Here is a 218555-nt window from a genome sequence, read left to right on the forward strand (position 1 = left end):
TTGGCTCAGTATCGGGGTATCTGGGTGGTGTTGGAGGCCTGTGTTAAACGGGAGGTCAGACTAGTTGATCTGGGGGTCTCTCTGGCTTTAAATTCGATGAAACCTAAGTGCCCAGTCCTGCGAATACTTCATTAGGGGATTGATCCCAGCAGTAAACACTGCTCCAGTTAACAAGTGTTTGTAGGCTCAAGGCCTTATTTCACTGGAATTTGACAGGGAGGCCAATGTAACCATCTGAGAACAGAATTTGACCCTGTTCTTCCTGCCCCTATAAGAAAAGTATTTATTTATTGTATACATGGGTGTCTCATCCCTACTGTATGTCACTTGTTTCTAACTGAAGTAGTATACTGACGATCTAAACTTCACCTACTTTTTGGCAAAGCTTCCAAAGCACCATTAAAATGCGCAAAGTGATTGACTGCTTCTAATTTAACATAATTGTTTGTCCTACTGGCTGAAATTAAACATGCAGATTGCCATTAACATGTTAATACAAAATCAGGACACAATCCTCTTTAGATGGTTCTAAATGTTATAATTTAAAATAATAATCATTTCCATGACAAGGAGGCTTTCCTTTGTAGGTTGCATATTTTTGCAGAGTCCGTTCTCTGAAATGAATCATTTTCTATTGTCTGCTTGGTAAATTGGTTTTGTTTGTTATGCGGGTCGTGCCCCAAGGTGCCAATCAGGAGCAGAGCCCATTACCCTGTACACAGTCTTATGGAGACATGCCCTGATCTGAGAGCCCTACAAGCCCCGACACCTTAATCCTGGACCAGGGAACCCCGGCCCGGGCAGCCCTGCTGGCCCTGACCCTAACCCTGACCCAGGCAGCCATATGGCTTCCACCCTTACCCTGCACCAGGGAGGGTTCCCTGCCCCAATCCCAACCTTATCCCCTGGGATATGTCCTCTCTTTTCATGGGGTTGTCATTAGCTCCTTTTCCTGTGGGATTTTGTCATTCATCTTTTCCTCGGCTTGTTTGGGGCGGTGGATTTGGATTGCTCAGCTGAGTCCCCTGGCAGGTTTATTTGTAGGAATTATTCAGTCCTCCAGCCCCCAGGGTGTGTCGTCTCTCCCTCTAATACAGGCCTAACTGGGCAAGTCACCGCTTCCCTTCCCATTGGTATGGAACAGGCAATCTCCACCCATTGCTACCCTATATCTCTGTCTGAGCACACTAACCATCTCCCTATGCGTGAGCCCTCCCCTCCCACTGTTCTGACTCTGACCCCCTGCAGCTGGCACGGCAGAGCTGCTTGGGGCATGTGGGGAACGGAGGGAGGGGTGCGGAGTATCTGGATTCACTGCACATCCAGGGCTGGGAAGGGGCCGGTCTGACTTGACATGGTGAGGGGAGCCAAAGCTCTTCTGAAGCAGCCCTCACAACATGCTGGGCTCATGCTGCAAAATGGGGATCTGGGATTTTGGATGGGTTTTGGCTTGGGACCCTTTCACGAGAATGTTCCCTCCCTGGATCTCTTTGGAGGGGTCTGAGGTGCGTTTTCACACAACAGACGCTCGACTCCTTCACTGCACTGACAGAAATGAAGCCGTTCCTGGACTGGAGCCGTGCCTGCTAGCAGCCTGATAGGGCAGAGATGGTGACCGTTTTCACTGCACTTCCCCAGCATAACACTTTAAATACCACCCCACACCCACTGCCTCCCTTCCTCAAACCATCTTGCAAGCCAGGCTCAATCTATCTCCCCCTCTTTCAATTGCACCGCAGAAACGCACTGCTCTCCACACAGAGTGTCTACAATGGCACTATCGCTCTTTACAGAGCACGGTGCATGGGTCAGTGAGTTCTTTGATGGCTGCTGAGTCCGATGCGTGAGTGACAGTCCCGGCCACAGGTAGGGGGCACACTCGCTCACTAACGATACTCTGCTACTCGGATTCCAAGCATTGCTAGTGTGGACTGGATGCACTACAATCCTATTAGCACTTCTCAGTGTGTAATCCTCTCGTATAGGTCAGTGGGTGATTTCCCTTTGGATTCCTAACTAAATTATGTCTTCTGAGGTCTGGGTGGCAGCCAATTCTTACAGCAAGGTTAAAGATGTTAATGGAATGGGCTGTGCCTAGCACCAGTGCATTCTGAAAGCTGGGAGTGTGATGGAGTCTGGGTGTGACCTCACAATATGAAACAAGAAGATGCCAGAAAATGAAAAGCAGGAAGGAGGTTTGCTCTTTCACTGCAAAACAACACAACATACCCTGCTGGAGCATCTTTCACACAAGCCCTAATGCACTTTACAGCCTTAAAGAATAGCAGAGTGGGAGAGAATACCCAAATGACAACGAGAGAGTCTCAGAGTGAGGGAGAATAATGCTTAGCGTTTTTACAGTGCTTCTTGTCCAGACATCTCAAAGCGCTTTATCAGGGAGGTTAGCATCATTATCCCCATTTTACAGGTGGGAAAACTGAGGCTCGGAGCAGGGAAGTGACTTGTTCAGGGTATCTCAGCACCCCAGTGGCAGAACTGGGAACAGAACCCAGGTCTCCTAAGCCAGTGTCCTGTGCACTGGACCAAGATGCCTGTCTGTGTAACATGGGATTTTTCACAGTCAAAAATGATCATAGGAATAATTCATAGCAGGGAGAACCAGACCCCACCACCTGGGTCATCCAGTTTGTCTGCAGCACAAGCCTCTAACCTCTAACACAAAAGGCCTGATCCAGCTCCCCCTGAAGCCAGTGGGAGCCTTTCCATTGACTTCAATAGGAGTTGGATCAGGTTCTAAATGCTTTACTTAGACTGTATCTAAATCCAGTTAGAGCTGCTGGCTCCAGGATCTGTGTAAGGTTTCTCTATGGTACCTAAGCAACCTGCCATGGGAGATCATTCCACTGTGTAACTGACCTGATGACTTGAGAGTCAATATTTGAGTGCAAGAGTTTTCTGGGTTTTTCCTGTTCACCCCCCCCCCCCCAGTTTTCAGCCATTAGTTCTTGTTCACCTAGCCACCCCCACTGTAGCCATTTTAAATAATTCCACCTCCGCTTCTGTGTTATCACCTTGCACGTTAATAAGCCGTTATGTTACCCACCTCCTCTCCTTACAGATCAGCACATTAACATTTGGCACTTGATAATGTGAAGCAATTGGTGAATGAAGAATATTGTCGCTATTAGCAAAGCACTGGGAAGGACGTATAAAAGCATGATGGGGCAGGAAGTGTCACATGGCTGGACTGGCCACGGAGCATTAATCCCCTCTCTTTATCTCTCTCTCTCATTATTCCTAGTGTCAGAGAGCCCATACAGAGGGAAAGGAGGAAGAAGAGAAGTTGTGATGCCTTTTCCTTTCTGACTCAAATTAGAGAGACACAATGTACAGTCCCAGCAAGACTCATATACCCAAGAGCATTTGCGTGGGCATTTCCCCCAGGAGCCAGAGGTTGATGCATGTTGGGAGTACGGGACGGCTGCCTTACTAGAAAACTCAGGAACGAGGATGATGACGTGTCTCTCTTGATAGGAAGCTGATGCTCTGAAGCTGGACAAGATGGCCGAGAGTGCATGGTCCCAGACTATCTTCATGAAGGCAATGCAGGTAGGTTTAGGGGGGTTGCTGTTGCTTCCCAGACATTCTGTTCCAAGAACGTTAGTTGGATGTCTCCTGAAGCCAGACATCTTTGGTACCTGGCAAAAATCTACAAGCAATGACAGGCCCTACATGCTTTGGGATTTTCCTGCGGCCTTCACCTTAGGACATTGCTGCAGGTGCAGTGGGTTGCAGTGCTTTAGCCGGCAGTCCATCTGGGGAAATGGGAGAGGCATGCTTTGCAGGGCATTTGCAGCCGCAGACCCACAGCTCTTGAACTTGCTCAGAGGCCTAGTTCTGTCTCAGCCTTTTTCTCTTTGGGTGTAACTGTATTGGGAAGCAGCCGGGGAGGGAGGAGGGGGAAAGGAGGAGTGTTGTTTAAGCTGCTTTGGTCGTTGAGTGGTTGTCGAGCCGTTCTAACTTTGTGTGGGCTTTTTTCCTTATTATAAATAAGCTACGGTTTGGAATGGACATTGCTCGTCCTCGAATTGGGCACCCAAGGATCTTACAGTTGTGAACTCACCCACGCTCCTGGGAGAGTAACTGAAGTAGTGTTAGCCCCTTTCTTACTGGTAGGGAAACTGGCACAGGGAGGTGAAGGGACTTGTTTGTGCTTGAGACAGAAATAGAACCTAGCCATCCTGTTTTCCTGTCCCCTGCTCCGACCACTAGACAACATCACCCTCCTTTTAGAGCTACCTCTGCAATGGGCTTTTGGTTTGCCTTCTATCTCTCACCTCTTCAAATGCCCTGACACCCTCTCCCTTCTCTGACTGCTTGTCTCTCTCACTCCCCTGGCTTTGTGACTCCTGCCCCTTGACAGCTCCTGCCCCCTGCAGCCATCTTCCTCCGTGCACAGCCATGTTATTCCCTGTCGTCTCCACATGTCATTCCAGACAGCTCCCTGCGCTTCACTCCGACAAACCGTAAGCAAGCACTGGAGCAAGCGCCTTTCGCGGCCGGCAGCGTTGGGAAGGTTCTTTTGCTTGCAGCTGCCCGGGTCCAGTTGTGAGACTTTCCATGCTCTTAAACTAGGAGATGAGTCTCAGACTGTAGGCTCTTTGGGGCAAGGACCCTCTTGTTGATTTCTGTTTGTACATTGCCTAGCCTAGTAGGGCGCTGATCTGTGATTGGAGCCCTTAGGTGCTACCTGAATACAAATAATATTTGTCCCACAGCATCTACAGTAGTAGGGTCCCTTTTCACAAGGACTTAGAATCTGAGTGACATTACCATGTAACCAGCTGCAATTCCTGTGCTCATATCCATGTTCTTCATACTATTGGAACAACTGCTGCCCTCAACTGCACCTCTACAATGCCATTGGCTGCAGCTACCCGCTGATTTCAGCCAGGTCTCAGAGGCATAATGAGGGCAGGATTTGGCTGACTACATCTAAATGCCCTTGGATTTGAAGCCAATTAGACCGAGCAACTTCTCAAAGGTGGCTTTGCTCATTGAGTGTCAGTATGTCAGTCTGGGCATTGCAGAAATGTTCATGTTAGTCTGAACTTCGACTGGAGGGAAAGTGCCCTTAAATTGGAGCCTTTAACCCTTTCCTGATCGAACGTAGCTTCGTTTCCAGGATTTCTTTTTTGTGTGTTCACACAAAGCACATCATTCAAAAAGGGATCATAGAATCATAGAATATCAGGGTTGGAAGGGACCTCAAGAGGTCATCTAGTCCAACCCCCTGCTCAAAGCAGGACCAATTCCCAGCTAAATCATCCCAGCCAGGGCTTTGTCAAGCCGGGCCTTAAAAACCTCCAAGGAAGGAGACTCCACCACCTCCCTAGGTAACCCATTCCAGTGCTTCACCACCCTCCTAGTGAAATAGTTTTTCCTAATATCCAACCTGGATCCTCTGTCTACATCCCATAGCAAGGCAACGACGCTCTTCAGGAGTCTAGCAGCCCCAGTGACAGCAGTTCCACACTCTCCGGAAAGGAGGGGAAAATGGAGCTGATTTCTGCAGTCCTCTTCCTTCCCTGTCCCCTCAGCAACCTCCAACCCGGAGGCAGGGGCCAGGGCTACAACAGGCCACTCTCCACCCCCACAGAGAAGGCGGCAAATAAAAACCACCCAGGAAGGGGGGGTGATTTATCAGAAACCTCTGTCAATATATTAAAAGGGGTCTATCCTGAGCTGGGAAAGGCCACTGCACTCTCCATGGCAGAGATGGCAAAGGGAGGCTGGCTTTGTTGCCTCTGCAATTCTCACAGTGGCCCGCAGATGGTGCCATCGTGCAGGAGAGAAATGCATCTGAAAAAGCTGTGAAAACAGGAGGGGAGAAAAATCAATTTTGTTAAAAAAAACACACACAAATATTTCAGGAAAAAAGGAGCAAACTGGTATCTCCCGCCTCCTTTCCTGCTTTGTCTGGTTAGAGCAGCTGCTTGCAATGGACTTGCTCTCCTGGCCGAGCCTGCAGCTCTCCCAAACCCCCCAGGGGAAAGGGGAGACAAGCTTGGGAGCAAAGATTTGGATCATTTCTTGCATTTAAGGCAGTGAAATCAACCTGATCCCTGCGTTGTTTTTTTGTCCATTTTTTTATTTAAATGAGGCTCAACTTTATGCTACTTGTTGCTTTGCGAAGAGAAACCCAGGCAGGAAAGAGACCGGGACTGAACGAGCTGCAGCCACAGGCACCATGAAATCTACCGGGCGAGGGGATAAGGTGTGTGAGTGACCACTGTCAATGGCTCGCCTCCAGCCGGACTCGCCTTGTAAACAGTAGCCCTGGGCAGCCTCCAACCACACAGCACTCCCATGCTTGGCTCCGCGTCGCCTTGCCGGGCACCCTCGCCACTCTGCAGATGCCTTTCTCGGGGGAAGAGAGGAGCCTTCAGGGGGTCTACAAGTTGACGGCTCAGCAGCAGGATGGGCAAGCCCTGGCAGCCGGGGGGGTGCCTGTGTGCGCCGAGTGCTACACTAACCAGACCTTCGTCTTCGATGATGGCAGCTCCCACAGGTAGCCTCTTTAATACATCCTGCACCTTGGCAGGGGGTCAGACTAGATGTCCCTTGCAGTCCCTTCTAACCTTACGGTTCTATGTGCCGCTCCCCTCCCACCCCCTTTCCCTTCTGCTTTGGACACTCAGGAGATGGGCGAACGGTGACCCCGGGAAGCCACATCAGGACTCAGAGAGACCCTGCTAGCCCTAGAGCCATGCCTGGTTCTCTAGCTCAGTGATTCTCAACCTCTTCGATACCAGGGACCGGCTTGCTGCCTTGCTAAACTATGGCAGGGAGATCTGAGGGACCGGTCATGGAGAAACACTGTCCCGAGCTCTCCAGCAGCACAGGTGACCTCCTTGGAGTGAGCCCCTCTTCTCTGGAAGGAGTGCTAGAAGCCCCTGCTGGGGGTGTAGTTAGTTTGTTTGGTTTGTTGTCTTTTAATTTGAGCGTTTGCTTAGCCAGACTCATGTGGCTTGCAAGAGGAGGCAGAAAAACTAACCCCCCTCTCCCCCCCCAACAATAAGCACTTTCTCTGCAACAACCTGCCCTAAGACATGCATGTCCTGAGGGACATGCGGGATGTACTCAGGGTTGCAATGCAAGGGATCTCTAACTGTCCCTTGGTTCCTAACCATTGCCTTGGGCTGCAAAAGTTGCCTCAATTGTAGAAAATGCCCCCATCCCTTTCCACCTTTCTGCCTTTAGTGTTAATGTTGCAGAGGCATCGGTTGCTGCCCCATAGCTAAGGCTGAGTTGTTTTCTATTTAAAGCAGAGATTTTCAGTCTTACATTTATATATTAGACATAGGGATATTTTTGACTTTTAAGTATATAAACAGCTGCCATGTTCCATAGCAGAGGTGGCTGCATTTCAGTGGCTGGAGAAGTGATCCCTCATACAGAACAGTCAGAAAAGCACTTCAGGGTGAAGGGAGCTAGAGGAATGGACAGTTGCTGTTTGCTGTGGGCATTCATGTACTTAACACTAAGAATCCGTGTGAAAGACTGAGACATCACTCTTATTTTGTTCCTCTGCGCCTCAGAATTGCCTCTGGTGAGGATTAATAGTTGGGATTTGTATTCTGGTAGCACTTAGAATGGACTGAGCACTGTCCACACACATGAAAACGAAAGCTTGAAATCCAAGGGAGTTTAGATGTAGTGCGCCGAATCCTGCCCTCCATTATGCCTGTGAAACCCTATTGAAATCAGTGGGTAACTCCAGCCAGAGGCATTGTATGGGTTAAATTGAGGGCAGGATTTGTTCCAGTGGTATGAAGAACACGGGTGATATTAGCATAGGAATTGCATCTGGTTACATGGAAATATCACCCAGGTTCTAAGTCCTTGTGTAAAAGGACCCTACTAGCTGTAGATGTGATGGGACAAATATTATTTGTATGAGGGTAGTGCCTAAGGGCTCCAATCCCAGATCAGCTGTAGGTGCTGTGGGACAAATTCTATCCTTCATTACCCCCGTGTAACCTTCTTGCCTGCAGTTACACCACTGACCTCCAGGGGCTCGTGTGGGTGTAAGGGAGGGCAGAATCGGGTCCAGTGCTGTTGGTTAGCAGCAGAGTTTCAATCTTAGCTGTCAGCTCCTTGGCTTTTGTTGGCTTAGGGCAGAATGAGGACATTTTTTTGCCTCTGAATTTGATTTAAAAAAAAAGAGAGCGGGGAAGGAGGGGGCTGGAACGCTGTGTAACAAACAGATTGCAGACTGTTTCTGTAAACTCCCATTTAAGGATAGGGGGTTATTTTTAAGACCAGAGCAGAGCTCACTGCAGTTAGTGAGGTGATGGTGTATACCTTGACTTTTTAAAACCCATGGATTTTAACCATCTGGCTAATGCCCATGTAGACAATTTGTATAACAAAGGGTATGAAGAACTTTCAGCTCCTTCTCATAAAATGCACAGAGTGATTTATTCTACTGGGGACTCTTAGATTATAAGAATCCGCACTCCTCTACTTCAGTGCTCAGACAAGCTATTCTGGCAGACTGTTACATACAGATGAAGTAGGAAAGAGTCTCTAGGGATCCTTCATATTAACTCTGTCCTTAGCATCATTATGGAGAAAGTTGCTATTACCATGTGTCAGTCAGTGCTGAATGGTGAATTAAAAGCGGTGGTCTGTATTGTGAGCTAATGGCCTGCAGTACTTTATTTAAAGGCGCTGTTTGAACTACAATATATCAGGAACACAGAACATCCCCAAAAGCCAAAGTAACTTCCTTTTTGGGGGAATCCCCACAATTTAAGAGAACAGCAGCTGTTAAAATCCACGGAGGGGGAAAAATTGCAGCCTTTTTTGCCAAAGAGTTTCTGTGCCAGGTTTTTGCTTGGAACAATTTTTATGCCAAGGTATAAGGTGGTGTAACACAGGGGGGCTATGATTTAAATGTTGAAAATTACTCAATTATGAAACGGTTAGAGGAGGCTACGCGTGTGTGTGTGTGTGTGTGTGTGTGTGTGTGTGTGTGTGTGTGTGTGTGCAGTAGTATATATGTTCACTGGAACGGAAGCTTGTTCTTGATGCATTCTACCTTTTCCTGGTAGATCCATTCTGATAACACTGGTCTACAATTTTTGAGAAGTCGTCTGCTTCAGAGATAAAATGTGCTATTTATTATGTATTTTGATGTGCTGAATTCAAATATGACAATTAAAACAACTGATTGGCTACTGTTTCTAAGATATTTAAGTTTTTACATTTTATGACTATGTATATTGTGTAGATAGTAGAGTTTTAATAATAAATTGTAAACCTAGGTCTTTTCATGTGTTTATGGTTGGTTTACATGATAATATTTCACCTGTCCTGTTTATGTAACACTTTAAAAATCAGCAAAAGGGTTATATAAATAAAATTTATTATGAAACAAAAGGCAAAAAACTATTATGTACATAGTTTAGTCCTATTCAGTGTCTACTCGGCGCTTCTTGGCTTGTCTCTTGTATTCATTAAATGGAGCATCTCTTGTCACTGTCTAGCAAAAGTCTGCAAGCATTGATGGGCTCCATTTGCCCTGATAGCGTTTCTCCATTGTTGCAATGTCCTGGTGAAATCGCTCGCCGTGCTCGTTGCTCACTGCTCCGCAGTTCGGTGGAAAAAAATCTAGATGAGAGTGCAAAAATGTATCTTTAGTGACATGTTGCAACCAAGGCTTTTGTATGCCTTGAGGAGGTTTTCCACCAACAACCTGTAGTTGTCTGCCTTGTTGTTTCCGAGAAAATGTATTGCCACTAACTGGAAGGCTTTCATGCCATCTTTTCCTTGCCACGCAGTGCATGGTCAAATGCATCATCTCGAAGAAGTTCACGAATCTGAGGACCAACAAAGACACCTTCCTTTATCTTAGCTTCACTTAACCTTGGAAATTTTCCATGGAGGTACTTGAAAGCTGCTTGTGTTTTGTCAATGGCCTTGATAAAGTTCTTCATCAGACCCAGCTTGATGTGTAAGGGTGGTAACAAAATCTTCCTTGATTCAACAAGTGGTGGATGCTGAACGCTTTTCCTCCCAGCCTTCAATGACTGTTGGAGTGGCCAATCTTTCTTGATGTAGTGGGAATCTCCTGCACGACTATCCCATTTGCAGAGAAAACAGCAGTACTTTGTGTATCCAGTCTGCAGACCAAGCAAAAGAGCAACAACCTTCAAATCGCCACAAAGCTGACACTGATGTTGGTCATAGTTTATGCACCTCAAAAGTTGTTTCGTGTTGTCATAGGTTTCCTTCATATGGACTGCATGACCAACTGGAATTGATGGCAAAACATTGCCATTATGCAGTAAAACAGCTTTAAGACTCGTCTTCGATGAATCAATGAACAGTCTCCACTCATCTGGATCATGAACGATGTTGAGGGCTGCCATCACAACATCGATGTTGTTGCAGGCTACAAGATCACCTTCCATGAAGAAGAATGGGACAAGATCCTTTTGACGGTCACGGAACATGGAAACCCTAACATCACCTGCCAGGAGATTCCACTGCTGTAGTCTGGAGCCCGACAGCTCTGCCTTACTCTTGGGTAGTTCCAAATCCCTGACAAGGTCACTCAGTTCACCTTGTGTTATGAGGTGTGGTTCAGAGGAGGAGGATGGGAGAAAATGTGGGTCCTGTGACATTGATGGTTCAGGACCAGAAGTTTCATCCTCTTCCTCTTCCTCGTCTGACTCAAGTGAGAATGATTCTGGTGCATCAGGAACCGGCAGTCCTTCTCCGTGGGGTACTGGGCATTTAGCTGATGGAATGTTTGGATAATGCACAGTCCACTTTTTCTTCTTTGACACACCTTTCCCAACTGGAGGCACCATACAGAAGTAACAATTGCTGGTATGAGCTGTTGGCTCTCTCCAAATCATTGGCACTGCAAAAGGCATAGATTTCCTTTTCCTGTTCAATCACTGGCGAAGATTTGTTGCACAAGTGTTGCAGCGTATATGTGGGGCCCACCTCTTGTCCTGATCTCCAATTTTGCAGCCAAAATAAAGGTGATAGGCTTTCTTAACCATAGTGGTTATACTGCGCTTTTGTGATGCAAAAGTCACTTCACCACAAACATAGCAGAAGTTATCTGCACTGTTCACACAAGTACGAGGCATCTCTGCTCACTTTGGCTAAACAGAAATGTGTCCCTTTGCAAAATCAAACACTGACAAATAAGAGAGCACGACACTGTATGATTTCTAGAGCTGATATAGGGCAATTTGTTCAGCAGAGTGATGTAAGCTTCGTTATGATTGCATCATCCATGACTTCTAGGAATAACATGATGCATTTCATATCATGTATGACGCAATGCCAGCTTCAGATTGCATCATTCATTGTTTTGCCTAAAAAGCAAGTACTGTCCAAACCCAGTCATAGGGTTATTCAAAGATCCAGTCAAAGATGTATTTTAGTCATTTCTGGTTTAAATTGAGATCCCTTCCCTTTATAACTCACTTATCCTCCGCCATTCCCAAGTCAAGGGTCGTATATACTGACCCAATAGCATATCTTGAAAACTAGAGCCAATCGACAATTTTAAGCATCATTTTCGTTCTCAGTGACCCAGAATTAGTAAAGTTTGACTAAATTTATTTCAGAAGCATTTTGGCTCTAGAGCAGTGTAACATAGATGCAAATATTTACTGGCACCGCTATTCAAATTGCCTTATACTCATCAGATGACAGGTTAATTAGGCACATTAAGCTTGCATATAAATTCATTCTAATTGGACAAGGAAGTCTGGATGTGTTGTGCCTCCTGGTTTATCATTAGTGAGGTTAGATTTCTTCATATCCACATCTGCTCATAACAAGTCAGGGAGATTTTCTTTCACTCCTAAAAGGTTAAATGGGGGAAGAAGAAAAAGTATTAAATAACAAGTCATTAATTTTCAAAGCAGCACAACTGAGTGAGTAATTTGTAAATGGGCCTGAACTCTGGATCATGTGAATGACTCATTAATTCTCTCTCCCCATGTTTTTCTCCCATCTAACAGCAGAGGTAGTATCTGATGAGGGCAGGATACCCATCATGTATAAGAAAAGGAGAAATATTTCCCCTTCTTCTCCCCACCATCTGTGTCTCGGCAAATCCATGGTAGCTTGGCTTCCTCTTGCAGCTTCATCATTTAAAATGTTAACAAAGTCAGTAAAATGTGTGGGTTTTTTTCATTCTCTGGAAGGAAAAAAGTCTTTTTCTGCTTCTAACCATCTGAAGGCCCAGTTCAATTGGTTTGCTCTTTTGCAGGTGGGTCTTATTTTTCCCTGTGGCTCACTGACCTGTCAGGATAGTTGCATTGGCCATGCTGCCTTTAGTAAAAACAGATTCCTAAATTTGCAACCGGATTCTATGTTTGCAGAACAGACCTGGATGGAATATTAGAGGTGCATGTGCGTGAGAGTGAGATTGGGGTGCCCCTCTAGTGGCTGCAATTTATGGAAGACTTAAATCCTAACATTACTTGCCGCTGATAAGACTTGTACCTCAAGAGATGGAATCCCTTGCTGCTGTTTGAAGTGCAGTAGCACATAAAAATGGCCATACTGAGACAGACAAATGGTCTGTCTAGCCCAGTATCCTGTTTTCCAGCAGTAGCCAGTGTCAAATGCTTCAGAGGGAATGATGAGAACAGGGCAATTTATTGAGTGATCCATCCCCTGTCATCCAGTCCCAACTTCTGGCAGTCAGAGGTTTAGGGACATCTAGGGCATGGGCTGCATCCCTGACCACCTGGGCTAATAGCCACTGATGGATCTATCCTCCATGAGCTTATCTATTTTTTTTAAACACAGTTATACTTTTGGCCTTCACAACATCCCCTGGCAATGAGTCCCACAGATTGACTGTGCGTTGTGTGAAGAAGTATTTCCTTATGTTTGTTTTATATGTGCTGCCTAAAAATTTAATTGAGAGCCCCCTGGTTCTTGTGTTATGGGAACAGGTAAATAACACTTTCTGATTCACTTTCTCTACCCTATTCATGATTTTATAGACCTCGGTCATATCTCCCCTTAGTTGTCTCTTTTCTAAACTGAACAGTCCCAGTTTTTTAATCTCTACTAATATGGAAACTGTTCCATACACCTAATCATTTTTGTTTCCCTTCTCTGTACCTTTTCCAATTTTAATATATCTTTTGAGACGGGGCGATCAGAAGTTCACGCAGTATTCAAGGTGTGGGCGTACCAAAGATTCATATAGTGGCATTATGATATCTTCTGATCTATCCCTTTCCTAATGGTTTCTAACACTGTTAGTTTTTTTGACTGCCACTGCACATTAAACAGATGTTTTCAGAGAACTATCCACAAAGACTCCAAGCTCTTTCTTGAGTAGTAACAGCTAATTTAGAACTCATCTTTTTGTATGTATAGTTTGGATGATTTTTTCCAATGTGCCTTACTTTGCACTTATCAATGTTGAATTTCATCTGGCATTTTGTTGTCCAGTCACTCAGTTCTGTGAGATCCCTTTCCGCAGTCAGCTTTGGACTTAATTATCTTGAGTAATTTAGTATCAACTGCAAATTTTGCCATGTAACTGTTTACCCCAGATCATTTATGACTATGTTGAACAGCACAGGTTCCAGTACAGATCCTTGGGAGACCCTGCTATTTACCACTTTCCATTGTGAAAATTAACCATTTATTCCTACCCTTTGTTTCCTATCTCTTAACCAGTTACTTATCCATGAGAGGACCTTTCCTCTTGTCCCATGATGGCTTTCTCTGCTTAAAAGCCTTTGATGTGGGACCTTGTCAAAGGCTTTCTAAAATTCAAACAGCAGTGTATCAACTGGGTCACCCTTGTCTGCAGGCTTGTGAGGCATGATTTCCCTTTATAAAAGCCACGTTGACTCTTCCCCAACATATTGTGTTAATCTATGGGTCTGATAATACTGTTCTTTCCTGTAGTTCCACCAGTTTGCCTGATACTAAAGTTAGACTATAATTGCCAGGATTGCCTCTGGAGCCTTTTTTAAAAAATGGACATTACACTAGCTATCCTCCAGTCACCTGGTACAGAGGCTGATTTAAGTGATAGGTTACACACCACACTTAGTAGTTCTGCAATTTCACAGTTGAGTTCCTTCAGAACTCTTGAGTGAATACCATCTGGTCCTGGTGACTTATTACTATTTAATTTATCAATTTGTTCCAAAACCTCCCCTACTGACACCTCAATCTGGGACAGTTCCTGAGCTTTGTCACCTAAAAAGAATGGCTCAGGTGTGAGAATCTCCCTCGCATCCTTGGCAACGAAGACTGATGCAATGAATTCATTAAGCTTCTCCACAATGGCCTTGTCTTCCTTGAGTGCTCCTTTAGCACCTCTGTCGTCCAGTGCCCCACTGATTGTTTGGCAGGCTTCCTGCTTCTGATGGACTTACAAAAACTAACTGCATTTTTGTTTGGCTTTGTGATAGTTACTCTTTAAATTCCTTTTTGGTCTGCCTCATTATACTTCTACTTAACTTGCCAGAGTGTATGTTCCTTTCTATTTTCCTCACTAGGATTTGATTTCCAATTTCTAAAGGATGCCTTTTTGCCTGTAACTGCCTCTTTTACTCTCCTGTTTAGCCATGGTGGCGTGGTTTTTTGATTTTGAGTCCTCTAGGTTTTTTTCCCCTTTGGGGTATATATTGAGTTTGAGCCTCTCTTATGGTGTCTTTCAATAGTTTCCATGCAGCTTGCAGCATGTAGGAGCTCCTGTCATGGGCAAGGGCTGCCTGGTGCTAGGCGCTGCACAAACACAGAACCAACAGACGGTCCTGCCTCAAAGAGCTCACCTTGCATTCTTTTACTTTAGGAGCAAAGGGTCTTTGGTTTCATTCCCCCTGTCTCACGCTGTGGCATATTTGTCTGCTGGGGTAGCTGTAGATTCGTTACCACTTGTGTGTGCAAGGGAATGAAAGATGTTTTAGGAGCAGAGGGCAGCCTCCTGGTCTAACATGCCTGTCTTCCCCCTCCTGAGTTTTAGATTTCTCTTAAATTCCCCAGGGTAAATGTTCCTGGGTATTTGTGTACAGAGATCAAACACTGGCAAGGCGCCTCTCTCTCCCCCCCCCCCCGCCCTCTTATTATGTTTGGAACAGCAAGGAAATGATCTTTTGCACTCCCCCTGCTCTATAAATCACGGTCTCCTTTATTTGCATGGTGGGGTTAGACCAGGAATGCTTTGTCTTCTTGAGCCTTTATCTAAACCATGTAACCCTGTGTCAACACACTTCTGTCTGAATGGACTTTGCCTATGCCATCCCCATTAGGGTCAACAGCAGGCACCTGCTCAAATTCTTCCCCATTGATTTGAAATGTAGGGGAAAATAAGAGCAAGTGAGGAAATCGGTCATTCCTCTCTCTCACAATGTCTGTCTCAAATGCTATCCTGCACGCTGCTCTGTGTGTGAGTCTTTACCAAATGTTTGTTCCTCTTTGTGCAACAGTTATGGGATTAGAACCCCATTCCACTGCAATACTTCCCAGGGTATTTGCCCTGCGAGATTCCTCCAAAGAGAAAGCAAGGAGTTAATTGCAAGCATGCTTTAAATTGTAAAATAGGTCCTGCCCAGGAACATCCTGCTCAGCAATTCTTGGCACCCAGAGGGTATAAGAAACCGAAATTTTGCCTTCCTGTCTCACGGGAAATGTTGTGAATGTTTGTACAGCAAGGCAGCCAGCCAGCCAGCGGAGAGCACGATCTCCTCTGGGTTGGAAACTCTTTTCTCTTTCTTGACCATGTAAGGGAACTCGGGTAAGTAGTGACGAGGACTGAGCAGCCATAGGAAAGGGCTCACACAAAAATAACCTGCACAAGTATAGAACCAGAGAGAGAGGGTGACTCACACAGCTGGAGAGTTGGCTTTTCTATATACTACCTCCAGTGTGTATGGTTTATTTCAGAAGAAAGAGGTGGAACAAGAAAACACTTGTGACAGGTGGTGAAACCAAGGCTGTTTCTGCTGGAGAAGCTGTTTAGGAAAGTTGTATCTTTGCATAAGACATATATGGCTTTTTTCACGTCTACTCATATCGTCGGTAAGAGAGGCTAAAAATATGTCAGTCTGTCCTGAAGATTTTGCTGATACGTCTCCGGGGAATACTGGATGCTACTATTTATATTTGGAGTACATTAGGTAGAAGTGTGTGTAGTCAGGAAGGATAGAATTAGATACTAAACCTTAGCTTGGGGTGCATGGTGTTAGGGGAGGCATGCGGCTGTACTGATTGAGTCAACTGTTCCAAAGTCACAACTTGAGAATTAGGTCCCAGAGCGGCAATGAGAGAGGTCTGTAAGAATTACTGAACCGGCACCTCAGAGAATGGTGCTATTGACTACAATGGTCCTGGCTTCCCCAGAAGCACAGATGAAGATTAGATTCAAACATGTGGCAGGTTTTTCCCCTTTTTGGTTTGGTTTGGTTTGGTTTGGTTTCCTGAAGTGAGTTTAGCCAATCAAACAGCCCTCCATATCAGCAGAGGAGAGGCAGCAGTGCCCTTCCACTGGGCTTAACCCTCATTCAGAGATCTGCTGCTAGGAGCCAGAAGGCAGTTTGCTTGTATGCTCTTCCATTCTTTGGTCTCTGTTGACGGTTGTGCCTATTAATGCTGACTGTGGTTGGCATTTTCCACTCAGCCACCATGAACCAGACAGGAACCCACTAAATTTATTTCATGTAGATCATCAAGCAGCCAGTAGATGGTTATGCCTCTTGTTCATTTGTGACCATGGTAGGATTCAAAGCAGTGTCCTTCAGGTAAAATGCTCCATATCTCATTAGGAATTTCCTGGGTCATCCAGGCAAGGCTAATTATGGACCCCGAGGAGGCTGTTTGCCTGCTCTCCTAGTTGTAATTGAGATTCTGCCATCACTTGAGTCTTTAAGTCAAGAATGAGCATTGTTCTGAAAGATCTGCTGTAGCTCCACCAGAAATTATGGACTTGATGCAGAAATTACTGGGTGAGGGTCTCTGAATAGACTCTCTGGTGCCCAGTTCATTAGACCACGCAGCCTCCAGTATTTGGTATTTCAGTTGGATATTTATCTAACTCGGAGTCAGTGCTGTGCCAAGGGCCTGAGTGTTAGGTGGGACAAAGAGGCTGTTTTATAGGTTCTTGCATGCACGTTAGTGAAGGATAGTTTTAAAAGTGTCCCTTGTCCCTCTGCTGTGGTGTCTGGGCTGTTCAGTGAGGTACAGATATTCCCTAGGAAGCCATCCTGCTCCTATTGAGGTGTGTCTCACATTTGGGACACAATGCAGCTGGTCTTGCATAGATTGTATAATAAACACCTCTGAATGGTATATATACTTGGGGATGAAGGCACGCTCAGTGGTCTTTACGTTTTCCATTTTCTGAGTGGGGCAAAGTCCATCTGGTAGAACTTGCACCGAATTAAAGTCTGTTACTCGTTAGTAACTAACTATTCTGGACATAATTACCTGCTTGCACCTTTATTTAAAAAATAAAGGAAGATTTGTCAACTTCTCTTCCTTTGGCTGGCAGCTGAGATCTCAGTTCTTGAATGGAATCTTGGCCTTTTCTTGCTTCAGAAATAATTGCAACATAGCAGATTAGCTGTCAAGAACTTCATAAAATTACGAGGCCAGTCATTGCTGAAGTGTGCTTGTAAAGCAGAGATAAAGAGGAATTATGGTCCTTTCTGCCTGAGTTGGTTTTCTCAGTCATGCTTGAGTCCACCTGAGCCATCTGATAGTCACATTGCAGTGAGCTCACCAGTAGATGGAACTGTTGAGGCTGAAAACGGAATACATCCTAACACACATGTATATCTCTGGGAAAGGACTTCTGGGGTTTCCCTCGTATTGAGTTACTTTCACCATATTGGTTCCATAGCGTTAAACATGCTGGGTTCCAGTTGTTGGGTTCCAGAATGGTCTTACAGCAGCTTCAGCAGAAGAACAGCAAAGTAGGATGCTGCCCCTGCTCAGAGTGGTTATGGCCCACAATAATATTTCACACTCTCCCAGTTCTCCATGACAGTGATATCTTCCACCCCTGGCCTTCAAGGGCTGCCCGAGATTCTCTTTGAAGCCCATCAGTGCTGCCTTTAAATCAGCCCAATCGGACGCTGGAGTGACTGACGCATTCATTCTTCTCCGGCAACTTCCGGGGCTTATGTGTAGGCTAGAAAGCCAGCCTCCCACCTCTTCCCAGCTTTGTTCCTTGCGGTAAAGATTAACACACACGCCTGGTCGGGGAAAGCACTTCCCCCTCCCATTTCCCTCTATTATTCGCTGACTTTCAGTGCCCTTTGCTTACTAGAACAGGTCGCACACTCTGGATCTGCAACTCTGAGGCATTGGCATGGTGCTCCTTGCCCCCATCTATATGTGGTTACAGAGAGAGAAGGATTTTCCCGGCAGAACAGTAACAGGAATTGGCACTTTATAGCTTCTCTGTGTGTGTCTGAATAATACTGTGCATTGACAGATATTACTGGAGCAAATTATCCCACTTGAAAAGCAAGGCACAGGCAAGATGCTTTCTGTGCTGTGGGAAGTCAGACATGCTCTTAGTTCCCATGGAATAAATAACCCAAAGGACCAGGAAACTCTGCTTTGAGATGTGTTTGTAAACACTGCTGATAGATGGGACCAGTGAGAAAAATGGATGTAAATAGGAAGGACAAGGAGAGACAGGACTGGTGGGAAATTGCTGTATCGCTAATAGGATTTATATCCTCTTTATCCTCTTGTGCAGGTAGTGGCAGCATAAAGGTTGATATTTGTGCGAAGGTTCTACCCGAAGCTTCTGACAGGCGAATCACTGTCTTTTTACATTAATCATCTGTTTAGGGCTTAAATTCATTAGCAGTTGATTGGCATGGAACTTAATCCTATTATTAGAGCAGCGCATGCTAGCACCCCTCTAACAAAAGGCCTGGCAGCATTTCAGTTCTGGACCCTGGTGATTTTCAAAGGGTCGGGCAGCCTTCAAAATCTTCTCTAGGGTTAAACTGGGTCTGGAGACGAGCTTGTTGGTGAGGAACGTGGCAAATTGCGGCTTGTCTTTCAGTTGCAGCAATGTGAATCCTTTTTAGAATTTGCCTTCACAAGGTTCCTTGGGAATCTGCTCTTTATTTTTAAAACGAGCTTGGACAAACCTATTGGCTTCATTACAAACCAGACCCCATGCTGAGAACAAAGACCCCTTGCCCTGTGCAAGAGGGCTACACGTGTTGCATGGGTCTCTAGCTGCTCGGAAAAGGTCTAGAGCCACAGCGCTATGCACAAGGCATTTCAGCGGGTAGGCTTCCAGCTCCTAAAAAGCAGATTTATTTTAACACTTTAAGTGGCACTCGTGGCTTCTGGGGTGGGCATTTCCTGGCTGAGTTAACAGTCTGTAGCTTTGCTTCACATTGTGAGCTCCTCCAGGTAGCTACTGACTGCCAAAATATACCCACCCAAGATAGAGGTCCTTGTGGATTAAGGCCCTGATCCTTCTGTGAAAGCTCTGCGTGTGCCGACTTACATTGACTTCAGAGGGGCTGTGCATGGGCAGGGGGATCCTTGCAGGACTGGGGCTCAAACGGGGCTCTTTGGCTTCTAAAACATATATAACTTCTGATGCTGTTTGCGTTTGGTTATAGACTAGCTACTGCATATCCATTGTGACAATCTTATCCATGGATATGACCAAGCCAAGGTGGACCGATGTGAGGGGAGGTTTGGGAACGATTGATTTGTCTCCTGTCAACTCCCCACTCTTCTAAAATCTGATTTAGTGGTGACTCAGCCTTCTGTTCCCCCACCCTCAACTTCCCCTCTTCCTGCTGCAAGGCCTAGAGAAATAGATGGTCTGGGCAGCCTGTCCAGAAGGCTATTTTTGGGAATGAATCCCAAAGTCAAAGTCTTCTCCTGAGAAACATGTTGCCACTAATGCTTCCCTTTTAAACCAGGGGTTGGTGGCTGGAGCTCTTACGCTGTTTGCTGGTGTGGGTCCCATGGGGGAATAGCTGCTCTCTGTTATATGGCAAAGAGGCTGGTTGTATGGACCCCTGTGGGCAGATTCCACCGGAATGATCCTTATGTGCAGATCTGTGGCACAATGAGCTTCCCGAGTCACGTACACAGAACCCGATCTCGACCTTTGAAGGACAGAGTGAATTCTGCCAGGAACGTTCTAGTGCCAGGGCAGGTCAGTCAAGTTTTAATTAGCTCTAATTAGCATCCTTGCAAGCTGTCTCCACTACAGATGAGTTCCACTCAGCTGCAAAAGTGAAAACATCAGAGAAGTCCCTTCCAATCTGACCCAGGAGGGTGAAGGACAAACATATTAAGGAATGTGGCCATAGGAAAATAGGGGTGCAGGAACTGATCAGTTAAACTGAATTGCACTGTATTTGCATATTTACACAATAGACTATAATGATTGCGAATGAACCATTATGCTCTATTGTCTGCCTGTCATTCTGATCAACTGTATTAGGCACTTGCTTCACTCTGTCATTAACTTTCCTGGGAGGTTGGGGGATGGAGGTTTGGCTGATTATTTAACAGTACACTGAGGAAGCTGTGTAGTCCAGTGGATAGGGCACTGGGCTGGGAGTCAGGAGACCTGAGGTTGTTCCCAGCTGCTGCACCGGTATGTGTCCTTGGGCGTCGGTTTCATTGTTAGGTTGCAGGCTCTCTGGGGGAGGGCTGTATTTTGGGCAGCACCCAGCATGATGGGAGCTCAATCCTGATTGGGACCTTTGGGTGCCACCCCAATAGGTTCACATAGAATCTATATAAAATATGCAGAGTGGAAAAGTTCAGATTCAAATGTCTCCAAACCTCAGTCATTTGGCTCCATCTCTCTAATGGAAGAAATTAACCATGATTCCTTCCTCCCTTCCCAAACTATATTCAGATAACATTCCGGGCTGAGCCACAAAAACAAAGAGGCTGAGAATTAAAACTGCAACTCCAGAAAATCAGTAGGGCTGGAAATTAAATCCAGGCATCCCAATTTCTAGTCCCCTGTCTTAACCATTAGACCTTTCTGTAATGTTGCACTCCGTATGGTTTATGGAAATATGCTTATGAGTGTGAATATGATGTAACTGGAATATGCTTTATGCAAAAGGGCTCTTGTAAGGTATCATAACAAAGGTTATAACCTACTGAATATATTCCTCCTGTTTGTATGCATGTATGATTCTTGTATCTGAAGCTAGAAATATGAAGTATAACTCTGAGGTTCTATTGTAATTATGCACATTGTGGGCCATTAATGGTGGTTTAGAATCTTGATGGCTCCCATTGACCCAGACAATTGGTTGTAAATGGTTTATTTACCTGCAAACCTTCCTGTGTACCTGTGGGCCAATCCAGGAAGAATGGAGACTAGGGGTCTTCCAGTGACATGTGACCATATCACATGATGCTGGAATCCATCTTAATCCTTGTACTTTTCCATTGATGAGGTGGGGGTGGGGACAAGCACAGAGAAAAGATTCCCATCTTGTGCCAAAGCTATAAAAGGGGGTGGAGCAGGGCAAAGGTGGTGGCCAGTCATGAGAAAACCCCTGCTTACTACCTGAGATGTCTGCTGGATTTAACAAAGACTGTACCAGGGAAAGGATTGGGCCCAGACTAGGAAGGAATTTAGTCTGTTAAAGAAGCTATTGGAACATCTTTGAGGGTGAGATATTACCTGTAATCAGTTTCTTAATATATTAGGCTTAGACTTGTGTGTTTTGTTTTATTTTGCTTTGTTCTGTCTGTTATTACTTGAAACAACTTAAAGCCTACTTTTTATACTTAATAACATCACTTTTGTTTATTAATAAACCCAGAGTATGTGATTAATACTTGGGGGAGCAAACAGCTGTGCATATCTCTCTATCAATGATATAGAGGGTGAACAATTTACGAATTTACCCTGTATAAGCTTTATATAGAGTAAAATGGATTTATTTGGGGTTTGGATCCCATTGGGAGCTGGGTGTCTGGGTGCTGGAGAGAGGTAACCTGCTGAGCTGTTTTTAGTTAGTCTGCAGCTTTAGGGGCGTGGCCTAGACCCTGTGTCTGTGGTGTAGTGTGTCTGGTTCAACACGGCAGGGTTCTGGAGTCCCAAGCTGGCAGGGAAAATGGGCTCAGAGGTAATTTTAGCACATCAGGTGACCGTACCAAGGGGATCTCTGTGATCGAACCTATCACACTTTCTTTTCATGCTTTCCTACCGAGAAATGCTTCCGAGCATAGACTAAAACACAGAGTCGTTTACTTTTCAGGAGGCTGTTCATAATTGCTCTTACCCTGTTTGCTAATTGCCAAAGCCCTTTGGGTTGATTTCAGGGCATGCCTCTTGAATTGGCTGCAGGACTGCATTGGCAGCTCCCATTAAGGAACAGTTGCTTGGTGTATGTGCTCTAGTTTGTATTTCCCCCTGCCCCCTGTAATATCTGCTCCAATGCTTTATATCCATCCACCGGACCAAATGTCTTTTCCCCAAGAGCATGAATCTGCCCTCTTTCAGCAGTTTGGAGAGGTTCCTGCTGGGGGTGTGTGGGCTGTGCAGAGCCTTTTCAGAGAGGTGGGGATGGTGCATACGGTGCCAATATCAGACCTGTAAACACATATGACCCAGGCAACCATTATCTCAGTGGCAATTACTCACCTGAGTAAGGTGCTGCTGAGGCTAGACACTCTTGCAGATCTCCCATGGTGGGATTTCCTTAACGAGGTGGATAATGCAATGACCCCCCTCCCAATGTACAGTGAGGTCAGCCGCGATAATGAGGGGAATTAGTCCTAATGCTGCAGGGCACAAGTGGGGTCAGGAAGGCACCTTGCACCAAATCACTGTCCTGCATAATTGGTGTGGGCCTAAACAGTTACACCTGGGTGCCTGTGTGTAGGTCCCACTTAATAGGCACTGATCCTGCCCGTGTGGATCAACACTGGAGGGGGAAGGAGGCTCGCTGTTTGCTCCAATCTGCGACCTCAGTGGTGTCTAGGCTTTAGTCTCTTGGGGAACAGCAGAGGCATCTGCTTTGCCTCCCCTCCCCTCCCCACACCCAGGTACTTCTTCCACTGCTGCCTTCTAGCATCTGCCTGGGAGGCCTGGAGAGAACTCGCTTCCCTGGCTTCCCCCCCACTTAGTCTTTTCAAATACCACATGTGAGTGCTTGGGTCATTCTTGTTTTTTAAAATATTCTCTCTCTTTGGGAAACACCGGGTATAATTTTCCTGTCTCCTTGGCTTCGTCCGCTCTGATACCCTGGGTGAACCTCCGTTCATTCCAAACAATGCTCCAAGGCTGTGTAACAGATTAGCGTTCTCTTCATCCATATCTGGGCATGCTTTTTATTTGCCCATTTCCCTTTGCCTTTCGTAGCTGTTTATTCTCAACGAGAAGGGTCCAGTCTGCTGCCACTACGCGTGGGCTGTCCCTCAGCTGCAGTGGGAGTTGTGGTGTGCATAGAAAACAGATCAGGCACCTTTTTAATATTGTGCTTCCTTATGGAAAACTGGGCAAAAGATATTTTTTTCCTTCTCTTTGAAACAGGGCAAGAGGGACTGTAGTGTGCAAGAGGCAGAGAAACTGGGATTCAGGACTCCTGGTTTCTATTCCGGGCTACGTAACAGACTCACTTTGTGACCTGGTGGGGGGATGGGGACCAGGAAAGACGCTTAATATCACTGTGGTTTAATGTCTTTCTAGGAAAAATGGGGATAATAATACTGACGTGCTCCTTTCACCTGCTGGGAGATTTGATTAATAGATTTGTGAAGGACTTTGACTGCTGTGGTGATGGTTCTGTAAATCCCAAGATGAAAGATGCTATGGAAGTGCATTTTGTCATTAGGAGTGATTTAGCAGTGAGCTGGTGAGGAAAGATGCCTTTGGGGTTAAAGCACTGAGCTGGGATCCAGGAGATCTGGGGTTCAATTCCTTGCTTCACCAAAGCTTTCTTTAGACAAGTCTCTAGTTGGTGCCTCACATCCCTATCTGTAAATGGCAGCGATGAGCCATTCCTCCGTCCCAGGAGTGTTGGGAGGCCAAATCCCTAAGTGCCTTGGAGATGCTCGGTTACGATGGTGATGGGGCTGTTTCAGTACCTAGGCAGACCCTAACTGCCGCAACATTACCGTATCACTCGGACAGTAGGTAGCCATGAAAAATGAGTGCATTACTTATCCTGAAGTGAGTAATGTGCTCAGTTCAGTAGCTTTTTATATTCAATCCTAATTATGGCTCTTTAAATATTTCAAGACCTCCTCTAATAGAGTGCTGGTGGCAGCATTAGCATCAAGGCACTGGTGGACTTCTCTGCAGGAACATCTTCATCAGGCACATCCCACTTTCAATCAGTGCCTTTACATTCCCCCCCCCCCTTTTTAATAAAAACAGGTTTTACTCATTGGGCAGAAGGCAGGAAAGCCACAATTTGTTTTAATTGCCCAATAGACAAGGAAATGTTGCCCGAGAGGGTGCTGGATTTCGTTTCCATTTCAGTACGTAATATATCAGCGTGGTTTTAAAATTCCTGTGCTTTTCAGCTCAGCTAGGTAATTTCTTAATACCGTAAACTGACTCAAGGGAGAGGACAGCACAGGGGAGGAGACTTTCCTTCCCTTTTATTTTGTCTTATTTTGGTGGCCACAGGTACTGGCCTCTGATGCATCTCCGTGATTTGCGTATAAGTTCTGACCAGCAGGGCTGGTGTAGCTGGCCACACTGCCTTCATTAGAACAGCCCTTCTGAGCACACACAGGCGAACAGGCATCTGTGTGGGAGGCTGACTGACCACTGCTTGACTCTTGGGTCTGGGCCATGCGGACTCGAAGCTTGGTACCATGCAAATGAACTCCATATGGCTACTGGCAGCCTGGGGCATTCCACGCAGCATTCCGTGCGCCGGCTCCAGCAGCACGCGAGAGCCAGCGACGGGCTTGACTTCTGTGTGCACTACAGACAAGAGAGCTGTCTGAGCTCAGGCTGTCTTTCTGCTGACGCACCTGATGCTGACACTTCTGCTGCTCAGACGGCCCCTGTGTTTTCATGTTGTTCACGCTGCGTTTTGTTGAGTGCTTGCTGGGTGATGGGAGAAGAGGCAAACTCTGGATCTTCAAAGAGAAACTGGTGGGGAAGAAGCAATTTCTTTCTCTCCCCCAAACAAACGGCTGCACCTGTCAGCACACAGGGTTGTGTAATACAGCCCTGACTGGCGCTGGAGGCGGTGAGGGGAATCAGGCAGTGAGGATAAGATCGTGGAATTAACTCCTGTCTTTCAGTGCTCCGGTGTGTTGTGGGACCGCTATAGAAGTCCAATGCACCTAGCTGCTGGGAGACAGCTACAGGAGACACTCCGGGCTCCAGCCTGCTGTGGGGCAGCTACAGGAGAAGCTCCGTGCAAGTGGAGACTGGAGTTTTCATTCTGAACAATTAAAAGGGAGGTGGAAGAACATGTCCCGCCAAGACAGTGACAGAGGAAACCTCTTTGTGCCCAAAATGAGTGTAAGGAATTATTCACTGAGCAGGGATCCCTATGGAAATCTCACTCCCATAAAGCTGCCAAGGTCAGTGTCTGTCTAGGTGACATGCTGAGGCTAACCTATGGCTGCCCAAGGGGCTAGTCCAGCTTTCACACTTGACTTTTCCATTCATGAATTGTGTGTGTGTGTGTGTGTGTGTGTGTGTGTGTGTGCGTGTGCGCTGCTTTTCTCAAGCTTCTCTGCGCCTCCCCCACCCCTTTCTTGTTTGGGCTGGTGCATCCCCACTGCCTTCTGGCATGCCTGCTTATTGCTCCATTCACTGCCAAGGAGCCTGCATTGATGGTTTTAGAAAATGTGTGTCACTTACACAGGAGGGGGGGGCTGTCTCGTTTCCAGCCTAACAATTAGGAAAGAACGTGTTTCCCCTACGCACTTGGCCACTGAGAGACCCCCACAGGGATGTCACTCAAAAGCAAGGGGAAAAGCAACTGTAACCAGGTAACCATAAGAGCTGTGGGAGGAGAAGCCAGGAATGATGGTGATTTGTATGTATTGTTTAAAACATATAGAAAATTAAAGGTGGGGAGGCAGATTTTCCTGAATAGCTTATTGTTCATCAGAAAGGCCAGGGCTGCTGATGACTTTTTGAGAGAGCCCGGCACCTGGAGGATCTGTTCTTACCAAGAAGTGAGAATGAGGAGTAGGTGGAAAGTGAGAGATGCCTCTGCTGTGACGAGGGAGAAGAGAGACCAATAAGGAAGCCTCTCCGATAAGTCCAAGACTTACCTGGCCTAGCGTACCAAGGTGCTGAACATCTGCAGCTCTGGTGACTTCAAGAGGAGTTGGCATTGCTCAGCATCTTTGAAAATCAGAATACGCATGTGGGGAGAGGACAGGGCTGGTGCGAATCTCTTTGCAGGTGCTCGCAGGATGTTGGGCCCGTCACTGCAATACCGGAGTGCCCCACAAACACCTCTCTTGGGATAGGGCAGTATCCTCCTCATTTTACATATGGGGGGAAATTGAGATCCAGAGAGAAGTGATTTTCCCCAAGCTCACACAGAGGACTGGCACAGCTTGGGACTGAACATGAGTCACCTAAACCCCAGGCCTGTGCACTGACCACAAGACCCATCTTTCCTGAATGGATGTGGTTGGAAACAAAGACCAGAAGGGGGAATCTCCATCCTTAGAGGTTTTTAAGGCCCGGCTTGACAAAGCCCTGGCTGGGATGATTTAGTTGGGGTTGGTCCTGCTTTGAGCAGAGGGTTGGACTAGATGACCTCCTGAGGTCTCTTCTAACCCTAATCTTCTAAGATTTTATGATTCTATGAAAGGTGATGGAGAAGCCCTGGTGCTGTGCAGGATCAGAATGGCCTGAGTGATCTCTGGTCCCGCAACATGGCTGCTCTCTGACTGAAGGGAAAAGCCGGAGGGGCAGTTTGTCTAGTGAACACATTGGCTGAAATTGCGACTGAGAGCAAACCAGTCACCAGGAGGTGTCAGAGTGTGGGGAGGGCTGCCATAGCAAGCGGGCCATCTGAGAAGCCATCTTGAAAGGCCATGGCTATGAGGGGTGATGGGAGGCCAGCCAAAGGGAACCAGAGCCTGGGAAGGATGCCCTACCTCAGGGTTCAACCTAGTATTTCCTTCTGAAAAGACAAAGGTGGAGGACGGCCTTCTGCCCTGCAAATGAACCCTTCCACGGCCACGTGATTGACAGAGGGGTGGGTGGGTGTATTGGGCTTCTAACAGAAGTTGATGCAGCTGCTGTGTCCTAAAGCCAGGTCTGGCCATTTTGAGAGAGACCCCTGAGATCATATCTCTGCTCGCCCTCCTAACATGAAAGAGATGCTCTCTGCACGGGGAAAGGAGACAGCCAAGTGCGGGCAAACAGCCGAGTGAGCTGTTCTGTGCTGTCAGTGGGCTGGGGCCTGCAGAGACCGCTCACAGCTGGTGAAAGGCAGTCCAAAGAGAATATTCTCCTGTCGTTTGAGGGGAATCTGGACACGTTGCCCTGAAGAGTCAGTGGCTGCTGGGACGCGGGTCCTGGAACGACACAAGAAGGGCAGTTTGTGAATGGGGGTGTGAACCCCTTACATCCCACCCCACTAGGCAGACGTCTGATGAATGTACCTATTACGCCTAGCAGGTAGCTCCTAGCATAGCCGCTTTGCCAGCCAAACCAGCAAATTCAGCTAACAGCGTTTTGTGCTGCAGACACAGATGTGGCTGTCATCAGCAGGGATGGAGGCCAAGCCGTCTGGCTCCAAACTGGGACACCTTTACTGCTCCACCATCAGTCACGAGTGACTAGCCTTGTCTCTCTGTAGGCTACAGCCAGCCATTAGAGGGTGACAACAGACCCCCCGCAACGGGCCATGGCTTTACAGTGTGCACAGTGGAATGAAGCCAAAGACAGCCGTTCTGCTTTTGCCAAGGAGAACTGGGTTGGAGTAATGAGATCAGGTGTTGGGAGCTCACTTTCTGTCAGATGCACACAGACTTCTTGGACTGAAGCTGGTGGAGGGGAGAGGGAGCAGGGCCTCTCTCCCTTGGCTAGAGGATGGTACGTGCTGTCCCAGTGAGATAAGGCTGGTTAAGCCTCAGTGCTGGGCATTGGTTTCCCACACAACACTGGTATTGTTCCTCTACGTTCCCAAAATAAACAGGATCATAGCAGAGGGTTATTTAGGCAGCTGCCTTAGACTCAAATCCAGAGTGTTATTAGAAGGAAGCAACATCCTTTGTTCTGTTTGTCCTCTGGCTCTTGTGCAGGGGGACAGTCCTGTGAGGTGCTCAGAGCTTTCTGCTCCCACTTTAAATCTTGTCAGGTGGACCCAGAAGTGCATTTATTTAACAGCTGTGAGGAGAGGGCACTTGGCACTTTGCAGGATCCCCAGGCCCTAAATTGCTGTGAGGATTTAGGACCATGTCCTAACAATGGGCATGACCCTGAGAGGTGCTGAGCAACCTGCAATGTTCATGGACATCAGTGGAGTTGGAGATGGTCAGCCCCTTTTAGGAGGTGGGTCTGTTTATTGTGTCGATAAAATAGGAATTGCCAGACTGGATCAGAGCAGTACCCCATATAGTGTGGTGTTCTCTCTCTGATGATGGCTGGTACCTGATGCTTAACGGTAAGTGCAAGAAGCCCTGTAATAAACAATGATGGCATCTATCCAGAGAGGAAGTTCCTTCCTGACCTTAGGCAGCTTGTGATTGGTTTATGCCCTGGAGCATGAGTGCACATCACTCTGCATGTGGTTCACAGCATGCAAAAGATTGACTGAGATGGAGTCCAGGATTCCTTGTTCCTGTTTCACTACCTTTGCCTTCATCCTTTGTTACCAGTCAGTGCAACATCTCGATCAAAAAACGTCTCTGTGCCCCCAAAAGAATCGATGGCTTTTAAAATGCATTTAAAACAACTGTCTGAGCCCTGAGAAGTTTTCCTACAAACAAAATTGGACTATTGGGTCCTGACAAGCTCAGTGCTACTTTGACAGCACTTTAAGGGTTCCCATTGGCACCACAGATGCATCAGATGAACACGCTGTGGGCCAGAATCTCCTGGACTCAGCTCCAAGGAAGTTATTGGAGTCCTGCAGGGGATGCCCATGGTCCTTGGTATGTATTTCCAGTCCCTGATGACGGTGCCGTCAGCAGCCTAGCTGCTGTGTGTGCCTTGTGTTCAAATACAGCAAGAGAAGAGCAGGATTTCTGTCAGCCCACACGTGAGAAATTTTATTGAAGAAAACCAAGGCTGATGCAGCAGTCAGCTTCCTCGTAAATCAGACTCCAAAAGATCATCCTTGTTTACAAATGCAGGAAAATGACTGACTGTCTAGCTCCAGATCTACAATAAAACAGATTAATTTCTCTCTGATCACATTAGCTTCAGTCCAGCCATCTCCCTGCTCCCAAGACCTCAAGCTGCACTCTGTCCCCAGTCTTTGTGTGAGGTTATCACTGCTGGGGAGTAAACAGACTGTGAGTCGGAGCAAAATTACAATGTCTTATTAATAGATGTTGTTATAACTCCTTACACTGCATGCAGCATAAATTCTAACTTGCACAGGATTCTGGAAGCAAGAATTGAAATTAAACCACAATAAATCATGTCAAGTTGTTTTCCACGGCTGTTTGACTACTAGGCAATAAATGGGCTTGGCTACGGCACTTTGATTTTACACTTCACTAGAACTTGGAACATGATTTGACTATTTTGTGACATCCCAACATTGTGGAATTCCCAACATTCTGGAGAGACCAGCGTTATAAATTCCTTATACTTAGGAATGTTATGCAAGGGACCTTAACAGGGTTATCCTTGGGTCTAGAAAGCTCTTCTATTGTGTTAGTAGCATTCTCTCCAATGGTGAGATGCACACAGCTTGCCTGAGGGCGATCTGGATGCACAGAGGCTTGTTGGGGGGTTCTTGGTGCAGTGGTAATGGGACTCTGCAGGGGGTCCAGGTGAAGGTGGTTGGGTCTGGGTGTGGGGAATAGAGCTTGGCAGGGGGTCTGGGTATGGGAGAGTGGGGGTCCAGAATCTGGGGGAGTGGGGTTCAGTGGGATGGGGATCCAGGTGCAGGGGGGCTTGTCGGTGTGGTCCAGGTGCAGGGGGAATGGGGCTCAGCTGGGGGGGCAGGTTCTGAGTGCTGGGGAGAGGCTTGACGGGAGGGTCTGGGTATGAGGGGGTCTGGACGTATGGGGGTTGGGTGGATGGGGGAGCGTCTCCCTGTACAGGGATCCCTCCCCCTGCAACTGAGGAGTGATGGGTGCAGAAAGCAGGGTGTGTGTGTATGTGTGTGGGGAGTTTGCAGAGCTTCCTGCACCTGGGGGTGGAATCTCGGGGTGGGTTTGACCCGGCCCCAGATGCTGTGTAGTGGAAGAGGAAGTCTCGTCCTCCCCAGCCCAGCTGGGACTAGCAGCTGAGCCTGGCGCAGGGTTGGAGCCACCAGTTGGGTCTTCCCCAGTCCCGCCCCCCTTCCTCTCAGTGATTTACCTCTCTGCTGGCTGCCCTGGGCACCCAAAACATACTGCTGGGGCGGGTTGCATGACCGCTCTTGTGGCTTCCCTTTGCTTCCCTGTCAGAAAGTCAGTTTTCCGCGGGAAAGCAAAGAAATATGTGGGGGAGAAATTCTGCACATGCGCAGTGGTGCAGAACTCCCCCAGGAGTAAATTCTGCACCAGCTCAGAGCTGCAACCACTTGCACACATAAGTAACTTTACACATGTGAGTAATTCCCTGAGTTCATATATTCCAGTTGAACTCAACGGGAGTACATATGTGCATAAAGTATTTGCAGGATTGGGGCTTTTATTTGCCCATTGGAAATTAATTAGCGGAATGCTCCCTTTCTGTACGGCACTGTGTACGGTCCTTAACAGTTTCTGTGCCCTCTAGGGAAGGGAATGGCATCTTCCCTTAACAGATTTCACCCTTTGAGAGAGGAAATGCCCTGCAGGTGGAATTGTAATCTTCCACGACTGAAGAGAGAGCTTTGACTCCTCTATTTGTATGTGTACACTATCCTATGCAAAGAAGAAAAATTCAATAACCAAGTATTTCCCTTAGCATCCATTCTGTGGGTGAAATACTGGCCCCACTGAAGTCAATGGGAGTTTTGCTATTGGTCTCACTGGGGCCAGGATTTCACCCTCTAATTATTAAATATAGATGGGATGTGGCCTAATAAAAGCAACTCACAGAACACCAGAGCTAAACTCTTCTTGCAGGAAAGCCTCAACTTAGGGCTTTGCCAATAAATTATCATTAGATCTCTCCTTACAGTGTGAGATCAAAGAAGTTGGAACAACGGCTGCTCTGACACCAGGGTAAACCCAGAGGGACTCCTTGATTTCAGCGGAATTTGGCTCAACTTCTCACTTGAACCTATTTCAATATACAAGGCCAAATTCTGAATTGATTTATACCCCTATATTTCCTTGCTGAGGCCCAAGGGAGTGCAAATCAGTGCAGACTTTGGCTTTCATTGTGTGTGTGGTAGGTAAAACGAGTCGGACAGCCCTTGATTACAGAGGTATAGAATGAAGGGATAGGACTGACTGGTAAATGCAGTGAGTAAGATGCCAATTGAAAGTGCTGAGGATTGAGTTCAGTTAGCTTCTTGGGCTGCATTCAGCAGAAAAGTTGTATGCCACTTCCTCCTCTCCACCCTTAAGAACTGCAGCACTTAGTAGTTCTATAACTTGGTCACCTGGCAAGTTATCTTAGAGGATTCTGAGTTATGACTGGTGTAAAACAAAATTGTGAGAGGGTATGAAGGACCTTGGAATGCTTTTCTGCAGTCATCCCAGCTGTCTTGTTGCAGATGCCAATTTGGAACCATGCTCTGAGGTTCTGTTGTTGTATTCCTATATGTTACAGAGTAACACGGCTACCACTCTGAATCAGCAAAAAGAACGAGGAGTACTTGTGTTAGTCTCTAAGGTGCCACAAGGACTCCTCGTTCTTTTTGTATTCCTATATGTCATGCATGTTATGGTCTAAGGACCTGATTCAAAGTCAGTGGGAGTTTCTCTATTAACTTCTGTGGATGTTGGATCAGGCCCTTATAAACCTAAGTAACAATGCTGGTGTCCTTCAGCCTTTGTCATTTCTGAGCCCTAAAATTGAATGTTGGATGAGAGGGATAGGAATAAACTTCCTGCAAAGCCATTGCAACTTCTCCCTCCATCAAGTTCCAAGGCTCTCCTGTTCCTCCAGGCCTCCATAAAGAGCCTGTGAAACTTGAGTTACTCTGATGCTGGCATAGAGTGACTTCCTCAGGAGAGCTGATTTAAAAGGACAATGTCCCATAGCTTAGACATGCTTTATATGTGGAGAGATGTGATATAATAGACATGATTTTTTAAAATCTGGGAACAATTTTTGCTTGGTTTAACCATTCTTGTAGTGTCTGCAACTCAAACCCTTTAAGAGGCATGTGATGCAATCAGTAGCTCACTGCTGAAGGGGAACAGTTTAATTCCCCTCATTTTATCCCCAAAGTTTGTTTAAAAAATACCCTGGTTTATTTTTCTCTCTCCACCTTTTGGAGGTGGGGGAAAGAGAGCTCGTGTAGAAGACAGAGCTCATGCACACCCTATTTCTGTGCACACCGACCCAGATCTACCCCCCGTGTGTCGCTCGCTGCAGCACATTCCTTCCGAATACTATTTTACTGCCCATGAAATAGAACCAGAACTTTTGATCAGTTAACTGGCTTCCAAACAAGCGCAGGGCAAACCCCCAGTTCTCCTAGGCAGCGGGCTAGGGGGGACACGTCCTCCTCGCCAGGGCATGTGGCAGCCTGCCAGGGGACTGGTAGTTGGGTGCTGGTTTGCTCGAGTGATTGAAGGGCCAGTATCGCCAGCGGGGAAAGTGCACCCACGTTTCCCACGCTGCAGCGATGGCTCCCCCCGGCTCCCCTTCCCTAGGAGCGCGCTGCCCGGGATTTGCCGGCGGTCTTTGCTGGGCTTTTCCCCCCCTGCTGCCCTGCCCGTGCCGGGGGAGGAGATGGGGGGGCGGGCGTAGCCACACAGACCTGAGCAGCAGCCGCCACTTTCCTCTCCCTCCCGCCATTTCCGTGCCGAGCCTGCGCCCCCAGGTCCCCCCCAAATCCGATCCCACATCGCTGCTGCCCCGGCTCCTCCCGGGACTTCTGAGCCAGGCGGGCTCCAGGGGCCGGGGAGGCGAGGGTCCCTGCGGGGCTGGTCTGGGGCCAGCCGGGCGGGCAGGGCAGAGGCTCCAGCCCGGCTCCATCCGTCCCCTTCTCTCCGGCAGGCTCTCGTCGCCGGGCGGCTGCGGGGGCTGCGGCGGCAGCAGAAGCGGGGTCATCCTGGACATCGCCTCCCTGAAGATGAACGAGCTGGAGTCCGAGGTGCTGCCCCTGCCGCCCCGCTACCGGTTCCGGGACCTGCTGCTGGGGGACCAGGCCTTCCAGAACGACGACAGGTAGGGGGGTTCCGGGGGTGTCAGCCCCCAGGGCACGGGGCGGGGAGGCGGGGGCTGGCACAGAGGGTATGGGGTGGCCAGGGCATGTTAACCCCCAGGGGCTGGGGCGAGCAGGGCTGGTTCCAAGAGGGAGTAGGACTGGGGTGTTGCTTGCATAGGGTAGAGAGGGGCGGGGGGCAGAGGGAGCATTGCCAAAGGTCATTGGGCTAGGGGGTGCTGGGGGAGAGGTGCTGGTCCAAAGGCCATGTCCGGGGGTGGGGGTGGGGGGGGAGGAGGTGCTGGCTGCCCTCAGGCGGCTCTCCTAGGTGCTGCCCCCCTCCCCCAGCCCGCTGGCTGCGCCCAGGGAACTCTCCAGGGTGCTGACGGCGCGTTCCCATCACTTAAGTGGCAGCGCGGCAGAGCGACTGGAGGCGAGGGGGGATGAGCTGGGCAGTAGAGTGTGTGTGTGTGTTTGTGTGTGTGTGGGGCGGGGAGAATTGCTCTTTCCATTGACCCACTGAGAGTGGGATTCTGTGGGGGACCTAAATGGAGACGCGCGAAGGTTCCGGGAGCTCCCTTAGCTGCTCACTGTGGGTGGAGATCTCCCGGTGTATGGATTTGGAGGCCATGGTTGGGTTGAAGAGTTTGTATTTATTTAAGATTACAGTGCTGGCTGCACTGAACTCCGAGGCTCTGTCTGCAGCGATGATGCTAATTTGAACTGAGCGATTGCAAAGGACTGCTGGAGATGTTGCAAAATTGTTTGCTTCTTGGATTGGCTTGGGATATGGCCTTTTGGATTTTATTTGAAAGTTTCCTTTCCCTCCCCACTCGCAGTGATTGATTAACAGGTCTGCAACGCTAAATGAAAACGAAGAAAAGACATAAGGTGTAAGGGATCTCCTTAAGGATATCAGTGAAAACAAATTAATAAGGAATTGCCTTCCAGTGAAACGTATTTATGGAATAAGAATCAAGAAGCTATAATGCCAGGGGGTAAACTGCAATATTGTAGGTTGTTTCCCACAAATTAGTTGAATGCCTAAACAGATAGCCCTGTCATGGTGAAGCAAATCTTACATGGCTGGCTCTTGAATAGTTATATATAACTCGGTGTACCTTTCTAAAGGCAGCCAGACAGTCATGTCACAATGCCGCTAGAAATACCTGAAGTTCTTAAGTGAAACTATCCGGCAGCAAAATTAACTTATTAATGTCTGAAGTTGGGAATTAAACTCTCTTTTGAACAGTGTTTAAGCTTTCTTTCAAACCTGTAGATTAAATATATAAAGCTATAATTTGGAGGTCAAAAAGGGAAAGGGAGTGTGCCTGTGTGTAATAGATATAATTCACAAATGATATTTTAAATAACCAATTAAAACAATATCCATCAAATAATAGCTACATAAGAAGAACTGGTAATTCTCAGGAATGAATGCTTGATTTACAATGTTTCGAAACTCAAAGCCCCTTAAAAGTCATTACTTAAAACTGATGTAGATGTATCGTGTCCAGTAAGATGACTTTATTCAGGGAAAATGGGAATTTGATTGGAAATAGACTGTCACACAATAAAATAGCCGAATTTCAAAAATATGACAGTGATTTTTATAAGAATGACCACTACCGTTCTACTGTTTTCCATCTTTAAATCATAGTAATGGATGTGAAATACCTTAATTTTTGAGTCACTGCAGATTTTGTGTTTATTCCTTATTCTCATTTGGCACTGGTCATTAGTCTCTGCTTTAGTCTGGATACAGATGTCTCGGATTCAGAAGTTCTCTTGAGTTTTAGTATGAAGCTGCCAGCTTGAGAGTGATGTTTCTGTATTAACTTGGCAAACCTATTAGCTTTGTTTCCAAGATGTTTTCAATTCACTTGCTTTTGGTGCTGTTCTATCCAGTTGTTTGGCTTTCTACCTCAACCTGGAAGTACTGAAAACTCTACTCTGTATTTGGAAATGTTTAACTTCTTTGCTAGTGCCCAGTCCTGCCATCCTTGCTCATGTCAATAACCCGTGCTCACATACCAAGGCTCAAGTCCTGCCATCCTTGCTCATGTCAATAACCCGTGCTCACATACCAAGGCTCAAGTCGATGCTCTTACTGACGTCTGCAGCAGTTAGGCCATTGCAGAACACCTTTGAAAATTCTGCTCTCCTGTCCCACGTACAGTTCAAGGGATTGATGACCATAGTATCTTAGAACTGAATCAAGCTCTCTAGAGGAATTTTGACTAGTAAATTCATAGATTCATCGATTCTAGGACTGGAAGGGACCTCGAGAGGTCATCGAGTCCAGTCCCCTGCCCTCATGGCAGGACCAAATACTGTCTAGACCATCCCTGATAGACATTTATCTAACCTACTCCTAAATATCTCCAGAGATGGAGATTCCACAACCTCCCCAGGCAGTTTATTCCAGTGTTTAACCACCCTGACAGTTAGGAACTTTTTCTTAATGTCCAACCTGGACCTCCCTTGCTGCAGTTTAAACCCATTGTTTCTGGTTCTATCCTTAGAGGCTAAGGTGAACAAGTTTTCTCCCTCCTCCTTATGACACCCTTTTAGATACCTGAAAACTGCTATCATGTCCCCTCTCAGTCTTCTCTTTTCCAAACTAAACAAACCCAATTCTTTCAGCCTTCCTTCATAGGTCATGTTCTCAAGACCTTTAATCATTCTTGTTGCTCTTCTCTGGACCCTGTCCAATTTCTCCACATCTTTCTTGAAATGCGGTGCCCAGAACTGGACACAATACTCCAGTTGAGGCCTAACCAGTGCAGAGTAGAGCGGAAGAATGACTTCTCGTGTCTTGCTCACAACACACCTGTTAATACATTAGCCTATTTCAAACCAGGTTTAATGTTTAGTTGAGTTAGACTAGCAGAGCAAAGTGGGAAAATATGTTTGGCATTCCTATACTTACTCATAAATACCAGGCAGTTCAAATATATGCTTTGAAATGCTTTGATATAATTTTGACAGGAATGTGGTGTTTTATATCTGATGAAAAGTCCCTATGAGAACAGCCCATGGCACTGTGAACAATTTAAATAATGATGTATGCAGACCACATTCCTGGTCTTAGAGTTGGAGTGTGAATAGCAAACTCCCAATGGCATAAACTATCTGATTTATTTAAAAAAGCAAAGTAAAAGGATTAGCATTGTAAGTATCAGCCTGTGGAGCAGCATCAACTTGAAAGGGCTGTGAATACCCTGCCTTAGAAAGGAAGCCAGCAATTACCTTTCTGTCATATTAGAAAGCATTTCTGTTGGTGGGAGAATTATTAAACCATCTTCACCGCAGGGGATGTTGGGGAGACACCTACACTGGATTTAGGTAAGAAAGATGAAGTTGAGGTACCAGAAGAGAAGGTCTCAGAGCAAATAACTAAGTAGCTAAATTAAAGAGCAGTAGGAGCAGAGATTGCATCCAAAAATTCTGCAGAAACTTTGGAATGAAATGACTGAGCTGATAACAAATATACGCAAACTCTCATTGAAATCAACTACGGGATTGGAGGGTAGCAAATGTTGTACCTATTTTTAAAAAGAGAAGTGGGGGTGAAGCTGCAAACTCTACACAATAAGCCTTCAAACAGGTAAACTGGTTGAAACTGTAATTGCAAAATAGGATTTTAATATGCCTTGATAGAGGATGGGGAGAAATCAAGCAGAAGATAAATAAGAAGAAACATTATAGAAGTAGAGAAAATAATGAATGATACAGAACTGAGTGCTCCTATATATCCATTCTCCTCCTGCACAAGGCAAGGGGATACTCAATGAAAAGCAACAAATTTAAAATGGAAAAAAGGAAATGCCTTTTCCCATGACTCACAATTAATCTGTGGAACTCATTGCCACAGGGTATCATTGTGGCCTAAAGATTAGTGTGATTCAAAAGCAGGACTAGACATTTATATATATAATTAGGACAGCCACAATTACATAACATAGGATTAAATTTTATTTAGAAGGGATACAATCCCCTTGCTTCTGGGTACAAGCCAACTGCTAACAGGCATAGATAAGAAATTTCCTCTTTGGGTAGGTTGATCTATGAGGCCGTTCCACTGACCTTAACAGGTTTTGGGTCAGGCCCTAATTGCCCACTTGCACCTTGTTCTGAGGGATTTGATGTTGGCTACTGTCAGAGACAGATTACTGGAGTATACAGACCCCTGGTCCTATCTGGCATGGCAAGTCCTCTGTTTTATGACTCACTGATACCTTGTTGCTATGCAGGCATTCAAAGCAATCAAAATATAATAAAGCTGTGCAATAAAACAAATGTTATTAAGCTCATTTATATTTGAGCCAATGCCCAAAAGACAAAACCTGAAAGGAGTCGAAGTGAAATCAGGAGGGAGATGCTCATTGCTTATGTTTTGCTACCTTTTAACTAACTTGGCAACCTGGTAAAGTTCTCACTTTGCTTTACTTGGAACTCTCTGTTAGATGATATTACAAGCATGTGTATGTAGGAGCTTGGCCAGTTGAGGGGCTGGAGGAGAGGAGCGGGGACTGAGCGTAACAATCCATTGTTGATGTAAGATAGGAATTTATAACAAAAGTTTCTGGTTCTAAAGTGAAATTGATATTTACTGATTAAAGGCAGCTGAGAAAGCACATCTGTGGAACTAATAAATATAGATACAATATATGCCACAAGAGCTTCCCTTTGTATCTTTGTACTCTTGACTATACCATTGTTTGGCCTCCAACACCCCACTCTTTGTCAGTTTTACACTGGGCAGAGCTGACAGCTGGGGAATGGGTAAAAGAAAAAAAAATGAGAACTGTGTCTGGAAAGCAGGTTCATAAGGATCACGTTCTTTGCCCAAGTTAAATAGCCAGCAGATATTTCCAGAAAATCAATGCAGAGAGCCACAAGGCCCATTTTATAGTAGCAAGAAGTAATGGATGTCAGTTTGATTAAATGTATTTTTCTGAATCTAATTATCAACCAAGAATCCTTTTGGTACATGCAAGGATTTTTATACCAGCTCATGTGTGGAAGGTATGCAGTGCCATCTATATAAAGATTTCAGCATCTTCTGTTTTGAATCTAAGATTCTCCTGCTGCATAACCAAGAAACAGCAGTGCTCAGAAGGATTTAACAACAGGCAAACTTTTCTTATTTGTTCCTCCAGGTTAATGGGTCTGTGATGCATTTTCTTCCTCCTTTCTCGGTATTATCCACTTTCCAGCTTTTAAATTTGTCACTAAATGCTACGTCTAAATCATGGGCCAGATTATGTTTATAGATTCCTTTATCTGGCTACAGGGACACCCTATCACTAAAAGATCTGCCTCTTGCACTTTGCAGTTTTGGAAGTTATCCCTAACAAGGAAATGATTTTCTTCTTGAATGCATCATTCAGTGTAATGCTGTACAGTACTGCCCAATTCCTTATCCTTCCACCAATTGCTCTGAATCCTCACTCATTTTCTCTGTAGCTAAAGCTATCCTGTATATACCTGATTGTCAGTAGACACACTGGCAAATTTCTATGACTTATTTAGAGAATATGAATGTTTCTTTGAAAATACAGAAATGTATCCTGAAGTTAATGACATTTATTTCGGTGATGACATGGTACAGAACGGTGCTTACAAAGCTACATTTTAACAATACTTCAGACTATGCAGCCTCTTCCTCATTGGTTAATGTCCTTTTTGTATTGAAATAGGCAGGATGTTCTTAGGGTGAAGGCCCTGGACTGTGACTCAGGAGATCTAGGTACAATTCCCAGCTCTTCCTCCTCCTGCGTGACCTTTGGGGCAATTCACTTCACCTCTGTCTGCCTCAGTCCCCACCTGTAAAGTGAGACTCATATTCCCTCTCTCCCACCTCTTGTCTAGATGATGAATTCTTCAGGGGAGAGCCCGTCTCTTATAACATATGGTGCCTAGCACAGTGCACCCTCAGTCTCACTTGAGACCCCTAAATCCTGTTCTTATACCAATACAAAAAATACAAATTACAGAATTAATAGTAAGATCATATTTTCTTGAACTTCAGATATAGTTCAAATCACATGGTGCTGTCTACCTCTTATGGAAAAATACCAACATAGAATGGAGAGATCACACAGCATGAGATTAAAATTACCCTACTCCCACTAAGCCAAAAATTATCTGCTATCTAGTCACTGGTCAAATACTTTCAACAGCTGTCATATAATGAAACATAAATAAGTTGAGAGCATTGCTTGTATCTATCACTGCACTTACGACTGAAGTTTGAATTCCAGCTGTTTCTGAATGATGCCTTTCATCAAACATACCAGGCAGCACATTTTAGAAGTTGGAACTGTAGGCGGTCACCTGGCAGACTAGCCTCCCCAAAGAGAGGAAAATGAAAGGGAAGAATGAAGGGCAACTGTGCATTGAGACACCATTGCTTTGAATAATGTCCAGGTTTGTATTTCCCAGGGAAAACCAGTAGCTTGGAAAAGGGCTAATAGAAGCAATTTAAATACCTGGAAAGGAAAATTTAGAACATTTATTAATAACTGAGATGATATTGTCCTAAATCCTTACATTGTTGAGAAGGTTCTTAGGCTGACAGTAATCTAGCAAGGGACTAATACTGACATAAGAATTAAGCAAGTCTGATTGGTAATAATAAGCTGCCTGATATTTCCAGTTTAAGTGAAGTGGTGTATGGCTTATATTTCTTAATGTTTCCAAAGTCTTGTGAACAAGCTTCTGATACATCCGGTAGCAAAATAGAATAATAGAATATCAGGGCTGGAAGAGACCTCAGGAGGTCATCTAGTCCAATCCCCTGCTCAAAGCAAGATCAACACCAACTAAATCATCCCAGCCAGGGCTTTGTCAAGCTGCCTTTAAAAACCTCTAAGGATGGAGATTCCACCACCTCCCTAGGTAACGCCATTCCAGGGCTTCATCACCCTCCTAGTGAAATAGTGTTTCCTAATAGCCAACCTAGACCTCCCCCACTGCAACTTGAGACCATTGCTTCTTGTTCTGTCATCTGCCACTACTGAGAACAGACGAGCTCCATCCTCTTTGGAATCCCCTTCAGGTATTTGAAGGCTGCTATCAAATCCGTCCTCACTCTTCTCTTCTGCAGACTAAATAACCCCAGTTCCCTCAACCTCTCCTCGTAAGTCATGTGCCACAACCCCCTAATAATTTTTGTTGCATTCCGCTGAACTCTCTCCAATTTGTCCACATCCCTTCTGTAGTCGCGGGACCAAACATGGACACAATACTCGAGGTGTGGCATCACCAGTGCCGAATAGAGGGGAATAATCACTTCCCTTGATCTGCTGGCAATGCTCCTACTAATACAGCCCAATATGCCGTTGGCCTTCTTGGCAGCAACAAGCCACAAAGCAGTTAGAGTTAGTCAAACTGTAACTTTAATTTTAGCATCCTTTCAAAGATGCAAAAGGAATTCCTGATGGTATTGTAAGAAGACTTTATTGGATGAGTTTTGGATGGCTGCATTATGTTCTCTTCATGTGACTGGATATAGCATTCTTTGTACCACCAACACAGGCAGAATCAAACTGTGTTATGAGTGCATCTATGTTGCAACTGGATTCCTCAGTATTGCTGTAACTGTATTGCAAATGGCAGCCAAGCAGTCAGGGAACTTCCAAAAATACACCCATTGCCTATCTTGCTGTAGGTAATACCAAGTGCGTACATTAATTTGCTATACCTAACAAAGAGTACAAGGTACAGCGCTATCGTTTGTGGAGGGACTGGGGAGAAGGTGATTCGGCAGCTTTATTGACCTGACACACTGTGTCTCAGAAATAAAAGTTAAGACACATTTTTAGAAAAATCTCACTGTACGTTTTGTGGTATGACTAGAATATTAGGGCAGGTTGGTGGATCAGATAGCACACAGGCCAGGGATTTGGGAATCTTGGGCTCCCAGCTCTGACGTTAACCTGCGTCATGACAAATCACTTGCCCTGTCTGTGCCTACCTTTTGTCTATCTATTTAGATTGGACCTGGGACTCTTTCTGACTCTGTCTGGCACAATGGAGCCTCCTCTTACTTGGGGCCTACAGGTGCTACTAAAATACAAGTAATTAATAATAATTGAGAGCTTAGGATGGGGTCCGGGAAGGCCAGTAATGTTGCCTTTGAATCAAATAGACGCCCCTCCATATTTCTATCTTGCACAGTGCTATGTTCATATGGTAAACTTTTTACTATTGAGTTTTCTTTTACCCTTCTCTGTGTGTCCATATTAGAGATGCACATTTAACTTAATATCTGTGTTCCCATTCAGTTCTGCCTCAATTTCAGTCTTCAAAGCTGCCTTTCCCCGGTGGGGCTCAGTCTCCCAGAATTACCAGTCCTCTCTTCTATATCCTGTTCCCAATTGTGATGTTTTCTATTGCTCGTATTATTCTCCGTGCTTTGATATCAGGGCTCCCACCTTTTGCCAGCTCCTTCGCAAACTCCGGCAATGTGGTTCTTAACTGCGCCTCATTTAACATGATAATCTTGCACCCCTCACCTCTGAGAGAAGTGCATGATGGTGACAAGGGATAATTGTGCTGTTATCCTGAGTAAATACAAAGCTATTAGTACATTTAATATGGGCTATGGGTTATTCTTTCTAATGGAGTCATGAGTCATTTCAAGATCTCATACTGGGCACAGAATATATGATTGCCACTGCAGTCTATGTGTTGTGTACACACACACACTAAATGAGGCTAAAATTGCTCAATAAGTCATTGTGATTCTCTCCTAAGCAGGTGTATAACAGTTTTTGGGACAGCGTCATAAAAAGGAGATTTTTGTTTTGTTTGTAGATTTTTAACGAATACAAGGCATTCCTAATTGCTATTTACTTTATGAATTGTTGTGAAGAGTTCAGGTGGTAATTACTGACTTGAAGTGTTAATTGAAAATGCCATTTCAAAACCACTTTAATTGATATTTTCTACATACATACTGCATATGCCAGATTTTTTGTAGATTAGGAACCCAGTTGTTATCTGTAGGAATATTAGTAAAATTTATTAAGCTAATGGATGAAGAATAGAAGTGCCATTTGCTCATAATTATATATAAAATGTTTACAAACAAGATACCATTATTCTTTTCATTAATATTTTTCGCACTTTTGTTACTAGCAAGGGCCAGATACTGAGAATAAGTGCAACATAGAGTCCAGTGGAGTGAGTGGATGTTGTCCTTTGAGAGATACTATATATACATCATATACCATGAGGAAAAGGAAGAATATTGATTTTCAGTTGGTTTAGTATGATCTAACCTAACTGGCTCAAATTTCCCTCTTTCCATGGTGTATTTTCTCTGTACGTCTAGCATTATTTTAGTTTTTATAATTTATGTTAAATTTTGTTTTTTTTCCCAATGAAAATCTAATGTTGCATATCAGCGGGAGCATGTCTCAAATGGTCTAGATGTAGAAACCTGGAAGACAGAAGGCTAGCTTCTCAGCTGGGGTAAATTGGCGTAGCTCTGTTGAATTTATATCAGATGAGGATCTGGTCTCGCCCATAGATCCGATAGGTTGAAGGGCTGAAGGAAAAGAATACAGTCATAGAAGTAAAGTGATAAAGATCAGATATGGACAAAGGGCACTTATGATGCTAGCAGTACTAAGGAGGCAGATGGCAACCTTGTGAAGTAACATTGCTATTATATGTAATTTCTAACGGTTATCGTATGTCTTATTTCAGTAAAAACTAATCTATGTAGCATGAACAAAATTGGGATTTTTATTGTCCTTGGTTTTTATATAACATACAAAGAATATTTTAACTGGAGAGTTTAGTGTCGCAAAGTGTCCTCCAGCTATCACCGTGCATATAGAAACTATTGGAATGAAAACTGACAGCAAAGAATTCTTGTAGACAGATGCTCTACTCTCCAAGGTCAAACGTAGCATAGTAGTTAAATAATGCCAGACTTCCTCGATTGATTTAGGCATGTGATTACAGTCCATTGAGAGTATAATCAATGGTTCCAGCTGTGCACACTCCTGTTAAAGATGTGACTTTCTTCCTGGGGCTTGTCAGAGCTGATGCAGTCTAAATGACAGCAGTTTAACTTGCTTACAAAGAATAGGGGATGGTGGCACATTTTGTCTTCGAGGCATGAAACGTTGCCACGCAAGCTACCCCATAAAACGAAGCTTAAATGGTTGCACATAAGGTCACTGCACAGATCTATAATGGTCAGGTGTGATAGGGTTCTCTTGTGCCATAAAAGAATCCCAGGCACAAGGCCACATCCACAAACAGTGTCAAGGACATGCCTTGGCGTTTGCCCTTTCAGCCACGTGTGAAATCCTGGCTCCATTGAAGTCAATGAGAGTTTTGCCATTACATTCTTACTCTTGTAGAGCTATGCTACTGGTGGTACACAAGGCAATTTGGTGGCAGTCGCTCTAACGTAGACTTTTCTCTTACTAACTGGGAATAGTCCAAGGTGTAACCCCGTTTCCTCCCCCCATTTCACTCTAACTCGCAGGTCTAGCCTGCCCCCAGCTTGTTCTCAGGAAAAGTAATTGGTTGCAGCTCTGAAAAGGATGGCATTTACTCCCCAACCTACTGAGCTGTTCAGATCTGCTGGCTGGTGTGTTGGAAGTGAAAACCAAGGCCCTGGTCCCTCCCTACCCACCTGTTCAGGGGAGGTGAGTAGCTCTTATGCAGCACCTGAACTTCCACCACACTCCCACCTAGACTGAAGATGTGGGGAGCCCTACTGCAGCCATGCAGGGTGTGTGCGCGCATGGGTCTGATTCTCCCTTACTCCTCTGGGCAGCCATGTTGGGATGAAAGACAAAGAGTTCTTATTAATTTAAATTTGATTAGTAGCAACTACAATAAATTATCTGGCAGCTTTAGAACGCTGGACTGGGGTGTAACTTTCTGATTTGCTTGGTAGAGATCTAGTAAACATTATCAAACACTTTCACAATAAATTAAAGTAACACACTTTGTATTTTATAATGTCTGTAGACACATTAGAGAATTAATCCTCACAGTATATCTGTGTGTTGGGTCATTATCTCCGCTTTAGAGACAGGGGAAACTGAGGCACAGAGCGGGTAGTGACCTACCTAAGGTTGAAAAGTGATTCACTGGCAGGACTAGGATTAAACTCCAGAGTTCTTGGGTTTTGGTCCTGTGCATGGTTTCTCCAAGATTGTTTTGCCTCTCTTGTGCTATGCCTTGGTCTAGAATGCTGATTTGGAAGGGTTTTCCTTTGAAGGAGTTTCTCAGCTGGTTACAGTCCCTCCATAACATGATTCCTTTCTTTTCTTGAGAGCATTAGTTGTAGTTTTGTCATAGCATTCAACACACGGCCTATGTTCTAACTCAGTTCCCTGGAGAATGAGAAGCACACTTTAACTACAGAGGCGGGACAGAACAGAGGGGCAGCCATCTCACCTAATCAATTCCCTGCCACCATACAGGCCTCGGGCATTGCTGCACCTCGGTCTCGCCCGTTCTCTGCCTGTAGCACACAACTGTTTAGTTTCCCAAGGACTGAAATGCTTTGGTCTAACTGAAGTCACTGGGCTCAGTATAGGGGTATCTGGGTGAAATTTAATGGCCTATGTAATATAGAAGGTCAGACTAGATGATCGAATGGTCTCTTCTGGCCTTGAAACACCAGCTTCCCCTTGTCCTGTCCCCGCAACCTGACTCCACACACTCCTGGAAAAATGACAGGGGAATACCCTGCACCTGAGCCTGTGGTCTCTGTTTGGAGGCTGTCAGTCCTGCTGCTCTGAATGGTGGTGGTTTCAGTGGCAGAGACACCTGTCTGCTAAGCCTGGGACGGCAAACATGGCTCATATGAAATGAAGTCCTGTGTATTGATCTGAGGGGGAGACTGAGCTTTACCTGCTGATTTTGTCTCAATTAATGCTGGGGATCCTAATGTAAAAGGCTCAGTAGCCATTTGCCAAGCTCCTGTGTGATCCAGTCCCCCAGAATAAGCTTTTATTTAAAACCATGGCCCAGCTCAATGCTTGTCATGTGTTGGCCAAAAAATGGAGACCCACTGAAGATCCGGGGGGTGGTAGTTATTGAAATGCCTTCACATCTGATGACTGCTCTTTGGCCGGTGTGAGATGAGCTGGTTTTAGCCTCATTCTGAGGAAGAGAGCGGTCTCTTGCACAATAACCGTCCCCTATGGCATCCTTGTCAGCGGTCTTAGGGGAAACTAAAAAGAATGATGGAGATACAGAGAGATTGATAAGTGGCTTTCCTAAGGTCACACTGGACATCTGTGGCAGAAGAGGGGATTGAACCCACATTTGTGCAGTTCCGGGCTAGTGCATTACCCACGGAGCCATCCTTTGGCTCCTTGATTAAGTGCCTCTACTGTTAACTGTAGAGATGATTCCTTAAGGTTGGATTTGAGGCATGTTTGTGGGACTGCATGAGGGAAGCTTATATAGCTGCTGCTCCATGCCGACGTGCTTAGTAAATGGGGGCTTCGGTCCCCAGTACTTTGAGCGAAACATGTGTCATGAGCACAAAATTAATAACAAATATGATCATCCCTAGGTATGATTTGTACATTATGTAGTGACATAGAATCATATCCTAGAATATTAGGACTGTAAGGGACTTTGAGAGGTCGTCTAGTCCAGTCCCCTGCACTCATGGCATAAATACATAACATACATAAATCTGAGATAGAAGAGGTATTTGACATGGTCAGCTGGGCTAAGACAAAAAAAGCAAGTGGATGAATACAGAATAACAATGTGAAGGACTCATTCAAAGTAACATAGGAGTAAAGCCTTAGAGATGTCAAGGATGTACAGGAACACTCTGTTAGCAGTTCGGAATCTGAAAGATTTCTTTTCTGGTACTTGGATAATCTTGTATCTCAACGTTTTAAATGAGGCCAGCTGCCACATCAGGTCAAGCCATGCTAAGCAGAAGTTACCTTAGAGAGTTCTCCAGCATTTGAGAGAATTATTCTCTGCTCTAAATACCGACTCACACCATTAGTTGTGGAGTCCAGTAGAGGAGAGAAACAGTGCGGTAAATGTGAAGATAAATAAATCCTGGAGAATGTCAGACTTAGATGTCATAAAACCCCCTCCTCCATGCAAGAAATGGAGTGGTGCTTAGAAGGGGAGTTATCTGGGGGGGAAGGCTCATAGCATATGTACTACTGGGCAAAGGTAACTAGAGTCCATCAAATCAGCTTTCCAGAATAGCTGCAATGCCCACCAAACCGTATGGAAATACCTTCCAGCGTTTTAGGGTGAAATCCTTCATGACGTCAGTGGCAGACCTCTTGTGGACTTCAATGAGGCCAGAATGGCACCCTTAGCTGGTAAGTGGAACTGGTTGAAATGTATTTTAAAAACATTTTGATAAGATCGAAACGTTCTGGTTTTCCATGTCTGATTTTTTGTTTTGAAATTTATTTTATATTATAAAAAATTAAAACAATTAAACAGTTGAAATCGAAATTAAACATTTCAATTCACCCCAAGCAAATTTTTTTTTTTTCAAAAATTTCATTTCATGGGAAATTTCAAAATTCATCTTTTTTGCTCTGATTCAGAAATGAAAACAAATTTTAAAATTGAAGAATTTCCCACAAAATGGAAATTCTGCTTCCCACCCAGCTCTCCTGGTCAGTCACTTTCATTAAAGTGAGTGAGCTTTGTTTTTCTTTTGATCACCTTTTCTGGAAGTGGTTACTGGTCAAGCTGCTCCCTGACTGATGGACAGAATGGAAGTCTAGGAACTGGTGTCTTGAGAGCACCTCCTGCTTCTAAGACTGGAGAGGTACTCCATTTACAGACCAGAGACTTATCAGGATTAGGGTATTTTCTAAAGCAATTGCGTCATGCTTGATTCTGCCTGTTGCCCAAAGTGTTTGACTTCAGCTTATGTACTGAAATATTAGGAGCTATGTTTTCCTCCTGTGCAACAATATTTTACGGCCATCATCCTTGCCATCAGAGAGTGGTTGTTATACATAACATTGCACACACATATGTACATGTGTGTTTCAGACAATAATTGTCTCACTCTTGTAGGTTAATCACCTCTTGTGATTGGGAGGGATGGATACCTGGTCTCTCCCAGGCTCCCCGTGCCAAATGTTTTTCTAGTGTTTGTCCATCTGTTTTTGCGGTACCCCCTAGTCTGCTAGGTGTGCCAAGCTTGGATTGTACAGTGTCAAGCCCAGGGGGGGCACAGTCCTGGTAGGTGCCTGTAACAGTGTACAGCAGGGGTAGGCAACCTATGGCACACGTGCCGAAGGCGGCACACGAGCTGATTTTCAGTGGCACTCACACTGCCCAGGTCCTGGCCACCGGTCCAGGGGCTCTGCATTTTAATTTAATTTTAAATGAAGCTTCTTAAACATTTTAAAAACCTTATTTACTTTACATACAACAATAATTTAGTTATATATTATAGACTTATAGAAAGAGCCCTTCTAAAAACGGTAAAATGTATTACTGGTTCGTGAAACCTTAAATTAGAGTGAATAAATGAAGACTCGGCACACCACTTCTGAAAGGTTGCTGACCCCTGGTGTACAGGAAGGGAACAGGTGACCCTGCATTCTGATCACTCAGATGTTAATTAGTTCCCCAGAGAAAACTGGTGGTTAACTGGTAATTAGACAATCAGGCTGGCTGGGATAAGGAGCTAATTAGCCCATCAGCCCAAGGCTGAGAAAGAGGCAAGAAGGAAGTGCCAAGGGCAGGGGCGGCTCCAGGCACCAGCACAGCAAGCGTGTGCCTGGGGCGCCAAGCCGTGGGGTGCGGCCTCTCGGTCGCTGTGAGGGCGGCAGTGAGGGCGCCTTCGGCGGCATGCCTGCGGGAGGTCCGTCGGTCCCGTGGATTCGGCGGCAATTCGGTGGTGGGGATGCCGAAGGCGCAGCACCGGCGGACCTCCCGCAGGCATGCTGCCAAATTGGCGTGACCAGTGGACCTCCCGCAGGCACGCTGCTGAAAGCCGCCTGACTGCTGTGCTTGGGGCGGCAAAAAACATAGAGCTGCCCCTGGCCAAGGGGAGAGAGAGAGGACCAGGGCTAGTTACATGGAGGCCTCAGGGGAGGGAGACCTCTGTCCCCACCAGTCCTGGGGACAGAGCTGTTTGTGCTGTAAATAGAGTGCTGTGGAAATGGTGGGTTCGATGAAGACACAACCGCTGGCGTCTGTGCGGCTTCTGTGGGGAAGAAGGTGGGAGAGGAGTCACGCCCCGTTACCAGGCTTCTGCAATACTGTAGTGCAAGTAAGAATGGTCCCTGCCTCAAAGAGGTTAAAATCTTCTCTGAGACCTGCCAAGTGAGGATAAGCCCCAGCAGGCAGGCCGGGTGGGGAAGAAGGATGAGGGCTACTGTAATAAGCTGAGTTGGCCCCTTGGCAGTGGTATGCGCATCGCCTGGTGGTTCAGGGAAGTAATGTACATTGTGAGTATGCAGTGAGTTCAATGGATGACATCAATGATCCCCCCCAGGGTGAGATGAGAGCAGCGGAGGGAGAGCAGTCTTTGAAGGCAAAGGAGCAAAGAGCTATTTGGAGTGGAGATGTCGAGTCAGTGAGGCAGAGAGGCCGTTTTCAGGGCTTAATTCGTAATGAAAGAGGTGCTGGGGCTCAAGCAATTAGGTGCTGGCAGATGTGCACCTTCAGGGCTGCACTCCGGCTTCTGGCATTCAGCCTTCTCATTAACCGCTCTGATTACAGTTTTGCCTCTTTGGTTTGATACATTGATCTCTGGTTACAAAACAATCCTCCATTTGACAAATTCTTTCACTTCCTTTCTACATACACCTCTACCCCGATATAATGCAAATTCGGAGATAACGTGGTAAAGCAGGGCTCCGGGGGGCGGGGGGGGTTGTGCACTCCGGCGGATCAAAGCAAGTTCGATATAACGTGGTGTCACCTATAACGCGATATGATTTTTTTGGCTCCCGAGGACAGCGTTATATCGGGGTAGAGGTGAAGAGAGGAGACCATCTTGGCTGTTTCATGTAGTGTGCTGGGTGATAACATTAAAGGACTCTGTGTTTCTAAAACTGAACTGGCACCTTATTAAGAGAACTATTTACACAGCTGCTGGAACTGCAGCTAGCATTCCAACCATGCGGACACAGATTGACTTCCTGGTGCCTCCTCCAAATTCTTCCCTCCTTCAGCGTGTGCTCATCCCTCAGGCTCTGTGCCGGTTGCTACATTGGTTGGGGGCATGGGGAAGGGGAAAAGCTGCTATTGTCAATATTGGTGTTTGATTGGTCTTTGGTAAAGTGTGTTCTCCTTCCAGCTGCCCTACAAACTGCTATTTCCCTAAAGATTTTCTAGCTTGAAATAATTTTTTAAAACCCAGCAAAGACAGTGTGGTCTAGTGGATAGGACACTGGGTTCTTTTCATGGCTGCCAGTCTGCGTGACCCTGGGCAAATCACTTCCCTCTCCTTTGTCTGCCTTATTTACTTAGACTGCAAGCTGTTTTGGGGGGCAGGGACTGTCTCTTCTGTGTCTGAGCAGTGGCTAGCATGATGGGCACTGATCTCGGCTGCAGCCTCTCTATTCTACTGTTCTATAAACAATAAACTTCTGTTACTCCAAACTTTGATGCTCATTCCTCTTCAGATTTTAAGGATAAGCACTTCTGAAATCCTGGGTTTACTTCCCTGGACATCACTCCGGTCTGACACCTTTCATTTAAAGGAAGCTCCACAAAGGTGAAACTGGAAACGCCCTTGATATCAATGGAGTGGCACCAATATAAAACTGGAATAAAGTGGTGGTGAATCAGCTCCCCTTGCTTTCTATGGAGCTGTTATAGGTGGCTGTCGGTGTCCTGTTGCCAGCAGCAAATATTCTCCTGAATGCCATTTATTTGCTAACTGGGCTTCTGCATAATTCCCCCCCCACCCCAGTCTGGTTCGACTGTTCTCCTAAACATGCCTCCAGTTCCTTCTATTTAAATGTCTCCTTTGTCCCCTTGACTAGCTCCCAGTTGTTTGCTGCGGCCGGAAGCAAATGCTTTTCTCTGTAGCGATGCCACCGCTGTGAGCTGACTCAGAGTGTGGGCAGCTTAAAAATCCCCCAGGCTTCCATTTGTTTTGTGCATCCTTCCTCCCTGTAGAAACATTTACTCACTTGCCCTCACATGGAGTCCAGTTGTTTGCTTATTTTTTTAATCTTCAAAATGTACCCCCGCTGTCACTGTTTTAGCAGCTAAGCTCCAGCTTGACATTTTAGGTCTCCTGATATTAGGATATTATGTCCGGCCTCACCTGCGAGGCACCACTGCTCTGATCATATGACACCTGTCCCATATATAATTGCTCTGTCTCTGCACCTTAACAAGGTCAGTTTACTTAACCATATTTCATGTCTACTGCTGCAGTTGTAATTTTTGTTACAAATTATTTCTCTCTCTGTTCTTTCTTACGGTGGCAGAGCCCTCTTGAGGTTGATGCGAACATGACACGTCTGTCCAATTAAGCTCCCTGAATTTGTAGGAAGATTGTGATTTTTATTATAGTGTGCCTGATTCACTGCCATCTTGAAACCTCTTTCCGTTTTTGGTTGTAGCTTTACATAACTCCAGTTGGAGGTGCATGCATTTAAATGTTAGGCAGTGAGTAGCCTCTGAAATGTTAGCGGCTCTTGGTAGATAACCTAGTGATATTACATCAGCTTCTCTTCTGGTAGAGCAGCCAACTTTCTCCTCTGTACGCCTCCAGGCATAATAATACTTAGCACTTTCTCTGGGGCCAGATTCTGATACCCCCACTCAAGTTGAATTGTCCCTTACTCAGCAAGTAGTCCCATTTATTTCACTGGGAATAATCACAACTTACTCAATGTGGGTTGGTGTGTCATGGTTTTGCCCATAATGCTTTTCATTCGTATATTTGAAAGCACTTCACAAAGTGAATATACATTATTGGTTATGGGTTGTTATCTTGGTCTCCTCTCCCACCTTATTGGGAGAAGCTGCTTTTCAAACAGGTGGTGACTGAGGTGGGCTTTGTTTTAACAACCTTTTTGTGAGACAGTGGTCTTGCTCCAGTTGCAGTTTAGCTTCTATTGTGCATTGGACATGCCTTGTAGCCTCTCCAGTGAGCAATATGAATATGGCAACAAGTGTCAAAGTGCTTTATGTGGCAGATGTGAGGCCTTGGACGTGTGGAGACTTCAAAAAACGATTATATTGAGATGGGCCAGACATCATAGGCACCAGGATTAGTCATAAACGTTTGTATCTATAAATGTTCTCTGTATCTTTATGAGCTTGGGATCGTGCGCCACTCTGTGTGGGAGGGTTACCAACCTTCTCCCAAGAAATAAAATCAAAGGCCGGGGGAATTACTGCACACTTTGGGACAGGGAAAAAATTCGGAAGAAGTACCACTGCCTGAGGCAATTGCGTAGACTGATTCAGACCAGGTTCAAGAGGCGGAAGCCTGAACTGGCTGAGTGTCCCTCATTTTTGATCCAAAAACTGACATTCGCTTGTAACTAGGAGGGCACATTCCTGCTGGATGGGTCTGAAGAAGTGGAACCTGCGGAAGTGGGATGACGCGTGGTGAGCTAGCATGCACCTAGGCTGTTCACTGGTTTGCGAGATGTTTTCTCAGTGGTGCTTGTGTCCTAGAATAAATGTGCCATGCTCTGTGAAAGCTGGCTGGTCACTGCAGGTGCTGGACTATACTGGCAAAAAAATCCTTTTGTTGATATAGCTTATTTCATTCGGGGAACTGATAAAAGCCATCCCAGCAAAAGCGCTCTGTCGCTGCTCTTAGGTGTGTTACACTAGAAGGATTTGCTGGCATAATTATGCCAGTACAGCAATACTGGCAAACCGTTTCAAGTGTAGACAAGGTCTTGGAGTGGGCACCTTGCTCCTGGTCTCAGAAGTTACTGAAAATCCTTGGAGTTCAATTTTCACAAATTGTCTCATGTTCCCCACACCTGCTGGTTTTGTTCACACATGGTGTGTTTTCATGAATCTAGATTGTGCGCAGTCATGAGACCGTCCCCATCCCATGCTTGTTAGTACAGCCCCAAGCACAGTGGGACCCATATCCTTTGCTAGGGCCCATCAGTGCTACTCTAATTCAGATAATTCATAATAGATGGGATGACTTTGAGTCTCTTGACTTTAGCTTTTCACCATTTCATTTGCACTGTTCAGTAACAAGGATCAAATTGAGGGTTGTGTTGAGAAATGGCATATAACAGCGTCCTGTGCAATAATATTGGATCTCATAAGACATGATACAAAGCCAGTCCAGCTCTGTGTGGCTGTTTTTAAATAGCAATTAAAAAAAAAAGGGGGTACTGGCCCTTTCCTTCCAAGTATTTGCAGGGAGCTGGGTTGTGCTTAGAGCTCTGCTGAGTTTTGATAAGAGAATCCCTTTTGGGGGATTAGTCCAGTCCATGTGGTGGAATCTGGGACACATCCAAACCAGTGAGCTTTGCACAGCTCTGGTGGTTACACCCCTGATTGGGAGAGACTGAAAAGCCTGTGCATTTCATTCTTCCCTGGTGTGTGTGTGTGTGTTGGTGTGTGTGGCTTGCAAATGCTTTTCATCGCTGCATTTCAACCTCTCTCACAAAGACAGATAAATGTAATTCCTTTGTTTCTGGGAAACTGAGGCACAGAATGGTTGAATGACTTGCTCAAAGCGGCATGGAAAGATGACAGGACAGATAATCATAGAATCATAGAATATCAGGGTTGGAAGGGACCTCAGGAGGTCATCTAGTCTAACCCCCTGCTCAAAGCAGGACCAATTCCCAACTAAATCATCCCAGCCAGGGCTTTGTCAAGCCGGGCCTTAAAAACCTCTAAGGAAGGAGATTCCACCACCTCCCTAGGTAACCCATTCCAGTGCTTCACCACCCTCCTAGTGAAATAGTGTTTCCTAATATCCAACCTAGACCTCCCCCACTGCAACTTAAGACCATTGCTCCTTGTTCTGTCATCTGCCACCACTGAGAACAGCCGAGCTCCATCCTCTTTGGAACCCCCCTTCAGGTAGTTGAAAGCAGCTATCAAATCCCCCCTCATTCTTCTCTTCTGGAGACTAAACAATCCCAGTTCCCTCAGCCTCTCCTCATAAGTCATGTGCTCCAGACCCCTAATCATTTTTGTTGCCCTCCGCTGGACTCTTTCCAATTTTTCCACATCCTTCTTGTAGTGTGGGCCCCAAAACTGGACACAGTACTCCAGATGAGGCCTCACCAATGTCGAATAAAGGGGAACGATCACGTTCCTCGATCTGCTGGCAATGCCCCAATAGAATAGAACACAGGTCTCCTGTTTCCCTGTCCGGTGTCCTGGCCCATGCTACTTCATGCTGCCTCCCTATCATACTCTTCATAAAGTGAAATGCAGTGCACATTGGCAGAACTCTGGGGAGCCTCCAATATGGGGCTACATATGAATTAGAATATCTGCAGAATGAACCACACAAGGTCCTTCTCTATATGACACTTTAAAAACTCCCACACCCCAGTCTGGATCTATGCTGGTTCTGTGCTATGTATGTAGCTTGTGAACCTTGTAACCGATACTTGTAATCTCTCATGATTCAAGCCTGACCTCAGATGTACAGTACCTTCCTTCTTAAACTTGTGTTAACTTGATTTTAAACATTAGCTTTAATAAGAACTGAGAGAGATTTCTGAATACTTAAGTATGTTTCCCAAACCTGCCATTTCACCTATCACTCTACTGAAGTTCACTGTTCTGTACATTCATTTCTTCATCTCTGTTATGGTCTAATTAGCAGCTGTGGGGTTATCCCTTGTTGGGAAACAATTTCCAGTCTCTGCCCAGGCCAGGCTTAATTTGTTGTTGTTGCCATCTCAGTGTCTGTATGCAAATATTAACATGAGCTGAGAAGTTCCCTGCGGGGAGAGAGATTATAACCACCCCATCGTTGAAAGTGTTGTGTGATTAATGTGTGGTGAAATGAGGGGCTATTAGACCTCATAATCCTCTTTCCGAGCTGATGTTCAGCATTTCTGCCTTTAGTCTTTTCCAAAATGCTTTTAAAGCTCAATCTAGTCATTTTGTTTGGGTTGTTTTCACTCCACATGTGCATCTCAGGCTACATCTACACTACGGGGGGGTCGATTTAAGATACGCAAATTCAGCTACGTGAATAGCGTAGCTGAATTCGACGTATCGCAGCCGACTTACCCCGCTGTGAGGACGGCGGCAAAATCGACCTCTGCGGCTTCCCGTCGACGGCGCTTACTCCCACCTCCGCTGGTGGAGTAAGAGCGTCGATTCGGGGATCGATTGTCGCGTCCCATAAATCGATCCCCGAGAGGTCGATTTCTACCCGCCGATTCAGGCGGGTAGTGTAGACCCAGCCTTAGAATTGCCCAACATCTGTTGAGAGGTTGGCTGTCTGGGGCTAGTGTGCCAAAACTGAGAGACAAGCGAGCTTTGGTCTCAGACAGGAGATATTTCTCGTTGTTTGTAAATGTGTTTTGGTGCAGGGGGCATTGCTTTCTGACTGGGAGCATTGCAATGCGTCAGAAAGGATTCACATGCCCAAAGGTTTCCATTCGCAGATGTATCCAGAGTAGGGTCTGCTGGTCTTGAAGCCCTTTGCATGGTGTTTCCCCATAACATGAGTTGAGCAAAGTTGGGAAAGAGAACAAAACTCAGTGATCAACGCAATTTTTTAAAAAAGCAAAAGCTTGCCCTTTAACACAGAGGGAGACTCCCCTTGACAGCTCTTGTGAAGGAGTTCCAGATGGTGATGCTGTGATGCAAGAAAGGCTAGTCACCAACCGTTTTAAATTTGGCTTGTGGAATTAAAGTGAAAAACAGAGCGGTGAGCCAACTGGTGCTCCCAGGAGTAACGTACGGTGCTAGATCTCAGTAAGATGCATTACGTATGTCTGTACTTTGATGCATATTTTAAAATGGATGCAAGGAAAGAAGGCATCTGGGTGGAGAGTTCTCAGTCCCAGTATCCAGGGCCCATGTGTTTCTTCCCATTCCCTTGCTGCAAAACAGCTTTTAGCTGGCAGTCAGAAATGCTCCTGACCTTTCCCCCACTGTGGATGGCGTCTCATGTCAATGACAGCAGGCGTGAAGGAGTGAGTGGAGATAGCGCATGGGAAGGACCTCCTGCAGAAGACATGACTGTGACGCATGTCGTACAAGCTGCCCAAGTCAGAACTGTCTTTGTCCAAATGGCATTCAGCTTTGTGGAAAGGCAAAAAGCCATGCTAACAGATGGGCAAAGCATGCCATCTGCCAACTGACCAAACGTGGGCAGCAGACATTTTTTTGCTGATTGCAGCACTCCAAGTTGGGAACATTTAAATGGCCTAAGGTGGTTGAACTGAGAACCAAGATTTTTGTGGCCCTGTGAGTCGGTGAATTGGCATTAGTGAATCAGGGAGAGAGCTTTGCTGAGAGTCAAGGCCTGGGGAGACTTCTCAATGGACTTCCCAGATGTGGCCAGGCCAGAACTTGCAGGGGAAGAAAGAGTCCAGTAAAACAGCGGGATCGGTTAACGAAATGAGTTCCAAGGCAGCCTTCTCATGGACAGATCGCTGAGCGTTTCTGCTGCAGGAAACCCCCCGGTTGCATGTGCTCAGAAAATAATTGTCAAATCTGTTTGTAATATGAAGCTTCTCTCCTACGGCTCTATGGAAGATGAAATTCTTCCCAGTGCCTGCCAATGTGGGGGTGGGGAGGGCATCCAGGCTTTGAACTTGCTGGGCTACATTTTATTTGAGGTATAACTGCACTGAAACAAATGGCATTGCACCAGGCATGAATTTGACCTGCTGAATTGAACTGAAATCTGCACCTCCAGGGATAAATCTGGTGTGTGTGTGTGTGTGTGTGTGTGTGCGCGTGCACACTCTACATAAATTTAGAGGGATTTAACTTCATTAACATAAACAAAACAATCAATAGAAATCTTTGGGGGGAGAGGAGTCCATTTTTCTTGGGGATGAATTGTAGTGAGTATGGAAAAAGCAAGATCAGAACACGTTCAGATGTGTCCCAAACCCTCTTAATTTTGTGGGTGCAAAACCTTTTGTCCCAGATACATTTTCACAGTGTGTAAACCTGGGTTTCTTCTTAAGTGATGGCAGCGCTTCGAGACATGCACACTGGATGTGGCCACATTTTGATGCAGGAACGTTGGTGTGTGAAAGTGAGAGTTGAACCCAGTATTGGTGATTGCTGTTTTTTTTTTTTAAATAGCTTGTCAAGAAATTGGAGCAAACTTTAACATCTTTTACAGTTTTCTTTCATGTTGCCCTCTTTTCCCACAGCCAGATGTTAGGAGAATAATGGAACACAAATAAATAAATATTGGTCCTTCCATGAGGGCAGGGGACTGGACTCGATGACCTCTCGAGGTCCCTTCCAGCCCTAGAATCTATGAAATGGTTGACGTGACAGTAGAACATAGGCCTTGATCCTGTAAACAAATCTGCACACACTGATCCTTGTGCCCATAGGGTGCCTCATTGTTTTCAATGGCACTACTGCCACCCCCACAATCCAATTGCAGGATCAGAGCCTTGGCATCTGTCTTTTATTATAGTCTCTTCCCCAAAATGCTTCTCATTGTTTAATATAGTTAAAGGAAAGGGAGCGAGTTCTGGAGAGGTTTAGGGGTGTTTACAGTTGACGTTTAAAGGTGATCTGCAAGGATTTGTTTTGAAGTTGAACCTGAGCTGGGTTTTTTTTGCTTTGTGATGTCTGAAAATGGCCTGAGAAGGTTAAAAAGTCTCCAAGAGCAGACAAGACGTAAGTGTGGGTTTAACAGATCACTTGAAACTCACGGTTCTTAAAGAGAGTACAGAAAGTTTTAAAGAGACCTAATGTTTGTAAAAGTCATTGGAATGACATACGTATTATAAGTAAGGTCCATTGTAATTATATATGATGATGATGATTTATGTGGCGACGCTAATAGTACAAAAAACCCAAACTGTGTTTTTGCCCTTTAATTCCTCTGGCTTGAGCCTGCAGTGAGCTGACTGTGCAGGGTCTCTTTGTTCCAAGCTCGTTGCAGGATTGGGCCTTGCTTGAGATTTTTTAGAGGCATCCAGCAAGTTACAGACGTTAAATGACTTTTTGTTTTACAACCTGGAGCAGAAAATTGGGCCAGATTGTGCTATTGATCTTCATGCTGAATTTCTCCATTGATGTAAAAAGGTGAGTTCTGCTTAAAAATCAATCACAACTCATTGTACGGCTCTGTCCTTGAAATAACCCGAAATGGTCAGCCCCAAAATGTGCTAATAAAACTATTGAGAGCTGGAGGGTTAATGGGTCACTTCTGTAGAATGCTGTGGGTTTTTCTTTGCAAGGGTTTGCTGCTTTCTATATCTTATATACTGTAATTTAAAAAAGAATTACTATAGAAATGGGGAATGGATAGTAGAGGGCAACTAGAATGACACAGGGACTCTAGACTTAGTGAGCTGGGGGTGCGGATGGGGGCTGGAAAGGAAGCTGAAGATTCTGTGACCTAATGCACATGTCTAACTCCCATTACTAGAGTTGATTTAAAAAATTTAATATAAGAACATAAGAATGGCCCTACCGGATCAGACCAAAGGTCCATCCAGCCCAGTATCCCATCTTCCGACAGTGGCCAGTGCCAGGTGCCCCAGAAGGAATTAACAGAATCATCAAGTGATCCATCCCCTGTCTTTGAAAATTGGCCTGTTTTCAGAAAAGCAACTTTTCAAGAAAAGTTATCAAGATAAGTTTTCCATTCCTTGTGACTTCCCCACCTCCCCAAGAAACTGTTACAAGCTTTGTAATCAAAATCATAACTGAAAATCTGGTTCTTATTTTACTTTAAAAGCCCCCCCCAAAAAACTATTTTTGATTTTAAAAAATCGTGATATATTTTTTGGTGAAAATCACTGTAGAAGATTTAATTAAACAATGGAAAATGTGTCCTCTGCAAAATGGAAGCCACTTTGATACTTTGAAATTCTTCATGAAATTATTTTTTTCCCACCAGCTCTGCCCTTTAGCTTAATGGGCTATTAGTAGTTTCAAACAAACTGCCTGTGTCAATTGCATACTTGTTATAGCGGATATTAATCATCACCCCTGAAGATCTGATTAGCCTTCATTCATATTCTCCTAAGCAGTCACTTAGCTGGCATCCTGGAAAATGCAAAGTTTCATAAGAGTTAATGAGAGAGGCTGTGTGAGAAGGCTTAATGCCGCAGCCCAATATGCTAGATATTTACAGCTCTTGCTGTTTGTTACATGAGCTGAGACAAGCTGAGATGTGTCCCTGGGGGATGGGAGAGAGCAGAACTCCTTCTCCCCAAGCCAATGCTAGCTCTGTAATGCATGAGTACCATCTGCTGGCTGCCCTAGGAGCAGAATAACAAGGCAGGTGAGGTAATATCATTTATTGGCTCCACTTCTGTTGGTGGTGGAGACAAGCTTTTGAGCTTCACAGCGCTCTTCTTCAGGATCTCCTCCACCTTGTCTCTGTCATATCCTAGGACCAACACGGCCACAACAGCACTGCAAACCACTTAATGGACAGAGGTGCCAGCACATTACGGAAGGATGGGTTAGGCCAGGTTTGTAGCACGTCCCACAAGATCCATTTGATGCGCTAGTAAGGTTAGTGCTTTTACGAGTTCACCAGGCTCAAAGGGTGTCTGTCATTCAAAGCTGTTGTCACTGTTAACATATATGGGTGATGTGCATAACACAGCTTTCCGCTGAGCCGCCGCTACGTGGCCTTGCTGTTGTGCTGAAAGGAAGTGGGAAGCACAGATGGCGCTTTGGGGGGATATAAATGCACACGGTCACTGCGTTGTATCCATGGTACAGTATGTTATTACTGCAGAGCTGTAGGTGCCATACCCTGAAACCTCTGGTAGAGTCACTCTGCAAGGCTGAGGATTTTTCCCTTATATGACAGCAATCCCCTAGGAGCTGTGTTACTAGCTATTGGGTGTACGTTTGGACAGTGTTGTAAAACCGCCTTTGTTTTCTGATTTCTTTATTTTTGTATTTAAAGATTCAGATGTAATTAGATCAATAGACATTGAAGCCTACTGGTTAGAAGAAGCTGGGAGGTCAACTCCTTTTTTCTCTTCACTTTTGAGCTATTGGCTTGCTGTGTATGCTTCGTTCTTTATTCTGTCTGTGTCTCAGGTCACCCCCTGGAAAACACTGGCGATAAGTCCAAGGTACCTGCCTGGAAGGGGAGATGTGGGGCTTAATTAGTATTTACAAAATCCTTGACGAGCCTTAGATTGAAAGGCTTTACAGAACTGCAAAGTCAGTTATAATGGAGTTTTATTACCTCCTAATGATTAGCAGGATGGGTGACTGTTTGACCTTTGGAATTCCAGGTAGATTTTCTAAGGATAACAAGGACTAACTGCACCAGTGTGGGACACACCAAGACTGCCTCGAGGCTTGTCATGTGCTAGGTATTGTCCTGCCCCTTTATGGTCATTTGATGTTCTTTGGCACTTTCCAATAAAATACGAATGTCTACCCTGTGGTCCTGGCCAAGTTCTAACTTGGATCATTCCATTCTGCCTCCCTACATTTCTTTTGCATTTCTTCCATTGGATATGGTATTCTCCACGGCTTATCAGAAAGTGTGCTCTCGCAGTGCTGCAAGCGGTGAGCTGTTAAACCGCATTTATGTTCCACCCCAGAGGTGGCTGCAGTTAAGTGGTGGGTGAAGTAAAGCTTCTTCTTTAGATCCCTCACAGAGGTATTGTAAATATTAATTAGTTAATGTTTTCAAAGTGCATTCAGACTCTTGGCTGAAAGCTGCTATAGAAATGCTTAGTACAAAGAACTTCTGTTGCATGGATGGCCATGAATTGCTCCCTAATAGAGTTAGGGTCAATTATGTGATTGGCTGCTGGTCAGTCCAGTTGCCTTTGGGAAGGAGTGCCCTTGTGATCTGTTGGGAGGTACAGTATCATGGAAATAGGAGGGAGCGGGAGAACTTGCCACTCAGACTGCAGATGACAATTATGAAGAAGTTTTTGCTCTGCACCAATGTGAGCAAATTATAGTATGTGCTTGTTCAGGCTCTTGAGAGATGCCTCAGGCTTGCAAATCCTAATAATACATGGTGCATTTGGGAATGTGTGTAGAGTGTCTTACAGAATCTGGGCACAAATGTTTTTAGCCAAAGATTTGAACACGATCGCGCAGGAGAGACTGCGGGGGTTTGAATTCAGACGCAGCCCCAAACAGACACACCTAAATGTTCACTTGCTGGCAATCTCCAGGATGCCAGTGTTCAGAGGTAATGTGTGCTCCTGTGTCCCACCAGTAAGCTGTTTGCAGAGCTTGCGGAGTGTGCACAGAGGGCAGAGAGAGAAATGGACTGAGCATCATTTCAGGTTTAATGGCGTATCAGCTCCCCAGTGCATTCAGAGATTCAGCGTTCTGCTCCCAAATGTGGTTGCTAACGGTCTGTGTGTCCCATGAAGAGGGGATCTGTGCAGATGGTGAGCTGAAACGCGCTTTTATTTGTCATACTGCGAGGTCCCAAATATCCAAGGTTGATTTTAGACTCAAATTAAGAAGGGTTCACAAAGCTCACAGGAGCTGCTGCGTTGTCCCCTCCTACCGTGCGAAGGTGCACAGAAAAGATAGGATTCTACTGTCGTGTGAAGTGGTCACAGCTGCTTAGCCCATAAAATTCACAACTGCTGGGCCCTGTGTGAGTTGACAAAAGCATCGCCCCAAAACCGTATTGTATTGGCTGACAAATATGAGACATGAAAAGTCTGCTCTAGACCCGTGGTGTAAATTGATGTAGCTCCATTGAAGCCAATGCAGCGTGCCCAGTTTACAGCACCTGAGGATCTACCTGCAGGTTTTAAAGGTCACATTTATATTTTATTGGAATGGTTTAAAAAACACAAAGAGGTTAGAGGAATAATTCTGTAGTTTTTAAGGCTATCCCATTAAATGTCCATAATACCCTATAGATTTCATCCCTATTCAGTTCTATCGAATGCCTCCAGAAAGGTGTTTTTCTCCAGGTCAGTGTTTAAAACCAAAAGATATGAGAATAATCTGAAAGTGAACAAGGTGCAAAGGCCGACCTTCCCAAAGCTGCTCTGTCCCTTTGCTCTTGTCTGCACTCAGGCAAATATTGCTAATGTTTCCCACCGTTGCTTACAGTGCCAAAAAGGCACCCCTGGCCGCAGAGCACTCAGCAGGGTTAGGCAGAGTGGGCTTGCCCCCAGGAGCGCTGGCCACACTTGTACTACCAGCATTTCTACCAGTGGTGGCTCACTGCCTGGGCTGTGCCATTAGGATCATAGAATATCAGGGTTGGAAGGGACCGCAGGAGGTCATCTAGTCCAACCCCCTGCTCAAAGCAGGACCAATTCCCAACTAAATCATCCCAGCCAGGGCTTTGTCAAGCAGGGCCTTAAAAATATCTAAGGAAGGAGATTCCACCACCTCCCTAGGTAACCCATTCCAGTGTTCACCATCCTCCTGGTGAAAAAGTTTTTCCTAATATCCAACTTAAACCTCCCCCACGTTGGTGGTCCAGTGGGTAAACAGGGTACTGGCCTGGCAGTTATGAGATCTTAGTTCTATCCCCAGCTCTGCTGCTGACTAGTTGGGATACCTGGGGAAGTCCCTTCCCCTCCCTGTGACTTTTTCCCTTCCAAACCTGTCTCTGTCTTATCAGTTAGGAGTGCAAGTTCTTCCTGGTGGAGACTGCCTATTGTTTGTGTGTGTGTATGTGTGCAGTGCCTAGTACACTGCGGCCTCAAGGTGCTGCTGTAATACAGATAATAATAATTAATAATAATCATATTTGAAATCTTATTCCCTGACTGACACAGATGCTCAGTCCAGTACATTTATTTTTTTTAAATAATAATTTTTAAATGTAGCTTTTGAATGCACTGATGGTAATGGATGAGTGAAGCATAATGGTATGCATTAAGGAGAATATAATGGGAATATGTTTTGGAAGATTTAATAACATCTTATGCTGCACTGGCCCTAACAGATATCCTCATTGAAATATTCATGCCATTGTTTGTATTTTCACCATAAGGTACAGAGCACAAAGGAGGAATTTTTCTTGCATAGCTAAATTTATTGCGCTTGGAACCATTCTGATTTACTCCATTTAAAGGTAATATTGAATTAACGGTAGCATCTGGATGCTTCTGCAGGTTGGGTGTCTTCGTTTGCATCGGAGACTCTAACCTCAGAAAGGAGCTGATGTACCGTCTGCAATGAACTGGCACACTGCTTTAAAGTGCATTGAGATATAACTTGCTTTGTCTTCACATAAAAGTGCTTAAAGTGTCTGTATATGTACGGGGGAAGGGGAGGGCCACCAGGTGTCGCAGACCTGGCAAAACTTATCTAGAGTAAAACTAAAAATGAAAAATTGAGCCAGGTCACTGCAGGAGTTGCTCTTTTAACCTTGTTTTGACAAAGCCGCTACTCCCATATTATAATAGACTCCTCCCCATTTTACAGACCTCTTTAAGCACTGCAACTGCAGGATGTTTGGCCACAAAGATGACTGTTAGATGATTCTCCATCCATAGCTATGGAGAGCAGTAAGTCATTCAGAAGCTCTGCGGGCTAGCGTGCAGCATTATTCTTTGGGGGTTGTGACGTTGCATTCCATATGTTTCTGGAAATAGGCTTATGAGTGTAAATATAATGTAACAGGAATATGTTTTATGCAAAAAGTCTCTTGTAAGGTGTCATTACAAAGCTTATGATCTACTGAGTGTGCTCATCCTATTTGTTTGCATGTATTATTTCTATGTCCGGAGTTAGGAGAATAAGATATAAACTTGTATTACTGATGTAAACATGTTAAGTGGAAGCCATTAAGGGTGCCTCAGAATCAATGAACTGTGAATGGGTTTGTTTACCTGCAAGCCTTCCTATGTATGTGTCTTCCAGCTACTAGGCTATGAAGAAGGAGGTCTTACAGTGATGTGATCATGTCACCTGAACTGGAATCCATCTTAAACCTGGTGCTTTTCCATTTAGAAGGCTGGGTGGGAACCCAGAGAGAGACAAAGGATTCCCGCCTTGTGTCAAAGCTATAAAAGGGGGTGGAACAGAACAAAGAGGGCTGCCAGTCACGTGAAATCCCCAAATTACCACCTGAGCTGGAACAAGGACTGTACCAGGGGAAAGGATTGGGCCCAGACTAGTCTGTGAAAGAAGCTTATTGGAACATCTCTGAATGTGAGATTTACCTGTATTCAGTTTTTTAAATGTATTAGGCTTAGACTTGCATGTTTTGTTTTATTTGACTTGGTAACTTACTTTGTTCTGACTGTTATTACTTGAAACCACTTAAATCCTACTTTTTATACTTAATAAAATCATATTTGTTTATTAATTAACCCAGAGTAAGTGATTAATACCTGGGGGAGCAAACAGCTGTGCATATCTCTCTATCAGTGTTATAGAGGGTGGACAATTTATGAGTTTACCCTGTATAAGCTTTATACAGAGTAAAAGGGATTTATTTGGGGTTTGGATCCCATTGGGAGCTGGGTATCTGGGTGCTGGAGACAGGAGTACCCGCTGAGTGGTTTTCAGTTAAAGCCTGCAGCTTTGGGGACGTAGTTCAGACCCTGGGTCTGTGTTGCAGCTGGCTAGCACGTCTGGCTCAACAAGACAGGGTTCTGAAGTCCCAAGCTGACAGGGAAAACGGGCTCAGAGGTAGTTTCAGCACATCAGGTGACAGTCCCAAGGGGGTCTCTGTGACTGAACACGTCACAGGTGTGTATTCTCAACCAGCACAGAGGGTTTGCTCAAAGAAAGGACTCCACCTCTGTGCAGACAGACAGCAGATGGCTGCCACCTAGGTCCCATTGCAGCCCTACATTGCCTCTTGGTTTTTGGCATTTTGTACTACAGATTTGTGACTTTTCTCCCCCTCCCACATCAGCTGGTGGGACTTTTTGCACATTCTGCTATGAAGAGCCCCTGTGAATGGTCCTGCATTCTATTCCTGGCATTGCCACTGACGGGAGAGCAAGTTGTTCAGGGATCTTCAGCGGGAGGAAATTTTCATAGCGCCATTGACTTCAACGCCAAGGCGAAACATTGACTTCCATGGAGCTAGGGCATTTTACACCACTTGAGGATCTGCCCCTCCACCTCTGGGTCTCAGGTTTCTCTTGCTCTCAATTAAAGATGATACTTGCCTCACTGGCAGGAGTGAGATGTGATGAGGAGAAGGCTGATTGCTTATTTATTATTCATGTTTACAAAGTGCTTTGAAAATTTAAACCGATCGTCGTGCTAAGTCTTGTGACTATTGTCCTGTGCCCTAAGGCGCTGAAGGGGCTAAGGGAGGGAGATGAAAAAGCATCTTTGTATTTATTTCGCTGGCTGAGTGCTATCCACCCTGTGGCTTACACACTAGAGCCAGATCTTAAACTGGTGGAAATTGGAGGAGCTCAGGGGAACTTAGGCAATTTACCTACCTTGAAGATCCAGCCCTAGATCTTTTTGGTTTGTTTTTATATTTACAATTCTTTCTATGAAACAGGGTTAGTCCTTATAAATGTGCTTTGTTTTTCTATCCTGCCCTTCACATCTGAGACGGAGCTATCTCCCCTCTTAATCACACTTCTACACTTCAGTTTCATGGCGCCATTTAGACTAGAGGTACTGAAAACCTGTTTACATAGCTGCATGCAAAGATTCACCTATCCATCTTGATGGAGTCCCCATCTCCACATAATTAAATCCTTCTCATTTGTTAATGAGACTTTTATTTGCTCTCCTGTAATTGCGCTGAACTGGCAATGTTTGACTGCTTTGCATTATTTGTGTGCTAGGACAGAGAATATATTTTTTTACTTCCCTTGCAGATGTATATTTAGGCTTTACCCAGAGGCTCTTTGTTTCCCCCTGTGCAGTCAGATGTCTGTTCTGGCAGTCGCCTGGATATCATTCCTTTTATTTATTTTTTCCCTCCAGCAACTTTAATCTGTCAGCAGCTTTGTTAAGAAAAAGTTGGAATATCTTTGCTGACTCACTGCAAAGCTCTGAGATCCAAGTGCTTTCTGTGGAATTATGTCAAATGCATTAAAAAATAGGAAGCTACTGGCTGGCTCACCATGAGTTTGTAGTGGATATTTATCTAGTGCATAAGCTGGGTCTTGTCTATTTTTCCCCCCCAAAATGATTTTTTTAAACAAGTCCAAGCCCTAGATACTTATTTCACAGCTTTTATGTGCATTGTTGTTGAGCCAGACTCCAGAAGGCACAAATGCGTTTGTAATGGGTGTGATGACGGTTCTGTGTTCATAATTCATTCAATACCCAGGGCACTCGCATCTCCGTTATATAATGACTTCTTTCTAACTTTCCTGCTAGATGGGGAGCTGCTTTAGAAAGTGGAGCATGTACCACACCCTTGATAGCTAAATTCAGTCATCTGTTAGCTTCTGCAGCACCGCTGCCTTTAATGAGGTCCAATCCTGCTCTCAGTTATGCATGGGAAGGGAGGCAAGGCCCTCTTCTAATGAATGCATTTTGGGAGCCTCTCAGAGCACCCTGCGACAAGGATTGTCTTGGGTACATTCATAAAAACACATGAGCTGTGAGCTTGCAAAGTTCAACCTGGCCCCTCTGATGACTGTTCAGGGACCCACGGAAGATGGGCTTGTGGGTCTTGGCATGTTTCCGAACAGGACAGATGTTGACATCATGGAAAGCACTAACTGGGTCTCTTTTGCATAGGTGGCCTCAGCAAAAATGCCTGATTAGCTCTGGAGACTGAACTGTCATTTTGCCTAAAGATTTGATCCCCTGGGGTGTATACTGAGGCATATTGGAAACCGAATGTGTATACTGAGGCACTGATGGAAACCGAACGTTAGCCAATGTTGTAGTATTTTTACCATCATGTTGTCTATCCCTTTGGGACTCTTCGATTGCCAGTGTAGATGCACTCTTCAGCCTACCCCTTGCTGCTCCCTCTGTTCTTCTAACTTCACCTCTTCTGTCCCACGACAGAGCCTCAGCACCGATAGAGTGAGAGTCTTCTCCTTTGCAACTCCTATGTCCAGAACAGCCTCTCTCTATCACTTCACCTCATAGACTCTCCATTTCTTTTCAAATCCTGGCTCAGAACATCTTCGCTTCCTTGCAGAAACTGCCTACGCATGCGCTGTCTCTGCTATTTGATTACTTTAGCTCCGTGATGATATTTATTGGATGTTGTACAATGTGTTTACATGAATGAAGCTGTAAAAAACCTAGTTGTATTACTGGATTGCTAGGAAATCCCTATGTTTTGTAAATGGGATGTTCTTTCTCCCGCCAAGAAAAAGTCCTGAACCAGCATAAGATACCTGTGTGGAGAACTCTGAGTAAGTAGCAAGATGCACCTGAAATCAAAAGCTCTGCTACTGGCAGACACACCTTTCCCTCCTGCTTATCTGCACACTCTGTATATGTTTTCTCACGTTACGTAATTCTTTTCCCCTACTCATCAACCCAATTCTTCAGAGGCCTCCTTTAATTTCCAGCTCCCTTTGCTATCACTAAATAAACCTAGCAACTTCATCCAAGCTTTCTAAAATGTCAGATCTTTCCCAAAGCTTCCAGTGCTCCAGTTTTTAAGTGGCGGGAGGGGAAGAAAGAGAGACAATGCGATAAACGGACACTGACCCTTTCTCTGCTGGTACCTCCTTGCTGTGTTGCCCATTAACATTCCACTGATATCAAGTCCCACTGGCACTGCTGCTGCAGTCAATGAAATGTTCGGGGGGCACCAGCTGAGAAAGGGTGAATGTCAGTTTCTCACAGGTTTTTTTCTGCTCTCCTCCCCATGGCTAGAAACTGGCGCACTGGATGTTTGGGGGAAGATCTGACATTGTAGAACATTGAACATGAATTTGTGGATGAGGAGCCAGGATTCTCGCTCAGGGAGTAAAATAGCACCATAGCCCTCACAAACTGCAGTTGTAGGAGAGTGGAAGAGAACTGATCTGGACCCAGAGGCAAGCTTTGCACAGAACCCACGCTGCAATGGCTCATATATTTTTCATTAGCACTAACTGGAGATATGCATTATGTCAATACAAGATCAAATGGCTGTTGCAGTGAATGGGATTTTTTTCCCAACTGCTTTTGAATAAATGTAGCTTGAAAAGCATTAGGGAAAATGACTCCGTCCTCCCGACCTCTTTGGGGTTCTCTCCAAGTTTCTCTGATCTAGTATTTTGTTCTTGGTTGAAGCGTTTTGTTTCTGGCCAAATGCACGTGACACTTGGGGAAACTTGCAAGTACTCCTGTCTATGCAGGTTGACAGTGGTGGGCTAATGAAGGCTGGGGAGGTCTTTATACAGCACCTAACAGTGCGGCCCTGGCCCAGCACTGGGACTCCTCAGCTGACCTCAAGGTGTCACCCTTGGAGGTCGGTCTGTGCAACTCCCTGGCACCTTGGGGCGGGGGAGGAGGGGAAGACCAATGTTAGTGGTTATTTGGCCAACACATTATATATCATGATAAAATTTAGCCTCTTTTTATATAGCGTTCTGCTGTTTCCAAGTGCTGAAGTATTAACATCAATGGGCGTCTGCCCCTCTATAGCTGAGAATCTCAAAGCACTTCACGTACGTCATTGAATCACTGCTTCCAGCAGCCCCGTGAGGTAGATAAGAGTGGTGCCTGGGTTGGGGGAAACTGAGGCCTGGCGAGGGGCAGTGACTTGCTGAAGGCCATCCACTGAGTTAGCAGCAGAGCTGGAAACAGCGTTTGGGAGTTCCTGATTCCTGGACTCAAGCCCGGTTTGCTAGACTTCTCTCCCTGGAGGGAGATCCAATGAGGCTCGCGAGATAAGTCTTGTGTTAGCCCGATTCGGCCTTTTTTGCTCTGTCTGTATAACTCTCGTCCCCCTCTATTGTTGGTACTGCTTTGATTCACACCTTGTGACACTCAGCACCTTGTGGGAAAGCTCTTACCAGACGTGATTCTGCGTAACTAATTAGGGGTGACCCTGACAACTCCTGCTGCCCTAACTCATAAGTGTAAGAGCCAGAATGGGCAGCAGATGCTATAAACTTTTTTAAAAAGGTCTTAGTCACTAATTCTTCTGCCATTTCTTGTAATAACTTTCAATTGTGGTCAGCTCATTAGGTATTGATGCTGTCTTCTCAAATAACTGTTTTGTGGTATTCCTGCAGGAAATGTAAACCTTCATTGGTACATCATTTAAAACTGTAACTGAAAATCCACTGATAAGATGTATTAAACCAAATGTAACGGAACACTATAGTGCTTGAAAGCAGGTTTCAGAATGTAGTGCCCCATTACAATTGGCAAGAGCCAGGTGCTTTCTCTTTAAAGTTGTTCTCTGAGAGCTTTGCAATTGTGCTGTCAGAATAAGCTGTAGAAAAGCACAGAGGGCAAGTGAACAAATGCCATTTAGCCAATTAAGTTGCCACTTGCATATAGGTCTATCCTGAATGCCTTAATTCTTGTGTGGTGCTATTCATCCAAAGATCTCAAAGTGCCTCTGAACAGTGGGAGATTATTATTATAATCAAATTACAGATTCTATTCTGTTTAGCGTCTTATACCACTCTCATCACCACAGTATCTGATTGCATTTCAGAAGGGCGTTAAGTGACATGACTAGCTTCTCCCCCACAAATGGTTTACGGCTGTGCCCCTATAGGAGGGGAATCACCATAGAGTGCAAATCACTAGAGGTGATTGTTCTTCCAAAGGGCACCTAGATATAGGCCCTGGCATTAAACCGTGCAGTAAACAGAACCATTGTAGGCTGCTAAATGGAAACCTAAGTCTCTAATATGGTTCATATTTTTAGCAACAACCATTCAGGTTAATCACTGTCTCCTAAGGTTCTGTACTTTCCCCTGAAATGTTTTTAATGGCAGTTGAATAATAATACTTTGCACTTCATACAGAATTTTCCACCCATAGATCTTAAAGTGCTTCGCAGAGGTGGATAAAAACAATTATCCCCCATGATCACTGATGAGGAAACAGTGGGATATTATTTGAGAGCATAATTACAACCGGTAAAATCAGTCAACCCTTAATGTAGGTGGTGTTGATTTTTAGATGGCAAATGTGAGGGAAAAGGCCCAGGCTCAGAGGGCAAATCACAATGGGCAGAGACCCCTCTGGTTTACAGTGAATTTTTAGTGGCCTGTTGTGCAAAAGAAATGTCCTGAGCCTCGGCAGCTTGGTGGGAGAATGGAACTGTAGGGACAAATGTAGCAGAGAGCATAATCTTCACTCCCGGGAGCCCGGCATGATGATCGGCAGAGCACCAGGGGAAGCTGCACTTTCAGCCATTGAAGTGTGTATAGATTCTTTAATTTAAAGAGAGAGCAGCCCTTTAAAAGTGCAACTGTTTGGGAACTCTTTGCTGGCTAACGATGTGACTTAAATGCCGTGGGCGCATTGTCTGTGTCTCCCTTTCTGCCTCTGCTCATTGCACAATGTGTTAAGAACCAGAACACACCTCTGGTGTCATTGCTTTTTCTATTTCCTTGAGCCACAGGCTAACGACCACCAGCTGCCAATCACCCATGTACCCTTAGTTTACCCCTCACGTGCCCAGTACAATTACCCTTGTCTTTCCTTTCCTTCGCTCTTGTGGTCTATTAGTATTATTTGCATTCCTGTCCCAGTACTTCGGATAAGGGACTGGCTCTTTATTCATCTTTGTACAGAGCGCAGCATGGAAAGGCCCCATTCCTGACGGGGACTACTGGGTGCTACACATTTGGGGTTCAGCTCAAGACTGCCTGCCAGGGACACAGGAAGGATCTGACTCAAAGGCCATTGAAGTCAATGAGAGTTTTTCTGTAGACTTCAGTGGTGTTTGGATCTAGCCCTAGTAGCACAGCACAGTGAAAGGCCATGGCAATGCCGAGTGAATACAAGCTATAAAGCGTCGCTTACATTTAAATGCAGTTCACATGCAGTACTTTAAATAACAAACCAAAACAATCCCCTAAACTTGTCTGGAACTGAGAGGAAACTGGGTCAAAGCCATAGCCAATGATGTTAGTTTATTGTTCATTTATGATGAACTAACATGCTACATCATATATCATCATTGTGTGCTAAATACAGTTAAATTGTAGGATTATAGAAAAATAAGATTATCAGTAGTTCACAGGCCAACTTCTAAGTAAGGATGGCTGAAATGCAAGGCCTCCAGGCTGAGGCTTGTAAGATTTTAACTTAGCTGTAGTAGGCCGTAGGCTTAAGAAATGCTTGACATAAGTAAGTGACCATAGAATGATCTTATGCCACAAGATTACGGGGTTTAGAATTGTGACCCTGTGCCGCAAGATTAGCCTTTCTATATGCTTGGGTGATAATAACTTTAACAAAACTTGTAAAACAGAGTAGACCTTGTAAATGTCTGTGTGGTCACTGTCCTTGGGCTTTATATGTTCCTAGAGACTCTAAATTTGAAGCAAGTAGCAGAGGTGACTTTCACTCTGAGCTTGAAACTGTAGCCACCAGAGCCGAACCCACAGTGGTGCCATAAATTCACTTTAAATAAAATAAAAAGCTACAAAGTTTTGTCATTTGCCTTCCTTACCCTGGAGGATTTTTCTGACTCTCTCTCTCTCTCTCTGTGAAATCCACAGCAGTAGCAGGATTCTGTTTGTCTGTCCTGTTGAGAATCATTGGTTAGCTATTCTGTCTGGGCATTTCAACTTCTCATCTCACCCCTTCTGCTCATTTCCCCGAACTTGTTGTGTGTCATACTCAAATACATGATGTTTGTTTGCTACCAGTTTGGGGAGATTTACATAACTCAGATGGCAGCTGAAAGGTCCTTGTGAAAACTGTCTGTCCTGTGGGTGTCAGGCTGTTTGCTGAGTGACCTCCCGCTGCTGTTATGTGCACACTCATCACCTGGGGCATTGGAGCAGCTGCCTAGCTAGTCTGCTCTGGTAACACCTGTCAGTGGCACCCTAGAACGGGGATGATGGCAAGTCTATGTGACTCTGGTTTTGCCTTCTCCTCTTCTGCATGGCATGTTCCCAGCTGCCCCGATGCATTCCTGGCTGCGAAGTGTGGGTTATGACATCACCCCAAGGTTCATGTCAGTGCACTTTATAGCACTCCACACAGTGGTGCTGGAACAATTTTTATAGCGCTGAAGGGGAAAACCATGTCTTTGGGTTGTTCCTGCTATTTCAAGCCAGGGGGTGCAGCAGCACCCCTAGTGCCAGCACCTATGACTCCACGCCATGTCAATCCTGGGCATTCTCCCTTCTCCCTCTTCCCCCCCATCACGCCCTCCATACCTAGTCTAGGCAGGATTCTTCTTTACCACGTATATGAAGAAGATTCTCTCATTCCCCACCTTATTCCGCAGCTCACCCTGCTAGAGCCAGGGGACAGAAGCAATTGTTAAGTGACGCATGTGTACACTTGCTAAGGGATGGCTGCTGAGCAGCACGCAGTTTGCTTCTCTCCGCTGCAAGGGCAGGCTGGAATCCTTGCTAAGATGCTGATACAGAATGAGGTAAATATGTTTACTCCGGCATACTCATTTCCCTTAGAATTGACCTTCATCTTAAACCACGTGTGGATACTAATTACACTACTCGCTGCAGCCACTTGCTCCCATTAGCAAATGACTTCAGAGCCATAAATACGGGCTACAATCCTTCCTCCAGCAGAACTCTGGAGAAATTGGCCAAGTTAGATATGGCCAAGTGCTCCATCCTGCGGTGGGGAGTATGAATTTACAAAGCCGTGATCCTGGTGTCCGGCACGTGGCTTGTGTGAGTAAGGAATGGGGGGAAGAGAGTGAGGAGAAATGTAGGATTGATAAGAAATGAAGAGGATATGTCTCGTGCTCTGTGGGAGCTCTCTCTTTAATAAAGGCTTCCAACCTTTTGTCCCAACAATTGCTCTGCACCCATCCAGTGCATGCAGGGACATTGACAACCTGCAACATTAAGTTGTTGCTTTATTTTAAATTCCTTTTGCATTGATTTATATCAATCCTTTCTCACACTGCCGGTTGATTTATTGCAGGCTATATGTTCTGCAGAATCTCGTGAGCAGTTCCTTCCCTATCAGATATTCACAGCAGTAAGTTGAATTTCTCTGCCAATAAATATTACCAGCATCTAAGCAATAAAGTCTCTCCTGAAGTCACATTCACCAGCTGGCTTCAGCTGAGTAGCCACACAACTTCCAGTAACATCAAAGGCCATGTTTCCATGTCATGCCACACACACATCCTGCGTTGCAGTGCAAATCATATGAATTTGTGGCAGTTCCCTGATGCTGCAATAGGCGGTGGTATAATGCTGACTTATAGCGTATTATGATACAGATTGAGTTGACTAGCTGATGTTCCTGGGACTGCAGAAGGAGGTAGTAAGCTGCAGGAATACAGAGTAGTACTGTTTATTATTTATTTGTGGTATCGTAGCACCTTGTTTTAGCCACGTTGAGCTTGCGCTGGCTATTAGATGTCCACAAAGAGATGTCAGAGAGATGGGTGGAGATTTTAGTTTGGCCAGAAGGCGACAGTTCTGGAGTAGCTAGGTAGATCTGTGATTATGATGTAGTTAGGTGCTATTTTGTTGCAGTTTCTTGACGCTCCAGCAGGAGGTGGAGAATTGCACGAAGGCTGTGTCTAGGAGAACATATTTTGATTTCAACTATCAGAGAACTTCCTAGTGATCTTTCCTCCGACTACACAAGAGAACACACTAAGGTTTCTACTTTAAAACACAAAACACACCCACCTCCCCCAAATCATCACACCGGAATGAAGGATCTCTAAGTGAGAACGCTGACTCATTTCTGCCAGTGGCTGAGCTTCACATGAATAGATACCGACAGTAACTTTTCTGCTGCTTTAGAGTGTCTCTCCAAATGCAAACCACAATGTCCTTAAAGACCCGACTTGTTATAATTTTGTATATTAAAATACATGCTACTAGTGACTCTGTAATATCCACTCAAGTGGCACACAGCCCAGCGTGAAGAAAGAGAACAGTCTCCTAGTGCACCAAACAGGAGTGAAGTATGCTCCCATACTGGATGTTGCAGGGGTTGCTGTTATTTTCCTAAAAACAATAATATATTCCAAGGAGAGAAACTATTTCCACAGTAAGCTAAGAAGCACTGATATGTTTTCTTCCATTTAAGCATGACATCCATTGGAGGACAGAGCCCTATATCTGTTTAAAAAAATAATTGCATGAATCCAGATACTTATGCCAAATGGGTCAGATTCTGAGGAGACTTTGTAGGTCCTTAGCACATTTGAGGATATTGCCTATTGATAACACGTTCTCCAGCGTGAGGTAAGTGCAAGGGCTCCAATGTATGTGTTGCAATAACAGAGCTCTGCAATAGTTAGGCATCTCTGCAAATTGTGCTTTTTAGCAGGTTCAACCTTTTCCAATGTGCTGCTGATGAATTGCATATTTCTGACTACGTTGTGCATAATTTTTTCCTGTCAGTTGCTTCTGTGCTTCATTTGTTGTAACCACGAGGAAAAATGTTGTTACACAGAAGAATAATTCATTTGTAGTTATTTTATCATACGGACGATAACCAGCTCGAGTTCAGGGGTTAAAGTGATGCCAGAGCATGTGTGGTACTTTAAGTAGTCATTAGCCTGATTGCTGAAAGCCAGGGAATGGTTGCATTACTACTGTGATAAGCCTTGATTTATTTAGTAAGGATCTTGGAAAGTACAAGCATTCACTGAAGATTTCAATTGTCTGGATGCCATTTTTCCTAGTAGCTCAGCCTAAAGTTTAGTTTCTTAATGTTCCCCGGCTTCTTACTGCCAGAAAACCTTCTTTCCACCCTATTAGAAACTTCCATTTGTGGTAAAAAGCAACAGAGGGTCCCGTGGCACCTTTAAGACTAACAGAAGTATTGGGAGCATAAGCTTTCGTGGGTAAGAACCTCACTTCTTCAGATACATTTGTGGTAGTGGTTTTAGTTAACCCCAGAGATTTGTTGGGATGATGACCGCACTAGAGCTTTGTAAACTCATGAGCTTCTCTAAGGCCAGCTATTTCTTTGTCTCTATTCCGCCTGCCCTCCCAGTTTCACTCTGACTTTTGGAGACAGATCTTCAGCTAGTATATATTGTTATAGTTGCATTCAACAGAACGATATTGGTTTATACCAGTTCAGAATCTGGTCACTTCATTTGGAATGCACCTAAAACCTCCAACTGAAACCCAGGGAAAGCAGCAGGTTTTTTGTGGCTCGTGGGTAAGCCATGTGTGAAAGCAAGTTTAACTTGGCTTGGACACTACCCCTAAATGTTTGCATTGACCAGGCACAGGCTTGCACCAAAGATTTATGGGCTTTAGCAAATGGTTTGACTACAGATGGGGCCCAAACCACATTCCCAGATCCATGTACTGTTCCCCCAAATTTTGTGGGAAAACCTTCTCCATGAATACGATGCCAACGTAAAGAAGATTGACTGTGATGGTTGTGCATGTAGCATATTCAGAAGTGACAGTGATGGATTCTTTTGTAGACCCTAAGTTATGAAACCAGCTAGCTGTTCTGTGCTGACTCTTTGTAAATGTAGATTGCTGTGTGTGGGTGAAGACATAATAATACTCTTATAATGTGGGAGCAGGAATGATATGAGACTAGTCAAATGACTGTCTGTCTGCCTCATTCCATATGAATGATCATATAAAAGGAGATCTGCAGACGTTGGGTTTGATCTGAAGCCCGTTGTAATCAATGGGAATCTTTTCAGTGACTTCAGTGGGCACTGGATGAGCTCCTGAGTTAGCCAACATGTTTCACTGCTGTGACTGTTGTAGGAAAAAATCCAGACTGGATTTTTCTGCACTGCTGCAGGGGATTCTTGCCACAAACCACATCACATTCCAAATTAATCTACCCTGGAACTCTGCACTCCTCTTGGTAGGCGCCAGTGCCAAGACCAGCAGTCCTACGGGACAGATTAGGAGTTTAGTTTTTCTAAGGTGACTTGTCGGAGGTCAGCCTGAAGCTTAAGATTTGCTGATTATTTTTTCTCCCCAAATTAGTTATTTCAAACCGTGTGTAAATGTTTTCATTTTACTTTCCATCCCTCCTTCCAGGGCTAAGCTGCTGATCTGGTCAGAGCTGTGCTTGTGTCTTGGGCGCATTCACTGACCAGAGGCTGCAAAAGAAAACTGGCTTCTGTGGCTCCATTTTCTTGTTGATGCCTCCAAACCAGAGCTGTCACCCGTACTGACCTTCGTACAGAGCACATTTCTAGCTGGTCAGGCACATGCCTCTGAGCAGAGCCAAAGGAAGAATTTAGTATAGCAATGGGCCTCGGGTGGGGGAAACAATCCAATTCTCCGGCTGTTCGATAGAGTTTACATTCAAATTGAGGCATGAGGCCAGTTTTCAGTTTCAGATTAGTTACTCCAATGAGTCATGATTAGAGTAAGTGTTTGTGATATCTATTTCCTTCAGACAAAGAACCCAACCAGCCTCCATGGAGAAGCAGGTGTAAGAGCAAAATAAATGTCCACAAGTTAAATACTAATGAATTCAGTTGCATAAAAGTTTTCTAGCAAAATGTAGTGTTTAAAGAAAAGTTCTTTGTCATTGCTTAAAGTTTTGCTATGGGCTATATAGCTTACTTAGAGCTCCATATTTTTAAAAGATTTATTTTGAAGTTGCTGTACTTGTTGATTTTTAGAGAATTTCTCCACTCTCACAGCTTTCGCTAATATCTCAAAATACCAAATGCATTTATCATAGTAATTTTGAAAGCCCTCTTGTTTCATTGAGTAGCTCTAACATGCATGACCATGTTTATTAGTAATATGTTGAATGGCTGCACAAAAGGAGTTTTGACAGCCAATAGTGGAAACTACTTAAAAGGAAAATATTAAATGATGCATTTGCCATGGATTCAGTTGAATCTAATCTCTTTTCAGTCACATTTTCAGTAACTGTTATACCCAGCATGACTTTCTGAACAGTTCCATCTCCTTTCTCCAGCCTGCCACTCAGCAGTGGTCTCAGGCTAATGCGAATGTTGAAATGAGAAATCAGCAGTTTGTAGTGGGCTTGCAAAGTATAATTAAGCATTCAATCCCTAGTTTGCAGTGTAGCCAGACGTGGCCCCTGAAATGGCTTGGCCTCCCCCAGGCAGCCGCAGCTCCTGCTCTATGGGGAGGAGGGGAAGCCCATGCCTCCTCCCCTCCCCCACATCTGCCCTTTCAAGCAGTTTGAACAGCTTTCTTACCTTGCTCTTGAAGCACGGTTTGCACAGTTTCCTGTCAAAACCACAAACAGCAGTGGAAGTCCCCGCTGATGCTAGGTGCTTGCTTAAAGCTGTATATCACCAATTTTATTCATGCTTATGAATATGTAATCAATTAATGTGAGGAATGAGTGAGCTAGTATGAGTGGAAGAAACCAATTGCAAGGCTTGAACCGAAATATTACCGTGTAAGGATGAGCAAGGTGTATATGGGGCTGTTTAAGAGCTGGCATGTCAGTAACTGGCATTACTTTTGTATCTATTTTATGTTGGGGGAAACATCTTTTATAGAATATCCTTAATAGTGATGTCCCATTAAGGAATGGGGATGTGGTCTCATGGTTAGAACAGGGGACTGGGATTCGAGCTCTAGTCCCAGCTATGCCATATACATCCCTTTGTATCTTAGCTAATGAGCTTCTCTGCACCTCAAAATAATAGGAATAACAATAACCAGGGCTTAAGTTTAACATTTCATTGATGTAAGTGAAGGAGGGTTAGACTCGAGTCTACATTTTTCTCATGGTTTTATTTGGACCTGTTGTAGGTTGGTGAAAATCCACAGTGGTGGGTGCTCTGGTCAGTCTTTCAAATGTAATGTATAGATCAACACTCCTTTATTACTCTCAGATCAAATCCAATAACTGGAGCTGGCTGGAAAATGTCCCCCCAACACATTTTTGACTTTTCATTGAAAAACAGCAAACAAAACATTCAGTCAAAACACCAAGATTCAGTTTGTTGGGGTTTTAGGTTTTTGATTCAACATCAAACTTTTCTGGGGAAAGCAGACACTTTATTGTGAAAACTCTTGATTATTTGGGAGCCCAACTTGCTTTTGCAAGGTTTTGACCAGCCCTGCAAATTGCCTGCAGCGACAAAAGAAATATAATCCCCACCAGAGCTCCACACTGCAGCTCTCCAGTCCTACCCATTCCTCCTGTCGTTACAGGTGAGTGAGGAAAGTTGGCCTCTGAAGTGTTGTCCCTTCTCAAGCTCTCTCCTCATCTTTTCAGATATGACTGGACTAAGCCTCTCTACCCTCCTGTGAAGGAGGGATAATTTTGACTACCAATGCAACCAATCCATCTTTTTGTGGTGAAACAGCACAGGGCACAATGGTTTCAGGGCAGGGGGTATAGAATAACTTGCTATAACATTGAAATGGCAAAAGGAATTTTAGGTGGCCACAGTGGAATTACCAGAGTGGGAATTTGGCCAGGACAGTGGATGAAAGAAAAATTAAGTGGAATCTGTAATGACCACAAGTTGGTTTTTAGTCTTCTCCAGAAAAGCACCTCCTATAGCACAATGTGCCCTAGCATGGTGATGTCACAGTGGCACAGCACCGACTCAGAAGGTAGACCACCATCTACTCTCTCAAGGATATTTCATGCAGCACCTAAGTCTTCCTAGGAGGTCTTCCATCCAAGTACTTGACTCACTTAACCTTGCTTAGCTTGTGGAATCTTGATAGCAGCTCAGCAACACACAGGATATGGTACGGCCTCAGTCTTGTTCTCACATATCAGCTTAAATGTTTGTTTAAAGTAAACAGCATATAAATGTTCCATAGGCGCCCCAGTGCTGTCCTTGGTGCTGAAACTCCCACTGCACACTTGGCTGGCCTAAATATATAAATTCTGCACTAACCCGGCCAGAGTTCTTTAATAGAATCCGGAAGGCAACTAGGCCCTCCTGCCCCTGTTTGATGTTTTGCAAACTGATCTGAAGTGAGGACTATCCGTGGGAACCTCCTGGATGATAACTGAAATGCGAGTGACATTTTTTATTAATAATTAAGATTGATTTACTTTTCAGCATCCTTGGAGAACTTCCTAACAAAGTTATATTTTAACCAAAGAAACACAGGTTACGTTGGTAGTGGGATAAAGAGCCAGTTATTTTAAAAGTCACTGGTTTGAATCCAGCCTAAACCAGTAGTGTCTGAAAGCTGTTAGCAACTGATGATAGCTCAAGGGATAAGGAGCAGAGAGGTTGATGAGTGAAAGTCCTGTTTCATGGGGATAATGCCCACATCACTGAAACCACCACTATGATGGGTGCTAATGAATGGTAGCCATCTCAGTAGCCAGCCCAAGGACTTAATGGCCCATGTTGAATGGACTTCCCCTTCACCCACAGAGGTGCTCCTTCTAAGTCAGGATTGAGGTGTGTAAACAGGGCAATGTGGGGGAAGCCTGTACTGCTTCTCCCTGTGCTGTGTGAGGACTCAGCCTCTGAGATTGTCATTTACCTGCATTTAATTCACTCAGACATTTTACAAAAAGAAACGGGTGGTGGGGGGGGAATAGCATCCCCACGTACAGGAATGGAGAAGAATGTCTATGATCCCTTGCCCCCCAAGCCACTGCTGTCTTGGGTACAGTAATAAAACCAATCCAGTCATTTTAATAATCAGCCAGCCAAGGCAAAGGATATCCTGCACTACACAAATATGTTTTTCATTTATGAAGTGAAACCATTATACAGGCTTCTGCATTATTAATCTCTTGTCATCTCTGCTGTTTTACTGCATGGCACTCAATTCATAACAGCAGCACAACCATGGACTTTTCCTTAATTTCCCTTGCTACCAAGATAAATCTACAGGGCAGGATTGTTCCACTGAGCAGCTGCGAGTGGGGAGAGTGACTAGAGGAAGGAGGTGGTACATGCCGACAGCTCTGAACTGCAGGCAGTATAAGGATTGCTATGTATGAGAGAGTTCAGGGGGAAAAGAGGAGGAAGTAGGAGGCAGCCAAAGCTCTTAGAATGGCAAGAGCCAAGCTGAAGAATTCCCCATCCGAGATCAATTCACATGTAAAAACTGTCCCACCAGCAACGACAGAGGATGTCCATGGGGTCAGCCCCTTGTTACCAGCTCGGAGGATGGGATCCTTGGGGAGTGATGTCGGACAAAGGTATTGCAGGACTGCAGTGGTGCATGAGGTTTAGAGGGGTGGGGGCGGCGGCACATTTTTGTTTAAATATAAGGAACAAATCAGTGCAATCAGTGGCTCTTAGGGGGGGTGGAGTGCATTGCTTTTGGTAGGCATGTTAAAACCCTAATGTTCCATTGTGAATTAGGCAGCAGAATCAGGAGAAAGCCAGTTGCTTTTGAAAATGTTATAGGCACTCCTGTCTCTCTGAATAGCAAAAGCAGATCTGAAAGGCAGCACGGAGACCTCCAGTGCTGCTACCCAAAACTGTTAATTTGCACTGCACAGTATCTGGGCAGTATAAAAATGAAGCTTATTGTACGGTGATAATACAATCCTGTGCAATGTGCCTATGCACCATATTTTGAACTACAATCAGAGATGCATGATCCCACATCTGAAGAATAATTTATGTATGATCACACATGAAAATTATCAAAGTATTTGCATACACAAATGCTGCAGCCTCTTTCTGTAAGCACACAGCTGCTATGTGCATGGAGCTATGAGCCATTTCTTAGATGGGTCAGAATATTGTTCTATATTGCACTTGCATTATTCAGTTCCTAGCTTCTTCCTCCATAGTGTTTCCTGAATATTGTAAAGATGCAGATGTTGTCCCTCACTTCCTGTTCTATTTATTCTGTTTTGTATTCCTTTTATTCCCCCTTTATTTTCAACCTTTCACCCCATCAGCACTCTGTTCCTTCTCAGCACAAATGGGTTATCTCACCTTTGATCATGTACTGTATTTCCCAGTGTGTAATTTGGTGCTTTTTCAAGTTCAGCCTTCCAAAGCAAATGAGTCACGGTAGGAAAGCTTCTGCTCATGTCAGGTTTTACTTTTTTGGCATTTGCTTGGGAGGAATTAGCCATTTCAGAAGCAGCCTCTCTACATATGTCATTGGGCAAGGGGGGAAATAGCAACACTTGTGGAATTAGCAGATGTGTTCCCAGTTGGAACAGAGGGAGAAAGGAACGTACCCTAGAAGCAAGGCATTGGAATCTGTGGGCTCCTCTTACTGGTGGCATGAGCGGGTGGGGGATACCATAGAGAACCATGCTGTGTGCATGCTGCGCTCCCAGGGGTCTGGAATGGAGTGCTCAGCATCTGGCTTTTTGGCTGAGCTCAAGCACAAGTCTTGGATTCCTGTATACGTTCCCTCTCGGGGGAACATGTGCCCTCCACCTGGTGATCTAGTGGATCTTTGCCATCTGACTTTGTGAGGCATGGTCTTAAATATCTGGGAAGTTGCAACTAGGCAGCATGCAGGTAGATTAGAACCAAAGCAGGCATGCGTCTGTGGTCTCAGCACGTTGTAGCCATCTGAGCCTCGCTTCATTTGGCACCGTTCTTCCACGCCCTCGGTGGTTTCCCCTTTGCCAGTTTGCTTGCCTTATGCCCACTTCATCAAAGGAGCTTACAAGCTCGGAATGATACATAGTCCTGCGGGAAGTGCACCTACACACCTAGAAGGGTAGGGCTGATACTCTGTTGGCAGAGCGGCCAATGCAGCTAGCTTCACTCTCTGTGGCTGTTCATGCCCTGCCAGCTTATTCTTCCCAATGGTTGTGGGACTCTTGGGTTACAGCTGGATTGTGGCCTTAAATGGCCTCACACTTACTGCTGGAACTCCCGTAGGAGCCCATCGGCTGCGAATCAGCCAGAAAGGTACCGACTGAGAAGTACAAGGGGCATTGTCCCTCTGCCAGGCTCCGGGACTCAATGCTCTGCTTGCCCAGCCCTCCTGGCCCAGGGCTGGGAGCCAAGACCAGATATCCAACCCTTCCTTCCTTGTGTGATACTTACTCCACACCCTTCTTTGGGGCAAACCTGTCACAAGGAAGGAATGTGGAGGGGATCCAGCATTCCCATTGGGGGGGGGGCAAAGAGCCATTGCAGAATTAATGAACCCGCAGGGGTTCTAGAGGAGGCCGTCACATGTATCAACATTCCAGAGGATATCTGTAGGGGCGCTGCCTCTGGGAAAGTGGGAGTGGGAACAGCAACAAAACATGTTGGACCCAATTCCCCTTGTAGGCCTTGTCAGTGGGCTTTCAGCTGGTGCACTGCTGCAGTCCACTAGGGTAGGCTTGGGGTCCTTGCACCATTGCCAACCACAGTGGCTCAAATCCCAGTATAAACAAGGGCTTAGCTGCAATTCCACTGAAGTGAACTAAGAGGTGATTCTGACATTCTGTAGGTTAGATGTGGAGCACGAAGTATTAGCTGGAAACAGCTCATAGCCTGTGAGAAGAATGGATTGATCTCTTGAACCCTGGTCTAGCCCTCAGACCTTGTACTGACCGTGGCTTCCTGAATTCTGTCACTGATTTGCTTCCTTCCTGTGTGTGCCACTTCCTGATAACCAAGTTGGCAGTTTGAATCAAGAGTTTTACACATCACTGTTGCCGCTTACAGGTAACAAAAGAGGGAAGATTGCTTTGAAGTGGTGAATGGCTTATTTAAGATATTCCATCTCCTCCAAAGCCAGACGCTGCACAGTCTCTGGCAGTCCCACTAAGCCGAGCTATGAGAATTGTTGCTGGGAGTTTGGGCTGAAATAATAAAGTGGTGGCGGAAGTAAAAAACAAAAAATATGTATTACAAACTGTTCCCACGGATGCAGATTAGTTCGCTGTGAGATTGAAGCCCATGGCTTAGACTTGTAGGCTTTATTTTTCTCTTAATATTTCACATTTCAGTGATTTCAGCTGTAAAAACATGGTGGCTCAGGGTCCAGTGCAGAAAAACGGAGGTGGGCTTGTTTCAGAACAATAGATTCTAAAGGTGTTTGATATTTGAACATCTAAAAGTGAAAAAGTGGGAGACCTGTATTTCCCCGGTGTACAGAACTCGGAGCACTTTTCGTTGGGACATCGAAGGATTGGCTCAGTTCACGCCCTAGGTACCTAGGAAAGCCATTGGAGTTATTTCTTTGTCTCAAAGGGCTGATCTGGGCTGATTGTATTCCAACCTGTGCAACCTCCCGGAGCCCAGCGGGGTGGAACAAAGTGTAGAATCTGGCTCTGTCTAGGACACGTGTCTTTAACTGTTCTTAGAAACAGGGTTTTGGGGAGCTTGGCTATTGAATATGGGAACCAAAATGCGGGAACTTTAAACAGATTCAGCTGCAGCCTACATTCCTATATTGAGTGGAGTTAATGGTGCAGGGAGGACTTCACAGAAGGGAACATATGATAGGAAACAACACTGAGAAGCCACAGCAAGAATCCGACCTAGCTCATGCTTTAAATACCTTGCTGCATTGGGGCAGGCTTAAGGCGGCTGTGTTTGGTAGGCAGTCGCTGGCTGGCTGTAGGACATGGAAATACCTTCACTTGGATGTCAAGTATCAGAGGGGTAGCCGTGTTAGGATGTACCTTCCCATTTCATGTGCTGCTGATTTCTCTGACACACCAGATACAAGGGTTATTTTTTTTAAATACAAAAAAGCAATTTTGCAACAGAATCATACCCTGTGCAAGCAGCTGGGAAAGAGGGGGCTTTTTGGCCAGTTGCCCTGGGGCAATCTTAGGAGATCAGAAATGTGCACACAGAATAGCTTGTTTTTAAGGCCTCTTCTGAAACACCCTCTCTTCTCTCCCCACGGCACACTGCAGGGAGCTCCGTTGATTGGCTTGAAAAGCACAAAGGGCTGAGCAGAAGTAGCTGGGAAATGAATCCGAGGAGCCATTGTTTAACCCCCTTTTTTTTAAAAAAAAGCTAAATTCTAAGAGAAAATGTGCTTGTTTTCTTTTTTCAAACGAAAATAAGTAAATGGAGCATTGCTTTGGCCACTTGCCACCGTGAGCAAAACAGCTAGATCCCTGGCTGACGTCTCCCCAGCACGCCAATGAGGGAAATAGCAACAGTCTAAACTCAACATCCCTTAAAGATCAAGCACTTCAGCAGGAGGGAGAACCACCCCAGAGTGTTTGGGAAGCGTAATTTCTAAACAGCCAGTGATGACTTCTCCGCCAGGGGGGCAGTCAGGCGTTAACAAATGGCTTGTACTTCTCTGCAGGCTCCCAAATGCAATTAGAACAGCGGAGAGGTCCAATGTGATTGTAGAGTCCATTAAAGCCCTTTTATATTAACAACCAAGCTGCTGAGTGGAGTGTGTGTGTGTGCGTACGTGTGTGCGTGTTTTCCACCTGCTGTCAAACACATTTCCATGTCAGTGTTAAAATTCCCTATTTTGGGGCAATAACCCTCAGAGCTATTTTTTATTTGATCATTTCTGGAGCAGAAGGTTTTCTCCAGCAAATGTGGCCTTGTAAGATTGAACTCGATTTGCAATATACTAAATGGACTCTTTGGCTTTTCTAATATCAGCCTAGGGCATTCGGTGCAGAAAAGAGAAACAGGCTCAGCAGCAGCTGACAGGTGGAATCCTGCTTCCTCCCCTGCCCCTTACAGCGTCCCACAAAAGCTGGAGATAGGTAACAGGTGTGTCACACAGTTATGTCAGCTGCTGAGTTCCCTAGAGACGGGCCCTTAGAGCAGCAAGTATCTTGTTACGTTACAGGGTTCCCGTCCAACTCTAGCAAGACACTTTGGGAACAACACCTCTGGGACAGAGATCTATACAATAGCTACTTGTTGGAACCCCCAGAGCAAGGCCACTGCCTCTCTGAGAGGGACTGAAACGCCTACACCTGAACAATATTTAGATTGCTGAGTCAGGAGGTATTGTGTATCCCGGCTCTGACCCTGTGTTTGGTAAGACTTCACCATACGCATCTGCTTTGGCTTTCCTGAGTCACATTCACTGAGCTGCACCTGGCTGGTAGAATCGTTTCTCTCTTCCCGTGTCTTTGGCATTTCAGCTCCCTTCCCCCCAACCCATCTTTTGGGCTTTGGGGTAATGGAAGTAGGGTGACCAGACCAAGTGTGAAAAATCGGGACAGGGGGTGGGGGGGGGTAATAGGAGCCTATATAAGAAAAAGACCCAAAAATTGGGACTGTCCCTATAAAATTGGGACATCTGGTCACCCTAAATGGAAGACTAGTCTGAACCCACCCTCCTGAGCTTGGGGAATGGGGTTGTTGGAATTACAGCCCTGATTGGATTTTGGAGCTGGGTCCAGCACTGTGATGGATCAAGGCTGTGACAAAGATGGCTTTTTAATTTGCTTTTTTTAAACATCGGTGTCAGACAAGAACCCTGCAGCCCTTCCTCTGATGCAGGGACAGTCACACTGGTTTGTTCCACCTCAAGTTTAGATGTCTGCAATGCGCTGTTCATGTGGCAACACCACAAGGCTGCTCAGAAACTGAAGCTGAGCCCAGAATGCTGTAGCCTGCTTACTTAGTGGGTTCTCCATAGCAGGAATTTAGGTAGGTTCCCATCGTGTCTAACCTACAAAATGGATTTGGCCTTGGTTACCTGAGAAATCGCCTCTCCCCCTGGGCCAGATGGCCCCAGTTGAGATCAGCAGCGTTGCTCAAGCTGCTGGCGAAGTTTTGTCTGTGAGAGTTCGGTTTTGGAACTCGCTTCCTCCCTCGGTTCTCCAGAGTTCAGATCTGTTAACCTGTGGGCACTCTACAGAGCCCATCTTTTTCTTCAGGCTGTGGGGGAGGGCGTGGGCTGAGCATTGGAAGAGTTGAAATTTATGACTGGTGGATATTTCTGTGTGCAGGTCATGTGAGTCACCCTTTGTTTTATTGTATGATGTGATTGTTGTGCTGAACATATCAGCCTTATGTTACGGTTGCCCGGAACAAAGAATGGTATCTATGGAGCTTTGTAGACCTGTATAAGCAAACAATGGGTTGATCCCAAAGCCCAGATCCAAACAGCTCTGAATTTGGGGGGCATGAGTGGTGTGTATGGGTGTATGTTTGCCCTCGAACTCCTGACCCAGAACTGAATTTAGCAGCTCAACTCCATCTCGCTTAAAAATATTTTCAATTTACCATTGTAAAATTAAGCTCTTGTATAGGAGTTAATTCCTAATGGTATCAGACTTTCATGTACCTGATCTCTGTCAGGTTCCGTCACTGATTCTTCCCTTGTGAAAGTTTCTAATCCTTCCAGATACAATGCCAGGAGTGAGGGTATGGTTGTGTGGCTAAACCCCTGCAGTGGGAATCAGAAAATCTGGGTTCTTTTCCTGGCTCGGAAATGGACTCACTGAGTAAACTTGGACCAAGCTGCTATTCCACTCTGCAGCTCAGTTTCCACCTCTGAAAAGTATTTCTCCACCTTACAGGGATATTGGCAAAGGGAGCTTGGAGAGGAAGGACAGCCCAGTGATTATGGTGGTAGTCTGGGATTTGGGATTCCCAAATTCAGTTTCCAGTTCTGCCACAGACTTCCTGCATGACCTTGGGCAAGTTATTTAGTCTTTCTGTGCCTCAGTTTCCCATCTGTAAAATGCCTCACAATGTTGTGAAGATGAATATTCAGGCAATCAGACACCTCAGCATTGGGGGCCATAGGGTGCTGTGGATGTTAATACGCATTTTGCGTCTGCTCCTGCAAACGATTAAGAGCTGTTCTAGTGTTCATATGCATTCTTCTGTTTTCAGGTTTGATGTTAATGCTGGATTTACAGACCAATTTAACACAGTGGGTAGGATGGCTTTTATACAATTCTGCTTGATCATGTTCCACTGGGAAAACTGGAGAGAGTGGAAACTTTTTTAGTCACCCTTAACGAATTTGCTGGTGCATGCTTGCCGCCTAGAATCTAAACCACCTGATGTCATACCTGTCTAGTGGAGGCAGTTATAAGATGGGTATGACATCAGCAGACAGTGATAATACTTGTAGCCAATCAGAATGCACCTATGAACAGTTAGAGCTACAATCCAGGAATATGTGAGAAAAGAGGCGGCCAGATTCCAGACTTTGTCAAACTCTGAGGAGTTGACATGTCACAGGTTCTCTGCGACTTGGTCATTCTGGACAGAGTAACCCTGGTGTCCGATTATGATCAGTGTAAGTTTAGTTCAGATGCTTGTTTATTTCCTCCCCCCATGTCTCACCCCAATCGTTCTGGGCAGGAGCTCTACTGAAGACCATAGGAAGGCCAGACTTTGGGCCCAGAATAATGGTGTTTGCTGTGTTGAAGGTAGGCCTGTCACACAAATGAAGAAGATGCTTGGCGTCTAAAGTCCAGTTACAATATCAATGTATACACTGGTAGGTGGTAATGAACAGCAGATGGTCTAAGTTTCTGGCTGTAAGCGGAGAGAGATGACAGCCATAGTAATTCACGTTAAGAGGCATTAGTAAATAAAATGAAGGATTTCATCACCTGCCGTTGACGAGCATATACTATACAATGGTTTATGGTATCTATTAAATGATTCTTGGTTATGAGTCTGGCTTTCACCTAACATCCATCTCATTGCTGTCTAGTCATGGGCACTTTTCCATATGGCATAGCCTGTGCAGCCTCTCATTATGTACTTCATTGCATGAGAACAATATGGGATATTCAAATATGTGTGGGGAAACCCTGGTTCTGAACTTTCTTTCCTGAGGATTTGGATCTAGGCTCAGTGATTTATCTATGTTAGTACTTATATGGCCCCTAATACTATAGGGTCTGTGTACCTCACAATATTAAATCCATTTATTCTGCTTTAGTGTGAGGTAGGGAAATACTATTATCCCCATTTTACAGAGGGGGAACTGAGGCAGAGGCTAAGGGACTTGCCCAAGGTCACACAAGACCTCTGTGGCACAGCAGGGACTTGGACTCAAGCCCTAAGCTAGTGCTCTGACTACTGGACAGTGATTCCTTTCTGGGATCAGTCTCCCCCTCCTCTTGGTATAACTATGATAATGTGTCAATTAAAAACCCCTCAAGGTAAGCATGATAATAGTGCCATTTTCTATACTGGGGCTTTTGTCTAGTAAACAGAATGTGGTAATGAACTGAAGTATTGTACTCATGAAGACAACACTGGCAAATTCGTATAAACCTTGGAGAGCCAGACATTTCTGCAAAGTAATTCAAAACCATCCCAAGAACATTGGGCAGCATAATTTTTTGCTTATCTATCTTGCACAATGTTGTTTGTAAAAACGAATTAACATGAAATATTTTGAGTAGTAATTTACATTTATGACTGAATCCCAAGGAAAAGGGCATATTTCTGACCACTTCTTAAATATATAAATGTCAGCGTTTTGTGGCAGTAATACGGCCTTGTCTTGCCCCCAGTACTTTGTATTGATGTGTTTTGGTGCTGGTGGTAAGATTGTTGTTTGACACTTCTCAAAATGATCCGAGAATTCTCATTTTGTTCCATTAATTGTCAGTGTACTTGACTGATGTATTGTAAACCTAGCTTGTTACCCTTCCTGATGGTGTACAGTTCCGCAAGACCGGAGAGGCATGTGACTGTCAGAAACGATAGTTGTGCATCTGAGGCTCTGCATTTCTGACTAGGGAGCGGTGCACCCAAGTGAGGTCTCTTGCACGGAGACATGTGAAATCAGAATGTCCTTTGAAGAGTACATATCTCAAACAAAGCTTCATTTCATGGCAGCTGTGTAAACTTTCGCTTGTAAAGCCCCTTCCATAGAGCCAAATCCTCTCGCCAGCCCACACCTGTGGATCTGGATGGGCTGGGCACTAAGGAAGTCTCTAATGAACATCTTTTGTGGGGAATCTCAGAGCCGATAGAATTATGCATCCAAAGCACTTTGTTCTACATCCTCTCCTTGTAGACATTTCCCTCATCCTCCTCTTTCCTTTCTTTTATGTCGTCTTCTATCCCACACCAAGCTATTCTTTTGGACAAACTACTGGCTCAGAACGTGGTGAGGTAGTCCATCTAATGCTTTAAGGAAATGGGTTTTTCAGCTGTAGGAATTCTGCAGTCTGATTAAATCAACACCATTTCATGCGCTGTCCCCACATGCACACATTGGAGCAGAATTCCCACAACCTTTGTATGCCTAGAAGGACTGGGAGTTCTTACCACCTCCTGACTTGCATGGTTCTGAAACTAGCACTGGTGTTCTCATGGAATTGCTTTTATCTTTGAAAGTACCAGGGGTACTAAGGTGTAAATTTCTTCTTTGAAATGAAGGCAGTAAATTGGAGAGTAGTCGTTCTACAGGAGAAGTGTTTTTTAATGCAATGAATTTACCAAAGTGTCTCTTGGAGCATCTCTAGGAGAGTGGAGAACCTCCAGAGTAGGAAGAAAATGTACTGGGGGAGGGATCAGTCTTCTTGAACAACAACAAACATTGTCTGTTTGCAAAAAGATACTGCAGATGTTCCAATTCCCCCCTTCTTAAATGGAAAGAAAGCCAAACTCTCCAAAGTTAGCCCCTTAAAAAAGTACTCAGTGGGCAGGGTGTTGGATCAGAAACCTTGAGGACACTGACTCATCCTATCAGAAGTGCTTCTTCTTTATAGATTCATCCCCAGGATTGAATACTTGACTCTTAGGAGCGGGACTTTCAGATTACTGTCCTCTGAGCCTCTCCTCAATTATTGGGAATTAATTTGTTTGTTTTATGATTGCTATGTTGCATTTCTGTAGTATATGCTGTGTGAGGATCTCCAAGCACTTGAAAAACACTGAGGAATTTTGCCTCCAAATGTCCCTATGATGTAGGCAACTGAGGTACAGAGAGATTCATGTGACTTGTCTGAGGTCACATGTAATTTGTGGCCAGAACCAGGAATATAGTCCAGGTCTCCAGAGTCACCATTCAGCGATCACCTGCCCTTTAATGAAGGAGTGTCTTCCTTTAGCCTTTTTAAACAGAAATGTGCCTGTGTTTCTACTACTGATGTCGCAACAGAGGGAGCATAAGTACTCAAGGGCTAGCCGTGTTTTGACCATCATGTCAACTAGCCTTGTTCAGAGTAGACATAGAAGTTAGGACACTGCTGCTGCTCCCATCTTGACTATCATCACAAACCTCGATGTGGAGAGACCCACAGAGCCGGGTCTCTGTGATGCATGGAGTTTCTTTTCTCCCTGCTGCCTCGATTCTGCCCCCATGCTGTGGAATCACATTTGTGCTGCTACAGACAGGGCTCTCCCTGCTTGCAGGGTCTCGGGGCCTGGGCTCCAGCACAAGCCCGGACATCTACACTGCAGTTTTATAGCCCTGTAGCCCAAGCCCTGTGAGCCCGAGTCGGCTGAGCTGGGCCAGCCATGACTGTGCCATGAGTCTTTTATCACTGTGTAGACATGCCCATAGCCACAGAATAGGGGGCAGAATTACCCCAGCCCACTAGTGATGGTACAAGGCTCCCAGACACTGAGACACTGCTGTGCAGTGTGGGCAGAGGTGCAATTACTTTTCTTCGTCCATAAGTGAGGTTTTATTGTTCTCTTTTGTTCTAATAATCACCCAATTGTTGTCTTTTTCAGCTTATAGTAAATCCCAGGCCTTGCAAATGGCTGCCATTCGGAATGCCGCGGGCAGCATTCTCTCTTTACGAACGGTTTCCTCTCTCTCAGGTCACCGCTATTGTGGCTTCATCTACTAAATGGTCTCATGTCAGCCAGTAGCTCCAAATGAATCTTTTAATGTTTGTCAGCAATGGCTTCAGACGCAATGATGCCTTCTGCTTACCCCAGGCGGCAGTTAGCTTTCAAGCCTTGGGGCCCTTTCAAGTTGCTTTTCCCTCCACTGTGTCCTGAAGGGCAGGTTTTGATCTCATGCATTCCCGTCAGATGCAGAGACCTGGGCTTGGCTGACAGGGTGGCGTGGCACCAACGGATTGGCCCATCTGTTTTTCTTTCCTCGTAGTGCTGTAAGGCTGCAGTTACGGAAAGGTGGAGGCTGGTTGCACAGAAACCCAGAAAATTCAAACCACATTCATATTCTCCCATGACATCTTGGCAACCCTGAGTTTGAGTGTTTAGGAGCTGCCAATTCTATCCAGCAATGCTAATTGATTTTGAAGCATGCGGTAGAAGAATGCCCAGTGTTACCTCCCGCAGATCTCCAAAGGTGGGCGGTGTCTGATGTAGAATTAACAATTATTCTATATTCTAACAAGAGACAAGGTGGGTGAGGTAATATCTTTTATTGGACCAACTTCAGTTGGTGGGGGAGACAAGCTTTTGAGTTTCACAGAGCTCAGGTCTAATAAAAGATATTACCTCACCCACCTTATCTCTCTAATAATCTGGGACCAACACAACTACAACAACACTGCAAACAGTACTCTAATAATGGTCATAATGCGGAACATGGCAACTGTGGCAATAGCAAGTAGCTGGATAAGGTTCACTCGCCAATGCTAGATAATGCTTGCCCTCAAAATCTTTGACAGAGCTGATGAATTCAAGCCAAAGGAAAAATCCCCTTTGTTTTCACAATAGTTTTCTCTGGTGATTCCAAGACAGAACTTAAATTTGCTTCATGGCTGGATTTTATTTTTATTTTTGTAGCTTGTGAGACTTGCTATTTAGAATTCTACCCTTGAATTCTACTGCTCAGGGCATTTCTCTGGAGAGCTCATCTGGGCATGGTCTGGATGTGGCTAATGGTAGTTGTAGGATCCTGTAAACTAGAGAGGGAAAAGACCTCCTGGATCATCTTGCTGAGTGGCTTGAGCAAGTCTCTTGTCTCCTCAGTTTCCTCACCTGTAAAACAAGAATTATTCTGCTACACCTACCTTTGCAGAGCTGCTGTGAGAATCAGTTGTGATTCATTTCTGGGACAGCTGCAAGGGAGTATAGCGAGGCGGTGGGACACCCCACAACCCCGCTGAGGGCCAAAGCTCCCCGAATCCCAACGTAGGCGGAGCCACCGGGTCAGGCACCCGCCCCTCCGGCATCGGGGTCACGGCCCCGACCCGGAAGTATAAAAGCTCGCCCGCAGAGCTCAGTGGAGCCCAGGCCGGCGGAGAGAGCAGACGTCCGTGGCCGAGCTCCCGCTTGGGAAACAGCCACAGGCTGCGATCGGCCTGCTGAGTCACCAGGCCGGCCGAGCCTACCTCTTGCCAGGAACCCCGAGGAGGAGCCAAGCCTGCCCTTCGCCACCTACCCAGAGGAGCCAATGCTGGTGGAGAGCACCGACGACAGCAAGACGGCCCAGGTACCATCCGAGGGGGAGTGTGGAAGTAGCCCGGGGGCAGCCGACCCCGGTCTGGCTGCTGCACTGCCAGAGCTGATGTCAGTGTGTTGCGGCCAGGATCCCCACTGACAGCAGTGAGTTTCCGTCACTGCTAGGGCCCCGGGCTGGAACGCAGTGGAGTGGGAGGGCCTGCGTCCCCCCTGCCACTCACTCTTTGGGTGGCAGAGTCCCCCTGTTTCCCCTGGCCTAGAGATGCTGGGGACCTGACTAACTATTTGCTTGCTGCCCGCCCTGACCTAGGGCCTGGGCTGCTACAAACCTGGACCCAGCCCCTGCTTAAGGGCCTGGGCCTTTGATTGACTATTTGATTACTGCCCCGCCCTCACTTAGGGCCCGGGCCGCTATAGACTTTGCCTCAGCCCTTACTTAAGGGCCTGGGTTTTGGACCTCTGGACTCAGCCCCTGCTTATGGGCCTGAGCCCCTAACTGTGTGCCCGTTGCCCCGGACTACCGCCGGACCAGAGCGAGGTGCTGGGACACCCCACAGCCCTGCTGAGGGCCGAACCTCAGCCCAAACCTACTACAGGGAGGAAACGAGCCTTCCCTGTAGCCCCAAACTGGAAAACTTCAGCTGAAAAATGAAAAAATGTGAGGGAAGGAGACAATTCTACATCCACATTTTTATTTAGCTGAAAACTTAATTTTCAGATAGTGGAGGAAGTTTTGATGGAAAATTTTCAACCAATCCTAATATTTTCCAGTATTTTTTCCAGTTTAATGTTGACCCATTTTTTAGATGATGAGGAGGGTTTTGCTTCCGTATTTTTAAACCTACCTGTGGTCTCAGAATTTGCCCTGAGAAAAGTGGGTAAAGCAATCCCAGAGAGAGTTAATTTTCTGTCCATTACACTCAAGTCCCTGTTCAGAGGTGCCATTTGGTAAACAAGATGTTCTTTAGCTTCGTGGGCCTGTTCCCGTTGGCATTCTGTGAGGCGCACAGAAATGGGCACCTGGCCAAGGCCTTCATCTACAACATGCTGGAAGTAAAATTAACAAACTGTGACGGATAATTTCTGCCGCTGCCTTCCCCCGCACGCACCTCGGTGGCACGTGAGAGGACTTCACAATTCAGCATTCGCTCCCTCAGGTTATTTAAGTGTCAGCTTTTCCTGGCAGTTTGTATAATGATTTCACCCCTGCTAGATTTTTTTCTACTTGTTTAATTTTCATCCATCTCCATTTGTCTGAGATTTGGACAGTGCTGGTCAGTGGCTTGAGTTAGGCTTTAATAATGCTGAGAAGAGGGGAGTCGTTAAATCAAGATTTGTATTGGAAATAAAGCTGCATGTGCATATGTGTCAAATCTAGTCGAGAATTCTTGGCAATTGCCATGGCTTATCCTGATATTCTGTTGGCTCTGCCTCAGGGCTGGGCATATGGGTTCTCAATTTTTTTCGATTGTGTTTGGTTTATTATGAGCATTTTTCTCCTTCCTCAGGAAGCTATGGCTGATATAATCTTCTCATTGCATATTAATCAGCCAGGAATATATTTGGAGAAAGCCAGATCATCTGTTGTTTTGTCCCCATAAATGTGTCCCTGTGGCATTTAAAAAAGTCAGTGGAAAAACAAACACAAACGGAGGGCCTGGAAGAGACCCTCACTGCTAATGTGTATAATCTAATTTGCAATGAGAGTGGCTGAGCTTGTTGGATCATTTCATACACGTGTATTGGTCTCTGTTTACAGCTGGGGAAATTCTATGTGCCTTCTCATTAACAAATGATGGTTCTCCTTCGAGTGCTCTAGTAGTTTACTGAAACCCTACACTTATTATCTCTGTGAGTAGTAGCTAAAAACGCCAATTTTTGATAAGAATTAAAGTACTTTTTCTTAGAGCATCACAACAGCAAGGCTAGTGTTTCAGCTGCGTAGGGCAGGGAAATGGTCAATGTGAATGTATTTGCTAAAGACGCTGAATTCACAGGCTCAAGGACTGATGATACATGCATAAAAACAGCTCCACGGATGTGCCTCAACCCTGTTGCACAGGAATTACCTCTAGAAACAACAGGGGAACCCGGGTTCCTTCCCTGTCCTCTTGCTCGGAGACTGCCCATAAAAATGCCAATTGAGAGCTGAACCTCTAGGCCTTTGGAATCAGACAGGTCTTGTTATGTTGGCCAGCAGCCAGTCATGTCCGTGAAGACTTCCAGCCATTATTCACTATCCTCCAACTCGCTGGAGAAAATGAAAAATTATCTTTAGTCAAGTATGGGGCAATTGGATGCTCTGTCTTTTTTTTTTCTTTTGTTTTTCATGTACATTGAAATCCATCAGAGGAAAACTTATTAAAATCTCAGTAATGGATCAATACTGCTCTCCTTGGTGAAAAGTGTTTCACCTCTGAATAGCTTAGTTTAGTTACCAAGGCTAATCAAGTGACCGTTCCACAGCTGTTTTACAGCATCTACACTGACAAACTTCAGCGCTGCAGTTCTCCATCAATGCTAGCAATAGTGGAGACAGAGTTTAAGCATTTACACAGTGGTAACAATGCTTGAGCCCTGCTTATTCTGCAGCTTCCACCATTGTGACTTATCACCAATGCAGAATTATAGCTACAATGTTTGGTAGGGTAAGGCTTTGGAGTTAGGAGAGCTGCGCTGCACCACAGAAAGCCAGAAGATCTGGGTCTGATAAAGGAAGCTTTGTTCGTCCAGGAAAAAAATCATTGCAACTTCTGTGCAAAGAGGGTCAGGGTGTCTGGTGCTCTCTGTAACATCACAAAGAATAATTGACCCAATTGTTTGCTTACTACAGGAAGGGAGTTTGAGGAGATTAAACTTTCTGTTGACTTCTGTTTCTGATTACACATCATACAAAGACTAAAACCTTCCCACAATAAACTAAGCAATTCTGAGGAGAAGAGAAATTCGGGCCTGATCCCAGGAAGTGCCATTCCCCCTCAACTTCCATTGACTTCCGCATTCAGTCTGCCTGGGAAACCCTGCTCCACAAAAGCTGTTCAGTCTGACTGACTTCCTGACCAGAATGATTCCAACTCTGTGTCCATAAATGCCCTTTACTCAAGGACCCTAGTTTTTTTTCTTTGCCGGGTTTTGCGGTCTGGAGTTTCCTGTTTATTAATTAATGTGTGTGTATTTTAGTTTGACAGCTCTTTGTCTACCTTGATATATCTTTGGAAATGTGTGTTGCGGGAGAAGTTTTGATTAGCATGGGCTGGTGTGTGCATGGAACTTAATGATGAATGACTTTGCCTCTGCAGTAAATACAAAATTGGTGGCAGGACCTAATATACAGCTTCAGGCGTTGCAGAACTTCCCCATTCAAATGGTATGTTTAAGCCCTGCTGATTTTGGGTGGCTACTGCAATGGGCTGCAAATGATTTATGGAATGAGACGTTCGAGCGCTGTACTGTTATCCCAGTGCAGTCAGCGCACCATGAAGGATTGGTAGGCCTGGGGGGATCTTGGCTAGCACTTGCTGCCGCAGTTTTTCAGGAGGCGTTTGCTGGACAGCTCCCTGTCGAGCTCCAACCTGACAGTGGCCTGGAAGCAGTTGGAGAAGTGCTGTGCCATGCTATGGGATTTTGCTACCCCGTTTCAGAAGGGCAGAGCCTCTTGTAATACAGCCATCAGCAGTACCCCTGTGGCTTCCCCTTGACGGTTTGGAATGTGCTTTATTTAAGTCGTAGTGTCATCTGGAAATGGGCTGAAGTGATGACCCTCCAGTGCAGAATAGTGCTCCCTTTTCTACCTCCAGCTCCAAATCAAGCATCCTTACAATGAACTGTTTTCAATAGCTTTTGATTAAATGAAATCAGCTACTTAAATGCTACAGGCATTGCCAGAGACCTGTACACGGCAAGTGCCTGTGTTGTGCATTTGTACAGCATTTAGCACAGTGGGATTCTGGTCCATGACTGGGGCTGTTAGCAGGGGCGGCTCTATGTTTTTTGCTGCCCCAAGCATGGCAGTCAGGCGGCCTTTGGCAGCACGCCTGCGGGTGGTCTGCTGGTCACGCGGATTCGGTGGCGTTTCTGCGGGTGATCTGTCGGTCCTGCACCTTCGGCGTACCCGCTGCCGAATTGCCGCCGAAGCTGCGGGACTGGCAGACCTCCCGCAGGCATGCTGCCGAAGGCTGCCTGACTGCCGCCCTCACGGCGACTGGCAGGGCGACCCCCGCGGCTTGCCACCCCAGGCACGCGCTTGCTGCACTGGTGCCTGGAGCCGCCCCTGGCTTTTAGGTGCTACCACAACACAACTAATGAAAGACCAGCATAATATTAACCGCAATGACACTAGACTAGGCAGAAAAGCACTAACACGCCTGCTTGATGCCCCCAAATTTCCAAAAAACAAGAATCAAACTAACTTCAGATAGAATTCCTCTCCACTCGCTCCCTGCTAACAGCACAGGCAAGGCTGAGAACTTGCTACATTTAATATTAAAATACAAAACCATTGTAAAAAGTTTGCAAGGGGGGAGGGGAAGAGTGAGTGCTATGAAGAGAAGTGATATGGAGGTGTCAATATTTCCATTGAGTTACCTCTTGAATCTCCCCCTGTTTCTCAGTTCTAGTCGCTGGTTGAGCTGCTGTCCTGCTGTGAATCCAGAGCTGGGCACTTGCATTACTTTTTAATGTAAAGAAATTGATGGCTGCTGCTGGCGAGTCTGGGAATAGGGAATAAGAGACTGACAAACCATTCCCCTTGATGGCAGAGGAGTTCAAATCCAGTTGCCAATCATAGGCCGGAGATTCTAGAGGCCACTGCCTGTTATTACTCTGATAGGCCATTGCTGCTTTTTAGAGCCCATGTTCAGCAAAGCATTTAAGCCAGAGTGACCAGACAGCAAGTGTGAAAAATAGGGACAGTGGGTGGGGGGTAATAGGAGCCTATGTAAGAAAAAGACCCAAAAATCGGGACTGTCCCTATAAAATCAGGACATCTGGTCACCCTAATTTAAATGGGTGTTTAGCTTCAAGCGTGTACCTGATTTCTGCTAAAAGTCAATGGGGCTTATGCACGTACTTAAAGTTAGGCACATGCGTAAGTGCTTTTGTTATTCCAAGCAAAAAAAAAAAAAAAAAATGGAGATATCCCATCTCCTAGAACTGGAAGGGACCTTGAAAGGTCATCAAGTCCAGCCCCCTGCTTTCACTAACAGGACCAAGTACTGATTTTGCCCCAGATTCCCAAGTGGCCCCCTCAAGGACTGAACTCACAACCCTGGGTTTAACAGGCCAATGCTCAAACCACTGAGCTATCCCTCTCCACAAAGCACAGATGGCATTAATAGCGGTGCTCTGAACGGAACCATTGCCACTGAAAACGCTGGTGACCACACTTAACAAAAGCAGCTCAAACGTCAGCGCAGCACGTGTTTGCAGGTGTCTCCCTGTTTGTTTTCATTTCAGTGTCCATTCGCATTCCAGCACCTGCCTTTCAGTGGTCCCGGCTTTCAGCAGTGGAAATGGCTTCCCTTTAGGTTCCCCGTGATGTGAGGGTTAGATCATTACTCTGGTAACATGCCCAGGGAAGGGTGGAAGAGAGAAGATGATTTAATTCTACTCTGGCTGTACAGACTTTGCATCTGGGCACACAGGAGTAGGTGGCATTATGCCACCCGCTTCCTCCCTCCCCAGAGCAGATGGATGGGGAGGGTTGGGGGATGGGCAGAGAATTGTCTCCACCCGGCTTGTCTGCCAGAGTAGCTGGGCCAACATGAAGAGAATGGTGATTACTGCTGGTATCAGCCTCTCGAGCAGGGAGGAGACAGGGCAGGAGTTGTGACTACACGGGTGTCTGAGGCTCAGTGCATCCCAGGGCTACTCCTGGGGTGATGCAGCTCACGCACCAAGCCTTGTTCAGGGCTGTGCCTAAACTCACGCTCTAGCTCCAAGCGTGCCACTTTAGGGTACAGCATTTCTGGCGCCTTTTTCCCCCTGTGGAAATATTGGGGCCTCTGAGTGTCTTGAGGGAAACAGAAGTGGGCTGGTTTGCCTAACTGTCGGCAAGTGGAGTCTGGATCAGGTACCCCAGAGCTCAGTGTTCATTGGCTTCCTGCCTCCAGTCCCTGAAAGCACCAGCACTGTGCCTAGAGTGCCTGGAAAATCTCATGCCGTTCAAAAAGTCCCTCAAGCATTGCCTGGTTCAATACATTGGAATCAAGCTGGGGATATGGCGGCAGTCCGGTGGAAAGATTAATCATCTAGCTGCCCAGCAGCCAAAAAACAAGACAGGAAGATCCATTCCTGCCAAAACACCCATTCAGCAGCCCTGGGGTCTGCTACTCAGGGTCTTACACCATCTGTGTGACTCATGGGCTGTTAAAGCCTCTGCGTCCCTCATCACCCAACAGCCTGGTCATTGAGGATGTTACGTCAAAAGGGTGTCATAAGGAGGAGGGAGAAAACTTGTTCACCTTAGCCTCTAAGGATAGAACAAGAAGCAATGGGTTTAAACTGCAGCAAGGGAGGTCTAGGTTGGACATTAGGAAAAAGTTCCTAACGGTCAGGGTGGTTGAACACTGGAATAAATTGCCTAGGGAGGTTGTGGAATCTCCATCTCTGTAGATATTTAAGAGTAGGTTAGATAAATGTCTATCAGGGATGGTCTAGACAGTATTTGGTCCTGCCATGCGGGCAGGGGACTGGACTCAATGACCTCTCGAGGTCCCTTCCAGTCCTAGAATCTATGAATCTATGAGTCAAGGGAACCATCCTGTTGCATCAGGAATATCTGCCTTTAGAACAATTGATACAGCAGCATCTGTTACCGTGACAGTGATTATTACCCACATGAACATCACCACTCTTCATACTAGCAATTGTGACTCTCCAGCCATCAGAATTAATAGCTGTCACCATGGCTGGCATGCATGGAGAGTCATGAAGGCTAAATTAAACCACAAGGGGACACTTCTAGCATCCCTAGATTCCATTTAGCCTAAGAAGCTATTATCTTTCCCTTTGACTCACTCTTTTTTTTTTTAACGCAACGTTCTATTTTTTGTTGTTTAACCTAAACTGTGCCAGAGGGAATGGCTCGTAAAGCACAACTCAACTACATTAAACCTCTCCCAAATGGCATTGTCACGTCTTCTCTTGTTCTATTCCTTGATGGGTCTGTCATGTGTTTGATACGGCTGTTCTGTAGGGGGAATGGAATAAAGAGTGTTTTCCAATATTGATTGTCACACTGAGAATAGTGAAAGGGGAACCAGCAGAGAACCATGCACAGTCCTTGCTTTTGCACAGACAAGAGATGTCTAAAAAATATCAACTAAAACCCCTCCACAGTTTTACGGATTTTTTTCTTCCTTCAGGAAAAAAACAATTGTCTATTTCTTTTCCTCTCTAAACTGACGAGAGTGTAATTCTGCAAAGAGAATTAATTTTTCTCCTATAGCCTGAGTCACTGTATTTCAGACACCCAGGCTGCGGTGTTGGGCTTGCAGGAGTTTAGAGCACTAAAGGAGGGATGAAGTATCAGCGGGGTAGCCGTGTTAATCTGTATCCACAAAAACAAGGAGTCCAGTGGCACCTTAAAGACTAACAGATTTATTTGGGCATACGCTTTCATGGGTGTCACCTCTCTGAGCCATGGAGGACCATACGGGGGAACCTTCTGCTGTCAATTTCTCACGGATGTGAGCTTGATCCAAAGCCTCCTGGCGCGGCACCGTCCATTGGATCAGTCACAAAGTGACTCTTCTGGAGATGGAAGCTGAGTACCTTCTTGAAAGCACCAAATATATAGAAAAATGGACCTTTTGCTAAGTGCTGTATGTTCCAGGGACACTCCAGTAGCATGGGATACTGGAGCTTCCCCTTCATCAGAAACTCCAAGCACTGTCTGAACAGCAAACCCTGATGTCTTTTGCATTTCCTCCTCCCAAAGCCACCTCAGTACCTTCTTCGGTGATGCCCCTTATACCCAGAACGCCCTCTTCCATCCTACTCACCAGGACACCCACCTCTTCTCATTCAGATCCCATCGAACTCACTCCTGCTGGTCTCCTATCAGAAGTGAGTTAATTAATATACATGTGTGCATGTTATATAGTGACTGAGCCATCTAGATGTACTCATAACTGAACTGAGTAACTGTCTAATGTTAGCACCTATAATCCTAGTTCTTTCCCCACAGCCCTTCCTGGTCTTTTGTTTGTCACTCTCACTTGTTGTATCACATGTAATATTATAGTGTAAGCTCTTCATAGCAGGGACTTGTCTTGTCCAAAGCATCTAGCATGCTTCTGGGTGCTGCAATGATCACAACTTGTCGTGAAAGAATGCCAACAGGAGAACGTACTTGCATTGTGGTGATCCGCAAATTGACAGGACGTAAAATATAGACAGGAGAAGAAAAATGACATCATCTGCCTTTAATCTCTCTCATTTTCTCCTAAAGGAGGAGGAATGAAAAAATTCATGAGAGGATGGCTGACTGGCTGCTATTTCCCAGACATCTAAACCATACAGAATCAGGTGATCTGTATGGAGCTCTCTTTAGTCCTAGTGAGATCACTTCATGGGGAAAAAAAATCCTTTTTCCCTAGTAACTGATGTAACTTCACAACATATGACAGAGCAGCTGGGAAACAGAATCAGAGTTAGAGCTGGATAAACTTCATCTCTTCTGGTACAAGTCGTATTACATGAATCCAAATCTCTGGGGGCTTTATTTTAAAACAGCATCTAGAAGAAAGTTTTAATGACATTAAAACAATTCCTTAAGACAGATTCGTGGTTCATATAGAGATTTTATTGCACCTAGATCTAGAAACATCCCCTTGTGGTTTAATTTAACCTTAAAAGGCAGTTACCATGTTAAAAAGGCCATGTGAGGAGTCCGACAGTGGCTGTCAGAGATGCTGGTATTCCTGAGACATATCCTGGATACAAGCAAACAGGAGGTATAGGTCTGGCTCTGAATTTATTCCCCCAAGATTAGGGTGTGTATTCTAACTCCATCCATTGCTGAGTGTTCCCTTTGAAATAGCCCGTGATTCGTGCGTGCTGTGCTGGAACGAAGTATCAGTACAATTAGGTATGCATAAATAAGATGACTTGACATGTCTCTCAAATTCCTTTTCATGCTGTGCTCGTATGGGACACTTGAATTATTTTGTATCCTCATTTAGGTTTACTGGGGGGAGGGATAGCTCAGTGGTTTGAGCATTGGCCTGCTAAACCCAGGGTTGTGAGTTCAATCCTTGAGGGGGCCACTTGGGAATCTGGGGCAAAATCAGTACTTGGTCCTGCTAGTGAAGGCAGGGGGCTGGACTTGATGACCTTTCAAGGTCCCTTCCAGTTCTAGGAGATGGGATATCTCCATTATTTTTTTTTTTTTTTTTTTTAATGAGTGTTGACACCAGCTCCGGGCTTTATTTGCTCTCTTGTAAGTGACTATAACTCTCAATAATTACGCGCAGCAGTTTAGCTCAGCTCGGAGCATTCTCATTGTTGGGTTTGAAGGTCCTGGGTTCAAGGGCTCTGCAAGGACCTGAACTCATTCCCACTGCCCCCTGCTGGGATGCTGCACAGCCTTTGAATGAGGTATTAAAAAGGAGTCCTTTCTACCTACCTCTGGTTACCGTCTAGGAGGCGTCAACCCAGGATTCCTGCTGAGCCAATTCTCCCTGAATCATGAAGAGTAAGGGAGAGCCACGGTGTGGAGACGCAGGCTTGGTTCCTGTCCACAGAGAGTCTGGGATGCCACTGTCACAAGGGTCAGTCCTGCAGCCTACTGATCTGTGTTCTGAACTGATGCCGTAGCCATTCCATCGCAGACAAAGCAGTGAGCTGTCACTAAGGTTTTATAGATCCTGGTCATCCGAACCTCCCACTGCCTTAGGCACTGGTTAGTCCTCACTTGCGTGCTCCCAAGACTCTAGTGGGTTGCAGGCACATTGGGCTCAGTGGGACATTAGCTGTTTGTGCATAAGATAAAAGGACTCTGGTATTAGATGATGGTAAACAGTGACCATATGTTGCTGGAGGGAAATGATGTAGAAAGTTTTCAGAAGTGGAACAGAGCCCATAAATGGTATATAATCTTGCTGGATGGAATTGTAATCAGGGTCCTGTATTTCTGGAGTGAAGTGGCAAGAATGGAAGAATGCAAAGATCAGTGAATGGACTATGCAAGTCTCTTTTATTAGGCATGATCCATCCATGTTCTTTGCATGTGTGACTCTTTCTCTTTTGCCTTTAGGAGCAGGGTCCTTGGCCTGCTGCACTGAGCCCAATGGGCTGTCTGTTCCTTTGCTGGCAAATAACACACACACAATGCTACCTGTAAAATAGCTTTAGTCCTTGTAAAACCTTGTTTGAATCTGTCTAACAGAGAAGTGGCAATTTGGGCCCCAGGCAGGAGAAATGCTGGCCCTTCCTGGCTAACGCACTGAAGTTATAAATAGTTCGCATAGGTGGAGTTCTGCAAGGTACTCATCTTACTAAGAGGCTGGATGCCAAAACACAAACAGCTAATTCAGCCGTCAGTGAGAGTCAAGGTGGGTGAGGTAATGTCTTTTATTGGACCAACTTCTGTTGGTGAGAGAGACAAGCTTTCGAGCCACGCAGAACTCTTCTTCAGGTCTGGGACAAGGCTAGAAACTGCTTGTCCAGCACTTTGTATACGTGGTCACATCAGAGACGATCTCCAGATAAAATCGTCTGTTGTTTTGTGTAATTTTGTTTGCTTAAGCCTAAGGGAAAAAACTTGGAACCAGGCATTGCCAGGAGAAAGAGGAGGTGGTGGGGTCGGGAGGTAATTTCTGTCCAAACCAGCTGTGAGCTAGCGCTGTGTATCGTAAGGAATGCATGAATCAATAGATGGATCATTCAACCAACAATGGCATCTACTGCCTAACAGAGGGCTTGTCTACGCGTATGACACTGCAGCGCTTAGTGAAGACGCTACCTGCACTGACAGGACAGCTTCTCCCGTCGGCGTAGTTAATCCACCTCGCCAGGGGACGGTAACTATGTCAGCGAGAGAAGGCCTCCCATCAACATAGCTCCGTCTCCAATGGGGGTTAGGCTGGTATAACTGTAGTTCTCATGGGTCTGGATTTTCCACACCCTGGAGTGACTTAGTTATTCTGACATACATTGGTAGTGAAGTCCAAGCCAGAGGCTTAGTGGCCTCTGGTAATACACAAACACTGATGTGCTTATTCCTTTATCCACGAACAATCCTTGTGTATTTTGAGCATTGATCCATGTGTGGTTTGCGCATTTGGCATGAGGACTTGCAATCCTCTGAAGGGCGCTGGTCCATCTAAAATACAGGTTAGAGTCGAATAGAGCAGTGCTGGTGCTCAATGCGCTCTGTTCTACTTACCCAAACACTACTGCATGTACTACAAAAAGGGCACCCCAGTGTAATGTCTGGCCCCTACTGGGAATTGCTGGATGCATCTGGCCCCTGTCATGTGAGAGGAAGAGCTGGTTGAAATTGTTTTGAAAATTTTCCTTGTGAAATTTTCATGAAAACAAATTTGCAGGTTCTTTACTAGCATACAGGGTGGCTGAAATATTTTGAAATGTCAACAGAAACGTTGAGTTTTCCTTGGCATTTTCTAGCCAGCTCCAGTGACTCGGCTGGTAGCCCTGACCCAATCAGGGGTCTGTATCCATCAACACTTATCCCAGGGGTCTCAGCTCTGCTTTGCTTACTCAAGACTTTCTTCACTCTCTCTCCCTGGGACTCATCTGGCCCCCATTACTGTCGTACCTGAGCACTTCACAGTCTTTAATGGATTTATGTTCTCAACATCCCTGTGGAGGATTGCTTATCCCCATTTTACAGATGGGGAACAGAAGCACAGAGAGACTAAGGGCTTGTCTCTACAAACAGCGTGTGGCAAGTTGGGGTGTAAATCTACCTCACATTAGCCTGCCAAGCTGGGGGGGACCCCTCACTGTCTGGGGGGACCCCACTGCCACACACACACAGCTCCGTAGTGCACTTTGAAATGGAGACGATCCATTTCAAAGTGCACTAGGGAACAGGGTGTGTGTGGCAGACTGGTGTGAGGTAGGTTTACACCCCAGCTTGCCACACACTAACTGTACAGACAATCGAAAAGTGCCTTGCCTAGGTTAACGCAGAAAGTCTGAGGCAGAGCAGAGAATTGAGCTGGGGTCCCCCACGCCCAAGCTTGCACCCGGATCAAAGAGACCATCCTTCCTCCCTCACTCGTACCAATCTACCAGGGACTGCAGATCCTGGCCCTTTCACTCACCTCGCTTGGGCTACAGCCATGTGAGATGTGTCTCTTTCCAAGGGTATGAAGCCAGTGAAATTTTACCCTGATCCCACTGTCCTTACTGGAATTAATGATCATTTAGCCAGAGTGAATTCCATTTCCTCCCACACACGCACCTAGGGAATGAAGAGGAAATGGAGAGCAGCCTATGGGGAGATTCATCCCAGCCTGTTTAACATGGGAAGAGTGTTGTGTGAGGACTGGATTATTGGGGGAGTCCCCCAGTTATGCTAATAGAAGCCTATCATGGAGTCTTTCCCGGAGATCTCCTCTTTACCTTTGCACCTTTCCTTGGCAGCAGTGTATGCGAAGTTCAGCTAGTGGACTATCTGAACTTGGGCTACTCTCCTTGAGGGAGTTTGTGTTCCCAGGAGCCAGTGATGGAGCAAAAGGCCATAGTGTGAGCTATGCAGGACCATGTCCAAAGGGATCTGGGGAGCTGAATCTTGCCTGGTTTCTGTGGCAAACAAAACTGGGCCCCAACGGCAGCAATCTTAATCTTTGCTACATGGAATAAGTCCTCAGCAGCGTAAGATTGTTTGTCAATTTTAATGGTCCTCAGCTTTTCCTGAGAAGTATTAATTAAACAAAACCACACCAGTTTTTAGGTCCTTGTGGCAACTAATTGATTACGGTGTTTTGCCTCACAAATGCTTTAGGGGGCTGGTCCAGTTTCAGCATCCCTGATTGTACCAAGTAGCATCTTGATTAAACTAATGGCCAAGGGGTGGCAGCCCAGAAAATGTGGAGACAGCACAATGGTCTGAATGCCCTTTGGAGCCAAATTCAGCTTGGCTTTGGGCTTTTTGAAGGCACTAGGCTGGTGCGGACATAAAGGCTCTAGGGATGACAGAGACTCCAGGCAAAAAGCCCAGTGCAGGCTGCAGCATTGTAGCTGTGGTGATCTAGAGAGCTGGCTGCTGGTTTTCCGGCTGAAGAAGCAGATGTGTGGATCTGCCTACAGATTAAAGATAATGGGGACTCATATTAATGTAGCAGAGCCTTCTGGTCTGTGACTTTTTATAGTGCCCTACAGTGCTAAGGACTAGGAGCTCTTGACGGAGCTGGATTCTGAACAGAACCAAGACGCTTAGCCATTAGAAAAAGAGAGCTGGGGACCTGAAAACTGGCACAGGTAATGCTTAGCTACACTTTGGAAATGTACAGCACATGAACTGCAAATCCCACGAGGGCTGTTTGGAACTCAGTGTTTCCTTCAACTCCTACGCTCACTTGCGCGCTCCTTGTGTTCTTACCCCAGCCCCGCTTTCTGTCATTAATGCCATTAATGCCACCCTCATTGTTCTTCTTTGTTCTGTTATTTGTCTGTCTTCCTTTTGTCTAATGCACCATGAATGTAAAATCAAAACCGATGCATTCAGGATCAATCCGGTGTGTAACCCATGAGAAACACCAAAAAGGGCAAAGTTATTCCCAAACGATGTGGCATTGTATTAAACTAGTGCAGCAATATAATTTGCAATAAATATAACATTTTATTTTTTTTCATGTGTAGGAATATAGTTAGCTGGGCCTTTTTTTAAAAAAAAGTAAACACCCGCCCCCAAAATCTTGTTACATAATATTATTTGATGCCTAATATCCAATACACAGTAAATAGAATGTTGATCAGGATATTAACAGACACATGGCCAAATTCTACCCCAGATAATTGCATGCAGCTCCATTGATCTTGATAGCATATCTTTGAATTTGGCCCATTATAATGATTGGTTTTGTCTGTTTTATGTTAGTTTCCTTTAACAGGTCTGTACTCCTCAGCCCTGTCCATTCCCCCTAGTAACCCTTATGGTATAGTTGATGTTTGTCTCATTTGTTATGATGCTTTTACTCTGTGTCTGTAGGCCACATGCAGAAGATTTCAGTATGGATTCCTCACTTTCACAGTAAGTTTGCAGCTGCATGAATTGCATGAGTTTCTTGGCCATGCAGGAGCTGTGTTTAAGAAACCTGGGGTTTTAGTCTCCTTTTCATGTGTGCCTTTCACTCCCCTTAATATTACTGGGAATTTGACGTGAATGTTGACTGGACACTAAGCCATCCAAAACAGGACTTCTCTTTGCCCTCAATTGTCAATGCTTTGTGTTCCCACACAACTGACCCTATGCTGTTTCATGTGATGAAAATATACAAATAGAAAAGAAATGGATGATGTGGTTTTCCTTGTGACTCGTGTCTGCACATTCTTTGCTCAATCAAGTGTTTATGGAAATAGCTACTGCACGCAGCAATGGTCAGTTTTCATTTTAGCAGTTTGTAATGGATTATTCTGCTTTTAATAGAGTTGAAAGACTTAATTTATTCCTGATAATTGCTCGGCAACAAAGATATTCAAAACCTCTTGAAGTTAAAGTAGTTCACACAATGGTGGATGATGAGTCTTTGTGCTCAAGGATATTTGAGTTTCTTCTTGGGGGCAAAAAAGTAACATCCTTAGAACAAATTGGTGATTATCTATAAGGGAATAGATCCACACTCCGACTTTAATTATAACAATCTGGCTTCATCACCAGTAGCAATTATAGGAGCAGGCTCCCAAGTGTCAGTCTGTAATGTTTCAAAATAAATAATCAAAAATCCCACAACATATTATCCACTCATTTCTTTTCTTTCTGCTTTTAAAATTAAGAATAAATTATTCAGCTCCCAAGCAGTAAGTAAAATAAAATCAATATTGTGAAACCCACTCATATATTGCTACTGCTTGCTGATGGGGTGTTGGAATTATTATTATTATTAATAATAAATAATGCAAGATACCACCACGACACCAGTTTAATCATAAATTCCTTTTATTAAATCCAAAGGCTGAATGGCATATAGGCAACTGCTCCAACTCTGCCTTAAGCACCTAAACAATTATCACACCCATACACTACCATGCATTTATAGGTATTGATCAGGTATTTTCAACAGAACTAGGCTCAAGGAGCTCATACTCATATTGGCATCTCCAAATGGACAGGCAGGCACTAGCAACAAGGGTCCTTTAAGTGTCCACCCTTTTATACCTTATTTATTGGAACCTACATGGCCGTGGTCACTACTTCTTGAATCCCTTTCTTTGCTAAAATCAGAATCATCCTTGATAACTCTGGCCTCTTCTTCAAGGACTTTCCTCCTATTTTATCAGCCAGGATTTCCGATCAGGCATACCATCTTTCAAGGCCTTTCCACAACTGAGTTATTTGCACTTTACACCGGCTGCAAAGCATATCTACTTTTTAGTCAAGCTAATTTATCTCATCCTATTTGGGGACTGAATAGGTTTTTTGGTAAAAAGTTGACACTCTTATTTCAAGACTGATCCTGTGAAGTAACCATACTTGTCCTGATCTTGGGTTTTATTGCTGTTTTGTAGTGTATGGAAATATTATTTTTCTCCATCTATAGACTTGATTATTGTGCAGAACCACAGTATGTACTCTAAGCAAATATCTGTGAGCTGCAACCAGGATGCCTCTGGCTGTAATGTCAGATCACACAACCTAAGCAGAGCCTGGCCAGGTCAGTATTTGCAAGGGAGATCAGCAAGGAAAGAAATGCCCAGGCCCGCAGGGAATTACACCGATGACCCGGTAGGTAGCACTCTTACTTCCAAAATACTGGCCAAGCATGGAGTGAGGAGGTAATGTGGTGCTGGGAGCATTCTTTCAAGTGTTATCTTTAAGTTCTTATGGCATTAAAAACAAAGCGGGGGTGAGGGGGTTGTTGATCCCAGTGTTCTGACCAAATTCCTCGTGTTTTGCTCCCCTATGTACCACCTGCAGTAGCAATTGGATACTTCACTTCCTGTCCAGAACTGTTGCTACGTGTTGCATCCCTGCCTGGTGCAGAGAAGTGCTTTAGGACAAATAGCACAATATTGGTGACTGATGTAATTATACCCCCAAGGAAACAAATATTTTGGCATGTAAGGGACTTTATTATAAATAGAGTGACTTTTTTAATGGAAGCTGCCTTTGAAATGGTTTGAAAGATGCAGAAATGTGATTGCATTGTATACAGTTGGTAAAAAAGGGAATATAGCAGACAGCAAAACATGGGTGGTGGCAGTTGTTATAACTGTCTAAATGCATTAAATATTTAAATGGGGGGTAACATTTTTTGAGTCAACCCTGAGCTGTTTGCGAACAGAGGGCCTCGAGGTAATGGAACTATTTTGCCATTCTCATCAGGAAGGAAATTCATTTCCAGTAACAGAAAATGTCAAACACATAGAATGTCGTTTACCTTCCTTAAAAGATATTTACTTTGTGAGCCTGACTACAACAGCTGCTGGGCTCTCATGACTGAGTCTATGCAGGTATTTCATGTGACTGTACCAAGCTTAAAGAGACACCGAATGTCATACTAGGGGCCAAATCCTGCTTAGTGCTGAAGACTAAGGATGAAACTTACCCGCGGGCAAAAAGTTAGCACAAGGCTCATGTATTGCTTCAGTCCTTTGCTGAGTATCCACAACTCACAGTGACGTCAAAATCAGATCACAAGAAATCAGTGTCACTTCTATGCCACTTTACTGGGCAAGGGTGGGACTGCTGATGTCTGTGGTTCTTCTGTTGAAATTCCTTTAATGAGGTCCAGGAGCACATCAGACATGCCTGTCTCCAAACTCACAGCTAGGCAGCATTATTAATTGACAGCCTCACATTGTAAACTCCTTACTCCTTCCATTCCACATGGTACCGATTTCACAGTGTCATTTGTTTTTGTGGTGAGAATGGTTCCTTTATAACTAACTGTTGGTACTGCGGTAGCACATAGGAACCAGCACCCTATGGTGCTAGGTGCTGTACAAACAGAACAAAAGGATGGTCCCTGTCCCAAGAGCTTGCAGTCTAAGCTTTTATCTTTATTATACAGAAGAAGCACTTTAAGAGTAACAAGTTATATCCTCAACAAAGCCTAAATCCAAATCAATAGCTTTTCCTTTGCTCTAGGAAACCGGTCACGAGTATATGATCCCTTATCAATGTCTGCAGTTGGTATTTCCAAAGGCATCCTGCAATATTAATTACGTCCACAGTTTTCAATGGTATTTACAAACGTTGACGCATTTCCCATGTCTCGATCGAACTGACATTCTAACATAGACGCTATTTGCTGTTAATGAAGCTCGCACATGCTCAACAATATTCCAGAAAACTGCGCAGGAGTTCTCTTTGTAAAACTTTCTGTATGGATTTAATTAAATCTCCCTCTCTCTCTTTCGTATGTTGTGCCTTGCTCAGAAGATGCTCAGATACCATAGTGGTGGGTGACTTTATAAAAACTTAGATAGATGGGCCATCACGTTAGAGTCCAATGAGACCTTGAAGTGAGGTCCCTTCTGCCTGTCCAGGTGGAAATAACTGGTCCCCTCCTAAGGGTTTTTTCCAAGAAGAGTAACCCTGAATTCTGGCAAACATTCTCTTCCTTTACTAAAAAGTATGTAATGGCCAAAAACTGCTATGTGTGATGAATTCCTGAATGTAGAACAACATCTTCATTGTTCTCAGCCAGTGCTCTGCCTATAACTGACTTATTACTTTGTAAATACTTGGAAATACTGAGCACACGTGAGTCAATGTAGAACATCAAAATCTTCTGCTTAGTACCACTGGTTTACATTTATTTGATCATCTAATAGCCTTTGATCTCTTGGTTCACAGAGATTTACTCTTTCCTCTGAAGTATTGCAGAACTCCCGGGCGTTTGCCAAAACCTAATTATTCATCGTGCGAGATGGCTGGAGCCATCGTTGGATTTAGGAAAAAAAATGGAAAGGGAGTTAGCTGGGCAAATGAAAGGAACACTACTTTCAAACTCTTCAGGCACAGCTGCACCACAGCTGTCAGTTATGAGGCTCAGGAGGTTTGGAGTTTAAAGGAGCAATTTCTGCTCTCTGAGCGCCCTCTCCAAAAGTCTCTTCCTCCCCTCCCGCCAAAAGCCCCACTGTAGAATAATCACTTAATAAAAGGCATTTTTATAGCCTTATAGCTTTCTTTATAATAAGATTCTGCTCATGAGATGCAACAGAACAATGAAGGCTAGTTCAGTGGTCCCCAACATATTTCGTCTGGTGGGCGCCAGACGACGAGCCACGGAGGACCGTGGCGGCGGACGAGCATCCGCTGAAATGCCGCCGACAAGCAGCAACATCAATAGGCGTCCGCCGCAGGGTTGGAACTGCAAAGTTTGCCTCTGTATCTGAACTTCCTGAAAGGACAGGCTGTTTGGATTCAGTTTTTTGGATCAAGCCTGACTCTAGTACACATCTAATAAGCACTCACTGTGCTGTTTTCTCTTTGGCCGTGTGATGCCTGGGAGTTAGCAGGTCTGGCCTTACCATGAGGCGAACTGAGGCGGCTGCCTCAGGTGCCAGACTGTGTGTGGGAGGGGGCGCCACTAGGATCCAGAGTGTAGAAAATTGTGTCTGCTGCTGGTGCATATGTATTGTCTCTGCTCGAGATGCACAGAGACGGTGGAGCGCTGGGCTGGAGGAAGGAGGGCACAAGAGACATGACAGGTGGGCAGGAGAAAAGGTGAGAGGGAATAACAGAAAGCGGCAGGAGCTGCAGGGAGAGAGAGGAGGAGGAGCCTCATATGTACCTCTCTAGCACCTCCAGGAACCCGGACTGATTAAAACTAGCTTCTCAGGGAGCTTCCTGTCTCCTGCTGCTTCCCTGAATCCACTGGAGGAGAACAGGCAGCCAACTGAAGTAGTAGGAGCCAGTTAGGCCCTTAAGACGCTGATATCTTCCCTCACTCAGGCCCTGCTACCAGCCTGCTTATTTGTCCCCTTCAGCTGAGTGTTGAGAGCCACTCTAGCTGGCACAGAACAGCAGTCATGAGTGAAAGAAGAAAACGCCCCTCTGGGGCAGCATTCAGAAGAAGAAAGCAAAGGAAGCTTTTCTATCTAAGCAGGAAGGAGCTCTCCTGAGATACATAGACACAAATGTTCACGGTGAGCCATCCGGCCCCAGTGAGGATGTGAGTGGTGAGGAGATGCCTGATCTTCCAGTTAGTCGGAGTGCAGGTGCCCTGGCCGCTACTGCAGCATCCATATCTCCATCTCAAATGGATGTAACCATGCACATTCCTGAAGTAAAATGTAGATCAAAGAAGAGTGTGGTGGAGGCGCAAGAAACAGCTGCTGCTGAGTTTAGTTCTTTAGGTCTAGATGATCCAGGACTGTGGACCCACTTGAGCAGTAGCCTGCGGGACTTGTACTGCATGGGCCACAGCAAGTGAAAAACTTCATGTTCCCCAAAGACAATGAAAATAGAAGTTTCCATCCAACACATTACTAGCATGAAATCCCCAATCGTGACAAAGTGGAGAGGCCATGGCTTATGCACTCAAAAACCCAGAATGCTGCATACTGTTTTCGTTGCAAACTCTTCCAGACTAATGTTCCAGCCACATTGGGTTCTACAGGAACAAAGGACTGGAAAAATGCAAATCACCAGAGAGCATTCCATAGGTGGAAAGAGCTTGAGATGAGACTAAGGTTAAAGGCCATCATAGATTATCAACATCAAGAGAAGATTGCATCAGAGTCTCTTTACAGGCAAAATGTCCTGAAAAGGCTCATTGCCATTGTGAGAATGCTTGCTACCCAAACCTAGCACTGCATGGCACTTCAGATCAGCTGTCTGTGCCAAACAATGGAAACTTCCTTAAAATTGCGGAGCTGACGGCTGAGTTTGATGCTGTACTCCAGGAGCATCTAAGAAATGTACACACACCACTACCTTGGCAAAACAATTCAAAATGAGATCATACAGTTACTGGCAACAAAAGTCAAATAGAAGATTGTGGCAGATCTGAAGTCAGCAAGATATTACTCTGTTATTCTGGACTGCACACCTGACATCAGACATACAGAACAAATGACTTCAATGGTGCGTTTTATAACAACAACAACAGAACCTAGTGAAAATGTCCCTGCAATGGTGACTATCAGAGAGCATTTTCTAGAATTTATTGACATTGATGATACTACAGGGACTGGTATGACAAATGTGCCTCTTAAAAAGCTGGAAGATACGGGAATTGCGATAGCTGACATGAGAGGTCAGGGCTACGATAATGGTGCCAAGCTGAGAGGAAAGAACAGAGGAGTGCAGACACGGATCTGAGAGTTAAACCCTCGAGCTTTTTTTGTCCCATGCAGTTCTCATTCATTGAACTTGGTGATCAGTGATGCAGCATCAGCTTCTAGTGAGGCTGCTGAATTTTTTAATGTAATTCAAAGCATTTATGTATTTTTCTCTGCATCAACTCATCAATGGCAAATTTTGAAGCAACATCTGGGAACATCTTCTCTGACACTAAAACCACTGAGTGCCACACGATGGGAAAGTCGAGTGGAGGCGATAAGCCGATCATACACCAAATTGGGAAGATAGATGATGCCATAGTTGCCATTATGGAGGATAATACTATGATAGGAACTGTTCATGGAAGAACAGTGGCAGAGGAAAAGGGAATCACCAGAAACATACATAACTTCAAATTTCTGTGTGGCGTAGTGTTGTGGCATGACATACTGTTTGAAATAAATGTTATAAGCAAGAGACTCCAAGGTGTTGACCTTGATATATCTGGAGCAATGGAATAACTGGATAAGACAAAGTCATACCTATAGTCTTACCGGTCAGATGAGGGATTCAAAACGTTCTGAAGAGTGCACAGAAGTTGGCAGAGGAACTTTACACAGAAGCTATTTTCCCACCCATTCAAGAATACAAGAGTCACTGAAAAAGAAGACATTTTGATTACGAGGCACGGGATAATCCCATAAGAGACCCCAAACAACAACTCAAAGTTGAATTCTTTAACCAGGTGCTAGATTGTGCAATACAGTCAGTTGAACGTTTCATGCAGCTCAAGGAACACAGCAGTATATTTGGGATGTTGTATGATATTCCAAAACTCCTTACTATACCTGAAGAAGATACCAGCAATGCAGGGCACTAGAGACAATGTTGACACATGATGGCATGCGCGATATTGATGCGAGTGATTAAGGTGATGAACTGAAAGCCCTTTCAAGATACATTTCAGCAGGATCAACTCCAAAGGCTGTTCTGGAATATATATGCACAAATAAGATGACCACCCTCTTTCCAAATGCTTTTGTTGCTCTGGGCGTACTTCTAACACTTGCTGTAACAGTTGCCAGTGGAGAACGCAGCTTCTCCGAGCTGAAGTTAATAAAAACACGTCTATGCTCCACAATGACACAGGAGAGGCTGGTCGGCCTTGCAACCGTCACAATAGAGCATGAGCTGGCCCAGACTGTGGACCTTCAGAAAGCAGTTCAAATCTTTACAACCAAGAAGGCACGGAAAGCACCACTTTGATTATTCAAACAGATTAAAATGCCAGTGTTTACTATGCAGACAAGAAAAGTTACATTTGCTGTTCAGGTGTTTGAAAGTTAAGTGTTACTTAAATTTTCTGAACAAGGCATTTTAAGTTGTTAGCTCTCCTTAGGTAGCAGAGCACGACCATGAGAGGAGTAGAACTGGAAGAAGGCAGAATTAAGACCTTTCAAAGTTTTGGCCCAAGCGAGGGGACATGGGGACGTCATTTGAGCTCCCTGCTTCAGGTGCCAAAATGTTGTGGGCCGGCCCTGGGAGTTAGTGATAGTACTTGTATGGTTGTCATTATTGGAGTGTCTGAGCTCCTCACAACCTTTATTGTATTTCTCCTCTCAAGGCCCGGTGGGGTCGGGAAGTGCTGTTAGCCCTATTGGACAGATAGGGAGATGAGGCCCAGAGAGATTATGGGTAATGTTTTTCAGAAGCACTTGAATGATTTATGAGCCTCAGTCCTATTTTCAAAAGCAATGTAGGGATTCAAGAGCCAAATTCCCATTGACTTCCAGTAGGTTCCTAAATTGCCTGTGTTGCTCTTTAAAACGGGGCTTAGGCTCATAAGTGTTTTTGAAGACGTTACGCTCAGTGACTTGCCTCAGGTCGCATGTGGAGCAGAGAACTGAACCCACATCCCAGAACCCCAGGCTGGTACCCTCACCGGGGAGCCATCACCTGACTGCCATGCTTCTTAACACAACAGACTTCCCCTCTCCCCCTCCAATTCTTTTTAACTCCTACCTCTTCGGTAGGTCACATCCCTGTGTTTTTTATTACTAAGGGCATTTTCAGGCTGACTTAATGGCTTCCCCACTCCAGCTGGTTATTTTCCTTTGGAAGATCTATATGTTAATTGTTTATTGCTTCACAATGAGCTATACAGCTGCTAAATAAAAGGGCACAGGGGATGATGACTTAATTCGAGGAATGAATGCTAGGCAGTGATTGCTGATAAACTATTACTAAACAAGATCCATCATGTCTTCAGATAAAGGACAAGAGAAGCAAATACAGAAAAATTTAATATAGATTTTTAAAAAAAACAACTAAATTTAAATGTAATGGTTCACTTATTCCTACCATCACTGGCTCAGTCTAACGATTTTGTCCAGTACTTTCTGTATTCGAATCGTAGGGTTGGAAGGGACATCCAGAGGTCATCTAGTCCAGTCCCCGGCACTCATGGCAGGACTAAGTATTAGTATTGATTAAGTATTGTAGCTTTTGAGTCGTCTCGCAAATGGTGGCTGTCCTACAGAAATAGGAATCTTTGCAACACTTGTACAGACCCTTCCAAGGTATCAACCATGGTGCAGCACAAAAAGGAATAGCTGTGTAGACGTGAGGACTGGCCATTTCAGCTGCAGCCGATTTAGTATTTCCAGAAGTAGCTATTTGGAGCCAGCTTTCCAAAAAAAAAAGGGGGGGTGGGAAGAAAAAAGTAATAGTGGAGACTTGGGTTTATGTTATTGGAGAGTCCAGACGCTTTGAATTACTGCAAAGTGATTGACAGTATAGCTGTTTCCTTAGATATAAGGAGATATTACTGAGATATTACTATATATTTATTCAATAAATTAGTGAAATATGGAAGGGGGTTATTGGTGAGTTTACCCCAATCCGTCGTGTGCCATTCTGTGATAATCGAGTCAAAGTATCCATCAATTTTTTTTCATGAGAAGGTAACAGAGTTGATACCACCTCAGCTCTTTCAAGAGCCTAAGATGACCAAAGGCATTTCTGAGGTTGAAGGAAATGCGGTAGCAACCGCTTCTTTTTTAAAACCACCATTTTAGTCTCCTTATGCCTGTCAGTAAAGCAGCCTTGATTAATCCCCAAATACTGCATGAACAAGCTGGTTTTCTAGACTGGCATCTTAACTGCTGTAGAAGGAAGGAATTCCGTGGGTGGCACAAGGGGAGAAATAGGGGTTGGAGGAAGGCTCTGAGTCACAGAACAGCAACAACAGCTGGCCAAATCCAAGCCTGGTTCTAGAGGTTGCTACTTCCGGTATTTCCCCCTTGATCTCACCAATGAGAAATGTCTTGGCCTGCCACTCAGCTGACAGAATCCTTCTCCTTCAACCCATCCACTCTGCCCCTTTCAATGGTGACAGACCCTCCTCTTCCTGCCCGGCGTGCTCTGCTGGTTGGCGAAATCTGCTTAGGCACCTCATAAACCATAGGCCAGACCCTGAGCTGGTGTAAATACCACTGAAATCAACAGAGTTATGCCAGTTTAGACTAGGTCAAGATCTGGCCCCTTATTTGCACATGGCCCGACAAATTCGAAGGCAGGCCTCTGAAAGCTCTCTTTTGAAGCCCTGCTTGTAGCGTGTCTGTTACCATGCGGTCCTGTGTTCTTTGGGCTGAATGAGCTGATTTGGGCTTGGATACTTGCATCAGCTTTAAGTTTCCCTTTAGTTCAGTGCATTTCTGCTGCAGTGAGAAATGTTATGGCCTCTATATGGCAATCCTCTAGGCGTCAAGATATTCAGAGCTGACGGGAAGAGCTTTGGCCTGGGAAATGTACATCAGTTTAATTGCTGGCTGAAATGGTTCATTGAGAGAGAGAATACAGCCAGGGAGCCAGAGTTCATCACAGACGCCGTTCTCTCCAGGCTCTCCAGCGAGCAGAGCAAACCCATTCATCACAGCCGTTGCGATTATTTTTAAAATTGCAAAATGCAGCCACCAGCATTACACAAAGAGGGGTGGGAAGTGTCACACTCTGGGGCGTCAGAGCGTGAAAGGTCTTGTGCACCAAGGACCTGATCTAGTAGAACAACGTTCTCTGCAACAACTGAACCCCAGCAGGTTCGTGGGCCTCCTGAGCTATGGAGCCCTTCGGAGGGGCTACCCTGCCCTTGGTAATGGCTGCTCCCTCTAGGCAGGGCCACACAGAGCTTGGGAGACATGGAGTAATTTGTATGATCTCTCCCTGCGTGCCCCCACTGAATCTGCTCTGTCTGGCTGCACAGCCAGCACCAGAGGGAGACAAGGACAATGAATATAGGCCTGACCAGCAAACCCTTCATCGTGGAAGTAAACCCGTGGCTTTCACTGCAGTGACTTCAGTGGGGCTGTTGGTGTGAGTGAGGACTGCTCATGTGAATCTGCTTACAGAGTCTGGTCCTTGTATTTCTCCTTGATGGCTCCTATGATCTTCAAGGGGGGGGGCATAATGAAGGCAGGTAAGGCAGCATTCTGCTGCCTCCAGATACCAAGGCTGATTGTTTTCCTGACACAGGGGAGGGCGTGTGGGCTGCTGAATGGGGTGCAGGGCTGGGCTCAAGGGACCTGGGTTCTAGTCCCCACTTTGCCAGTGATGTGCTGTGTGACAGTGAGCAAATCACTCCCTTCTCTGGGACTGTTTCTTCTCCCAATCTTTGGCTATTTAGATTTTAAACTCATTGGAGCAGAAGCTGTCTCTGGTTATAGAATTGTACAGCTCCAAGCACAGTGGGACTCTCATCTGGGTTGGGTCCTCTAGGTGCTACCATAATACACCTAATAAAAACGTACTCTATGTCCCACTGCTTCTGTCAGTTTGCCCTTTACATTTTTTTTTCAGTGACACTTTATTTGAAGCTGTATCATAATGAGCTGATGTAATTTCATTGAAGCACATAGCCTCCTTTATTTCAATAATTGTTCAATTACTGCTTATTTAAAGTGTGGGCAGTCTGCAACAGTGTTTTAAGCTTTGGCAGGCTCCCAGCTTTGAAGGCTTTTTTTTTTCTTTTAAGTCTTAAAATGTGGATTTGGAAAGCCTTGTTTAACAAAAGACTCTGAAGGTGGGATTGCGTGGGCTTGTGCGTCTGTCTGTCTTCCCCCTTACACTCCGTTCCCTCTGGGTTAATGTCTCTTGTTCTCGATTTCCCAGCTTGTCCTCCTCCCATTGTACATCTTGGCATAAGACTGGCTTAGTTGGCTATGTTCCTGGCAATCCCCTTGTGGGTTCTGAACGTTTCAGCTTACGGCTTGGGCCTGTCCTCCTGCTTTTTCTCCCATCTCTGTACGCTCTTTCTCCCTTCTTGTTCTGCTATGGGATGGTATAATGAAACTGCCTACAACTGCACATAGCCGATCTGTGACTGCTAGTAGCCAATATCTCCAAGTCAGTGTCTTGGCTTGGTGCTTACATCCAAAAATCACTGCTGTAGTTGACGCTCACTGGCATTTTCCATGGCTGCCTTCACTGAAGCGAAATAATAAATGGGCATGGAGAAGGTCAAGGCAAGCTTCTCTACAGAGTGTTAGTGGTGGGACGGGACCTCGGCTGATAGGCTGCCAAGCTGGGGCCTTTCACAAACATAAAAAACACATGCTATTTCTCAGAATGTTTTGTGTTTTCCCTTTTGAATTAGGCTGCCAGTGCAAGGTTGAACGTACCTGCTTAGGTTGGAAGAATCTGATCCCAGACGGCGTCTCGGACGCCTGAGGTTTCTGTCTTTCTTTGGCCCCCTGTTGTTAAACTGGGATTATGAGGCCACTGCTTAGCAGTGACCGGATCAGATATAACATACCAGCTGCTCTAGTAGAGTTCGAGCATTCGGATGATGTTGGGCTTCATGGAGGGGTATACTGACACTTGATACAGCCGCTGCTGTTGGAGATAGATGTCGCAGCCATGACCAGCTCTCTAATGGAGCTCTATGGGGATAGGTTGAGCTGCCTCTCTTGGGAAATGACACTAGGTCTGACCCTCTTTCTGCTCCATCCTCGTTTCCACCTAAAATAACCGGGCTCGACCCATAAAATCACCTTTTAGAAGGCACAAATCCCTTCCTAACCTGGGAATCACTAGCTTGGAAGAGGAATTTCCCCTGGCATTTACAAACCATTACAAACCTTTGCTTGTGAGAGGAAGCTTTAGCTGCCACCAATCACATAGCTGACAAGAAGCCAGGTTTTGCAGTATTTACAGTTTAGAACTGGGTGATTGCTGCTTGGCTTTGACTAACAGTGTCCCAAGTAACAGGGTTGCGAGCTGTTGCTTTGCAGCAGGGCGTAGGTAATATCAAGAAGCTCCCAGGCAGCTTTATGCTTGGTGGCACCATCTCATTTCAAACCAGCTCTCTGTTGCGGTCTGTAGTTGCCAACTTGAGGCGAGGCTTACAGTACGTGCGCATAATGTGCATTGCTAAGCCTCGGCGTATACAGCAAGCAGCTCACCTACTGAATGCAAACAGCACCATTATTTTACAGCTAAAATGGACAAACAGACAAACCTAGTATATATCCAGGGAACAAATTTCAATCATGTGAAGAAACAATAATAAAGCCATTGAAATAATGGTTAAGCTGCAGTGTACTGGGGCTCTCTTACACCAAGGGAACGGAGAAAGGAGACTGGAAGAGCTTGGCTTGTTTAGCCTAGCAAATCAAAGGATGAGAGCGGATATGATTGCTCTCTAGTCTCTATACATACATGGGGGGAAGAGGAAAGGCTGGGGGAGGTGGGGGAGCTATTGAAGCTAAAGGGCAATGTTGGCACAAGAACCAATGGGATAGATTGTCCATGAGTAAATTTTGACTGGAAATCAGGTGGTTTCTAACCATCAGAGGATTGAGGTTCTGGAATAGGTTCTCAGTAGAAATGGGGACAAGAAACCTAACTGGTTTTAGGGTGGAGCTTGATGAGTGTTAGAACTGGGTGATATGCCAGCGTTGCCTGTGATAGCAGAGGACTGGACTCAGTGCCCCAGGGGAGCCCTTCCAGTCCTATGTCCCATGTTCCTGCACACTCACAAAGGCTCAGGCATCTCTGCTCCCCCTTTCGGGTTGGTTAACCAACAAGACAGTTGCCAGATTCACGGTGCTGCTAATACCAGCGGATGACAGTGGTGAGATAATGGGATGATTTGTCGCCGAAAGATGTTGTGTGAGCTGCTAGTTTGTGTTGTGATTAAACAGCCCTGGGTATATGAAGAAGTGTTTAAACTAGAGAGAGGAAAATTTCAGTGTTTGCCAAATTGGGAGGGGGGGAAAGAGTCTTTTAAGGTACAATAACGATTCTTTGGATTTCCCTCTCAAGAACGGCAGAGAGCTTTACAAATATTAATTAAGCCTCACAATCCCCAGTGACATGACTTCTCTGTAAAAGGGGGATAAAGTGACTTGTCCAAGGTAACACAGAAAGTTGGTGGCAGAGCCAGATCTCCTGAGTTCCGGTCCTGTGTTTTACACTCAACACCCTCTTTCCTCCTCTGAGAGTATTATAAAAATTGAATTTAGAAAACATCGTAAACTAGGGATTAAATGAACCCCATTGCGGCTCCACTGGTTTTCTAGGGATGAATTTCCCCGTCTTTTTAAAAAGCATCTAGTTGGCAGCAGTATCCAAGGCGAGCTGGCATTATATTAACCCCTCTGTTGATTGGTCAGTAGTTTTTGGAGCCTTCTAGATTTTCAAAACACCCCCAGCTGTCATTGCAGTAAGGGAATCTGAGAAAGGTTGTGCTGTGCAGATCTGCCAGGCGGTCGTGGTGCAGGGCCTGAGGTGGGACGAGTTTGTAAGCAGATTTTCCAGTCTGAAATATCCATGTAAGTCTCGTGGAAATGAAAAATTCTGGATCTCCTGTTTTTGCTGGAACAGTGCATCTTCTTTTTAACCCTCTCTTTCCCATCTCGCCTGGGGGAGCTCTGCTGTGTAGCTTTATGTGCCGCGTCCTGCTATTGTTTGTGTTGCATATTAATTTGTTTTAACTTTTCAGCCCCTTTTTTCTTAGCCAAGAGGGCTACATTTTGTTTGTTTCACCATCTCCCAGAATATCTAGGGATGATACAGTTATAATGCCGAGATATGAAACTGCTTATTTTTCCTAGCTAGCCAAACAGCTCTTTCTTAGTTCCTGAGATTGGATCTCTGCTCATTTTTAGCTTGTGTTCGGTACTTGTTAGGATAAGGAAATGTCTTTGTTGGAAGCTCATCTTCTTGGAACAAATTACCTGTGATCCTAGGTTAGTAAAGTACAAAAAAACAAAACAAAAAAGAAACCAGCCCTGTACTACGAAAATGAAATTGCTCAGGCGTTATGAAGTGCATAATGGCAGTAATTATGGTACTTCCAAGCAAGCGGCTTTTAACTAGGCTTGTTTTGATGATTATCAGAGTGCGTCAAAACAAGTCCAGCTAGGATGGATCCAGGCTGGAAAGACTGGGGGAGATGCTGCAAGATTACTCCCCAAAATAAAATCTCCATGGGTTCAGTTTCAAACTCTGCTTGGTCAACAAGTGAAAGTGAGTATCCAGGTCTTTAGACGCATCTACACCGAAAAGCCATTGCATGGGTGGAAAACCCTGTGGGTTTGCGATGGCAGGGGGACTGTATGTCTAGTTTGAGGTGCATTAGTAGGTCTGTGTTGTGGGGTGCTTGTTCACATGATGCCCAGCTCAAGTTGATGATGTCAGACCATGATTTATGTAGGAATTAAATGTGTCATTTAAAAAAAAATCTGCCTACAAGCCTGTGATAAATAATCAGTAAAGATAGATAGGAGGGTCCTAGGGCCAAATCTCATCCTGGTGTAAGTGAGCACAATGCCACTGAATCCGTGGTGTCATGCCCCTGACCCCGGGACTGAATCACTACTCCAAGGGTCTGGTGTCATCATATAGGTACCCTAATATCCCCTCATTGCGTCCCAGTGCTTTTGTGTATCAGGAGAATCTTTCAAAGCGCCAGCCATGAGTTTTAAAAATGACGATAGTGATTTGGGGTGTCTCAGGCTTTTGGGGGGGGGTTGGTGCAAAGCCCTGTGGGTAGCTCAGTGCAAGGAGGCTTTTTTAATCTTCAGAACACAGCTGCCCTGTTGTCTTTCAATCACCGAGTGACGGTTCGGGGGCACTCGATGGCACTGGTTTGGTGGGGAGATTTTACCGCTGACCGTGTCTCCTCTCTTTGCTTCCTGTTGTACGTGGGGGGCTCTGAGCAGCGATTGCCGGATGCCGGCTGGGGTTTGTACAGTAGCTACGGCCCATGTTGAAGCAGGCTTCCTAAGACGTGCTTCAGCCTTCCTGATGCTGCTTAGCTGGGGGGGCTGCAGCAGTTGTCTTGCCTGGGGTAAATGTCAGCCTCTTACAGGTATCTACCCCAGCCAGCCAGGGGTAGAGGAGGGCACCCAGCACTTTCTGCAAATCAATCCCCTTTACCGTGCCTCAAGCTGGGTGCCCAGAGAGGGAGACACCTGCAATAGCTGGTCCCTTGCTCTCAGCTCTCTCTCTTCCGCTGAGCCCGAGGGCGTCTGCTGAAAGGAGGGGGCAGAGCATGAGGGGAAGGCAGCCAAGCAGCTCCGGCCATTTATGGTGACTTACACTGAGCTACCCACAGGACTTTGCACCTTTTCCCTGTTAAAGCTCTTACCTTGTGGCAGTCGCAGCCCATTCGTTTGAGTTGGGCACTTACGTAGCTGCTAGATGGTCACCTGCCAACAACTGGCAGCTGCTGGAGGTGACATGCAGCTTCCTACCTGACAGACAGCGCATGTATCCGTGTGATTTAACAGAGGGGCCTGGGGTTTTTGCCCTGAGTAGAACAGGCTGCTTTATTTGCCATGTTTACTCCCCTTCAGGGAGGTTGCCCCCAGTTCCCTCTGCATGCATCAATAATACACCCACCACTTAGCAAGTCCTGTCCATGGAAGGGGCATGGTGACTTGGAGCAAAACCTTCCTCCTTCCTGCAACTTGGGCTTTGCCTTCTTTCTTTCTGAAAGATGGCTCGATGGTTTTTCTCAGCCAGAGGTGGCAGTGATGGGATGATCCCCCCGCCCCATGTCATTCTGCCCTGAACTGTATTTGCAGCACAAAGCTCCAGTAGTTCTGTGTCCCTCAGGTGGGTCTTTAGCTCTGCCTTCCCCACCCCCCAAAAGATATCATTTCTGAATAATCCCCTGTGTGCAAATGACTCCTTGAACAAAGAAGCTGCCGGAGAGCCTTGGTCAGGCCCTCCGGCTAACTGCTCATGTGCTTGAAAATGCCTGATTAATGTGCAGCACAAACTGCGCCTGGTGGTATTTGTGTCTCAAAATGGTGTGAACCCCACAATTGTGTACATACCTGGGTCTGGGTCAACCCGAGCTTGATGCCTTTGCTGGGGCTGCTGCCCTTTGCACGCTTGAGTGTGTGTAGAGCACCCACGTGAGGATTTGTCCGCTGACTCAGGGAGGAGGGGATCATTTGCCCCAGAGGTAGACCTTTGCCGTTGCAAGGGATTTAAGGGACGTCATGTGAAGTCAAGCAGAGGTGACGCCTCTCATTTATTTACCCACCTGAATGCTTACTAAACAGACTCGTCAACTTTGTGCTGAATGTCGCGAGAAGCAACGAGTGGCAGTTTGTGCACCTGTGGACCTCTGGGAGTCTGTTTTCTCCTCTATGCTCCATCTCCCTCCTAGCAGGTTTATGCCTTCAGGGAGTTGACTTCCTGCTGCCCATGGTGCTCAAGCATTTATGTGGGAGCACCTGCTGACCCACCCATCCCTGGCTGCAGAGTCTAAGGGGGCGCAGAGAGTTGGGATGGGTTTTAACTCCATCTCTGCCAGAGCTTGTGTGGGGTCCCTTCACCTCATCCCCGTCATTTCCCTTCATAGATCTGAACACACTCGGTGCTGACTGATCCCGGAGCCCAGGTTGTGTGGGTTGCTGAGATGGCCGTCTCCTCCTCTGGCCCAGCAGGGCTTTCAGCTGCCACCTCCTCCCCTCTCCCATAATTACATCAATAACTTTCTGATGATTACCCCACTTCTAATTCTCTGCTTCTGGTGCAGACATGAAAGCGGGAGGGAAGGGTCCTGTGAGAATTCTAAACAACTCAGCTGTTGAATGATACAGTTTAATTATTCTATTTATTTTAAAATGGAGAGGCGCTCGAACTGCCAGCGCTGATTTCCTAGGGCACTTGGGGTTTTGGTTCAGGACCTTGGGAGCATTACAGAGCCAGCTGTGAAATTTGGTTCCAGACCCAAAAAATGAGAGTCTGTAGACCCTGAGATTTTGTCTTTCTGTCTTTCTTTTGTCTTGTGAAAGAAAGAAAGAAAGAAAGAAAGAAAGAAAGAAAGAAAGAAAGAAAGAAAGAAAGAAAGAAAAGCAGTCCCTGCTGCAGAGATCTTGCAGTTTTAGCTTGCCTTAAGAGCATTTCTTTGTATGGTTATAACTGATGAATACATACAGTTGTTTGTCACAGAGAGAAATATCTTCTATAATCATTCAGTGCTTTCATCTATCAGTGTTTATATTCATAATTTTAAGTGACTAGTAATGTCATAGATCAGCTAGCCTTCTGTCTGAAACCTAAGAGTGATATTGCTGTTGGTTTCTTCGTTACTAACACACATGTATCTGTAAGATAGGCTATGTTTTTGGAAAGCGTCTCTTTTGTACAGATGTGTTGAATTCTCTGCAGCTCTGATGAATTAGCATATATTGATCAGTACCCTAGCTGGGGGCCAGTCGCTTGCTGTGCTCTACGACAAGTTTAACGAAATGAGCAATGAGCTCATGTGTGCGGGGTAGTGAGTAGCCATCTGGTTTATTTGTAAAAAATGTGCCCTAATACAGATACATTATTTTGTGAGTCTAGCTTTGGAAATAATTCATCTTAACACGCCTGAGCTTTCTTACGAAGCTTCTCATTTATTTCTGCTTGGAACTGAAACATCATTTTGATGTGCCGATGTAAATACTTTCAGAAATTCTGCTGATATTTTTTCCCAGCTGTTTTTCTGTGTGCATGTTGTTATCCAGCATATGGTTCCCAGAGTTCTGCTATATTCATCATCTCAAAAAAGCCATTACATCGTGAGCGATGTCACATTTTTCAGAATTGTATTGCACCATCTGAGCATTGCAGGTTGTTGGTCTGTTCCTTGTCTCCACTTCTAACGTGGGAGCAACTGACAAACAGGCAAAATGGGTTTTAGGACAAAGTTGCTTGAAGGTAGCTTCTATTATTCCAGCTGTGTCCAATTCAGATCCTTCTTTCCATTATAAAACTGCAAACTGCCTGGAGTTTCTAGGAATTCTGTTTGCTTTCTAAACTCCAGCCTCTCAGCTTTGATTGTGGAGGATGAGCTGTGCCTGGTGCTTGTAGTCTCAGCTAGCCCTGTATGTTTCTCCTCCTGCCTTCCTTCAGGGCATTAATATTTTGGGCCTGCTGTACCCTCAGAGAAGCTCCATGGGCTTACAGCACAGGTGCGTTTGGCTCTTTGTGTGTCCTATAGATGTCCTTGCTTAATGCTGTAAATTTTCCAGCCGTTACTCCCGATGGGGTATAAAGGTCTGTTCAAATCTCTTTCCACCAGTTGCTCAGTTCACCCAAAGCTGAGATCTGCAAACTGTCCTAGTGAGCACGTCCCCCATTGCAGTATGAGCAGCGTGAACGCCAGATCTCCTAACTGCTGTCTCTTATTTATCATCATCTGTGCCATGGAGCCCATCTTTCAGTAATATACTGCCAGTGAAACAGTATATTGCTCAGTCTCTCTGCCGGCATCACTGGAGTCACAAGAGTATATAAAGGCAAGCTAGCAGGGTGTTTCTTCTGTAATTAGCTCAGCCAGGAAAACAGCATCTGCTCTCTTGTAAAGTCCTTGATTTCTTCCCCCCCAGTTTCCACCTGCTTTGGCTGAGGGACACAGAGAGGTGAAGTGATTTGCCCAAAGTCGCACAGTGACTTCGTGTCTGAAGCTGAATGTGGCTTGGTGGCCCAGAAGCCTCTGGCTTTGCCTTAAATGCAGCCTCTTCAGCAGTAGTTTTGGGGATGTGGCAGGATTAGCAGCGATGTGCTTTGGTCTAACTTGAGGGCTGATGCCTTTAACTCCACGTGGCATAACCCAATCACTGCCAAAGGAACTGCCGTCCTAGACCAGACCCGCAGTCCATCCAGTCCTCCTGTCTGTGCTAGGAGGTGTGAAGTGATGAGAGGGAAGGAAGTTTCTTCCTGCCTTCAGGAAGTTAGTTGGCTTATGGCCTGAAATGTGTAAGGTTTTCTATCCCTTCCCCGTTTTCATCCTGGCTACTGTAACTGGGGACGATGACCTTACCATTCATACAGGTATAGTTATACATGAATTGAACAGTCATAAATTAACCAACAATCCTTTTAACTTAGTAAGAGAGTTTACCAGAAAACAGCTCAGAGGAGCTGATCTCTCATTCACTCCAAAGGTGACCTTTGCTTCCCGTACGTCTGGTGACCTCCCAGCAGAAGGGTCGGGGACTGTAACAGCAAACTGTCAGCACTCACTGGCAGACCCCTCTGGCTGGACAGGGATTCTGAAACAATGACAGTGTTTTCTAAAAAACCCATCTCGCTCTCCACTGCCTTGGCAGCTCAGCATTCTTGCCTTGTAAGTATTTATTTAGCTGTCCCTGCTGTTAGAGCTGATAGCCCCGCTTCCCTCTAAATCATCTTCCCGTCCAGGGTGTGCCAAGCCTTGAATTTTTGGCAAGAGCTAACCCCATATGTGCAGGCAGTTACATAGGTGAAAAGGAATGAGATAGTGGAGGATTGCATGACAACTGCAGCTCTCAGCTTTCGTGTCCGGGTTATTTCGTTCCTCTTCCCCAATCATATTTCAACTATCTCTGGTAATTAGTTGGGGTTTTTTTTAAATAATAATAGTCGTTATTCTAAAGACAGCGTGCAGTGAAGCATGGGCATTGCTAATTCACTGCACTTGGTTGCTTTGCTCGGTTTAATAGTAACTAATGGGCTCCTTCTAGCAATGGCTCTGTGTTTTATATTATCAGCAAATCTGCAGAACAATCTTTTATGCTCTGATTAGCGAGTCTAACTGTAATTTACAACCTGGGAAGCTGCAGAAATGCCAAAGAGAAGTGCTTGGAGAGTGTCTGTAAAGGCCTGTAGATACTTTTACTGCGGTTGAACTCTGCTTCACACACAGCCTTGGGCATCTTAGAACAACAAGTCTAGGATTTCAATTCCCTCACTTTTGCAGATAAAAATGGAAATAGTTGCAGTTGTCTTGCAGGTATTGCAGGGTGAGGAGCAGGGGAGGGGACTCGCTTTGGTTTCACATCCTGAATAAAAGAGCAATGGATTCCCAGATCCCAGATCTGCACCCTCAGGTTGGTTCTTGGGCTTGTGACTCTGACTTCTGCCAGCCAGTCTCAGTTTTAGCACCAGTACCAGGGGTGAGATTTGCACTTCATATTAAAGTCACCTCCCTTTTCCTCATTGTGCCATTTATTCGGGTGACTATAAAGTCAGCCACAAACAATGACTAAAGTACAGGGAGTTCCCTGAGTTGCCTTCTTGATCTTTAGGCAGAGGAGCTGGGATAAAATTCAGACCTCGCTTGAGCCTTGGCTTTGGGTTGGACTTTGGCTTTATTAATTCTGAAATAACACATGTAACTGAAGGGAAACCTTCCTTCCCACGATTTCTTGGTGCTTAGGTATTGACCTGTCTGACTTTGATCTCTGCATTTGATGCACTTGTGCTTCCATCTCTCTTGGTCATGAGGCAGAACCATCCGCTGAGTTCTCCTCTCCGTAAGACTTAGAAACAGAGGATGTTGAGCCAGGCCCAAGTGAGCTGCGGTGGACCGGGACTGTCCAAGTGAGAAAGAAGCAAGTCTATGGGTGGGGACAGGAGATCGGATTTGGAGGAAGGGTCTGTCAGGAGTAGTAGAGGAGAAAAAGGCGGCCTGAGAGGAAGAAAGCCCAAGGTTTTGTGGGTAGAATAGTAGCAGTTGTGGTGAATCTGGGCCTTATTTAATGTTAATCGCTACTCCTTCCCCTGAGGGCCTTTGAGCACCATCTGTAGCATGATGAAGGTCTCCCAGGGACTCCCTGCCTGTCAAGCATCATTCTCTTGATACAATAAACCATCAATATACTCAAATGCCAAGTAAAATTCAGAGGCAATTGGAGGATTGGCTGGAATGGTCCAATAAGGTATCTTAGTAACAGAGGTAATTTGTCTTCTTGTAGACTGAGTTTGTTTTTTAACAGCTTCAGTCCTGTTGAATGTAGCTGCTACAAGGGGCAAACCCTGCCTTTCAACATACGAGGATGTTCTTTCGAATCCCTGATGCCTCATGACCGCTCTTGTTCTGTTGCAACAGTGACATGGTTAAAGACCCCCTAAATCTTTTCAGCTTTGAGTGTACAGGAGCTAACTCAGAATGCAGAGCAAGGCTGGGTGGTTAGCAGAGATGAGATTGGGGAGGTTGTAATGGAATTGAAGCTATTTGGAGAAGATTTGAATATTATAAATCTTGCAATAAAGTGAAAAGGAAACAAACCAAACCCCATCTAGTTTTGCCCGGGTGAAAGTCATGATGCAAAACCAGGCACCACCCTCTACCCGAAACAGAAAGACATTCATATTTTCTATGTAATACTTTGGAAGTCAGTGATGTGTGAAGCATCAATACTCCAAATTTTTGGCTTGAGGTCTGGTATTTCTTGTAGACTGCTGAGTCCCTGGAAGCTCTTCAAACCTTGGATGGCTATTCGCACCGCACTCATTCAATTCCTAAAATCCTTTCCCAGCTTGTACTGGGCTCCGTGTAAAACCTGGGGAAAATTCTCAAGGGAAGCCGTGTTTCTTTGGTTGCTGTAAAGTTCTGGTCAGGAATTTGGAAGGATTATCCCTGAGACATCACAGAGAAAACAAGTTATTGGTGGCCTTTAACAAGATTAGATCCGCTGTCAGCGTGCCGTGTTAAAATACAGCATACAGTGAGTTGAAGCAATAACCTCCTAATGGACTGAATAGTAGATAAAATAACTGACTATATGATGAACAAGCAACACTATAACAACACTGAATCCAGCCAGTCTCGTTGGAGATTTACATACCGTTCCTGGGCAGAGCAATCTCATCAGACTAACCATTAATTGTGTTTCCATAATGAAGTTAACATGTAGCTAATAATGCTGAAAATGGCCAGCAAAGAAGGCAGCTGCTCTACTTAGTTTGGGTAACACTGCGATTTTCTGGTTAAACTATAAAATATTTTCACCTGGGAGCCCTGAAGGAACATGGGCAAGTACCTTTTTAAAACAGTTTTAGCTCTCTGGTGGGTATCCTCTTAGGAACTTGAAAATGGCATGTGTTTTTCTTTTTCGAAAAAAGACATGGATGTATTGTTACCTGAACCTGCAGTCCTCACACAGGCAAATCCTCCAGTGAAATCTGCAGGGTTGGGTCAGTAGATCCTCTCACACACTAATGCTGCAGCCGCTCCCTTTGTGGCTGGACTGCCTTCAGTGGGCTTCAGATAGCAGGAAGGGTTTGGTCAAGAGGAAGGCACTTCTAGTTTGCTCCAGAGAAGAGAGAGGTAATGGTAGGGTGTGGCAGGAATGGGAGCCGCCTCCTCTGAGTGGGGTTATCTACCCTTTGCCCAAGAAGTTAACAGGTATGGGGAACTTCTGGATTCCCAGGTGGCTTTGGTTGACAAATGCATCCATTTTTGTTTCATTTGAGAGTTGTCAGGCAACCACGGCCATTTCTCTGTGCTGCGGCCCTTGCCGTGTGTGACATGGTTCAGGGTCTCTAACGGGTTGCCAAGGAGTGAGGGGTTAACGGTTACTCTCTTTGCCCAGGTGCTGTAGGAAAGGGCTGGGAGAGCAAATGGCTGTCGGAGGGCAGCGAATTCCCTTGGGAAAGTCAGGCTCCACGCTGCACCAGGGAGGTTTTTCTTTACTCCCTGGTTACGTTAAAACTTTATCACTATAAACACTAAGGGCCAGATCTTTAGCCACTGCGTATCATCATGACTACGCTGATCTGTGCCAGCTGAGGAGGAGATCTCACCAATTAGGGATCCTTCCCCTGGGTTGCCCATGGAGCGCTTCCATCGGGGCTAGCCATATCTTTGTGACTGCCAGACTAGGCCACTGCAGTGTGGCCTGCCGGAGGCTCCCCTTGATCACATGGCAGCTGCAAGTCAGTGCAGAACATGTCTGCCCACTTGCTGTGAAGTGATGGCCATAAGGAGCTGGTCCCACCAATTTTCTGAATGCAGCAGCTTCTAGGTACCACGCTCGGTATTAACGTGGATCTTCCCGGTTTGATCCTGACCTGCTGAGGAACTTCCTTTCTTCCCATGTGCTGCCATCGCAGGTCAGCGGGGCTCTCTCTCACTGAGCCACTCTAACTTGGGGGGCTGGAGTCAGGGCATTCTCGCTGGAGAACTTGGTCATTTGGGAATTTGCTTTGCCTCCTAGCTTAGAGGGGCTAGACTCTGTTGTCCTGCAGGGCACGATGGAGCGGCTTGTACCCCCGCGGTGTGATTGGGTTAGCCACTCAGCTTGTTTAAGAGGCAGTAGTCTGTCTGGGATGATACAGGTTAATGCGTTGCTATGGCTTTTTAAAGTATGTGCACGCGCAGGTAATTATCATGGCTGCATTTTGTCACTGCGAGGTCTCATTTCCAGTAGCTGATCGGTGCAGGGGGGGCATCTATGGCTTCCCAATCCTGGGACCAGCATAGTTCAGAGTAGCCCCAGGCCAGACCTTGCAACACCCTGGCACATCTGTTTCTTGGCTGTAAATGTTGGTGTAGGAGTTTTGGTTGCTTTCCAGCCCTTTTGTGCTTTAGGAGCAGCACAAATTGACCAGAATCTGGTTTGGGATCGGGCACCAGAGTAACATCTGGTTACTGCTCTGTGCAGCATTCTAATGGTTTCTTATTTAAATCTTGTTCACAAGATGCATTGTGGGAAAAGGTGGGTGAGAAATATAGAAACAGCACCTGATGGGGTGGGACATATTTGGAGGCGGGAAGATTTTGAGATGAAACCTTTACTAACTACAGCCCCAGTTAATTCAGTTCTCCTTCCTTTCTGCTCATAGGGTACAGGTTGAGTTCTACGTAAATGAAAACACCTTTAAAGAACGTCTCAAGCTGTTCTTCATCAAAAACCAAAGATCAAGTAAGTGTTTGTATCAAGACACTCCATGACAGTTTTATTTTCCAGGTAATTACAATAATAACCAGGTTGTCTGTAATGAAAAGAATGAGGGGTGAGGGCGGGAAGAAAAATCTAACTAGCTACAAAATAGAAAGAATCTCTCTCTCTCTCTCTCTCTCTCTCTCTCAGGTCTATTAGCCACAGCAAATCTGTCTGAGCAATATTTGTATGGAGGTGGTGGATAACAATGTGCAGGATAATACATTTTTTTGGGTATACTTATTAACTTGAGCAATAAATTGCTGCTCACATTGACCAGTCTCCATCAGTCCTAGGATGGAAAGCAAGTGCCATCTAGTGGTTGCAACATTTCAGCACTGTGCCCTTGGCACTACTGCCTCAAGGGTTCTGTTTCCTGATGTTGATTTTTCAAAGTGCCGTTTCCCAGCACCGAGGACTATCTTTTTGTATGTTAGCCTGAGATGGAGCTGGGTTAAGGAGTTTCATCTGTGAAAGCAGACTGGTGTGCGAGTGGGTTTCCTTTCTTTAGAAGAACGTGATTCCACAGTGAGGATAGGAAAGCCGCATCCTATATTTCTATTGTCAGCATCACAGGCATTTATAGAGTGTTCACTACTAGGGCACCCGGCTGCAGTTTACAAGGGTGATGCTCAGTGCCTCTAGATTTACAAGCAAAATGACTACCCCTGTAGTATGCAGTATTGTTGTAGCCATGTTCGTCCCAGGATATTAGGGGCAAGGTGGGTGAGGTAATATCTTTTACTGGACCAATTTCTGTTGTTGATAGAGAGACATTTTCGAGTTACACAGCTTTCAAGCTCTTCCTCTTCCTATTATCTGATCAGAACAACCCCCCAGCCTCTCCAAGCTTATCATCAGAAGTGAGCTCCCCACAGACCAGGACACCAATTCAAAGCGGCACCTTACCCTGCCAGAACAACAGATGCAAAACCTGCAGCTATATCTCCACTGCTACAATGAGCAACACCCCCCATAGCAAACCTTTCAAGATCCATGGGTCCTACACATGCCTATCACAACATATGGCATACCTCATCCAATGCACTAAACGCCCCAATGACAACTATGTGAGTGAAACCAGACAATCACTGCGCTCCCGAATGAACTCACACAGGAAAATGATAAAAGACAAAAACACCCTATCACCTGTGGGTGAATACTTTTCACAAAACAGTCGCTCCTCATCCTCAAAGGAAACCTGCACAACATGTTCAAAAGACAAGCCTGGGAGCTTAAATTTCTTAACTCTGCTAGACAATAAAAATCATTGTCTTAAAGACACTGGATTTATGGCTTATTACAACAATCTGTAACCCACTAACCCCTCCACCAATTTGTCCTATGACTACAGGGGTGTTAATGGTGCACTTCACCTTGAATGGTCCCTTAGTTTAGCATAAGTAGTTAGCAGATATTCTGTCTGTTCGATCTTGTATTTAGCCGTGACGCTCTGCGTACCTTTCCCAGACCTGAGGAAGAGCTCTGTGTAGCTCAAAAGCTTGTCTACCCCAAAAGTAATGAGCCGCTATTCTATGATGCCCACAGCTTAGCTGGAGAGCCAGGACTAAGGCATTCATTCCTGGGATATCAGATCTGGCAGCAGGGCAAGTTCCAGTGAGAGTGAATATTGCAGGGGGTGGCAGGGGTGCCGGACAAGACGCAAAGCGGTTTTATTCTCTGCATTGCTTCTCACCCTGATCGTATATTCGATCCGCATGCAGGGCAATGCAACAGCTGATGGTTGTGCCATCAAGGTGGCGCAGTGATGTGTACAATGGGAGCAATCTTCTGATTGGGGTGAAACATGCATGTACGTGTGAATGGAGGGACACGTGCACCCAGTGAAGCTGGGCTGTATCCAAGTCAGGTGCACTCAGTTTTGTATGTGCACCTTAAAAATCTGGCTTAATGTCTGCAGGCACAATATTCATGGAAGCTGGTACGTAAGTTCCGTGGCACTATCTCGTAGATGGTTATACCCTCCTAGTGTCAGCCATGGGTCAGCCATCTGTCTGTTTACTATTCGTAATTAACTGGTTGCTCCAGTTCTTTAGGATAACCACCTCTGTCCCATTCTTATTAAAGCTGAGGATTTTATGTCGGTCAGAGGCAGCAGAATGAGAAACTAATTGATAATTAGTTACTGTGAGTAACGACCACTCGTAGATATAATATAACAGAGATGAAGAGGGTGATGTGGGCAGCCAGATGTGAAAGAACCTCATAATTACATCACTTAATATTCACTCGTGATGATAACCACAAATCAATATTCTGTATATATGATACTGCCAGGTTACAGTACTCTGAAATGCATTTGCCGAGTGGATCTTTGACAAACTCATTATGAACTTGTAATACATGTGCACCCTTTAAAGCTATTATGGGGCTCTCGTTTCTAATTGCTGTGTACACCCACAAGTTATTATCCAGTTCAGGACTCCTGTGTCTTTCAGTGTCTCTTCTGCAGGGATTCGCATGTTAATAGAAAGTGATTTTCCACGTATTCCCCCCCGCCCTGCTTTAAGCTATAAATGCATGTATATGTCAGACAGTCTGTGTCAGGACATCCCTGATTCCCGGTTTAACATTGTGGGTGTGTTGTCTTAAATGCCATGTTACAAAGAGAAGCTCTGCAAATGTTAGGTTGTCTCGATGAGGTTCTGTTCTGTGTGGGTGAAATTCACCCCTGTGCGGAGAGACCAGCACAAGGTATGTGCACTAATTAAATCCTATTTAAACCCTCAGAATAGTGTTTAAGTGGGCAGATCATGCCTACCTACCTGAACTAACTTTACTGTGGCTAGGGCAGGTACTGGAAGAGTGAAGTTGTAACAGCATGAGATGCTAACCCTACAAGTCATTACCCAGAGTTTTGGGTAGGTTTGTACAGGCCGGACTGCTGCAGCTTCACTGTTCTGGTTAGCTAGGTTAAAGCTAGTTCAGGTACGTCTGCTTGAGCTGCCATGACACCCAGTGATGGCCGTCTAGACATACCCTCACGAGAGTCATACGCCCTCTTTCACCCTTTATTAAACTTGGCACAAACATTAATGAATGCGCCCTGGACACTTCCATCAAAACAGAAGAGCAATTATGTCTGCTGCTTACCAATCACCAGTGAGGCCTCAGAAAGTCTCCCAGATGGGATTGTGAATGACAAAGATAAAATAATTGATTGCTCCTGGGAAGTTCTGGCAATGGGCGCCTTCTTGTGGGATGAGAATGAACTGACCTGCCGTAAATCATTATACAATATAGCATGAAGCTGCATTTATTTTTGTTAAAAACAGTGGCATGTTTATAGGGCTGGGGCACCCTGCTTGAACTTCCAACAGTGTTGGAACTCTACATGACCTCCACCTCCTGAATTTTCTTGTCTAGGGACAGGAACCTCCAGGCTGCTACTGCTCCCTCCCTTCTTAACATTTCAGGCCATGGATTCCTCTTGTCTGTCTCAAAATATCCCCTATTTTCTTTGACTCTCCAGATTAATTCCACTGGAAGAATGGCGCTTTTATTTTCTGTCTGAGGGAAGGCATTAGCTGCCTGCAGGGAATCTAGGAGCTAATTTATAATTTCACATTTTCTTTTGTTCTCTGTGGGTCGTATACTTGTTAAATAGCTGGTGTGTGGCATGAGAGGGGGTGCCCGGGCGAGGATTTTAATGGAAACGTGCTGAATTTCTCACTTGTAATTTGAGTAATAGCCTGATAAACTGGCTGTGAAGAGGAGGGAGTGGATAAAGTGGCAATCTGAATGTTCTGTTCCTCCTCCTATAAACCACTGAGCATGTGATGAGCAAAGACTGGACCCCAGCGTGGTTGTACGAGTCTTATTAAATGGATGCTTGCTGATTCTGGGGATAAAAACCTCAACAGCCCACATCCCTCTCTTCCATGTTGGGGGGAGGGGATTTGCAAAGAGCCGACTCTCTTTAGTTCTTTATGTTGGCCTTCTAGTTATTTGAAGTGGGGTAGGATGTGGAGTGCACCATACAAGCCTCGAGCAAAGTTCGTACAGCATTCCTGGTCTCCGGCAAGCTGTACTAATAGCCAGAAAAGCAGTCATTACCCATCCTACCACGCATGCTATAATAAGCAGCGTAAATTACTGTGTTCGTTCATTCTCATGCTTAAAGGATAATAGGTGTTTAAATACTACTGAAACAGATGTTCCAGGAATGCAGTGACATTAACGGGACCTCTGCTGCATTTTTCTCCCTCTCCCCATTATGGGCAGCATGTTTTCTAAAGATTTTGGGACAAATGATATCCAATGGCCTCTAATTTTGTGTCCATCGCCAATTCCTGGCACAATCAACTGTGGTTGCAAACGACAGAACGTAGGAGTCTATTCAGACATCTAGGGCCGGAATGTGGAATTATGCCATTGACACAGGCAGAGAGTCCAGTGGTTAGAAGCTCGTATGGGACTCAGTAGGCGTGGGTTCAATTCCCTGCTCTGTGAGGCGGAGATCCTCAAAGGTATCAAGGTGCCTTACTCCCATTGAAATAAATTGGAGTTAGGTGTCTAAATACCGTTGTGAAACTGGACCCTAGTCTCTCTGTGCATGTTCCTCACTTGTACTATGGGGGTAATAACAATTCCTGCTTCACAGAGGTGTTGTGGGGATAAATACAGAAACCATTAAGATTCCGAGGTGGTAAAGAAACTGTGGTAATGGGGGCCATATACATTTCTTAGCTAGATCTGTTCCTATCATTTGCAGTTGATTGTGGTCGCAAAATTAGATGCCCGGTTGAATTCCGCTTTTTAAAAAATAGGTCCCATAATAATGATTTCCCATTGCACCCATAGCCCAGATCCTGCAGCTGGATCTACCTTGCACTGCTGTGCAGCCCCGGTGACAATTCCACAGTCTCGCACGTGGATCTCCTGGTAGCACGGGGGCCACAGTTACACTTCAGGAAAGATTTTGTAGTCACCAAGGAGTCAGGATATTCTTTTTCAAAAATGAATGTTGAAATGGAAAGGCTGTAAATTCAGATCAGCTCAAGGCGAGATCCGTTTTCACTTGGTACACAATCAGCCTGTGGAACACACTGCCACAAGGTATAACTGAGGACAAGAGCTAAGCATGATTCAAAACCAGATTAGACGTTATTGCGGGTAATCAGAATTAGAACAATAAAGGTTGAAATATTTGGAAGGGGCTGTAAAGCCTCTTGCTTCGGGGGCAAGCCAGCCTCTTACTAATGGGAGTCATGAGAGAATTTTCCCTGATGGCAGGTTATCCATAACTACCTAGTGGGAGGGTTTCTTGCGTCTTCCTCTGAAGCATCTGGTACCACTGTGAGTGACAGGATATTGCATTAGGTGCTGTGCTGGTCTGATTCAGCAATTCCAACTTTCTTATGACCCCCCCTCTTTTGCTCGGATGAGTATGCATCTTTTTGTGTGTCTATCATACATCCGAAGCTCTGCAGTACTGTTCTTTGAGACAGGTGGAGGAGGATGTTTGTTTCTTTTTAGCCTCTTACCCCGTTGTCTTTTCTATTGCAGGCCTAAGGATACGGCTCTTCAACTTCTCCCTGAAGCTTCTCACCTGTCTTCTCTATATTGTACGTGTTCTGCTTGACAATCCAGCAGAGGGAATAGGATGGTGAGTCTCTATTAGATGCAGTAAGGTGGATTTTGTCTGTCTGTCTAATCCATCATCGGATATTTATTAGGCTCCCGTCATGCTTGTCTCTAAGCATCTTTCAGTGTTATTGGTCTCCAGACAGCACTTCTTAATGTTTAGAGCTTACTAGCAATTAAGCGGCTGTGGGTCTGACGATACCCTCAGAAGTTCCACCGTAGTCCAGTCCCAGATAAAGGGATCTCATGTTCTTTCCTCCTCACCGTAGTGCTGAGTCTCCGTAGTTGCTGCAATGGGAAATAATACATAGAGAACCAACTTTCCCCTTCAAGGAGTGGTTTCTATCCAGAGGTGAGGAGATTTCTGCGGGCGATAGCAGTGCATCTTCTCTTGCTTCTTTTCCTTTTACCAAAGCAAGAAGAGTGCTGCTTCTCCAGCCCTGTTGTGTGTTCGCTTCTGAGTTTGCGATTCCTCTTAGCCGATAACTTATTTCACCCCCTTTCTATTTGGACGCTTGAATGCTAACTTAAATTTGAGGTATAGTGATACTGCTGGAAACAGAACATGATCACCAGCTAAACACACCCCTGCGGCATGGGGAAACCTGAACTCATGTCCCGCTCCAGAATCACAAGCCTTCCAGCTTTGCTGACTTGTTGATCAAAGGGAACCTGCTGGTCATACATATAAGCAGGTCAATTTTTGTCCACTAGAGGGCAGTAGTGAACATAAACGGGAACATTTCATGTTCCTCCACCTTGATTGAGTCCCACAACAATTCAATGAGCAGTGATATGTGAGTGGTGATATTATCACCTTTTGTCTTTTCCCTGCCGATTGTAAACATTATTTCAAAAAAAATTCTAATTCTTCCTGCTCTGTTTTTTCTTCATTTTTAATCAGTTGATTTAACAAATTTGTCTGATAGAATTGAGAATTCCTAAAACCAAAACTAATGACAATCCACCAGTCTATATCTGCCCCTCCTACCTCCCAGAGTTTGTTCCGTCTTATTTATTCATCTACTTACGGCAGTGACGGGGGCTCTTCTGCTCTGAATGCATGCTTTATTATTATTACCATTAGCTGCAGAGGAAACAAAGCAGAGTATTTTGTTTAGGCCTCTTGTGGGATCGCTGAAACTCTCAGAAGTTGTGGCATATTTTTTAGTGTACATTTGTTATCCTTAAACTACCGTTGACAGTGATGGGTCCCAAAGAATGCCATGGGGAAAGCAGAAGGTCTAGAAGGGGCCGGTTGGAGGGTCGGGCTGGGCATTGGGACCTCAGTCCATAAGATGATCTGTTTCCACATGTTAGTCTAACTGAACTAACACAGAACGATTAGTCTAAATGTATTTCGCAATAGAGCTGCCATTGCGCATCCTGGAGGGCCTTTTTAGTAAGTCAACGTTTCAAACCGAGTCTCAGAAGCACTATTGATTTCCCAGAGCCGCTAGACGTTCTGTCTGAAATCCATTCAGACGCTTCTGATGTAGGTTGAAAAAATCATCTCTTCATCATCGTATCAGAACTGCCGAAATGTCAGTGATGCACTGAGATGAAAAATAAAGCTGTGAGCTTTACAACTAGAGATAAAGAACTGTCTCAAACAGAACTCTGTGTAGTGGGAAATAGCTCTTGTGTGTGTCTATGGATACCTGTGGACTGAGTCATTTTAGCAATTAGCTGTCAAGTCACCATCCTTGCAGACAGTTAATAGAAGATGTAATAGTGAACATTTTGTTAGTACTACAGCAAAGATGAAGGGTGGATGCCCCAAGTGGTCTTGTCTTGCCTCATTGTTTGAAACTCTATGATATAATAGCCCAGTACAATGCACTGGACAATAAAGGTGGTAAAAAAATGTTAAAACATTTTCACAGAAAGTTTTCCAAATGCTCTGGGAAAAAATTTCGTCTGAGTTTCAAAAATGGAAATTGCCCTACAAGCTGGCTGAAAAACAGCAACATTTTTTGGTAAATGTAATCAAAAAGTTGAAATGTGTCTCATTTGAGTTGTACATCTCCAGTACTGAGTGCCGATGGCACCACACTGCTCACTGACAAAGAAAAGATACCGCAAAGGTGGGCAGAACACTTTAACAACATCCCCAATCAACAATCATCTAATAATGAGGAGGCAATTGATTGACTGCAGCTGATCCCCCAATGCTGACTGAAACTGCGAAAGCAATTGACTTGCTGTCAAGTGGTAAAGCACCTGGAGCAGATGCTATACCAGCAGAAGTCTACAAGTCCAGAGGCTTGCACATGGCTTTGAAACTGACTGTATTTTTTCAATCAATGTGGTCTTAAGGGACTATACCCCAGGAGTACAAGGATGCATCCATTGTCCACTTGTACAAGTGGAAAGGCAACAGATCTTCCTGCAACAACTATCGGGGCATCTCCTTGTTATCAGTAGCTGGCAAAATTCTCGCCAGAATTCTCTTGAATTGCCTTGTGCAACATATTGAACGAGGGCTCTTACCTGAGAGTCTGTGGCTTCAGGAAAAGACACGGGACCATAGACATGGTGTTTGCAACTCATCAACTTTAGGAGAAATGCCAGGAACACAACTGCAACCTGTATAGGACTTTCATTGATCTGACAAAAGCTTTCGACTTTTAACATTAAATTTTTTAAAAAGCTTTAAAAATTACTCTACCACCTTGCTGCAAACTCATAGTTCAAATTGCCTTCAGACATGGGACAAATGCTCAAGCCTTTAGTGTAGCCTACAAACGTTTTCTATATGTTGACGTCCTTGAAGGCACCTACCCTAAATCCTGTTTAAGTCTTTTGGGAGGAGATCAGTGTTGTCATTTCAAGAGCTGAACTGACAGATGATTAGATATGTCAGCTTTGCTCAGTATTTGAATATGTGTCTTATTTGCCGGTGTCCTTTTTTTGCCTCTAATCTATATATAATTTCTCCCAGCACAGAATGCAAGTCAATTAGCATTTTGATTCTTCTGTTTGCCAAGGCTGCAGGCTACTTATCTAGGTGTGAAGGCAGGGGAAGGAGAAACATCTGACACTAATACAGAACTTTTCCATCTTCTGTCCTATCCCTCACAACCCCAGTGAAGGAGGTGAGTAGGCAGAAAGTGAAGTGACCAGAGTCCGTGTTGGAGCCAGAACTAGAACTCTGAAGTTCCTGGATTCACATCCTATGTTTGGACCATGCCTCTTATTTTTGACAGTATTTCACCATCTGGGTTGCTGGGGGATGTTGATATCAGGCCAGTTCTCTTAGGAAACTGGCAAATCAATTGACTCTTGGAAGAAGGAGAATGTCTCCACATGTCTCTGAGTAAAATGAATTCCAGCTTCTCTTGCCTGTGAAAACCCAGCCAGATAGAGAGCCTAGTCTTCTAAGATGCTGTCACTCTTTCTAGGTGGATTCAGTTCCTTCTGTTTGTCCATGTCGAAATGCGATTTTAAAAGAGGCATTTTATTGTCTGATATATTTGTATTATCCGAGGGTATCTTCACACCTTTAGGCCTCCATTGGCACGGATAGGGAAACAGCCAGTGTATATTAACTGGGGTGAGGCTTAACATACCAAAGCTCAATGAAAGAAGCTGAATTCTTGCATTCAATTTCCCAGATTGCTTGCAGCAAAACTCCTTTCAATCCAGAGAGAGTCTTCAGCCTTGGGGGTGGGGAGCAGTACGTGTGCAATAAATGCTGGTCAGCATGGCTGCGTCCTTCCACGGTAATAGCGCGCGATGAAGTCTTAGCCTCAATACTCTGTGTGCGCCTTTCACTGCTGTCTGCCTGGCTAGTTGTTCTGGGGAGCAGCTGGTTTGCCCTAGAAATGCAAGTTCAATAGCCTGGGCTCTATTGTGATCTCCTCTGTTTATTCATTCAGAGGCAGCTTCCGCTCTGCCGCTTTTTACAATGATAACAGCCATCAGTGGGGAACATCGGTACAGTACGCCGAGCTCCCCCTGGCTCTGCCAGCTTATTTTGGATCAGTAACAGTGGAGAGTAGGTCTGTGATTTGTTTCCGTGTCCGTGCTAATGATTTGCTGATCGCTCCCTTAGTCACCATGGGTAAAATTTCAAAAAATACTTCTGTAACTTGGGCCCCAAAGTCCCATTAACTTTCAATGGGATTTAAGCATCAGTGAGAGTTAGGCACTTCTGAAAATGTTATCTCATGACATTCCTCAGCATAATTATGATAACAGAGATAATATGAGCCCAAAGGGGAAATCACACCTGCCACTCACTCACTTCCCTCCTCGGGGGTTTCTAAGGATGCCCTAAAATGTACAGGGGTGAATTTCAGTGAAGTGTCTTTCATTCTTGCATAGTCCGTTTGGACCCATCTACTGTATTATTTATAAAATAAATTGCTATAAAGAGTCATTGGCCCTTTAAAATTCTTCTGACCTTTTAGGAAGCATTCCACTGGATAACAACACTGAATTCTTGTTGAAAGACATATCTGTCCTCTGCAACAGGAAGACGTTTAAAGAGCTTTGTATATAGAGGGGCAGCACCTCAGCTTGTGTTACCTGTAGTAGCTTCACTGACATTGGTGGAACTATGACAATTTATGTCAGCTGAGGATCTACCGCAGAGTAAATTTCAGAGGCCATCAGAATACATCATTGAAATGTAGCTTGGTTGAAAATATTGGTGTTAGACTTTTCTGGGCATGGGGAGGAATGTCCCAAGAAGCTGTGATGCAAGGCAGGTGGTTATTGGTTTTGGATGAGGTGTGACCCGTTGGATGTAGAGGATGGTGACAGACAGATGCTGGCTTGATTAGATGTTTCTCGAGAGGTTGTTGCTTTACAGATGAATTGATGTTTGTTTCCAGAACTCAGCCCATGGCATAGTTTGAGATGCAGGGCTTTTATATTCAGAGATTATATTGATACTAGATTCATTACTATGGTGTTGCTAGACAATGGCATTTGGGAGGTATTTTCTAGGGCTGGCTGGAGAACAATATTCCATTTTTCAAAAAAAAAATAGTGGTTTTGACATTTGTTTTCATTTCTCGTTGGAACAAAAATGAGACCTTTTGAAATATTTCATAAAAAACCATGAAAAACGGACTGTCTAGCCCGTGGTTAGAGAACTCATCTGAGATAGTGAAAGACCCAGGTTCATATTCCTATGCTGAATCAGGTAGAGGAGGGACTTCAAGCTCAGTCTTTCATATGCTAGATGAGTGCTCCAACCATTGGGCTATGCGGGCGGGAGGAGGGGGTGCTCTTGCTTGCCTTCCCAATGACAACTGAGTCAAAATCAATACGTTTCCAGGAGACATTTCAGTTTCGCTGAAAAAATTTAACTAAGTCAACTAGGCTTAGTGCAATGCACTTCAAATCCAAGAAATGCACCTTATACACACTTATCTCAGACTTCAGTTTTTAATGTTATTCCACCCAACCTTGTACTTTAAATTTTTAGCTGGTCTTTTAAGTCCCCATTAGAATAATGAAAGGAACAATATCCTCAGAAATAACCTACTTAATCAGGCAGGTTCATCAGTGTCTTGCACCTTATGGCATCTTGCTTGGCGTGTTTAACACTTTACAAATACAAGGTGATGGTCCAATAGTAATGAAAGGCCTAGAGGATTAATGAGCCTAGCTTCTGCTAGACCTGGGATTCCAACAACAGAAAGTACATTTGTAATGTACTTTAGCCGTTGGTGCTTTTATGCGGGAAACCCCAAGGTTTAGATGGGACTTGCCCCAGGAGAAATTTGTTTCAAGTGCTTTCCAACGGTCTTTCTATGGTATGTACCCTCTCTCCTGTAGTATCTAAGCACCTCTCAGTCTTCAGTGTATTTAGCCTCACACCATCCCTGTCAGGTAGGGCAGTACTATTATCCCCATGAGATGGGGAACTGAGGCACAGAGAGACTCAAGTGAGTTGCCCAAGGTCATCCAAGAAATCGGTGGCAGAGCAGTCTCCCATGGGCACTGCTAGTGACTGAACTACTGGACCAATGTTCCTCTTGGTAAGGCAGTAGCTCACTTTGAGCATCAATACCAGAGTCCTTTCCCCATTTGGCGATTTTACCTTTCCAGACTTGTGCAAAGCAATTTGGTACCATCTGAAACATGCATTGTTGCTTTGCAGTCTTCTTCCCTCCCCACCCAACCCACCTGTCCAGGATGCTTAATTGTGAAGAGCCGTGCTACCTGGCACCCACGCTTGTGTTTCCGGGTTGTGAAGTATCGTCACTCTGCATTGTGCCAAACAGAATGATTAACGACTCGCATTCATTTCTGTTTCCACTCATTAGTATCGTGGCGGCCCTTGAACTTGGCTCTTGGTTAACCGTTCTGCAGAGCGGGGAGCAGAGGGTTAGTTTTAGTGCTACTGGTCGGAATTTGAATTAGTGGATAAGCTTTTAACAACTGCAGGTAAAAAACCTCTAGGACAAACGGGGTTGGTTGGCTTTTATTGATTGATTGATTGATTTTAGCCTGCCAGAGTGATGCAGCAAAAGTGCCTGCGTTAGTCACACCTGGGGGCTGATCTTTATAGGTGCAGAGTGTCTGCAACTCTCAGTGAAGTCGATGGCCTCTGGCCCCCTGGATTAAAACCACTCTAATTGCTGGGTATTATTATTACTACTAGACCGTGCTGCATACGTCAGCTGAAAGCACATCTAGCACCGACAACCCAGTTGGTTTCTGCAGCTTCCAGGCTCTTTCTCCTTTTGGGAACAATGGCTTTGGTATCAACCTGCGTCACTTTCATGAAGTTAAGAGGCAGGCTCCGACTTGGATTATTCTTTATCTCTCACTGGCCCCTTGGGCTGGTCTGTTGCATCTTACTGATTTCTTGGTTTGTGTTTCTCTTGTCTTAGCTGGGAATGCGAAAAGCAGAATTACTCAACCTTCAACCAGTCGTCTACAGAAATAAACTGGTAAGTTGCTAATAGCACTTAAATCCTGCTCCACTCTAACCAGTTGTTGGGGAGCCCAGTAATATGAATTTCTGATGCTTGTGGCTGCCTGTAGCCACTGGTTGTCCATAGTGATGCAGCTGTCAAAGGAAGAGAAAGAATATGAATCTCAGTAACAGAGGGATTGAGATGCACAGTTAGAAAAGCATCCACTGTTCTGCTTTTGGAAATGAGTAATTCTCCATGCAGAGGGTATTCTCAGTAATCTGTTTAACAAAACTCCCATACAATTCAGCACGCTCGCTCTTGCTTGCTAGGGTAGGACTGGATGTGCATGGGAAATGAATTTCACCTCAAGCGGGTTTGCGTTGTCTGGGGTCAGAACCAGCATGTCGCCTGTGAGAGGTTTCATACGCAGGTTTGTGGTTCAACTTCTGTCTAGTTTCTGCTAAACAAGTCTAATGGACACAGTTGTCGTAGAGTGAGAACAATTGATGGTTCCAGCTAATGGATCCCGTCAGTCTCTCCCACTGGAGCATGTAGGGTTTTCGGTGGCTGAGCCTAATTGTAGTTCACCAGAGATTCTGTTCTGGAGCTTTGTGAATGTCAAGACTTACAGTTGTTGAGGAATCTGCAACCAGTTTGATTCCCTTTGCACCTTGAGTCTCTGAGATTTGCAGGAATTATTCAACTCATTCAATACCTGAATTCACTCCCAAACTGCTTAGTCCCAGATGGCTTTCACCTGAATCCATCCCTTGGTTCCGGTTCGCCAAAAACTCATCCCACATTCATGGATCTGGCCTAAGTTTGGGATTTCTAGCAGTGAGTCTCACCAGGTTTACAGTTTTATTACTGAAGTTTTGCAAAAGGGAATGATACAGAATTAGCTGGGCCTGAACCAAACTCTAGGCTTAAAGACCCATGACTTTGAGGAAATTCAGATCTGGATGCAGACTTTGCATTTTTGAATAATAATAATGAATTTGATAAAGCTATAGATCAGTAAATGTTGACATCACACCTGTTGGGTAAAACATTGAATGGTTTGTTTAAAACAGATTCCAATTTAGGACCATTTTGAATTTTCTTTATAGGGCTCCAATCTTATGGGTGGATAGAAAAATGCCATTATGGGCAATACAGGTAAGTGACTGAACCAAAGGCATTGTCACACAAAAGGCATACAGTATTTATTTTGTGCAAGGTTTGTTCTATGTCATCAGTGTTTCTTCCTGGAACAAATCCTTGAAGACTGATAAATAGAGGACACAGATTTTCCTGGTGAGTGGAAATAGATTGTGTTTTTCTGCTGTGAGCAGCAAGATGACCTTAGGTGAAACTTACAAATGCCGATGGAAAAGATAACAGTCTGTTTAAGCAAATGTTTGTGAAGATAAAACTGTGAGTTTTGCACAGCTCTGCTCTCCTGGCTCAATAGAGCCTGGGATAATGTGGGTCTACAGTGGAGCCAAATAAGGTTCAGGGGATCAAGGACCTCTGAGAAGGTTCATCTCCCCCCCCCCTCCTCACCCAGTACTGCCCCAGTCTTTTTATCTCTGATCTTTAGATGTTCTTGGGTGGGGGAAGGGAAGGTGTCATGGGTCCAACATGTTTGGCCATTTTTACTCTGAGTTGTTTTATTGGTGAAAAATTTCCCCGTGACGAATTTTTAACAAAAGGTAAAATCCCAGCTTCATTAAACTCGATATAAAACTCCTCTCGTCATCAGTGGGGCCAGGATTTCAGCCCAAGGACTTGTCTAACCCCGAAGTTGCGCTGCTTTATCTTTACCAGTACGGTGAAAACAGCCCAGGCCCTAGTGTGGATGCAGTTCTTTGGGTATAAAGGGAATACGCTATATTGGTATAAGGCACCTTACTAATTGCTTCCACACTAGGGACTGTATCAGCATAATTATTATTTGTTAAATCAAAATAATCCTCCCCTCCCCCCAACCAGCATAGTTGCACGGATACAAGGACTGACTAGAGCAGGCTGACATCTCTTTGAAGTTTGACAACAGAAGTGTGATGTGGAAATGGAGGATTTCCCATTGTGATCCCCAATCTGTGCCACTCCCATATTGTCCTGGGGTTCAGTAAAGGTCCTTCACAGCCTCCGCGGTTGGCAACTTTCATATTTGTTGTTTGTAAACCAGGTGGGAATGCTCAGTCAGCGAGACTATTTGAGTGGCTGGATAGCCTCAGACCTCTCCGATGATGCTTCACATCAAACCCAAGGCAATTATATTCTTTTATATTTTTTTCAGGTTAGCGTAGCTTTAATCAGCTTCCTAGAGACCATGCTTCTCATCTATCTCAGCTACAAGGTAAGAGCCCTCCAAATAATGGATTTAAAGTTTAAGGCCCAATCAAACACTCCTTGAAATCGATGGCAGTCTTTCCTTTCTCATTCCCTCTCATTCTGCAGCAGCTGCTCTGTTCAGATCGCTCCCAACACAGCTTTACTGTGGGCATTTGAAATTCAAACCTGGAATGAATTTTGCAAATGGCCTGTGTCTCTTTTTTTTTTTTTATGGGCCAAACAAATCCCAGATCCAAGCACCCACTGAATATCAGAATATTAAAAACCTGGATCTGAATTCTGCAGCTTGAATCTCATCTCTAATGCACATGAAAGTCTCCCAGCTCTCGCTCATCACTGAGCTCGCTGAACTGAATCAGACACTCTTCAGTAGGCACACAGGGAAATATTCCTGCAAGCGAAGAAAAGTCAATTTGTTTCATACAGCAAATAAAAGATGCTTACCAGCATATGGCCCCTGGCACCTCCATGCAGCTCTATTGCTGAGTCCTGTCACAGGGATTGATCCTGTGTGGTGCTGAGTGTTGTGGACTTGATCCAGCAAAGCCTGGAAGCAAGTGACTGACTTTAAGCTCACAAGGAGTCTCACTGATTTCAGTCCCATGCCTTCTTCAGGCCAGCATGGGCTGCCCCCTGTAGGACTGAGCGGCATGAGTGCTCGGTGGAGTACCTGAGACATAAGAGCTGCCATGTGGGGACAGTCCATGGCCCATCTTGTCCAGGATCCTGCCTCCGACAGTGGCCCATCCCAGAGCTTCAGGGGGAGCGTACAGAACAAGGCACTCATGGCGTGATCTTCCCCCGTCTTCCACGCCCAGCTTCTGGGGAGTCTAGCCGCAGCCATCCCTAGACTCGGGATGTGGTCTGAAATGAGTGGAAGATCTGGGAAGAAGTGGATCCCAATGGATGGACCCTTGTAAAAGGGACTTTAGTTAGGGATTGGTCCTGCTTTGAGCAGGGGGTTGGACTAGATGACCTCCTGAGGTCCCTTCCCACCCTGACATTCTATGATTCTATGACTGTGGCAGCATCAGCCCCCACAGCGCCCCCTGGTGTCTGGTCTACCTTCCCTCAGGGAGGCTTTGTCCGGCAGCTGTCCCTCTCAGCCCCGGAAAGGGACTCAGCAATGGAAATGAAAGGGCCTTCCACTCTCCTGGGTTACCTTTCACTCTGCTGTCTCACAGAGCTTTGTCCCTTTGGACCCAGCCCCCACCTGAGCCACTGACCTCAGGGCTCCCTCCCCGTCCCCGGAGTCCTTCCCCCCTCAGTCTGCCTCCATGCCACCTGCCTGGGGCTTGGCCTTTTTCAGGAGCCTCCTTCTCTCCTGACAACCTCTCCCTTCAGGGCTAGATGCAAGAGGCAACCTCCCTCCTGCAGCTGTCTCGCCAGCTGAGCTCTCCCAGACCTGTATGGAAATCACCTGGCTCCTTCCCAGTTGGGTCTGATAACCAAACAACCGTCTGATCCCAGCCAGTCAGGATCAGCTGTTGGTGGGGAGCTTAGCCATCACAGGCAAGACTGAGCCCAGCTCCCCTTAAAGGGCCAGCCAGCCTGTGACAGGGGCCCAGCTGCGACGTTAATCTTCAACTTCATTTCCTTCAGAAGAGAGGCTGAACACGCCAATGCCTGTAAATTCTCTTTTTTGCCACAGAGCTATTAGATTCATAACAGCCATTTTATCTCCCTTCTGTCAGATGCCTGAAACCCCCTTGGACCAGTTTTCTGCACCTCGGCATAGCTATTCGCCGCTATTCTGATTACAGCCCAGGCAGATGGATTCTGTTCTGTATCATTTACTGAGCTTTCCCACAAAGGAGTCTCCAAAATAGCACAAATGGGGCACTTTTCAAACAACATGGATTTTCTTTTAGTTTTGTGGATAGAACTTCCTTCTCCCTTTCTCCCCCAGTCCCCTTGGGTGCTACCGTCCGTGTCTGTGCAGTAGCGGAGTCATTTGGTTTCATACCATCTCATAACCGCCATCTTTTGTGGCAGCCTCAGCTCAGAAGCCACTGAGATAGAAATACCCTCTTATCCATCGGGGTTCTCCTACCAGCTGAGAGTTGGGGGCAGCAGGGAGGGGACCATTCCTTGCTTCGTCTGTTCTGTATAGGAGAAGAGGATTTCTACTTACAGGCCTGTCACTCTGGCTCCTTTTACCCTCAGAGAAAGAAGGCCTCAATAAATGTCATCTCAGAGTAGGGTTACCATATGTCTGGATTTTCCCGGACATGTCCGGCTTTTTGGTCCTCAAATTCCCGTCTGGGAGGAAATTCCAAAAAGCCGGACATGTCCGGGAAAATAGGGAGGGGATGTGGAGCTTGGATCCGGGCTGGAGCCGCTGGGGCTGGAGCCGGAGCCGCTGGGGCCGGTGGTTCTCGGCTGCCGGACGGCGCCGCTCAGCCGGAACTGGGGCCTGAGCCGAGCTGGGCCGGAGCCGCTGGGACCGGGGCTGGAGGTGCTCGGCCAGCGCCGCTTGCCCAGGGCCGGGGCCGGGGCTGGGCTGGACCTGCTCGGCCAGAACCGGGGCCCGAGCCGAGCCGGGCCGGGCCGGAGCCGCTGGGATCGGAGCTGGGGATGCTTGGCCGGCGCTGCTTGCCCAGGGCCGGGGCCGGCTGGAGCCGGGCCGGAGCCGCTCGGCCGGGGCCGGCACCCCAGGGCCCGGGCCGGAGACGCCGGGGCCAGAGCCGCTTGGCCGGGGTGGCCGGACTGGGTCACGCCTCCTCGCGCACCTGGAAATCCAGAGGCCTCTAAACTGGGTTAGAACCTGCTCCATTCAAGGTGAAAGGCTTGTACCCTGGCACTCTGTTCCCCTGCTCTTCTTCATATTCTCCGTTCCATTGTTTGTTATTGGGTGAGTGCTGACACGGTTCTGCTTCAAGGAGGTGATAGTCTAGGGGTCTTTGCTGCCTGTGTCATAAACTAAGCTTCACTCAGAAATAATCCACTGACCTCCCACATCTCATCCCCTTCCTGCTGTTCATCCCGCTCGCTCCTCATGTCTTATCTAAAATGTAGATCATAAGTTCTTTGGGAAAAGAACCAGGGCTGCTTCTGCCTGCTATGAAATACCCAGCTTTCTCCTGGCTGCTACAACATCATAATAGCTGGAAATGACCCAAATCGGAACCTTTTAAATTGTCCTTTTCCGTATTCTTCCGGGATTATTTAATTAAACTATGCATTTTTTTTCATTCTGCAGGGAAACATCTGGGAGCAGATTTTTCGCATTTCATTCATCCTTGAAATGATCAACACGGTGCCCTTTATAATCACAGTAAGTGTTTGCTCTTGACATTTTTAAACCAATCACATTTCAATAAATGCTACGCTACACTGTTTTCATTATGAAACCATGATTAATGGGCGTCTGTCCTATTACAGGAAATGTTAAGAGCAGGTCAACTCCTCTTCCCCTCCCCCCAAACCTTTTTTTGCAGGAACAAATGACTTTCTGTGGAAAATGTTCATTTTTGTTTAAATTTTCCAGTTTCTTGATGGGTTCAAAAAGACTTTTCATGAAATTCGGGACTGGCTGCTTTTCTCCTGGTTCCATGGTTGGTTGTGAACATGCTGCATAACTCTAGGATTGTATGGAAGATGGTCTGCCTGCCATCAGCCCTGAGACCGCATTGTTTGTGACCCACTCAGATACTGGCCAATGTAATCAAGACCCCTGCACCAGCGCAGAGCTCACTGCAGGATCCTGGCCAAACTTTATAGCCATAATTCAGCTCCACTGGTGTCAGCAACTTTGGAAGATGGAGCATAGACAGGTCTCAGGTGTTTGCATCTAATCTAGATTGCAATGCTGCTCAATTATAGCCATGCACTTGGCAGTATAGTCAAGGCTACACAGACTTGGGGCAGATCATGAAAACTCTATTCTAAGGTCTGGAACTTGAACTGATGTAAATCAATGTTGTTCCATTGAAATCAGTAGTGTTATGCCAACTTGCACCAATATAAGAACGGCCATACCGGGTCAGACCAATGGTCCATCTAGCCCAGTATCCTGTCTTCCAACAGTGGCCAATGCCAGGTGCTTTAGAGAAAATGAACAGAACAGGTGATCACCAAGTGATCATCCTGTGTCGCCCATTCCCAGCTTCTGGCCAGTTGAGGATCTGACCCAACCTTTGCAACTGGCAGTTTCTGTAATCTTTTGAGGCCAATTATCCTCATGTATTCCTCTACCAAAACTTTGGAAATTAGATTCTTAGGGAGTAGGGCTAATGATTGACTATTTACTTATTTATTATTTATGACTTATTTAATAAAGGAGCATTGATTTTTGTGAGTGTTTTTCAAGTAAACCTGCAAATAACTATTGTTTTCTAGATATTCTGGTCCCCTTTACGGAATTTGTTTATTCCAGTTTTTCTGAACTGCTGGCTGGCCAAGTACGCCCTGGAAAACATGATAGTGAGTAGCCAAAGATCACCCACTCCCTTCCAGCGTAACCAGAAGAGTAGCCTGGCAGTCTTCTTACTATTGTTTCGGGATGCTTGTTTTACACTAATATTGAGAGAGAAACTGTTAATTTCAGGCGTCCTTAACCATGCCCCATCTTTGGAGAGTATCTCGATGCTCTCCACTTGACACCTTAAATCAAGAGGTAGCAGGCTCTGATGTGCTCTAGGACCCTATTGTCCTGTGGATTATGCTGCCAAGGCGGTGACTCAAATTTATACTTAGGGCCAGATTTTCAAGTGCACAGGACCCACAACTGGGGCCAAATGCTTAAAAGACCCTGGCACCCAACAGCTCCCATTGTGACCCTTAGTACCAGATTTAGACGCTTTTCTGAAAATCTGGCCACTTACTAAGGTGTCTAAATGGGATTTGAGTTCTATCGGAGATCTGAGTCCTTCTGAAAGCTCTGCCCATGAGGACTATAGCTGAGTTCTTAAGGCCTGTGTTCACAGAATGCTTCGAAATTGCATGTTAATGGGTACTTTGAAGCTGGCTCTTAGCCATGTGGCACAATTCTCTGTGTATTATTTATTTATTTCATGTTCGTTATGGCTGTGCATAAGGGGCCAACCACGAATGCAGCCCCACTGTGCCAGGCATTGTACAAACACAGACCAGTAGCCAGTCCCTGCCCCGAAGAGTTTGCAATGTTATAACAGGACAGCAATGGCTTTTCCCATTTCCCTCCATCTGTCATTTCGACATCCTCCTCGTTACCCAGGCTTGCTACCTCCAGCCCTTAACTGCCTCCTCCTCACCTCCCACGCACAGGATCGTTCCAGTCTCTGTCCCTAGATCCCCTTCATCACTGGTCTCTTCCACACCATCCCTTGCACTAATGCCCTTATCCGTGACTCGCCCCCGCCCCACGTGGCTGCATTCAAAGTGATGACCATGATGCCTCACAATGCCATTTTCAGAGCTGCACTCCGCAGTGTCTCAGGTTTGGGGACAGAATAGGCCAAGACTTATTCCTTACAGAAATGCATGTGACACTTTTTAAAAGGGACAGATTCTGGCCTGAGTTGCTTCCTACGCAACCCTTTGGAAGTCATCAAGGTTGCATGGGTATAACGGAGGGGTAGGTTTGCACCCAAGTATTTATCCTAGTCGTCTGCCAAGTGAGACTTCTCTTTTTTCCAGAACGACCTGCACCGAGCGATACAGAGGACGCAATCCGCCATGTTCAATCAGGTGCTGATTCTGATTTGTACCCTGCTGTGTCTTGTTTTCACAGGGTAAGCAGTTTTGTTTGCTTTTTCTAAACCCTTGACCTGGCTGCATGCCACATTTATTCATGAAATAAATAATGTGACATAAGGCAGTGATTAAATAGATCGAGGGAAAGGCTAAGGCCCTGATCCTGTAAAGGCTTACGTATGGGCTTAGCATTTTACTCTGTGAGGAGACATGTGCATGCGCATGACTTTGCAAGATCGGGCCCTAACAGAGCGTGGTGGTCTGAAATGTGATAGGCAGAACTTTCTTCTGTGGGTGTCACTTTTATCCTGTTGCGGTGGCAGGAAAAGTCATGTTAGAGCCTCTTCCGACTGCAGGTTGCCCAGCTTTCTGGAGCAGAAAGTTGTGTTGGGAGCTGGCTGGAAGTTTCCCACCCATTTGCCCTGAAGCTCCAGCCCAAAGTGCAATGAGACAAACAGACTCAACCATGTCACAGGCCAGAGGAGCTGCTCAGGATAGATTTCAGAGGAGCAGCCATGTTAGTCTGTATCCACAAAAAGAACAGGAGTACTTGTGGCACCTTAGAAACTAACAAATTCATTTGAGCATAAGCTTTCGTGGGCTACAGCCCTCTTCTTCGGATGCATAGAATGGAACATATAGTGAGGAGATATATATACATACAGAGAACATGAAAAGGTGGGAGTTGCCCAACCAACTCTAAGAGGCTAATTAATTAAGATGAACTGTTGTCAGCAGGAGAAAAAAAACTTTTGTAGTGATAATCAAGATAGCCCATTTAAGACAGTTTGACAAGAAGCTGTGAGGATACTTAACAGCTTCTTGTCAAACAACAGTTCATCTTAATTAATTAGCCTCTTAGAGTTGGTTGGGCAACTCCCACCTTTTCATGTTCTCTGTATGTATATATAGCTCCGCACTATATGTTCCATTCTATGCATCTGATGAAGTGGGCTGTAGCCCACAAAAGTTTATACTCAAATAAATTTGTAGTCTCTAAGGTGCCACAAGTACTCCTGTTCTTTTTGTTCAGGATAGTGAGAGCACAGAGGGCCTATAAAGACGTTTGACCCCCTGCTCCAATCCTCACCATTCTAGGGCCACACATTCAGATTACTTCAGTCAACCAGCTTTTGTTTGCTGCATGCTGCTGTGGTTCGGGAAGGGGAGGGGACCAAGTCACAAGAGAGAGCAAAATTGCTAAGGAATTAGCTCAAATGAGCAGATGAGAGAACCATAAGTTTATTATGGGCTTTGAAGAGCTGCCTCTTGCAGTGTTTTTGGCTTGAATTTCTTCAGTTCCTTTCATGTTCTTTCAAAATATCCAGCCCAGAAACTCATAGAAGCCTCCAGACTTTTGTTGCTCATCTGAACATAAACTGAGCTCCAGACCTTTTGAAGTTCACAAATAACTGGTGCTAGTAGGAATTTTTTTCTGCTCCATTAACATTGTTAGCAGAACCACAGCACTATTGCATTGGAGTCACTAGGCATGAGAGTACCATATACAAATATGTTATTGGTTGGCAATATAGGTCAGGGCCAGATTTTCAAAATCATGTGAGAAAATATCTGCATGCCTAATTTGCACGCATAGTTAACAGAATTGCATCTACACATTAGACACTTACTCCCATATCCGTTTCAAGCACAATTACTTTTATGTGGCTTCAGTTCTGGGTCTTTATCCCACATTTGACCTTGGCAAGGTGAGAGATGAGGCTGTGCTCCAAGCCCAAACTGGCACACCTCCTCCATCTACGTAGACAGAACATCAGCCCTTTCTCCTTCTCTAGAGCATGGGGTAAATGTGACTTAAGAAAACAAAACCTCTCTGTTGGATGCACGATGTGTTGTGGGGTTTTTTTGTTTTTGTTGTAACATAACCAAGTCAGCCCAGTAGAGAGTGTTTTTCAATCGCTCTTTGAAGCATGGCCCCTCGGATGATGACATGTGGCAAGATACATGATAGACCAATTGCACTGCTGTTCCCTGTGGATATGATCTGAGGCCCAGTGCTCTTCTAGGTGGTTACACTCATCATGTGGCCGCACTGCTAGCTGTCAGACACAAAGGCAGAAGGGTTGATCTATTGATTTTTTTTCTTTTTTCTGACTCCTTTCCCTTCTCTCCATCTCCATGCAAAAATATTTGTTTCCTCTTTAAGCAGGGGGAGGAAATATTGTTCACCTCTGGAGGGCAAAGGTGTCAGTGTCCAGATAACCTGTCATGTATTTGCTAACTGCCTGTTGCTTTTGTTATTGGAGGTGTGTGTGTGTGTGTGTGTGTGTTGTGGGGGGACGGGACAGAAGCTTCTTTACTAAAAGCAGCATTGATTCAATGGTGTTTTCACCCCCTCTTGGTTATACTGCCTCCTACGTGGTGCTCTTGGGGGCAAAGAGTCCTTTTAATGCACACAGACACGGGAGGGGGAGCATGGCTGAAGGACCCTCCATAGCAGAACCTCTCTTGCTCTCAAAGGTCTAATGGAAAAGTCAACAAAACCGACTTTATAAGCTACCATGTGCACTTTGTCGGTGCTATTTCCTGTTGACCTGAACAATGGAGAATAGAGTGTTTGGGGTAGGGGTGAATTCTCATGCCCGTGAGTGGGTGCTGGGATTGATTCTCTGCCTGGCTCCCATTGGCTTTCATTGGAGGAGTGCACCAAAACCCCATACTGTGATTTGGAAACTTGCAGGAGATTCTGCCCATGGCTGCAGCAGGAAGTTTCCAGTCTGATTCCAGTTGGATTCTGTAGAGTCCTGGAGAGGACTATATAAATATATATATATTGAGCAAAGCATCATAGTTTAGGGCTGTTTACCCAAACCAAACTGAGCTCCCAAGCCTTTTAATCTCCATTCATCACAAATTATACAGGGCCAAATCCTGGGTCCATTGAGCTCAAGGGGTGCTTTACCATTGGTCTCAAATGGGTCAGTATTTAGTTTTATGGGATTAAGGCCCAGATCTGGTTTAAATCAGCATTTGACTTTGATGGAACTATACCAGTTTACACCAGCTGGAAGTAATCCTAAATGTTCAGAACACTTTTTTGTAGCATTTTGGGTTGGGTTTTTTTTTACTTTTTTTAGAGCCTGATCTTCGGAAGTGGTGATGGCTGATAAAAGAATCAGACACGCTCCACTGACTCAGAGTGTCTCCTTACTTTGCTTTGTCCTCCTGAACACTTAGCTTCAGGCAGATCAATTCCTATTTTAGGAGCCAATGATTGTCTCTAATTACATGATTTTAACAGAAACTTGTTAACTGGAGCATGCCAGGATCAAGGCTGGCTTATGCAAGTTCACATGGCTCAGAGCAGGCAGTAAGTGCTGTCATGTCCAGGGCGATACTGGTGATTTTCAAAGGGGAGATATTTGTTGGACACTAATTCAGCTGTGATGGCTTGTACATTAAGGACATTGCATTTCCTAAATATGCTGTTCATCTGGAGGAGGTTACCATGGTTGCTAGATTGCCATTTGTCTAATGGGTCATGGAGGCATCTGCTAATTAACAGAACCCTTTACCCTGTGCATTTAGAACAACGTGGATGTCTTTCCATTGTTAGGTATTTCATGTCTAGTTAGACTTTTGACATTTTCTTACATCTCTACTGGTCTGGACTTTGAATGTAACATACCAGTTAAGCTGTAAGTGGACACAAAGTGAAGCTGATGAGTATGATAGGTCTAAACATCCTGACAGGTCTTTTTAAATAAAAACAAGCCACAGTACACTTTGCCTTTAGCAGCACATGCCCTCTGTGACTCTATATGTATTTCCTGGCCTGTTTGATAGCACTAGAATTAAATTCCAAGGCTACTTCTACATTATTTCTGTTCACCAAGATGACTTTTAACCTGCATGCCTCTCAAGTGATGCTGACTGACTACTGAGGCAATCAACTGCTTGGTTCCAGAAGGTTTGTGTTTCCAAAGAGAAAAGTGGTGCAGTGCGGAGTGAAATGTATTAGCAGCATTGTGCTTGCTGAAGAATCTCACTTGAAGTCAGTCATGAGACTGAGAGCCCTTAATGTCATCTGAGTCATAGCAAGGATGGAATGAGCTTCCCGTTTACCTTTCTGCGACACTCGGTTCTGTCAGAAACATAGGGCCTTGGATTCCATGGTACCTACATAAGTGGCGTTGTACTACTGGAGTGTGGTACCTGATGGCGAGAGTTAGAGGTCATGTTCTGATGAAGATGTTAATTGAGGGGGAGGATTATCTGAGCCAAATTGAACCTCTAAACTAGAAGTGCTGTCAAGCTGGCCAGATTTATCCTACTGACAATACTGGTGATACACCAGGGATGAATTCTGCCCATGAGTCTGGTAGGTTTAAGGCTTCTTCTAGGGCATTTTCCTGCAAGTACCAGAGGGCCCTCTTCCCCCACTGGCATGAGTAGGAGTGGAGGGCATTATACGTTGCAGGATCAGGAACCTGATGTTCATGGAGTGCCGTGTGAAAGCCTAATTGACTCATGCTCCCTTTCCCTCCTCCCTCCAGAACCTGTGGCATCCAGCATTTAGAAAGAGCAGGCGACAACCTCTCCCTCTTCAAGTCCTTCTACTTCTGTATCGTCACCTTCTCCACCGTGGGCTATGGAGATGTGACCCCAAAGATCTGGCCCTCGCAGCTCCTGGTGGTTATAATGATTTGCGTTGCCCTTGTCGTGCTGCCCCTCCAGGTAAGCGACACGGCCATGAGGAAAAAGATGCGCTCAGCCTATATTAGAAATGGCAGCGTTGCTGGTGTGTCATGGCCCGTGAGAAGGACCAGCAGGAAGGTGATTTCCACTTGACTAGACAGTTGACTGGGAACATGATTTGAGATTTCCAGAGGAGAGAGAGGAATTCTCAACCCATGTTTCTGCTCTGAGGCACTGTCAACCAGCGGCTGAGCGGTGACGTTTGATGCATCACGTCTGGGAGCAGACAAGCCAGTGCTCCTTCTCCGCCAGCCAGCCGCATGATGCGGCAATGGCAGCCTGTTGCCTGCAGTTTTCACTGTCTGTCACTGCTTAGTGTCAGGCGAGGGGAATAGGGAAAAGGTTTTCCTCTGGGATTGAATAGCCAACATGTATTTCCTTCCCATCTGTCCTTAAACGGAACAAGCAGATAGGGGTGTGTGTGTGTGTGTGTGTGTGTGCCCGCTAGCAGGAGAGCTAGAAATCACATTGTCACAGTTTGCAGGTACATACTGTGATGTGAGTTCATTTTAACGTGTATACATGTGTGTTGAGTATACGTATGTGTTACAATACAGGCATGCCTAGTACTGTACAGGGCATGTACACTACAGAAAATCTCAGGATGTTTGTCAATTAATGTTTCTTGAAATGAAGCAACCCATTTTCAAGAGGGTATACAGGTTAACACATGTGTGCCTAGTCTGTCTATCCTATCTGTGTCTTCTCTATTCTCTCGCTCTTACAGGCATTTGCATGATGCCCTTCACCCTAGCATTAAACACAGATTACATTCCTGTATATTACACACAACATTGTACATGTATAAACACAACTGTCCTTTATCCAGAGCTCTCTTAACCTTGCACAGGTGTATGTGGCTAACCAGGGGACAGTATAACTATGGATGTGCAGTTTGTAGCCGTGAAAGTGTTCTGAATCCTTGAATCCATTTGGCCCACCCCACAGTCTGTCTGCCTTTGTTTGCAGTTCGAGGAGCTTGTGTACCTCTGGATGGAACGTCAGAAATCAGGAGGGAATTACAGCCGCCACCGAGCACAGACGGAGAAACACGTTGTCCTTTGTGTCAGTTCCCTCAAGATTGACCTCCTGATGGACTTTCTGAACGAGTTCTACGCCCATCCCCGGCTGCAGGTAAAGGCAGAGGTGTCTTATTTCAGGGCTAGCGGTGTTAGCAGTTGAACAAGTGTCCTTCCTGAGCTCTCCGCGCTGCTAGACCTTGCTGTGGGTAATGAGTGCAACACTCACACTGAGCACATGGAAGAGGGAAGCAAAGGATATGTGACAGGAATACATACGAGGTAAAAAATATCAGTTCAACCAGATTAGTCTTCAGTATAGTCTGGTAATTGGTTTCAATTCACTGTATAGAATGCATGGATCAGTATATGGAAACAGCACAGAAGAAATATATATTGTTATAGTTCTGGTAGATTCACTACCCTGCAGTACATACCTCCCTCTATGCCACAACAATGGACACACTCTATCGGGGCTAGTTCGGGTTTTTCTGCAGCGCTTGTTGCTGTAGTATCCAAGCACATTGAAAATGCCTCCATAAATGTGTTATTTTTTTGTGTTAGAAGGTGTTTACCAAATTGAATGCCTTATACTATATAAATAAAGTGTTTGCTCGTTGAATCCCAGATGATCTACCCAGCTCCGAATGGAATAATCAAGTCTAATCAGCGCCGTTTATCAGTGAATGGGTGTAACTTTCACCCCATTACTATTAAGAGTGGCTCACATGCACCCTGTATTTGCATTTAATTCAAGAACCAATCAAGATTTCACTGTTGTCATTGTCAGCCTTGGCTCCATGTAGATTTCATTTTTGAAGTCTTGTTAATTTCTCTAAATACGCAGAGCCCACTTTTCTGAGCCAAATCTTCAGGCCTTTAATAATTCAGTTGTCAGATGTGCCTACATTAAAGCCATTGTGCAAACGTGATTGGGGGAAAACGCTGTGTGTGCCTCAACGCTTGTGACATCCCAGCGCTGGTGCAAAGTGATATCACACCATTAATTGTGTAATGCCGAAACCTGCATAGAATTGCACACTCAATCAGCGAGTGAAACGATCTTACCACGCTTGCACTGTCAGGCTGCCAAGCAAACACTGGCTTTTTTCTTTCAGGATTACTACGTAGTGATACTTTGCCCAACAGAGATGGATATACAAGTTCGGCGGGTCCTTCAGATTCCTCTGTGGTCTCAGCGAGTGATATATCTTCAGGGATCTGCACTGAAAGATCAGGATCTCATGAGAGCAAAGTGAGTATAGAGCCCATCCTAGCAAGACCCACAGAGGTGAGGGAGGGGAATAGCCCTCCAAGACACCTGCTATGGCTACCAGCATATGTGTTCTCTGTTATTCAGAGCAAGAACTGTGCACTTCTGTGCTGTAGCATTGATTACACTGCTATACAGCTTCCTAGATAAGCATGGGAAAGTCAAAACACTCCAGCAGGGCAACTTCTCTCACTGGTGGGTGGCTCCAATAGCTAATCTAAGCCATATCGTTTTTTAGGAGAGGAATGCTGGACATTACAGTGCTAAGCTCCAAGCACTGGCTACAATCCATCGCTGGTTAAAATGAATGCTATTTTGTATGCTATTGACTAAAAATTTGGAAAATTCCCATCAGCCAGACACAAAGGTGAAAAGATGCCATGAAGAAAAGCAGCTTAGTAAGGCCTGGTTTACACTAGAAGATTAAGTTGGTTTAACTACATCGCTCAGGAGTGTGAAATATCTACCCCACTGAGTGGTGTAGTTAACCTGACCTAACCCCCAGTGGATACAGTGCTAGGTTGCCGGAAGAATTCGTCCTAGCTACCATCTCTCAGGGAGTAGATTAGTTATGCTGACCGGACAACCCCTCCACCCCCACCCAGTTGGCGTAGGTATGTCTACACTGAGCATTACTGTGGCACAGCTGTGCCTCTGTAGCATTTCAAGTGTAGACAAGCCCTTATTAAGGACATCCATTTCAGTGCTGACAGCTCAAGATATCACAGTAACTGATGCAAACAGTAATGCCCACATTTCAAACTCACTGTCACGGTGCTCTCACAGGCTGGCGTGATAGTCTGACCCCAGTTTAAACATTCATGCACCACAGAATCTTTTCTCTGTTTTCTCTGCCATCACTGTAAAATTCTCAAAAATAGACATCAGATCATTGAACTCTAGCTAGGTGTCCTTCATTTTGTGGATAACGAGTCTTGAGGGGTGGACTGGAAATGTAATAATGGGGCTTTAAAATTCTTTAAAGGCTGCCAATTACTAGTTCCTTTTGAATCCAATCCTACCCCAGTAGAACTCTCTTGAGAACTCTGCACTTAGCTGATTGTTAAGGTGCCTAGAATAATGGATTGAATTTTTTTCTTATTTCTGGATTCAGCAGCCAGTAATAGAAATTGACGGCAGGAGGCACAGAAACCCAGGTTTATCATCTCCTGCGAAATGCAAGAGCCTGGATGCCCAATGCCTCCTTCTCCCCAAGAGCTGGAGAAATAAACCCCCCCAAAGAACCTGCTTTTACTAACTGTGTAACTCTAACTGTATCCAGTAAAGTAACTGGTAATAATAGTGGCCCTTCTAGATATGAGGATCTCAAAGCACTTTGCAAATATGAATTGTGACTCGCAGCACCCCTGAGAGGTAGCTTAATTCTGTGCTTATTTTTCGGGTGACCTGCCCTGGGGCACACTTGAGTTAGCAGTAAGGGCAGAGGTGGAGCTGAGGAGGTGCAAGTCCGACTCCCTGGTCCAACTATTAGGAAACATTTGCTAGCTAGAGCGAGACGTGGCTCCTGCACAAGTAAGGGCTGCGTGGGGCAGGGGGACTTGATGCCAGTGGAGTAATGTGATAGAGCTTCACTCCATCTCCCCTGCTCCTGCATGTCCCTTCTATGGCCTACCCCTAGAGCACCCCGATGGGTGCCCTCCTTCCCTTGCCCAGGGGTGGGACAAGGGGCACAGTGAGTCCTCTGCCAGATTTCCTCCAGCAGAGCTCCCGTGCACAGGAGGATTTCTTCATTTGTCCATCTCCAGCTGCAGCCCAAAGTGGCCTTAGCAAACCGGAAAGTCCAGCCCAGGTTCACACCAGCGCAACACGATTCGCAACTCAACCCACTTTCAAATCGGCACAGCTACCTCAAGGTCTAAAATGGCAATGTAGACAAGGCTTTGTCTTCCCCCTCCCCTCTAACATTGCACATTCCATTGTCACACTTTCCAAACCCCTCTTCTCTTCTTCCCTTCCACCCCAGAGCCCTTTTTTCTACTTTACTTTTCTATTCCTTTCCCTTTCCCCGTCTCTTTAATGCTCAGCATGTAGTTACTGCTCTGAGGACAGTTTACACATCCCTTGAAACACTGAAACTGGTCTTTAATTTTCCTGGCTGTTTGTGTGTCTCTCTCCATTGCCTTATAAATACCGATGGCATAAACTCGCTTTGTAGGGACATTGTTCACTGTGTCTGCTGGGACCTCTTTGGGAAAATGACATTTTAATTAATTCAGAGAGAGAGAAATCATGTTTAAATCAAGGTAACGGGAGAAAAAGAGAGGGCAACACAAGCGGTCACACTATATCTCCTTATAAAGACATCGCTCTGCAAAGGCAGCAGAAAGCACCATTGAGGACCATACTGGGAGCGGGGACAGTGGGAGGCAGCCAGAAGGGAAGGGGCTCTTCGCTATTTAATATTGTGCATTTCCCGTGGATGCTCATTTCCAGAGCGAGAGCACTTACAAGAAACTATCACAGCCAGGACTCTTCCAGGGTAAAATGTGTGCGGAGGGGCACCTGTGTGTCTTTTAAGTGTGGGTTCATCCCCCCTCCCCCCCCCAGTCCATGCAGTGCCACAAAGGGAGACTGGAGGTTTGTCCTCACTGAGGGGTTTTGCCCCAGAGGTGCTGCACCGGGGAAAGCCGCTACTGTAGACGCACCTGAAACCAGAGTAAGCCACTTTTTACACCTGCATGACACGTCTGTTGGGGGTTTGCTCTGGTGCAGCACTTTGATAAAGTTACTCGCGTGCAGAAATCCTCAGTTCGGACCAGCCCTGGGAGATGCATTTCCAGAGGCTCCTAGGGCAGTTCATGCAAGCAAGTTCTAGCATGTATAATTGTGCAGGTTTGTACATATATTCAGCAGGCTGTGCGCTGTGTGCGCTGTGTGTGCTGTGTGCGCTGTGTGCTGATCACTGGCCCCTTTGTCCAGTGCTGCTCTGTGTGGCTCTCCCCATACAATGGACTCTCTCATCTCTGGTGACTCAAGGAACCACCTGTGTCAGACAAGTCTGGGCAGGATCTTGGTGCAGAGTTGCTTTCCAAAGCAGCACGTTAAGAAGCAATGACCCATCCCTGCTGCCCTGCCTGGTGCACGTTTATTATTAATCGTGTTTATTACAACAGTGCCTAGGGGCTGGCCGAGGCCCGGCACTATTTGTGGTAGGCACTATACAAACCTAGGGCATGTGTTCACTGCAGAGTTAACTCCGGCTTTTACTTGGGTGTAGCCCCTTATCTGTCTCCTGTCTTCATACAAAACTCTCTCCCCTGGGCATGCTGGTGCTTTGCATTCAGGCTAGCGGGCCTGTTGTGGGGGATAGGCTAACCCCATGGTAGCCTGCCCTCTTTGCAATCAAATGCAGGCTAAATCGCTTGAGCGCTGATAGTCCTCCAGTGCCTTCTCACATTCCCCCCCCACCCATGTGTCAGACAAGTTTTCCCACAATTCACTGGGAAAGAAGCATAGAGCCGCTGAGTTTTCTGCAGAGCTAAGAGTTTGGGGATATGCCCCTAAAGTCCTAGTGCCTCACACGAGGGCATGCGGTGGCAGTGTGGACGCAGTCAATGGGCACACTCGAGTCTGGCTCTGCAGCGTGGCTGCTCGCACGCGGGCTAGCCCGACGTGGGTGCTCCGACCTGTGTGCTGATCACCCAAGTTAACTTTGCCGTCTAACTAGACAAGGCAGATGCAGAGATACGACCTATGGCAATTAGAGCTGCTTTCCACTGTTCACCAAGTGTTTCATGTCTGTCGCCTGCCAGAGCCAGAAGCTCTCTTGTTTAATTACCTGAGCCTTGCCAGGGCCTCCCACAGCTGAAATAAAACCGTGGAGAAATACCGGATGGCTTTCTGTGGCATTCACACCCGCCTGTGCAGAGAGCAGCCATCTGCTCGCAGTCCTGTCGGCTTCCTCAGGGGGTGGCGGCGTGACGCTCCCCAGAGATACTCAGGGTTGTGAGGCACCTCGCCGCTACCTGCCCTTCACGTGAAACAGCCTCATTTGTGCCCCCTGTAGCTCAGCTCCCTGAAACCAAAAGCCTGTAGCTATGCAAGCCACCGACCGTGTTGTCTCTGTGCTGGCTACTGACAGACACACACCAACCCCAGCGCCCCCTTGAGGTTTTCCCCTGCGGTGTCCAGCCTGTAACCACAGGATGCTCACAGAAATGATCAAGTCCCTGTCCCCAAGGGAACAGTATGCGCACGGTTTGACTGGTACAACTGGGATCAGGCCCTTTATAACATCCCTGCTGTTCCCAGACTGCTGTATTTAATTTACTAACAGCAGCATGAAATGGCCTTCTCGCAGGCTACCTCAGCTCCTCTTGTAATGTGACAGGGATGGGCAGGAGGGCTGGTTACCCGATTCCCGGCAAACGTTAGCAGTGCCCAGGTGTGCCGTCTTTTCTGACCACCCAGAAACCAGGCCAGCAGGCTCTCTAGCTGAGTGCCTGTGAGATGAAGAAGCTCGCTGGCTGTGTGTGATCACAGAACCCTTTGTGTTTTCAGGATGGATAACGGAGAGGCCTGTTTCATTCTCAGCAGTCGAAACGAGGCGGACCGCACAGCCGCGGTAAGACAGGGCTGGGTTTATTGGCGCATCATAGCTGTTAAAGCCAGAAGGGACCATTATAAACTAGTCTGACCTCCTGCATAACCCAGGCCAAAGGCCCTCCCCCAAGAGGAGATGGCAGTTAGCAGAGCCTGGTTTCGCTCTATGGACGTCTGGTTATGGGTGCTAACAAACTTATAATGCTAATACTAATTTACATTGCCTGGGGCAAGTCATCCCGTCCCTTCCTAGGGCAGGGATTCCTGTTCTTTCCTCTGAAGCATCCGCTCTTGAAGACAGAGCTACTGAACTGGAGGAAGTCCTGAGCCACTATGGTCAGTCCAATGTTTCTCTCCTAAGTGTCGAAAACATCAGGTGCATTCATCAACAGGCTGTCTACCACTCCCCAGCCAGGCATGCCTTGGTGACATTTTGCTGCCTTATGATGCTTTTGTCATTTGTGTTCGTGGTGCATATGCTGGGATTGGCAGAGCTGGGGCTTTGGGGATCACCTTGAACTGTGTGAACTAGAAACGTCCTCACCGTGCATGCAGCGAAAAAAATACCCAAGAAGAGAGGCCTAAAGAAATCGGAATTAGGAAGCGAGGTATCTGACTGTGATCCTGAAATGCATGTTCTTACCATGCCCAGATAAAGCCGTGGGAAGGAGACCAGGTGGAAAGTTAGATCACAGCTCATGGGATTATCCACAAGAAGGGTCAGGTGGCAAAGAAATGATGATACACCAACACAAGACACTGACGTTGGGAAGAGCAGTAGGAGAGGTTGGGGGCCAATTTGGTTGTGCGACCAGAGGGGCTGACCACAGGGGCTGACTCTGTACCCGAATGCCTGCCACCAGAATGAGTCAGACCCACACGCCAAACTGGGGTGCATTAAAACAGAGGTTCTCAACCCAGGGATGGGTCATGAATAGCTATCAGGAGGTCACAGCTCACTCAGCTCTCCCCCTAGTGCTACATAAGAGAGAGGTCCTGGCTGGACGGAAGGGATAGTCCTTGGGGGAGGTGGGTGCGCTGGTATGCAAAGGGGTCCTAGTATGGCAAAGGACAAGAACCACTGCATTAAAATACAGTGGCATTCTACACCCAGGGTGTTTTTCCATGCTCATGCATGTGCCGAGGGGCTGTGTCCGTACTGCTGAAAGGATTCCCATGTTCCTATTTGCTGGTCTTGCTGCTTTCGTGATAGTCTGTGTGTCAAGTTGTCTCATCGGCTGGTGCGTAAAACTGGAACAAAGCCGCAGTGCTGTCAGTTTCTCCAGACAGGCCGGGGGAGACAGCGTGTGACTAGCTGCAGCCACGCTGGCTTTTCAATGACAGGCTGATCTGTGTGGTTCCAGGACACGTTTCTCCTCTGTCTCGTTTTATTCTGGACTGAACCTTTGCTCCCATTATTGGCCTGACTGGGCTGTAGCCCCTGGTGGGAAGAGCAGAACGTCCCCGGCGAGCAGTGAATTCCTGCTGGCTTTATGTTCCCGTGGGGCAGGAGAGATGCGTTCGTTGGGATTTGCAGTGAGGTCACAGACTGGTTTGCAGTCACGGTTGCCATGCAAGTGTGTGGGCTGCTATCCGGTCAGGACTGTGACTTTGCCACGGCCTCAGGGAAGGGGAAGAGGGTCATGAGAGAGAACACGTGGGCTTGAAAAAACCTGCCAGGGGCCAGGTCCCCAAGGCGTCCTCCTACCAGGCTAACTCCTGAGTAAGGAGACAGTAAAGACTTCACCGTTTGGCCCAGTGTGAATCACCAGAAACGTCAATGGAAATTGTTAGAAACGAGGGGCTGCTCTCAATGGATCCGGAGTCTCTGCATTAGAGTTCCCCATTGAGAGAGCCTCTGAGGGCTGAAATTTAATCTCTCATCAACATCATTGTGCCAAGGTCCTTGCAGTGCCCTGGCCGCCCTGTGCCTAGGCCCGCATTTGCAACAGGGAGCTGGGAGATTTCAGAGTCAGGGTTCGTCTGCATTGCAATAAAAGCCCCACGGCACGGCTGCGGCTGGCCCAGGTCAGCTGACTCAGGCTCGGGCTGAAAATTGCAGTGCAGACCTTTGGGCCTGAGTTTGGAGACCCACGCCCTTGCAGGCTTCCAGCCCAAGCCCGAACATCTACACTGCTATTTTTGACCTGCAGCCTCAGCTCCCCATGCCCGAGTCAGCTGATCCAGGCTCCGAGACCCAGTGCTGTGGCGGGGGGTGAGGGGGAGGAGGGTCGGTTATTGCAGTGTAAATGTACCTTGAGTAACATTACAGAGAACAGGCGAAGGGTGACCACTCCTCATGGTTCAGGGAATAGCGTGACTAAAACCCTTGCAATAACAAATTGGTAACACAGAGATTGACAAGCCGGCTGCTAACAGAGATGGCAGTAGAAGCTTGTGTGTTAAGATCAAGAGGGCTGGGGTTCAGTCACTTGAATTTAAGTGCATCCTCTAAAAAACTCTGGAGGGAAATGATGGTACGGTTTGAATACATCACTGGAACCAGCTAAACGAGAGGCCTGGTCTGCCTGCTGCCCTCTGGTTGGAGAATGAACAGGGGTGCCTGGGGAAGGACACACCGGGTTGAGGTGGGAGGAAGTGACCTGCAGAGTGAAAGTCAGGGTCTCCTTAGGACCCCTTGTAGGTCCGTTTTCTTTATCCAGGGAGGAACCCGCCCTTGAATAGTGGCCACAGAACAAGTTCAGCGTAGGGTGGCACTCCTCAGGTAGCGGGGATAGTTCATATTGAATTATTATTTACCAAGATTTCAGGCATATCTTCTCTCATCAGATCCCTGGGGCAGGTATGTAACCCTCTGTGCTGGTATTGGGATGACCCAGATTCCAACATGTACCTGTGTGTATGGCCTTTATCTGATTCTGTGAATATAGCAAATCAGTTACCGGTCTGGGATAACGTTGCTCTTGCCTTTCTCTTTCATCAGGACCATCAGACCATCCTGAGAGCCTGGGCTGTGAAGGATTTTGCTCCCAACTGCCCCCTCTATGTTCAGATTCTAAAGCCTGAAAACAAGTTTCATGTCAAGTTTGCTGGTGAGTTTGGTGTGAGCAGATGTGGGCTTCCCCTGGAAGGCCAGATCCACCTGCCTTTACTCATGCCAGGAGCCCTGAGGGGAGACTTATTGCTGAACACAGCCACCAATCTACAGATGTTCCCGAATATTCGCTGCTACTCGCCACCAATGGGTTCCCGTGTTTCTTCCAGCCACCAGTCTGAACCTCTCGCTGCCGGAGTTGCCACTGCCCTGGTGGCGTGATCTCCTCTAGTTTCTTGGTCCTTCTAGCAGATATTTTAGGATATCCATCCTCTGCCTGTCACAGCACAGGAATTAAATTTAATTAAAAAAAGAGCTCCGGAGGCGATCTGACAAGCCTAACTTCGGGACTGGGCAAATTGCTAGAAACTATATTAAGGGACAGAACTATCAGACACCTAGATAAACACAATTTGTTGGAAGAAGCAATACAGCTTTTATAAAGAGAAATTACACCTCACCGTTTTATTAAATTCTTTTGAAGGTATCAACAAGCATGAAGATAAGGGTGATCCAATCGATAAAATGTACTTAGATTTTTAGAAGGCCTTAGACAAGGTCCCTTACCAAAGGCTCTTAAGGAAACTAATTAGTCGTGGGAGAAGAGGCAAAATCCTCTGGTGGATCAGTAACTGGTTAAAAGAAAGGAAACAAAGGGTTAGGAATAAATGGTCAGGTGTTCTAATGCAGAGAGGTGAACAAGGGGGTCCCCCAAGGATCTGTACTGGGACCAGTCCTATTCAACATACTCATTAATGAGCTGGAAAATGGGGTGAGCAGTGAAGAGGCAAAGTTTGCAGATGTTACAAAATTATTCATGGTAATTAAGTCCAAAGCTGACTGAAGAGAGGGATCTCACAAAACTGGGTGACTGGGCAGCAAAATGACAGATGAAATTCAACACTGATAAGGCAAACAGAAAGTTAGGAGCTATTAGGAAAAGGATAGAAAATAAGACGGAGAATATCATAATGCAGCTATATAAATTCATGGTGTGCCCTCACCTTGATTGCTGGGTCCAGTTCGAGTTCCTCCATCTCAAAAAGGACGTAGTGGAACTGGAAGAAGTTCAGCGAAGGGCAACAAGATGATCAAGGGGATGGAACGACTTCTGTACAAAAAGAGACGGAAATGATTAAACTGTTCAGATTAGAAAGGAGACGCTTAAGGGGGCATATGCTAGAGGTCTATAAAATCATGAATAGTGTGGGAAAAGTGAATAAAGAAGTGTTATTTACCCATTCCCACAAAAGAAAAAACAGATGAAATAAATAGGCAGTGAGTTTAATAAAAACAACAGGAAGAACTTTTTCACACAAACGCACAATTAACCGGTGGAACTCATTGCCATGGGATGGGGCGATGGCCAAAAATATAACTGGGTTAAAAAAAAAATAACTAGAGATGGTCATAGAGGATAGGTCCATCAATGGCTATTAGCCAAGATGGCCAGGGATGCAACCCCATGCTTGGGGTGACCTTAAAGCCCTTGACTGCCGGAAGCTGGGAGAAGAAGACGGGTGGATCACTCCAACTGCCCTGTTCTGCACACACCTCCTGAAGCTCCGGTTGGAGCCATTGTTGGAGACAGGATACCATGCTAGATAGACCTTTGGTCTGACCCACTATGACAGTTCTTATGTTCCTAACAGCTAGTAATGCTAATGTGAGTCACGGCCTTAGGTCACTGGCAGAATAGTCCCCCTGGGCCATTATGAGGTAGGGCAGAGGCTTATCTACCAACTCAAAAAACAACCAAACTTTTAAACCTTGCCAAAAGTTTCTGAAAACCTTTTAAAAATGTAGTGTTTGTATTTTTAGGTATGGTCCTTGTCTTTTAAGTGTTTCTGGGGAGTCTCCCAACATGGGATTGTGGGTTCGACAGTGTTGTAAAGTACAGAACAGTTTAGAATCTGTGATCAGGGAAATTATAATGAAGTGAGAGAGCTTTTCTTATCTTCCCCATGATAAACTTGCATAATTTGGATTGTGAATTCTGCCATCTCTCTGCCCTCAAATTACCATGTGGGACCAGTGGCAGGATTGGGCCTAAATTCAAATATGTTACCAGATTATTATTATTATTATTGGACAATGATCAATTTTTTTCTGGAAAGAGACACTTGAGATTGAGTACAGGTTATTAGGCTGTCAGTGTGATACCTCATCCTTCATAGAATGAATCTGGACCAGGTCCTGGGGTTTGAAATTCATCCCTCTCCCCTGACTCTGCCTTGGGAGGAGCCGGGGGGGGGGGGTCTGGATTGGGTTCTGTTTACTTGGCAGGTTTCCATTCTGTGAATCTGTTTTTCCTCCCTGCATTTATTCCAATTTTCATTGCTCCCCATGTGTCATCCAGGGTGGGTTTTTGATTAGTTGAAACTGTCTACGGTACGTACTGGAAACAAGATGTTTGAGTGTTTCCCTGCAGCCCCTTCTGTGCTTAATCAACCTGCGCTGACTTCATAGAGACTGGAACATAAAACAAACGATCTCCAGCATCCTCAAATAGCTGTGCGTGCCGTGCAACCCTCTCCCCAGCCTCCCATGCGTAGCAACTGGCTAGCTAGAAGATCAGCCATGGGACATTACCAGTTGTAGGAGGTGTGTAAATCAGAAAAATGAAAGTGATGCCCAGAGGGTAGTAATTGTCTTTTTCATTTCAGATCATGTGGTCTGCGAAGAAGAATGCAAATACGCCATGCTGGCTTTGAACTGCGTCTGCCCAGCAACCTCCACGCTCATCACCCTGCTGGTTCACACATCCAGGGGCCAGTGAGTGCTGGTGTTTTACTCATGAACTGTCTTCTGTTTGCTGGAATGTTTTTTGCACATTCTTCACTCTGGGTTGGCTTCTTAACATTTGCATTGGGTTAAAAATAGAGATTGGGCCTGAACTACAAAGTTTAGATTTGGATCTATATTAACTTAAATCTGCCTTGAGAGAAAGGATGCTCTTGTGTTAAAGGGACAGAGACTCAGGAGCTCTGGGGTCTATTCAAGGCTCTGCCACAGCCAACCTGTGTGACCATGGGCCTGTCACTTAGCCTCCTTGTGCCTTAGTTCCCCATCTGTCAAATGGGGACAGTAATGCATCCTTTCTCCCACCCTTTTCTATTTAGATTGTATGTTCTTTGAGGCAGGGACTATCTCTTATGATATGTTTGTACAGCGTCTACCTGATCTTGGTTGGGATCTCTAGATGCTACCAATGATCAATAATAATTATAGTTCCAGCCGTGTATCTGATCACCTTCCCTCTGACGCCTTGTTCCTGGGCCTTGGTCCTGTCCCATTTCTAGTTAAAAAGCATAAATCTTACAAGAAAGAATAATACTTTTGAATGTCCTCTGTGACCCATTGAGCTGGGGCAGTGTCACTTGCCTTATAAGTACAGAAGTCACATACCTGGAGCTGAAATCTGCACACACTTTATTTGGATCCAGCTTGAGAGGTAATGAACGGTGGAACAGAGAGACCCAGATGGCTGGCAGGAAGTCATGGGTGTGGCAATTGTATCTCAGCAAATGGCCACTCACAGACGCTGTGCCGTGCAGGGGGGATGACTTAAGGACTGGCACCGTTTGTCGCAGGCCCCAAACTCACCCACTAAATCTGGCAACTGAAATGAGACCAAAGTAAATGAGACCCACAGGAGACTAGACTATTATGCGCCAGAGGCAGAGAATAGGAGGGACCGAGATGCACCAGTGCCCAAGGCCCCTGTAATGGCAGGGAAATGATTAAATGAGATATACCCAGATAATCCTCATGCTGCAGAAGAAGGCGAAAAACCCCCAAGGTCCCTGCCAGTCTAACCTGGGGGGAAATTCCTTCCCGACCCCACATGTGGTGATCAGTTAGACCCTGAGCGTGTGAGCAAGAACCAGCTGGCCAAGCCCCTGAGAGAGAGAGAGAATGCTCAGAGCCACTTCAGAGCCTTGTTCCACACCGCCACCCCGGTCCAGTATTCCACTTCCAGGCGTGATGTTTCAGAGGAAGGAGATTAAAATACCCTCCCAGAATACAGTGGGGAAGAAAATCCCTTCCTGACTTCGGCCAGTGGTCGGCTGAAGCTCCGCAGCAGAATCATAGAATCATAGAATATCAGGGTTGGAAGGGACCTCAGGAGGTCATCTAGTCCAACCCCCTGCTCAAAGCAGGACCAACCCCAACTAAATCATCCCAGCCAGGGCTTTGTCAAGCCTGACCTTAAAAACCTCTAAGGATGGAGATTTCACCACCTCCATTCCAGTGCTTCACCACCCTCCTAGTGAAATAGTGTTTCCTAATATCCAACCTAGACCTCCCCCACTGCAACTTGAGACCATTGCTCCTTGTTCTGTCATCTGCCACCACTGAGAACAGCCAAGCTCCATCCTCTCTGGAACCCCCTTTCAGGTAGTTGAAAACAGCTACCAAATCCCCCCTCATTCTTCTCTTCTGCAGACTAAACAATCCCAGTTCCCTCAGCCTCTCCTCATAAGTCATGTGCCTCTGCCCCCTAATCATTTCTGTTGCCCTCCGCTGGACTCTTTCCAATTTTTCCACATCCTTCTTGTAGTGTGGGGCGTATGTCATAACCCGGAAGGGAGCCCCAGGACGGTTGAGCCCTGCTCAAGCCATTACAAGCAACCCCCTCGTACGATTGCACTAAAACGTTTTAAAACTAATGACGTTGTTTGCCCCCCACAACTCCTAGTGGTCGGCTGTTCCAGAATCTCCCCCCTCTGATGGTTAGAAACCTTCTGCTAATTTCCAGCCTGAATTTGTTCCTGGCCAGTTTATATCCATTTACTCTGGTGTCATCATTGTCCTTTAGCTTCACTAGCTCTTCACCCGGCCTGGTATTTATGCCCCTAATGTATTTATACAGAGCAATCAGATCCCCTCTCAGCCTTCTTCTTTCCCATGAAATAGGAAGGCAGTTAAAATCCGAAATTAAAATGAGCCTGGAAAGCGCAGCAGGTTATTGATACACACAGTCATGATCTTTGTGTTGATGGCATAAAATGCAGCCTCATCTTTAAGAGCTCCTGTCATTCATGTCCCGTGTAATAACACCTTATAGAGCAGATCCTCCTCAGCTGGCATGAATTGTCCTTTGAGGAGGATCTGGCCCGGAGGGTGTAGCTGTAGGGAGGCTGGAGTCCCTTCATTCTGTTGGGATCGGGAGGGGTGATCTCCAATGCTGAACCATGGAGATTTGTTACAACACGGAGAGGAGTCCTGCCACTGCTGCCTCCCCTCACCCTTTCCGACCCCATCGCTTAGCCCAGAGAGTGGGCCCTGTGGCCTGCCCGGGGTATTTCTGTACTCCAAGGCCCTTCTGCTCAGGCACTTGTGAGACAGGATGACAGCGGAGCAAACTTTGGGTCTTCTTCGGTCATTTCAGGAGGCTGTTACCAGTAATCGGCATGACACATGGAGCAGTTGGGTGAGGGGGCAGAGGTGTTCAAATGCCCTTCACTTTAGTCCGGGGTGGCAAATACAGCACCACCTCTTGCTGCAGAGGGCCTGCCGAGCGTGACACTTTAGGCATGGATTTTGAAGGTGCAGGCTCATCAGTTCCCCCCTGCAATTCTCTTCCTGGCCACCAGCTTCCCCGATGACACATCCTTGGAAGGGCCCACCTGGACTGGCCCCATAATTCCCACAAGAATAGCTTTAACTTAAAGAAGCTCCCGCACTTGCTATGGGCTCAGAAAGCATGCTGGCCTTCCAGCAAGGTGCCCAGATACCACAGTGATGGGGGGGGGCCCCTTGTGAGATCGCACTGTGGTGGTGGAGCTGAGCACAAGTCCTTACCAGGCATATTCTGTTCCTCTGGTTACAGAGAAGGCCAGGAGTCCCCGGAGCAGTGGCAAAGGATGTACGGACGCTGCTCAGGCAACGAAGTGTACCACATCCGCATGGGGGACAGCAAGTTCTTCATGGAATACGAAGGGAAAAGCTTCACCTACGCTGCCTTCCACGCACACAAAAAGTGAGAGCCAGCCCGGTTCAGTACCTCGAAGCCCTGGCATGGGGATCCCTTGCAGCTTTTGGTACCGGTCTCACATGTCGCTTAACTCTCTTGGTAAATAGCAGGGCAGTGGGGATTGGATCAATCCAATTACCTCCAATATTGGTTTGGAAAGGTGCAAAGTGAGAGGAGAGTTTGCATTTGCTTCCGTTTTCCATGTGCTGGGTCAGTGACGCTGGTGTGACACGTTGGCTGAGGCCCAGGCAGTAGCTTTGCAAAAGAAACCAAGAGTCTTTTCGAGGGAGTGGCCTTGAATGTCCACATTGTACTTCTGCCTTAGGTATGGCGTCTGCTTGATCGGCATCAGGAGGGAAGAGAACAAGAGCATCCTGCTGAACCCTGGGCCGCGGCACATCATGACGGCGTCTGACACCTGCTTCTACATTAACATCACCAAGGAGGAGAACTCTGCCTTCATATTCAAGCAGGAGGAGAAGCAAAAGAAGAAAGGCTTTGCAGGGAGAGGGATCTATGACGGCCCATCCAGGCTGCCTGTTCACAGCATAATTGCAAGTATGGGTGAGTCCTTCTAGCCCTCCCAATGGAAGAGAGGAAAGCGGCACAGCCTGTGTGAATGAACAGAGTAATAATATCTCCCGCACACCTCACTCTGTTCTTCATGGTGTTTGTTTGTTTTTTAACTCCTGTTGAGTCCACTGTGGGTAATTCCTTTTGTGGTAGAAAACCAGGCCCTCTGCTCAAAGGAGTTTTGTGAGTGGTAGGTGTCTGGTAATGAGCATATGGCCCCATGGTGCTACTGGGATGTGAAACACCTTCACAGCTAAGCGTGAGTGCTTTGCCATCCTTTTTCTGCTGAACACAAATGACCCAGCGCCTCTGGGTTGGATGAAACCAGAAACTTCATCCAAGACCTGAACCCAAACCTGAATTTGAACTGTTGTGAAAGCTGGAAAAAGTCAGGCTACTTTCCGTGGTCTCAGGGAGTTCTGTCTAATGGTTAGAGTACAGAATGGGGAGTCAGGATTCCTGGCTTGTGCTCCTGCCTCTGCCAGTGATGTGCTGTGTGACCTCGGCCAAGTCACTTAACCTCTCTGACGTAGCTACACGGTTTGCTGGCAAAGACAGTTTTTCACCTCCAGGACTGCTCTTCCATTGAGAGCAACAGAGGAGGCTGCAGGGTCGACAGGGCTCCAGTTGTGCTTGTGCATTTGTATCACCCTGTTGTCTAATCCTGCTCAGAGCCATATGTACACTGTTGCTACACGGGTGGGAGCTGTACTGATGGAGAATTGTGGCTATGGAGTTTGCAGTTTCACCATCTATATAATGGGATTACACCACCTACCTCTTAGGGAGCTTGGGGCTTAGCTCATTTTGCAAAAAGCTAAAGTGCTAAGAGTGCAGGCTACTAAGCATTTCCTGATTGTGCTAATTGCTAAGAATTTCTAAGTTGTCATAACAATCTGACAGAGCCAGGCTATTGTACTACTTCAAAATAGAGTAGGAACAAATGCTGCCCTGAGTTACACATTCATTGATTTCCCTGGGAGCTCTGGGTGCAACTGGGCTTAGGAATGAATTGATGCTCTTACAGACCCAGGCTGCCAAGGAACCAGCAAGCTCTGTACAATTCTGTTCCCTACGGTGATCAAGGAACACTCTCCCTGTCTAAGTTACCAGCGGCCCTGCGCTGCAGAAATACCTGCTTTCCGGGCGCTGCTGGATGACACTTCCCTTCCCCCCCTTGCTGTCTATTGTTCAGTAGCTGAAGAGTCACAGGGGAAAATAACTTTCTGCCATTTCCCCGCTGCAGGGAATCCAGCACCTCCCTTTTTGGTCTCTGGAGAAATGGAGCGAATTTCTCTTTGGCACATTTGTTTTAATCTGCACTGAAGGATCCCTTGTACTCTGCAGCGGTGCAGATGACAAATAAATAAGCCAGTAGCACTCGGCTCGTTGGCTTATTACAAGGAAAACAGAGACAGGGGGAAAAAACCAATTAAAAGTATTGCCAGCGATGGACTCCCACATGGCCCTTCGCACAGCCGATGTCTGTGTATTCACCCTTTCGAAATAGCTCAGACCACGTGCTGTCGAGCAGAAGGGAGCTCTTTTCTCTCATCCTTTTGCACACGCTATTCCTGGTCTTCAGCTTCTGTCTCCAGACAAAGTCAATCCCTGAAGTGACTTCTTGAGCATTCATGTGCCTACCTTTGGCAAAAGCAAGCAGCGGCGTGTCTTGGGGAGGGGAAGCGCTATAACTGCACCTGCATAATTTCCCTGCCGGTGCAGGATGCTACGTGCTCTCACGGGGAAAAGCAGTCGGTACCCAACAAACAGCGAAGTGAAGCTTGTCTTGCCATGCACTTTGTTCCTATAGTAGGAGAGTGTAGAGAAAGGCCACTGGGCCAGAGCACTAGAATGGAGCTTTCCTGTTATTTCCCCTCGTGAACGACCGTTGGTTTTTAAATTGCTCTTAGCAGCGAAATGCCACAAGCAGGTTATTAAAGTGTTTTATGTTTCTGTCGTGCAGCTGGCCCCTGCTCTCGCCCTGGCTCACAGCTATTTCATAGCCCTCCTGAGTGCTGGGAACAGCTGCAAGGCTTGGGGAGAGGGTTTGATGCATGGGCTCTCGGTCTTCCACACCCTGGAGAGACAGAAATCCGGGAGGCGGCCCCAGGTTTAACCTGCCTAGCTCCGGAGAAGGGGCCACAGGGGATACATAAGGCCATCTTGTCCCCTCTGCAGCAGTTCCCCTTGCTCTACAAAGATCCCTCTGTGGGTGCATGATGGGCATTAGGAAGGGTGGATCCAGGGCCCAGCTTCTCTAGAAGGCATTGTGGCCAGCTGCCCCGGGACCCATCCATTGGGAGTTAATGCTGCGACCAGCAGACTCTGCTACTGTACTGCCACAAGAGACCCCTCCAATGGCCGCCTGGCTCCTGCTGGAGCCTCATTGCCAGGGGAGTGGGGGGCCCAAGCACTAGCAAGGAGAGGTAGCCATTCCAGGTGGGAGCTGTCCATTACTTCTACCTCTATCCCCTGTCTCATGAGTCCCCAGGATCTGCCGGGTTGGAAGGCCGTGCCCCCTCCCCTACAGGCCTCGTGTGCGGGAGTACTGGCTGGCTTCCCTGTCCCTTTCAGGAGGGTTCGACCAAACCCGTGGCAATGTCTGTGCCTGGCCTGCCTTGCTAGTGAAGTGCTCGAACATGCCCGGGAGAGCTGGGAGTTGCTGCAGCACAGGATATTTATGAGACAGGTATTCGTTTGTATTTCTGCTGGGACTGGGTCATTGCTCTGCACAGTAAATAGGATTTACAGTGGGACAAAGGGATTGCGCTGTGGTACAGTGTGAGTCGGTCGCAGAGATCTCAGCAGCCTGCAGACGGGAATGCCTGCTCTCGCTTCGCAGCGTGGGCGTGTACCTGGCCTGCGTTTTGGCCTGTGAGGTGCTCTCCTGCTCTGCCATTATTGCAGAGGGGAGAGACAGCAGCTTTTCAGCAGTTCCCTGTAGCCCTCTGGTTTTAGGCTGTCCCTCCATATTTCACTGCCTAATTCCAGGGCTTATCGTAACGAAGTTCCACTCGTTTGCTGCGGAAAGCAGTGAGGCTCTGTCACTAATGGTTTTTTAACCTCATGGCATGAGCGGGCTCAGCTGTATTTGCTATGATTCATCCTCCTGGCTGGTCTCTGTGAGCTATAACATTGCCAGCAAAATTCATCACTAAATACTATATTGAATTATTCCCAACGAAAAAGGCTTGGCTGGATCGACCTCTCCTAGATGTAACAAAATGATGGCAAGAGAAAGTATTTTTGTTCTGGGTTTGCACAGCCCTGAGCACAATGGGGTCCTTCCCCATGACTGGGGCTCTCAGGTGATACATACAACTATAAATAAAAAGACTAAAAAGGGTAGGGTGCCCATGGCTTTACCCACCTAGCTCTCTGCACGCAGCTGACCTGAACATTCCCTCCTAGGATTCTATTCCCGACCCAGCCACTGTCTGGGTTTCCTCATCTGACTTGCTACCACGCAACATTTTGGTTAATAAACTAGAGTGATACAGAATCGACATGGCACACATTAAATGGATTAAACGCTGGCTCACTGACAGGTCTCAAAATGTAATTATAACCAGGCAATCAGGGTGGACCGGATGTGTTTTCAGTGGGGTCCCACCGGAATCGGTTCTAGGTCCTACTCTATTTAACTTTTTTTTTTTCCCACCGACCTGGAAGAAAACATAAACTCATCACTGTTAAAGTTTGCAGATGACACAAAAATTGGGAGAGTTAGATAATGGAGAGGACAGGCTCCAGACACAGGGTGATCTGGTCTCTTGGTAAACTGGGCACAAAGGAACTATCTGTGGCTTAATACAGCCACATGTGAATACAGACATCTAGGAACAAAGAGCGTCGATCATACTTCCCCGATGGGGGACTCTATCCTGGGGTCAAGGTGGGTAATCAGCTGACCATGAGCTCCCAGTTTGATGCCGAGGCCAAAATAGTTGGAGTACTCCTTGACTGCATAAACAAGGGATGGTTGAGTAGGAGTAGAGAGGTTTTTCACCTGTATTTGGCACTGATGCCACCGCTACTGGATTTCTGGGTCCAGTTCTGGTGTCCACAGTTCAAGAAGTTTGTTGATACATTGGCGAGGTGTTCAGAGAGGAGGTACAAGCATCACTAAAGGATTGGAAAACGTGCCTTATAGTGATAAGACTCAAGGAGCTCAAGTATTTGGTTTAACAAAGAGAAGGTTCAGGGGTGACTTGCTCACCTACACAGGGAACAAATATTTGATAATGGGCTCTTCGGTCTAACAGGCAAAGGATGCCATGACAAGATCTAATGGAAGCTGAAGCTAGACAAGTTCAGGCTGGAAAGCAGGCAGTGGGAGCCATTAACAGTCAGAGTAATTAACCATTTTCAACAACTTACCAAGGGTCCTGGTGGAGTCTCCATCACTGGCAATTTTAGAATCAAGACTGGATGTTTTTCTACAAGATCTGCTCTAGGTCAAACAGGAATTATTGTGGGGAAGTGCTCGGGCCTGTGCAATAGAGCGCAGACTAAATGATCACAGTGGGCCTCTTGGGCCTTGGAACCTATGACTGTAAAACCGGGATAATGCTACTTCTCCCCCTCTAGCTTCTCGGATGGAAAATACTCCCTGCAAATGCTAATGCCCAGCATGTCCATTAGCATTAAAGTTACTTGCTCCCAGAAATACCCCAGGCCTTGGACAGAAGAATAGGCTCTGTTGTCTGCATTTGAAATCATGTTTATCTTGCATAACTTGGCAAATGGTGCAGGTCGCTCTGAAGTGCATGATGCACTTTCTCCAAAATACCATGAAACATTATTTCCAGCTTCTCTCTGGGCAGCCTGAAATGGGGGGGGGGGTTGTCAGGAGAAGCCCAGGCACAACAGGAGACTGTATTTCAGACAAATCATTTATCCATTTACACTCAAGAGCATAAACTTGCAAAGATTCTCCCAGCAGCAAGACACAAAGCTCCTCGCTGAACAGCACTGGCTGATGTTCTTGTTACTTGGCTTGTTCTCAGTGGGAGCTTTTTCAAAAGTCAGATGAGAGATAGATAGAAATTATATTTTGCAAGTAGGTCACTCAGCATTCAGCTAGTTGGCTAGCAACAAGGGGGAGCGAGCCGAACTCCTGCACTTTGTTCACCGTGGCATTCACTGCTTTTGTAGCTATTTAAAAATATTTGCGTTTGACGAAGATTCATGCAAAGCCGATGGTCACGATTTCCAAAAGTGACTGCTGAGTTTGAGTTCCCAACTCAATACACCTTAAAAGCACCTGATTTTCAGAACACCCCTCCCTCTGAAAATCAGGCCCCTGTAAGGGGTCTGAAGCAGGGCACCCAAAGAATGAAGGAACCCAGAATCACTTCTGAACATCCTGGCCCAAGTAGGTAGGAGAAAAGAGGTGGGATTTTTCCAAGGAAGTGAGGAAGAAAAGTGCCCAAGTCCCATCGAAAGTCATTGGGTGCCTAATTCTCTTATGTGGGCTGAAAAGCCCACCCAGACTCTCCATTTTGAATATTTAATGAGATGGCAACACTCAAGAGCAATGTTCTGGCCTTGCTTTGTCCTGGCTTTGCATGTTTGGGCACCACACGTTGAGCCATGTTATTTTACAGCCTGGATGGAGCCGACAGGGGTTTTAGTGGACAGGGAAGAGGAGCAAGCACTAAGCTGGAGGTGCATTGTCTTTGTGAGACCGCAGGAGGCTATGAATCAGTGAGGTTAACAGCTCCCCGCTGCTATGAATTACAGCTTGGGAAAGAGAAAGATTCGTGAAGGTAAAGCTGAAAGAGTTAAGAAAAATGACCCTTGAGTTCTCTGGACAAACGCTGCTCTTAAGAGCCGTCAGCAGTGTGGGTGGAGAGCGAGGGATGAGCCAGGGATGGTGGTGGTAATAATACCGCTCCGAAAATCTTTAGGCCCTTCCATTGGCAGGTTGCACCGTGTTTTACGAATGTCTGAACTCACAGCAACCCATGATCTTGGTAAGAGGGATGTGTTGATAGTGCTTTAGCCACCAGCAAGATGCAGCTCCATGTGGACTGCAAGGTGATAGAAACGGCCTCTCCTATAGAAGGTTTCCAGGATACCTAGATCAGTGTAGCTGTGGCACTGTACACATTGTAGAGTAGGCCTAAATCTCCTTTCCAGCTACTGACTACATCCAACCCTCTCAGGCTATTATGGAGATACACAACTAGGTTTTTACTGGCCATTTGGAAAGAGACAAAGTGGTTCCACTTAAACATAAAAGGATATGAGACATATTAGTCTGGCATGGGTATTTTGCCGATGACTTCTCATTGTATTTTTTAAATTCCCAGGTGTCTGATATTTTCATTTGACTATGACTAATCCATGGGTTTAAAACAAAAATCCCTTTTCCAGTCATTCTTGTAATATTCTCCTTGGATCCATGCTCCGGTCTCTATTGTGGCCAAAACTGTACCCACATTTTAACAAGAACTTGGACATAGTTTAATGAACTTGGAATGTGGAACTTATTTATGAATGCAAGAAAATGAGCGGTTTGAAACATTTTTTTCTTTGAATCTCAAATGTTTGAGGATTCTTTGGTGAGGAATGTCGGTGGCAAGGGTGTAATTCATAAGTGTGTAAGGGATTTAAGAGACTTGAAGTTCAGTAGGACTTGCGCTCCTAAATCCCTCAGTGTTTCTGATAATCTCTCCCATGCAAAACAGTCTGGTAACCAAAAGCCTTGTAGTTCTACAGCTAAGACTTTTCAGAAAAAGAAAAACCCAGACTATTCGTTATAGTTAAGGCTACGTTTTAGTCACAGGTAGTTTTAGTAAAAGTCATGGACAGGTCATGGGCAGTAAACAAAAATTCACAGCCCCGTGACCTGTCCATGACTTTTACTATATACCCCTAACTAAAACTTGGGTGGGGGGCCGTGGGTGCTCTGGGGGTTGTGGAATCCGTAACTTCCATGACCTCTGTGACAGACTCGCAGGCTTAGTTATAGCCCATAATGCCAGTGGCTGCTTGCTCCGTTGTGGGGTTACTGCTTTCAGCAATCAAAAAGAGCATAAGATCTGCTGATGAGCTGCTTGGAAACCAGGCCACGTGAGGAGGGGAGCAGCTGCCACGCGGGGGTATTTTCACATTGTATGTTATGATGTGATTTTTCTGCACCAAGCTTTTAGGACTCCCGAATGTTCGTAAGCAGCAAAATACTTGCTATAGCAACCGTGCAAGCAAGCAGAATGTTCCCATTTTTGAAACTATGGGAGACAGTGGTTGCCCTCAGATGTTCCAGTCAAATATGGGTTATTTTGAGTTCAAATATAGTCAGAAAATGTATTGTGCTATCCGGGGAATTCAGTGAGTTGGAAAAATAGCAATTAGAATCACAGATAAGAACGGGTTGAATTGAGGGAAGACGTTACCCCTCTTAAACTCTCCCAAAATCCAGCTCTGTCTCTGTGAGATGCCAAAATGAGACTTCCCTCACAAGAGAGCTCCATAATCTGATCATCCGTTGCCTGTCATGTGAGCTCTGCTGAGCAATGAAATTGTTCATTAGTGTGTTTACATGTTTATTGTTTGGCTTCAGAGTCAATGTCCCCTTGGAATTGAATCGCATAAGCTCAGGTATAAATGTTCTCCACATTTTCAGAATGGGTTAGTTCAAGTTTTGTCAGATATTTTTCTCCAAGATTTTTATAAATCAGACCAATTTTCTAAATTCCCAATGAAGGATTGAAATCTTGCCTGTCGAGGGCTTTGGATGTCATTGTGAATATGTCAGAAAGCCTGAGAAGTGCAAATATTTCCCAGCCGTACCGTGAAGGGGGCACCTTGTATATTGATCACTACCGTGATGAACACAGATTCAGTTCTGCTGTATCGCAAACCTCTATCAGTACAAGGGTTCAATCCTGCAAGGTTCTGAGCACTCTGGCCCCGATCCAAAACACATAAGTACATGCTTAGCTTTACGAGTGCAAGCAGTCCTATTGATACAGCAGAGCTAGTGAAAGTTCCCGTCTTGTGTCTGGGATATAAGTATTTGGCTACCCTTTATATCAAAGTTCCATTTATAAATTATTAATAGCTGTCTTAATAAAGAAGTAACCAATTTTTATAGAGTCTAATGGGTCAATAGGTTGCTTAGAACCATCCGCAACACCTTATGCTGATGTGCTTAGAACCATCTGGTAATATGGCCTACTGATGTCTGTAACATGCTTATACCATCTATTCATCATTTACTCGCTGATTTTGTAGACGGTTTATAAATAGAACCGTAATACAAAGTGTAACTGGACGTTCTTCCTGTCCTTTCTTCCCCGCAGTGCCATTGCATAAGACACTGGACAGAATCATTATTTATTGCTATTTATATTGTCCTTCCTCCCTCTTCCTTTCCAGGTACAGTAGCCATGGACCTGCAGAACACAGAATGTCGCCCTGTTAACAGCAGCAAGCTAACCCTGCCATCAGAAAATGGATCGGGTAACAGACGGCCCAGCATTGCCCCGGTCCTAGAGCTAGCAGACAGCTCCTCCCTCCTGCCCTGTGATCTGCTCAGCGACCAGTCAGAAGATGAGATGACGCAGTCAGATGACGAAGGACTTACTGTTGTAGAGTGAGTTGCCATTTGAGAGCATCATCTCTTAATGTTAGTGTCACTGCATCAGGATAAGCAATCAGCTCTGTGTGGCTTGGGATTTTCAAAAGACTTTAAGGGGCTTCTGTGTCCAATTACCATCGTCTTTCAGCTAACTCCATTATTATTATTATTATTTCATTATTTATATTGTGGTAGTGAGTAAAGAGTCCTGATCATGAATCAGGATGGTGGTGGTTGTAGAAACGCATGCCAAAAATGGCACCTGCCTGAAATTGCTTACAATCTAAGTACCGTAGGTTCCTTTGAAAACCCAGATGTGATGTTAAAAGTTGGTGAGCTTGCTACGATTATTATTTACTTATTTATATTGGGATAACCTCTTATTGTACCTACCTAAGCAAGCTGCACTTCTGAGCTGTGCTTTGAGTTGATACAATGAGACATCTCTCAACAATTTGCAATAAATACACATTCTTTGCGGTTTTTGTAAATCCATCTGGGTTTAACATAACCCTGTCTCTAAATCTAATAACAGTTACCATTTATCTTGTCTCTTCCATCTTCAAAGCACTGGGCACACATGTATTCAGCTAAATCTGAATTTAATTGAATTAAAGATTGTCTCAAAAAAAAAAAAGTTTGAGAGATGCAGAAATTGCTGGAAATTGAACATAGTTGTAAGCCTATGTTAGAGCAACAGTAAATACTGCAGGTTGTTCAAAAGAAGAGAGAGGTTTAGAAAGATAGGAATGACCAGACTGGCTCAGATCAGTGGCCTGCTTCTCACAGTAGTCTGCACCAGTTGTTTCAGAGAAAGGTGCAAGAAGCCTTGCAGAAGGCAGTTATTCAAAGAAGGAAATATTTGTGGTGCATAAACTATATTTGAGCTATAAAAGCACCACGTTGCAATTTTTGAGCATGCATCTTTAAAAGCAAAGATCCTGCACTGAAGGGTGCTACTCTGTATGATGCCATCGGGTAATTCGATCAACCCCAGGGTGGCAAGGAAAAGGAATGAGGAATCGTGCCTAGACAGGTCCTCGCTAAAATACAGTCATACAGTCCTGCCTATCTGGATTGGAGTTATGGAACAATAAAATCAGATATAAGGGAATTTGCGATCTGAGCTGTGTTCTGTGGGGTTTTTCTTTTTCATCAAGGGACACCTCAGTTAAACGTACAGCAATAAAATGATCTCATGTTGCAGCTGCTTGAATAATAGAAATTAGGGGTGGAGGAGACCTAAGAGGTAGGCTGTCTCCTCCAACTCATAGCCAGTGCACCATGGTTCCCCACTGTGTATTGTTGAACGTTTTCTCTGGTTTAGTTCAGGTGACCCGGGCAGTGGTTTTTCTATCACTTCTCTTGGGTCACCATTCCAAAGTCTAATGTCTTGGCTACACTGAGGATTTGCCACCATCCCAGCCTGAGTTAAGCTCCACCAGTATAAAGTGCCGTTTTCCTGGTTCGCACTAGGAGTTTGTACTAGTGCAGTGACGGCAGTGACTGAAGGCAGGAATCGGGGGCAGGGAAGACAAAGCCCAATGAGCTTCAACATTAGGGAATTTTTCCTGCTATCCAGACTAAATTTTCCTTTGGTGAATTTTTCTCATGACTCCTACTTATATACTTCAGTGTTAATGTGTGAAACACACCAAGAAAGCATTAGTCTGCCCTGGGGTGGACAAAGGGAGAGTAGTGATCCTGCTCAGCTTTGAATCAGGGATTTTCTCCGGTGAGGCCCCCCTGGCTGTTGCCTGCAGATGCTGTAACAAAGCATCTGTCTTGTGTTTATTACTGATAAGCTACAGGCACGAGAGTTGAACAGTTAATCGGTGTTTTGTATGCACAGCCCCTGGTGCCAGGGGGCTTTGTAACTGATTGAGGCCACTGGGCACGACCATAATATGAACGTTAAATAATACTATTGATAGCACATTGCTAAGGCCTTGATCTTGGTCCTGTTAAAATCAGTGGGACTTTCGACTTCCGAGAGAGCAAGGCCAGTATTGAAGTGCGATGCAGGAATCACCAGCAAGAACCGAAAAAAGTCCTCAGATCTGTGCTGTCTATTAAGATAGCCAGCAGGGCTCATCTTGGTATTTCGCATTTCCCAGTGGAGTGGAAGAACAAACCCAATGAAATTATTTTACCCTTCACTAAAATCCCGTTTGCATAAATTAACCTCCCGTTAACAGTTTTGACTCTGCTTCTGCTATATTGCTGTGGAAACTGTGATTGAATGTTATCCGCGATGACATGCTGAGCCGAGCAGAAATTACGTCAACGATTATTATGTTAATAAAATGGTGCTGGAGCAACACCATGTGGTCAGTTCAGTATGTTCAAAACATTAACTTCTCAGGCACTGACGGTGAAGCAGTTTTGCCTTATTCACAGTTCCTTGCTTGCCGTTTTGGACAAGCATCCCTTGATCTCTGAATAAGTCACGCTGAGCTAGAAGCACTTTGTGGACTAAGGAGAATTTTCCCACCAGCTCCCTTTCCTCTGCTACCTCCGGGGCAGCGAAGGGATTGTATTCGGCATTCTCCATCATTAGGGAAATAAAATGTTGATTCCAGCTGTAAAAATATTCATTTAAAGTAGCAGTCGGCATTGCATTCATTTGTGACATGGCTTTAATAAATCGTGTGTGTTTGTGTGTGTGTGTGTGTTTCTGTGTGTATTGGTTCTTACAAGATAAACAATTTGTGCAGATGCATGTGTCCATGCTCACACAAATTTATCTGGCTTATAATTTAACGTATACTTTTAATTACTTTGTAAGCTAAAAGCTTTCTATTCCTTCCGTTATATCAGAAACACAAATTACAGTATGTCCAGGATGTTTAAAAAAATCCCACCTACAAATGTGCTGTGAGATTGTGAATCTGAATCGGGCTTGGAACGCTCTGCCATTCTGTGTTGTTTAGATTTAAGATGTAGGTTCAGGCACATTGCTGTTAAAAGTTGCTAGATGCCTTTATCTTCCACAGTCTGCTTAGTTCTCTGGCTGTCCATAAGAACAAAGACTTTAAAAGATATTTCCAGAGCCTGGGCATGGCAAAAGTATTTTCAAAGAAACTTATCTTGAAAAATTCCCAGGCTGTTTTGGAAGAATTTATAAAACATCCTTAGTGTGATCTGCATAAACCCATGAGGTTCCAGTGTTTCTAAACAGTCTGTGTATGGACAAATGTGTTTGCCAGGGCAAATAAGTGTTCCTTGTGTGTGAAAAATATACATGTGCCCTGATGCATGTTGTCTCCTCTGCAGATATGTGAAAGGCTACCCCCCGAACTCGCCCTATATTGGGAGTTCTCCCACTTTGTGCCACCTTCTACCTGTAAAAGCCCCTTTCTGCTGCTTGAGGTTGGACAAGGTAAGAGGCTGCTGTGACAGTATTTAAAGATTCCAGTGATGTTATTTGCACTTGCATTTGTGGCAGGAGCTTGAAGCATGTTGCTAAGGTAGGGCAGCATTATTCCCCCCAGTGGTGAGAACACAAGCCTGGGACTTCGGAGACCAGGGGTCAGCTCCACCACAGATTTTGTATGTGATCTTGGACAAGTCACTAAATCTGTGTATCAACTCCCCATCTGTAAAATGGGGACATTAGTATTTTCCCTAGTCCCAGGGGTGGAAAGAGGATAAATACATTAAAGATTGTGAGGAGATCAATACAGCTATGGGGGCCATATATGCACCTTAGATAGACAGAAGTGCAGTTACACTGGGTCAGTGATAGGGTGAGAATAGACCCTACATCTGCACATAGCCCTGTGTGTTAGCACTGGACCATACTGCTGGTTGGAGTTGTACGAAGCACACAGCAGGGGGAATAGATGTAATGCTTACTTGGGAAAACGAGACTGTGAAAACACCTGCTTTTTGGCAGCAGCTCAAATGTGCCAGGCTAGTCCTGTGCAGACCCCGTGCAGCAGAATGAGTCATGCAGGAGATGTGATATGTCGACTGGTGGTTACTTTGTGGCTTTGTAAAGTGTGTTTGCTTTCCTCGCACTGTTATCTGTGAGAGGGCTGGAAACATTTTATTGAAAAGATGCAGGAACTTCTCTAGTTTTCTGGGGTAAACTTTTCCTTTTAAGAAATACTTACAGGGCTTTGTACAACCGGGTGGCTGTTTTCTGTGTATTGCACCTTGAAGTTCCCAGAAGATTGGTGTCTTCAGTGGCAGCTGCCATTTTGCGAGGCAGGATGAGGCAGCATGTTACAGAGCAGACACTGTGCTCACTCCCAGTGAGACTTTACTTTTGTTCTTCCTTTGCTTGTTTTTCCTTAATATAACCTAACTCATTCTGAGGAGGGGCCAGTGTGGCTGCTTTACATTGCCCTGCCAGTGAAAATTAGTCTGAAAGACTGATTGACTGAGCTTGGCAGAGTGACCCCCATTTAAGCCTGATCTTCCAGTGACATGGAGCCAATTTACTCGCCAGGACACCTTCATGCATCAGTCCTGCAGCTGTAGTTTGGCCAATTTGGTCTTTTGCAGCCAGCATAAATTAGAGCAGTGGGTTAAGGGGAGTGCAAAAGTAAGGTTAAAGACACCCGGGGGACACATCCTCAGCTGGTGTCAATCAATGGTTCCCACTAGCTGATGATCCAGCCCTGCGTAGGGGAACCATATTAGTTTTAACTTAAACTCAGAATTCGTCTCAGTGATGTGTTAGAGGCTTGTCGCTCTCCGGGCATTGATCCACAAGGGAAACATCTGAACTTCAGGGCATGCCTGGCAGGGTTCCCCAAAACCAGCTGTGATTGCACTGTTGGGAACTGGTCATATAAAAAGGCACCTTCATGATTCTGACCTAAGTCACTGGTTCAAACACATCCCAGTTCATCAGTCACTGAAAGTTGTTATTCTCTGACAACCTGGGGTCTATGAAACAAGCCATTGGTCTTGTCCCTCCTGGGCAAGAGTCCTTAGCACTAAACCCACCATAATAACTGACCTCCTTTTTAGAAGTCTCAGCTGTGAGCCCAAGGACTGACTAGACCTGGAGACTGAACTTCCTTTGGGAGGGTATCCCTGCGAGTCAGGTTCTAGGCACATGTGGGGCAGTTTGGGAGAGCTGGCGTTGGGCTAGGTCTGGTTAGTAGAGAGCTAACCTCTCCAGGACTGGTTAGTCTGATCCCTTCCAGCAGCACAAATTTCACTTTCCAAACTGAAAGAAGAAAAAATAGTGAAAGCGAGCCAGGGCGTGGGGCCATCAAAGCCCTCAGGCCCAGACACGGAAGGTTGAAATTTGGGTACATTCCAAATCCTCTCTAGATCAACTGTCTGCAGGATCATTCTCTCACTCTGGGTGCTCATGAACTTCTGCACAGTTCCCAGCTCAGAGCCGAGCTGGCTCAGTGCTTTTGCCATGTCTGAATGTTAGACAGTTCCCCTTTCCGGGGGGAAACCACACAGTGTCAGGACAGATGGGCAGCTCTATAGACTGATCACTGAGCCATGGTGCTTTTCTGTCTCTGCACAGGGCTGCAAGCACAACAGTTATGAAGATGCCAAGGCCTATGGGTTTAAGAACAAATTGATTATAGTTTCAGCAGAGACTGCTGGGAATGGCCTGTATAATTTCATCGTCCCTCTCCGTGCATACTATAGGTCCCGGAAAGAGTTAAACCCAATTGTATTGCTACTGGACAACAAGCAAGTACTCTTCCAAAGTTGTTTTCCATTGCATCTGATCTTTCCTTGCATTCAAATGGGTGTTTCATACTGTGTATATATGGGAGGAGTTAAATGGGTGATTTTAGCATTTTTAATATAATACCTAAAATCTAGTGTATCTGATGGCCTGATTCTCCTGTCACTCTGTTTTTCACCATTGACTTATGTGCATTCACTCCTGATTTATACTAGTAAGCAAGAGGAAAAGAAAATGCCCCTATGAACCTTCTTGCTGTTTGCCTCTCTTCTTCCAGGCCTGAGAACCATTTCTTGGAAGCCATCTGTTGTTTCCCCATGGTTTACTACATGGAAGGCACGATCGATAAGTAGGTGTCTTGTTTACAACTATCCTTATTTACAATGTGTTGCAAATCAAGGGAGAAAATAGCCCTGATTCTCCAGAGGAAAATTAAATAAGCAAAGTGATGCTATACGGCCAGTACCAGGCATACAGAATCACTGGCAATAAGGACCAGTATTTACCATAGGGACTGAAAGAATAATCAGCTTCACATGCAGGCTTATAAAGCCTAATCAATGGCGCGTAGCTGCTCCCATCCTACATAGCTGATCCCCACATTACAGGCATGGACAGCAGCAGTGAAGTTTGTATTCAGAGCTGAACTTCCCCAGGGCTTCAGGGGAATTCGGAGATGGTCTTCTCCATCTCTACTTCCAAGACTAGCCCCACTTTTCTGTCCATGAATCCGGGTAGTTATATGGACTCCCATCACTGTAGTATTGGAGCACAACCATCTAGAATTAGGTTAGGCTCTTTCTTCCCTAGCAGACATATCATACATTTGATTTCTTGGGTTCTCTAACTGGCACAGCTAAAGTTGGGAGAGGGTCGCATTTTAAGACCCTGCCACTGTACAATAGTTTGGGCTTCATCTCAAATTTTTCCCCCTCCTAGGATTTGTTAGTCTGCACTGGACATGGTTATGGTTATTTCAAAAGACTTTTGCATGCACAGGATTGCCTGGGCATTTGTTCTGTGCAAAGACATGGGTATGTTTGCAAACTATCATTCAGCATCTTATTTTCCAATGGATTAACCCCCCCACAACCTTTTGTCTTGGGGGGTTGTTCCAGCCTCGACAGTTTGCTGCAGTGTGGGATCATTTATGCTGACAACTTGGTGGTGGTGGATAAGGAAAGCACAATGAGCGCAGAGGAGGATTACATGGCAGACGCAAAAACAATTGTCAACGTCCAGACCATGTTCCGGTAAGAAGCAGCTCTGGGTTCTGCTGTCGTTTGCGCCTGCCTCTCTTCTTATAGTATTTTATTTGTCTTAATGGAAATAAAAGACTGAAAATGGCCCCAGGCAGAGGGTGCGAGCTATCCGTTGGGAGGTGCCTATATTAGCTGGCCCTTTCTGCAATGAGTTGAACTGTCCTTGGTGTGAGAGGGGATTCTGCACACCGCGGTTTTGCAGGGTCAGGCATCTATAGCAGATATTAGGTCTGGGTTCCCAGGGTGGGCTCCTGTGTTCGACACGGCCTGCAGCTGGCCCTTGCACGCAGGCGTGCTAGTTAATAAGGAGAGTCCCTCACTCTGTCCCCAGCTTTGCGCATCGCCAGCCACGCTGTCGGTGTGCACCTAGCATCACTCCAGTTAATAGAGAGAATTAAAAGGGGGGGTCAGTGAGGTGGTATTGGGGCCAGCCTTGCTTGTACAGCTTGTGGTGCTCTAGCCCCAGCCTGTTTCGGATCTCGGATGGGGCACAAGGCCGTTTCCACTCTTTATTTGGCCACATTTCAAAGCTGAAAGTTTCCTCCTCTCCGCCTCTCTTGGAATGCGCGAGCATCAGATGTTGACGAGTCTGCCTTCCATTGCAGGCTGTTTCCAAGCCTTAGCATCATCACCGAGCTGACCCACCCGTCCAATATGAGGTTCATGCAGTTCAGAGCAAAGGACAGTTATTCCTTGGCCCTCTCCAAACTTGAAAAGGTAAGGAAGACCCTTTGCCACAGGGAGTGTCTCTGCTTTTTCTCCCAGACGTGTTTGCTAACAGGGAGCCTGGTGAGTTCCCTGCATGCCTGTGTTTGAAGGAAGGGTTCAGTAATGAGTCATTAATTTACAGTTTTTCATAGTCCTGCGCTCTCCTGCTGTGCACTGCAGGCACAACAGTTAATGAACATCCACCCAGGATAATCTGAGACACGCAAATATGCAGGCAATTGACCTTGTGGGTCTCTGCGTTTCCTTAGTTAGTGCGAGTAGCATCGGCACTCTTCAAAGCTGTCCCTGCTGTGAGTCTGATTTTAGTTACTCGGTACAATGCTCCCGCTGCGGTGGTGGGTTAAATAATTCTGCAAGAAGAGACTTCTGCATCAAATTACATTCAATGTTTATATTACATGTTGCTTAGGCATTTTTGTGGGGTAGAAATAACAGTTGATGGGAAGGGGAAACATTCAAGGAATAACTGAACCAGACCGTGTGAGTGTCTGAGATGCTGCATTGACAGCCGTAACAAATGAAAGCACTCACAGTTTGTCACGGTCGTCTGCTGAGCATGTGCCAGTCAAAACCAGGACAGTTGGCATCTCTGATACTACTGCCCGGTCTCAGTGCCCTCTCTTGAGGGGAAGATAAAAGATTTTCATTTCTTTCACCCTCACACACACACGCACACGTATGTTGTACTGCATTCATGGTGTTGTGTATTAAGGGTGGTTGAACCAATTCAGAGAGAATCAAAACCAGCATAAACTCAATGTTGAACTATGTTCCCCCTCCCCCGCATCTCTCTCTGTTTTTTCCTAACTGCCTCATAATGACCGGTCTCTGAGGGCAATCTCTGAATTGAAATGCTCTAGGGGCTGGGCATAAAGATCTGTCATAGATAAGCTGCCCTGCTGGACCTTGCTGTCATTGTGGCTGATAGAGCATCCATCCAGTTACTTTTTTTCCCCTCACGGTTCTGACCCATTTATTGGACACAGGCAGGTGCAGGCCGGCGCCATTAGTTCTTGTAGCCCTGGCTGGCGCGGCGGCACCGGGCCCGCTCGAATTTCTGTCCCTTGGAGCTCACGTAGGGCTTGGTGTGACTGTGGGTGCCGGGGGCCTTGCCGAAGTGCTGGTACACCTTGCGTTCCTTCCTGGGCCCCGAGAGCAGCACGGTGCCCTGGCCCTTGGGGGCTGCCATGGCCAGTTGGTCAAAGGTCATGATCTTGACCCCCTGCCTTCAGGATGCGACTGCGGGCCATCCAGTTACTATTGGGCAGATTCTCCATCAGAGAAGAGACCTAACGCTCTGCAAATGAGCACCGATGTTACAAATATGACACAGGGATCAGAGAGGATAGGACAAGTGGGCAGGGGCTCCATGTGTATCCTGAACTTCAAGAGAAACAGAAACACCCAAAGTTCTGCAATGAACCAAGACGCCAAAGGAAGCTAATGGATTCTCCATCACAGGAGAACTAGCTGAATCAATCAGACGTCAGTGGTGGCGTAAGTGCGAGGCTGGCTTTACTGGGCGAGGTCGCCATCTTGGTAGGATGCAGCTACGTCAGCAATGAATGTGCTGTCACCAGGCTGCTGTGAAACATGCCATGTTGAGAAGGAGGATTGTCTTATAGCTAAGATGCTGGAGACCAGAGTTGGATTCCCAGCTCTGCTCTGGCCTCCCCATGTGACCTTAGGCAAGTCCCTTAGCCTCTCTGTGCTTCAGTTTCTCATGGAGACAATAGCTCTGGCTTGTCTATTAGACTATAAGCTCTTTGGGGCAGACACTTACTCTGTGTCTGTGCAGCCTCTATGCTGGTGGGGGTCTAGCGACATTACAGCAGTACAAATCATAAGTATCAGGAACTTCCATTGACTTTTCTTCTTTTAAAATAACAAATGGCTACAATGACATTTCTATTAATCTCATGGCAGGTAGACCCTGGACGTGAGGTACTCTGCAGTCTCTCAGGAAAGCTGTTAAATGCAATAATGTTTTGATCCCCAGAGTTCCCTGTGATGAAATGAGAAGCTTCATTCTCTCCTATCCACAGCCTTGCCTGACCATTATTACACTCTGCATACAAGGCTCCCTCTTTGACCACTTGAGGACAGCTGAGATTCGATAGCGGCTTTTATTAATTCTGAGCTGCACTCAGAGCCTGTTGCCAGGGGATCCAGGAATAGTCTTAAGATCTGAGGTTTGGTGTTAATAATTATCTGAATGGCCCCAGTGTTAAGAGAGAGAAATTTGTCACCCACTGCTAGAATTTGCCACCCAGGGAGTAAAAGATAATTATTAAGTTAACACAGTTTCAGGATAGCCATATCTGCAAATGCCAGAGCTGGGCCCTTGTCTGTCTGTACTATGGTATCCAGCAGGGGGTGTATGATGGATGGGTGTTAGACAGTTAGAAAATACGGCTGCTGTTGCCTTCAAAGGGAAATTTGATCTGAGATGCTGAACGCAGCGGGCTAGAAAGGCAGATCTAATGACTGCATTTGTACATACTGCAAACCTATATTGCTTAAGGGAAAAATCTCTCTCCCAGCCCTCCCCTGCACCCCCAAGTTTCACTGATCATGGGAGAAGAGAAGGTGTAACTAGTACACAGAACTCACCCCCGTGTGTTCCATGCTGGGGGATGATCAAGGCAGGAACTGACCTGGGAAGCTGAGCTCAGAGATCTGCTAGCTATTACACCCGGCATAATGGGAATGCATCCGTGCTGGACATTGCTGCAGGAGCCCCCAGGATGCAGCCCCCAAGGGTGGTTGTGGTGCTAAACTTCAGCAACCTCTGGAGAGTGGGATCCAATGTCAGATCATGGAATCCAGACACGTTGCTTGTTGCTCGCCGTGAGCTTGGGCTGGTGTATAGGCTCCCAGGTGATAGCAGCCTTCAATTACCTGAAGGGGGTTCCAAAGAGGATGGAGCTCGGCTGTTCTCAGTGATGGCAGATGATAGAACAAGGAGCAATGGTCTCAAGTTGCAGTGGGGGAGGTCTAGGTTGGATATTAGGAAACACTATTTCACTAGGAGCACTGGAATGGGTTACCTAGGGAGGTGGTGGAATCTCCATCCTTAGAGGTTTTTAAGGCCCGGCTTGACAAAGCCCTGGCTGGGATGATTTAGTTGGGGTTGGTCCTGCTTTGAGCAGGGGGTTGGACTAGATACCTCCTGAGGTCTCTTCCAACCCTAATCTTCTATGATTCTATGATTCTCACTTCACCACCTCCGCTGCTGCTTGTGCTTTGCTGGTTCGGGGACTCAGCCAGGCACCTAAATGCGAGAGCCAGTTGAAGGAGCCCAATTATTTTTGTGGGGATTTTTTTAATTTGTTTTTTCCCCAAAATTTCCTGCAAGGGGAAAAAAAATCAGTCTTTCAATGAAAAATACAAACGGACCCTTTCCCCCCTTTCCAGAACCTATGGTTTTTAAAAACCAGTGTTGGGTTAAAAAAAAAGGCTTTTAAAAACTGCAAGTCTAAACTTTTTACCAAAAACTTTTACCAAAACTTTGCCAATTTTCAGTTTTTATTTTTTAGTGGGAAAAATGGGGAATTCCTATCAAGAAGAAAATGTTCATTTGGATCAAAATGCCATTTTTCATGCAAAAAGTGAATCGATGAAAAAACTTCAACCATCTCTCTACTAAATTCGACGTTATGGCATTATTTGAAAGAAGGAAGAGCCCTTGCTGGAATCCCCAGGGCTGGGGGTGTTGTGTGGCTTGTTTCTCTGAGCTCACTGCAAGCCGGTCCTCTTGGTTTTTCAGTGCCCCTTGGCATCATCGTTCTCACCATCTCATCTCCGCATGGGACATTGCCCAGGGTACAATCTGGGCTGCTGAATAGCGGTGTCTCCTCAGTTCTCTGGCCTCGGATGCCTTTTACACTGCTTTACTGGGGAACAGCCACTCCTGGTAACACCCAGCCTCCAGCGTGTAACTTGCTCCTAGCTACACAGTGTTGAGTGCTACTAGCTCGCCACTCATGAATTACACCGCAGAAGAACCCCAGCAGATTCTCTAGTCCCAGAAATGTGCCTCTTATATTGCCCAGCACATTACTGGACAAAACAAGCTCATCGGAGATCTGTCATTTCATCAATGGACAATGCTATGTACCAGCCTTGTTATCCCAAACACACTGGTTAGATAAAACAGTGAAACAAGTTTCTTAGCTACAGAAAGAAAAGAAAGATTTTAAGTGACTACAGGTAATGAGGCATAAAAGTCAGGATTGGTTACAAAAGAAATAAAAAGACAAAATGCAAGCTAAATGCCTAACTTAATTTTAAAATAAGTGAACTTAAAAGTAAAAGGTGTTTCTCACCATAAGTTTAGGGCAGTCTGTACTATCTGAAAAGCCTCTCAGGCAGGACTCTCCCCCCTGCCCCAAGTTCAATTATTTAAGAGTTGTTGTCATGAGCACAGATGAAGGAGGAGAGTGAGGTTAAGTGTTTTTCTCCTCTCTTTATAATTCAGTTTCTTGTGCTGGAAACATCCTTGCAGAATCATGGTGACAAACAGTCTCTTGTGGACGTGAGGTTTGAACCGTCCTTGTGATGAAATGCAAAATTCTTGTTCACACCTTCCCCAGAGAATGTCTGCTTAAGCAGGTGATAGTCCATTAACACCTGCTTGGGGGAGCCAGTGTGTCTTTGTCTCTGAAAACTGGCTTGGGCTTCCTTTTCTAACTTGGAATATGTTACAGCAATGTTGTATAGTAAAATCTTGTACTTTACATACAATGTTGATGCACACGTTTTACCAGAACAACAATGTTCAGCAGATTATGAGTTTTTAAATGATACCTTACCAGACATACTTTGTACAAAATGTATCATAATCTTGTAAAAGTGGTGAACATAATGGTAGAAACTGTCACACCGTGTTCTCTGTCCATAGAAAGAGCGAGAGAATGGCTCCAACCTTGCGTTCATGTTCCGGCTCCCGTTTGCTGCCGGCAGAGTGTTCAGCATTAGCATGTTGGATACATTACTCTATCAGGTGAGAACAAGCTAACAGGTTATGTGGCATTGCTGTGAATGCTTCAGAGGGCTAAGCTGCTTCTGTCTTGCAGCTGCTGGTGTATTAGGGTGAGCAGGGCCGGCTCCAGGCACCAGCGTGGCAAGCAGGTGCTTGGGGCGGCCTCTCCGGAGAGGGGCGGCAGGTCCAGCTATTTGGCGGCAATTCGGTGGACGGTCCCTCACTCCCGCACGAAGCGAAGGACCTCCCGCCGAATTGCCGCCACAGATCACGATCGCGGCTTTTTTTTTTTTTTTTTTTTTTGGCTGCTTGGGGCAGCAAAAACCCTGGAGCCGGCCCTGAGGGTGAGGGTGCTGAACAGGCATTCCAGAACCATATCCGAGATGGGGTCCCCATCCAGAGAGAGGTCTTACCCTAGTGCAAGGGTCCCTTCCTTTCAGTCTTCTGTGTTAGAGGATGCAGGTAAAACCTCCCAGAGATTCCCCAGGCATTCATTGCAATCTCACTCATCCTCAGGACCCTGTTTGATAGATGACTAGAGCCCAAGTGGGGTGAATTAGGGCATGGCAGCTGTGCCCATCAGCTTCCCCAAAGGAACGTCTGCCAATTTAAAGCAAAATAGAAATGGGGACATTTGGAGAATAGACAGGCCTATAGGTCAAGCCCTTCCATCACCTGTCTCATGCACGCTAATGAGAGGGCCCTTCCATTTCTGCCATCAGCCTCCTTGCTCTACACACGCTTTCTCTGCTTCTTTAGTACCCTTCTCTAAAACTGTGTGGCATGCCCCAGGTTCTGCGTGTGGCCTGGTATGTGGTACGTGTCTAGTTTAGGGACCCTTGATCCATTCGGATGCACACATTACTCTACATTGTGCCCACATTATATCCCTCTTCAGGGCACATTTTACTTTCTTCTTGTTAACGATGTTGGTTTCCTGTATTTTAGAGAATCATTTAAAAACTGAATGCAGCATGAGTTAAAAAGAATAAATCCACATGCCGTTTTCCCCCTAAGGAGAGGAAGAGAGAGAGAGAGAAGGAAGGAGTCACATGTGGCAGATATTAGTCACATCACTGAATTCACCTTTGGAATGTGCCTAGATACCATGGTTTTGGGCACAATATAAGAAGCAAATAGAAGAGAATATAGAATATAATCTCACTGTCTTTCCAGTTTGTCAATACATTGGTACATTAAAGTGAACAGTTGAACAAGTGAAACCTTTTCTCTGGCCTGATCTCACTCTGAATTTCTCCCGTCAGTCGTTTGTGAAGGACTACATGATCACCATTACGAGACTGCTGCTGGGCCTTGACACCACCCCGGGTTCTGGCTACCTCTGTGCTGTAAGTGCTAATGTTGGTCTCTTTCAAGCTGTAATACAATGGGGTCACACGTGCATGCGGATCTGCGTGTGAACATTCTGTGGGGACTGAATCTGGGACTTTCAGCCCCCAAGCACAGGCCTCTTGGGCCACAGTAAAGAAGAAGGTCTGTCACTGAATAGCATACTGTTGCAGTCACTGGGGCTGGCCTCTAGAGGGAGACAAAAATCACACCAACTTGGGCAGTGTATTGGTTCCTCCGTGTTATGTTCAATAAGAGTTAAGGGTAGAGCTGAACCTTTACAACAACCTCCGTCCCAAGAGAGTTCGACAGGAACCTCACACAACCTCCCTGCCCTTCCTGTGGGATCAAACCAAAGCCCGGGGGCTCAACAGCCTTGAGCCTTGGAGAAGTTCAAAACAGGATCCAAGCTCTGCAACTTTGGACCTTATCAAGACAGGATTGCCCTGTTGCTGAGGGGTCCCTTCAGTGGTAGCAAAGAGACATTTTTTCCCCCTGTTGGTCAGATGAAAATCACTGAGGATGACCTGTGGATCCGGACGTATGGCCGTCTCTTCCAGAAGCTTTGCTCTTCCAGTGCAGAAATTCCCATTGGGATCTACAGAACTGAATCGCACATGTTCTCAACCTCTGAGGTAAGAAATATAGGGGTCAGAGAGTGCAGAAAACCTTACAGGCTGCAGCCCTGGTGTGAAAGGTCCCAGCAGAGATAAGTCACTGGATAACATGTAGACGTACTTCCAAAATGTGTGCAATGGCGTCAGTCAGTCTGGTCCCTTGCACTTCGGGTGACCAGATGTCCCAATTTTATAGGGACAGTCCCGATATTTGGGGCTTTTCTTATATAGGCTTCTATTACCCCCCACCCCCTGTCCTGATTTTTCACACTTGCTGTCTGGTCACCCTACTTGCACTGTCAGCTCTGACCTTGTAGCTGTTAGTGAACTGCGTTATAGTAACAATCATGTCTAGCCAGGCAAGGAGAAATCCCATCTGAGCAGCTGATGGAGTAACATTTCCATTAAAGGACCAGCTGGGCCAGGCTGCCAGCAGCCAAAGGGGGCTCCCGATTGACAAGCAGTGGGATTGAATGGGGCAGGTGTAACAATTTTGCATGCACTAGCCCAGTGTGAAGCAGGTAGGAATGCGTACTGGAAAGGAGGTTGGCTCGCAGATTCCATGCTCTTCTAATTTCTACATGGCACAAGGGTATGTGGGAATGTTCCTTTTGTTAAAAGACAAAGATGCACTAGTGGCAGAGGTGTTTGTGTTTGTACAGCCCCTGGCCCAAGGGGATCCTGTGCGGTGCGGGGGCTCTTAGACACTACCACAATCCCCATTTGAAAAATATTATTATTATTTAGTATTGGCACAGAACTAGGGCAGGTGGGGCTCATCAGCCATGTCAGGCAGCCACTTTGCAGAAGGAAAACTCCAAGTTCAATCCAAGAACCCCAGACCCGGCCAACCGGCTTGTAAACGTTGTGCCAGTCGCACCTACTCTGTGGTCTGCACTGCCGAGCCTGGGTAACCAGACAAGGCGAAGGTGAAGCAAGCACTGGCATAGAAAGTAATGAATGCAGTTTGGAGTTGGGTAATCGTGGGATCCTCGTCTTGCCACTGGCTCATTGTGTGACCACGGACAGGTTAACAGCCTTTTGTGCGGTGCTCTGAACCGGGAACATGCCATAGAAGCCGTGATTAATTATTATGATGTGTTACCTCTGGACATGTTTACAGATCTTAAACAGTGGCTCAAGAAAGAGAGAGTTAGGATGCGATGGACACTCAGTGATACATATTCACCACTAACACATACTGCATCTTTATTTTGTTTTATTTCCAATGCAGCCTCATGACATCAGAACTCAGGTGAGAAACGTTTGTATTGAGCCTGTGAGAACTTTGTTACGATTTTGGTTTTCTTTAAAATGTAATGCACTACTTAATGTTCAACAAGGCAATGATGATCTACATCTATCACACATTGCTGTGAAAAATCCAGCAATACCCAGCATGGGCAGATAAGAATAGTTGGTTAGTGACTCAGTCTTAATTTTGAAGAGTGTTTAATCTTAAATATGAATTGAAAGCCATATAGAAAATTGCTGCAAGGAGCTGAAGGTTGACAATTAGTTAAATCCAATCTACTCCTTTGTCAGAGGTGCTGCAAACCATGGCACTAGAAATGAATATATGCAATTCGGGTTTACATTTTATAATGGATATATGCTGCGTATCTGTCGTGAGGATGAAAGGAAAACATGGAAGTTCAGCTGTTTGGCCATCATGAGATCATTATTCCATACAAACTTCTGTGCCAGTGATGTTACATGCATTTATTATTATTATTTTTAAATTCCAAGTTCACCATCCACATAGCTTCTAGTATTAGAGGGTTTTGGGGTGGAGGTGGGGTTCGGAGATGGGGAAATAGTCCCTTGGTGTGAATGTTAGACCACTACCAGAGAGTAGGAAAATGAAATGTCACCATCGAACTGTCAGGATCCACCCAGCATCATCAGGGATCCAGGAGGTAGCAGTCTCAACATGCCTATTTCATAATGTTGGGGGCTGCTGATAAGTTGGCCGTTGGTGTAAAGGTGTAGACCAAGGGTAGCTGATCACAATACTACATTGTCCAAGTAAGTACCTGGTCCTACAAGGAGCTGGGCACAGCCAACTCCAGTGGAGTCAGGTGTTCAGTGTGTTTTCAACGGAAAGGTATTTAGTGCATCCCCTTATGTACTGCTGGGACTTCCAGTCGCAGATCTCAATCAATGTCGAGGATTGCGAGGATACAAAAGATGTCAAGGAGCACTGGAACATCAAGACAAGCCATCACAGGAACTCCTGCTCGAGCGACCAGTCTGAACACCCCTTGCTACGGCGCAAAAGCATGCAGTGGGCACGCAGGCTGAGTCGGAAAGGAAACAAGCACACAAGCAAAACAGCGGAGTGGATCAGCCAGCAGAGGTTGAGTCTGTACAGGAGGTCGGAGCGGCAAGAGCTTTCAGAGCTTGTCAAAAACCGAATGAAACACCTGGGTTTACCTACAACTGGGTATGGTAAGTAGGTTTCGTTCTTGCTTACAGTTAATGGCTTTTCCAGCAATTCGCCCCTTTCACAAGCTGATCATGTATTTTAGCATCTAGCTGAACCAAACCAGACGTGTTCAGGGTATAAAACAATTCCAAAATGAAGCCTGATCCTCTAACTTGTTCATAGCTCTGGATTGTACATTCAAACTCGGCACTCCCATCAACCTGCAGTCCTCTTGCCTTATAAATCCCACAGCACTGAGACGGTAAGGGGCTTGTTTTCAGACACTGGCCTTTATTTCAGCAGTGACAAATAGCTGTGTACACATCTGTAATATTTGCAGGTGCAATAAATATCTAAGTACCAGGTATAACAAGGGAAATAAATGTCTAAATGACCTAAATTACGGGTGCGAAATTTCACTCATTAATTATTTGTGCCTGTAAAATGGATGACTGGCTAAGGAGAGGTTGAAAATATTGGCCCCCACTCCATCATGAAGCTGACCGAAATCTCCATTTGTAATAGTTGCTAATGCTATTGGCTGAGAATTCTATCCCCTCGGGCAAAGTATGGAAGAAAAGAGCTCAGGCTGGTGCAATAGCCCATCATTATATTTTTTTAATCCTTCAGCAAATTCTCGCCTAGAATATTTTTTCAGTAGCTATAGAGCTGAGTGGTTCACTTCGATGTGTGTAGAACTTAATAACTCTTTAATTATCTCATAGCTCTCAGTAAAGCAAGTACTGTATGATATAATACTTTGGCATAATGTAAGAATCTCTCAGTGCAATGATTATTTCTTCTAAGCTATTTTAATTGGCTGTTAACCCAAGAGGGTCTCACACCATCTTTGGACAATAATCTATCCCTTAGTTATGATGAAATCTTTAGCCCACGGCGCGCTTGCTTGCTTGTCTTTCTTTTAGCCATCCTGTGCTGCTGCCTGTTTGCCTCCATGCTACAAAAGCTTCTACCCTTCATGTTCGGGAGATAGCTCCCTACCCACACTCCAAAGGGCATCCAGTCTCATACAAAATAATGCAAACCAAGAGCCATGTAACTGGAGCCTTAGGGCCAGGACCGTTGTGCATGGTGGGATTGTGGAGCTGGTGTGACCCTGGCAATACATTTCGGGAGGGATTTTAGATTTCTGGTCTCTAAGTTGTTTGCATCATTGCAACTTTTCAGACACATGGAAGAGAGGGGAAAGAACTTAGAAATAAATACATTTTGTTTTGGGTGGGGGGGTGGGGTTGAAAGGAAACAAAGATTTGCCCAATGCACCAGCCAGTTCCACAAGCCTAGTTAAGGAAGAAGGTATCGTTCCGAGGGACTCTTCACGAGCTGGGAAGTTCTACCGGCGGATGTGGCATTGTGGAGCATTTCTCCCTTCTCTCCTTCTGCTCCCTGCTTTTGGACAGTGTTCCAATGGCACACAGAGTTCATTTCAATTCCATGGTAGCTAATCAAACCAAGACGAGGAGAGGGGCTGGTTCTTTAGGCTCCAGTCCTGTAACTGACTGCATTTGGGCACATTCTGAGCCTGCGTGCAGAGCCTGGCTGAAATCATTGGTAGGGACAGAGCCTTACAAAGTAAAGTCTGAGTGATCACCAAGCATTGCTGTCCTCTGGATCAGAGGGCTACTAGAAACACGGAGACAAACCGCTACGTCTGCGTGACTATGTAATGACATTGTGTTGAACAGCCAAGTGGCTAGAGAGACAGCCGTGTTGTAATCGTCACGTCCTGTCACTCAAAGTGCTACCATCCCTGCATCTAGAGTCGACTGGAGCGGGCATCCCCACGCCAATTGGTTTACTGCGTACAAGATCTCACAGCAGGTCATCTGCTTGTGTGCCATTGTGTCTACGGGAAACAGAGGCGTGTGAGTGGAGAGTTTGCAGTAAGAGAGGTTAATGATGTCCAAGTTAGTCTCTCGCTGGCAACATGCCAGCAATATGTATCATCCCTGAGCCTCTACAGCCAGAATTAGAAGTAGGAGCAATGTCCATTCTCCAGCAAGTTTGTTTCCTTAAAGAGCGGCAGAGGGATATATAATGAAGGATCTAATCCAATATCCAATGAAGTCAATGTAAAGATTCCCATTTTAGCATGGTAGAATACGTTTGAAGGATTGCCTCACTACATTCTTCTCAATCTGCTGTTCCCCCACTGTTAATAGCCCAAGACTTGCTGCTGCTTGTTCTGTTGAACTAGCAGCCCTCCTTCAGCCGGGGCTCAAAGTCTGCAGCATAGATGTTGGCGTTTCCTCCTCTTCACATGCAAATGCTCAAAGAATTACTATGGTAGATGATCACCAAGTTGTTGGCCATTGTACTAGAGCACTGGAGCCTTCAAGGCAGATCCAGAATAACTGACATGGGTTTAGTATAATAATGCCCTGGGATATTATCTGAGAGACAGCAAGAGCATGTGTCAAGTAGTGGAATAAGAGACCCAAGAGAACATGTTTTTTTTTTAATATTAGACAAGCAGGAAAATTATATGTCCTAATGCAGAGGTGGGCAAACTACGGCCCGCGGGCCACATCCGGCCCATGGGACCGTCCTGCCCGGTTCTTGAGCTCCCAGCTGGGAGGCCAGACCTCGGCCGCTCCCCCACTGTCCTCCCTCCCCTGCAGCCATGCCGCCGCGCAGGCAGCACTCTGGGTGGCGGGGTTGCGCACTCCTGCCGAGCAGTGCAGCAGCGTGTCTGGCTCTGGCCAGGCGACGTGGCTGCCACACATGCTGGTCTGAATGGCATGGTAAGAGGGCCGGGGGGTTGGATAAGGGGCAGGGGTCCCGGGGGACAGTCATGGGACAGGAAGAAGGGGGGTTGATTGAAGTGGAGGTTCTGGGGGCGGTCAGGGGATGGGGGACGGGGGGGTTGGAAAGCGTGGGAGTCCCGGGGGGGGCCTGTCAGGGGGTGGGGGTGTGGATAGGGGTCAGGGGACGGGAAACAGGGGGGGTTGGATAGGCGTGGGGTCCCGGGGGGCCTGTCAAGGGGCAGGGGTGTGGATAGGGGTCAGAGCAGTCAGGGGACTGGGAGCAGGGGGGGTTGGATAGGGGGCGGGATCCCAGGGGCTGTTAGGGGCAGGGGATCCCAGGAGGGGGAAGTTAGGGGACAAGGAGCGGGGGGGTTCGATGCGTCGGAGGTTCTGAGGGGGGCAGTCAGGGGGCGGGAAGTGGGAGGGAGTGGATAGGGGGTGGGGGCCAGGCGGTTTGGGGAGGCACAGCCTTCCCTACCTGGCCCTCCATACTGTTTTGCAACCCCAGTGTGGTCCTCGGGCCAAAAAGTTTGCCCACCCCTGTCCTAATGGAAAGATTGTTCCAGTAAAGCTACCAAAGGCCAGAATGACTTTGAGATACAGGCTACCCAAGAGCTGGTCACACAGGTCAGAGGGCTTGGAGGTAGTTGCAACTTGTACATCTGCCTTTTCTTAGCACATGTCTAGTGTTTTTGCACTTGTGAATTTCTACAGCTTGCTCCGATGGGCTTGCACGACCCTCTAGCATTCTCTGGACATTTGTTCCGAAGTGCAGCCACATGTCTAGGTGGGTGAATACTTGTAAACTGGAAGGGAAAACTAGACTGTCTCACACAGTGGGAGCCATTAGACTCATAACAGCTCCAGGTGGGATGCTGCACCCCAGAGTGTGAATGAAATCCAGATAATTGGATGTGATATTTTGGATGGTGGGGACGATACCCTGCTTATCCTGGACTATATAGATACTGCAGCATACATGGTGTGTGGGATGGGTCCATGTTTAGAGCGCTCTGCAACACCTAGGCCCAGCTGGACTCTAGGCCTTGTTCAGCTGGAACGCTACATTTCCGGGCTTGAGGAGAGTGGGGAGCTGTTCAATTGGACGTTTAGAAAACATGGAGAGGAATAAAAGAGGAGGAGATGGAAATGTGCCGCTGACGTGCTGTAAAGTCGAAGGCTCCTTTGGACCCAGTGATGTGTCAGTGGACCAGTCACCTTTGGTACAGTGCTCTGAATACATTATCACAGCATATCACCTGTTGGCGTCTGAATATCCATGACTTCACAGACAGAACGCATTGGTCTGCCTTCTGTCCCCTTTTTTTTGCCCATTTTATCATGAAAGCTCAGGAGCTCGTCTCTAATACTTGCCGAATCACTGCTTGCTGATCTCTCTCTCTCTCTCTCTCTCTCTTTCTCTTTGTTTATGTCTGTACCTTTTCTCTGTATGTTCTGTAGAGGATGTAGCAAATTTAACAGCCAGTGATGTGATGAATCGGGTAAACCTTGGATATTTGCAAGGTAATTCTTTTCCCCTGGGAGTCAAGATTGACTCGCTGCACCCAGCATAACAAGATCATGCCAATTGAGTCTAATCCACACCCTTGTGCCAGTTTTCACCTTAGACTGATTTGAGCCTTTTAAGCACCTATTTGTGGGAGAGGATTGGGAAAGGACCATCCTGTATCTGCACCACAAATGGAAGATCCAGTAAACTCACAGAGAGAGAAAATTCAGTGACTGTTTGCTAGTTGAAAATGTTCAAGGAAATTACAGCTGTTAATTGCCTCTTTAAAAATCTCTCCACTGCAACTTGATTTATGGCTGTTGAAACCATTGGGAATTTGAGACCCAGATTTTTTTTCCTTGGCAGAATAAAACAGGTTGGGATAAACTGCGACCTCTCTGGAATATGGGCCTCAGTGTTGGATTTAACTTGCCCCAGACTTGTACACTTCTCCAGATGCCAGAAAGACTGAGTCTGAGACAGTCTACAAAGCACTTTGGGGCCGGCCAATGAACGGCACTATAGAAATGCAAATATTTCATTATCTTCTTTTAAAATACGTGTACTGGGATCAAAATTTAATAGCCTTGTATAATTTAAAGAACTGTTTTCTACTAGGTTTTGTTGCTATTTTATTTCAAAACTCCTGTGGGAGAATCTCAAAGTGTAACAAAACCGTTTAGGTGTTCTTAATGGTTAGCCCCAAGTCATCTGTGGATGCTTGACTTGACTCAAAGGAGCAAGGACCAAATTCTGTTAGCACCCACGTTTTACCTAGTCTGAGCACATCGTTTACTCTCCAAGAGGCTGGTCTCATTCCAGCCTGATGGGATTTATTTGCAATTTCCCCCTGACTCAAATCTCTTAGTGGGAGCTGAATTTCATCCTGGGTTAAACAGTAACTCAGTCCCTGACTGAAGCATGCCCATGCTGTGAGGCTTTGTAGAAAACAGGCCATGCTGAAAGAAGTTGAAGCATTTAAGGGGAGGTACCTACAGATTACGGTCATCAAAGTTCATATGATTTTGATGGCTACAGCAAAACAAAATATAAAGCAAATCTTTATGTAGCAATCCTCTGCCAAGACCCTTTTAAATCAAACCCAAAGATGAGCAAAAAAAAAATTGTCACCTATTTGAATTTCCAGCCTTCCTTAGAGCACACTTAAGGTGAAAAGTTGGCATTTCCCTATAAATGGTGTGCTTCGTCCGAGACATGGCCCCAAGCGTGGTTTCATGGAAGTCCCGCTCCATTACAGTATATTGCCAGCTCGTCAGTCCAATTTGTTAATCCAGGTCTTAGTGACATTTTTTTGGCCTGAAGCTCTTTTGATTTATTATGCTGTAAAGGTGCAGATTCCTCAATGGTCAGAGGGTTATGAATTCATACGTACAACCTGATACGCCAGGAGAAGTTTTAAAAAACACAAAATACGTACAGAAAATTTGTTAATGTTAATATTATTTTTTGGCTCGTCAGCCAATCTGAATTCCATATTTATCTACGCGCTCATAGGTTTTTAGTCAGAAGACCAAGTTTATATCTGGACACTCTCTAAATTGGTCTAGCGAGCATATACCTGCAAGATGGGCACAACAGAGTCTCTGATCCAGAGAAGACAATATGGCAATATACTTGGTGGGTTAGCAGTGCTTTGGTCTAATGCATGGTTTGGCTAGGAAAAGTGGCTTCCATGGAGCAGGAGAACCTGCCTCTACCAAAGGTATGCCCACTCCTTCCCCAGTCATATGGCAAACTGCATTTGTAATGACCAAGCGGTAAGAAGTTTTAAATGTCTCTAGCCCTGCTTTCATGGCATTGCTATGCTTCTGCTCCCTTTTCATTGAAAGGCTAAGCATTGGGATGTGATCAGCTAAAACCAAACTGTCGGAAGGCTATAAATATTGATTGGTTGCTCATGGCTGTGGTATTCTAGACGTAGGTTAGAATGGTACCAAACAGTAGCTTCCCAAAAAGAAGTGCACGATTCACAACACTCCATAGTAACTGACCCGTCTTCCTTCATCACCATGGAGATGGTCAGCAGACCCCAAGGCCAGCAGTTAGTGGGAAGCCCGAAGAGGGAACGATGTGGGATCGAATCCCAGAGGTGGGGACCAGCTCCTGAGAATGCGCTTTGGCTTTCATTGACACTGCCCTCAGGACAGATAGCTGAAGAGTTCCTTCTGAGCGGAGACATGCTGAGGCAGAGGAGAGCAGAGAGCTGGAGACCAGACTAGGGTAGGTTATTTAGGGATTTACAGGATTTCATGCATGTAAAAGTGAATTGACAGCCTATGTAGAAAGTGAAACTTAGGTGTAACCTGCTATTGAAAAGGTGCCCACTTATATTATGCATTGTGGCCATGTGTAATACACTAGCTGAAGGTGTGGCCTTCCAGGTTAATCCTAGCCAAGGTGCTTTGCTCCAACCTTGAGCTAAGAGGCATAGATATCTGTGATGCACCTAGAGGAATGGATGCTGGCTTTTGGCCAGCTGAAGATGAAAGAAACTTGCTCCAGGCTACTGGTGTCCGTGTGCCTAGGGATAGAGAGGGGACTAATAGGGGGAACGCTGATAAGGCCCTGTGTTAGACTCCCATTTTAAGCAATACCCTTTGTCCATATCTCAACTATCTTTGGCTCCTCGGAGACTCCTCTGTTCACAAGCTGTGGAAATAAAAGCACAACCGTTTTCTGCTCCTGGTGGCAAGTGTAACCATTGTCAAGGCTAGTTGTTTCTCTCAAATTGCCTGGTGTATGAGATGTTGAAAAGACAACGCAGTCCCAGATCCAGCAGAAATGTGGAGCTCCAACGTGCTCCTGGATTTTCATTGCAAGGAGACCTTGACAGCCCTGACGGAGATGGGGTGGCAGGCATGTTGCGTGGGTCTGTTTCTGAATGGGAGGAAGGAATGAGAAGGGTCAGGAAGGAGGGATTTGATGTATATGACTGCAGGGTGGGGCGCCATTAAACCCTTCAACCTCTGAGGTTTCACTGTCTCCATCTCTAATGTAGAGGGTGTGAAAGGACCACTCTTTGCCTATAGCACAACATAGTGTTTACATGGCTTAGGGTCTTTAAAACAAGCTATTAGTGATGCCACAGGAATAGCTAGTCTGTGTAGTCATTACAACCAGTTTATAGATTAATCTCTGATCTAGGTATTAGTTTTCACAAAGTTCTGTACAGTAGCAGATAATGCATGAATGTTATGGCTTAGCTGATTTTCCATTAGCCTCCAGCGCTATGGGGTGTACACACATACCCATCTGGAGGCCACTGATGCAATGATTATTGGTAACTGGGAAGCCTATCATTACAGCCATACACAGGGCATCAGTGTTGCCAACTCTGCAACATCACTTTGCCCAGCATCCCAGGAGGGGACAATTGCTACTATTTGTACACGCAATTCTGAGCAATGCTTCTGTGCTGACCAGATGTGCACAAGCTGCTGTGAGTGTATTTATGTGTGAGTAAATTCAGTTGGCACATCTGCCCTGGAAATCAAACATTTGCTGTCAGTTGTCATCATGCCTCTTTGCACACGCATTTGGCCGTTTGCTCAGGCAAATCTATTTCATATTTTGCTTGACTTGCTTTTATAGAAGTCTTGGCCTGTTTCCTGAAAAAGTATCTTCTAGAGTTCCACTGGCGAACACATTTTAAAGGAACAATCAATTATATCGTAATAATCAAAACCAAGGGAGATGTAACAAAGACTGAGGGGCTGGGGGCGAAGCTTCAGGCATAGAAGGAGAAACAGTAAAGTGGAGAAAACACAGGCATGAGATAACATCTGTTCAGGGAAGGTCTGCTATTGCAAGCTATAGCAGACTGTGGCACCATTGAACATTCTCTCTACGATAAAACCTTGCTTACAATTTCAAAAATTGTGCAAAAATCTAATAAGCACAGTAGATGGTTTGCTGTGATGACGGAGTATTTCAGATTAATATTAGCGATGATGTCCCAGTGAAAAGCCTTATAGTGAGTTCATGTAACTGTCTCAGTCATTACTCTGCCCTTGACTTACCTCTCTATTAACCTGTCATCCCATTTTTCCATCCTGTACGTAATGCATCTTGTCAGTGGCTGTCTGACAACTGTTCATTGTTTGTCAGCTCCCAATCCCATTTACACTCACGGAGCTACACGTTGATGAACATAATTTTCTTGACTGCTGCACAGATGGACTTGCATTCATTTCACTCATGATCTTGTTGCTCGGTTAGTTTAAAACCAAGCCAGAGCTACCATTTAGAGCACTATTTACTCTGTGCAACATGAACGTGATGTAACTAGAGCATGCAAATAAAGATACCCATGCAATTATCTTGCTGTCAGCATTGCTGAGGCTAGTTCTATGGAGTATTATGTTTTACAAGGTAATTTATGATATGCATGTGTTGATGGCCATGAATATTTCCTGCTGAACTTGCTAGGAACTCAGAGTCTTGCTATTGAATTCTGTCATCATTAAGTACCAAACTTTGCTACAGTCCCATATGCTCTGAAACTACAATGAGTTTTCTTTGGGTAGAATAAAAAAATAATCATGTAAATAAATCCTGCTGCTGGGCTAAGAATAAACTAATGAACAAGGGGAAACCTGCGAATGTGGCAAAAATCATACAGCCGATGGGTATTATAGTTGCCTTGGACAGCGTTTTGGATGCGTATGGTGCACATAGTGCAGTAAGAGTAACATCACATTTCTCTTTGCATTAAAACAAGGTAAGACCAGTTCTTTACTTTCCTTAGCGATGCCATATGGTCTGAGATAGACACTAAAAATTGTCCAGCACTGAAATACCTGAGCTGTGTGGCTGCTATCAAGTGCTTTCAGATGCTCGCATGTCCTCAAGCAGCCTGCCTGGCACTTTGAAAAAGTGCTGGTTGAAAGTTCAGGAGAACGAATGAGACAAGTGTAGGGCCTTGTTATGGTGAACGCCTATAGACTTGGAAGATGTTCCGTTCATTCCTGGGGACAGACAAGAGGTTTTGGCATAAGCAGGGCCGGCTCTAGGTTTTTTGCCACCCCAAGCAAAAAAATTTTTGGCTGCCCCCCACCACAGCCCTGGGCTCCCCTGACACCTCCCTGCTACCCGAGCCCTGGGCTTCCCACACACCTCCCTGCCACCCCAGCCCTGGGCTCGCCCCCCCACCCTTCCCCCCCAATGCCCCAGAGCTGGGCTCTTCCCCACACCCCACCAGCACCCCCTGCTGCCCCAACTCTGGGCTCTCCCACCCCACCCACACTCGCTGCTGCCCCAGCCCTGGGCTTCCCCCCACCAGTGCTGACTCTGCCCACTCCCCCGTGCCTCCAACCGATCCGGTGCAAGCAGCGGGGCTCCTGGGCCGTGCCTCAGCTCAGGGTCCCTCCAGCCGGGGCTCCCACCTCCAGGACCGGCCGGACCCAGGAGGGCAGAGCCGGGGGACCGCCCCAGCAGGGGGCTGAGGAGCTGGGACAGGGCAGCCCCAGAGGGAGCAGAGCCCCGGAGAGCAGGACGCGGGCCCCACATGGCAGCGCCCCGGGCACCGGGCCCCACTATGGCCCCACTGCTGCTGCTGCTCCTGGCTGTCCTGCTGCAGTCCCTGGGTGGCTCGGGCTGCTTCGCCCAGCCCCCGGCTGCGGCCCTGGGGTGCAGCCGCCCTGCGGCACCTGCAGGCAGGTCGTAGTGTCTCGGAGCCCGCCTGGCCATAAGGTGCGGGCGCTGCTCCCCGATGTGAACTGCAGCGGCCCCAGGGCGCCCCCCGCCCGTGCAGGATGCGCTGCTGCTGCTCTAGGTGTGCCGCCCCAAGCCAAAAAAAAAAAAAGGGGGTTGGCTGGCATGGTGCCCCTGAAAATGTGTCGCCCCAAGCACGTGCTTGGTTTGCTGGTGCCTGGAGCCGGCCCTGGGCATAAGGATCACCAACTGTAGGGGTTGTGTGGAGTGCATGAGGGACAGCATGCTCTGGAGTGTGACCATAGGCGCCTGGGGAAAAGGAGGCCCCAGACAGGCTGTGTGCACAGTTGTCAGGAAGCTCTATAAGAGAGAAAGTGGCTGAGGTAATATCTTTTATTGGACAAACTTCTGTTGGTGAAAGAACCGAGCGTTTGAGCAACACAGAGCGCTTCGTTTTCAGGTCTGCATGGTTGGCAGCTTGGCTAGCTGTCTGCGTATGGTCCAGGTGGGTACATGCGTGGGCAGCTATCACAACCGGCCCTTTGTGCTACCCTGCTATTTTTAGCATGCTAGGTGAAGCAGAGCTAGCGCGGGTACGTCTAAGCGAGCGGGGAATGACCCCCTCCCACCTCCCAGTAAGTGACTGCTCAGCAGTGGTCCATGCCCCAGCTCATTCCAGGAGCGGGATCAGACGCGGAGCCCTTCAGCTATCAGATTAGGGCGCTCCCAAATTATGAGCGAAATCCTGGCTTTAGGGGTTGGAGCTCTTATTCTTCAGAGAGAGAACGGGTGCGCAGAGGAATTAGTGGTCGCAGGGCTCACCGCTTGCAAACCAGCCTTGCCATTTCACCTGGGCCACCTTACAGCCCCCTGCTAACCTCCTGTCTCCTGGTCTATGCAGAGGGGACGGGAACCTGCTCGCCTCCACCAGCGCCTTTAAAACATGCTACCACAAGCTGATGTTCAAATGCTTTTTCACACTAATGCATTATGGACTCACAATCCCGTTTGTCCCCACCTGCTTTTGTGGTGCTGTTTGTCATGTTAGTGAGGCTTTGCTTGTCTGGTGGGAGGCACCCAGGTACCAAAGCAAATTGGGTTGAGCCCATCTTGTCCATATTGGTTAAAGTGCTGCTTTCATTGGGATAGCTAGAGCCAGGCTTGGATGAACCAAGGAGGCCTGGTAGTGTGTAAAGTAAACCAAGCCAAAAAGAGCCATGAGCCACCAAGCACTGTTGTAGCAGGATTTGTCATCGGGCTAACCCGGCAGACACGCTGGAAGTGGGATTTTAGAGCACCATTTCACACATATTCTTTAGCACATCTGCTTCTGTAATTGTAATGCATTGGGGAGAATTGGGAAACGTCCAATAGCCCCTATGATTCCCCATTTTCAAGTGCATGTGCGATTTAAAAAACGTTCACGGACTAATCCAGCCAAGAGTTACCAGTGATCACTCCAGCCACCTGCGTAACTACTCTGTTTTTCACCCCTTGCAGATGAAATGAATGACCATCAGAACACATTATCCTATGTCCTGATTAACCCGCCGCCGGACACCCGACTGGAACTCAACGATATAGTGTATGTATGAACGTAACACCGAGTGTTTGCCGTGCAATGCAAAACAGTGTGAGAAAATGGCTAAATGTCAGCTGAGTATCTATATATTTATTTTTGAGATTTTAGCTGACGGGTCAGTCTCATGCTCTGGGGACCCAGCCATGGAGGAGGGATGTGGCGAGCAGCAGGAACCTCTGGGGTGGGGTGGGGGGAGCAGATGGAGTGGAGGAAGGATGTGGAGAGCGGTGGGAACCTCTGGGGCGGGGGGGGCAGGTGGAATGGAGGAGGGATGTGGAGAGCGGCGAGAACCTCTGCGGTGTGTGGGGCAGGTGGAGTGGAGGAGGGATGTGGCGAGCGGCGGGAACCTCTGGGGCGGGGGGGACCAGTGGAGTGGAGGAGGGATGTGGAGAGCGGCGGGAACCTCTGGGGCGGGGGGGCAAGTGGAGTGGAGGAGGGATGTGGCGAGCGGCGGGAACCTCGAGGGGGTGGGCAGGTGGAGTGGAGGAGGGATGTGGCGAGCGGCGGGAACCTCGAGGGGGTGGGCAGGTGGAGTGGAGGAGGGATGTGGCGAGCGGCGGGAACCTCGAGGGGGTGGGCAGGTGGAGTGGAGGAGGGATGTGGCGAGCAGCAGGAACCTCGAGGGGGTGGGCAGGTGGAGTGGAGGAGGGATGTGGTGAGTGGTGGGAACCTCTGGGGCGGGGGGACCAGTGGAGTGGAGGAAGGATGTGGCGAGCGGCGGGAACCTCTGGGCGGGGGGGACCAGTGGAGTGGAGGAGGGATGTGGCGAGCGGCGGGAACCTCGAGGGGGTGGGCAGGTGGAGTGGAGGAGGGATGTGGCGAGCAGCAGGAACCTCGAGGGGGTGGGCAGGTGGAGTGGAGGAGGGATGTGGTGAGTGGTGGGAACCTCTGGGGCGGGGGGACCAGTGGAGTGGAGGAAGGATGTGGCGAGCGGCGGGAACCTCTAGGGGGTGGGCAGGTGGAGTGGAGGAGGGATGTGGCGAGCGGCGGGAACCTCGAGGGGGTGGGCAGGTGCAGTGGAGGAGGGATGTGGCGAGCGGCGGGAACCTCGAGGGGGTGGGCAGGTGGAGTGGAGGAGGGATGTGGCAAGCGGCGGGAACCTCGAGGGGGTGGGCAGGTGGAGTGGAGGAGGGATGTGGCGAGCGGCGGGAACCTCGAGGGGGTGAGCAGGTGCAGTGGAGGAGGGATGTGGCGAGCGGCGGGAACCTCGAGGGGGTGGGCAGGTGGAGTGGAGGAGGGATGTGGCGAGCGGCGGGAACCTCGAGGGGGTGGGCAGGTGGAGTGGAGGAAGACTTACCAGGCAGGCAGCAGCAGCAGGCGGTGGGGGGGGCCTCAGGAAGGGGAAGACGGTGAGCCTCCACCACAGCCCAGGTGTCTGGCGGGTCAGTGGCAGCTGCTCCAGGGAAGGCTAAGCCTGTTATCTCCCCGCCCCGCGCCATGAGAGTACTTGTATTTGTGTAGCAAGTTATTCACATTCTGCCCTAAAGAGGTGCTGCATCACATCTGCTCATTTATACTGGTGTCAATCTGGAGTAACTCCACTGATAGCAACAGAGGGCAGAGCGCTTTGGTAGCTGTCCCCAAGAACGCCTGTGCTTGGCAAAGAGCTCGGGAACACTGATGGGCTCGTTCTGTTTCTCCTAGGTACTTAATACGCTCCGACCCTCTCGCTCATGTAGCCAATGACGCCCACAGTCGAAAGAGCAGCTGCAGTAACAAGCTGGACCCGTGCAATCCTGAAACCAGAGATGAGACGCAGCTCTAAACAGCCTTGCCAAGGCCCATGGCTTCGTCTCATATTGCTACTGCATGGAACTGGAAGAGCATTTCCTATACACTGGACCCAAGGGGATGGATTCTTTGGGGACAAAAATGGATTCCAGGTGGAACACTTAAAAGAAAAAAATCCAGTGAACACTAATTGTCAGTGGGTTCCAATGCCCTGGCAGATTCCTCCGCATTGCACTAAGAAAATGTAATTCCCAACCTGGAGTCAAGCGGCTTAGAAATGCCTTGAAAGGAAGCTCTTCAAACCTCAGTGTTAAAGGACAGTTGGCCAAATAAAAGGCTCGAGGATTCATACAGTTATTTGTTTTTAACTTTTTTTTTTAATATATACCGCAACTAGTGAAACAGTCTTCATTGGTACTGGCAGACGTGGCCGAAGTGAACAGAGACTACAACTGAAACCTGATTGACTAGAAGGCTCGGGCTGGAAAACACCCCCAAACACTGCCGGTCACGTTGTACCCAGTGGAACGTGGAAGTGTCAGGGCGAGAGAGAAAATTATCATGTAGCCTTTTTATTTATGTTTTCAGTGGTATCCTTCCCACTGCAGGCTACCCAACCGTCCTAATGTTCTTCAGCATTTGTTGCCTTGTTTTCCATTATGGGGAAAGAGAGAGATGGGGGAGGGAGAGAAGTGACTGAGACATCACTCACTTTTAATTATCCATATTCAGTTCTGATATGATCGCAAATCATGCCATAGCAAGCTGCTGAGGTGGGACAAGAAACCCCTTAAGCTAGAGGGCTGCTGGAAGTGTGTGATTTGGCCGTAGGCGCTGGGGCTCTGAGCCACAGCCGTTGTCCAATTACAGCAGTCTACGTTTATCGTTCTGTCAAAAGCCTGTGCCAAATCCACCGTTCCTTTTAAAGTCTCATAAACAGGCAAACTGAGGACCAAAATCATCCCCGTGCTGTGTTCATATCTACATGGAAACCCTGGTTCAACTGGGCCCCCAGACTCGCACCCACCCCGAGACTTTGCCACATCCCCGCATATCAAATACCAGCTCTGGCTGGCAGTATTATTTAAACGGGCAACCGTCCTAGTCTAGCCATACGTACTGAGGATTAAAGTCTCCTAGGGTACAAGCCGCAGTTTTACAAACAAGGCTGCTGTAGTCACACACACATTAGGATAACTGAAGTCTCTTATCTAGATAGAAGATAAGTGCAGCTTTATTGCATCTGGATTGGACGTGGCCAGCACCTCTCGTCTAAAGACTTCATTAAAGCCACAACTAGGGCGTCACTGTCCCCTATTGCGCCCTGCAGCCCACTGGAAGGGTTGCTATGGCTGAGCCACAATGCTTTACTTTAAGTGCTTGGTTACAAAGGGCCTTAGGCCACTAACCGCCACTTTAGGAGCGAAGTCCACTATCAGCTACCCCCGGCCCGCACAAAACGCCCGCTCAGCTGCTGCCTAACCCAGTCGGTGCCTCAACCCACTCGGTGCCTCAATTTTCACTGTAAAAGACCCTACACGCCTAAGATTCTGCCTCTGGGCCATGTGTGCTGTTGCCTTAGCCTGGGGGGCTGGATGCCTGTGCCCCAGGGGAAGCGAGGCCTTATCTCACCGGCCAAGCCCAAGCCAGTAGGTGCTCAGAGGGCGCCCAGGAGAGTGGCTCCCTGGCCAGAGGCCATAGTGGTGCTGGCCCCCATTTTATAGCTCAGGGCTTAGCACCCTCACCTAAGATGGGAGCCCCAGCTTCAGGTTGAGGGGGAGAAAGGCTTGGAGCAGGGGAGTGCTCGGACCCTGAGCTATGGGATGGCACGAGGGGCTTTGGCTCGCTCTTCCATGTTGGATAACTAGAGTCATTGGCAGAGGGGAACTGGCTCTTGGCTCTCCCACCACTCAGAGTTGGGGGGGTGGAAACCCAAGGCAGCCATCTCAAGCACTCATGCTCAGGGGGCCAATGGTTATTTAAGCCCAAGTGGACCAGGCTTTAACAAGCTAGACTGTGGGAAACCCACCTGAGTGTGTCCCATAGCTGAGGGGTAGAACGTGTCCTAGAGAGGTGGAAAACCCATGTTCAACTCCTTTCTCCCTACCACGCAGAGGGGGGAATTATCCCTGGGGAATGTGGGTCTCCCACAGCCTGGGTGAGGGCACTAATCACTGGGCTGCAGGCAGGCGGGCGGGGCAGCAGCAGCTTCGCTACCTGTAGGAGAGGGTTCGCACCTGTGACTTCCACGCAGCGCTAGACACCTCATTGCCACCCAGATTTAGGCACTGACCTCCTTGAGAGGCGTGGGGGTCTATACTACCCTTCTCATTGCCCTCTACCATTGACTAACCTCAGCGGCTTCCCTGCTCCATGCGCCGGCTTTTATGGAATCCACTCCTAGGTGTCTCTCTCTTCCCAGTCATTGTAATAGGGAGCCAAGGCTTCAAATCAGCCCTTGTGATGCTCAGTGATTTTTCTAGGTGCTTAAAAGTTACCCTCGCACTGTTCAACAGGCAATGCCCAAGTCTCTTTGCAACTCTGGTCCAAAATTTAGTCAATAGGCCTCATTTCATAACAGAGTCCACATCTACAACCACTAACACATATAGGTAGGTTATGCCAGTGACCTCATGTCGTTACAGGACTAGGCCCTAAGAGAAAATTGGGGACTCCAGGAGGGAGTTTGGGTGCAAAGCTGGGATCCGGGCTCTGGGAGGGATTTGGGGTGCAGGAGGGTGCTCAGGACAGGGGATTGTGGGGGTGCAGTGCTTATGTCAGGAGTCTCCCAGAAGCGGCGACATGTCCCTCTGGCTCCTAGGTGCAGAGGGGGCCAGGGGCCTTTGTGTGCTGCCCCTGCAGCTCCCATTGGCCACGGTTCCCTGCCACTAAGAGCTGACGCTTGGGGCAGTGGTAGCGAGCAGAGGCCCCTTGGCTGCCCTTGCACTTAGGAGCCGGAGAGACATGCCAGCCGCTTCCGGAAGCCGCGTAGAGTCGTCGTCGGCCCTTTTCAACGGGGCCTTCAGACCTCTGGCAACCCTACACACTGTAACAGGTCACAGCAGGGCTGGCTCCAGGGTTTTTGCCGCCCCAAGCAGCACAAAAAAAAGACAATCTGGTAGATTCATTTTAATTCCTTTTACTGGATCACCCAATCTTGCCCTTCACTAAGTGTCCAGCTGCTGTAGTCACAGAGGCTCACTTGAAAGATGCTGCTGAAATTCAACATCTCCCCTCCACCCTTCTTTTATGATCCCCTTAGTACCCCAGCCTCCTGGCTGTGCCATGTGACACCCCCTCCCACCTCCGCGATTCTGGCCAGGGCCAAGCTGGGAGTCCAGTTGTGGTTGATCAGCTTCATTTCTCCAGCTGGTGAAGTCTGGTGGGGTACCTGCAATCGGCCTTGTTTCTGCTAAACATTTCCCAGCAGTGGGCAGGGCCCCATAGCAAGGGCTCCTGGCAGCTGCAGCTGTTTTAAGCACCACGTTGTCTAACCCCTCTCACTGCAGGGGCTACAGGACGTGGTGCATAAAAACACCAGCAGGCACCCGCCCCTTGTCTATGGCAACACCGCCCCTGTGACTAGCACTGGGGGAACTGAACAGATGTCAGCAACAGGGAGAAAACGGGTATGCAAAGACCAGAGCATGCTGCTTCTTTAGCATGCTCAGCCACTGCCGGCCCAGGGAGTACAGAAGGTAACTGACTCAGGAACAAACGGGAGGCTTTTCTCCTGGCATTAAACTGTAAGTGCTGGAGCAAACACCCAGCCCAGCTCATGCGCTTTAGTCATTTTAAAAAGGAAGATTAAAAAAAAACAAACAGTTTATAGAGACTAGCCCCCGAGGTTGAAGACTGGGGCCTAGAGTCAGCCACCTAAGGAAACATGGCCTGATTTTTAACGGTGCGCGGCCCTTGCAGCTACCATTGAAGTCCAGGCAAGCTGCACTGCTGAGTCTTGAGCAAAGCCGTCCCTTCACCTCTCTGCTCCTTCGTTTTCCCTCTAAAACTGCCCTGGATACTGGGAGAGACAAAGATGGCTAAAGCCATCACAGTACCTGCATCCACATACCTCCCTCCTACCCACTTCCGTTTCCTGCTAAATTGCATTAAATGCTCCTTCGCCACAGCTCCAGGGCACTTATGAATTACGCTGAAGCTTAATCTCATGAAAGCCAAAATGCAACAATCAGTATGAATTTAGTGTTGCTGTTGCTACACCGTTGCTTATTTTCTATGCTGTTTCTGCACTCGTGTTCTTTGCGCTTGTTAAGGGACAAGTCTCTTATCTAAAAAGCTCGCCCCTCTTAAATAGCAATTTCTTAACAGCAAAATCCTGTTAAGTTTGAGAAGGGTCTTTCCAGTCATTCCCCTTAACTCATTTACTGATCGACTGCAAGCTCAACCTTTGATGGTAATAGACTTTGTTCAGGCTCTCTCAGCATTTGAGGTACCAAAAATGTTAATATCTTTGTTATGAGCCTCAGAGACAAAGTTCTTTTATATAGTTTTATAATTGGGTAAAACTATATGTACAAGTAGCTTTTGCCTACAGTAAAGATGTGAATGTACAGAATAACCTTACAATACTAGTCAGCATAGTACAATCTGGCCAATTCCTATTAACAGTTGCATTGACTAAACAGTAGAGAACTTTCTATAGCAGAAAAACAATGTATTTTTCACCTATTTTTGCACACTTTAAACTGTTGATGTGTAAATGGTTTATTTGAATGCCAAGGGACTAACAAAGTTGTTGACTTTATATACTTTTAAATTCATATATTAAAACAAGAGATTTTTGTGAAAATCCTGTAAAGCACAATGACAATGTCATGAAGTTCCACTGGACATCACTGATTGGTTGACCAGGGATTGAAAGATGAATGGACACAGCAGCTTTGTTTATTTTCACAAACATCTGCCATTCATTCCCACACAATAAAAGTTGTTTGCTAAACGTGTTTAAAATTGCAGTTTTAAACAGCCAATAAAAATACAATTTAGTGCTTAGAGAATTGTGCAAAACCAGCAATATCTCTGTGTCCAAAGTCCAAAATCATCAATAAGGTGTTAACCTATGATTCATTTCCTGAAAAATCCTAATATCGGGCATTTGCAATCATGGGGTAACCAGTATAAAAAACGATTTCTCCCTTACAGATGAGACAATTCCTCCAGCTCTGCCTTCCGCTCCTGACTCTGATAATTTTGTATCATTGTCAGTAAACCATTTCATACAAGTATTCCAATGGCACCTGAGATTCCGTTGTAGAGCCACCCAGCTTGTAAGACTATTCTCAAGTAGCTATTGCCACATTAAATAATACATTATGAAAGGAAGAAAAGCTTTGGCTGGAGCTCCCTGCTTAAATGCCTTCCTGACCCTGAAATTTAGTATCATGGGGACAAGCACTGTAGTTCAAACTCTCTCCTTGGTGTGGCCTAGAAACGTGCCAATGAAGAAAAAGGCTTTTTCAGGCCACCCTGCCACAGAGCTCAGTTTTGCAGACTATTGCCACAGAGCAGAGTGTTCCAGAGCCTGGAGCTGTGAGGAGATATCAAGGAAAGAGCCTGGCATGCTGTACATTAAAGTGCCAATTTTACATCATCCTCAATTCCAGGTTGCATACTGCACCCCTCCCTATAGCATCCCGGTGGGAAGGAACATTTGCTGGGTTACGCATTCTCTCTACAAAGCAACAGAGAGTCCTGGGGCACCTTTAAGACTAACAGATGTATTGGAGCATAAGCTTTTCGGATGCATAGCCGACGAAGTGGGCATTCACCCACGAAAGCTTATGCTCCAATACATCTGTTAGTCTTACAGGTGCCACAGGACTCTCTGTTGCTTTTTACAGATCCAGACTAACACGGCTCCCCCTCTGATACTATTCTCTATACAGTTTGCCCATCTCTGTGTCCTTGTGGTTCAAGTTGCTTGTACAAGGCAGCACCACTGCTTGTTTTCTCTCCAGCCACACCCCCTCAGTCACGGGGTGTATTCCAGGCACTTAAGTGTGTTTTTAAGCCCTTCCTTCTTACAATGAAATCTTCCCATCTTCACAAAGATGATTGAGGCTTAAAATATAAGCGAAAAGAAAGAGGCAGATCAATAGGCATCATGTAGGAAGACTTTAAAACCTGGACTAGGTTCTGTGTAGTTGGTGCTGCCAATCAAAAACCTTTTAATACAGTTTCCTACTTCAATTAAATTGTCATATCATAATTGGAATGAGACAGACTTGTGTATGGAAACCACACAGCAATGTTTAATATGTTGCAAGCCTTGTGTTTCCCAGACACAGTGAGGAAAGTAATGAACTTCATCTCCTGGTTGGAGTTCCCTCAGTACAATGTTGCGTGTCTTTGGAGAAAAACAAGCCTACAAATAACACATGATGTGGCTAATGTTGGGCAATTAAGGGGTTTACATTCATTGGAGTATCTAGATATGTGCCCATAGGTACACTGGTTGTTTTCAGCAGATTTCAATTGTTCATCCACGCAATGGTGAAAAGAGTTTATTTTCAGAGTTAGTAGGAAAAGTCCGTAGGATCTACAGCAGGTAAATGAAGCAGCATTAAGCTTTCCCCTGAACCTTCAGCCATTTGTAGACCCAGACTCAAACAGAACCATTTTTGAAGTTTTGAAATGTTTGGGTAACAAAGGTTTTTCTTCTTCCCATTTATTTCTCACTGGGACGAGAAGTGTCAAAAGTATCATGAGAAAAGATATTCTTACAGGATATCTGAGAGGAAGTAACAGAAGTCTCAGAAGCACACCTGTTCTCCTGAGATTTACAAGTCATTTTGCAGACTCAAGAGATTCAGATAGTTTTGATAATCCTCAAACTGTGACTATGTTAAACCAAGTCTAAATTACAAACTTCTGGGTACATCTACACTACAGCGGGGAGTCGATTTAAGATACGCAAATTCAGCTACGTGAATAGCGTAGCTGAATTCGACGTATTGCAGCCGACTTACCCCGTTGTGAGGACGGCAGCAAAATCGACTTCTGCGGCTTTTTGTCGGCGGCGCTTACTACCACCTCCGCTGGTGGAGTAAGAGCGCCGATTCGGGGATCGATTGTCGCGTCCCGATGGGACGCGATAAATCAATCCCCGAGAGGTCGATTTCTACCCGCCGATTCAGGCGGGTAGTATAGACCAGACCTGGATGGTTTCCAATCCCTATTTTTCACTCAGGTTATAGTAAAACAAAGCCATAATTAGACACAGAAATATCCATTTGTAAAAGAAGTTACAGGTCAACTCTATATACTCTTGACTTGGTATGCCTTGCTGTGTGTTTTTTAGGCTTGGCAGAATTTGATTTTTTTTTTTAAATATAATTTTGATGGAAAATATCAATGTTTGTTTTTAAGCACTGTTTAAAATTTTTACTGATTTAAATGTTCACAGTTGCAAGAAACTAAGGGAGCAGACAATCATTTGATGACAGACATTCAGATTCAAAAAGTTAAAACTTTGCTGCTGTTAAAATACAAGTTATTAATATCACATCACGATATATAAAGCAACTATACTTAAATCAAACTCTAGTAAGTTCCCAAGCAGCACTTTTCTTATTTTGCCTATCTGAAAATTTCTGTTACCACCAATGGAAATAATTTTTTCGTCTGTGAAATTGATGTT

The 218555-nt window shown here is 46.0% G+C and overlaps 1 protein-coding gene across 2 annotated transcripts; it reads left to right on the forward strand.

The window, feature by feature from the left end:
* The first annotated feature begins 6377 nt into the window (after window positions 1–6377).
* Window positions 6378–211248, forward strand: KCNT1 (potassium sodium-activated channel subfamily T member 1). 2 transcript variants are annotated; one of them, XM_054007779.1, is made up of 32 exons: window positions 6378–6532; window positions 33263–33433; window positions 130214–130293; window positions 135841–135940; window positions 142773–142832; window positions 143909–143957; window positions 145084–145143; window positions 148342–148416; window positions 149481–149564; window positions 150759–150853; window positions 155333–155513; window positions 156504–156668; window positions 157672–157808; window positions 162348–162411; window positions 165334–165442; window positions 168111–168219; window positions 171281–171430; window positions 171750–171988; window positions 180389–180605; window positions 183867–183972; window positions 186091–186263; window positions 186539–186610; window positions 187380–187514; window positions 188129–188240; window positions 193156–193257; window positions 194502–194585; window positions 195093–195221; window positions 196438–196458; window positions 197351–197654; window positions 201861–201923; window positions 209083–209167; window positions 210809–211248. In XM_054007779.1, exons 1-32 carry the CDS (start codon window positions 6378–6380, stop codon window positions 210927–210929), a joined length of 3807 nt encoding a protein of 1268 aa, XP_053863754.1. In that variant the 3' UTR covers window positions 210930–211248. The 2 variants fall into 2 exon arrangements, with proteins under 2 accessions (XP_053863754.1, XP_053863755.1); XM_054007780.1 differs by lacking the exons at window positions 6378–6532; window positions 201861–201923 and having other exon boundaries at window positions 33314–33433.
* The last annotated feature ends 7307 nt before the right edge of the window (window positions 211249–218555 follow it).

This window comes from Malaclemys terrapin, chromosome 17 (genome assembly GCF_027887155.1).
Source record: "Malaclemys terrapin pileata isolate rMalTer1 chromosome 17, rMalTer1.hap1, whole genome shotgun sequence".
NCBI classification, from domain to species: domain Eukaryota; kingdom Metazoa; phylum Chordata; order Testudines; family Emydidae; genus Malaclemys; species Malaclemys terrapin.

What these genes read in the sequence shown, in the direction of transcription:
- KCNT1 (XM_054007779.1), top strand. Translation starts at nt 6,378, where the DNA reads ATGCCTTTCTCGGGGGAAGAGAGGAGCCTTCAGGGGGTCTACAAGTTG. An exon ending in TTGTCGTGCTGCCCCTCCAG is followed by an intron (nt 155,514 to 156,503) that starts GTAAGCGACACG and finishes CTTTGTTTGCAG; the next exon opens with TTCGAGGAGCTTGTGTACCT. An exon ending in ACATGTTCTCAACCTCTGAG is followed by an intron (nt 195,222 to 196,437) that starts GTAAGAAATATA and finishes TTTCCAATGCAG; the next exon opens with CCTCATGACATCAGAACTCA.